The 288358-nt window shown below is 36.9% G+C and overlaps 5 protein-coding genes and 1 long non-coding RNA gene across 10 annotated transcripts; 3 read left to right on the top strand and 3 right to left on the bottom strand.

The window, feature by feature from the left end:
- Positions 1-7242: 7242 nt before the first annotated feature.
- Positions 7243-19822, bottom strand: LSM11 (LSM11, U7 small nuclear RNA associated). The gene is made up of 4 exons (XM_012552039.3): positions 19312-19822; positions 11864-12003; positions 10795-10878; positions 7243-10285 (listed from the first exon to the last, which is right to left on the bottom strand). Exons 1-4 carry the CDS (start codon positions 19787-19789, stop codon positions 9893-9895), a joined length of 1095 nt encoding a protein of 364 aa, XP_012407493.3. The 5' UTR covers positions 19790-19822; the 3' UTR covers positions 7243-9892.
- A 5268-nt stretch (positions 19823-25090) lies between these two features.
- Positions 25091-32882, bottom strand: THG1L (tRNA-histidine guanylyltransferase 1 like). Of its 4 annotated transcripts, none has more exons than XM_003756765.4 (6): positions 32654-32882; positions 31061-31237; positions 28791-28960; positions 28161-28249; positions 26913-27020; positions 25091-26191 (listed from the first exon to the last, which is right to left on the bottom strand). In XM_003756765.4, the coding sequence occupies exons 1-6, from the start codon at positions 32848-32850 to the stop codon at positions 26030-26032; spliced, it is 903 nt and encodes a 300-aa protein (XP_003756813.2). In that variant the 5' UTR covers positions 32851-32882; the 3' UTR covers positions 25091-26029. The 4 variants fall into 4 exon arrangements, with proteins under 4 accessions (XP_003756813.2, XP_023361701.1, XP_023361707.1 ...); XM_023505933.2 differs by lacking the exon at positions 32654-32882 and adding an exon at positions 32233-32563 and having other exon boundaries at positions 25092-26191; XM_023505939.2 differs by lacking the exon at positions 32654-32882 and adding an exon at positions 32250-32563 and having other exon boundaries at positions 25092-26191.
- Positions 28877-31679, top strand: LOC116421664. The gene is made up of 3 exons (XR_004232142.1): positions 28877-28963; positions 29840-29945; positions 31598-31679. It is a non-coding gene; the product is annotated as an uncharacterized LOC116421664 (long non-coding RNA).
- A 32191-nt stretch (positions 32883-65073) lies between the features above and the next one.
- On the top strand, positions 65074-92361 carry SOX30 (SRY-box transcription factor 30). 2 transcript variants are annotated; one of them, XR_004232141.1, is made up of 6 exons: positions 65074-66919; positions 68493-68732; positions 70899-71078; positions 83482-83974; positions 88891-88986; positions 91327-91406. XR_004232141.1 is itself a non-coding variant. In XM_031953601.1 (5 exons), exons 1-5 carry the CDS (start codon positions 65665-65667, stop codon positions 91706-91708), a joined length of 2550 nt encoding a protein of 849 aa, XP_031809461.1. In that variant the 5' UTR covers positions 65342-65664; the 3' UTR covers positions 91709-92361. The 2 variants fall into 2 exon arrangements, 1 of the variants encoding a protein (XP_031809461.1); XM_031953601.1 differs by lacking the exon at positions 88891-88986 and having other exon boundaries at positions 65342-66919; positions 91327-92361.
- A 40308-nt stretch (positions 92362-132669) lies between these two features.
- Positions 132670-260045, top strand: ADAM19 (ADAM metallopeptidase domain 19). The gene is made up of 23 exons (XM_031953600.1): positions 132670-132867; positions 135556-135638; positions 153287-153357; positions 187853-187931; positions 195887-195963; positions 210496-210688; positions 213648-213713; positions 224188-224259; positions 228192-228358; positions 235404-235488; positions 236380-236519; positions 241050-241227; positions 242756-242845; positions 244017-244212; positions 244867-244975; positions 245574-245778; positions 246471-246548; positions 246688-246796; positions 247006-247147; positions 248182-248266; positions 248687-248911; positions 256704-256862; positions 257259-260045. The coding sequence occupies exons 1-23, from the start codon at positions 132744-132746 to the stop codon at positions 257310-257312; spliced, it is 2787 nt and encodes a 928-aa protein (XP_031809460.1). The 5' UTR covers positions 132670-132743; the 3' UTR covers positions 257313-260045.
- Positions 260046-262470: 2425 nt separating this feature from the next.
- Positions 262471-287868, bottom strand: NIPAL4 (NIPA like domain containing 4). The gene is made up of 6 exons (XM_012552020.2): positions 287504-287868; positions 269879-270118; positions 269190-269246; positions 266175-266265; positions 265118-265278; positions 262471-264129 (listed from the first exon to the last, which is right to left on the bottom strand). The coding sequence occupies exons 1-6, from the start codon at positions 287538-287540 to the stop codon at positions 263510-263512; spliced, it is 1206 nt and encodes a 401-aa protein (XP_012407474.1). The 5' UTR covers positions 287541-287868; the 3' UTR covers positions 262471-263509.
- Positions 287869-288358: the final 490 nt, after the last annotated feature.

The following is a 288358-nucleotide window of genomic DNA, read 5'->3' as shown; positions in this document are numbered from 1 at the left end:
TAATTATAAGTTAACATCATTATCCATGTAACATGATGGGGGCATTTCAGGAGCTTTGTGGTCAGCAGAGCCACAGAAAGAATGTCATATATTTTCAGACACAACCAAAATGTAAACTGTTTCATTTGACTATACTTGTTACAAAAGGCAGAAGAGTTGAGGATTAGGACTGGGAGTTAGTGATAGTATTAGCAATACATTCTTGACACTGAAAATCAGATATGGAAGAAAATTTATTAAAGAAGAATTTTTAGAAATCCTCTTAACATTTTTGGCCAGAAGCAAGTCCCATTCCTCTTCTGGAAGAGGGAGCCAGGGCACAGAAGTGTGAATCTTTATACTTGCTAGTATGGCACAGCCCCTCCCTTCTGAGAATTGATTGTCTGTTTCTTACGGAGTACAATCTTTCTGATCCATCCACTACATGTTTCCCCTTAATATGTATAAACAATGTCCCCCATCGTACATCCCATGTTCAAAATGGTGGAAAACTCCTCTTATGGGATGTATTGTTTAATATTCAATTAGTCTATTAAGCAGGTGCAATAGTGATTTGGACAAGTCAGGCCACTGACCCCAACTAGTTTGGGCTGGATGGGCTATTATCTTAAGTTTGTGGTTTTCTCAAAACTCTTTCTGATTGGCTGAATCCACCTGTGCCTTCCTAGCTCCCCAATTCCTAGTTTGCTCAAAGCTTCTATTGATAACCCAATTGTTCTGTGGACTCTTAACCTTTCTTGACCTCACACGTTTTGAAAATCTATACCATGCTACCTCAAAGCTTGCAACACAGTGGAAACCCAACTTTTCAGCATTTCTCACAATAGTGACAGAAAAGTTTTTAAAAGTGTCCATTTAAGAGTTTCATTTTTAAAATACAAAAAAAAAATCATGGAAGGAAGGTTAAAAGGGAATACAGACAAGCAGGGCAGTACTGCTGTGATATTGCTGAATAGCTAGTACTTTAAAAAAAGACGAATTGTAGATAGTTAAGATTGTGTTAAGCCCATTGAGCATGAACAGATAGATTTCATGGGAGCTGCTATGGTCCAGAAAGGTGTAAAACAAGATTCATCTTTATGTTCTGGTTTTGGTGAAATATAAAGGGTTCATGTTCTCATGGAGGCCCTATTCCTCCTTTTTAAGGTAACTGGGAAAGTATGCTAATGTTAGGAGAAGTGGAAAGCTCATTTCCAATCCCAGAAGAATCAAAATATTGCAGATTTTGGTGGTTCTGAAGAGTTAAAGCCCAGTGAAGTTACTTAAAAAAAAAAAAAAAACTGAAGCAAAAAATCCTGTCCTGAGGACTTGGATACCACTATGATCATCATAAGAGTTGACATTTGTATAGGTTAAGATCGACAAAATGCTTTGTATATAGTTAAGCATGGTATCTCCCTTGGGATTCACAAGCCTGTGAGGTAGTTGGCATTTTATTTTGTTGATGATAAAATTGAAGCTCAGAGAGACCATGACATACCTATCATCATAAGTATTTGAATCTGGGCTTTCCTAACTCCAAATTCAATTCTCTAACCCCTAAGTCAAGCAAAGCCACAACGGAAAGAGCCCTGGGAGTTATGAGACTTGGGGTCACTAATACACTATGTGTGAAAAGTCTGGGTGTTCACTTTAGGGAAGTCACTCCAACTCACGAAGCCTCAGTTTATCAGTAAGATGTGCTGAGCCTATTCTCTGAGGTATCTCCTTGGAGATTTCTTTAATTGCTTATACTATGGAAGGAAAAGAATGAGACTAGTATCCTAAGTGAGTGACCCAGTAGAGAAAGGATAAAACCAATTTCTAGAAAAAGACATTCTCTGAAAAATCAATAGCTTTTTTCCAATGCCTTCCTCCAGCAGCAAGTATATACACACTGATTATGCATCAACTGATTGCCAAAGGCAGGGCCAGGCTTATTTAGTTGGCTTTCCTCTGCTTCACATTAAGTAAGTTCAATATTGATAAGAAATGTTTATGTTGCCACTTGGGCTGATTATATCTTGTTTCTCCTTTATTGCCTCAGTCCAGGCTGGTAAATGTTCCGCAGTAAATAGCTACAGTGATTAGTCTATCCAGGCTCCATCACCTCTGGGATATCCCTTTAATCATTACCCTTTAGCCAACTGCCACCTTGTGGTGATGGAGCAGATTTTAAAATGCTTTATTTAAAACAAGTCATAGCTAGAAATGAGCAAAAGATACTTTTCTTCCATAGCTATACCAGCTTAGTGAAAAGAGAAAGAAGGGACCAATGGATTATATTCTAGCTTTTTACATCACTACCCTTTCTCCCTTTCATTAAAGTTAAATTGATAACTCTTCTTTTTTCCACTAAAGATATTTTACAGTATCCCTCTCAATTTCTTGTCACATTGTCACACAAGGAAATCTCATTTCCTTGTCACAAATAAAACGATGAGTAACTACCATTTCAGACAGAATATGCAACATTAAACATCCATAGTTCCCCATCTATCTACCCAGAGAAGAGAAATATATTTAATTATTTACACTGAGTGAGAAATATCAGTCAAGGACTTTTAGGCTGAAATCAGTAAACATTTAGTATTACTACAATAATGTTGTTAGTTATGTATATTCTTCTTTCTTTGATCTGCATCAGTTCAGACAAGTCTTCTCATATTTCTCTGAATTTTCATATTCAAGATTTCTTACAGAACAAAATTCATGCCCATTTATCTTATTGGTTTGTTCAGCCCTTATTAAATGGGTACCCCTTTTCATTTATCTGTTTTGTTTTGCTAGTGTTCTTAAATTTGGTATATATGAAACATTTTGTTCTAATTCTGGCTTCCTTAGAGAATATAACTCCCCTCCCCCTCAAGGTAATTGGAGTTAAGTGACCTGCCTGGGATCATACAGCTAATAAGTGTTAAGTGTCTGAATCTAGATTTGTTAAGTGTCTGAATCTAGATTTGTACTCAGGTCCTCCTGAGTTTAGGACCAATGCTCATCCACCAAATCATCTAGCTGCCCCTAGAGTACATAACTTCTAACAGGATAGCTGGGTTAAACACCGTTGCTTTTCTAGAATTGTTCCAAACTGTTTCTTAGAATTATTAGACCCAATCTAAAGCTTCTCCAACATATATGTTCTAAAAAAATTTTTTCTGACCATCTCATATATAAAATGTCAAACTAGCTCTTCTCTTCTGTCATTGGGAGAAACAAAAACATTTTCACTTCAACCAAAACATGTCAATTTTCTATAGGATGCCACAAAGTGAAGGGTTCAGTTCCCTATCATTCCTACTGTGTGGTTATAACAACACTGACTAGTTGTGTGATTTTAAACAAGTCAACATTCTTAAATCTCTATTTTCTCACCTATAAAATGAAGAAGTTGGGCTATATACTCTTTTTGTTGTTTAGTCGTTTTTAGTTGTGTCCAATTCTTCATAACCCCATTTGGAGTTTTCTTGGTAGAGACATTGGAATTGTTTATCATTTCCTTCTCCAGCATTTTACAGGATGCTGGAAACTGAGGCAAACAGGATAAATGATTTGCTGAGAATCACACAGCACATTAAGTGTCTGATATGAACTCAGAAAGCTGAGGCTTCCTGACTCCAGTTCCAGCACTCTTATCCTCTGGTCACCTAACCACTATGTCCCAGATAATCAAGTTATGTTAGAACTAGATGAGACTTAAGAGTTCATTTTGTGCAATTCCTCTCACTTAGAAATGAGGAAATGGAGATCTAGAAAGGCTAAGTGAGTTGCCTCCACCAAAAGGAGACTCAAGATCACACGAAGTGCAGTACAGATAAGAATTAAATTCATGTCTTCTGTCTCCTAGGCCTACCTACCAACTCCAAAATTTTCATTTCAGTCATGTTCCTGAAAAGCAGAGAATTGCTTTCTCAGTTTGTTTCTTTTGGTGAGGGGAAAAACCTTTAACCCACAGTTTTAGATGTATCTGTCATTTGATGTTGTTGTGTTCAAATTTTCATGACCCCATTTGGGAGGGCTTTCTTGACAAAGATAATGTAGTGGTTTGCCATTTTTTTCTCCAATTCATTTTACAGATGAGGAAACTGAGGCAAACAAGGTTTGCCCAAGGTTATACACTAGTTAAAGTTAAGTATTTGAGGCTAGATTTAAACTCAGGTCCTCCTGACTCCAGGCCCATTGCTCCCTCTAGTTCATCATCTACCTGTCCCCTCATTAGTATCTTAACACCTTCTCTGAACATGCACAATAAACTGATAATCATTATAGCAAATCATTTGGGCAACTCGATGACACATTTCAGTAGAACAAAAAGGAAATAGGTTGATCATAATAGTAAGCTACTACTAACAGTAAGTAAGAACTTACAAAGACATTGCCATAGCTTAAAGCTGACAAATGCTAATTCAAATGTATTTGGTTACAAGTAAAGGGTGGGAAAACTGTGCTAGTTACCATGGGGAAGATCAAGATAATGTGTTTATTAAAGAAAAAGTACTAAGCTGCAACATGTTTTCATTTTTTTCTAATTTCACGCAGGTATTCACAACCAGTATGGGATTTCTCCCCATGAAAAAGATTTGTCAAAAATTAGCAGAAACCAAAACAGCCAGTGTGTTATTAAAATCATATTTATTGTAGTTTCCAGACTTCATGTACAGTACTTATAACTAAAGCAGAACATCACAGATTCACATTAAAGTTCTTAGCAGCAATTCATCTCTAAAGAGCAACTGTTTGGGTGAACTTGACAGTTAGAAGCAATTTACAAAATAGATTCCAACTCATGGTTTTTCCCATTATAGCTGGTATCTGAATAGTGCAAATAGAAATGCCTATGTTCACCCCAGTTTAGCTTTTTCTAGAAAAAGAATAGTATGTCAGGATGTAGTTCCACATCCACAGAACCTCTGGGGGGATAAGATATCAATGAGAAGGGTTCTTGAGACAGATCTAGGAGGTAAATAACCTACTATTCCCAACATTATCTGCTGTTTGCTTTACTGTCATGACAACTGGATAACGGGTCCTAGCCCAGGGGGTGCCTCCAGGACTAGAACACTTGAGAATCAGACAACCAGTTCCATCTTAAATAATGCCCTTTTAAAAAAAAATTAAATATTTCTCTAGATATAACAGGATAAATTTAGCTATAGCTGCATTTTATTCCAAAGCTATGAAAATCAAAAGTAAGTGCAAAAGTAATGGGACTGACTTTCATATCTTTCCTGAGAGACAGTTCCCATTTTTTCAGAAGGGATTAAAAAACCAAACAAACAAACAAACAAACAAACAAAAACCAACCAATCATATGCCTTCACATAGGCTGATCAAATTATTCTTTATTCTAAGTGAATACATGATAGATTGAAGATTTCTGATATACTTATTTTTCTCCCCTAGATCTCCTGAACCATCTTAGGCTGATGCTTGACATAAATCTTTTGGTTCTATTAGATGAGAAAAAGAGCCCTTCCAGACACATCCAAAAAGACTCACATGCAGAGCAAAGGATTCTTCTCTTCTTCCTTCTGTATCCCTGGAATTTTGACTGTAGAGTAATTAAATCAATTTGCCAGGAAAAAAGATTAGCTGGCTTTTTCAACATTAGCTAGGTAGGTCAGGTTTTCCTTGCTTTAGCCCACTGAAGAAATTTTGAACAAACATTTACTAAATGCTGATTATGTATGTGGCTGTGAGATACAGGCTGAAGCCAAATAAATGACTAAATTTTATTGTTTAAAAGGATTCTTTCTAGTGAACTCTGTACCTGACCTATTGTGAAATGAGAAATTCCAAAGACTGTATTTAGAGGTCATTATTACTCCTGCACCAACAGTTGTATCATCATAGAATTTGCCTTAAAACAAAAACAAAAACCACACACACACTTTTTGGGGGTAGCACCAGTGAATGGCTGAATGTCTTTGGATGCCTTCTTTCCTAGGAAAAACATTTAGGTGAATTTGACAGGTGGAAATAATTTATAAAATATAGTCCAATGTATAATTTTCCATTGGCAGCTAGCATAAGAGCTCAAAGAAATAAATATTCACAATATAAACTTTTTCTAGAAAGACAGGAAAAGACCAAGTCTACTTCCACATGACTTCTATACAATTCTGTCTAGAAAGGGGAGAATGGTTGCCTGACTTTTCATGGCAACAATTTCTATACAAGATGGGCCCAATTAATACACACAATGAATCCCCTGAAGGGGTTGAAAGTATTGAATTCACAATATTTGAAGTTACAATTATTTAAAATAATAGTTCCAGTCCAACTGAAACAGAAAATGCAAATTTGAATATGATGACCCCATTAGCTAGGCTCATTTGCATTAACTCTAAAACCTGGTTATGCGTCTAATTTTCAATTTTGCTAATTTATTGTTCTGATTTGATGCACACAATCTGTGCAGAAAAGAGTGTTTCAAGTATTAAGTATTAAGTTATAGTCACTGCTGAATCCTGGCCAGTGAGATTGCACCTTTGTTCAAAAGGTAGAAAGGATTAAAAAAAAAGGTCAGATAATTCAATAGCAATCTGTCCTTATTACTAGAAAAATAATTTAAAGTGCATTACCTTTAATGATAGGTTTGTAGTAACAAGTCTGTATGCACAAAAGGGGTCCTGAAATATTGTAAACACATGAAGCTACCCATCCATTTCCCTTTCTGCCCATTCTAATAATCAATAAGAGTCTTCAGCTAATCCCAAAAGTTTCAGCTCTTTAAATGTATGAATGATTTATTACACACATAATGGTCATTTTACCAAAACAACATGACACCCTCTATCTGAACTAAGTTCACTAAATACAGACTACATATGTGTGTATTTTTTTTTTTTTTTTGCTGAGGCAATTGGGATTAAGTGACTTGCCCAGGGTCACACAGCTAGGAAGTAAATGTTAAGTGTCTGAGATCAGATTTGAACTCAAGTTCTCTTGACTTCAGGGCTGGTGCTCTATCCATTGTACCACCTAGCTGCCCCCAGACTATATTGTTTTAAGGTCTTTTTATTAAATTAATTGGGACAGATGCTTCTAAGAAACTTATTTTCCCTTTCCTTACATGTTCCCTCATTCTGAAGGTTATGAGTTTAGCTACATTTATTGCAACAAACATGAGTTTGTAAAGATAATACCTTTGAGCAACAGATCACCTGAGGAGTGATTTTTCCCTTTCAAAGTTATTTCTTTAGGAATAATGAAAAAGTGTTGTTTTTCTTTTCCAAACAGAATAGATGAGTTTTTTTTAAAAGACTGTTCTATTAAGTTTTCAATACAATACTATCTTGTAATTTTTTTTTTTTTACTAGACAGTAAACACTGCGGAATCAATAGCCAAGCCATAACCAAGAAGACATCATGATGTATATGATTGATCAAGCACGATGAATCATATACAACTTATAAAACTTATAAAAGCTATTTAGATGAATCCTTTCTGAAACTGACAGAAAAATGATGAGTTCCTGAACAAGGAGTAGCCTACACACTTTAGAGGCAATCAGAGATTATTTACCATTTTTGAAAAATTAGACTATGTCTATTGGAAATCAGCATGATCAGTGAAAATTTGGCACATGTTTTTCATAAATCCCTTTGATTATTGTCCTGGGATATGTTTTTCTGGGAAAGTAAGCATTCACTGTAGTTTTTATTCTAGGGCAGAGGTAAGGTGAACTAAAATGGCAATACTGTTAGGTGGGGCTGGTACCCATGCTGCCACATATACCCTCCCAAATACAATTTTTGAAGACTGACTTTTTTGGAAAAATATTATAAGGATCATATAACTGAATCACTCATTTTGTCAAGTTTTAAAAGTTATTTCCATTCAAATGCTATATAATTTTCTAACACTAGCATCTATAATTAGCTTTTAGAAGTAGAATTCTTAAAATTATTTAAAAATTTAAAAGCTCCCCATGATTTTCCCTTTGAAGGTGAGGCACTTTTAGGGACTTGTTCTTTTGTTGGCACTATAACCCCCTATCCTAGAGGCAGTCCAAAGAATGGAGAGGGTGATTCCCAAATTGGCATTATCTTCACATTTATGGTATTTTTCTAAGGAATACAATTACTCCTAGAATTTGGGAATGGAACACAGACATTCCTAGAAAATGGTTCTTAAGAACCTATCTTTTGGCTTTAAAATTTTTGGAAGATCACATATATCCCTAATGACAAATAATTACTATCTTATTGACATAGCACCTGCCTTGACCACAAGATAATGAAACCTTAAAAAGCTAAGAAAGTTAGTAAAACCATAGCTGGCACTTAAATAACAGACTTTGTTTTCAAAACGCTTTTCAGGTTTTTCTTCCCAATACCCCTGTGAGGTAGGTATCTTATTTCCCCATTTGACTGATGGAGGAAACTGAGGCTGCAAGGGGTTACACTGACTTACCTATAATCACAATATGAAAAAGCAGCAGGATGCAAATCAGCTTTCTATACCTGAGCTCCAACTCCTTCTCTAATGGTTTCTGCAACAAGTTACACAGCACTTTTCTTTCTGTATACTTGAGCAACTAACCAAATAATGAGCTTATTATCATTCTGCACAAAAGCTAACTCTCACTATAGGGAAAAAAAAAAAGGAAAGAAAACAGTCAATCCAAAAACAGTTAAATAATGTCTAACAGTTTGTTTCAGGATTTAGTCTGTTTCATACTGGCTCAATTAAAGAGCAAAAGATCACTACAGTAGAAGCACAACAGGATGGTTGGAAGTCACATTTCTATGATGTTCTTGTTGCACGTACCACCTTGGGTTACAATGTCCCTCTAAAATGAATGCTACCTATGATCTCAGGTTGCAAAAGCCTCTTTGGCCAGATATAAGGGGGAAATAACCTCCCCATTTCACATTAGAATCAAGCTAAAAGCACCCTTTGTTCCCAGCTCCAAGAGAAGGAGTTGTAGTAATTAAGATATATATATATATGTCACTGAGTTTAGACTGAACTCCCTTAAGCTAAATTAAGCACAATATAATTTGCATGGCACCACAAATGCCACACAGCTCACAGGATAACTCTTATTGCATTGAATGCCATGCCACACCAACTCATGCACCAACAGCATGCCACAAAAGTCAGGGACAGCAAAAGGACAAGAAGATAGGACACAGTTCCTATCTGATCCACCATACGCAGAAAGTAACTTCATCAGGTCAGTAAACATATTAATCAAGCTACTGAATTTGCAATGACAACAGGGACAACTATTAAATGCTGGGTGTTTATAACATACCACCTGAACAAATCCCACTTACAAGTTGGTGAGTTCCATGGATGTTAAGAATGTTCAATAAAGCTCATAAATTCTAGTCCCTGATCAGGAGAAAGTCCAGAAAGATGGATGATATAATGTAAAATGCAATGGTAAGTGCAGAGATGGCATTGCAATTCATATCATTATCTCTTAAAAAGAAATTCCATGAGCACTCACCACAGATACCACATCATTTTAAGACAGGATTCTTTTTTTCATGTTGTGGCGTCTGTGGTAAGTTACAGACACATTATGACTCTAGTAAGAGTCAAAAAGGCCATCCTTTTTCTATTTTTATCTTAAGACTATTGATAGTAGCACATGAAACCAAATCTAATTTATATCTATGTATAAATGAAAAGATTCGTATTTTATAATGATGCTTTCTACCTCTGAACAGCCACCCATTCTAAAAAGGACGTCTGTCTTTTTTATGTGGTAGCATGTTATCCCTATCTTTGTGGACAAGCAGATATGCCACAGGGTTCTAGACTCAGCTCCTTCCTCTATATATCTATGATCAGAGGGAATCACTTCAAATTAGCTTTTCACTGGGATGCTAAGAAGCACAGTGCAAATGTAATTCATGCGGTTTATTTCTAAAAATAAAATACTCAAAGCTCAGTTGATCACTGGGCAAGGTGGACAAGCAGAACATTTTCTCCTCGGATAAATATCTGGTTAATGTGCCGTGTAAATACCTGCTGGTAATCTACTTTAGGCTTCTGTCTTTTCTTACGAGATCGGCCCCTTGAGTTAGAACCCCCTGCACTAGAGCCCTCTGTCCGTGTAGTCCTGCCTGACAAGTCAGACCTGGAAACTTCCTTTCCAGCTGTCAGAAGTGAAGAAGGTGCTGAACGGGAACGTTTCTGTGATCCCCGATCCTCATCTTCTCTCCCCCACACTGTGGCCATCTTCCAAGTAGATGTTTGTGAATATCGGGACAATGTAGAGTCCTCAACCATTGACCTGGAGTCAGCTTCCTTTTTAGAGGAATCCTGAAGTTTGAGCCGGTCAAACAGCTGAAAGGAAACAAGTCAAACATTAGTTACAATCTTGACATTGCTTTTCCTTTTTAAAAACATCCATTCCTATCATTTTAAGACTATGGCTTTACATTTCTAAATCAGTCAACACCAATTTCTCCCTTTTTAACCAGTAATTAAGTCAATAAAGAAATAATCAAGATAAAAGTCACCTGCCATTGTTATATGGCATTATGTTATGAGGACAAATAAGTTTATTTTTATACTAAACTAAAAGACATTTCATTTTCAGGTCATGCAACTTGTTAGATAAGTCACATGTAGATCAGACTTAACTGGGGTGTATGGTATAGAGAGTAATCAAGATTCTACCATCATCATATCTTGTTTCCAGCAATTAAGGCTTTCATTAATTAGAAATGTGAGAAATAGTGATACACTACTCATCTTTTTTCCCATTTTACTTCTCCCACCCCATTCCTATACCTTATTTCCTAATACTGAAAACACAATGGGTTATTAATAAGTCGAGGAAAATTTCTTACCCTGGTGAGAGTTAAAGGAGGTTCACGTTCAAAAGCTTTCCCCAGAACTGGTTTTCTGTAAGTCTCATCCACATCAGTAAGTGCCTTTGGAGAAAAAAAAAAAAAAAGAAAAATTGAAAGTGTTATCAAAAATCCCAGCATTCAATGCTTTCAAAAAATCCCATTCCTCTTTAGGCAGGCACAATCACTAGCTACCTTGGTTCACAAAAAGGAGAAAATAAGTAGCACTGGTAACAAACAACTACAAGTAATTTTCATACTGTTTACAAATTGTCTATGGTTAAAGCTCACGAAGTCTCAAATTTTTTACTTGTGATCTTTATTGATTTTTTTACCCCCTGAAAATCCTCTGGCAACACCAAAATGTGACTCCTGCATTGCTCAATCCCATTTTGGGGGCCATTCCAAATATTCTCTAGTTTCCTTCCCTTCCCTGCTATCTATGTCAGCAACTAATAGGAAATGTTACACACAAACCATTAATGACTGCCTAGTGAATCAGATCCCATGACATCACTACTATCATGTATTAATTATCACCTACTACCTTCCCTTTGATAGTTTTTAAGAATAAGACATCACTTGTCAACTCTGTTTAGGAAAATGTATGTGAGGGGTGTTAAAATGCACTGAATAACTTAGAAAAGTTGTAGGAAGAAGGTAACCACAACTCTTGGAGAAGAAACTCCTGAATGATGACACCTATATATTACCTTGTATTATAGTTATTTGTGTACATGTCTTCTCTCCATTACTAGATTGTAAGTTCCTGGAGGGCAGAGTCTTTGTCTTATATATCTTTGTATCCCCCCTACAGTGTCCAGCACAGGGTTTTGCATATAATAGATGCTCAAAGAATACCTGTTGAATGAATGGATAAGAGAATTGGATTTGGGGGAAAAGAAGCAAGTGGAGTACAGATCTTATGCCTGTTCCAGGAGAGCCAAGGACAGCAGCTCTTCTCTAATGCAGTTATCAGTATAACTGCTGTACTAAAAAGATTATACTGCTTCTCTAATCAAATAAAGGAGTTAATCTCTATGAGAGCCCCATAAAAAGAACTAATTACCATATTCCAGAACTTGTCAAATGCAACCAGGAAGCCAGAGCAGACACCTCGAAGCCCTTTGAAAGTGCGAATGTGAACATTGACCTTCACCCCCTCTCTGATGCAGCGATGAAGTTCACCCAGTGGGCTGCCCTCATGCACTGGAATAAAAAGAGAACAGTCAGGATAGCAAGATATTTATGCCAACAATCACTGAGACAGAGATTCTTACTAGAATGATTAACTGAATAAAGTCCAATATATCTTCTATTTTGTCTGCTCTGTAGCCCACAACTTTTTATGTACACTATTCTACAGTAAAACTTGTACTGCTCCCTGTTCCATGAGTATGTTCCACAAAGCATGCTCTATGCTTCACAATGCAGCACTCCCAACCCTTCCACCTCCTTCAACCACATAGGAGGAACACTAGGTTGGGGGAAACACTCATGTAAGACAAGCTAGGGGAAGTAACTAAACCTGTACTATACTCCTGGTCTTTACTCAGCAACAACTCCCTTTCAAAACTTTAGGCATTATTATTCATCTGTCACCTATTAGTACTGCTATGACTAATAATTTTCTTCTTATCTCTAGTTCACTCAACTAACTACCCACTACATAGGTGCAAACTTCTCAATTTCTGCCTCTCATCCCCTTATTCATATCCTCCTCAACTTTACTCATCTCCCATCTCAACCTTGCCCACCCATTCTACTATGCCCTCTGGAATTCCTGTTCATAATGAACAAACTATTTGGATCTTTTTCTGTCATTCTCCTTTTATCTATTGAAAGCCGTTTTCCTAGATGTTTGCACCTGTGATTAATCTTTTCATCAGTACTCCAAACAATGACACCCTGAAGGGAAGTCAGAATACTCTGTGTTCCTCCACTATCACTTTTAGACTTTCCTGTTACTGATGTCACTCAGCAACTTCTCTTCTTTATAATTCACTCAGTTAAAATTTTCCAACTCATCCAGATAATTTGTAGTAGTTGGCCTCCAAGCCATTCTATCTCTTCAAAAGTAGGTCAGCATCTGGCTCACCTTCTTCTTCCTAATAAAATCCTGACTTTAGAGTTGAAAATCTCAATAACCATTATTGATGCTCCTCCAAATTATCTGACTTCCCAATTTTTCATTCTCTTTCATTACATGCTCCTTAAGTCTACCTAAATAATACATAGGAAAGGTTAGACCTTGACTGTCACCATTATCAACACTTCTTTATTCAGAAACTCAGACATTCTTGACTTTTTCTCCTAGCATCCCCTCTCTCCCTATGTCTCATTTCTCCTAAGTGTACTCTTTACTCTGAAATTTTTAATTCCTCTACTTTTCAATATGTTCTAAAGCTATTACCTCTACTCTGGTTTAATTTTCTTCTTTTTCTAATTCTGACCCCATAAATTTAGCAAACCAACTCCAAACTGCATTTCATTACTGTTAAACCTATCTTGCCAAATCTCAGACCTGCATTCCTCCCACCATCCATCTCCCTGTTCCTATCCACATAATGCTGAAGAGGGCTAAAGGAAGGCATACAATAATGTCAAACAGGTACATTATACATTCATGTTACTCAATTTCAGTTTTTCTTTTTTTGCAACAAAGCAATCTTTTGCTTTTTCTTCTTCCCTTCTCTTCATCTCAGAACCTTTTGATATTATCTCCCACTCTTCTTCCTTTTCCCCATTCTCTGACAAAAAGGTGTACATCCTCCTTGCCTGAAGTCAACCCCTCCATGTGTTCCCTAGATCACATTTCTTCCCATTTTTTTTTCCCCAGCAGATGGCAACTTTATTTACCAACTTTAAATTTTCAATCTCATACTGGTTCCTTCCCTGTCTTCAAATATGTCGAATCTTTCTTCTAATAAAAGACAAAACAAAAACCAAAAACCTTCACTAGAAACTACCATCTTCTCAAGCTATTGTTTTGTCTCTCTTTTCCCTTTCTCTAAGTACTATTTTTAAAAATATCTATATTTACTGCCTTTATCCCTCTTCTTTACTTCCTAACTCTTTGTAATTTGGCTTCTAACCTCATCACTATGCTAAAACTGCTCTTTCCAAAGTTATCAGTAATTTTTTAATCAACAAATCAGATGGTCTTTTCTCAGGCCTCATTCTTCTCAACCTAAATGCATTATTTTAGACTGTAGACCACTTTCTCTTAAAAGACATGTTCTACCCTCTCAGCTTTGTGACACTACTCTCTTGGTTTTCATCTGTTCCTTCTCAGTCTCCTCTATGGTTTCATTATTGAAACCCAGTTTTTAAATATAGGTGTATCCCAAGAGTCCTGGACTGTCTTTCATCTCCACACTCTTGGTGATCTCATCAGTTCCCTTAGGATGGTCATCATCTCTTTGGAGACAACTTCATATCCAAACTCCAGTTCTCCCCCTAAGCTTCAGTCAATTAATTTATTGGGCATTTCAAACTGGATGTCCTATTAAAAACCTCAAAACTCAACATGTCTAAAACAGAACTTAATCATCTTTTCTCCAAAACACTCCCCTCTCCCCCAAACATCCCCATTTCTGTTGAAGATATCACCATTCTTTCAGTTTTCCAAGTTCAAAACTTTGGCATTATCTTAAGATCATTACTCCCCCTCACCTACATTTTGGCTGATGTAGTTGACAAACTCTGCCATTTCTTCCTTCATGATATCTTTTGCAGTTAGCACCTTTTCTCTATTCCCACAACCACCTTAATTCAAGTGTATAACAGTTCTTGCCTAGGGTACTGCAATGACATCCTAAATTGTCTTCTTGCCTCAAGTTGCACCTCGTTCTATTCATTTTAGACACTCTTGCCAAAGTCATTTTCCTTAACACAGATCTGACCATGCTATTCCCTGCTCAATAAACTTTACTGGTTCACTACTGCCCATTTAACCTATAACCTTTCTTTGGCTGTGATCTAGCTAAACTGACCTTTATATTCTTCAAACATGCCACTCTATTTCCTATCTTTATACCTTTGCACTGGCCATTACCTGAAACATACTCCTTCCTCACTTCCAAATAAAAGATTCCTTCTCTTCCTTCAAGACAATGTTCTAGCAACACTATCAGGAAGCCTTTCTTCATGATCCCCTCAACTGTTTATGCCCTCCCCCCAAACTACTTCATATTTCACTAATGTATATTTATTATCTTTGTGCTGACTTTGTATATACATACATACAAATACACATGTACACATAACACAAACACATACACATAAATATAATACACACAGACACACACATATATGCGCTTGTTTCCCATGTCAGAACATAAGCGTCTTGAGAGTAGGACTTGAATTTTTTTGTGATTGTATCGTCAGCATACAGAAGCTGGCATATAGCAGGCACATAACAATTATAGCTGACACTGACTGGAATTATCCTCCCTATCTCACTAGCTGGGATACCAGCTACCTTTCAAGGAAATTCCCTGATCAACCCCAGTCAAAAAGGATCTTTCTCTTTTCATTAGTCTGATGGCACTAGGACTATATTTGCTTATGTACTTACCATGCTTTCTTTTGTATTATGGTTGTGTAGATATCTTATTCCCCTAATATACTATAAGCTCCTTAAGGGCACAGTCTTGGTCTCTTCTATCTTTGTGACTCTCTCAGAGCCCAGCAGAGTGCCCTGCACACAATACCCATTTAATAAATGGATGATGAATGAACTTTAAAGCTCTGCCCAGCCCCAAAACAGAACAGTTTATGTTATGATATGTCTCATTGTTGCATTACCCACACATAGCAAAATGTTGTCCCCCAATTAATATGGCAAAATCATGTATATATGTATGTTTGTATGAATGTATGTATGTATACATACTTATTTATAAATATGTGGAGTACACATATATTATATAATATATATGGCCTGTAACATCCACTAGAATGAAGATTTTCTTCTTAAATTGGCTCACTCTATTATCTATCATATCAAATCTAAACAGTGCTGTCTCAAAGTTTTCTAAAAAAAGTGCTGTTCCATTCATCTGAATACTTCCCATTCCCCTTGACAAACTTTCTACTCAAGCCAATCTAATCTGTTTCCCACATAACCTGATTATATAGTTGTTCTTTTCAACTCCACATCTTAAGATCCTTCTTGATTCATAAGAACTCAATATGTTTAGAGGAACGAAAAAGTAATAAACTGCCCTAAATACACATAATACTAAGATGTATGCAAATAATGTCTGAGTATGAAAGCATGATCTACTCCATGTCTGGATTCCCTGCAGTGGGAAACATTTCACTATACATTATCTTCATATCAAGAGAAATACTGGTTGTGACCAAGCCATGATGGTGTAAAAAGGCATATACCAAGCATCTGAATTCTATATGGTGTCATATAAAAGGAGCACTATGACTCACTGGAGGAATTTTGGGACTATGAAGTTCAGCTTTCACTATTTAATTCAATGAATGACTCTTTTCTAAGTGCTTAAGGAATAATGCTGCATTTTATTTTAAAAAATTGTTATTTTTTAATTATTAAGTACACAGAGCATGCTAGCTGTGCTGTACCAAAGATATACAAGGCAGAATTACTTAGAATGTTCATCCCAATGACCTAATCTGTAGAGTTCTTACTCTGTTGTTATATAAAAAAAGTAATAGTCTCTGCTGCTGTTTAAATTTCCGGGTTCCTATTTCTCCCTACTTTACTTATGGACTGGCTTGGTGTAGTCCAGACATGGATAAGTAGGGAAATTATTTTTTAATGAAGTGGAGGAAAGAGGATGTGACATGGGAGATTATTTCACCTTGAAAGGTCAATGGAAGAGAGGTTTGACACAAGTTCACTTCCAGCTCTAAGATTCTATGATCCAAGTAAATAGGAATACTTAGGGAAAATATTTGAACCTTGCTTTAGTCTCCTATTTCCCAAATCATTACTTAATAGTATCTGACAGTATTTACAGAAAAGTTGAAAACCACTGCTACCTTTAAAATTCTACTTCACCCATATATTTGCAAATAGACAAAAGTCAAAAAGGTGGTTTTAATTTTTGTAAGTATTATTAACTTATAATGTTGGCATTATTATATCTCTGGATATGGACCAATAAAGTTGGTGACCTTTTTGTGCATGTTCCTGAAATAACCTATTTTATGGATATGCTTAAATTCACCTTGATTATTTACTTACTCATCTTTTCCAATAATACTACCATTATCTCATTCCCCAGTTTTAAAATCTAGTTTTAGTACATCAAATCTGTTCTTCAATCTGGCCTACAAAGTCCTCTACCAAAATACGTTTCTGCCTCAAACTCCTTATCTCAGGGTTCATTTCTCTAGGTGACTAACACCAAGTTATTTATTCCATCAAAGCAAATTTGTTTATCACCTTCTCTCTATATAACTTTGTTCATTTGCACCCTTATACATTTGCCCATACTTTTCCAATTTTCTTTTCCAACTCCTTTCCTTTCCTTCCTTCAAAACCTAAGGTTCACTTCTTTTGGGGAGCCTGATGATTCTCATTCTACATTGCCCTGGGTATGCACACACTCATTCTGCCCTAGGCATTATTTCTGAATCTCTCACTTGTGAATGCTATGAATTTGTTTTTATGCACATGTATCATACAAACCTAACTGCTTCAGTGATAATGAGAGATTTCTGTTCCCGGTACAAGTTTTTCAAGCATTCCAGGAATGATTTGGGGTGTGAAAGAACTGACCCTTTGGTTTTTGTTAATTCAAGGGAGTTCAGAATACTGCTTCTGGGAACAGATTGTTCCAAGAACATTCTGTGGTCTCACCAATGTGCTATGGTCTCTCACAATGTGACATAACTATGGGGACAGTGGCCTTCTAATCAGTGTTATAATCTAAAACCTAGCCATCTAATTCACAGAGGAGATATAAACCTTTAGTTCCTATTTAGGAACAACTTATAGTGTCTGTGGACAGACAAGATAAGTTGTAAACTCATAGAAGGAATCCTATGGCATTTACCTTAACTTATTACAGTTCCATATCTTGTCTGTAGAAATGGTTTCTCCCCCCCCCCCCCCCCAATAAACAAACTACTAAGAGAAACCTAAACATCATTCATTTAACACACTGTCTCATTTAAGAGGCATATTATAACAATTAAGCTATCAGGATACAGATGCTTTGAATGGCTAAATAGGTCATCGTGTTCACAGGACAGATGTCAGAACTGCCTGCCATATGACAAAGGTATAAAAGCATTGCTGTGTTTATTACATTTAAACAAGACCCAAACCGCACATTCTAATAACCTCTCTCTCCTACAGCTCTACTATCAGAATTTATTAAGAGGTTCCCAGAAATTCCTCTGTGCTATTTGAACCTCTGCAATTTAAAGAAATCCATGATTACAGTAATATGAATCCACATACATAGTTCATGCACCCAGAAAGCATACAAAGTGTTTTTCTCAGGGGCAGCCAATGCATGCCAAATTTCAGATCTTTTGATTGAACAGTGTATGTTTAAAGATTCTGGAGTCTATAGAAGACTCCTTACATCAGCAGCTGGAAAGCTGGGAGAAAAGGGAGAGAGACTAGGACACAGGGAAGAGTAGAAGTCCTTAGACTGTCCACAAACTGTAACAGAGACACTTAGTTGAAACTGCTGGCCTAGCAGACTTTCCACTTCACTATGTAAAAAACTTACTCAAACAAACAAACAAATAAAACTTCTTCAAATCAAGCAGATTCATTGCAAATCAACCATCAGACTATCCCCTATATCAAACCATGTAGACCCTTATCACATTCTCCAAATCCAACATACAGATACTCCTTATACTTTCCTCTATCTGCAAGGAAATCCTTCCCATATTAGACCCACAAAGACCTTCTACAAATCTTCCTTATCATTCATAAATGCGCCCTCATATCAGTTAGGTATACCCTTCTCCTCATCAGTGATGCAGGCTCTCCCCTTCCCTAATATCAGACCTGCAGATCCTTCCTAACATTCCCTATCCTATCCATTCGGATCCTTCCCGTATTTCTCTACCTTAGAATCACAGGATTATAGGATTGTAGATTGAGCACTTGAAGGGACCTTAGAGGCCGTCGGTCACATAGAGACACTCCAGACATCTCTCCCCGTTATTAATCACTCAGACCCTTTCCCACATCCCCCGTAGCAAACACGCTGACCCTCTCTAAAACTTCCTGTCACTCAAACAGACCCTCACCGTGTGTCCCCTATGCGTGCTGTGGAGATTGCCCTGCCTCATCCTCTCCAAGAACCAAGCAGTGCCATCGCTTCATAATGTTAAATCTGGGTTTCCCCCCCTCAGCCATGCAGCCCTCTCCGATCCCGGTCGTGTAGAACCGATTCCTTCCCCCCCTCCGGCCGCGCAGACCCTCCTCACCCCCCACACCGGCCGCGCAGAGCCCCCGCACCCTCCCATCCCGGGCGTGCAGACTCCCCCTGGCCCAGCGACACTCACGGGGCATTCTGGTGAGGACATTGCGCGGCGCCTTCCTCCTGCGGCCGGGGCGCCCGCCGCTGCCCTGGCCGGCGGCCCCGGCGTCCGCCTCCTCCTTGGCTACCATGAGCCGGCGGAGCCGCTGGATGCGCTCGGGGTCCGGGGCTGGCGCTCCGCGGCGGCGGGAGGTCCGGCGCGCGGAGCCGGAGGCGGATGAGGCGGGGCCGGGGGCCGAGGCGGGGGCGCCCGCAGCTCCGGGGCCAGCCTGACCCCGAGCCCGGCCCCGGCCCCGGCCCCGGCCGCCCAGCCGCAGGAAGCTCTCGTACTCGGCCAGGTTGTTGAAGCAAGGAGCGTTGGGGTAGGGGATGGGCGGCAGGCGCGGCGCGTAGAGGGCCAGCAGCGGATCGAAGCGGTCCGAACTGACATCCAGCCGAGGGCTGGGCGGACTCCCGGGGCTCCCCGCCCTGCCCGAGCCCCCTCGCCGCTCCCGCTCCTCCATGTTTGAAACACCCGCAAGCAAAGGACGATGGGAAAAAGGACGCGTCCCCGAGGGCTTGCCGCCAGGGGGCGGCAGAGAGCAGGCGCCGCGCTGCGCCGCCGCCACGAGGGGGCAGCAGGGGCCTGCGGGAGAGGCGAGGAGAGGACTAACCACTCGGGGGGAGGCGAGGGATCAGGGAGTGGGGCAGAGAGGTGAACGGCAAAACAAGAAACTACCCATGGTCACCTGGGGAGTAAGCGGCAAACAGGAGACTCCGCTACTCCTGAGGAGGTAAGAAAGCCAGTGCTTATTCCATCCGGGCGAGGAAGGACCGCAGAGGCCATCCTGCCGGCTCCCGCGACCCTTGCCGCCTCCCTCTGAGCGAGTTACTGCAGGAGCCCGGGGACTTGTCCAGAGGGAGTAGTGTGCGCAGTAAATAGCAGCGGCGCTGCTGGAGGTCCTCTGGGCCGAAATCCACTGGTGGTTTTTTTGGTTTTGTTTTTAATTAGAACTGAAAGGACCTCGGAAGACACCAGTTCCCCTTAGTTACTTTACAGAGGTGGAAACCACAGATCAGCCACATAAGTAGTGCATAGCAGAGTCAGGATCTGAAACCAGCCCTCCACTCCAAATCTCGCGTTCTACACCCGACGCTGACTCCTTAGAGCAAATATATTTAGTTAATGCGCTTTAAGTCCAGCTCCCTCTTCAGTAACATATGATTCATGCATGAAGGGTACAGCTGGTAAAAAGCGTCCTGCTTATTTCCGTCTGTTAAGACTTACTGGCACTTCCCTTTCTAACTCACCAACAGCCCTTTCCATCACAGATGTTCCAGGGAAATGAATTAAGTTAAAATTAAAGTTGGGGAATAAATGAAACTGATGGATAGATCCTGGCCATTGTTTCCCTACACTGAAGTGCATAGTCAGGCATACTGTTAGGATGTAATAGAAGACACAGCAATAAACAAGATACTGCATTATTTAATGAGGATTCTTTACAACCACCCACTTCTGAAGCATTCCTGAGTAGCTGGATCTTTTAGTTAACATGTATCTAAGGAAATATGATCTCAAATGCTTAGATGAAGTGATAAAAGAAGATTCAAGGGGCCTTTAGCTTAAAAAAAACTTTTTTTAATTTTACTAAGGCTACAAAGTGGCTTAGTGACTAAGGAATTAAATTGGTGAACAGTTATCAAGATGATAAAACAAAAATCATATAAAGGGAACTCCAGAAACACAATAAAACTGGAGTGTTAGTGTATATCCATGTAAATATGAAATCAGGCTGTTAAGGCTGAACAGGAAGAAGGAAAAAAGCATTAAGTACCTATTAAATGCCAGGCCCTGTGTTAGGCATTTTACAAATACCTCATTTGATCCTCACAAAAGACCCTTGGAGTTAGGGGCTATTGTTATCCTATTTACAGTTGAGGAAACTGAGGCAAATAGATTAACTAATTTGCCCATGATCACAGTTAGTGTCAATTTGACAGATTTGAACTGGGGTCATACTAGCTCCTGCTATTAACTGAATTTCCAAGTCAGATGGTGGTAGACTTTTGGAATAGAAATCTTGAAACCCTAGGGTTTGGGGTTAGGAGAGCCCCTACAGTTTTAGGACAATGTGTTATGTGGTCCTATAATGTTGTATCATGACTCATGTGATGCTCTAAGTTATGTAGTAACTAAAGTTGAAAAATGTGGTTAAAGGATCCAAAGCCCACCATCATTCAGGAGCCTTCTTAAGAGTGAAATGGGTACTGCAACTAAGGTTATGAACTTTCTCCTAAGGATCTGTTTAGGATAATCCCAAATCAAGGGGGAGATTCCTTGGTTGAAATCTTTTTTTCTGGGGTCAGAGGGAGAAGAATGTGGAGGCGTTGGACAAAATCAACTAGAGAATTAATCTGAGGGAAAACTATAAAAAAACTATATAGTATAATTTAGCAAGTTAGTTAAGTATCCAATATGATTGTTATGAACAGTGTTTCAGATTCTCTTTAAAAAATAATAAAAGAGAACCTTATTTATTCCAGTGTTAGAGATCTTCTCTCCTCTTCCCTTCCTCCCCTTTCCCGAGAAGATAACAAGTCCTCCAAATTTTACGTCTTTTTCATCAGTTGCTACTACCAATGATCTCTGCCAATGAATCTCTCCCACCATAGCTATTAACAAGTAATTGATCTTGCCTTGTCCTTAAAACTTTTTCACCTTGGAAGGACCTGTCAGAGCCTGTTTGTATTCTACTAGCATAACTTTAAACAACTCAGGATAATCTATTTCCAAAAAAAGAATGATAAATAATTGAAGCTGACTAAAGTTACTACTTTAGTGGCTCTTTCGCCTTGAACGGGTGCCAAACACTGTGATGAGCACAATACAATATACAAAACAAAGATAATCCATGCTTCCAAAAAGCTTATATTTGAAAAGAGATATGACATATATAAGACTGACAATCAGGACTTGTTTTGGTTTGGAAAGTCACAAAGATTGAATGAAGCCATAGAAGAGGCAATCAACAAGCCCTTTTCAGAATCAGTGTAAGTTCTGGTTTGATTAAAATTCTGAGGGGGCAAGAGTGATTTTGCAGGATACATACAGTTTTAACGACGAAGGGATAGCTAGGTGGACAGTCAGATGAAATGTCTGAGATTGACTAGATACAATGAATGGGAAATGTGAATTGATGCTGACTTGGGACAAGACAGATCCAAGACTTGTTCCAAAAGTGAATGGATCATTTAATTTGGCATAATTTCAGGAGTTCAAATGTTCTAGAAGGAGCAGGAAAAATACATTAGTAGTCTGAATAGAATAATAATGGGCTAAGGAAAGGATTAGGTGTCTGATTCAAAGTACCTAGATATGGTGACTGTGAATACCTTTTGAGAGAATACATGAGCCCCCAATTAGAGTTGGCCAGAATGCTAAATTCACATTAGTAAACTCTAACTTAAGTACAAGGTCTCTCCCAACTCATGGCACATCATAGGCACTTACCAATAGCCTAACTAGTTGAACACTGGTTTACCTAGCAAAGAAAATAAATTTTCCAGAGAGCACAGCAAGAAGACAGCCCTGAATCAAGCACAGAATTAACTCTTGAGGGCAATTCGGAAGTAGAGAATTTGGGGTTTGAGGATCATGATTTGTACATATGTAAGAATGAGAGTACAAAAGCTATCTAAAGAGCTTTTAGAGATCACTTTCAAAAGCAATTGGTTAAGACTTCAGAGCTAGATCATAAAATAGATAATTTTGAGAGGCAGTTATGTTTAGGTAAGGGGGATTAGAATATAATTTAAAAAGACATAGCAGGCACAGGAGATGGCTTGCACAAATGTCAGGGAGGGTACAGATGGGAAGAGAATAGTCCAGTTTGATTAGAAGATAAAATGCATGTAGGGGATATGGATAAAATGAGGCCAGAAGGACAAAATCACGTGTCTTGTAAATAAATGCCAAGTTAGATCTCGTATTTTGCCCTATAGGCAGCTGTGATCCATTAGTTTTAGGCAAGAAAATGATGTCAGAAAGATGTATATAGCAGGTGTGCTGTATGAAGGAGAACCTAAAAACCAAGGACTATTTAGATTACTATTAATCTAGATCCCAACTTCTTAAACTATGGTTTGCAGCCTCATATGGAGTCTTGTAGCTGAATGTAAGGGTTGTGAATTTGTGATTTATCATCAGTAAGTGTTTGATTTGTATACCTGTTTTATGTACTTATATACCCGGGATCATGTTAAAATTTCTCTGGTAAAAAAAAGTAGAAAAAGTTTAAGAAGCCTTGATTTAGATGAATGTTTGAACTAGGGTGAATAATTGAAGAGGTAGATTCAGAGGCAAAATGACAGGATTTGGTAATTTAAGGAGAGGTGCTTTTCCAAGATGACTTAATAGGAAATGTTTCCTTGTGACCTGTACACTATACATTAGCATTCCTCTAGCTAGGAAACCATTGCTCCTCTACTATAGGGAACTCAATAGGCTCTGCCAAAATCTCCCACATGCAGTTGCAGAAAGTTTCTAGGACAATGATTGGTCACTTCTGGGAGGACCAAACAAATTAAAATTAAAATCCAGCGTCCAGTACAGTGTCTTGACCATTATATGCACTTAACTTCCTAATTAAAGGGATAAATAAAGGGATATTAAAGGAATTCAAAGTTCAGGTAACAACAGGAGTTGAAGTGCCAAATCTTGGAATTCAAAAAGCATTCCTTCTCCATAAAAAGGTGATACATAACATAATCTAAATGATATTGTTTTCTGCCTGTAATAATTAAATGCTATCATTATTAGTTATAGGACAAGCCCAATAAGCTATTAGCTTTAAAGTTGTTCCAATATTGGATTGTATCAAGAAATGGAAAATCAAACCACACAGACCCATAAACCTTTATTTCACTTTTAACAAGTATACAATTAAAACCAAAAATCAGCCATGTCTAACAAAGGTTCCTATTGGAATAGGAAGAGACTGGAATTTGAACAGATGGGATATCAACTAGTGAGGGATGCGCCCAGACTTTGCTATTTTAGGGATATATTTACTTCTTGGCTTTAAGCTTTAGGAAAAACCAGGATATGGGTTCCTTGAATGAATTCCAGTTGAATACATCAGTTTTTACTTCTCTTTCAATTCTTCTATTAGGTTTCAATATCTTTCACTATCAATTCTAAATAAACCGGTATCTTAAATGTTAATAGAGATACTACTTGTTCTTACCCTCCCTATCTCTATTTAGGCTGGTATCATCAAGAGACATTTATAGTCTCTAATCCAAAGAAACTGTCCAGACTTGACTTTATTCAAGGGACTTTTTTGCATTGCTCTAAAATGAAAGCCTCTGTGGTTTGATCATAAATACATAGATCATCCATCTGTCCTTCAAAACCAGTTTGAGTTCTGGAGCAAGAATCATTTACAAAACATGGCAACAGCAATATCATACGACGATCAATTCTGATGTATATGACTCTCTTCAACATTGATTTGATTCAGACCAGTTTCAATGGTCTTGTGATCAAAAGAGCCATCTACCCCCAGAGAGGACTGTGGGAATTGAGTGTGATTCACAACATAGCATTCTCACTCTTTTTGTTGTTGTTTGCTTACATTTTATCTTTGTCATCATTTTCTGGTTTGATTTTTCTTGTACAGCAAGATAATTATATAAATATGTATGCATATGTTGGATTTAACACTTATGTCTACCATGTTTAACATATATTGGACTACTTGCCATCTAGGGGAGAGGGGTGGGAGGAGGGAAAAACTGGAACACAAGGTTTTACAAGGGTTAATGTTGCAGAATTATCTACTTATAGCTTTAATTAAAAAAAAAAAATTATTTAACAAAGCCCTAAAAAACATGAAATAGAAATGAGCCAATTTCACCTATGCAAGTAGAAAAAGCTGTTCAGAAATTGAAGATGTATGACTTTAAAATATGTAATACTGGTATAAAAAGCAAGATTTCTGTATTGGTATCTTTCTCCTGTGCTAGCTCTAAGTCTCTTGAAAAAGAACTATTATTTATACTAACTTTATTTCCCTCAACACAGTAGGTATTTAACAAATGTTGAAAAATGCAAGGAATTACTTTGGTCTGTTCCAGTCCTCTATTTACCCCATTTCTTCCTAAAGAAGTATGTATATTTGGACTTGAAATTCTTCTCTTGATAAGATAGCTGGAAATAATGGCAGAGCCCACAGGAATAAAATGATTGATTGCCTAGTGATTCAACCAACTGAAGTGCATACAACCGATCAATCTAGAGTCACCATAATTGAGATATACAAAAAACATTTAATTCATAAACATGTAGTCCATGTTTATTTCCAGGTCTGCCAAAGAGAAATGCACAGATCATTTAGAAAGATAAGAATTTCAAAGTCACTGTAACCTAACTCTAGTTAGGAGTAGGTGGCAGCTTTTAAAATGATTTATACCAGTTTTAAAAGATTAATTATGCAAGATATAGCTAACTACTTTGTAAAAATATCACCATTTTGTTTTTGCAAATGGATCCATGTTTCTATGGAATAAAAAAGGTGCCCAGTTTCAGAAGAGTAAGCTTTGCTACCTCTTTTTCCCTCTTTTCTTTCCCCAAGATGGATCTTTCTTGTTGCGTATATAAAATGTGCATTTCAAAGAACTCTGCTTATATCAGAGTTAGGTTAGCTAGCAAGAATCGAATGTCTGTATGAATAACCACAAAGGAAGGAAAGACAAACAAGTCAACTGTCATCTTCAAGGATCTCAGGATGCTCCTTCCAGAAAGCATCACCAATGATATCACAATGCAAAGCAACTGGTTTAGTCCTTGTCCGTGCCACTTCAACTGTTTTTTCTTCTGTTTCTCCTGGAAGTTGGATTTCCTTTGATATTACTTCTTTAATCTACAAATATTAAGTTATGAGACTATCAAGAACCATATACCACCAATCTTTCTTTCCAACCATTCCCTGGTATTAAAAGGTAGGCAAGATGATTGTTTCTATCATCATACCTATAGATTAAAAAAAAAAATTTGCATTTTATTGCAGTACAGTTTTTACATTTTTGAAGTACTTTATTACTAATGCTCACTTTACATTTGAGGAATCAGGTTCAAAAAAGTTCACTTGCTCAAGAACATATAGCTAGTAACTGCCAGAGCTAGGATTTGAAAATCTGAATCTATCTTCTGATTCCCACCACAACATTATAGAAATGGTGTGTTGACTTGTACATGATTAGTTGACTTACAGATATTTAATGAATATTTGAGCAGAAGGTCTAGTTCTGGTTAGCCTTGGGAAAAATTACTTCATTTCTCAGAGGCTTGATTTTTCTTACCTGTAAAATTATTCTTCATATCCCTTCTAGCTCTAAAACACTATGATCTAAACTGCATGAGAGGGACATTCCAGATGCTAACATTCAGACTGAGTTTATAGAATATAGACCAGTCTTCATCTTTTTTTCTCATAAGCACTATTTTGTGTATTTATAAAGTTATAAAGAGAGATCCAGAATTAGCAACCAAGAAGAAAATCTTAAAGCAGTTACTAAAAATTTATTAAAGATACAAGAGTTGATCTGAAGCTGTCCCACTGAATTTGGAATCATTCTTCTTACCTTTTTCCATATCATTACAGTCCCTTTCCTGAACATTGGTGGCTCATTATTGTAGTTGACATTGTATTCAGAAAACAAAATTTCATTCTTATCTGCAGCAAGTGTTCCCTAGGATTAAAAAAAAAAACAACACACACACAAACACAAACACACACACACACAAGGATTTTTAATATCCTTCTTAACTCTACCCTCAATCTAAATTAATAAGTAAAACAAAAAGGGGGGGATTTTAAAGTACCTTAAGGGCTTTTATCTGTAATTGTAAGATATATTTGCATTTTAAAGAAGAGTTTACAGCAATTAAATTTCTAAAACAATAAAATTCTCCATCTGCCATTATCAAACCAGTGGCTTCACAAGCCAAAATACTGGCCTGAGGATAGAAGAAAACCTAAACAGGATAATCTTTCTTAATGGAATGAAGGACAACACTAATACTTGCCTTATCAAGGGACATTTATTAAATGCCTGCTATCTGCCATGCCTTATGTGAGTTTTCTGAGGGTATATATAAATGCCAAAAATGAACAATTCTCATACTCATGGATCTTATAAGTTAACCATATTATAAGTGACTTTACCAGATCTAGCCCTACATTGATTTGGTCATGAGATCATAAACTATGAGCAAGAAGGAACTTTAGTAAAGGCCATCTGATCCAACTCTTTCTTTTCATCGATGAGGGAATTGAGGTCCAGATGTTACATGGTTTGCCCAAAATCACAAAGAGAGTGTCAGAGCTAGGATGTGAGCACAGTCAGGTCTTCTGACTGCAAAGCTGGTACTCTTCTCTACAGTACTACATTATCTTTTGATAATTAGAATGTGGATGCCATTGACCTGTGTTATAATGCCATTCTATAACAAAATCTTTTCAAAATCATATAACCCAGTTAAGTGTCTCATTTAAAAAAATGTTAGCTGGCTTTCAGCAACATAAGGCATTCTCTATTATCTTGGAAGCATCTGTGGCAGGGCAAATAGAATACTAGCCTGAATGCCAAGAAATCTTGACATTTAGTCCCAACTTTATAATTTTGTGCCCTTAGTCCTTACTAGGCATCCATTTCCTATTCTTTCAAATGAAGGGAATGGACTAGAGGATTTCTAGATCCTTTTTAGCTCAAATGCTCTAATTTTCTAGTCTATCAAAAAACGATTGCATTAAGGACATAAAGTAAACTATAATAGGAAAATTAATATAAAATTAATAGGCAAAGAATAAGACAGTAATATTTTCATGCCTGTAGTCTTTCTTGAGCTTGTGCTGGTGTTAACTTAGATCGCTGTATCAGCATCCAGAAAACCGTGTTATAAAGATTATTAATATGACCTGGGGAGAAAAAAATTTAAAAATATATTTGCAACATTCATAATCCAAAGGAACCATTTCCCAAATTATTCATCTCCACACCCACCTCTGAAGACACCTTTCTATTTCAGATGGAGAGTTCAGAGATGATGAGCTATGTGCATGTCTATTTTAAAACATGTTATGGCTTTAAAACACACATGTATATGTGTGCATATTTGTGTGTTTATATGTGTGGGTGTGTATATGTGTGTGTGTGTGTATATATGTGCAATGAACTCATTATATATATAATGAGTTTATTACACATGTAGAGTATTTACTATGTGTAACAGGTGTTAATATCAGTGGGCAAATCTTTGTTTTCAGTTATTTTTATAACTATTTTCACTCAGATTAATGCTAGTTGAAAGATACCTTAAGTGAATATTTCCAAAGTTGTGTGATTTCAATTCCTAATTTCTTCTAAGTTCTCGAGAAGCTAATCAAATGAACAGAGCCAAAAAAAAAGTTTGTATCAGCACATATCTGTGGAATTTCATTATTTTTAAAAAATACTTACAATCTGCTTGTCGCCAACTGAGATAGTCCTTTAAGGTCTGGTTGCTAGGATACACTACAACTCTTCCATCAAAGGCTGGAGGATATAGAAGATCCTGGTCCTTAAAGTAATCCTTCCAATAAAAGACATAGCTGGAGGCAAACTGAGAGGCCACGTTTGTCATAAATTTACTTGTAAGTACAAAGAAAGAACAGAGAGAGAAAATATGTTATATTAATATTTTCATAGCTTAGGGATTGTGGGATACAATAAAAATTTTACAGATATTTGGTAATACTTAGTTCCCAGGGTTTTTAAAATAAAGTACCTCCCACTACTACCATTGCTAAAGTAGTTTTTTGAACTTAGAGGCATTTAATAATGTCCGTTCCACTGAAATATTATTATTTTTCCCACAGTAATTCGATTTAGTAATTATTATGTAACAGGGCAATAGTTAGGTGGTATCGTGGATAGAGCTATGGGTTTGGAGTGAGGAAGACAAATTCAAATCTGATCTCAGACACTTAAAAGCTGTGTGATGCTGGGTAAGACATTTAACCCTGTTTCTCAGTTTCTTTGTCTATAAAATGAACTGGACAAGGAAATGGCAAATTACTCCAGTATCTCTGCCAAAAAAATTCTAAATGGGGTCACAAAGTCATACACAACTTAATAACAACAACAAATGTAACAAGTACTGTGGCAGGTGCTATGGATACAAAGACCCAAAAAAAAAAGTTCTTTATCAGTAAGGAACTTACATTTTATTGAGGGAACAGAACATGCAAACAGATAAGTATATGAAAACTATATAACAATAACTGGAGAAAACTAGCAATTTGGTGGAATAGGTTTCATTTAAGAAGTGGTACTGAGCTATACAAATAAGATTAAAGAATACTCTCGGCATAGGGATAACCTATGCAAAGATAATGAGGTAGGATATAGAAGCAAGTAGGCCAAGATGAAGTAACAAACTTTATGGTACTTAAATGCCAGAAGATTTTGATACTATAAGCAATAGTGAGCCACAGTGAGCTATTTGAACAATGTAATGATATCTTCAGGTCTGTGCTTCAGGAACATCAATTCGGCATCTGTGGGGGATGGATTTTAAAGGGAAGAGACCAACCAGAAGAAGGAACAATAATTATGAGACTTCTGACATACCAGGTTAGAAATCATGGTATGATGGTAGTTCTATAAGAGAAGAGTATGTGTTATATATTAATCTGGAAGGGCTCTTAAGAGCTCCTTTAATTTACACCTCTCATTTTCCAGAAGGAAACTAAAACCCCAAAGAGAAGTTAATTTAGCAAGGATACAGGACTAATAAAAAAGAGACAGGATTAGAATTTATTTTTCCTAATTCAATATGTAGTACTACCCATTATATCATAATGTCTCTCTTAAACACACTTTAAAAGGAAAATGATTTTAGCTTTAAAAGGTCTGTCTATATACCTGGAAATTTATTGGCTATGATACTTACACAACATTATTATACTTCAAACTTCTAGTTCTTCCAAAGAAACATCGCAATCTGTCATGTCAAAGCTTCTTAAATTGTAAGTCACAATCTCACATAGAATCGCATAACTGAATGCGAGGGTCACAAAAAATTTGGCAACAGTAAAAAAGTATTCAATATTCCACCAAGATTTAGTTCTTTAGGGGCAGCTACCTGGCACAGTGGATAGAACACCAGTTCTGAAGTCAGAAGGACCTGAGTTCAAATGTGACCTCAGACACTTAACACTTCCTAGCTGTGAGACCTTGGGCAAATCACTTAGCCTCAATCGCCACAACAACAACAAAAAATTCTTTATGTAAAAGTAAACACATCCATCTCATTAGCATGCAAATTTGCTTCTGTCTTTAATAAATGGTAAATTACATGTATACCAAGAATCATTTTAAAATAAATTGTTATATGATTTATTATAAATGCATGTTTGATTTACCTGTATAGGCTGGATCACTTAAAAATTTCTCTGGAGAAATGGGGTCAGGAGTGGAAAAAGTTTTAAGAAGCCCTGGTCTATGTAAGAGCTAAGTAGAGCTTTTTAATCAGTTTCATACCACTTCATTTCTAGTCCCTGAGAGTCTTGAATCCCTAGTCAAATTAGAAGTCAAGACTTCAGTGAAAAGGAAAAGAAAAGGAATAAAAATGAAGAGCTACCAGAAAGATTTATAAAAACCAAAGAGGAATGTTGAAAAATCTATGATTAAAGTAAAAGGGATGACATTTGCCTAGAGGAAAATAGTATGACACGAAGAGAAAGTACCTGGCTCTTCTTCTAAACCAATTGCTCTTCCGTTTGAATATAAAGCTATATTCATCACTTTGTCCATATGCCATGACAATATCTTCTAGTTGTGTCATTACAGTCTGAGCACACCGGGTCATCAATTCTAGGGCTCGGCTATCATTGGGTTTTGTAAAGTTGTGTTTTTCTGCAAAACTTCATTGTGGGAAGGAGAAGAAACAAAGATACGTTTTCATGAAAAAAGTTAAGCAGATATAACTTAAAATAATAGCAGGAACAGCAACAGTACAGAGGGAGAATAGCATGCAGGGTTTACAGTAAGGAACTAAGGAACACTATAGTTCAAGCTGTATAACTAAGGGCGAATCACCTAATATAGGTTATTCAAGCAACATTTTAAATACCATGTTAAAAGACTTATCAAATAATAGTACTTTATTTACTGTCTCCTTAAAGGCTTTTCTTGATCTGACTTGGAGAAGTGAGGCTTTAGTCCATGACTACCTTTCCTTCAGTCTATATCACATTTATTCTTCCTTGCCTCCCTCTCTTTAGGTATTCTGGCACATCTGGACAATTTGTGAAAACCAGCTAAACTAAAATTTTGTCAATATAGGTGTTTAATAAATATCAAATGATACAACAAACATTAGTCACCATTTATTCTAACTGCCTCAGTTCAGAGCAGGAAAGTCCCTAGAAGTGATTTAGCTTTAAATTAAAGTGTTATGGGACATTGTCACATTCAAACTTTGCTTCTTTGCCTTTTAGGTGATAGATCTACTTCTTTCCTCAAAAGTTGAAACATATGTATATATACACACACATATATCTCACCAAATATGTTTATGAAACACATATTTGGAGCTCTTTGGATAATGTAGATATAGAGGATCATTTAATTAACCAGTTGCAAATCTGAAGGAAAAAGGTATCATGGGAAGGGGGTGCACTTTGCCACCAGTTTTCTGGGTTGCTGACAATCACATCAAGTTCACTTTCAATCTGTCTAAAGCCTAAGAGGGAATATCTGCAACTCTTGTTTCTATCAATCAAGTACTTTTAGGATCTGCAAAGCCCTTTCTGCACAACACGTCTCTGTTTTCTTCCAAGGTGGCTAAAGAACTGTAACACCACCCTCTCTGCCCCAATTTCCAAAAGGAAAGGATGGTCCTAAGTAGATAACGTGCCTTCCTCAAGAACATACGGCTAGTTATTGGCAGAACTGAGGCTGGAACCCAAGGCATCCTGCTCCAGGCCTCTTTTCAGGAGAGCTGACTCTTCCCCTCTTGGAAGGAACTTCAGTAATGGCCAGGCTCCTGGCTAGGGTTTGGGCCGCCTTTCCCGAGGGTGCGAGCGGGTGACGCTTCTTTCGCAAACTCACTGGCTGCGAGGTTTCTTAGGTGATAGAGAAGGGAAGCGGGCGGCTGGCGGGGAAGGACAAGAAAAGAGAGGGACCAGCAAAGGCAGGGAGGACGGCCAGGGGGTGGCAGGGAGGACGGCCAGGGGGTGGCAGGGAGGACGGCCAGGGGGTGGCAGGGAGGAAGCGGGGAAGGGGACCCGCCCCGGAAGCGCATGCGAGCCACGCGAGCCCCTGGGCAGTGCGCTCACCGATGGAAGTTCCTTCCGTCTAGCCGCACGACCACCCAGCAATGGGCCAGGCACGTATCATCCATTTCAAAATCCCGTACATACTCGAATTTGCTCTTCGCCATGACCCCCCTGCTGATAACGGAGAATCTTCGGCAAGAGGGAGCAACTGCCGAAACGACACGAGAAGCGACTATGGCAGTGTTTATAGTCCACATTTCCGGCCGGGAAAAAGAAAACGCCCCGCCCCCGGAAGTGGCTGCTTCCGACCTGGTTGCTCTAGCCCTCCTGGAGGACCTTTTTGTTGCTCTACTCTTCCCTTTTATTCCCATTCCTCTAGTTTACTCAGTTTAGTATTGGGGGATTCCCATTTCCTCTATCGAGGTTTACTTTCTGGCTACTTCACTTTTCCGCGGAAACCGCACTCACGAAAGTCGCTGATAGCTTCCTCTTGGCCAAGTTTCTCATCCCTTTTAGTCCAATTTGTTAAGGGTTGTTGAATGGGCCCCCGAACTTGTCTTGTTGAGTTGCCATATTTTTCAGAAACACTAGATCCGGAGCACGCGGGAGACCCTGAAATGTGTCAAGCTCGAAGCTTCCTCTGAGCTGATAGAATTTGTTGTTGCACTCCAGGTTGGATTCCTACTGTGACCTTGGGAGGCCAGACAGGCGGCAGCCAATCTTGTGCTAGGATTGTACAGTTGGGGTCCTTTGCAAATAAGCAAATCCTCCTATCCTCATAGTCTAGTAGTTTTCAAGGGAAAAGAATGAGTCTTTTTGCCTTGCTCCCCTCCGTGCAGGGTGGTCTTACCTTTTTCTCCCACCTTTGCTACATCATTCACCCAACCGTGTAACACCCTTTTCTGATATCCCCTCTTTCCTTCCTCCTATTATATAAATGTAAACTTTTGTAAAAACTGGGAACCCTTTGGGTTCCACAAGAATTTTTATTTTATAATAAATCTGGTTTTCTCTCATGTGATTGCTTCCCTCCCCTGCCCTAAAGCAAATTGTGATTGCTTGTTGACAAGGTCAACAAACATTTATTCTCTTGTGGGGCAGGCTGGAGGGTTGAGAGTGTTAGGCAGCACAGAGAAGGCTCAGCCGCTGCCCACAGGCATTTTGCAGTTTAATATTAGGGAAAGAAGCCAAGAAGTCTGGATCTGAACGAGCCTCAGATACTGGTTGAGGGATCCTGGGTAAAAAACTTCAAGAAACTGGGTTTCCTTATTTGCCAAATGAGAATAATAATAATCAGACCACATCCTTCACAGCATTATGAGGGAAAGGAACCTTGAGGATATGAGCTATTATGTAGGTGATTGATATGAGGAGTATAGCAAGAGTCCAGGCAAAGGATTAATAAGATATCTGAGAAGGAAGAGAAAGTTTCCAACTAGAGTTGTTAGAGAAGACTTCTTGGAAGAGTTGGCATCTGAACTGGGTCTTGAAGAAAGGGAAGAGTTTTAACTAGCACTGAAAGGATTGGGGTGGGAAGGAAGCCCATTTTACCCATGGGAGACAGCCTAGGAGAGAACAGGATAAGAAAGGGGATGGAGGATAGCTTGGTTTAGGGGGAATGCAGAGAATATAGGGCCATAAATTTAGAAATGAAAAAGACTTTAGAGGCAATTGAGTTCAGTTCTCTCATTTTCAGAAGGAGAGACTGAAATTGAGAAAACTTCATTGACTTGCTCAGTTGGTAAGTGTGAGGCAGAATTTCAGATTTTTAAGATGCCAAGTCTAGCACTCTGTTGGACTCTTATGTGCCCTGTCTTCAGAGTTTAGAGCTGGAAGGGACTTTATAGTTACTAGCTTAGAGGTTGTATAGTATATGGAAGAGAGTACTAATTTAAAATTAAGAGAAAATGATGTTTGAATCTTACTCTTGACTGTGGAGTCATGGACAAGTCACTGTCTTTTTGAGCCTCATACCTGACTTTCATGACAGAGTTGGGGAACTTTTTTTTCTGCTCATCACCTGAAGCTACCTTGGCCCACAGGGTGGATATTCTCTATCCTTGTTATAGGACTATTATGAAAATCAAAAGAGATGATGTGTTTTAAAGTACATTGCAAACCTAGAAGTGCTATATACATGTCAGCTATTATTTAATACTAATCCCCTGGTTATATAGAGAAAGAAAGTGGGAATATGACAGGTGTCTTTCTCAACTCCCCACTATCTCCCAGCATTCATAGCCAATTTGTTACCAAGACCTGTGTCTCCAACACAACCCTTTCCCCTCAACACCCTCCCAACATAGCCACCACTCTAGTGCAAGTCCTTATCACTTCAGAAGGTAGATTGTTCCAATCTAATAGCTTCAAATCTCTTCCCACTCCAATCTATCTTCCATTTAGTCACTGAAGTGATTTTCCTAAAATGAAGGTTCAACCATATCACCCCATGTTAAATGAATTCCAATGTCTTTCTCTTGTCCCTAAGATCAAATACAAAATTGTCCTTCATAACCTCATCCCACTTTTCCAGTCTATTTATTTATATTTTACTCTATATATCATGCTTTTCTTTTTTTTATTATAACTTTTTATTGACAGTACATACACATGGGTAATTTTTTTACTTTACAACATTATCCCTTGCACTCACTTCTGTTCTGATTTTCCCTTCCCTCCTTCCACCCCCTCCCCTAAATGGCAGGCAGTCTTAAACATGTTAAATAAGTTATAATATATCTTAGATGCAATATATGTGTGCAGAACTGAACAGTTCTCTTGTTGCACAGGAAGAATTGGATTCAGAAGGTAAAAATAATCTGGGAAGAAAAACAAAAATGCAAACAGTTTTATACTCATTTCCCAGTGTTCTTTCTTTGGATTTAGCTGCTTCTGTCCATCATTGATCAATTGGAACTGAATTAGATCTTCTCTTTGTCAGAGAAATCCACTTCCATCAGAATACATCCTCATACAGTATTGTTGTTGAAGTGTATAATGATCTCCTGGTTCTGCTCATTTCACTCAGCATCAATTCATGTAAGTCTTTCCAAGCCTCTCTGTATTCATCCTGCTGGTCATTTCTTACAGAACAATAATATTCCATAACATTCATATACCACAATTTACCCAATCGTTTTCCAATTGATGGGCATCCATTCATTTTCCAATTTCTAGCCACTACAAACAGGGCTGCCACAAACATTTTGACACATACAGGTCCCTTTCCCTTCTTTAGTATCTCTTTGGGATATAAACCCAGTAGTGACACTGCTGGATCAAAGGATATGCAGTTTGATAACTTTTTGGGTATAATTCCAAATTGCTCTCCAGAATGGTTGGATTCGTTCACAGCTCCACCAACAACGCATCAATGTCCCAATTTTCCCACATCCCCTCCAACATTAATTATTATTTTTTTCTGTCATCTTAGCCAATCTGACAAGTGTGTAGTGGTGTCTCAGAGTTGTCTTAATTTGCATTTCTCTGATCAATAGTGATTTGGAACATTCTTTCATATGAGTGGAGATAGTTTCAATTTTATCATCTGAGAATTGTCTGTTCATATCCTTTGGCCATTTATCAGTTGGAGAATGGCTTGATTTCTTATAAATTAGAGTCTATTCTCTATATATGGAAATGAGGCCTTTATCAGAACCTTTAACTGTAAAAATGTTTTCCCAGTTTGTTGCTTCCCTTCTAATCTTGTTTGCATCAGTTTTGTTTGTACCAAGGCTTTTTAATTTGATATAATCAAAATTTTCTATTTTGTGATCAATAATGAGCTCAAGTTCTTCTTTGGTCACAAATTCCTTCCTCTTCCACAAGTCTGAGAGGTAAACTATATTATGTTTCTCTAATTTATTTATGATCTTGTTCTTTATGCCTACATCATGGATCCATTTTGATCTTATCTTGGTATACAGTGTTAAGTGTGGGTCCATGCCTAATTTCTGCCATACTAATTTCCAGTTTTCCCAGCAGTTTTTAATCAAATAATGAATTCTTATCCCAAAAGTTGGCATCTTTGGGTTTGTCAAATACTAGATTGCTATAGTTATTAAATGTCATACTTTTCAATCCAGTGACACTCACTTACTTGTTGTTCCATGAACAATCAATCCATCTCTCAACTCTGGGGTATCTCCCATATCTGAAATGTTCTCCTTTTCCATCTTTGTTCATGGGCTTACTTGACTTCCTTAATATCCAAACTAAAATCTCATCTTCTGCAGGAAGCCTTCTTCAACCCCTCATTTCAGCTGCCTTTCCTTCTCTTAAGCTATTTCCTAGTTATCCTGTATGTGTGAGCTCCTTCACATCAGACTGTCTTTTGGCTCTTTTTGTATCTTCATTTAGCACAATGCCTGGTACTTGTTATTCAGTTGTCTCCAACTTTTTGTGACTCTATATAGATTTTTCTTGGCAAAGATATTAGAGTGACTTGCATTTCTTTATTCTTTGGATTAAGGCAAACAGAGGCTAAATAGGGGCACAGCTAGTGAGTGTCTGAGACTGGATCTGAACTCAGGATATATATTTAAAAATAAATGTTTATTGCTATTTTTGATTTTATATTATCAGCATTTCTCTCAGTATTCCCCCCCCCCTTTTTCCTTCCAGGAAATTATTCCATATAACAATTGTTGTTGCTTAAGAAAAAGAAGAACAATATTTATTAAGACTTATTTTTCTTCTGATGACCTCCTTGGGATAAAAAGATATACAACATGTCCCAAAGATATTTCCTAAACTTCCATTTCTTTGATCTCAATGCTTAGACTTCTGGAATACCCTCTAGTTTCAATTAGGCTTTGAACAACTTACATTCTTTGTCAGACTACGTATCCTATATTTCTGAAAATCCTATATCACTATAGCATAGAACTTATACTACTCATTTGACACTCATGCTGCCTTATATTTGTAGTATAATTGTAGCATTTCCAGTGCATCTATAATCTTATGGATGTGGGACCTTCTTATTATAGTACAGATTGCAACCTATTCATACCTATTCAACATGTAAAATTCTTATTTACATCTTCCAGCAAATCCTACAAGAATGAGGTCTTTCTTCAAGTCTTTTAATTTTCTGGGAATATGAATGCAAACTATGTATATGTTATTCCTTCTCATAATTCTCAGCTTCCTGGCTCAGCTCATCTCTTTTCTTCATCACATATATTCAACATTTACCAATCATTAATGAACACCACACTATGGGTCAGGTTCCGTGCTTGACCTTGGGTGTACAAATCAAAAATTAAACAATCTCTATTCTCAATAAGCTTTTGAGGGAAAACAAAAAAGTTTATCCCCCAAAATTAAATATGAAATAAAAATACAAAATTACTTCTGAGAAGAGCTCTAGCATTAGGAGAAATCAGATGAGATTTCTTATAGGATATGATCTGAGTCTTGAAGGGAAGGTATGGATTCTGTGAGACAGAGGTGAGAAAGGAGCACATTCTAGGAATCAAGACAGTCTGTACAAAGAAATGAAGATAGGAAATGGAATAAGGTGATTAATACTAATTTGGCTGAACTATGGAGATGTTGAAGGAGAATAATGTAAAATAAGTCTAGAAAGACAAGCTGAAATCAGAATATGAAGTGCCCATGAAGATAATGCTCACCAGAGGAGTTTGTATTTTATCCTAGACTTAGCAAGAGGAAACCAGAAGAACTTCTTTGCTAATCTCTTAGATGACACTGTTTCTTATGAGTGCTATTTCTTATGGGTAATATTATGGGAAATATGTTATACCCTAATTATACCCTTATACCCTAATTATACCCTCTCGTACCTTTCTCCATTGTCCCATAAGTTGGGATATTTTCAGAGCTCATAGGGATGCTATTTTATAATTTACAGCATTCATAGGATTTGGATGAGTGAAAGCTAGATGGCATATCAATCCTGGAGTCAGGAAGACCCGAGTTCAAATATGACCTCAGACATTTACTGTGTACCCCTGAGCAAGTCACTTAATCCTTATTGTCTAAAAAAACAGGAAAAGAAAAAAAAGGAGGGAAAAATGGATATGGATATTAAACAAGGTGGGTTTTGTGCCAGGAAACTTCTTAGGGTCTTTGTTGTTGTTGTTTTTGTCTCTCATTCTCAAAGAGGACCACGGCATCAAGAAGGTGATGCTATGATATGCAAGTGAATTGGATTTAAGGGAGGGAGGGCTGTGCAAAGTCATAAACTGCCATGAAGTGATTAAATATATTCAACAGAAGCATCACTCTTAAGAAAAATCACAGCACAAGAAAAACTAAAGGCTTAACAACATTACGATTTTTAAAAATAACAAAACTTTCTGTAAGTCAAAAAACAATTTGGTTGAATGTATTTCTGAATCATCTTACATAGTTAATCACTTCATCCATCTATCAATTTTGCATTTTATACTAAATGCATTTAAAAACCAAAGAGTTCTTTCTCATTCATGTGCTTTCTAAGAATGTTAGCTTGATACTTAGCTTTAATGCTAAGTATCAAGTGTATTTCATATAAAAGTCTGATCTACTTATAAGAGGATCATGTCACAATTATGTCACTTTTTATTAATAGTACATTATAATTTACCTTTAGCATAAACACAATCAAATCAAATCAAATCTGAATTATGACCACAAATAGTATCTTTCAAAACCTTAATGTTTCTAAGGGTCATTAGCTTCCAATACTTCAAATTATAGAATCTACTGCTTTGTTAGCTTAGTTATAAAGATTTATGGCAGTAGCCTCACATTCTTATCTCCTTCTTAAAATATTCAGCATTTACAACCCCCCCCCAAAAAAATTCAAACCCTAATTTGGAAATGTACAGCAAAGAGACTACATTTCAGTTATAGATTTAGTCTCTAATTAGTTCATAATGACATAAAGTTCTATCAATCATGGAAAAGATTTCCATGGAAATCTTTGCTTGTCTGTGTATCTCTGTAACCCTAAGCTGGCCAGAGATAAAATGACAAAGAAAAAGTATCTTGCAGGGTTTTTTTTCCTTTTCCCCTTTTTTTCTTCCTAAAACTTCATTAATCTTGCTACCCTTATTGTTAAACTAGTAGAATTCTGCCATGCTCATCAAGATATCAAGGCAGTTGCTCCCAGTATACAGTCACAGACACAGGTGTCTGGTTTTTCCTAATCACCACAGGAAGGCTTGAGCTGAAGTACAGGAAGAAGAAAAGAAAGGAGAGAAAAAAACAAAGATATCTACTAAAGGACTCATGAACAAATTTAACAAATGACAGCACTACCTCTTAGAATTCTTGGGTGATCAGCCTCAAGAATTCTACTAGTTTAACAATAAAAGTACCAAGGCTAGTTCTAACCCTACCCTAATTAATTCCCTAGGTCAAAGTACATATCTTCCTGTTTTATGTAGGGTTCCCTAATTAATTCCCTAGGTCAAAGTACATATCTCCCTATTTTATGTAAGGTTCAAACAAAAGAACAAAAATTGTGTTTTACTTGAACCCTCAGTTACTCATCCTATAAAATGATCTCTTAAGGTGAGTCCCATCTACCCTTGATACCTAGAAAATGATACAATTGTATCATTAGAAAGTAAACTCTTCTGATAGACTGTTGTCTTTATGGTTAAAAAATGTTGTGAAGTTCTAAAATAGTGAAGTAGTTTAATGAGAAATTAGGATTTTTCATAGATAAAGTAAATAGGCTTACAAATATATTCTATAAAGAATGATGTCTATCTATAGATTGCTTGGCCATTGCTTATGAAAATGAACCTGAAATCCTACATTTTGAAGTTAAATCTTTAAGCCAACTTAGAAGCAATAAATCCTAGATTTAAAAATTTTATTTTTGTTTTAAAGATTAATATACAAAATCTTAAAGATAAAAGGTATCTGTCAGTCTCAAGCTCATAGTAGTCAGTGTTTTTCTGGGTTTTGAATGAATTTTCCTGTATTCACTATGTCTATGTTATTACAGGCCATGATTATTTCCTTGAATGAACTTTCCTATATTCACTATATCTATGTTATTACAGACTATGATTATTTCCGTAATTGATAATGATTGATTTTCGCTCTAGCCTGGATTTAAACAAAAAAAGATGAAAAAATCAGACTTGTTTATTGTTAACTGTTATTGTAACAGTAGGAAAAAAAAAACTCTTGGGACAATGATTTGATAATGTTCTAAGTTTTGATTTCTTGTATGATTGTCTGAATTGTTATTGAACTAATAATTTACTATTCAAGGAAAATGCCAAGTGCTTTTCAAAGGGAGTCTAATCTGAGAACTGCTACAGACCAATGTCTATGCCTGGAAAAGTTGAGAGGATGACTCTGAAAATGTGATATTAGGATCCTCTTGACTCAGTTTCCACATTGTGCTATTACCATTCTGAACAGGAAAATTTTCCACCTAGTTTATTCTGAGCAAAGCTATGATATGTTAGTGAATAATGTGCAACTCTGTTCCATGATTGGCTATTCCAAAATAAAAATTAATTTTTATTCTTAGGAACTCGGAGTTAAGGAACTTTCTCCTGTGATGCTTATATCAGATCAGTCCATGCCCTTGAAGAAACATGCCTGATATTTTTATAACCAACTCTTCTCTTTTTTCTTTTGTGGAAAATTTCCATAATAAGGGCACGTGAAATGTAAAAGTTTACACATTTAATGAATGAATCCTATTGTTGCAACATTTAACATATCTGAGTTCTTATAATGGGATGCAAGTATGAAAAATCTTATTGTTCTCAAATGTTTTATTTTTGAATTTATGAATACTAATAGTTATATGTCACTATATAAAATTAGGTTTTTAAAGTATTTCTTTCTAGATGATTTAAGGATAACATATATCATCAAAGGGTGTGTGTGTGTGTGTGTGTGTGTGTATTGGAGGGTATAGCACAAAGACAAAGATCTAATAAGATAATGTTATACAATTTTAATGGAATAGTAAACTATATTTTGAGAAAACATTGTTTTCTCAGAGAGAGAGAGAGAGAAACAGAAAGAATGGCTTTCAAATGTTTCTATTAAGAACAGTGACAAAAGGATAAACATAAGATTAGATTTATAAAGTTTGAACTGATTTTTACTTCATGAACTAATTACTGGAAAGCCAAATTTAAGATGAACAACCCTCCAGAACTGTCTTGAGAATGAGCTGTTGCAGGATCTTTAAGGGAAATGTTTCTATGGATTAAATGGCTACATGGATCAGCTAAAACCCAAGGTGTAATTTAATCTGTAAACTGACTTAGTTTACCTGTAAAGCATGTTTAACCAGGTTTGTTTCCTTAAGGGATATATTAGGTTAATTATACCAGCTAAGATATCTAAGCATCCTGATCCTAAATCAGTTTGATCCCTTTGACTATGAGATATTGGGAAAAGTTTGCCATCAATCTGTTCCTTATCCTTCCTTCAAAGGAATTCTCTCAACCTCTTGATAAGATGAGCAGTGAAGGAGATATCTCTGCTGACTAGGCTTATTTCAAAGAATTTCCTTTGAAACCTTAACCTAACTCATTACTTCTGTGATTGTGCTTCTTCTAGTATAGGAATGTTAGATGTGAAAATTCCAAAGGGGGAAACTATGGGAAAACTTTATTGCATTATCTGAATGTAGTCTTGCCTGGCTGAGAAACCAGACTTGTTACTAAGACACTAGGTTTGTTTAATGCTTTTTAACTCACAACTCCAGCTTTTGCTGATCCCAAAACCTTCTGCAGGAGTCAAAGATGTATGATGTGTCATATCTGGAAACTCCCTTCAATGACTTATAAACTTTGTTCTTAATTCTGGATTTTGCTCTCTACCATGACTATTAGCTATACAGAAGAGCAATTTTCTAGATATAGGGATACTTCAGAAGCACTAGTTTGTGGATGACATTGTGTTGAATGAATCAAGATACAGACTACTTAAAAGACTTTCTCAGTGAAGTCAAACCTCCATTTTCAAGCCACTCAGGAAAAAGTTAAATGTATTAAGAATGCCAATTGTTCAGATATTTTAAGTGGTTTATTAAAATATTTATGCCTTCCCTCAAAAAAAAAATTGAAATTGCTTCAAGTGTAAGGGTGACATTTTATACCTCTTTGTAACCTTTTGGATATAGTAGCCCACCTTTTCTGTTCCCTCTCCACTCTCCAGAACAACAGAAAAATACAAATAATACAGTTAAAAATAACTATTTATTTCTAACACCACGGAAAATATTTGCTTCCTTGTTATGTGGCTCCTGTAGGAAGATAAACAGTTTAATCTTACTGAATTCCTTATAATTTCTCTTTTTATGCTTCTTTTGAGTCTATTAACTGAAAGTTAAATTTTGTCTTCAGGTCTGGTCTTTTCATTAAGAATGCTTCAAAGTTCCCTGTTGCATTAAATATCCAGTTTTTCCCCCTGAAGGATTATATTATTTTTCTGTGTAGGCGATTCTTAGTTGTAATCCTAGTTCTTTTGCCCTCTGGAAAATCATATTCCAAGCCCTCCAAACATTTAATGTAGAAACTGCTAAATTCTGTGTAATCCTGATTGTGGCTCCTCAATATTTGAATAGTTTCTTTTTGGCTGCTTGCAATATTTTTTTCCTTAACTTGTAAACTTTGAATTTGTCCATAACATTCCTATGAGTTTTCATTTTAGGATCTCTTTTAGGAGGTGATCATGGATTCCAATTTCTATTTTACCCTATAGTTCAAAGCAACTTTCCTTGTTAATTTCTTGAAAGATGACATCTAGACTTTTTTTGATCATTGCTTTCTTTCAGGTAGTCCAATTCTAATATTGTCTCTCCTAAATATATTTTCCAGATCACTTTGTTTTTCCATGAGATATTTCACATTTTCTTCTATTATTCTCTATTCTTTTGATTTTGTTTTATTGTTTCTTGATGTCTCATAAAGTCATTAACTTTTATTACCCAATTCTAATTTTTGAGGAATTATTTTCTTCAGCGAGTTTTTGAACCTCTGTTTCTATTTGGCCAATTCTGCTTTTTAAGGCCTTCTTGGTCTTCATTGAATTTTTGTGCCTCTATTACTGATAGGACTATTCTGTTTTTCAAAGTGTTGCTTTCTTGAAGGTTTTTTTTTTTTTGCCTCCTTTACCAAAGTATTGACTCTTTTTTTCCCCCATGATTTTCTAACATCACTCTCATTGCTTTTTTTAATTTTTCTTCTACCTCTCTTGATTTTTAAAATTCTTTTTGAATTCTACCATTGCTAAGGGCCAATTCATATTTTTCTTTAAGGCTTTGAATGTACAATTTTGACTTTGTTGTTTCTGAATTTGTGTTTTGATCTTCCCTGTCACCGTATTAACTTTTTATAGTCAGGATCTTTTTTGCTGTTTGCTCATTTTTCAGTCATTTCTTGATTTTAAATTTTGTGCTAACATAGGTCTCTGCTTCTAGAGTGCAGGGGGCACTTTCCCTAGCTTCATGGTGGGTTTTTTTTTTCTGTGCAGCTGTTTTCAGGGGTAATTATAGGGACTTATAAATTTTTGGTTCTTCCAAGATAGTTTAATCTAGGAAGAGGTTTGTTTACTATTTTCTTGGATTGTGCAACAATCTGTGAGTGACCAGAAGCACTCTTTTGCATTATGGAGGTGTGAACAAGATCCCTACTCTCTTGGGACTGCAAGCTGTAGGATTCAGGATTTCCCTGGGATTCAGACTCAGATCTATGACTCAGATCCAATGGACAAGGAAACAGCCCTGTTCCTGCTTTAAACAAAGGGATCTTTGCCACTTCATTTTGACCAGTTGTCTGATCCCTTTACAATCTGTGTGCTGAGAGATCCAGAAATCACCATTGATTCAATTGTCCCTAAGACCTGCTTTTGATCTACTAGGGCCCAATCTGCACTGGAGCACCCTGTGCTCTCACCTTGGTGCTATAGATCTTTCCTGCCAACCTTCTAAGTTATCTTGGACTGAAAATTGTTTCATTTTCTCCTTTTGTGGGTTCTGCTGCTCCAGAATTTGTTTTGAGACATTATTGGAGGGGTTTTGGGGGGAAGCTTAGGTAAGTCCTTGTCTTTTTTCTTAGTTCTGCCTTCTCCTTTATGAGTTTTCAAGACATATCCACCTAAGATTTTTACTACTTATCTGACCATGTCTTTGATGGATTATTTATTATCCATGTTATACTCCTAACTAAAGATGTATCCTAAGACTCTGTCCTGGACTCTCTTTTCTCTCATACTCTTTTTTTAATTAAAGCTTTTTATTTACAAAGCATATGCATGGGTAATTTTTCCAACATTGACCCTTGCATAACCTTTTGTTGCAAATTTTCCCTTTCTTCCTCCCCTCCTCTCCCTCATCTGGCAAGTAATCCAATACATGTTAAATATGTTGAAATACATGTTAGATCCAATATGTGTATACATATTTATACAGTTATCTGGTTGTGCAAGAAAAATCAGATCAAGAAAGAAGAAAAATAAAAACTGAGAAAAAAAATACAAGCAAATAACAGAGAGAGTGAGAATGCTATGTTGTGTTCCACTTTCTGTTCCCATAGTTCTCTCTCTGGGTGTAGATAGTTCTCTTCATCACTGCATAAGTGGAACTGGTTTGAATCATTTCAATGTTGAAGAGAGCCACATCTGTCAGAGTTGATCATCATATGGATCTCTTGTTGCTATGTTCATTTTATTTTGCATCAGTTTGTAGGTCTTTCCAAACCTCTCTGAAATCATCCTGCTGGTCGTTTTTTATAGAACAACAGTATTCCATAGCATTCATATACCATAATTTATTTAGACATTCTCCAATTGATGAGCATGCACTCAGTTTCCAGTTGCCACAAACATTTTTGCACATGTGGGTCCCTTTTCCTCTTTTAAGATCTCTTTGGGATATAATCCTAGTAGAAACAGTGCTGGATCAAAGGGTATGCACAGTTTGATAAATTTTTGAGCATAGTGCCAAATTGCTCTCCAGAATGGCTGGATCCATTCACAGTTCCACCAACAATGTATCAGTATCCCAGTTTTCCCACGTCCCCTCCAACATTTGTTATCTTTTCTTGTCATTTTAGCCAATCTGACAGGTGTCTCTCACACTCTTTTGGTGATTTTATCAACTCCCATGTATTTAATTATTATCTTTATGAAGATATTATACAGCTTTAATTGTCTTCCTGGGTTCTAATCCCACATCACCAACTAACTTTTTCAACTGGATGAACCATTGGTATCATAAACTCAATACATCCAAAATAGAATTTTTTATACACCCCACTCCATCCTGAAACCTTATTCTGAACTCTTTTTTTTTTTTTTACTAAGGACATTACCATCATTCTAAGTTTTCCAGATTCACAACTTCAGGATCATCCTAGGGCTTTACCACATATAGAAAATCAATAATTAAGTTGTATTTATTCTACTTCCACATCTCATATCAAACTCCTTTTCTCCATTTACATATCACTATCCTGGTTCAGGTCTTTATTACCTTTCATCTAAATGGTAATATAATAGCTCTTTAATGGGCCTCCCTGATTCAGTCTTTCTCCTTTTCATCCATCTTCCACACAGCTATCAAAGTGATATTCCTAAAATACAGATCTCATTGTAGTATTCCCCTATTCAACAAACTATTAATTTCCTATTACCTCAAAGATCAAATACAAACTCTTCTGTTTGATATTTAAAGCTCTTTACAACTTGGTTCTAACCTTCTTTCCCAGACATATAACATGTCATTTCCCTTTATGTCAACTAAACTGGCTTTCTTGCTTGTCTACTTTTATACCATGAAAATGATTTTTGGAGGAAGGAACAGAACTACAGTTTCTATAGCATAAGCTACAATTTGGGAAGATCTTTTCTTTAGTTTCTGTGGAAGGCAGATAGATGGAAAAAAAGCAGAAGTAAAGGAAAATGTTAAGTACATCTGGGGTCTACCAAAATGACCCTACTTCCATCAACTGGGGATCTGACAAAAGAGCATTAAACAAGGTCTAAGATGTGGCCCATTATTGGCGAATTTTTTCCTGACCAACAATGCAAGCAGCTAGGGAGATACCCCTTTCTCCTTTTCCATTTGTATACCTTTTCTTTCCATTGGAAAAGATGGATATCTACATGCAGAGTTTTCTCTTTCTTTTAAGTTGCTTATTTGCCCAGTTTAAATGTTATTTCAAGGCTGTCTTTCTCTAGACACATATAATATATCTTAATTGCTTTTGTAATGTACATATCTTTAATTGAAGATATAAAGTATAAATTGGTGAATATCATGGCCAACTTGAACACATGGAATTGTAAATCTATGACCAAAAGTTAGACATTTCTATAACTAAAGTCTTGATCAGCTATGTTTGCGTGATAATATTTTATAGTGATAATTCTTGTTAATAACATGTATTAATAAAGTCTTCAAAGAACTGAGAATGGAATGTACAAAGATTTGGGTCACCTTGGCCATAGGTTAAAGCTATGAGCTCTTTCTTTGTTGACAAACTGGGTCCCTTTAAATGCAATTGCCATGGAGAAAATACAGCCTTCACATAAAGGTAAGGGTTGGGGAAAAGAGGACCAAGTAGCCAAAGGAAAAACAGCATTTTGAGCTGACTTACTGGTAAGAAAAAGATCATATCTTCATCTTTTGAGTTGGGAAAAAAGAAAGTACTCCTCAGCCAATGTTTTACAGTAATAATTACATGTGTATATGTCGTTCCTCCCAGTAGAATATAAGCTACCTGAGGTTAGAAACTTCCATTTCGTCTCTATATCTCTAGTGTCTAACATAGGCCATCACATACATTAGGCAAGTAATTAAATTTTGCTGTTTGGCTGAATTTTAGATGTGAAATCATAGAACCATATACTTTTGGAGTTGGGAGGGATACCTTTAAGATCATTTAGCTGCACCTTCATATTTGGTATATAAGAGTAAATAGTAACCCAAAAAGGATATTTTCACAAAATCACACATAGTAGCAGAATCAAGAATAAGATTCATGTTTTCTGATTTCTATCTAGTACTTTCCCCCACTTGATCATACTACTCTTTTACTTAATGTGCTTTCATAGATATGATCTCATTTGATCCTTGCTCTGAAAAAAAGAAATAATAGGCATTATCTCCATTTGACATATGAGAAAATACAAAGAAGTTAAATGACCTGTCTAAGTTCATATAACAAATTAGGGTTACTTCTTGGATTAGAATATAAATTTCCTAATTCCTGTTTTGGAGATTTAAGAAAAGGAATTGTCTAAACTGGAAGAGCCTAAAAAAAATGAGGATTTATGGCATTGCAGGTATGATACAGTTTTCTATCTTACATAATAAAGAAGAGTCAAAGGTAAAAAAAAATAACACACATACTATGACCATCAAAACAAAACAAAAATCCAAATATTTTTCTTTTCCCCTCATTTGAGAAGTGGCCACTTTGTAGGCCATAAATCTCTTTATATTCTGTAATCTGTAGAAAGTATGGAATATAATTTTTAAAAATTGCTGAATTTCCATTGGGCATTGAATTAATTTATTATCTAATCAATGGTTGCCTTTAAAAAACACACCCACCCAAACCACAACAACAAGCTCCTAAACCCAGAACAACTTCCTACTGAATACTGTCAAGTAGAAAACAAATTGGATTTTTTTTGGACTCCCTTTTCCCAACTGTTTTCTGTTGCTCTCACTAACAAGACTCCATTATGAAAATTAAATTGAGTTGAGGATGTGGTTCTAGTCAGAAGAGGAAATGATTTGTCTCTAAAATCCCAGTCACTCCAATTCAACTACCATAATGTCATTTCTTATTTGCAAATAATATATCTGCCTATATTAAAAGCAGTCTTTTTCCTTTTCAGTTATTGGGACCTTGTCAAGGTTTGAAATTGAGATATTCTTGGTTAGTTAAATTATCACAGAAACTTGAATTTATGAACATTTATGTTTTTCATGTTTCAGATTTTATTCGTAAACGAAGATGAAGTAACTGGTTTATAGATTACTGCTCTATTTTCTGGCATTGCCAGAACTGAGTGCTCTAAGTAGGCATTTCCATTTTTTTATCCACTCTTTCAGGAAAGTATGAGTTTTAGGAATCAATGAGGAACCTGTTGATGAAATTCTTTGTAATAATAATGATAAAGCTCACAAAAAGGGAAATCAAAGGCTTTCTATTTCCTTTTCCATTTGACTTATGGAATTATAATTATAAATGAGAAACATAAGAATATATTGGGTCCCAGAATCCTAAAAATGCTAAACACTTGGGCAAAACTTTTTACTAGTATATGATTTTGGAAAGTAAAAGTATATAAAAAAATTCAGAGATATTATTCAACAAATTGATTGGTCAATCACCAACTATCTATAAACATCCATTTATGCAAAGAATTATGTGCATATGTATATCCTGGGTCAGAAGAGTGAACATAAAATCATTGGCTTTTTTTTTAAACTAAGAATTCTACCAATTTCATATTTGGGTATATGTATGTATTTCAAATGCATAAGTAATGGGGACATGGTACATGTATATTACCAATGTCCCCATTACTTATGCATTTAAAATAATATACATGTATGCCTATCTCTGTTTTTTTAAATACAGCATTATTATATCATAGATATATAAAGAGAATAAGGAGATATTCTAAATATATTCATACTTATCTCATTTTATCCTCACAACAATTTTATGAAGCCAGCTGAATAAGATTTATTATCCTTATTTTACTGATAAGGAAACAGTCTCAAAGAAGTTAAGTGGTTTGCTCAGGGTCATATACTTGACTGAAGGAAAATTAAAACCTACATCTTCTAAGTTCTATACTAGTGGTATATTCACTACAGTCTTGAAATAAGAATTACCATATCTTTCAAGACAAGACTTTTAACTTTCAGAGAGTTATGTAATTATATGGAAATTATACATAGCTACATCTATAGCTATATCTTGTGAAGGTACACACATATTATATATAGTTTTTGTCCTTCATTCTTGAAGGGAGCCAAAATGACATCACTAAGTTAGAATCTAGTTGCAGTGTGTCTGACTATGCTGATCAGACCAAGATGAGCTCAGAATGCTCTGCCACAGATTGGACACAACATTGTTCTTATGAACATTTAGGGTGGATTCTCTAACTTTGTGCATTTCTCATTACTTCTAAGCTAATTCTACCAATGTCCTCATTACCTTATAACAAAAATATTGGAACATTTCCTTCAGTGACTCAGGAAAAGAAAAAGGAAAAATCTCCTTATCAAAGGAGATTCTGTGCTTGACAAAGCGCACAGTACCTCCTTTGATAAAGACACACCATGTTGTGTGTTCCTGTGTCAGTGTCTCCTATGTCGTATTATCAATTCTAAAGTCCTTAACACAAACCTTGAGAGTGTCCTTGTCTTGAGAGGTCACTTTTTCTGACCACCTTGTGAGCCCTTGTCATGTGTGAGTTCTCCATAGAATAATCATTTTGACAAGTGTACATTTGGCATTCAGATAATATGGTCAGCTCAATAGAACTGTGCTCTTTTCAGTAGAGTTGGAATGCTTGACAGTTTAGTTCAAGAAAGGACCTTAGTGTCTGGTATCATGTTCTGTCAGGTGTCTTCAGAATCTTCCTGAGACAATTCAAATGGAAGCTATTCAGTTTCCTGGCATGGCATTGGTATACTGTCCAGGCTTCACAGGTATACAACAATGAAGTCAGCACAACAGCTTTGTAGATCTTCAGTTTGGTAGTCAATTAATCCTCTACTCTTCGATACTTTCCTTCAGAGCCTCCCAAACACTGAACTAGATCTGGCAATGCATGTGTTAATCTTATTATCAATGTGGACATCCCTGGAAAGTATCCTACCAAGGTAAGAGAATATCCACAACACGTATACATACACATATAGCAGGATAATTAGCAATATATGGTAATATGTGATAAATAAGAGATGAACAATACAGATAAGAAAATTATTATAATTTAAAAGAAATGTTAATAATCAGAATGATCAGGGAAGAGAAGAGGACTTTGACGGAATTATATGTACATGAAGAAAAGTAGAGTCTATGTCATGTGGTAGAAATGGAGTGAATAAAGAAACATGAGTTCTCTAGGCATATTCTGTAGGAGAGTAAATAGATCAGTTTTATTGAAATGGAATATTTAGGTAGGGTATTAGTAGGAAATAAAGTTGGACAGGTAGAGGCAAACAAAACTCTGAAGCTTTTTTTAATGTAAAGTTGAAATATTTGAATTTGACCCTATCAGCAATAGAGAGCCATCAGAGGATTTTTGATAAGGAGTGTAATATGGTGATGGTAGTTAATTCTAAAGTCTAATTATGGTGTGCATGATGTAGCAGAGTACAACACATTCAAGAAGGAGATGTTACAATATTTCTGTTATAAGGTGATAAGAATTTAGATTTATATTATAGTAGTGGAATTAGAAGAAAATAGCATATGAAATAAAATGTAATTTATCTTATATTTTTAAATCTTCAATATATCCTTTTTAATTTAGTAAACATTATTGCAATCAAATAATTATGTTCAGCTAAATAAAATGTTGAAGTCCCATCACCACAATAGATATTGTTTATTGCTGTTGTTGTTCACTCTTCATTTTCAAAGAGGACCAAATGACCTCATAGGGTGATGTCTTGACTTTCATGAATTTGATTTAAATGAGACAGAGTTGTGCAAATATATCAGGCTCATTTTCTTTTCCTGAGTCACTCAAGTACTATTGCCGAACAATAAAAGACTGGTGATGGCTCAGGATGCAGTAGATGACCTTGGCATTTTTCATGCCTGACCACAAAAGGCTCCATAGTGCCTACATGTATTGTTCAAGGTCCTATAGCAACATGATAAATGATTCTTCAATCAATTTTTTCACAAGGCCATCAATTGGTAAAAAGACTGAGTACCACAATTTAATTTGGTCAAGTGTGAAAGTTGTTTTACTAAATAAATTTAGAAAATTTTTACTCTTGAAAATACCCCTCCTCCTAACTTCCTTAATTCTATTGAGGGTACCATCATTCAATCTGTCAAAAGTTTGAAACCTAGAAGTTATCCTTAACTCACACCCTTATGATTCATTCAAATGCTCATTATTTAATTCATTGTCAAGTCTTATTGATTCAATCTCTTCAGAACCTCTCGAACCATCCTCTTTCTATTTATACAACCAACCTAGCTATATCCTGAACTAGGATATAACTAAGTTGGTTATATTTTGTTTAGTCTAGGTCATCTTCTTTCAGCTGGAATGTTGCAGTAGTCTTCTAATTGTCTTGCATCTAGTTTCTCTCCTTTTCAATTCATCATTCATAGTAGTTAAACTGATATTTCAAAAGCTTAAGTCTGACATGTTATTCTTTTGCATCCAAAAATTCAAGGGCTTCCTATTACTTTTAGAATAAAACTCAATCATGTCTGTTTGACCTTTGAAGCTCTACGTAATCATACATTACTCTCAGAAAATTTAACTTGCTTTGTCTTGTCTAAAACATTGTATATTCCTCTTCCATACCCCTTCCCCATTCCACCTTTTCATAGGTTGTTCTTTGTTGGAATCTTTACAAAGTGTTAAGCCATTGGAGTTGATTTAATCTTAGAGTTATTTTGGGCCAGAACTTGAACTAGGTACTAAGTACAACTGATGGAAACAATGCTTGTGTTCACACCTTTAGAAAGCTCTAAGAACTCAATGGAGTTCACAGTTTGGGAGATTCAGGGTTTAGAAAGAGATATCTGAATTCACACCTTCCTTAGGACCAGAGAGCACTCTGGGAGATAAGTCAGAATCCCTCTCCCTCCAGACAGTGGAGTTAACCTTTGGGAAATCACATAAATATAGGGAGCTTTTGAAGCTTGAAGTTACTTCTTCTGGTGGAACGGACTGGAGGTACAGAGAGATTCATTGCATCTTTCAACTTGGTGCTGGCTGGAGGCTGAAGAAAGCAGAGGCAGAAGCCAAGGACAAAGCTGCAAGATCTCTTGGAGCCAGGCAGAGAGATAGCCCTCAACTAACCAGGCAATTTTGGAGGAAGAAATAAACGTTTGGATTTTTACCAGCTGGCTGCGATTTTTGGAGTAATTATTTATTTCAACTGAGACGAAGGCTGCCTCCAAGGAAAATCTTCACAGTTCTTCATTTAGAATGCACTCCCACCTGAACTATATCTCTTAAGAACTTTGACGTACTTTCCAGGATAGGTTTAAGTGCCATCACCTTCAAAGGCCTGACCAGTTTCTTTAAACCCCACTCCCAAGTTGTTAATGTCCTTGTCATCATTCATTTGCATTTATTCTGTATACTCTGTTTTATCCCTATAATAGGATGCAAGATTCTTGAAGACTGGATCTGTCTTAATGTTGTGTTTGTATCCTGATTACCTACCACAGTATCTAATACATAACAAAACTTTATTAAACATGTGCTTGTTGATAGATTGATGAAAAATTTTGTATAAATACAAAAAGGATCTCTGTACTATCATCTTATATTTACTTAGCATTTAGATGAATTTAAAACACTATGATAGTAGAAGTAATTAACTGAAAAGTAAGAGAATTGATTGTGATTTAGACCATTACAGGGGATTTCTGGGCAAGTTAACTACTTGAACAGAGGAAAGTAAATAATATTCCAATATATTCTTGACAATAGAAACCTAAAAATCATACTAAACTGAGTACTGCAGCAAAATAACTGTATGGACATGTATACGTATATTGTATTTAACTTATACCTTAACATATTTAACATGTATTGGTCAACCTGCCATCTCGGGGAGGGGGTGAGGGGAAGGAGGGGAAAAATTGGAACAAAAGGTTTTCCAATTGTCAATGCTGAAAAATTACCCATTCATATATCTTGTAAATATTTATCTGAAACAACTTAATCCAAGCACTTGTTTCTACTACCCTATAAACTAATCAGATCAATTGGATAGCTTCCCTATTCAAAACAAATTTCAGAAGGTCAGGAAATACTTTTTTTCCCCTCCACATCCCTTAATAGCACTCCTGCACACATTGTGTCTCTTAAATACTTAAATATTGTATGAATGTCACAGGATTGAAATAATTTGTATCTGTGAACTTTAGGGAGATTCCTCCTATGTGATTTTAAATTTAATTTTATGTTCTTAAGAGCTAGATACTTGATAAATATTTGTTGCTTGATTAAGATTAATTGGTTAGCTATTGAGTCTTCCTTTTTAAAAATTAAGTCTTAAATGAATGTCCACTACCTGATAAGTTCTAAAGGCACCCAGCTGATCAACTACCTAAATTAGGTGCAATAATTTTATGTTCAAGGGAATATTTTAATTCCCCTAAATAAGAAAAATGAATAATTAAAGAATAATTTTTGTCAGTATATACCCCTCATTATGAAAAAAAGTTCATGTTGGACAAAGCATTCTTTTATTGCAAGAAGAGTAATATTAAAAGTTCGTATTCACATAATACTTTTAAGTTTATCAATACTCTTTGCAAGTATTATCTCATTGGATCCGCATAACAACTCTGTAAAATAGGTGCTATTATTTTCCTCACTTTACAGATGAGAACACTGAGGCAAAGATTAAGTGTCTTGTCAAGATAATATAATTAGGAATTATCTGCTATTATATTGGAACTCAGGTCTTCCTAACTTCAAGGGCAGTTCGATTTAATTACCTACAACCTTTCCTTGCATAATCGCAAATTGATAACTTAGAAAGTTTGGACCAATTCACAGTTCCAACAATAGTACATTATGGTACCTATCCTTACACAGTTCCTTCACTAACTGTTTCCATTTTTTTGGTCATCTCTTCCAATTTAAAGGATATGAGATAATACTTGAGAGTTACATTTCTTTTAGTTATTTGGGAAGAAGAGAGGACAAGTGAGAGAGAGAGAATAAGAGCAGACTCTGAAGATTTTGTTTTTATCTTATGAGAGTACACAAAGTTAGAGAAAGATAGATGGAAATAAAATCTTTTCCAAAATTACCTTGCATTTATTTTGTGTATATTTACATATTTACCTGTTATTTCATTCAGGAGAATTTAAGTTTCTTGAGGGCAGGAATTATCCCATTTTTGTCTTTGTACATTTAGCATGAAACAGTGTTAGGCAAATACTATATGTGTAATTTGAAGCTGTGATTGTAAATATTTACATACAGCTAGATTGGTATATCTTTGTGGCTGATGGTTTCTCAATCTAAATGTTTATTTTGTTTTTATCTCTTTAATAAAAAAGAAATGAAAAGAAAAAAATTGCTTAGCTCACAGGGCCAAGGATTCATCTTCTACCTATCAATCCTTTTGTTAATTAATCAGTAAAGATACATTTATTGATTGCTTACTATATATTAGGTATTGTGCTAAGCATTGGGAGTACAAAGAAAGGGAAGGGGAAAACAGTCTAATCCAAGGAACTCACATTCTAAGTGTGAGTGAAACAGGAAATTGAGGACTTCTCAGAATTATAACTGTGGGTAATTCAAGACTCAGCACCAAGGATTTGTTAATCATTAAGGCTCTGAGAACAAAAGCAAAGCAAAAATATCTGAGATAACCCCTTTGACCTTCTCTCAATTTCTTAGAGAAGAATCTGACTAAATATTTAATGCCCTGGAGATATTCAAGAAGTCTCCAAACTAGCTATCTCTATTTGTTGATTGAGAGAGAGAGCCTGAGTTAAAATCAACTCTCAGTTATTTTAGAAACCTTTAACCCCTCTGGATTAATCAATTACTTACCTCTAAATAAATCTCCTTATTGTGAGGACTTATGTGGTTTCTCATAAAATCATTAACTAAGGTAAATTGAATTGAGATTCTAAATTTTAGTTTTTGAAGGTCTGATGGTTTTGGGAAAATGAAATTCTTTGTAACAAACCTTACAAGAGAGTTCTCATGCTAGCTTAAGCAAGCATTTGCAGTAAATTGATCACCATAAACTTAGGTAAACACACCTGAAATGAGTCAACTATATTGGCTTGACTAGCATTTAGCAAACCTTTGCTACTTCTATCTAAGCAGGCAGTGAAAATTAACCACATCAGGGGAGGGAGGTCACAGGTTCCTGTGGTTTTTGACTATTTAAATCATCCTTTGGCCTTTGTAAATCAGCTCTCCTTTCTCTAAGACTCCAGTGAGCAGACTGCCTCTTCTCAAAGATTCTAATAAAGCTTCTGTTCTTCACTTTGAGAAATCTCTGAGTAGTTATTTTGAGTTAGGGTTGCCATTCCACACAAGTGGAAGACACATGCAAACAACCACAACATACATGATATTAGAAGAAACTGGTTTGTTAATGTTTTTGTAATTGAAATGATAGATCTGAAGGATCTTATTTTTTATTGGGGGAAATAATTTGGGATTTCCCAATTAGAAATAGCAATAGAAAACATTCATATATTACCATAAGGTTTACAAAGCATTTGCTACACATTATCACATTTAATTCTCACAAAATTTTGTGAGGTAGACAATACAGATGTTATCATCCCTGTTTTATTGATGAGAAAACTGAAGCTCAGGAGTTTGAACAGCTCTCTTCTGACTGCAATTATAACAACTATTCATTAAGCCTTCCTGCTACTCATAGAAACAATAATAAAACTTCCTTCAACCCACTACTTAGAATTGTTACTGTATTTGTATATTTAAAAAAGTAATCAAAGAATTTAAAGTTTCAATAAGTATAACCAGAAGGTCAAATTGTGCTGGAGGAGGAATACAAAATCTGAATTAGAAATCATTTTTGACCTTGAGGAGTTTACAATCCTAGTCAAGTGGGTAACTGGCTACATTTTTACATTTTAGAAGTTGACAAAATACTTACCTGACAACAATCCTATGAGACAGTGCCAGATATAGTAGTGGTTGAAGAAGAAAACTGATGGAGTTCAGTAGCAATTCTTAGTTCGAAATACAAGATGGAAGATGCAAGGCACATATGGAGAATTTACAATGGTATCCTCTTTGCCAAAAGATATCTTTATTTTTGAGATGAGATTACATACAAAATGAAGAAGTAAAATGGGCAGCAGGAGTGGCAAATATGAAATATATTTGGGAGAGCAAACAGGTAGCAAGGAAAGGGTTGGCTTTAAAATTTTTTGTTTTTTGTTTTTTAACAATTAACAAGGGAAAAGAAAGTTTCCTAGTGCAACCCAATTAACCAGAACAAAGGGAATATACCATGAGGTGAGCGTATGCCATTAAGTGGCAGACTAAATCCATAGTGGAGGTGAGCTGACTAACTCCAGAAGGGGTTAGTAAGCAAAAGGGATTACACCATTGATTAGCAGGCTAACCCTAAAAGAGATTTAGCACTTAGCTGTAACAAGGAGAAAGACACCATGAGGCATGGGGGAGGGAGTAAAAATAAAGACATCACAAGGCAGAATATGTGTGGCAGGCTAACCCAAAAGGGATTTTGTAAAGATTTATAGGGGCCAAATTTATGGGGGAAATTTAATTTTTTTGGGGGGGAGGTTGACATCATAACTTGATTTTCTGATTGGATATAGGAGGTGGCATTTCCCAAGACCTCTATAGAGGTGTGACTATAAGGCTGAGCTGATCCCCATTACTGCCCTTCCTAGCTTGCCTCATGGAGTATTAACTTATCAGTGCTTTTAGACTTTTTCTACCAACCTCACTTGGGTAATTACTCAGGACCCCATAAAAAACAATTCTCTCCCTGGCATATTTAATTTTACAGTTGTGGAGCCACCTTTCCTAACTCCTTTCTTCAGGGATCCCAACCTCTAATTAAAATTTTCTCTTCTTTACTACCCTTTTCAACCAATACTCCTCAGAGTCTCAATCAAGGTTTATATTCTTTTTAACCTGGTTGAGAGAACATTAGAAAGCATTTTTGGCTTGTGGCCAGCAATCTGAAAGGGAACTTTAAAAAGAATCTTTTCTCCACCAAAGTTCTTCCCTGGCAGTTCATTTATTGACTATATCTAGATTCACTCAGGTCTCTTTGCTTTGGAGGACTTAATAATACGATTTGGCTTTTGGTTTGTGTCAACTACTCAGCTAGATATCTCTGGGAAGAAAAAAAAGGGAATTTTTCCTTCTTTATCCTGTCCCAGAAGGACCATATCCTCCTTGCTATACCCAATACTTTTAATTCCTACAAAAACTAACTTCCCTAGGTCCCCACCATTTACCCCATGATATTTCAGTTTAACATATTGGCCTCTGAACTCACTCTCTAAGAAAGAAGCCTTTTCTCAGAGAAATTCTTTTCTCAATGTTTTCAACTGTCTTAAGAGGGTTAGGATTGTCTCTTCTCTGTCACTGGCTCAAGTCCTCTTTTGCCTTTTTAAAAAATTCAATAGTATTTTATTTTTCCAATTACATGTAAAGACGGTTTTTAACAATCATTTTTATAAGATTTTGAGTTAACAAGTTTTTTCTTCCTCCTTATCTCCCACCCCCAAAGACAACAAGCAATCTGGTATATGTTATATATACATATATAATCATTGTAAGCATATTTTCATATTAGTCATGTTGTGAAAAAAAAAATCAGAACAAAAGAGAAAAATCACAAGAAAAAAGCAAACAACAAAAAAAAGATGAAAATAGTATGTTTCAATCATATTTAGTCTCTATAGTTCTCTCTCTGGATGCAAATTTTTCTATTTATGGTATTTACTATCCCAAGGCAATTAAGGATTTACAAATCCTCTTTTGTAAACCTATGTATTTTATTTTATGCATTTAAAAATCTGAGAAAAATATGGCCTTACTGTGGTTTGTATTTGTTCTTGCTATCTTTTAAAGTAAAAACAAAAGCTAATCCAATATTAAGTTGTTAAATAGAACTGGGATACAAATCAATTGGTCCTTAGGGAGTAGGGTAAACTCTAGAGTGGATAGAAGTCCTTTACCTTTTTGGGGAAGAAATCTGATCTAATCAATTTACACCACCATCCTATCTACTACTATGAGGTTAACTGTCCTAAAACATAATTATGATCATATGATGTTGCACAAAGTAAAATATTCTTCCCCCATAGTAATAGTTCCATAGGGAACTCACTGTTCCCTTATATACCCTTGATTCTTAGAAGGCTTTTATTTTTTACTTTTGTTGTTTCCCTCCTCTCTCAAGATATTGACCTTTCCATAAAACCTTTCTTGGTTCCCCACCAATGTGATCTTTCCCTTTAGTAAATAATTCACTTTATATTTAAATAATAGCATTTCCCACATCAGATATGGTATAAAGTTATTTTTAGAGACATCTAGGAGATACAGTGGATAGGGTACCTGACCTGGAGTCAAGAAGACTCATTTTCATAAGTTCAAATGTGGCATCAGACACTTACTAGTTCTGTGATCTTGGCAAGTTCCTGTTTGCTTCAGTTCTTCATCTGTAAAATGAATTGAAGGAAATGGCAAACCATTCCAGTATCTTTGCCGAGAAAAACCTCAAATGGAGTCGTGAAGAGTCAGACATGATTGTAAAATGACTCAACAACATAGTTCCTTTTATATCACTAGTTTTCTTGTTACAAAGTAGAGGTTTTTTGTAAAGTACGGGCTAGCTCTCTGGAGGGCTTCAGGGTCAGCCAGAGTTAGGATAAATTAAGGTCCTTGGTGTTTAGGGGGAGAAGTGAAGGAGGCAGACAAGCAAAATCCTGGATTCTGGAGCCCAGAGTCACCAGAGTCTCTCCTCCTTGTCCTGCTGCCAAGTGACCCTGGCCTGTCTCCCTCTACCCTCCAATCCTTGCTTCTGATTATCTTAACATCAAACATTCAGCAAGCACCAATAGTGAGAAGAGCTATTTATCCAAATATATGCTAATAGAGTCATTGTCTCACATCAAATACGTAATTAGCTTTAAGTGCTCAGTTATCTGATTCAAGTATACCTTTTTGGAGTTTCAGCCCTCTACAATTTTTAACCTTTTCCAGCACACTGGGTGAAGTTTTGGAATGCTTTTTGCTGTTAATGATGATACTCCCCTTTTTTTTTCCTTACCTACTTCTACTTGGGTTGACACATTTATAGTCCTTATTTAGGGACAAATAGTTCAGACTGACTATATCAGAGGACTTTTCCACTTCAACCTAAAGGGAAAGTCTTTCAGATCCAAATCATAAATATAAAAATCTTTTTGTTCAGAAGGACCTGGGCCATTTCCCCAAAGTATGTGAGCCTTTTGAGGGAACAAAGAACTTGAACTCCAGACAACCTTGCCTTTCAGGAAAAAAAAAATTATGGTAGGACAAGAGAATCTCAAATAGAATGATGTACAAAAATGTATCTATTCTTAAATGTCTTCTTCTGGCTAGATACTAGAATAGGCCATAATAGAGAGCAGTTAATTCTAGACATGACTTCAGGGAGGTGAGATAACCTACCCTGGTAGTCTAGGGCATGATGAGAAAGCTGTTATTTAACAGGGGCAAAACTTATTCTACTGAGATGGGGGAAAGGGCCAATTTGAATGCATGAATGAAAAAGCATTTGTTAAGCAAAGTAGATTGAAGACCATTTTGGAATAGGTGGGCAGGAAGAGTCCCACTGGCATGAGTAGCTATTTTATCAATAATTATAAGGATTATATGGTTCTATATATAAACAGGCAATAATCCTACTCCTCAGCCTTTACTGCCAAATGTGCAAGTGCTACAGTCACTTCATAGGTCCCATTTCTGTTTGTCTTAGAAGCTTAGACTTGCTCCAATTCCAAGAGGCCAATTTGACCATCTTTTGCAAGCCTAGTATACTTCTCCCACTCCTTTCCCAGGAGCTTAATATATTGCTACCACATTTAGCGTGGACACCTGATTGACTTTGGTTCGTCTACAGTTCAGAATTCCTAAAATCAAGAAGCTCATCAACGTCAGCTTCTTAGTAGGATGAATTAAAAGGTACACATCATCTTGCTTAGCCTCATCTGCATCATCTTGCTTAGCTTCATCTGTTCCTGTAGTGGAACCTACATCAAGATTATTTGGTTCAGTAGGAGGCACTGATAAAATTTCTACATTGGTCCTGACTTCAGGCAAGTGAAGCACCTTTGATTGTTCAGTTCTGTTTTCTCCAGGTGTCAGATCAATTGGCTAGACCCAGGTTCTAGTTTCTCTAACACTAGCCAAGAACTCACAATTCCGCTCACTGGGAGGATTTAATGAGATCCTTATCACTCATGACATACTTACTTAATGAATAATGGCTTTAGAAATTTAATTTAGAAGTTAAGTTATATGTGCCTCTCTCATAGCAAGGCAAAAATGATGTTCTTTAGTTGCTAAGTTTTGTAGATGAGGGTTCATTGGACTGAGGCTGTGACCAGTTGGATTCTGGTAAAGTCAAAATCTGTGTTATAAAAAGTGCTAATGCATAACAGACCTAGTGAAATTTTGACTATATCACTTTTATTTACTAATATATTATATCTATTCAGTATAACAGTCAAGAAATCTAGGCTGTCTGTGGAGAAGTGAGTGTTCATAGTTTTTTGGTGGACTATGTTCATAATCATCTGGGTTGTATTCCCCTAAATTTGACATTAAGCTAGACCCAGGAATTTCTTAGGATTACTATCTTCCACCTTACATTAAAAAAGGAAAAATATTTGTCAATCCTACTTTAAGAGTTATTGTTCTAGTTAAAGAGTCAAGTTGCACTCGAGCTGGTTAGAGCACAATAATACCCAAGTGCCAATTAAAGAGTGAATCCAGGGAATGCAGTAGATCATTTTGTCCAATGAAGATGCCATAGCCTATATATATGACTCAGTAACCAAACAGCATATCTAGCCCAGCCTGGCAGCAGCTACTTGGCAGTGGAGAGTAATCTTTTTAGCCGAATCAAACAATAGTCTGATGGCTAAATAGTTTGTCTGGCTCAGCCCAGAGGTAGAAGCCTCTAGTGGCCAACCAACCTTCTAATTCCACTCCATTAACAGCCAAGCCTGGTGAGGGACAGAATGATTGACTTGTTTGACCAGCCCAGCATTGAATTGTTTCATTTATCTGGGTCTTCAAAATAACCCTGCTAAATAACCTATTTAACTGAGGTGATGTGCCTTTGGAGAAAATAGCTCATATAAACTCTAGATCCATCGCCAACACTGTGAGGACTTTCTGGAGAAAGAACATTAAGGCCCCATAGTTCTGGAATTGTGAATTGCCTTAGTCTTATTTATTCCCTATGGGGGTCTTACTACCAATTGTACTTTAAGTTTGTGTCAACTCTTTCACTTCCAAACTCTGCATATTCATGAGAGAATGTACCTCTGATTTTGAGGGAAATGCTTTATAACTTCTCTTCATTTTATGACATTTGAGTGAATTCCTTTGTTAAAGAACTAATAAGTCTACTTGGGTTGGGGTGGTTAAGGGGAAGCACATTAAAGTGAGCTTGTGGGCTAGAGGATTAGGAAGACAGCTACCAAAAGGGATACCTCTAGAATCTTGAATATAGCAATAACTAACCTTCTGATGTTGTCTATCTCAGTAGACAAAGGATTTGCAAGACATTGTAGAAATAGAATTAGAGGTAGAATAAACAGGACCAATAACCTGATATTAGGATGAGGATAATAAAATGAATAGCTTTAAGTGGCTAAAGTTGAACTTGAGTAGAGATTTTGTTCTGGTTACAGTGTATCTCAAAGTGATTGCATTTTACTCTCATAAGGAATGTTTCATTAAAGCCCTTTTTAAATATCTTTATGGAATACAGATAAACTTGAACTCTCAAACATTGTCAGTGTAGTAGGTTCTAGTAGATTATACCAAGTTGGAAAAGCTTTGAATATGGATCTGAAGATAAATCATGTGACTAGTTTTTGAGGACTGGTTTAATTAACTTCAGAAAGGCTCATTTACAAGGTTGTGCAATAGCTTATGATTTTTGGCTATTACCAAGTAACAAAGATCATCTACTAAGACATAGGGATTTTGAACTGTTTGGTAAAAGAATAAAATCATAGATCTTTGGAGTAAAGAAGTATATATATGTCTTGAATATTTTTTTAAATTAAATGTTTTAAATAATCAAATAATGTAATTACACTGATGACATCTGGATGCAAACTTAGTACTAGAAAAGATTTAGAAAAGATTTGAGAGATCATCTACTACAACCCTCTCATTTTGCAGATAAGAAAACTGAAGCATGATTTAGTGAAATGAATTTTCTAAAGACATATACCTAATGAATGGTAGAGGCAAGAGTTAAACCAACTTCAAGTGTAGTGGTCTTTCCACTATACCATATTTGTCATAGACACTGAAGTTTTGCAATTTCACTAGTTTTAGAATAATTCATGTCTTGTAAATTTCAGCTGACTAATATCTTGGAATGAAGATTGTCCCTTAGGCTTGAACAAGGTCTCATCTATTAGCCAAAACCAAATACATCTCTAGCAATATTTTTTTTGGGGGGTACCAGAAAATTGGAAATAAAATGGATATCCATTAATTGGGAAAATTCTGAACAAATTGAGGTTGTGAATTCAATGGAGTATTTATTTTTGCACCATGATAACAAATATGAAGAATGAAAGAAATAGGTGTTGTATGAATTGACTGGATAGATTGAAAAAAGTAGAACCAATTAACAATGACTACAATACTGTAAGTGAAACTGATCAAAGCTAGTCATATTTAGATTAATTAGTTTGACCAATCTTGGTTTAGAGAACAGATGATAAAGTATACCTTCTTTCTCTAATTTGAGAATAGCAGATTATAGATGAATGAATAAATAAAGCATTTTGTAAATCCTTGTTATATAGAAGGAAATTTGCTAAAAAGTGCTGCAAATACAAATGGCAAAGAACACACATTCTAAGAGGGTTTGGGAAAGACAACTCATATGGAAAAGTCCAATGATTCTTAGGTGGAAGAGGCAAAACAAATGTTAATTCTACTAACAAAATCATATCAGATTCTGATATCAAACTATTTGAGAGTATCAAGGACTTTGATGCAAGACTGCCAGACTGCATTTCTGCTTTATCCTGGGCTTGTTTCCCAGGATAAAAACCCAGTGCACTTGGTTAGGAGCATAACTATTCCCAAAGCTCTTTAGTTCAGTGTCCTGGGTTGACCCCAATAAGGTCTAAGGTGTCTAAGGGAAGATAGTGGTCAAAGTGGTGATGTTTCTGTTTATTATTAACTCCTTCAGGTTCCTAAATGTTCAATTTACTATCAGATGAGGTTTTCTTGTTGGTCATTTTTTGTTGAACTCTGGTTTTTTGTTATAAAGGTAAGGTTATCTTAGGGGTGGCATAATTGGGAAATGAGTAGAATAAAAACCAGAAAGGATAGGATAGGTATTAGATCTATGGTTTTAATGTTATTGACAACTTTCAAATGAAGAAACTCCTTTTACCAATGAAAGTGGGGAACTTCTTTGCAACTTATAGCATTAGGGATATGAATAGAATTAAAAATTCCTGAAGCTCCTTGCTGCCACTGACACCTAATGGGAAGTGGGCAGAGAAAATTTAATTGCAGGAACCATGTTTGAATTAACTACTCTGTAAATATCCTGCAACACTTACAAGACAATATGAACTATAAAAGTACAAATTATTTGAATTTACATCTCATTTTCCTTGTACTTTTTTATACTTCTTCATGAGGACTAGGAGGAAAAAGAGCAGAAGTTTTCACCATTTGGCAAATTAAACAATATTTTTAAGTAAGTCATACCCCTGGCACGCTGCCCCCATTTTATTCAATAGTGACTCCTTTAAACCCCTCTCAGATCTGGATGTGATATAAGTTCCTAAATTCAATGTTAGAAAACTTCTGATTTAGTAGTGATCTGTAATGTTTTAAGCCTGGCTTTAATATCTGAATAAAATTCTTTCACTCTGATGCAGCCTTAGATTATGAAGGGGATTTAAGGATGAGAAGGAGGTGATGGTGATGGTGTTGGCAGTGATGGGGGTTATGGGATTTCAGTATGTTAAGGACTAAAGTCAAGTTGCTAAACAGCTATTTGATTAGCATACTATCGCAGAAGTTTATTGATTCTTACTGGAACATAGAACACAAGAATATAGAACATAAGCTTATAGAGCTAGAAGGGACCTTCTACTTCAACGCCCTCATTTTAAGATGAAGAAACTGAGATCCAGTGAAGGTAAGTAATTTTGCCTATCATCGCAGGTTAAGTAGTGAAATCAGGATTGGAACCCAAATTCTTTGACTCCCATTATAATCTTTTAGATTAAAAAAAAAAATTGATATCCTGTTTTGGAACCCGTAGTTTTAAAGACAGGTGCTCAGATTTAAGCCAAAACTACATTTTAAGGGTAGGAAAGCAATGGTGCCTTTCCCTTATTCTGTCCATTTTAAAAAGTGACAATGCTTACTCAAAGGGCTCCTTACTTGAAGATGGAATTCAATTAGATGTTTGCCAAAGTTGTGCGAGTTCCTGCACGCAGTAAAAGTTTACCTTTCCTAAGCAGGACACCAGATATGCAGAATGTAAAGTGGTTTGGGATTTTCTTTTCTTTTTTTAGGCGCCAAAAAGTAATTACAGTCTTGGCCTCCGTCCCTCATTCAAGAGCCTCGGTCAATCCTGCATCGGCCCCAAGGACCGGCCGAGAACTGGCGGTGCCCCCTTTCTACCTCCACGTGTAAAGGGCACGCGGGCCGACCCCCGGGGCAATGGCGTGGAACCCCCGCGTCTCCAGGGCAACGCCATTGTCGGGCGCTCCTGCCGGGGAAGTGGGTAACTACGGACAACGGCCAGGAGAGAACTCTGGGAGAGAGAGGGAGAAAAATGGGGCGCACGTGCCGGCCTTGGTGATTCGAGGACCCAGCGCGAGGCGCAATCCATAGAAGGAAGGGGGTGGGCGGAGGAAGGGGAAGCGCGCCTGTCATTGGAGGGGCTGGGGTTCCCCCCAGCTTGTGATTGGACGGCGCCGGCCCGGGGCGCTGCATTTTGAACCGCGTAGCGTTCTGGGTAGCAAAGGGTTTGGAAGGGTCTTAACCGAAAGGGGGGTCGCCAACAAACGGCTGAGCTCACAATCCGGGAGCGGGCCGGGCCTCCCCCGCCCCCGCGCAGCCCCATGGAGAGAGCCCGGCCGGAGCCGCCGCAGCCACCACCACCGCCACCGCCGCCGCCGCCCCGCCAACTGCCGCGGGGGTCTTTGCCGCGCCCGCTCCGCCCTGCCCTGCCCCCGCTACTCTCCCAGCCTCCGGCCGAGGGCGCCCCCTGTCGGCAGACCGCCGAGCTCCCTCAGCCGCCGTCTCAGTCTCCTCCGGCTCCCCGCCTGGGGTCCGGGCCCCGAAGCCCCTCCCCGTGCCAACCCCCCGGGGATCAGCCCTTGTCGCTGCATCCCCACTGCGGAGCAGGCGGGCCCCCTCCTCGAGGCCCGGCCTCCGCCGCCCCCCGGCTGCTCCTGCAGGTGAAGGCGGAGCAGCCCCCTCCGCCGCCTCCACTGCCGCCGCCGCCGCCTCCTCCGCTTCCTCCTCTGCCTCCCCCCCCTCCTCCTCCCATCCTGCTCTTGCATCCTACCCTCGCCGCAGAGGAGGCTGCGACGCCCCCGGCTCTGCCCTCCCACCCCTCCGCTGCCCCTGCGGCGTCTGGCCCGTCCAGATTGTTGCAAGTAAAGTCCGAGCAGGTCCTGCTTTTGCCCCCTGCCCTGGTGTCCGGGGAGGGTGCCCCTTGTAGGGGGGAGCCGCTGCCGCCGCCGCCTCAGCACGTCCCTGCGAGCAGGGTGCTGCAGGTGAAGGCTGAGAAGCAGGAGTTGCTGTCAACCAGGGAAGGAGCAGGCCAGGAGCTCCCGGGAAGAAGGGGGGCTGAGGGTGGCCACAGGGCTGCCAGAGGGGGCAAGGGTGAAGGTCCGGGCTCAGCGACTGAGAGCCGCAGAGTTGAGAAGGGCAGCAAGGCAGAGGCAGAGGAGAGCAGGCGTGAGATGGCCAAAAACAATGGGGAGAGCAAAAGCCTTGGGTCCATGAGAGAAGGAACCATAAAAACTGAGGAACCTGAAAGAATGCATGAGGACTGCAGGCATGGCAAGGATGCTACACAAGTGAAGCCACCTGCATCCAATGGCCTGGTCCACTCCAACAAGGATGTCATTTTGGCTCAGCCTCCCAGTGGATTTGGCCCACATTCACAAGATCTGAGGATCCCTTTGACTCTTCATACTGTACCCCCTGGGGCCAGAATCCAATTTCAGGGACCTCCACCTTCAGAGCTGATACGATTGACTAAGGTGCCTCTGACACCAGTTCCTATAAAAATGCAATCCTTACTGGAGCCTTCAGTAAAAATTGAAACCAAAGATGTCCCACTCACCGTGCTTCCCTCTGATGCAGGTATTAGACAGCAGGGGAATATGATTTTCAAAGCTCCGTCCATGTTGCCCCATAGCTGACATTTCAGCAATTCAGAAGCAAAAACTAGGAAAAAAATGATGGAACTCTGATTCTTTTGCAATGTAAAGTCTGCGCAGGTATCACTTCGGATTGAATTGTATATTTGCTAGTAAAACATGAAAACAGGTGTATGATTATTAAACACCTAAAAACATCTATTTCAAGATCTAGAGATAAATTTTTTAAATGGCCAAATGCACTCAAGCAGAAATATAAGCTTTTTTTTTTTGGTATACTTAATGTGCACTATGGGTTTCTGTTCAACGGAGTACTACATTTTTTTACATTTATTGATTCTTACTGGAACAGTAAGCTAATTAAATAATAGCTAATTTTAAAAAATAATAGCTAATATGTAACACAACTTTCACATTGTGTCAGTAGGAAGGGAGAGGTAAAAATTTACATGAAGTAAACTGGTTATTATGAATAGCACACACAAGATTATTTCTACATTTTTAAAGATAAGTCAGTCATAAATATGGTTTCTTCTTAGAACAAGACTTGGATTTTGTAGCTAGCATTTATTTCATTTGAAAACAAAAGGAATGAAAATATCGCTCTATAAATTGTTAAATTTCTTAAATTAGAAAACTTAATCTGAAGGAATACATGTAATTACCAGTGTCATCTTAACAAATAGATAAATATTTCTGTCCAGTATTTCAGTACTTAGCAATGACTAATTGTTAATCATTAGTTCAAGCTGAATGCTTAACAATATTTATATTTTTAAAACCATTTCTCATATTAGCTTCCCCCTTTTGGTAGTTTCTATTCTTGCTGTCATTATTCCTAATTCACTTCTCCATTCTTTTGTTTGGTTCCTTCCCCATCAGTCACCTACCATTTATTAAGCTTTATAAATTATTATTCTACTACTCTACCCCTTTAATTTGTCATTTCCTTAAGCTTTTTTTGTGTCCCCTTTTTTTGCATCCTTAATTCAATCTAAGTCTCACTGATAAAAGCAAAACAAAATCTTGAGGAAGTTGAGACTGTGGTAGTTAATGAGCTCTTAAGAGATGTTGACTCAGTCTTCCTTTCTGTGATCAGTGACTTGCTCAAGAGCAGCAAACAAGTTCTTTCATTTGTGATTCAATCTCTGGAAATGAGACTTGAAATACTAATTAAGCTTATGCTGTGAAGAACAACTGTTGATTATCACTCATTTTGTTTCTATAAATGTTTATTAATTTTATTACATAAGGGATCTTATTAATGGAGAATAGCTGTATAGCTCATAGAAGTAATAAGTCAATAGGTTGTTTGTGTTTTCAACAAGCATATTGTTCTCTGTTGAGGAAAAGGAGAGTCATTCTAAGCTACAGTTTAGAATGGTGAGTTCAGGTGCTGTAAGTTCTGGAATACTGGCAGTTCTTTTGCTAAGTATAGTTTGGATTTTCTCCAGATGCTTCATAAATAATTGAGTTAGTGGAGATAGAGGTACTTTCTTATACAAAACCATATGTTCATCCCACATTAATTCAGTATATTGATTTTTATCATGTAGGAATACCTGATACTCCCTTCAGTAAGGACAGAAATGGCCATGTGAAGCGACCCATGAATGCTTTTATGGTCTGGGCAAGAATCCATCGGCCAGCACTAGCCAAAGCTAACCCAGCAGCCAACAATGCAGAAATCAGTGTCCAGCTTGGGTTAGAGTGGAACAAACTTAGTGAAGAACAAAAGAAACCTTATTATGATGAAGCACAAAAAATTAAAGAAAAGCACAGAGAAGAATTTCCTGGTAATCAAAAGAAAGAGACAAATTTTTGTTCATATTGTCTTTGAATTAAGGTATTGGGTATTTGCAACTGAGATAATTTTATTTCTTCACCTCATTTTTTAATGACACTTGGAATTCAAGAAATGGTGCCTAAACTCATTGTAGTAGCAATAGGGACTGAAAGATGATTTCATTGGTGTATAGAACTACTAAAATTATAAAAACTCCTTCTATTAATGTAGATCAACACTTTCTCTGAAACAGTCTTAATCTTGAGAAGTGATCCATCCAAAGTTAGAGTCAGAATGTGTTAGAGGCAGCAATTAAATCCAGATCTTATTAGTTTTCAAGCTACCTATCTATATACCATGACATGCTGTTTAGTCACTGTAATAGATAAAATTTAGTGCATCTCAGGCATGAGACATCTTGATAAAACCAAGCCATTGGTATATATCCTTATGCTTATTAGGTGCTACACCTGGAAGGGGGAGTGAAATATCATTGCATTATAGCTTTGCTAAAACAATTATATAGGACTAAAGAGTTTCATGTTAAATCTCCATTCTCTGAGTTGCTTCTAAGTAGAAAAAGGACACATGGGGAAAGGTATGTTAAATCCATTTTGGATTTAGAAAAATGAAATAAAATTCATGTCCTTATTTCGACTTTGCAAAGCTCTGTAAAAAATAAACTATTATAGGAAAGGAGAATAATATTTATTGAATCCTTGTATATTTATACAAGGATGAGCCTCCACATGCTGTTCAGTCTTGTTTGACTTCATAAGCCCATTTAGGGTTTTCTTGGCTAAGATACTGGAAGGGTTGCTATTACCTTTTCATTTTATACATGAGGAACTGAGGCAAACAAGATTATATGACTTGCCCAGGGCCATACAACTAGTAAGTGTTTGAAATCACATATGAACTCAGAGAAATGAGTCTTTATGTTTCCAGGCCAGGCACTCTATCCACTGAGCCACCTCCCTTCCCAAATAAGCCTATAAAAGTGAAGGAGATTGTCATCCCATTACCTTCCAATATCATGTGATTAATAGAACGTTGTTTTGCCTTTTGATTGGGATATTTTTCCCAGTTATTAAATAATATTAGTAAGTTTGTTTTCTCTCTTATAGGGAGGTTGGTAAGATTAAGCTTGTATGAATTTTCACTGGTATGACAAATAAGTCTGCAGTGTTTGTTGCACTGAAGAATTTGTAGGATATTGATCCCCCCTTTTTTTAGCCAGACTGAAAAAAGAAGCGACTAGACATAAGCAACCATTATAAAACATTAATTATGTTTCATGGAATGAGATTAACACAAAGTGAATAATATTTTATAAATGGAACATTATCTTTTAGGTAGATGAATAACTTAAGAACCCTCATTTATGGTCTTTTATCTTTATTCTACCACTGGATTCCACCTCAATTGCTCCTTTAAATATGAATTACAGTGGCTACTATTCAGAAGATTTTTTTTTTATTATTTAATAGCCTTTTATTTACAGGATATATACATGGGTAACTTTACAGCATTAACAATTGCCAAACCTCTTGTTCCAATTTTTCACCTCTTACCCCACCCCTCCCCTAAATGGCAGGATGACCAGTAGATGTTAAATATATTAAAATATAACTTAGATACACAATAAGTATACATGACCAAAACATTATTTTGCTGTACAAAAAGAATCAGACTCTGAATTATTGTACAATTAGCTTGTGAAGGAAATCAAAAATGCAGGTGTGCATAAATATAGGGATTGGGAATTCAATGTAATGGTTTTTAGTCATCTCCCAGAGTTCTTTTTCTGGGTATAGCTAGTTCAGTTCATTACTGCTCCATTAGAAATGATTTGGTTGATCTCGTTGCTGAGGATGGCCTGATCCATCAGAACTGGTCATCATCTAGTATTGTTGTTGAAGTATATAATGATCTCCTGGTCCTGCTCATTTCACTCAGCATCAGTTCGTGTAAGTCTCTCCAGGCCTTTTATTCAGAAGATTTTTAAAAGCCTATATTTGTAAAGTAAGTTTAAGTACACAGAATAGTATAGTTGTTTGTTATGGTAAGGATGTTTTACTTTTTTAAAAGTATAGATAATAATTATATAAGGGCATAGGTATAATATATATATATATATATATTCAAATTATAAGTAGCATCTAATTTTTCATAGGTTGGGTTTATCAACCACGTCCAGGCAAGAGAAAACGCTTCCCCCTAAGTGTTTCCACTGTGTTTTCTGGTACTACGCAGAATATCATCTCTACAAATCCAACAACAATTTATCCTTATCGCTCACCTACATACTCAGTGGTTATCCCCAGCTTACAGAACACTATCACTCATCCAGTTGGTGAGTTAGTTTTGTTACTGAATATCAATTATTTTTGTAGCTGTAAAATGCAGACTTTATTTTTTAAAGTACTTGTAATGCACATGTATGTATACATATATTACTAACATTTTAGAATTTGAAGAAGCAGTTGGAAATGAGGAAGATGAGAAAAGATTAATAATTGATTAAAAAATTCCAGTAGGATTTATTAACATATTTAAAACACTAGATTTGCAAATGGGTAACAGATATTCCATGTAAATTAAATTAAATTTCTCAAGAAAATCAGGTTTTAGCTAGATGAACACAAGGATTATATACACAATATAGGAAATGACTAAGGAAATGGGAGTCTCTTGTCATTCCATATTATTAAAGAAAAAATTCTTACAGTGTGGTCTAAAAGCATTTTGAAGATTCTTCATAAAAATTCTCGTCCTTTGAGATCATGAAAGATTTTTTGTAAAATGAGATAATTAACCCATTACCCAGCCAAATGTCTGCTTGCTTCTCTATTGTAACTCCTGTGTAGTTTTAATGGATACATTTCAACTTCTGTCTTTACACAAGATTTCATATTGGTTCGGACTAGTATTACATTTAGTGAAATAGTCTGTCAATAGTGTCAATAAAGATTTGGGGGGTCATGGAAAGGGGCTAGTAGGGTAAAACAACTGTTTAACATATTAGCTTCAAAATTTTAGGATAATTGGCTTCTGAATAAGATTATTGGAGTTACCATAATTTATTCTTTTTGAGCTTGTTAATATTTTTATTTTAAGTCTTAGAAAACTCAATGGATTTTGCCTAAGACTTAAGTATTATTTTTCTTGTTGCAAAACCACTTCCTTCAAGTATAAAATAATATTCCCCAATTCTATTATCAATATTGTTGAACAAGTCTATATTCACTATCTTCATGCTTTTCATACTTCATAGTCATCAATCTTATTTTTTTGCTTCATTTTTCCAGACTAAACTTGGACACTTTATTAATATTTCTTAGATAATTTATGAATGGATTGATTTTATCAAAAATCCTTGTAAGAATCCTATTATAAACACATATTTGTCCAGAGACATGGCCTTCTCTTTTACTAAGTTGCATTTAATGGTAGGACAGATGTTAAGGTAATCTAGTCCAATATCCTCATTTTATAAGATGAAGAAATTTATAAGAAGATTCTTCAAAATAGGGAGCAAACAAATCAGGATTTGAACGGAAATGATTAGCTTCTAAATCTAAATTTCTTTTCACCATACCTGACTTCCTGTACTCTATCTCTACTTTTGCTTCCTATCTTTATCCATATATTTGTTGTTAGTCCTCAATCCTTCAATTCCGCCCTCCAAATAATAGTACAATGAATGAATTACAGTTCTATATAACAACTAATCTTCTACAAGATTATGTTCACTATTGTATATGATACTGTAAATTATACTAGATTTCCAGAGATGGAAGTGACATCTAGAAGTCTATAGTTTCAAGGATCTGCACATTTTCCTATAGATGAAAACTATATTGACATCTTATTAGTTACCTGGCACAGTGATCAATTTTAACACTAGACTGTGTTATTTTAGTTATTCTAAAATGTGCCTTTTGTAAATTGGGCCTAGAAAAACAGTTCTTAATTTTGGAGATCACAAACCCCAGGGACCTATGAATAGATTTCATGTGTTTATGAATTCACTTTAAAATATATTGATAATTGTCATTATAATTGATTTCTCTGGTAATCCTGTATATTTTGTTTTCTGCCCTTAAAAACATATTTTAAAAATAAGTCCAAACACTGCATCAGAATCTCAAGAGGAATCCATGACACAAAAAAGGTTAAGCCCTCCCAATCTAGAATATTATTTTAATACTTTTGGCTTGAGTGTTATGAAAAATATCAGAAAGTCTTCTGAAGTTTTTTCTTAGTAAAGACTAAAGTAAAGAACTTACTGAATCTCTGGCATATCATTTTCATCTTTAAGTATTGCCACTTACGCCCTAATGATACACTAATCCTCCTGCTTTATCTTGCTAGTTTCCTAGTTATGATGTCTTCAGAGAACTTTTTAATATTGGCTTTTAAGTTCCTTAAAATGTCTTCCTCAAATCTGATCCCCCCTCAACTAATTTCTTACTTTTCCTTGAAGTTTTTTGTTTTTGTTTTTGTTTTTTTTTTAGTAGATACCTTTTTCTTCTCCCCTTTCCAGTTAGCCTGATTTCTTTGATCTTTGGTATACATTTTGTCTAGATTGCCAGTGTGTTATTTTAAATCATTTCCCACATTTCCTATGACTTTCTTTGTTTAATTATACCTTTTTAGGTTTGTTTCTGGAAACACTTTAAAAAATAAAATGAATAAGCACTTTTTTTTGTCCTCTCAGATTACATTAAAATGTCTTATTAGCATTGTTAACTCAGATTTATATGACATTTGCTACCAGTTCTTTTCTAATCCCCAGAATTGAGTGTATTTCCTTTTCTTGTGAACTATACAATTATTTGTTCTAGAAATTAATCATTGTCATATACAAAATACCTTGCTACCACTCTTCAACCTTTTAAAGTATTCTACCAACTAATATATGAGTAAAGTATTCTTTTCCATTTTGAAATCCAGCATACTAAATTTCATCAAAATCCAGCTTAGTTTCATTTTTTTGATCAAGTAGAGAATAGTGTAATTCTGTTGCCCCCCCCCCCCCAATCAAGTACTGCAAAGTTTGTTTTTTTTTTAATATTCTGTACTACTCCTTTTGTCTGTTAAAATTTTTATGGTAAAATATATTATAGAATATATCAGTATTTTCCCATCTGTTCTCCACCCCTAATCCATTCTATATAATTTGTATGATGGCAATTTCATTTCACAAGTATTATCTGGGATAATAGATATAGACGCTTGATTTCTAAAATGCTTCCAACCAGGCATTTTAGTCATTCTATTTTAAAGATTTCAGGAATTCTTATGAAGGCATTTAAATATTTTGAATATTTAAATATTCTGCCTTTTTTTGTTTTTGTTGTCATCTTTCACATGTGATTAGTAGTTGTTACATTGTTTTCTCCATATTTCTCCATTCTGCTGTTGAATTTCTTTCAGACTTTTTTTTTAACCACTATTATTATACTTCTGAATTCCTTGACTTTCCATAAATTTTTAGTTCTTAAAAGTGCTATTTCTTTTATTTCTCACTGGTAAAAATTCTACCACTTTGGCTTAGTCTCAGGATAAGTTCTTATAAGTTCCTTTTTACTGTATTTATAAAAATTATTTTTCTGACTTTATCTCATCCATGCAGTAAGAATTTGGATCTGTGGTACAATTCTTTCATGTGAACTGGCACCATGTCAGGGACTACCTCCTGGAAGTTCTAGAATTCATTTTCCTTTATAGCAACCTGAATTGGGTCTTCAGGGAACTCCCCATTTTATTACCCTAAACATTGATAACTCACATGAACTAGAACTATTCAACCTAGGCAAATCCTTAAGCAGTAATGCTGGCAGTGAAGACTTAGCTCTTTATGCATCTTATGATTGAAACTCTTATTGCCACCTTCTGCTCTGGTTTATTCTTTGGGCTTTCTTCCCTCAGAAGACCCACTCTAGTATAAAAGTGCCACTAGCTACAATATAAGTTCCTCTAAGGTGCTGCAGTACCTATAAGTATTATTAATGAAGTATTTTGTTTCAGAAACTCTCGAGTTATCTGCCCTTGCCTACAGAAAACATTTTTGTTCAAATGAAGAAGAAATCCAGGTGCATTGTTATATATGTTGATTAACAAATCCTCCTGGAACAAAACTCCTTTTTAACAAATTCATTTGAATATAGTTTTTGTTCTCAGTCTTGGATTGGTGGCTGCAATTGAGGCACAGATGATGTCTCAAATTTGTACTTTTTATAGGTTGGCCAACCCAGGTGATGAGAGACTAGGGGATAGCACAGGATTTGGGAACTGGGATGCATTGTAGAGATCACCTCTCTAACCCAAGGGTTTTCATGGTCCAGCTTGTCACCAAGGCATGTGGGAGGTCCATATTATGTTTCTATAGAGTATAATGATATAGAGGGATAAGAATGACCCTTTCAGAGGTGAACCAGATTAGAGAGAAAGGAATATACAGTGAAGCAATGAATGACTAAGAGAAAATCCATATCCTGAAATACATCCATATGCTCCTTATATTCTTTCTAATTGTGGTAACAAAATTTTTGGTAATATAATGTGTCTTTGTTCTATGTTTCTTGTTTCCCTCATTTTACAAGCAAGGAAACAGATACTTAGAGAAAATAGGTGACTTATCAAAGTCCACACAAATTGTGAGGGAGGAAGATCTGGATAGCAGAATCACAAAATTTTTGAGTTGAAGAATACCTCAGTGGTTATCTACTCTAAGGAAGTCCCCATTACCCCATCACTTAAGTTGTCATCCCTCCTGTTATCTCTCAAGACAGTACCTTCTATATTTGGATACTCCTGAATAAATATTAGGAAGCTTTTCCTGACATCAAGTCTAGCAATTTCCATCTTTTCTGGCCTCTTGGGCCAAAAAGAACAGTTCTAATCTTGTTTCTACTGGAATCTATCATGTAGCTATCATGATCCCCATGAGTTTTCTCTTCTCCAAGTTCCTTTAGCTTATTCTTATAGAGCTGGGTCTTGAAGAGTTCCATGATCATGGTTTCTATCCTCTGAGCCTTCTCAGATTATCATTGCCTTTTCTAAACTGTGATTGTGGTCTCATTCCAGAGCAAGATCCATTGAGACTCACACCTCCTTATGAAAATTAGACTTTTCAGTGAATCCAAAGGTTGTATGTATTACTGATTCATATTAAGTTTATAGTCTGCTGAAAACCCCAGGTCTTTTTTAGATAAACTGAACTCTAATCCTGTATAAACTTACACCTTGATTTTTTAAAAATCCCAGTATATGGTCATCCTGCCATCTGGGGGAGGGGGTAAGGGGGTAAGAGGTGAAAAATTGGAACAAGAGGTTTGGCAATTGTTAATGCTGTAAAGTTACCCATACATATAACCTGTAAATAAAAGGCTATTAAATAAAAAAAAATAAAATAAAATAAAAATCCCAGTATAAGATTTTATCTGCAGTGAAATTGATCTTATTAAATTGAACCTTGTCTGCTGGCCTGTCAGAATTCTTTTTGAATCTTGGCTCTGTCACCCAGTGCATTAGCTGTCCCTTCCCTTATTATTTATCTATAAATCTGACAATCAGGTCTTTTTCTAAGTTTTTTGATAAAAATGTTAAATGAACATAAGAAGTAAGGACAGAACCCTGTATGCCACTGAAGACCTACCTTTTGTGGCTAAACTTGAGAAGGATTGTCTCTCATAAGTACCTTCACTTCTTTTCCTCTCACATTCTTCTTAACTGTCTATATTCTTACTGAGAATCTTCAACCAAAACTGCCCTCTCCAAAGTTAATACTGATCTCTTTAATTGCCAAATCTAACGGTCTTTCTTAGGCCTGATCTTTTTTGACCTCTCTGCAGCCTCTGGAACTGTTGATCACTGTTCTTCATACTCTCTTCTCTCTAGGTTTTTGGGACACTATTCTCTCCTGATTCTCTTCCTATTTATCAGTCTTCTCTTCTGGATCTTCATCTAGGCCATGTTGCTAACCATGTGTCCACAGGGCTCTATCCTGGGCTCTCTTCTCTTCTCTCTCTCTATATTATTTCAATTGATGATCTCATCAGCTACCATGGATTCAATTATCATCTTTATGCTGATGATTCTCACATCTACTTACTCAGCCATGACCTTTCTGCTGAACTCCACTCTTGTATCTCAATTGCTTGTTAGACATGCCTGTAGACATTTTAAATTTAACATGTCCAGAACTTGATTCAAAATCTTTCTCCCAAAAAACTTTCTTCCAGCCATTCATTTTGCTGTCAAAAATACTGCTATCTTCCTAATTTCCTAGGTTAGCAACCAAGATGTCATCCGTAACTCTTCATTCTCACTTTTCATATCTACTCTGTTGCCAAGGATTGTTGATTTTACCTTGGTAACATTTCTTGCCTATGCCTCTTTTCTCCTCTGCTATAATCACCATTCTAGTGTAGGCCCTTATCACACGTGGGTTTTTGTAGTAGTTTGCTGAATGGTTTGTTTGCCACAAATTTTCTCCTCCTATTCAACTTTCCCTAAGTTCTCAAAGTGATAGTTCTAAAGCACAAGTCCAACAGTGTCACTTTTCTACTCCATAAACTATTGCCCTCCATTCCTGGAATGCCCTTCCTTTTCATCTCTGCCTGCTGGCTTTGGCTTCCTTTAAGTCCCAGCTAAAATCCCACCTTTTATAGGAAGTCTTTCAAAGGAATTCTGATGCTTCCCAATTATCTCTAGTTTGTCTTGTGCATAGTTATTTTCGTGTGGTTTGCTCCATTAGATTATGAGCTTTTCAAAAGCAGGGACTGCCTTTTACCTTTTTTGTATTTTCAGTACTTAGCACGGTGCCTGGCATGGAAAAGGCACTTATAAAATGTTTATTGACTGTCATTCTGCCATTTCTGTAGCCATCTAATAATAGGTCCTGTATGTAGATGTACTTTAGGTTTAGTCCATAACACTCTTATCTTTTCCATAGTACTAATGAGAGACTTAATCAAGTGAATTGCTAAATTTTAGATAAATTACATTTATAGGATTTCCCTGATTTAATAGGATTGGTTTTGTTTTTTGAGACTGGCTCTCCCTATTCACTCATGCTGGAAGTGCAGCAGCTGTTCAAGGGGCTGATAACATCTGTTTGGCACTGGAAATCTTTGATGAGGACACCTAATTCATTTTAACCCAGTTCTGAAATCCTGCACTCAAGCCTCATCCTCAGCCTCAGCCTCAGCCAGCAGCAGGGATCACAGGCCTATGTCAACATTTCAGTTCTGTTTGGACCTGTAATTTCATTGATGTAGGAAATTCTCAGTGAGAAAACTCCCTCCCTTAGGATAGATCAAGATCTGCTCTGTAATTTAAAGTCTTAAGAGAAATATCTTGGGTATTTATAGGTTGTGACTTCTTAAGATTCCATAGCCAGTATGTGTGAAAATTAGGACTTGAACGCAGATTGAGTCTAAGGCTGTTCTCTAGTCATCATACAACACTGCTTCTGACCTCTCTGCCACTTAGTAAACCTGCCAAAAAAAGAAATAAAAGTTATTTGTGACCTATTCTTTTTAAAAAATATATATCTATATTCATATTTTGTTTTTACATTACTTTTATTTTCCAGTATATTCTATCTTCCCTTAGCAGAAAGCCATCCTTTATAATAAAAAATTCTTAAAAGACAAGAAGTTCAGCAAGTCTAAATTTCAATATAGTGTCAGATTCTTTTTTTTTTTAAATTGATTTTTCAAAAAAATTTTCTTTTTAATTTTATACCACCTAAATTTAACCCCCCACATCCCTCCCTTTTTCTCCTATCAGATAATCATCTCATCTTTTAAAGAAGAAAAAGGGGAAGAGGAAGAGCAAAAAAAAAAATCCAAGCCAATTGACACCCTGAAAAAAAACTGAAAACATATGTGATGTTCCCTATTAATGGAACTTCCATTTCTCCAAAGGAATGAGGGAGAAGTGTTTTTTGTTTTTTCCAAATCATTTCTTCGGAACCACTAATGTTCTTTATAATTTTGCAACATTCTTTTTCAGTTGTTTGTGGTGGCTGCTTGCTCATTGTGTATGTAGATTTTTGACTTGGCTTCTTTTTCCTTTAGTTAATGTAATTCTTTCCATGCTTCTCTATTTTTTCCCCAAAGTAGAATAATATTCCATTACATTCATGTACCAGTTTATTTAGCCATCCCTCAACTGATAGATTTCTATCCTCTTTCTAATTCTTTGCTACCACAAAAAATAGTGCCATAGGGATTTTCATATATTTGGGGGCTTTTTTGACCTCCTTAAGGTTAACTTAGTTTTAATGATTTTTTTTCTTTAATATTTTTATCAATATCTTTAGTATTTACATTGCCTACATTTCTCTTTGCTTACCTTTTTCTTTCCTCTCCCAGAAAGCCTTTTTTTTTTTTTTTTTGGTAAAAAGGAAGACAGAAAAAATTGGTAAAATCAAATCAACACATTCAAAAATCTTACATTATATGCAATATCCCAAATCTAGGCCTGTAGACCCAAGGCTTTGTAAAGTAGTGGGGGAAAGTATCTTTTCATAGCTTCTCTTAGTGTCAAGCTTGGTCTTTATAAAATTTCAACATTTATCTTCAATTGTGGTTATTTTTTTTTTTTACATTGCTTCTGCTTGCTTTACTTTGCTTTAGTCCATATATAAAAATGATGAGTCTTTTCTAATAATTAAATTTTATTTTACCCAACTCTCAAGCATTCATTTCATATCTCTGTTACCCTCTTTTCCTACACTCCAAAAAGGAAAAAATGAAACCAATGTAATAAGTAGGCAGGCAAGGAAAATAAATTCTCATATTGGCTAAGTACAAAAACATATGTTTCAGTCTGTATTTTTAGTTAATTGGCTTTGTCAGCAGGTGGGTAGCATGATTTTTGCTGGTCCTCTAGAATAATCATGGTTTATCATGGCTTTTATCAAAGTTTTAAAGCTTTTGAAAATGGTTCATTTTTAGTTCAGTTTAGTTTTTTAGTTTAACCAATATTACAGTATAGCTTATTCTCCTGGTTATTCTTACTTTACTCTGTATCTGTTCATCAAGTCTTCTCAGGTTTCTTTGAAACTATCCTCTTCATTATTTTTTAAAGCACAACAGTATTTTCTATTATATTCCTGTACCATAAGCTGTGGAAAGTCTTCTAAATCATAGAAGAGCATGGAAGAGATATCTACAAATTTAAAATCATGGATCCTTGAAATGTTAAAATATTACTTCACAGATCTACCTTTCTTTTCTTAGGCCTCTGTCTTCAATGCCATAGTGGTTAAAAAAGAACAGCCTATTCCCCTAAGGTCTTTATTTTCTTGACCAGTGTTTATAATTCTTCTTGGTCTTCTCAAGTAGTGTCACTTTTTTTATATCAATTACTTGAAATGGGTAATGGTCATCAGTTTTGGCAAGTCTTAGGATGCTCACAATTATGTTTTCTAGACACATGATGAAAAGACAGTATACATTTCCAATGTTCATGTCAGATGGACATATGGCCATTTTGAGACCACCATAATTTACTGGACATTTTCTGGTGACATCTATGACTCTTTTTCATTGAAGGAAAATAAGCGGTTTTGTCCTCAGAGAATCTAGCTTCATAACAATTTCATATTCAAAACCAACAGAGCCAACTTCTGCTAGGCTGGCATCTCTTGAACCCTAATTACTCAGGGTACAGCTGCTGGGCTGGCTGTAACATCTAGCTTAGATTCTTGAATTCTTAGACTCCTGGAGTTTTTGCTTCTGGGCCACTTTGGAGACAAGAATCAGGTCCATTTTTCAGAAAGGGAAAGAGAGGAAAGTAAGTGCCCCTTTAGGTCCTTCTCCCTTACCACATGGTGTGATTGGCTTCACACACACACACACACACACACACACACACACACACATACACACGATGCTGTAAAATCCCATAACTTGTTCTTTTCCAAATGTTCACTAAACATTTCAGTTATCCATTGCATAATTTTCCCAAGATTACAAGCCAATAGAGTGCAGACTATTCTCTTCCCTTTTTGTTCTTTTACATTTGTACCCTATTTCCGGATTTCTCAGCAGTCATATCTGCCAATTCTTTTAGTATTGGATGTACTTCATGTAGGCCAGGTGACTTGAATTCATCAAGGACAGTTAGGTGTTCTCTTGGGGTAAAACTTTCCACTTAGCATTTAGTTCTGTTATCCCAGTTTTCCTTGGCAGAGAAAATAGAAGCAAAAAAGAATTAAACACCTCTGTTTTCTTTTCTCTCTTGTCAATTATTATCACTCCATTCTTCCCAAGCAGTTTCCTTGGGGAGTTGTTTTTTTTTACTCTCCCTTCTTTGATCCTTCTCTACTCCCATTATAAGTTCAAAAAAGAAACAGTATTAGTACTGTAGATAGTTTTTGAATGAACATATTATGTTCTTGTATTCATCCTGTTACTTAATCTTGCTTCCATTTTCTTTTCATATCTTTTTATAATCAAGAATTGGCTGAATTCCATGTGCTTATATATAGACAACTTCTATTTTTCCTTTTTATCAGAATTGTTTCCTTCTGTGTCTTTAGCATTTCATTTTTCTTTCCAGTGCTGACTTCTGTAGAATTTTCTATTTTCCTTTATCATGAACTCTTAAGAGGAAATTTCTATTTCACTCAAGGTTCCCATTATTTTCATCCCAACAACCAATTGTTTTTAGTGAAAATCTAGAATGGAATTTCTCCAATTTTTGAAGTAGGAAATTATTATAAAGGCAAATTAAGAAATTATAGCTTCTCTGCTTTTGGTAGAGAAAGAGAAAGGGGTGGTGGTAGAAGTGAACACACTCTTGCCGCTGTCTTAGCAACTGATTTCTCCCATTGCTCTATACTGTTAAATCATTCTTCTGCTCTAGGCTTATGCTCTGTTTCTTGAATTCCTCAACTATTTTCTCTTTATGTCCAGGTGACTTCTAGAATACTCAGATTAAAGATTCTTTCTATTTCTAACTCTATTGATCTAACTGAATTGTTTGCCACAAACCTTCTGGTTTCCTGATTTCACTATAGGAAGTTATCTTCTTAATATATAAATTTACCCTCCTCACTAACCACAATGCTTCCTCCTGATCCCAGATTTTATTATATGAATATTCCATCTTAATATATAACTTTCCCCCAATCATTCTCCCCTGCTTTAGCTATTCTATTTCTTTTTAATATGGTACATCCATTCAGAGATATGTTTCAGGTTTCATACCATTTAGTCTCAGTGATGGTACATTTTCAGGTGAGGTACAATTTGCCTTTTTGCATTAGGATTTGTAGTTTATATTACTTGTTGGGGGACATTTATACACAGACAGTTGAGGCATGAATCTTACTACTATATTCTATGAGGTTTTTTCTTTCCTTTACTGTAGTTACTTTTTATATCGTAAGTTTGTGGACACACATAGGAAGTTGTTTTTTCTCCTTCATCTTTTTATTTTTTATTTTAAAGCTCTTTTTACTAGCTATGCAAGATACCAGGAAAATAGATTTTTATCAGTTTTTGTTATTTTTATTCCATCGTTATAGCGACATCTAAGATCCAGAAATCCACATTTCATTCTGAGTCTTCTGTATCTCTTACTTAAATTATAAAATTTTTTTATGCCTCTGTGGTCTTATTTTCTTGCTCCAAACTTCATAATCATTGTCATTACTTTAAAGATCCTTTTGTTAGTGTCATTTACTTATGAGAAATACTAGAAATGGGGAATACTCAAGAATTTGGACAAGTCTTGATAGGTTCTTTGGTTTGCATTGGCTATATGCTTTGCAAAGACAACACATCTCTTTGTTGCTACCATGTTGACAAATAATTGCCGTAGTCCCTTAAAATGGGGAAGTCTACCCTTTATTTAACTTTTTTTCCGAATGATCTCTCATTTGAAGGTTTTGCTCCTCTTATTATTTCTTGTAGGATAACCAAATGCTTTATCCTCAAAATTTTTTCTTCAGATAAGCCCTCTTCTTCAGTAGAAGTTGTTTTTTAATTTATCCTCATTACATTTCAATTTCTTTAAGTTTCTTTCAGATTCAATTTTTGGCAGTTTTTTTGATGTTTGAATATTTTTATTTTCTGAGTTAAATGTTAAAACAATTTTTTTACATTTGTTTTTAAAACTTTGAGTTCCAGATTCTTTCCCTTCCTTCTACTCCTCCCCCACATTAAGAAGGCATATGTGAAGTCATTAGCAACTCAAAAATTGCCTTCAAGATCTGACTCCAAATGTATTGGTCTTTCCTCTAGGTTAGGTGACAAGTGAGAATCAAGTTTTTAAATCAGGCTAACTGAACCATATTTACTATGAATATGAATATATATACATTTCTTTAAAAGTGCCTGTTACAGTGATATAATAATGGATTTACTATTCTGGGTCCTAAATGAACCTGAATGAATGGATTAATGGATTAATTTTAATTGGGATCCTGTGTTTGATTTTACTAATCCTACCACTGTGAATCTACCAATCAGCAACTCATTCTCTAGGAAGAACAAGCACACCATCATTTGACCAAAATCACTCACCCTCCTTTCCTCGAGGAGCTGCTTTCAGAAACACTTCTATTTCTGTTCCAAATTGAGCCATACAGATGCCACATTCTAGACAATCTGGAAATTTCCTTATTGTAGAAGTTTAGGAAAGAAATAGAGAATTTAACTATTTATTTTGGTTAGTTGTATCATGATTTTAGTAATGGACACAGACTCTTTTTATTTTTATTTTTAAAGGTGAAGCCCCACCTACTATCCAGCTACCCACGCCTCCAGTCCAGCGTCCAAGCCCTATTACACTCTTCCAACCAAGCGTTGCCAGCACTGCTCAGGTGGCCGTCCCGGCTCCAAGCTTGCCTCTTCGTCCAGCTCTTCCATCACAGCGCTTTGCTGGACCCACCCAAACGGACACTCATCGTCTGCATTCAGGAGCTAACCGCTCTGTAAAGAGGCCGACCCCAGTCTCTTTGGAGAGTACCAGTAGAAATCCAACTAGTGCAAGTACTGCTCATGCCAGATTTGCCCCCTCTACCATTCAGCCCCCCAAGGAGTACCCCAGCGTTTCTACTTGCCCCCGAAGTGCACCAATCCCTCAGGCTCCACCCATTCCACATCCTCATGTCTATCAACCCCCTCCCATTGGCCACCCAGCCACATTATTTGGTGCACCACCTCGATTTTCTTTTCATCACCCTTACTTCTTACCTGGACCTCACTACTTCCCATCAAGGTAACAAATGAATTTTTCTTTTACATAGAAATAGTTACTTACGTTCTTAATGGAGCTCAGAAACCAAAGACTCCTACAATATGTAGAACAGGCTTTAAAATGATCTTTGAAAACCTCAGTTACTTATGGGAGCAAGATTATACCTTTTCCACCCTGAGAAACTGCGTTTTCCAAATGTGGTTATACTTTTTAGGACTTTGATTATACTATGATACATTGGTTTTCAGGATGAATATACAGTCATAGAATTTTAGAATTGGAAGGTGTCTTTGAGATAATGGAGTTTAAATCCCTCCTTTTTATAGATGAGGAAATTGAAGCCCTGTGCAGAGAAGTGGATAGATATGGATCTAAAACTTGTTTATATCTCCTAGCTCCAAGTCCAGTGCTCTTTTCACTATCCATATGCTTCCTATATATAAATTATTACATGTAAATTGATTCTTCCATGAATTTTTAGTAAACAGTCTAGAAAGGAAAAATTTATAATTTAGAGATAGAAACATTGAGCTCCCTTGCAAGCATTCTATTATCTTTTTTATTAGTCTTTTCATTTATCAAGGGGTTTAAATTAGTAGGTGTGAGTAGGTTCTGACATCATAGGGTGTTACATATTGATAAAATTTCCCCACCTTTATGCTTTTCTCCTTCCAGCTCTACCCCTCTCCATCAAAAGAAAGACCTGTTGAAGCAACAGAGTGTTAAATTGAACCTACCTTATCTAGGCTGGCTTATTTCAAGTCCTTCCTTCAGGCCTAGCAGAAAAAGGACATGGGGAAGTTAAATTTGAAAAGAGGAGAGTTTCAGTTATTGGGGTCGGGTATGGAGGGGAGGATGGGCCCTGATTTTGCTTTCTTAGATTAGGTACTGTGTTTGCTTTAGCAGTCTTCAGAAGTGTCAGGGGCTTGGATCTAAAGTTCAGGGTTGGGTTATACCTTTCTCCCTGGGGTCTTCCTTCAATGGGACAGTATTTATTTGGGCAGGGTAGCTTTTGATTCTATGCTATATAATATATTCATCTATATTCTAAATTTGAGACTTCCAAGACAAAATGACTATCCTTTTTTGCCTTTTGTATATTGTAAATTAAATAGATTTCCAAGCCAAAACTTGGGCAGTGTTTCCTCCAATGGAGGACTAAAGAAGAGGCAGTGGGCAGAGAATATGTCCTTTGTTCTGACGCTTGTTTGCTCACCATTGCCTTTTTCACTTTCCCAATGCAGACCAGTAGCCCTCAAATAAGTTGAGTAACTGACCTTCAGCAAGTGGGTACCTTCTATAAATTGAGAGGATTTAGCTGAAGTGAGTATTATATTTGAATGAAGCATTTTATGGAGCCTTAAAAGGTCTTCTAATATTATTTAGTTCATATCCCTTGTTGAATTAGCAGAAACCTCTAGAGGAGATGGTAAAGATAAATTACTTTGTCTTTTGAAGATTGGCCCCTTAGTATTATTTCAATCTTTGGATCCCTAGAGCTTTTAGGAGCTATAAGGGGAATAAATAAACATATCAAATATCAAATGAGATAGTATGTTATAAATGTGCTTTGGAAATTGTAAAGCTAGACTTTAAGTTTTACTATTATACTAGTGTGGGAGGGGCAGAGAACACCAGAGTTTTGTGAACTTTTTAAAGGGTCATAGCTAGAAATTTATTTTAGCCCTCATCTAAGATTAAAGTATGATTTACAAATTATTTTTCTCTAAGCACATTATTTTCATGTGAAATAGGTAGTAAAATTATTATCATACTCATTTTACAAAGAGGAAACTGAGAAGTGGATTTATTTGCCTATAGTTAACATGGCTAGTCAGTGATGGAGCCAGTATTTGGATCCTTTAGGGTCTTCTGACTTCAAATGTGGTACTTCCCCAGTATATTCAACTCCATTGTTAATTGTCATTTTATATCTCTGTATCTAGTTGAAATGATGGTTACTTTAGAGGACTAACAACTCTAGGGATGCTTATGTAGCAGGGAAATATATGAAAACATCTGGTTGGAAAATTTAAAATCAATCAAATTGTTTATTTAGTTAAGTGGTCTTTGTATAGAGTATTGGCATTCTTGGGTAGGATGTTTCCTTAAGTCAAACTAATCTATAGTGAGATCTATCTCCCTAATTCTAAATATATGTGAATTTGAAATTTCTCAGACATTACAAAACAGATCACTGAGCTTCATTCTTTGAATATAAATGCTCAGAGGGTAGGAACAGTGACTAAGGTGTTTGGGTACTTGAATATTTATTGTATTTTGTGAAGGACCAAAGGACTGTCTTGTTGAAACAGTATTAAAACACTGGACTTCATTTAATTTAGGGATTTCAAAGGATTGTGTCTAACAACAAATCATGGTGGTATAGAAATTTATCTTTTGTAAAATAAAGATTTCCTAAACAGAAAAATCAGATATTTACATTATCCCCTCATCCTGATGCTTTCCTGCTTTTAACTCTTTTAATATAAACCTTTAGGGTTTATATTTCATATATGTTGTCTCATGCAGTCCTCACAAAAACCTTGCCAGGTAAGTGAAAGATACTATTTCCATCTTACAGATAAGAAATTTGAAGCTCAAGATTCCATATCTGTAAGCTGAAGAAACCATGGTTTAGAGTAGAAAGCAAAGGAGTGATCAGTGTATTAATTTGATCAATTTAACAGAAGAGTCATTTAATTGAACAGATGGACTCAGAAATCCTTATTTCTTCTTTAAAGAACTAATATATCATCTGTCCTTTAAGTTTCTCCAATAACCTTTTTCATACTGTGTATAATGAATTTTCTTCCATATTGTACTAGTTTCTTGTATTAGTTCTTTACTTTCTTTAAAAATTAAATAAATAAATTTCCTACACTAAAAAGAATTATCAAGAGTAATGATGTCAAATTCAAATGGAAACGATACATGAGGATTCCTACAAAGGCATATTGACTTAGAAAACTACATATAAACATCAACTATTCTTTTACATTTTTCTTTATTTTGTTACATGTTTTCCAGTTATATTTTAATCTGGTTCTGCCCTGTGTTACACACCTCTGATCTAGAGTATCTCTTCTTCTAACCATCAAGTGAAGAAGTGATGCAAAAGATATCTAGAACAATTGGAGATAAGAGTCTTCAAAGGCAAGACGTTTGAGAAAATATAGGCTTATACCCCCAGGAAAAATAATCTTATGTAAATAAGCATTGTTTTTATTTTGGTCTTCCACTTTATTTTATAACCCCACCATAATTATAAAATTTCATAATTTGAACTAAAAACTGTTAGGAATTTTGGAATGAATTGGGCTTTGACATAAAAGCAACAAATACATATGAAATTTGTAATATGAAGTTATAAACAAACCCAAGGTCTACTTTCATATTTGTAGGGAGTTGGAATTGAAAGCTAGGGAAATGAGGAGAAAGAATGATAAAGTTTGAAGATGGGCTTAATATTGAGTCAACTATTGGCAGGAAAATGTTAGAATATTTAGAAAAGACCAGTTGGCTTTCAGGTGTTTGCCAACTTCAGAGCAGAACCATGTTGAGGATATGAAATCAAAGTGCTAATAGAAGGCACATAGCCCTTCTTCTTCAGTTCTCATCATTTCCACTAGCCAATTTTAATGGTCCAGATGCCACCATTAGGGTAAGTAGCATACAGCTGCTACTCATATTTCTCACTGATGCTGCAAATGCACTGCTTTCTGGTCCCTATGTTAGGTTGCAAGTGAGACCAGGACATATGTGGGGCAGGATTACTGAAGCTGACCTGTTCCTCTTTTTGTTCTTGAGAAGCAAAGCTTAGGAAGAAGTTGCCACCTTTGGGAACAGCTGTATGATGAGTTTCTGTTGCCACCTTTGGGAACAGCTGTATAATGAGTTTCTATTCTGTTTATCAGAAATTTAAGAGTTATACTAAATATCTCTCTTCAGAAGGAGAAATAATTGAGTGCATGTTGTGGACTTGATGTGCTAGATCTGAAATATATTTCATTTTATATCCTTTTGAAGTAAGCAAGTCACATTCTTTGTGGTTCTTTTTTTAGGTCATGTTTGAGGAATTTAAAACAGAATTCTTCTATGATTTGTTATATTTCACAAGATCAGGCATCTGCAGCCTATGACTGGAAGGCCAAACCACTTCCCCCTTCCAGTTCCCTTACCACATCCATGTGCACTGTCCAGCCACCTTAGAGAGCTCCCAACTGAAGCCATCCTGTTGTAAGAGTCAATTGCTACATGTGCTTGCCTTTCCCATATAGAGGCAGCTAGGTGGCATATATAGCAGATAGAGCACTGGACCTGGAGTCAGGAAGACCTGAGTTCACATATCATCTTAGATATTTCCTAGCTGTATAACTCTGGGCAAGTCAATCAAACTCTGTTTGCCTCAGTTTCCTCAACTGTAAAATGGGGAAAATAATACATATATTTCCTAGGGTGGTTGTGAGGATCAAATGAGATAATTGTAAAGCACTTCTCATAGTGCCTGTACATAGCAAACGCTAAATAAATGTTAGCTATTATTATTATCCTCATCTACAAACACTATGTGATAAATATGTGATAAATATGTTGAAATCTGGATCTTCTACTTTTCAAAGAAGTTATCAACTACAGTTTTAGGTTTTTGCTATTTTCACACATATTTGTATTTAACATAATCCTTTGGAAATGAAATATATCCTGCAGTATCAATAAATGCTTAATGAATTAAATCCCTCCTCCACTTGTAAGAACTACATGAATTTGTGCAGGTCATATCTCTAGGTTAATGTAGTAGGAAAACTAGCTTGATCTCAGTGGACCTGTTTCCATAGTTGTAAAATGAATTGGTTTGGCCAGATGACCTTAGAGACTCTTCCAGTTCTAGATCTGTGATCCTAAGATCTTACAAATAGCAGTTTTGCTCCATGCAGATACAGAGTGGCCTAGTGCAGAACCATTTTGACCTTGAATTTCCTGAAGGACATTACTGCCTTGGGCTTCTGGGCATTCTTCCAGGACCACAGCAGGTAACCCCTGAACTACTTCTCTATGTTAATATCTACACAGAAGAGAATTTTCGGTCTTAGATCTTGAATATTAGTTTTCTTTATGGGGAGAATGCAAGAGAGAAGTGGAGGAATAATAGCTGATATTTATATACTACTTTAGGATTTACAAAGCCTTTTATATTATTTCATTTGATTCTCACAGTATGATGAGGTAAGTAATATATCATCTGTTCTCAGTGATTTGATAGAATTTGATAAGCATTTTAAGTGCTTAAGCATTAGAGATACAAAGGCAAGCCCAAAATAATCCTTGAGAAAATTGAACAGAATGTGTGTATTACTGTTTTATATCTCATGAATGCAACATTTAAAATGTAGCTTTCTTTTATAACTTAAGGATTCTTTATAATTGGATAGTATTTTCATGCTTTATCTCCTTTCATCTTCACAATTAGAGGTAGGGAGGGAAAAGGATTAATATTCCCATTTTACAGATGAAGAAACCGAGGTTCCAAAGGTTGAAGTGGCTTGTCCAAGGTCACCCAGATGGTAACACAGTTAGGATTTGAGATTGGGCTCAAAAGTCCCAGACTTTTCCTCTTAACTCTGCTCTGGCTCTACACTTTGTAGATTGCTTCATGAAGCCTTTTGCCATCAGCTCAACTGAAAAATCCATCTGTACATTTAGTCTGTGTACCCCTCAATGTCATCTATTCTTTACCTAGCTATATTGTGGTCATTTATGTATATGTTTTCCCTTTCCCACTGAATTGTAAACTACTGATGTGCTGATGATGTTACAGACATGTCTTAACTCATATTTGTATCCTTCAGCCCATTGGGCTTAGAGTTAAAAGAAGTGTCACTTCTTAGCTGTGTGGCCTCAGGCAAATCCACTTATTTTGGTGAGCCTCAGTTTCCTTTTATTTGAAGATATATGCACAAATATATATATATATATATATATGCACACATATATATGTATAAAATGTAGTCATAATGGAAATCAGTGTTGTTATTCTTGAGTGAACACCAGCTTCTAGCTGTGTTATAGACTTGTGGGAGGTAGGGTGGGGGGAAGTGTGATTTGAATTAAGTGTTAAAGTATGGAAAAGATTTTTTTTTTAAATGGAGTTTAGGTAGGGAAAACTATAAACAGGTAAAAAGGTGAGAAAATAAGAAGACATATTTAGTGGATTGTTAAGAGTGGTCAAGTAGTGGAGTAATAAGGGCCTGCACTAGGGTAGTAATAATTGGAAGAAAAATCTGAAAATATTTTACTAAACTGATGGATTATTCTAATTTATTATCCACTTATTGGTCAATTGCTTATTAAGGAATTTGGGGTTGGAATACAGAATTATAAACCATACATACCCCTCCTACTATGGAGAAAGTATAGTTTGGGAAAACCATGTAGAGATTGACTGTCTGCTATTTAGATTAATACCTTTAAAGATAAGCAGTTAATTGAAGAGTTTTAAAAGAAACACAGCTTGTTAATGACATTTGCAATTAAAATTTATTAACATCTTCTTGTCACTAGATGGAGGCCTTGAGCACAGGGAACCATATTATCAGCTCTTCCCCAACCTTCTATATATGGTTCCTATTCTGTGCTTCTGAATGGAGAGAACAATATCTCCAACCTTTAACATTTATTTACCTTGAACCAAATGGATTTGAAGGGCAATTATCCAACTTGGCTCTTTTTATCCTCCCATGTGATGCAACAAAATAATTATTTTCAGTTCCTCTGATTTTCCCCTGAAAACTGAATCTCGCAAATCTCTAAAACCATAGAGTAATGTCAATGAGTTCCACTTCCTTTTGGTAGTGAATAGACTTTAGATGTTATTTTTTCTTTTGCCTTTTAAAAAATGGTAACTAAGTTTTTTTAATCTCTCATTTCCCCCCCCCCCAAAAAAAATTAATTGACCAAAATTATGCTCTTTTCTCCATTAGCTTTTTTTAAAAAATGCAAATAGTAACAATTTTGTCACATGCTTCACTGAGTGTCAGAATTCTTAGCATTCCTTGTACATGCTTGCATCTTCCAAGCCCTAAATGTTGTATAGCATTAGAAGAGAAAGGCCTGAATCCTTTTTCTTTATCAAGGTTGTCAAAAGGTGAGAAGCATGAAGCAGATAATGGGGCTGGTGAGTATTTCAGTCATGAGCTTATTTTATCACATTTAAAAAAAAAGATAAGAATCCATGAAATGGTTTTAGAAAAACAATCTTGATAACATTCTAGGTCCAAATGAGGATGTAGTCAATTTTCTGTGTTAGTCTTTATGCAAAGCAATATATAACAAAAGGTCCAAGTTAACTCCTTTTTGGTATCTTTTTGCTACAGCACGTGTCCTTATAGTCGTCCTCCCTTTGGCTATGGAAATTTCCCAAGTTCAATGCCAGAATGCCTTGGCTATTATGAAGATAGGTACCAAAAGCATGAGGCTATGTTTTCTGCCTTAAATAGAGACTATCCCTTCAGAGACTACCCAGATGAACGTACACACAGTGAAGATTCACGAAGCTGTGAGAGCCTGGATGGAGCCTCTTACTATAACAGCCATAGCCATAGTGGGGAGGAATATTTAAACCCCATGCCTCAACTGGACATTGGAGCCTTAGAAAATGTATTCACAGCTCCTGCATCTACTCCCTCTAGCATCCAGCAGGTTAATGTAACTGACAGTGATGAGGAGGAAGAAGAGAAAGTGCTCAGGGATTTATAATTTTAAATCAAATGATATGCACAGAAAATAAACATTTCTTAAAAAATCTTTTGGGTCAATTGGTGTGAGAAAAGCCTAGAGTGCCTTGCTGACAATTTTCAGCCTTGATTTGAGGAGTCAAATTAAAATGCAATTTCTGTTTTAGGAAAGTTTTGACTAGTGAAATTGAATTCTTTCTGTTTCATAGTAGGAATATTTAGTATGTGAAACAGTTTTCTTTTTATGTCAGAAATTTGCATACAAGATTTATTAATATATTTTTGAATATTAAAAATCCTCACAATTTTATGTGAGAACATGGAATATTTCTCTGGCACCATGAGTGATGATTTCTATTTTCTCTTAGGATACATTTGTTTATTCTAATATATTTATTTTGTTTGACATTTATATACTTATGGATGTTGTCAGTTCTAATGTAATATTTTGGAAATAATTTGATAACTTTTAGCAGTGAACTGAGAGTCAGTTCCTGAATTTAATTTATACTAGCAACATTTACAAATTGCTAAATGTGTTTTTAATGGCACCTGGGTGGTCACTCTTGGCAAACTAGTCATTCTTGTTTCTAAATATTTTTGTCTCCTCTTTTTGGACATTTCTTCCATTTGGTATGCATTGTTCTACTTTTGTTACACTTAAATAAACTTAGATAAAATTGTTCTTGTTGGATGTTTCTATTGATAAAACATAAGGGATAGTGGGAGCTTGGGGGGTCATATACAAATAAACATAAATATTTTGCAGTATCCTATAAAGAGGAGAAGCAAATGAATATGGATGGTCTCAGGACAAGCAGTTTTCTTACCATTCAGATGATGTTTCCCCTCTCCTGTAACTTTCAGAATTATACATGTAAATTCTATTAGACAAATTTTGTGTCAAGTGTCAAGAAACATAGAGGTTGTGCATTCAGATACTACACATATTTGGATGTGATTTTAATTCTTTCAAAAAGAATACTTGTCCTGATCCATTCTGACAGTTTTAACAATTGGAGGAATCAGACCAATAATGTGTTGCTGCCAATGAGACTTTATTACAGCACATTTTAACTTAATTTAAATGGTGTAGGTGACCAAAGTTCAAAGGACAAGGGATTTAAAGGCAAGGCAAGAACCAGAGTCACATTTGCCAGAGGTCACTTACAAATGGGTCTCAGATTGTGGTAGTTTTCAGAACAGAATAAATGGGAAGAGCAATGGGAACCCATCTTGGTTTTTTGAAGAAGCCTTCTAAAGACTGGGCACACACAGATTTTGTCAAGTTTTCTGCCTCTCAGTCACGTGGAATGTCTGACTCCTTAGTGTCTTTTACATCAGGGCAGTTCTAGGAGGCTCACAAACCTCTATTTTAAAGGAAAGGGAACAAGAACTTACTTTAAACTCATGACCTTATGGGCAGGTAACTATAAGGCATTGATCACTGATTCAAATAGGGAAGGTAAGCATGGAACATGGAACTTTACAGAAAAGAGAAGGGAGCCAGAGCAGATCCATATGAAATTTAACATGCTGCAAATGAACCCAATGAATCTCTTTCCTCTTCCCCCCCCCCAAAAAAAAAAGAATACCTTAGAGGCTTTTTTGAATGATCACAAATAACCTCATATAGATTCAGTTTAAGCAACTCTTAAGAATTTTTAAGCAGCCCTGAACTTTTAGTGCTTATATTTCATTTAACTAATAGATTTACAAAAATGTGTAATTGTGATACAACTAATTGTGAGCAAACTTCTTCAAAAGAGTATTGTACATATGTTTGAAGTGATTTTTTTTCCAAGTAAAAATTGGGGCCTACCATGGTTGGTAATATATGCCTTGAAACACTTGGGTCTACATAGCACAAAAATGGTACAGATAATTCTGGCAAACTATGTCATCCTCACCAACACTCTCTGCTGCTCCCCTCCTCTTTCCCCTCTACAAAATCTATCCATTCAAAATGCATAATTCATATAAAATTATTCTTTTTTGCCTAAAATTACCTGGATAATTTTTGCTTTAGAGACCTGTTTTTGGCTTTGTGTGGTTAAAAAAAAATGTATCTGTATTGTGTACATGTAGAAGACTTCAGTTTCCAAGTTAGTAATCCACTACCTTCCACTAACATTACATTTTTAAAAGAATTTCCTTCCCCATTCTTTATAAATTTTTATTTTCATCATGTTTCATTCTATTATTCTATAGAAAGCAGATTTAATTGTGCAATGTTATATTTATGTGATCGAAGAACAAAATTGAGTTTTTCTGACTTTAATAATTCAAAGTGTTCTACATATTTGATAAAAATCATTGTATGATAATACATCTACATTGATTATATCTTGTTTTGTTATAACTTAACGCTAAGTTCATATGATTTGGAAAGTCTTATCTCTGAATCAAACTGTTCTTGTGCCACATCCAAAATTAAGTAAAGTTAGGCCTGGTTAATACTTTTGATGGGAACTGGTGGGATATTATAGCTTAATTATGAGATGCAGTATGCATAGTAGGTGGAGGGCCAGCATCGGAATCGAGAAGACTTGGTTTCAAATTCTGCTTCTGACATCTACTACAATCTCTATGATCACAGACAAGTCATTATGTTATTTAATGCCCAAGGCAACTTTCTTAAGACTAGGTTTCAGAAAAGTCATTGGAATTTCCCTATGTTGGTAAAATCAGTTTCACATTTCCCTTCCCCATCAAAAAAAGGCTATGTCTAACATGTAGGACTATCTAGCTACTGAACTATTCCATAAAATTGTAACATTTACGTTTGTGACTTCAGAAGCTGTCTAATCCAACCCATATGTAAATAGACTATCCTGTCCAACATCCTTCACAAATTTGAAACCTCCATTCTCTTTGGAAGACTTTCAACCGGAACTTTGATAGGAATCTCACAACCATATGAGGTGGGCTATTTTAGATTTTTTTTAATTGGCCCAGGTATTATTAGGTATATAGTAGGGGATATGGAGTTTATGTTCTGTTTCAGTTTCAAAATAAGGTGATCTGATATATCAGGCTTGTAACATTTAGAGTTTCTATTTGAATTAAGAGGTATTTATGCTATAGTTGTGGAAGTCATATAATCTTGGCTGTTACAGATCAGTCAAATTTCTTTTATAAATATTAATATATTTTGTTTTTATGTCATTTTCATTTTTAATGTATCCCTTCTCCTTTCTGCTACTAAATAAACCACTCGTTTTAAACAAAGATTTTAAAAAGAAAGAGAAAAGTTATTCCACAAATAGATGAACACATCTGACACATTATCCTTGTTCATCCTGTTCATGGAAGGGACCATTGATACCACAAGGGTAATGTCTTGAATGTGAATTGGATTTAAGTGAGGCAGTTGTGCAAGCTGTGTCAGCCTCACTCCTCAAGTCCAGTGGCAATTCACAAGACTATAATATGTGTAATATTCCACATATTTAATTCCTATCCCTCCTCTCTTACTCTTTTCTAGGGCCAAACTGTTCATTGTATTTTTTAACACAACATTCGGAATTATTTTTTGTTTCTGATGATGATGTTGTTGTTTATATTACAGTAGTTATTTTGTAGATGGTTTCCCTACTTCCACTTACTTCAGATTACATCAGTTCATATGTTTTCCTAAATTTTGAATTTTTCATATTTGTCATTTCTTATGACCCAGGAAATATTCCATTATACTCATTTACCACAATTTGGTTAGCAATTTTAAAATCAATGGGCATTTGCTTTGTTTCTAGTTTTTTGCTATCACAGAAGTGCTGATTTGAAGTATTCTTGTGTATATATAAACTTTTCTTTTGGCTTTTGACCTTCTTGAAATATTTGCTACCAGTGAGTCCAAAGTCTTAATCACTTATATTTTAAGAATAATGGTAAATCTCATAAATTGTTGGATCAATTCATAGTTCTTTCACTGTATGCTAGAAGGCTTATCTTTTCTTGATCTCTGTAATACCATTTCTGTCTTTTGTAGAATAATATAAAAAAGAATATATGTACTTTTGAGGAGCCTTAAAAAAAAACCAATCATTTATTTTCTGTCCTAACAATTTCCCCTTTCTTTGAACAAGAAAAAAAAAAAATTCAGGACAAATATGCAGAGTCAAAGCAAATTCTTTTGTTGGCCATGTCCAAAAAAGTCATTTTTAGTCCATCAGCTTTCTGTCAAGAAGTGAGTAGAGTGCTTTAGCTTTTGCTCCTCTGGAGTTGTGGTTTGTTATTACCTTGATTGAAAGAAAAATAGGTACTTAGTAAGCACAGCATTATTTTTATTCAGATCATGTCTCCTGATTTGGGGTTAGAAAAATGTGATAATCACTAGCTGTAGCCCATATTCATAAATGTGTCAAATTGAAAATAAATGCAGTTAATTGAAATTATTAAATATTACTGCTGGCTCTGGCTTAGTGGATACAGAGTATAGAATTTATCAGTTTGCCCTACTAAGTGATAAGATCTGGAGCTGAAAGGGAGTCCAGAGATCAGAACATCTGGTCTAATCTTTGCCCTGTAGAGCAGAGGCTGAGAGAAAGAGGAAATGACTTTCCCAGTACAAACAGGCAGTAAGTGACAAAACTGGGATTCAAATCTAGGTTCTTTGACAAGGTACATTTTAAACTCTACCTTGCCATTTTTTTTTTTTCCAGCATCATACCTTTACACTTAAGAAAATGGAAGAACTAATCTAGAAGAACAGGAATATTTGCAGCTTTGGTTCCTCTGTGTCTCAAAATCATCATCACAAGGACAAGCACTTCCTAATTAGTCATTAAAATAGTATTGAAATTTGTTTATATTAAATAGTTCTTGTGTCGGTATTGTTGGGGCTGATTAATCTATTTGCTGGGACATAATTTTGCATGGGAATGATATAGTTATGTCTATGCTCATTTCCAGTTTTAAACTATTTGAGTTATTAGAATTAGGTAATAATAATAGTAATAATTATATGTAATATGTATATGTAATTATGGTGTTAGGTTAAAAAAATCAGTGAATTCTTTTCTAATTGAACACATGATAATAAGGAAAGAGATGAAGAGTTATAAATAGGTGTAAATTACCTAGACTAACTTCTTGCTGAAAATTGATCTTATACCCAAGAAAGTAAGTGGGCATATGTGCTAATTCCTACACAAGTATGTTTTCAACAATGTAAACCACCTGTCACTAGGATTATTCCCTAAACCAACAGAGATTGTGCCTCTCTTAACTCCTTTTGAAACTTAGAGCACTGGACTGATTTTGAAAAAAAAAAGTGAGGATTTAATGTCCTTAAACTTTCCTTTGGTTTTATAACAAAAAGATGGAGGGCAAGATTATTCTCATATCTTTTGTCTTTTATTTTGGAATGAGATCTGTGGTATGCAATTTTCTAAATTTCTTAAACATATATATATGTATATACACACATACATATATACATGTATATATACATACACACATATATACAAACATACACATATACATTAATGTATTTGTATATACATATATATTTGTATATAAATGTTGTGTATGTGTTCTTTTTTAAATAATAAACTAGGAAATAAATGGAAATTTAAAGGTATACAAGAGACATTAGCAAAAATACTTTCTTAAAAGTTTTTAGACCCTGATAACTTCTACCTGAGGAATTTGCACCTTTTTAAAAAATCAGCATTATTATCCATTGTATCATCTCTTGGTGCTTTTGGAAGCTCAATATACAGAAAGAAATTATTTCACTAAGAATATAATAATATAGAAATAACAAAATGAATGTGGTGAATTTTTCTAGAGAAGAAGTGAATGTAGGACTTTTTGACATTTCTCTTTGACATTCTTTAACTTTCTCACACACTTAGACCATTTTAAAGTTTAGAAACAAATTATTAGACTAAAAACTATTGATCATAATCTGAAATGCTGCTATTGTTTCATTTTTATTTTTGTATTCCAGGAATATAGTGAGTGCTTAATAAATGCTTGTTTATTGTTTGATAGACTTTTAAGGAAAATTTACATATACATATACATATATGTAAACATAATTATCTATGTATCTATTTCTAACTTCTGCCTAGTATTTTCTGTAAGACTGAATCTTAGAAGATGAAACTCTCTATTCTTTGTGCTTCTGCTCTTTGTGGTATTTCTTCTACAAAGATCAAAATGTATATAAATATATATAATTCATCTACAAATCTTATGGTTTTGAATTATCTAGATTGTTAGTTGACTTAGATCAGCCTGACCAGATAGCAATAGTCCAAACTTTCACTTTTTGTGGGGTCAAAGGGGCTTTATTGTTTAAAACACATCTCACTAGTTGGTCTAGCATTCATTCTTAGTAAATTTTACTATGATTCGAGATAATAGTGTTACATCAAAAAAGCAATGGACTTGTAGCCAGCTCCACCAATTACTGGCTGTACAAGTCACTAAATATCTCTGAACCTCACTTTCCTCATTTGTAAAATGAGGAATTAGAGTGACACTAAGATTAGGGAATCTTATCTTGGTGTCTATGAACTTTTTTCCAAATATTTTGATGAGTGTGTATACATATAAAGTATACATAGAAGTTTACATATACAAATCTCCTCGATCTTATAAATTTAACATAATTCTGTGCATACATAACTCAAATATAATACATATACATACTCTATATATGTGTGTGTATATTTATTGTATGTATGTGTATATATATATATATATATAGAGAGAGAGAGAGAGAGAGAGAGAGAGAAATAGAGACACACAGAGAGAGAGAGGAGAAATAATTTTATTTATAATCCTATGTCTTTTTAAAAAATGTATTTCAAAACATTATTTCAAGAAGAGGTCAATGGGCTTCACAGACTACCAACAAAAAGAATCTATGATAAAGGATTAAAAATCCCTGCACTAGATCGTCTTTAAGGTTTCTGCCAAAACTAAAATGTTTGTATCATTATGTAATTTGTCTCCACTAGTGAGGAGATAGTTCCATACAACTAGTCTTTAAAGCCAAGGGTTAAGCATTCTATTGGGCATAAGATCTCAAGCTGAGACCTAAACTTGAGTAATTATTGAAAAATCTGGATAGGATAGTAGAGTCCATAAATCCACCATTGAAAAATGATCGGATAGATGTCCATTGGTTTCAGAGTGAGATTTAGATAATTCCAAATCTGAATGTTAAATTATTGGAATTTTTTTTTAAGTATCTGAGAGAAAAAAATACATAAGATTGCTCTTATTGAAGTTTTCAGTCAAAAATAACTCACTGAGACTGTGGAAGGGAGGAGAAGCAATTTCATCAGTTAGTCAATTGGTCTTTATTGTGTCAATAAGTATTTATTAATCCAGGAAGTCAGGTGCTGCAAACAAAGAATTGAACAATCCTGCTATCAAAGAGCTAATTACATTCTAATGGTGGAAACAACAAGGGTGTGTGTGTGTGTGTGTGCACAAATATAATATACAGAAACATTGTATATATATATGTATATTATATATATATAAAGAGAACAAAATCAAATAAATACAAAGTTTTTAAATGCAAAGTAATTTGAAAGGAAGGAATCAGGAGAACTTCATGAAAATGATGGTTTTTGAGTGGCTTCTTGAAAGAAGAGAGGGATTTAATGAATCAAAAATTGAGAAGGGAGAGCAATATAGGGTACAGGCAGTGCAAAAAAAGGAAGAAGAGAAGTGGGGAAGGCAAATGTGGGATAACAAAGTAATATAAAATGAGATGGAAAGATGGGTTGAGACCAGGTTGTAAACTGACAGAGAAATTTTCTATTTGATTCTAGGAACAATAGGTATCCACTGGGACTGGTTAAGTGAAATGTGCACTTAAAGGGAAAAAATATTTTGATAGCAGTGTGAAGAATGAACTAAAGTGGGAACAGACTTGAAGCAGAGACCCCAATTTTCTCAGTCAAGAAGTGAGCCTTCAGTGAAGGTGGTGGGGGAGAATGAATTGTGGAAGACATGAGGAGCTTTTGTGGAGAGTGGGGGATTCAGTTTGACCAGAATAAAATTGCTATAGTAAAGACTCAGTTGCATTTGTATATAACATGAATTTATAATTGACCCAGTCAGCACAGTTGAGTATCTTTTTTTAGCTCCTTTCTTTAGCAGCACATGAATAGGAGTGGAAAAGGGGGAAGGGGGCAGTAATTGATTAGAATATTAAGTTTTTTGATGGTAGAGACTTGTTCCCTTTCTATCTCCAGTGTCTACATAGTACAGTAACTAGCAATTATGCATTCAATACATGATTGTTGAATAAATGAACACCACAACTTTACCTGAATGATTACTGTCCACTTTATAGCCTGATTTATGAATATGAGCTTTCTGTCTGTTTTTTTTTTAATAAATTGATAAGATCTTTTTATTTCTTCCCTTTTTTTTTTCCTTTACTTCAAACCCACCAAGTCATTGTTTTAAGGTCTCAGGGCAACTATCCTTTTTCATACCCCAGGGACTGTTTTGTGGATAAAGAGAAGAGTGCTTTTTTCATATAAAGGGAAGAAGAACATAACATTAAAAGCATACAGCTTCTACATTAGTTTCCTTCATTTGCCAAACTTTGGAGTTCTTGGGTGGAGTCTGAGCTAGAATGGAATGAAAGATCCCTAAGGAAGAGGGGGAAGTTAAAGAGATGAGTTAAAGGTGATGGAGAAAATTTTGAGATTTGGAAGAGAATAATCAACACCCCCCAAACCCTTCCATTTCCTACATTATTATATGGACCAGAAATGAGGAACTCCCTTTTGGGGACTTAGAAAGCAACACTTCCCAAAAGCATTGTGTGGAGATAGCAGCAATTTTGAGATTACAGGCTATTTACTTGTAATGCAGATTCTTCACCTTCAGCGTGCCCCATTATTTTTACCATCCTGTGTTTTTAGCAACAGCACATGGCATCTAGTCTCATATGAAACTCGTGCGTTAGTGTCTAGAATAGTCTGTCCTGAAAGGACCTAAGAATATGGAAACTGCAATTTGTAAATGAGATGGAACAAGGCTAATCCTTGACAAAATTGTGACCTAGGCAAGGTGCCCTTAAGTTGCCTTAAAAGCCTGTTGATTCTTATTTTTAAAATTCCTCCTCTTTAAAGGTGTAACAGTACAAACTTATAGCTATTATTCTTAAAATCTTATTTTTTAAAAAATTATTTTTATTGGCATCCTTTTTATATGACCTAAATGTAATCTATATTTCTTCTCCTAACCCTCTCAGAAAGTCATCCCTTAGGAAAAAAGATCTTTTTTAAGAAGAGAGAAAGAGGAAAGAAAGAAATCAACAAAACCAATGAAAAAAATTGAAAAAGTGTGAAAATAGTATTTCACACTTGTGGATTCCCACCTCTGCCAAGAAGTAGAAGGAAATATTTTCTCATGTCTTTTTTTGGGGGCCAAGTTCTTTGTAATTTTGCAACATTCACTTTTTTATTGTTTTGTAATGGTTGTTCTTTCCATTTACATTGGTGCAGTCATTGTTCAAATTGTTTTCTTGTCTCTACTTTCACTACACTATTCTCTTGATTCTTTTTCTATCTGACTCTTAGGTCTCTGGCCAGATCATCACATATCTGTCACCCAAATCTCTTATCTTGGGTTTTTACTTTTTTCTCTTACATTCTCTCTTAGTATCTCATGAGCTCCCATTGGCTCAAAGATTAGTCCTATGTGGTGGTGTTGATGTTGAAGCATTTTCACTTGTCTGACTCTTTGTGATCCCATTTAGATTTTCTTGACAAAGATACTGAAATGGTTTTCCATTTTCTTCTTCAGCTCATTTTAGAGATAAGGAAACTGAGACAAACAGGGTTGAGTAACTTGTCCTGGGTCACATAGCTACTAGGTGTTTGAAGCCAGATTTCAACTCAGATCTTCCTGACTTCAGGTCCAGTGCTCTCTATGCTATCTACTATGCCACCTAGTAGACAGCTCTCAAATCTATATGACTAAAATGAATCCTTAAATTGAACTATAATCCCACATTTCCATCTGTCTTGGGCCTCTCCTTGGGTCATTTGTAACATGTCCAAAAAAGAAACTTATATGTTCCCCTCTCAGATCTGTCTTTTTGATACTTATTTCTGTTAAAGACATTGTGATACGTCTAGTCTTCCAGGTTTGTAAACCTTTCAAATCATCTTTAACTTTGTCCTCTTACCTTTCCTATCCAAATGTTGTAGATCTTACCTCTGTAACCACTTTTTTTAGTGTTTTTTTTTTTCATTTAATATTTTCCTCAATTACATTTCAAACAATTTTTACATTTGTTTTTAAAAATGAATTCTAGATTTTCTCCCTTATCCCCATCATTGGCACTCATTAAGAAACTACTCTGAAGTTATGCAAAACATTTCCATAAAAGTCACCTTGTAAAAGAAAACAGATTTTCCCCCTAAAAAAACCTTCAAGAAAAATAAAGTAAAAAAAGAGAAATGGGGAGAAGAGTGAGGTGGATGGAGGAAATGCTTCAGTATGTTTTCAGACAAAATCAATTCTTTCTCTGGGTATAGATAGAATTTTTATAATTCTTTCAGAGTAGTCATGGACCAACATTGCTATTATTTTGTACACAGTACACTTCATTTTGCTTAAACTCATGGAGGATTTTCCAGGTTTTTTTGAGAGCTTCCTGCTTATCATTTCCCATAGAACAATAATATTCCATTATAATCACACACCACATTTTATTCAACCACTCCCTAATTAGATCCCCTCAGTTTCCATTTTTTTGCTCTGAGAAGAGAGCTGTTATAAATATTTTTGTATATATTTTTAAAAACTTCTCTTTTGGGATTTATGTTTAATAGTGGCATTGTTAGATCAAAGGATGTGCATGATTTATAGCCCTTTGGACACAGATCATATCTTTTGATAATTTATCAATTGGGGCAAATCCTCTTATTTTTTTTAATAAATTTTACTCAGTTTCCTTTATATTTGAGAAATGAGGTCGTCACAGAAACTTGCTTTAAAATTATGCTACCATATTTTCCCCCATTCTTTTCTCTTCTTCCACCCTGTCCCTCTTTAAAAGTGTTTTGCTACTAATCACTTCCTCCTCTATCTTTTATCACCCTCCCCCTTTCTGTATTTTATTTCCTTTCTACTTTCATGTAGAGTAAGTTAGATTTCTATACTCATATTGAATGTGTATGTTATTTCATTTTTGAGCCAATTCTGATGAAAGTAAGATTTGTTCATTCCCTCCTGTCTTCCTCCTCTTATTTTCCACCATAAAATCTTTTTCTTGCTTCTTTTTGTGGTAGATAATTTACACCACTGCACTTTTCTCTTTCCCTTTCTCCCACTACATTTCTCTCACCTCCTAATTTCATTTTTTAAAAGATATTATCCCTTCATATTCAACATATATCTGTGACCTCTATGTGCTTTCCTTTTAACTGCCATAATAATGAGAAAGTTATAATGAGTTACAAATATCATTCCGTAAGCAATCATCCCTGTAGGAATGTAAACAGGTAAACCTTATTAAGTCTTTATCACTTTCCTGGCTACCCTCTTATGCTTCTCTTGAGTACTGTATTTGAATATTAAATTTTCTATTCATCTCTGATCTTTTCATCCTGAATGCTTGAAAATCCCCTATTTCATTGAATTCTTCATCTTTTTTTTTCCTGTTGTATTATATTAAGTTTTGCTAATATGTGATTCTTGATTGTAATCCTAGCTCCATTGCTGTCTAGAATACCATACTCCAAGTCCTTTGGACTTTTAATGTAAAAGCTGCTAAATCTTATATTTTCCTGACTGTGGCTCCACTACACTTGAATTGTTTCTTTCTGAATACTTGCAATATTTTCTCATTCACCTGAGAGTTCTGGAGTCTGGCTACAATATTCATGGGAGTTTTTATTTGGGGATTTCTATCAGGATGTGATTAGTGGATCCTTTCAATTTCTATTTTACTTTCTGGTTCTAGAATATCAGGACATTTTTTTTCCTTCATAATTTCTTCAAAGATGAAGTCTAGGCTCTTTTTTTTTTATCATAACTTTCAGGTAGACCAATAATTTTCAAATTATCTCTCCTGAATCTATTTTCTATATCAGTTGTTTTTCCAATGAGATATTTCACAGTTTTTTTTTACTTTCTCATTTTTCTTTTAGTTTTGCTTTATTGTATCATTGATTTCCTCATAAAGTAATTAGCTTCCATTTTCTCAGTTCTAATTTTTAAGGAATTATTTTCCTCAGTGAGCTTTTGTATCTCCTTTCCCATTTGGCCAATTTTGCTTTTTAAGGCATTCTTGTCCTCATTAGCTTTTTGTAATTTTTTTGTACCACTTTCAATTCTCTTCCTAATTTTTCTTTATCTCTCTTAATTGATTTTCAGAATTCATTTTGAGCTCTTCCATGGCCTAAGCCCAATTCTTATTTTTCTTGAAAGCTTTGGGTAGAAACTTTAATTTTGTTATCTTCTTCTGAAGATGTGTTTTGATCTTCCTTGTTATCATAGTAGCTTTCTATGGTCAGAATCTTTTTTGGTTGTCTTCTCATTTTCCTAGCCTATTACTCGGTTTTTAAGTCTTTATTAAAGTAGGGCTCTGTTTTCAGAGTGGAGGGTGCACTGTCCCATGTTCTAGGGGTTTTGTGCAGATGTTTTCAGTGATCTTTCTAGGAACCTAACCATAAGCATTTTTTTTTTGCTCTGGAACTGTTAGAAGCATCTCTGTCCCTCTGTAGATATAAGATTTAGTGTGCTAAAGCAATGAAGTCCTTCCTCAGTGCTAGTAAAGAAATTTCCTGTGAGCTGAGGCCTCTGAAAGCTGCAACTGCCAACTTGGCCCACATTCACCCATGGTTTTCTTTCACCCTGCTGATGAATATTTCCTATAAACCTTCCAAGTTGTCTTTGGCGTCTCTTGGTTGAGAAGGTCTAGAAACCCCCAGTGTTGCTGATGATTTGGAGGTCTGTAGTATGATGTTCAATTAGCTCCCTGTTGACCTCAGGATCATCCAGAGTTAGGATTAGCAAAAGTCCTTGGTCTTTAGGGAGTCTTTAGGGAGAGAAATGAAGGAGACAGACAAAACAACCTCCTCTCTCCTCTTTGTCCTTGTCCAAAATGACTCTGGCTTGTCTTACTCTACCTCCTAGTCCCTCCTATAATTCTCTGTATACACCAAAAGATTGAGCCAGCAGAAAATAGTGAGAAGGGCCATTTTCCAAGCATGTGCTAATAGAGTATTGTCTAATAGGTAATTAGCCTTAACTGCTTGGTTGTCTGATTCCGGTGCATCTATTCAGAGTTTCAACCCTTTACATCTCCCACTTTCTTTTGTTTTAGAACACAGATGATCATGCCATCCCTGACTTTTCAGGAAGGTGAGACCTCCAAAAAGGAAGTGATCATGCCCTCCTTGACTTCTCAGGAAAGGAGGTGAAAACACCAGAAAGGAGGTGATCTCACACACCCCTGACTTCTCAGAAAGGGAGATGAAAGCACTAAAGAGGAGAGGATCATGCCCTCCCTGACTTCTCAGGAAAAGAGATGAAAAACACCAAAGGGAAGTGGGGAGTCAAGCCCAATATTGTTAGCGGGTTTCTGGGCTGAAGGGTCTTACTAGAAACAGGTATGCACAAACCCATCAGCATGGGAGGTATTACATGAGCACATAGCAATAAAGCACAGGATATTAGTGATGACTCTCCCCACAGCTGGTGCAGTTTCAATGTGGTGTAGCAAACATGAATTGTACATGCAAGTAGTGATATAACAAACAATATAAATCAACATGGTGGTGTAAAAGATTTCCAGAAGTCCTAGAAGGAGGGTATGTAAACAACAATCACACATATGCTTCCTTCAGCAGCCAAGAGATAGTCCAAAACCAATCTATTGTCCATTGCTCAATGTGTAAGGGAATCCAATGATCCCTGGAAGTTTTTGAAGTCCTGCAACAGAATTATCATGTCTCAGAGAATCCAATGATTCCTGTGAGTTTTCAAGTCCTACAACAATCTTGTCAGGTCTCAGAGAATCTAATGATTCCTGAGGGTTTTCAAGTCCTACAACAGTCTTGTCAAGTCTCAGAGAATCCAATGATTCCTGAGGGTTTTCAAGTCCTACAACAGTCTTATTATGTCTCAGAGAATCCAATGATTCCTGAAGGTTTTGAAGTCCAACAATTTTTGATGTCCATGAGTCAAATGCCATAACTGCCATGCTCTTTTAGTGATGGGCACAGTCAGTGACAGAACCACCCAATGTTTCTTGGGTCTTCTCTCTTTTTTTTTATTATAGCTTTTTATTTACAAGTTACATGCATGGGTAAATTTACAGCATTGACAATTGCTATACCTTTTGTTCCAATTTTTCCCCTCCTTACCTCCACTCCTTCCCCCAGATGGCAGGTTGGGTCTTCTCATTTTAAGGATCTGCTCCATCTCTCTCTCTGATGGACAAGGTGAATACAGCTCATTGGCACCCATCTGATTCCTTCTTCATCTGTAGAGATACAAGCAAACTCTCCCCCCTCAGCAGTTAACCTATCTGGCTAACTTCCAGATCACCACTTTCCTTCCATTCACCACTTTCTGGGTCTCTCCACATCACCTGGTGATTATCTAAAGATAGTGGAGCTTCTCACACTGGACACTGCCCTTCTGGCGGGTAATAAAACCTTTCTACTGGAGGCAGTGCATCTTTGTCAAAAATCAAGAAGTTAATAGTAGGGCTAGATTTAGAAGTTCTCTAGGGTTACCTGTGGCTCACTCTTTCTTTTGTTTTTGAAGGATCATCTTAATGTCTCTGTTTCTCCTCTCTACTATTGCCTGTCCTTGAGGATTAAAAAGTATGCCAGTGGTGTGTAAAATCTTATACTGTGCACAAAAGTGTGCAAAATGTTTAAAAGTATATGCAGGTCCATTATCTGTTTTTATTGCTTGTGGCACACCCATAATTGCAAATGCTTGGATAAGGAATTCAGTGACCACTCAGGCTGTCTCTTTTGCTGCTGGTATTGCAAAAGTGAATCCTGAAAAGATGTCTACCACAACATGGATAAAAGACAGACGACCAAAAGATTTATAATGGGTCATATCCATTTGCCAAATTTCATTGGGTCTCAAACCACGAGGGTTATTCCCTGGAGGCAGTGTAGGAGCGTGGAAAGGAAGGCAAGCTGTACAGGCTTTTACTATGCTCATAGCTTCCTCTCTTGTTATTCCAAATTGTGAACATAAAGCTTGAGCAGCCGGATGATATTTAAAATGAGATTCTTGGGCTTCCTGAAATAAAGGAGTATTGGCCAACATTGTTAGAAGGCTATCTGCCTTTGAATTACCATCAAAAATAGGACCTGGAAGTCCACTATGAGAGTGGACATGCAAGATATAAATCTTACCTGGATGCTTTCTCACTTGCTCTTGAAGTTCCTTAAAGAGCTGATAAATATTAGAGGCTACAAATTGTATTTGGGTTGTGGCAATTCTTTGTACCATACTTACTGAATAGGCCGAATCAGATATTTATATCTCCTGGATAATAAGGAAGAGCAAGAATGATTGCAAACAATTCATTCTGCTGAGTGGACTGAAAAGGAGTTCTGACTACTCTCTTTATAGTTAAGTCACAAGAGTATACAGTGCAAATATTCTGTTTGGATGCATCTGTAAAGATAGTTGGTCCTTCAAGAGGAACTTTAGAAACTTTTTCTTCAAGAATCCATAGCCAATTATGAAATAGTCTGATTATCTTTAATGGAGACCCCTGTGTAAGATTTGAATCTGTGGTCAATAAAATTTGCCACTCTGGGATGGTTTCACAGCATACATTCTTGTCAGGTCTTATCCCCGATAATTGTACTGCTCGCTTAATGTCCTTTAATAAAATTCTAGCCTTTAATAAAATTCTGGGTAAGGAGTAAGGCTTTGTTCTGGTTGTGCTGGGAGGTTCACCCACTCTATCACACTCTCTCCTTGATGAAGGACTGCTGTGGATGCCTCTTGTGTAGCAAAAACTGATATTTCTAAGGGTTTTTGAGTGACTCTTTCAATCCCATTGGATAAAGCCAGTTCAACTTCTCTCAAAGCATCTTGAGCTTCTTTTGTAAGCTGGTGTGGTGAGTTTAAAGCACCGTCTCCCCTTAAAATGTCATATAATGGTTGCAATTGATAGGTAGTCAAGCCTAACACTAGGCGCATCCATTGGATATCTCCTGTCAATTTCTGAAAGTCATTTAAGGTGTTTAGCTTTTCTGTTCTTAAGGAAAGTTTTTGTACTGTAGCACCTTAGGGTATACTTCATATCCTAAATATTGAAAAGGAGCATGTCTTTGAAGTTTTTCTGGAGCTATGTGCAATTTGTAATTCTTTAGTGTTTCTATGGTCTTTTGTAGACATGCTTCTAACATTTGTTCCTCAGGTGCACATCCCAATATATGATCCATATAATGTTATAACATAACTTTGGGAAATGCTTTTCTTACTGGAGGACTAAGAGCAGCAGCAACATACATTTGACATATAGTAGGGATGTTTTTCATTCCCTGTGGCAAAACTGTCCATTCATATCTTTTATAAGGCTTAGGTAAGTTAAAGCTGGGCTCTGAAAAGGCAAATCTTTTCATATCCTCCTTATCTAGAGGGATAGAATAGAAACAATCCTTAATGTCTATAACTCAAAGATACCATTCTCTAGGCAATTGAGTAGGAGATGGAAGGCCAGGCTGAAGAGTTCCCATAGTTTCCATCTGTTCATTTACCTTTCTTAAATCAGTCAATATCCTCCATTTTCCAGATTTCTTTTGTATAGTTTGTATTACAACAAATACTGGGGAATTCCAAGGACTTAGAGAAGGTTGTAAATGTCTTTGGTCAAGTTGTTCCTATACTATATCTAATAAGGCCTGAATTTTATCTCTAGCTAAGGGCCACTGTTCTGTCCACACTGGTGTATCAGTTTTCCATTGGATAGGAACAGGTGAGAGTGCTGGCAGGTCTTCAACAGCAGCCCTGCCTAAAAAATCGAAGCACTCATTTGTAATCCTAATTGTTGTAAAATGTCTCTTCCCACAGATTGATGGGGATTTTGTTCAACTATAAAAGGAATAAAAACTCCTGTTTTGCCTTCAAAAGTCCATCTCAAAGGGGTAGCACTAACTTCAGCTGCTTTTGATCCTCCTACACCAGACATGTAGGTGTCTGCCTTAATCTTTGGCCAGTTGGCACTTCTAATGACTGTACGATCTGCACCTGTGTCTACCAATCCTTCTAATGGTATGCCATTTATATAGATAGTGAGCATAGGTTGGTCAGCTGTCACAGTTGCTGTCCAGAATATTCCTGGATTTTGTTGCTTGGAGTCAGAATCTGGGTGATTGTCACCAGATTGCTTATTAGGAGTCTGTATCAGTAAACCTGATGCTACTATTTCTCCTGGTTATAAGTCACACATTGTCTACCTATATTAGTGACTGGGATATTATCTACACATTCTCCAGTTTCCCTTGTCAGTGTATGGCTGGACACTGTTTTATAAGTACCCTCAGGAGATGAGATGGTTAAGCCTACTGTGCCTGGAGGCAAGGGATCCATAGGCTGGAGAGGAACAGATTTCACCTCTCCAGGGAGTATTTCAGTTGTCCCAGTTGCATACAACTCTATTCTCCCCAATTGTAATTCCTTTCTCCCATCAGATTGCTTCCTGGCTGATTGATTGTATAATCCCTTTCTCCCATCAGATTGCTTCCTGGCTAATTGGTCATGTCTAGGTATTGAAATGCTAGGCACTTTCTGGGTGTAGCATTGGCTGCTATCATTCCCCAAGTATTTTTTACCTTGGGCCCTGGGGCTGGGCCCCCTCATCCCATTTCCCTGAATCGGTCCACATTCTGATGCTCAATGGAAGCCTCTGTTGCATTTTGGACATGGGGTTTTGGGTCTTGTTCTCCCACCCTGTTTTCTCATTCTGTCTCTGTGCCAACATTGAGCTTTCAGATGCTCTACTTTACCATATTGAAAGCATTGACGAGTCTCTCTGGAAGTCCCTTGCCAAAAGGGACTCTGTATTCCCATGTTCGGATCTTGGGAAGTCTGCATCATAGCCTGGGTATAAAAGGTATTTGTGCCCACTGTGGCACAGCGTTTTATGATCTCCTCTAAAGGAGCATCCTTGTGTAGTCCCAGTATAATTCTTCTACAAACCTTATTAGCATTTTCTTTAGCAAGTTGCCTTATTATAATTTCTGTTGCATTTTCACCAATAGTTCATATGATAGCTGTCTGCAAATGTCCCATAAAATCAGCAAAGAATTCATTTGGCCCTTGTGTTAATTTTTTGAAGACCTCTCCCTTGTTGTTTTTACCGGGGAGAAAAGCCCAAGCTTTGATAGCAGCAGCAGCAATTTGCTCATATGTACAATAATGCTCACATTAATCTGTACTGAAATTTCTGCATAAGAACCTACACCTGTTAGTTGGTCATAGGTAATTGGAGGATTAACTCCACTATGATTGTTTTGTTGGGCTTGTATCCTACAGAGCTCATTTTATTCAGAAAGTCACAATAAGTTTTGTCCAGGTTCTAAGTATGTCCTTGTTATAGATTTCCAGTCCCTAGGGATTAAGACTTCATAAGCCAAATTCTGTAATAGCATCTTAACATAAGATGATGTAGCCCCATAAAGAGTGTAAATCTTTTTTAGGTCTTTGAGGATTTCTAGATCAAAAGAAGTGTATCTTCTACTTTCTTGACTTGAAGAGTTAAACTGTTGAATCACGGCATACATTTCTATTCTCAAATCAGCTGTATTCTGCCCTTTTTCTATGGCTTTAAGTAGTGCCTTTTGTAATCTAGTCATAGGAGAGGGTGATTGTTGAGGGGGAGGTGCTGGTGGTATCACTGCCCCTCCCACTCCTGCTGCTCCCTCCATTCCAGAAGGTGGAGTTGATGGGGACCTGTCAATGACCTGCTCCAGTTTAGGCAGGGTTGAAGCTGCCTTGTGAGAGTGAGAATCACCTAGCCTTTCAATTTCACATAAGTCCTCATGCCCTTTGATGATACTGCCATTAATCTGTCCTTTGTCTTCCTCTTTTTTCTCACACTTCCTCATCGGCTTGTTCTTAAAACTTTTCTTTTTTTTATAACTTGCAGGATTCTTTAAGGCCAATTGTATTGTAATGTTCTCTTTTCTCAAATATCATGTTCTCTGGGAGCAGTTTTCTTGAGGGCTTCTAGAGGCAGCCTTTTTTTTCAGTTCAGATCAATAATCACTTCAAATGCAGCCAGCTGTTAAAAGTTCAATCCTTTATTGTCTATTCCAAAATAGCCCGGTTAGCTTTCTTGGAAGCCTCTCTCTTTCCTTGGTTCTGAGAGCTCTTGTTGCTGGTCCTTTGCCTCTTCCAACTTCAGCCTCTAGCTCTCTCTCTGAATCCTGGCATTCTCACTCTCCTCAACTGACTCCTGGCTGAGGCTCCAAGAGCTTCATATATATATGATTATATTTATATATATATATATGATCTTTTAAAGGTGTGAACTCAAAGGTTGACTCCTCCTCTGAGAGAGTGGAATTGTGGGTTCCTGACTTGTGAATCTCCCGACTGAATCCTAACTTGTGAATCTTGAAGGCTAATGTGTGAACTAATGTGTGAACTCTAAGTACATAAGCATTGTTTCTATCAATTCCAGTGAGTTAGCACCTTGTTTCAAGTTCTGGCTCATAACATTGTATTATGTTGTATATATAGAATGTTTCCTTGGAAATTGAATCAGGATCTTTATCATTGTAGTATTCACATAGTTGATTTCCTACTAGTTTCCAATTATCTGCCCCTTTATCTTCTTCCTTTAAGAACCAAGGGGATGTGCGTTCTAATGTACCTAAGAGTCCAGCAATCTGCTCCCAAGTTACAAGTAAGCCTTATCCCTTGGTCAACTTGAGTATGCTTTCTAGAGCGCTCCCTCGGGGTGGGGTGGGGGTGGAGCTGGGGATGGGGGAGAATCTTTTCTTAATATCTGCCCCATTTCAGCTAGAAAAGTTTACTAGTTTAGCCCTTAACAAAGTAAGTTTCCTGTTTGTCTATTAAAATACTCACCTTATTTCCTGGTCCTGGGGACTTCTTCAGTGAAATTAGGGTCCTTAGTTCACACATTGGGTACCAAATGTGAAGTCCAAGTTAGCACCCTGGATACCTTAGAATCAGCCCTAGTCAGGATAAACAAAAGTCCTTGGTCTTTAGGGGTTTTTAGGGGGAGAAATAAAGGAGACAGACAAAACAACTTCCTCTTTCCTCCTCGTCCTTGTCCAAAGTGAGTCTGGCTTGTCTTACTCCACCCCCTAATCCCTCCTACAATTCTCTCTATATACCAAAAGACCGAGCCAGCACAGGATAGTGGGAAAGACCATTTTCTAAGCATATGCTAATAGAGTATTGTCCAATGGGTTATTAGCCTTAAGTGCTCGGTTGTCTGATTCCAGTACATTGACTCAGAGTTTCAGCCCTTTATATGTAGGCCTATTCCTCTATAACCTCTTTCTTAACCATCTCCCTTTCTCTTCATTTATATTCTCATTCTGCTGGTCCAAGCCTTTATGACTTCTTGTGTGGACTATTGTAATATCTGCCTTGATTTCCTAATAAGGATAACAATAGTTAATTTTTTCCATCTCCAATATATCTCACAACTTTGAAGAATAATTGTCCTAAAACATAAGGTTCAGTGCACAACTCTTTTTTGCTTCTTAGGTAAAATTCTGCATAATCTGGAACCAGCCCATTTTCTCCAGACTTGCTGTCCATGGTATTGCCTTTGACCCATTCTACCTGTCAGTCAAACTGGATTACTAGATGTTCTCCAAACTTAGCATTCTATGTCTCTGGGGACATACCCTGCCTTGGGATATAGCCTCTCCCTATCTTAGCCCCTTGTAATTTCTCTTACAACTCCATCTCTTATGTGAAGTTTTTTCTGATCTCCCCAATTTAGTGCCCATTCAAATTGCTCTATATTTATATGTGTACATGGTGTATCTCTCTAACCGCACCTCAACACAATGAAATATAAGCACCTTGAGAGCACATATTGTTTAACATTTGTCTTTGCATCAAAAGGGACTAGCACCAATGCCTTGATATATCTCCTGCTTCCTCCCACCCCAAGCTGCTAGCTCCTCCTCCTCACTATCTTATATTTACTTTCTATATACTTTGTAAATATATATGTATACATGTTGTTCCCTGTATTGAATGCAAACTCTAGTGAGGCAGAGATTTATTTCAAAGTATTTTTGACATTGTATTTCTGTCTTGCCCATAATAGGTGCTTAATCCATGAAACAGGAGGCAACTCATTGGATATAGATTTTGGACCTGGAGTCAGAAAGAACTGAGTTCAAATGTGACTTCAGAAACTTACCATTTATGTGACCACAGGTAAGTCATTTGCCTTGATCCACAGGAGAAGGAAATGACAATCCACTGTAGTACCTTTGCTAAGAAAAACCCATGAACAATATTGTCTGGAGTCATGAAGAATCATACGTGCCTAAACAACAACAATACATGAATGACTACCTTCACAAGGTCTATTACTTGAAATTTTCTTTCTGCTGCAATGGTACCTTCAAAAACTTATAAAACAGAAGAGAAAGATAAGAAATTTATATAAATAAATGTGATATAAATTAGAATATGACATGTAAAAGTAAATGCAAAATATTATGAGCCTAAATGAAAGCGATCAATTTTAGCTGAGCATTCTGGAAATGATTTCTGGATGAGGTGTCATTTGAGCTAGGCTTTGAATATAGACAGAATGACAGTAACCATGGATGGAACAGAGGCTAGCTAGATATAAGATATAATGTGAATAAAGGTGTGGAAATTAGAAAGAAAGAATACAACTTATTTAGATGTAGGAATTTGTCTTACTTGGCTAGAACATGGTTCACGAGAAGCTGAAATGGGGAGTAAGGATGAAAAGTTAGATGTCTCTCTGATTCTTTAGGACCTGAATGGCAGACTAAGGAAACTGAATTTGATTGGTCAGGGAACACCTTAAAATTGGATTCTACCATATCGATGTAATTTATGTAATATCCACTCCTTCATGGAGGAAGGAATATGAGCTTCCTGTGGTCAGGGACTGTTTTGTATTTTTATCTTTTTTATTTTTATTTCCCAGCATCAATCATGAGGGCAAAGCTCTAGAACAGACCTTATTGGTGACTGAGTTTGGTTTTGCCTTGTAAAACTGGACAGAACAAATTCTACAGGAGCAGCCTAGTCTGTTTCCAACAAGCCTAAACAAGTAGGGTCCTGAGTATGTCAGATATCTGTGCATTTTGACTTTTCAATCTTGGCCACTAGCCAAATTTAAATTGAACACTTGGAACTCTTCAGTCATTCATCATGCTTTAGCCACGCGCAGGGATAGTGCCCGATCTTTAAAAAGCACACAAAGAGCACTTTGAGTAGGAAAGCCCCACTAAGTAGAGCTGAAATCCACAACCCGCATTGGTTTCATCTTACTGAACAGCTCCTTGGTTTGGAAGACACAGCTGTTGTTGGCGTCTCTGAATAGTCTGCTATTCTTCATCAGGGCTGGAACAGATGAGAAGAGTTAACTTGGGATGAATTAAAACAGTCCATTTCCCCAAATAATGAAACTGCTGTGAGCAAAATGCTAATTTCCTCTGAAGGATGTATGTCTTCCTGTACTATGTGGATTTCCACCACACAAATCCAGATGGAAGTTGTCCTGGACCTAAGGGTATGGTGCTTGACTCAGGCTGCCAATAGATTTCTACTTCATCCTTGGAAAGTCCCTGTGAAATCATTCTCCAGAGAATATTTTTAGTTGATGGGAATGTGAAAGTTTGGATACTTAATGATCCCACTCTTGTGTTTTAGAATAATAATAGTAAAGATAAAAGGTCTCATTACTGTGGTGCTTTTCAAATTATATAAAGCATTTTTTTTTCACCTATACTGTGAAGTAATACAATTATTATTTTGCTTATTTTATGCATAAGAGAACTGAGGACCAAGAAGTAGGAGAAACAAAACAAACTTTTCTTGTTTCAAATTATTATATATTATTATTTATTATATATAAGATTAATATATTTAATATACATAATACATAATACTGTTATATATTATTATATATTTTATTATATTTATTATTTATATTATATATATTGTCATTATAATGAATAACTTATCTGTCTTGTGCTTTTTACTGTAGAAAAAGCTCTTTATATATTGTATAGTAAATATGGCAGTGAATATAGTGTACTATAGTGTAGTAGAAAGGATACTAAAGTTGGATTTAGAAGAACTGAGTTCAAATGCTCACTCTTTTATATATTAACAATATAAATAACTGTGGCCAGACTCTTAGTCTTTTATGGCCTTAGTTTTTTCATCTGTAAAATAGGAATAATAATATCTACACCACCTACTTACAAGTTGACTTTGAGGATCAAATGAGGTTATGCATCTAAAACTAGATTTTAACTAGATTAAACTAGAACATTAAACTAGAAAGAGCTATATGTGTCAGCAATTATTATTGTCCTACTAGAGACCCTATGACTGTAGTAATGAAGAATTATCATCGTTTCACTGATGAAACTATATTTACATGGCAAGTAAGTGGCAGAGAGGAAGCTGAAATACATGACATCTAAAGGCCTGAAAGTTCTTGGAGTCTTTCCAGGAATATTTCTTTTAGAGATTCAAATTGACAAAAGGTAAGATATAGATCAAGAGCAAATCCAGAAACAGATTTTCTATGTAAACAACCATTGTCTATGCCAATATTTCCAAACAGTTTTAGGTTTCAGAGTTGAAGCAACAATTATATATTCTTTCCTTCCTGAGCCTTACCACCTGAAGCAGTGGGATAAGAGATAGTGAAGAAGTCACTCTTATCTCTTTCTCTTTAAACAGAGAGGATCATAGAATTTAGACCAATAAGGTGCTTTTAAGGTCTGGTTCTGTTCTCTCATTTTACAGTGAGGAAACTGAAAAGTTTCTAAGAAGCAGCTAAAGAAGAAAGCTGAGTTATGCAAATTTACACAGGTAGTAGACAAAATTTTAACCTGAATACTTTGAATTTTAAAAATAAAGTATAAATTCCAAATCTAAAAGTAAAAAGAATATTTTACCATGTAGTAAGTTTAATGAGATCACATAGTTGTAGTGAGTAGCTATTGAAAAATTACCAAGGGGGCAGCTAGGTGGCAGCTAGGTGGCGCAGTGGTTAGAGCACCAGCCCTGAAGTCAGGAGGAGCTGAGTTCAAATCTAATCTCAGACACTTAACACTTCCTAGCTGTGTGACCCCAGGCAAGTCATTTAACCCCAATTGCCTCGGGGTGGGGGGGGGCAGAGAAGAAAAATCACCAAGCTTGGTGACAACCAAAAGCCTATATCACAATCTTACCATCTATCTGATAATTTGAAGCTGAATAGAATAAGAAAGCCATGACTAACTAGCTTCAATCTTGGAGGTTTTGACAGTAGATGGTCAGCAATAGGTCTAACCTAGCTAAAAAGATTTTGTGTATGGACCCAGTGATGTATAGGGGTTGTCTTTTGTCTGGCAATAAGATCAAATCAAAAGGCTTGTTGCCAGAATATTGGCCACCAGTTATGATGAATTATTTTGACTGCAGCAACACAGGAAGGCAGTTAACTAAGTCATGAAGGGGTTCCACATGATCTTTATTGGTGGAAGGAATACTCACAATGTTGAAACTACAGATCTTTTGAAGCGGAAGCATACTTAGCAATGTAGAGCAAAGTTAAACCAAGACTTACCATACTAACTAACATTCTGAAATCCAGAATTGTTACTATTACTAGGCAATCTAGGTCCCAAATTTAGAGAATACTTGATTTAAAGTGTTTCAGAAGCTCAGAAATGGCAAGGCTTACAATCTATTAGCAAGAAAAATTATTCGAAACAAGAACTACCACATGGCATGCTGGTAACTCTTAGTTAGCAGCTGAACTCTTCTTCCCAATTCCTGGCATTATATTGGCATTCTACACTTTCTTGTCTTCTCCCATGGGTTAGTATCTGCCATACAGCTCATGGCGTCTACTCTGTGCATGGTATAGAATTCTAGTCCTAGAACAAAAGTGTTTATTTATATCTTTTCTCTAATCCTTTCACAGACACTCTTATCCTCCCCGAGTAGTGAGGAACTCTTTGAGGTAGATGTCTCAAAGACATCTTTGAGATAAATCATACTCATTTGCACACCCCAGGAAGCCTGGAAAAATGCTGAGCATATAATACATCCCTAATGAATATTTGTTCACTTCTTGAATTGGCTTACAGAAATCCCAAACAAAATATATATAATGTATATTTTTTCAAGAATGAATAAAAATATTAAAAGTTATTTGAGACTAAAAATAAGTTAAGAAATCTCAATTCGTTAAACCTATCTAAATTTAAACGATCCTAAAAGATTTTAACATGTGTTCAACTGGGCTTGAGGGTATTACTAGTTTTTTTTATTACTAGTATTTTTATTAAGGATTTCTTGTGACTGTGAACTCTGAGAGGCAAGCTTGAATTACCCCTAGTATAAAAATACAACCTTCTAAGATAAGATTATCAGTTGGACTTCCTTCTTTTTCAGAGCTGCCTTTGGGACTAACAATAGCCCAGTGCTGTCTATCATAAATATCTTATTCTTTCAAGGACAATACTGTGTGATTGACGTAAGCATCAAAATGAATGAATGAATGAAATATGAAGCTGTTAAAAGAAGACTAGACTTAAAAGAGTCAGAGGGCTGACTCTTAACTGCTGAATTTAGCAGCTGAACTCTTCTTCCCAATTCCTGGTATTATATTGGCATTCTACACTTTCTTGTCTTCTCCCATGGGTTAGTACCTGCCATACAGTTCATGGCGTCAAATCTGTGCATGGTGTAGAATTCTAGTCCTAGAACAAAAGTGTTTATTAACTGCTTAACTGCTATTGTGACCTTAAACAAGTCACTTAACCTCTTTGATTAATTAATTTGGTTTATTAGCCCCTTCTGGTTTATTTATTTATTTACAGGTTTATTTAGAATCTCCTTTTTTGGCTTATTTTGGTTTATTTGCTTTATTTCTTTGTCAAATGAGAAAATTGGAATTGAACTTTGAAGTCCCTTCCCACTCTAAATCTTATGATTTGATATGAACTAGTATCTTAGATTGCATTGATCTATTGTTCTATTGTTCTAGATAAATATTATTGTTCTGTCTATTCTAGATTCTTTCCTGTCTAATTGAGAAAAAGAATAATCAATTCATCAATAAAAATTCATTAAGGAGGATGTTGGTGGGTGTTGGTGTGGGAGGTCATAGCTAAGACATGCTTCCTACCTTTGATGGAGCTAACATTCTGGTAAGGTGGAATGACCCATAGTCTGATAAGAAGAGTACATAGTACTACATGATAAGTTCATTAGATACATGAAAAAAAATATCTTCTGAGCCAGCCCTTAATTTTAATGTAAGTTTCTCTATCAGAGTTACCCTCAATTACTTTGTTTTTTAAAAAAATCTACCCCCATTTCAAGACATTAGATTGACCTACATCCATTTAAAAACCATAGCTCAAAAGCCACCACAAATGTGTTCATATTTATTTACCAACCATAGGAGACAATTTGTTTATAGCAAAGGCATTTTATGAAATAGCATGTTGGAAATAGCAATAAAATATTTCCTCCTAACCTAAGACAGACACTTCTATAACTATAGATATCATCACTGGGAAATTGACTCCTATAAGACTATGTGTAGGCAGCTATGTGGTAGTGTGGATAGAGTGCTAGGTCTGGAGTCAGGAAGACCCGAGGGCAAATCTGGCCTCAGACATTTACTAGCTGTGTGTCCCTGGGCAAGTCACTTACCCCTGTTTGCCTCAGTTTTCTTTTCTGTAAGATGAGCTGGAGAAAGAAATGGAAAATACTTTGCTAAGTGTCTTTGCTAGGAAAACCCCCAATGGGATCATGAAGAATAGGAAATGACTGAAAAAAACTGCACAACAACACCATGTGTGGTCAAGGGCTAAACTTGATAGGACTTCTGTTAATGTAAGATCACTGATGTCTTCTGGTGATGTTATGTTATTGCCTGTCGCTTTCACATGCCATATAGTCTCTGTTGGTTTTGTGATTGTAGTATATAGTTTCTGCCAAGCATTGTTCCTTGCTAGTCTCAGGTTGCCCCTACTTTCTATCTTGGTCTAGTGGTCCCTGTTCATTATTGTCAGATGCAACTCTTCTTGAAACATGGTTATGAAGTTTTTCTTTCTTTTGGCTGAGATGCTACCTCTGCTCTAGGAGGAATCACTTATTCTATCTCATTTTTGTCTTTAAGTTTAGACATGGGTTTTTTTGTTTCAGCTATAGCTCTTTTTAGAACGGCAGGACTCTCAAACACTCAAGTCATTGGAATAGAAGGAGAAATAAAATGTAACAGACATTATTGTTAGTCACTAACCTGATTGTCTTTTCCAAAGATAACAGATTCTGGAAAGTCCTATTATCACTCTGGTAGTCATACGCTCTACTAATTGAGGATGTTGGGGAAATACCAAATTTTCTTTGGTTTTTAAAGAATATGTACATTTCCCCTCTCCCCCTTTTTGGCTTCATTTCTGCTATTGCCAGGATCTTTGTTCTCATTTTGTTAGTCTAATGGGTGTGGCTAATATAAATCTAGCCAATTAAAATAGCTCTAATACCCACTTATTAGAAATTCTATTTCTCTTCTTTTTGCTGTGTTGAGCAAATTTAATACAAATTACAAATTAGCTTAATATAATATCCTGCCACATGGACAGACAGAATCAACTACAGAAATGTTTTATGCTTTATGCATAGAATTAATAAAAAGGGTAACACATGATAGAATATTCATTATATAGATATTAACTTAGAGCTTTTCCTATACTCAAGTTGCTTCTAAACAGTTTATCAGTATTCTTCCAACTCAAAAGTTCCAGGAAAGACATAGTTCAGATCATTAGTTCCCCCACAGTCTTTGCCCCTGGGAGTAAGGAAAGGAGTGTAGGAAAAACAATATATGGCATCCATTATAGATAGTCATTAGATAAAATACTGGGAACTTGAGATCTAAATCTTGGATTGTCTTTGTATCACACAGCAGGACCTTAGGGAAAACCCCTCAGTGCAAACAGAAATTCCTATGACTGGTGCTTTTCTGTTTGGTGTCCTGTGGTTAGTGGGGACCTTTGATTGCTTCTTGCTGTACTTAGCTCATACCTCATATAACTAGGAGCATTGAACTCAGGGGTAGACTCCAGGAAGGAGAGTCTGCCTCTGCTGTTCTGCCCTCTTATCTTTCTGACCTGGTGGCCAGTGAGTTCAGTCCTAACCCATTGACTCTCCTTGACTTTAGGAGCTTACGTGAGGCACAAATATAGTAATCAGATAAGGTATAGATGTTTATATATATATATATATATATATATATATATCCCCCCATGTGTAGCAATCTTTCTATATAAGAATTGCCTGGCTATCTCAGACTTATACTCTACCTGGTCTAGCTTTCTGTCTCAGACAGTAAAATCAAGAGATCTGTTGCTAGAGGCTATCAACCTCAAGAAAACAGGAAAACTTTCTGAAAAGTCACAAGTATGATATAGTCACAAATACCATAAGCTTCTTTGAGATCTTTGAGATCTGACTATTAGGCTATAGATGATAATCTATTACAGAGCAGAATGGGGCCTAGAAAGTATCTATTTAAAACTCTCCTCTGAGTGTGGTGGAACATTCTCCACTATTGGGGAAGTCTGAGGGTGAGGGATCTTTTGAGTTCAGGAGTTCTGAGTTGAAGTAGAGCTAAAAACCCATCAGGTGAATGCAGAACTAAGTTTGGCATCACTATAGTCAGTCTCTGAGATTGGAGGCTTTGTCTAAGGAAAGAGGAACTGATCCAGGCTAGAAAATGGAACCAATCAAGGCTTCTGTTCCAGTCATCATTGGGATTAGGCCTGGAAATACCCACTGCACTTTCAGCTTAAGTAAGATAGGGAAACTCAATATCAAATCAAATCAACTGCTGCTTCCCCACCTTATTCTTTTTTTTCCCCTACTATTACTGCTATTATCTTCTACTTGGGAATCCTTTGCTGAATCTAGCACAGATCTTGAACTTATTGAGCACTTAAAAAGTATTTTTGTTTTAATCTAATAACTTTGTTATTAAAACTGACAAAACAGATTTATTCAAACAAAACAAATTTGTAAGAACTTTTTACTAAGCTAATAAATGAACTATTGCAATGATGTCCTCCAGTTTTCTGGAAGATTGTCATCTTCATTTTCCTAAAGTTTTGACTGTGTTGCTTCTTATCTTCCCATTATCTAGGAAAGAAAATTCATATCCATTAGTGAAGGTTTCAACAATCTGGTCCTATTCTACTTTTGGGGCTTATTTCTCACTTATTTCTCACTACCATACTACATGACAATGATGTCCTGCCGAATTAATTATTTTAGCTTCCATCCTATTGCTTAAATTCTTCCCTTCTTCTGAATTCCCATGTTCCTTTTCCTATCTCAAATGTTGATATCTCTATTCATCCTTCAATTTGAAATCAAATGGTAATTCTTACATGAAGCCTTCCATGATCACTCCAACTAGATATGATCTATTTTGACTAAACTGTCATGGTATTTATTTTGTGTACTACTTATAATTCTTTGTTACTTTGTATTGTATTTGTATTCATTTGCATCTCTCATTTTGTCAAAGGATTGTAAGCTCCAAGACAGCAAGCACTGTTATTTGTCTTTGGACTGCTCATATTGTCCAGGACACAGAGGAGAGGCTCAATTATTTGTTGAATGAATGAATGGGCAATTGATATTATCTCCATATGGTTGCTTCTGGAAATTTTCCCATCATCATCTATAACTATTTAAATATTGGTGGGTTGTTATGCAAAATGCTTTTAATGATCATCTTAGTCCACCTTGAGAGCTTCTATCCTTTTGTGAGACAGAAAATCATTACTTCTGCTTTGATAAAGGTTTTCTCCAAATAGAATGTTAATTCTTCATTATGCTGATGTATGAACATTCAAAAGCAGGCACTTGCTCAAACCCAGTTTGCATTTCTAATGTTTTGGCAAACCATTAAGTATTTTTTAAAAGTATTTCCCCCCTTGGTTTTTCTCTCTGGAGAACTTTGGTTTTTAGGGAAAGGACAGAGCTGATAGAAATCAATAACCTTTTGAAGACTTTGGAGAGGAAATGATGAATTTAATTGGTCTCCTGAGCCCCTTCAATTCACTTTTAAGGTATCTTTGGTAGCTGCTTTATATCTCTCAATGTCTGGGCTCTTTGCTGCTTCTGATGTGAAACCCAGTTCACATTAAAAAAAAAATAATCCTTTGCAAATATTACATTCTTTGTACAGACCATACTTGTGGTTCTTCAAAAACACATTTTGATGCCTAATTGCCATACAACAGAGATGATGCTCTTAAAATTGCCCATTGTCCTATAGGCAATCAGAATTAAATAAAGTCAAGTAGATAGGGACTGGACTTTGGGACAAGAAGTTGACTGAATGGGGGCAGAGGCCTCTTCTTCTTCTTCTTCTTCTTCTGGCTCTATCCACTTTGTCAATCCTAATATTCCTTCCCTCTGCCCACATACTTCTCCCACTACATCTTCTAAACCCTTTTAAACTCTGGTATTTTAGGCAAGATTCCAGATATCCTTAAAAAGGATCTGTTGTTACAATGTAATATACCATGATCTTAGAATCTACTAGATTTATTTCATGCTTGGTGTACATTGCTTACAGATGAAAGTTAAAGGAAGAGGAGCACAATGAAAGGAGGGAGGAGGAAAGAGGGATAGGAAGTGGAGGAGACATCCTTCTAACAACCATAATGGTTCCCATTAATTCATTATATCTGATAATGTATTACAGTACTTCCTGTGAAGTATTACAAGACAACTCTGTGAGGAAGTTAATGCATGTAAATATTAGTTTCCCTCATTTTATATATGAAGAAACTTGGGCTTATATAGGTATAATGAACTAATAACTCAAGGAGACACCTGGAAGACATCTGGAAAGTAAAAGATTAGCAGCCAGGTCTGTTGCTTTTTCTACCACGCAAGAATATATCTTTAAGATATGTTTTTCTTTTTTTCCTTCCTTCTCTTCCTCCCCTCCTCCCTCCCTCTCTCTCTCTCTCTCTCTCTCTCTCTCTCTCTCTCTCTTTCTGTCTCTCTTTTTCTCTTCCTTCTCCTCCTCTTCCTCTTCTTCCTCCTCCTTCTTCTACTCTTCTTCCTCCTCCTTTCCCTTCTTCTTCTTCTTCTTCTTCTTCTTCTTCTTCTTCTTCTTCTTCTTCGTAGTAGTAGTAGTAGTAGTAGTAGTAGTAGTAGTAGTAGTAGTAGTATCAGGGTTAAGTGACTTGCCCAGTAAGTATCAACTATCTGAGGCTGGATTTGAATTCAGGTCCTCCTGACTCCAGGGCTGGTGCTCTATCCACCTTGCCACTTAGCTGGTGGCAGAATTCACATAAAGCAAGCCAAAGACAGAGACAGGAGAGTCAGGACAAACACAAATTTAATTAATTTCAGAATGAGGAAAACTTCCCATGGAAAACCCACCTCTTAAGAAGAACCTAACATTGCTCACCAGCTAGGGTCATTTATATACATGTAAGTGGTTGGCCCACAACACAATCATTCTTAGATCTTGAGATCGTTCTCGAGGTTAGCATTTCTTGAGACAATACAGTGTTCTTTGGTCTTATGGACCATTGTCTCAAATTGGAGGGGGGGGTTGGTCACCCTGTGAGGGTACAGAACCAGAGTTCTGTAACAGGAATAGGAGTGTAGTACCTGCCAGTGACAAGGAATAGGGATTGTGAACATGTGATGGATGGCTCTAGGAAATAAGGGGGGCTAAATCCCTCGGTGAACACCTGGTGCTAGTCCAAGCAATACACTTTGCCAGAGAGCAATATTCTGAGTGCAAAGGATCATTATTATGCCAGATTCAGAACACAGCCTACTTGCTGAGCCTTAGCTATGGGAAACAGGATATCTCCAAAATATTTTAATAACTATCATTAGCACATTAACTAATATCAGAAATTAGTATTAGCTTTTCAAATGAAATAAAATTGTCATCTTGAGTTATAGCACAGGTTGATTTTAAGGAATGGTAGTAGTGATGATGGAGACTGTATTGTGATCATGTATATATGAGACCATACTCACTTCTGTGGCAGAAAGATCGGGGAGAGGAGATCAATGATTTGTGTAGCAAGAGAGTAATGGGCCATGGAGCATGGCTTAGAATGATGGGGAGGTTACAACAGTGTGAGAAATAAGGAAAGGCAAGGAATCTATCCTTCAGACAAACTAGAATGTCTAAAACACTAGCTACTTCTCCACCTCACTTTCACCCCTCCTTTGTGCATCTGCATAGATCATCCCTTCTGTTAAAATCCTTTCTGCTTTCAAGGCCCATATGCTACTTCATTTCTTCATTTCTGAAATCTTGGATATCCTATATGTAAAAGTGCTTTCTTCCTCCTTGAATTTCCTTTATCAATTTGGACTTTGTCCTTATCACATTCTATTGCTTAGAATCAGACTTATTTATGTTTATTTCTGTTGTATCTATTAAATAATAAGCCCTTGAAGGCTTGAGTTTAACAAATTTCTGTTGAATTGATTAAAAATCAGTTAATAAGGGCAGCTAGACTGCACAGTCAATAGAGCACCAATCCTGGAGCAGGCATACCACTTAACATTCTAATTGTGTGACCCTGGGCACTTACCTTCAATTGCCTTGCATAAAAGCCTATTTTCGATCTATCTTTGCAATTTTCCTTAAGATTATTCTTGAAACTAGTTCTAGCAATAAAGAAAGTTGCTTAGGAATTCTGAATGAAAAACAGTTCTGTTTTGGGGGCTCAACACCATGGAGAAAAAAGCCCCTGATATTGGAGGGTACAATTTTCAGTCTTCTCCCAGCTTTTCTCCTCTTTCCCAATTCATCCCATTCCAAAGCTAAAACTTAAATGACAATAGCTTGACCAGGGCAGGAAAAATGCTCGGGGGAGGGAGTGAAGAAAAGTTGGTAGTTTGAAAGGGAAGCAGCTGCAGGATGCTCAGTCTTGGCCTTGGATCCTTCTAGACATTTTGACATAATTATCCTTTTCAACATTGTTAAAAATACTTTTCTGGGTCAAATGAGAGAAAACACCAATTGACTCTCCTTCCTGGCTTGTGATGTCAGCCAAAGGGCCCCACCAGGATTTGAGTTCTTAGGAAAGAATACAGCTCAAGCTCAGAGGTGGCAGTGCACCAGAGGCTGTAAAAAATATAATTGTTCTCAACTTTGGGATGGAGAGGATGAATAAATAGAGAAATTTTATGAAGAATCTTCCTCACCAAATCAAACATACCTTGGTTCTTGGTGGATTCAGTGTTTAGACAGACACAAGAGAATATGTGCAAGCTATGTTGGACAGTTTAAAATAAAAAAAATAAGATTACTCAGAAATCTTAAGCCTATATGTCATGAATACTTTGCTTAAGAGGATCGGAAGGTGTTAGAAGTGACAAACCAACAAACAACATCACCAAAAAATGAAACTGACTGTCTTTTAAAAACATTTTCTTTTTTTTTTTTATGACAAACTCAAAACATCAATATCTCATGAATATCTCAGTTTACACAGAACAGAAAATAGGATTAAATGTAAAACTGTGAATTTCTGCTACATAAGTTTTATGTATTGAATCTAATATAAGAATAACAAAACTTCCCTCAGTATTTTTGTATTTCATTGATGCTTCTTTTCCTTTTTTGTATCTTTATTATTCCTCACCAACTCCCACCCCCACCCCCACCCCCAGTAGAAGCTCTCTTTTATAATCAAAAAATATGGATGAGCAAAACATAATAATACATTGACCATGTCTATAAAAACACATCTATCTCTGCATCTTTACTCCATCACTTTCAATGTTAATCTTTTGAAGTTATGATGAATTGCTGTATTGATTAGTGTTTTAAAAACTTTCAGAGTTGTTTTCCTTGATATTTTCTTCTGGTCCTGAACTTCTCATTTCATATTTTCACAAAAGTCTCAGGTTTTTTAGAATCTGTTTTTAATCTCTCAGTATCTTAAGTCTTTTTTTCTTTTTTGACTGAGGCAGTTGGGGTCAAGTGACTTGCCCAAGGTCACATAGCTAGGAAATGTTATCTGAAGTTGGAGTTAAACTCAGGTTCTCCTGACTTCAGGGCTTGCACTCTATCCATCTAGCTGCCCCTAAGTCATTTCTTATGACTTAGTATTTCATTGCAATTCATATTCATATATATCATAATAGGTTCAGCCATTCTCCAATCAATTGGCCCTTTCTTTGTTTCCAGTTCTGTGCTACAACAAAAAGATGGTATATTCTTGTACACTTATGGGTCCTTTCCCATTGTTTTTGACCTCCTTAAAGCATATGTCTAATATTAGTGTTGTTAGAGCAAAGGATATTTTTTTGACTTTTATTGACTTTTGGAGTACTGTTCCAAATTGCTTTCCACAACTCAAATTTCTATCAATAGTAAAGTAATGTACTTGTTCTCCCATAATCCCTCCAGTAATTGCTATTTTCATCTACCTTTTCCAATATGATGATGTGAGATGGAATCTGAGAATTATTTTAATTTGCATTTCTCTTAATAATGATTTTGAACATTTTCCCATATATTTGTTAATAGCTCACATTTCTTCCTTTGAAAATAAAACTACCTACTCATAGCTTTTGACCACTTATCCTTTGGGTAATGGTTCTTGATCTTACATATTTGTATCAATTTACTAAATACCTTAATATCAGATCTTTCTCAGAGAAGTTTGCTGTAAAGATTTTTAAAAATTTTTATTTCTAATATTAACTGCATTGATTTTGCTTTTGCAAAATTTGTTCAATTTTCTGAAATTGAAATTGACAACTTTTTATGCTCCTCTCTTTTTGGTTTAGTTAATATTTTTTTCTCCTATACATAGTTGTGAAAGACACCTCTTTCCTTTCTCATTTGTTTATGACATGACCTTGTAAAATTTAGATTATGTAATTATCTGGAACTTATTGTATTTTATGGTGTGAGATATTTGTCTAAATCTATTTTTTCTAGACTATTTTTTAGTTTTATTAATAGACTTCGTCAGAGAGTGAGTTGTTACCCCTGTATTTTACATACTCCTGGGTGTACTGAATACTATGATTTTTGGTTGCTTCTGAATCTTGATTACCTAATTTGTTCCACTAATCAACATTTTTATAATACAAAATTTTAACTAATACAAAATCATTTTGATGATGGCTGCTTTTTATATAATTTGAGAACTAATACATTAGACCTTTTTAAATTTCTAACTTTTATTAACTATTTCTTTAAATGAATTTTATTTTTTTTTTAGTTTTCTAAAATAATTTTTCAGTAATTTGGAACAGTACCAAATCTGTAAATTAATTTGCACAGTGTTATATGTTAACAGATATTAAAAGACTGATTACTTGCCTAAGAATAATTTAAGAATAAGTTGAATCATTGACTGAATAGAATAAGTCTATATCAAATTGGAAGAAAGACAAATATTCATAGAAGAATTGTATGTGTGTACCAAGCAATAAGCTCTGGGTTCACAGAGGCAGGGCTTCAATTCTGAAGAAGAAGGCTAACCCCAAAGAGGGATTTTCCAGAGTAGTCCCTAAAACAAAATTCACATTTGGATTTCCTAAACATAAGGATTATAGGTTCCCTTCCAGAAAAGGTATTCAATATATAATATGACTCTTATATTGTTTGTGATAACTTAATTTTTTATTTCCTTCACTATAGTAACTATATAGTGTAAAAGAATCACAGATGTCTAAAGTTTTTGTTTTGCTTCACTTTGTTTATATTTGTTGCAAGGGTTTTATTTTCCTTTTTTTTTCCAATGGAGAAGAGGTAGGTAAGAAAATAGATTTTTATTATAAATTTTTTATATTACAAAACACAAGATACACAAATGTGTACTAACAAATGTAAAATACATTTCAAATAGTCATATATTCATTATAATTCCCCCAGAAAGTAAAGACAACTTTTTGGGATGCTGAATAGATAATTTCTCATTAATCTCCGACGAGTACTGTCAAAGTAAGTCATAAAGTAGGGATTTTCTGACCAGTCAAGGTATGTCGTTATTTTAGGTTTTCAACTACAAGATTATCCAATAGTCATATTCTCCTTCAAGAAGTGTGTTGTTAAGGAAATCTTGGGCATCCAACATCCAACATAGGAACTCTTGACATGAGGTAACCCCAAAGCTGGAGATGTTCATTTCTCAGGATTGTTAGTGACTGACCTGTGATCAGAGAATAAAAGAAAAAGACAGAAGCATCTAGGGACTTGTGGTCCAGTCTCAAATCCACCATGGCAAAGCTGCCATGACTAAAAGGCAATTGTTGGAAATCCTAGGGGTGAAAAAGCATTATGCAAAATGTGTAAGGTGAGAAAGAGGAATTATCACAATTTTGATAGACCTCAAAGAATGGAGATTCCTCTAACAAAAGTAAATCTCTTCCAATACTCTGTCACCGATCATTTTTCTTTTTTTTTTTTAACTTAAAAAAGTTTCATTTTCGATTCCAACTTTTCTTTCTTCCTTCTGCCCTACCCTGACCCACTCAAAAGACAAGAAGTATAATGCCCATTATGCACATGAAATCATGCAAGTCATAGTGAATCATTTTCAATGCAATCTTACTCACTGGGGTCCAATCAGGACTTCATTTTATCCCAACAAGATGCATGTCCCTAATTAAGAAGCCATTCACTGCATCCTAGCAAATAAAGGGTTTCCCTTATCACCCCTGCTGTACATGTTTATAGTAGTTACAATACAACTTGCTTAAACAAGTGATCAACTTAGGAGAATGGGAAAAGATAAAAGACAGTGACTGTTACCATTTCTTAAAGAAGTTTAATAAAACATATTTGCCTCAAAAAGGTTGAAACACTACAGACACTATCTCATTCAACTAACACTTCTATTCTTGCCAAGCAGAGACATGGCAACCAAGAACAATATTGGTTAAGTGTATAAACTCAATTCAAAAATATTTTGGGGAAGGATAATAGTAGTTTATGAAAAATATTATTTCACAAAATAGTGAAAAGTAGGCAAGTGGAAAACCAGATTGCTAAGAGCTTGGAATAAAATTTAGCTAGGCCAGATCATCCCAGAAATTTTTTTCCGATGAAACTTAAAAGAGAATAACAAAGATTCATGAAATAGAACAGATCTGCAGATGTTACTATAGTGATCTATTCTAACTGATGATGATGATGATGGATGCACAATATTTTTCTTTCACCACTTTGATACCCCATGTACTCTTTGAGAAAGTAACAATTTCACTTACGAAGATGATGTTGGGAAGTGGAGCCAAACTTAATGAGTTTCATGCAGAAGACAATTTTGCTGAGGGTGGCAAGGTTTTAAAGGCTCTTGAGAGTAATTCTCAATGTATTTTAAAGAAGAGGAAACTTGAAAGAATGCATCATTGCCCAGAAAAGATGAACGGAAAGATGTTAGTAAATGTCTATTTACATGTCTAATTTCTCATCTCTATAAAAACTTTTATGAGAATCGCTTAAGCAAGTGTGGAAGATATCTTTAATGAAAACATGAGAAAGGAATAGCCAGACATTTGCAGACATTTTCTGTAGCAGACCACATATTCACAATCCCACAGCTTCTTTAATGGGTCTAGAGAATAAAAGATATTATTGTGGCTATGGTTGTTGACTTTTTAAAAAAATCATTTGACTTGATATAAAGTATAAGCTTTTGATTCTTCAACAAGGTTTCTCCCATGCAATGTTAATATCATGTAAGACCATAACAGATAAAATGGGATAACATTACCACCACCACCCCAAATGAGATTCGGTTATTCATACATCTGCTGAGTTTCATCATCAAGTGAGTTATAAAACAAAGAGACATATGTAGCCAAATACTCAAGGTATTTATCTGTATCATGGACAGTGCCCTGCACTGAGACTATAATAGGATCACTTTCAGGAATTATAAACATTTTGCTGATGAGACAGCCCCTCTTTATAAAACTATTACTCTTCTGGCGATATTATCTGGCTTTAAGTCATGGAATGTCATGTTTTAGAAGAGTCGAAGAAGAAGCCAACTTGAAGGGCAATGAAAAAATAGTCAATAATCTATAAAGGACCTATTATGTAACAGGTGCTGTTCTAAGTACTGAGGATTCAAATAAAAAGACAGTCTTTGCCCTTAAAGAACTTACAATCGAATGGGGGAAAGACAGTAAACACAAAGGAACCTTAAAAGATGGGGGTGAGGAAAGGGAGAAGACACATAGTAGGTATAAGTAGACTACAATATATGATCAGAGGGGATTGAGGAACACTGTGAATGTAGGGATCAGGGAAAGCTTCATGGGTGAAGTGGTTCTGACCTGAACTTTGAAAAATGAATTACTGTGGCAAAAAGGCAGAAAGTAAGCAGAAGTGTATTTCAAGCATAGGAGATGGCCTGATAAATGCATAGAGGTGGGAGATGACATGTCAATTTTGGATAACTAGGAGTATGCCAGAACCTAAGGTATGTGAAAGGGAATTAAGAAATGTGACATAACTCTGGAAAGGTAATGAGTCAAAAAGAGGGGACTTTGTAGACCATCAAATCCAACCAACATATTCATTTGGAATTTAATTTTGAAGATAAAACTGAATGAGAAGTCAGATGACTTGAGATTTAATCACAATTCTGCTGGGACCTTGTTGGATGTGTCATACTGTTCTGGAACCTCCATGTCATTTCTAAAATGAAGTTAGTGGATTAGATTACCTCCAGATTTAAAAAATTCTGCATTCTGTGTTCTGATGTCTCTTAAAGCTTGGGCATTCTGTGATTTCATGGCAAAGATCTTTTATTTCCTTTCATCCTTCCAATAGTACTCAATGCATGCATCTGCATTCACTGGGTACTCACACTCTCATATAACATGTAACTTTCAGAGTCTTCTGCCTTCTGTAGTTGGCCATTACATTGGTTGAGCTAAGAGCATACTATGGCTCTATTCATGGTGCTTAGGGGTGGCCATGAAGGTGGACATAGAGGGGAGGCAAATCCCCTCTCCTCTATATATTGATGAAAAAAACTGAGGCCCAGGGAATCTGTGATTTGTTCAAGGCCATGCAACAAGTAGCAGAGTTGGGAATCCTCTCATAAATGGTGTATTCTGTGTCTGTTTGTTTTAATCCCCTAACCAGACAGGGGACTCCAGGGGACAGGAGACTGGTTGATCTAAACTTTTTATCTCCCACCACACTCAGAACTCAGATAGTAATAAGAGCTTAATAAATCACAGGATCTTCAAATTGAAAAGAGTTTTGTTGTTGTTCAATTTTTTTTTTGTCCTGTTTGGACTCTATTTGGAATTTTCTTGGCAAGGATACTGGAATGGTTTGTCATTTCCTTCTCCAGCTCATTTTACAGCTGAGGAAACCAAGGCAGGATTAAGTGACTTGTCTAGGATCACACAGCTAGTAAGTATCTGAGGTCAGATTTGAACCCAGGAAGATGTGTCTTCCTGACTCCTGGTCCTACAATCTATCCATGGCACTACCTAGCTGCCCTCTAAAAGGATTTTTTGAAACCATTTAAATTCAAGCCAAAACCACTCTTAGATCTTTATAGTCTAGTGGCACAATGGATAAGAGTACTGGACTTGGGAGTCAGGAAGATTTTTCTAATTTGGCCTCAAACACTAGTTATGTGACTCTGGTCTTGTCATTTAACTGCTATCTGTGTCAACTTCCTCATTTGCAAAATGGGGATGTTAATAGCACCCATCTCACAGGGCTGTTTTGAGGATCTATATGAAATATTTGCAAAGTGCTTTGCAAACTTTAAATCATTATATAGCTTTAACTATTTAGCAGTTTTTCCTTACATAAAAGTCTAACTTTAACAGGGCTCTTTGCAGCTTTCCCCATTTATGGCTGGTTTTACCCTCTGAAGCCAAGAAGAAAATGTCTAGCAGTTCTCTGAAAGTATTTGAAAGAGTAATAAAGTTTCCCTTGTGTTTCCTCATCTTCTGGCTAGGCATCCCCAGTTCTTTCAATCATATGACATAAATCACAACTTTGGTTACCCACCTCTGGACCTTCTCTAGCTTGTCAATATCTTTCCAAAAACGGGGCACTCACCTATAGACATGATCTTTTGATTGTGGTCTGACAAGGTCTGGTTGCAGAACAACATTCCATGCAGTGCCCTGAGGAGCTTCTGTTTGCCTGCCCTATCACACTGTTGTTAATTGACTTATTTTAAAGCTGCAATCCATTAAAATCCCCTAGCTCTTTTTTCATATGAACTGTGAAGTTTCCTCAATTCTGTATTTTTGAAATAAATTGAAAAAAAATACAAGCATAAATGGATTCTATTTATCCTTTATAAATTTCATCCTATTCCAATGGATTCATCTTTGAGCATGTTGATTCTGTCCTCCATTGTTAGGATTTTTTCCCTCATGTTCGATTTTTCAAACGTGTTTTCTACGTTCTCATCTAAGCCAATGATAAAATGTTGAACAGCCAGGGACTAAGGATAGATCTCTTGGGCACTACACTGGAGACCTCCCTGAAAGTAGTCTATTCTTTGCATCCGGTCATTAAGCTAATTCTGGCTCCACATGACTGTCCACATGTACCTCTTTCACCTTTAGGTCTCTGTCCTTCCCTTCCTATCACACCTGCCTGAACTGCAGCTCCTCCCTTCCAGGGCTCAATTTCCCTTACAATATCTCTGACTGGTTGGAGGTCTGGATCCTACTGAATTGAATTGGGGGTGGAGCATCGCTGCTGTGAAAGGAAGGCAGCCGCAGGGGGAAGGCAGAGAGCTAGGAGCAGCGGAGGAGGGGAGAAGCAGCCACTTCAGTCAGAATGGATGTGGCTCTGTGAAGGCTTAGGAGAAGCCATGCTGGGGGTCGCGGGGAGACACTGGCTTTGCTTTCTCTCCTTTTTACTGCCTGTCCTAGAGCTGCTGGCGGCTCAGGATCCGAGATGGAGAAGTAAGTCAGTCTCTCTCTCTCTCTCTCTCTCTCTCTCTCTCTCTCTCTCTCTCTCTCTCTCTCTCCCTATATGTGTGATAAGGCAGGGGCTTTGGAAAAAAGGGCTGGAGTACTGATTAGGGGGGAACCTGGAGAGATCCCCTTAGTCCCCGAAATATGGGTAGAAGTGCGGGGGACTGGGTGGTGGCTTGGATCAAGAAGGGAAAAAATATCCCTCACTCTGCCCTCTGATTGGGAACTTTCCTCGGGATGCCCGGCTTCGCCCTGTGGGTGGCTCCTTTGCTAGATCCCCCACTACGGGCTAGGCACGGCTCGGCTTTGTTCAGTTGTCTAGCGCCGGCTCGCTAGCGAGGCTGCCTCTTCTGCAGAGGGACTGGACGGAGCGAAGGATAAACAAACACCCTCTTCCTCGGGTCACCGCCAACCCAGAGCATCCATATCCTCGCTCACCCGGGATTCCGTGGGGGAGGCTGAGCTTTGGTTTCCAGAGCTTATGCTGAGGACATCTTCATCGCCCAGCACAATGTTAGACGCATAGGAGGCGTTGGGGCAGTCCTGGAAGTCTATACTTACCTCGAGTTCTCTTCGGGGTCTAGCTGTTTCCACTCCAACACTAATATCCCCCGGATACGCCCAATATTCTATCGGCTCCTGAAATAATCATGCTCTAAGGGTCTCCTCAGGTCCGTCATTCTATGCTTATAATTCCAACACTCTCTATTCCAAGGTTCTTTTAAAACTCAGTCATTGTATGTTCTAAGATCTTTTCTAACGCTAAAAGATGTTCTATGCTCTAAGATTCGTTCATATTCTGTCATACCATCTTTCAAAGTCTCTTTTCATTCCAATATTCTGTGGTTTAAAGACTCTTACAGCTCTGTCATTCTATGTTCTATAGTTCTAGGTGGGTAACTCACTGTACTCATTCATTACAACCTTAAGAAATTACAGCCCCGACCCGAGATTGGAAGGCTTGGCTGGCTTCCCCGACTTAAGATAATTGATAAGCTCCAAACCTTTCTCTGGAAAAGGGGTTGAGTTCAGAAACCTAATTCTTAAAGGAGGACTGAGTTGATCTGAGCTGAGTCAGGCTGATACTGTCCTGGGACTTTGTTGGCGCCTCACTCCACCAGAGGAGGTTTCGAAGGGAGCAGTCGAATCTGTTTTCATGTTTATGGAGTGGTCACAGTCCTGGAAGCTGAACAGAGCATTCCCGGCAGGAGCTATGCCCTAGACAAGCTGATAAATATAGAGTTGACAGACATAGGTCCTCAGCATTTCAATTTTGTCTCTATTCCCTCTGCTTATCTACCATCCTTCCCCACAACACATAGATTTTTCCATTCTGGAATGTCTGAGATAAAAGGGTATTTTTTTTGAGGGATGCTCGAGGGAGAATGAACTCATGTTCCTCATCCTACAAAGGTTAGGTGGCCTTTCTGCAAATCATGGGGTGGGGGGAGTGTATATTTGAGTAGAAAACTATTCCTGCCTTCCTGATTATGAATTAGAATTAACTGGACTATGCTCTGTAAATGCTGAGCATTTATAATACAGAGAAGGAAAAACCCTTTACCTCCTTTAATGACCACTAAGTGAGGCTGTCTGGGGTCCATAATCCTTTAAAAGGATGTCTTTATAATGAGCAGTACCATTCAATTCACTAAGTATTTCCTGTCTGGATAGTGTATAGGAACTGTGTGAAGTAAAGTCAAGTGAAAACAAAGCACAATTCCTACTCTTTTGAAATATACAATTTAATTGGTGAGTCTGCAAGACTCAGGTTCATGGAACAATAAAAGGTAGCTGTTGCGTGTAAGAATGTAGTATCTTCAATAAAAGAATGTAAGCTCCTTGAGGACACAGACCACAATTGCCTATTTTATAACTTTAGAGCTGAAAGAGGTCTCAGAATTTCAGTCTCCCTCATTTTACATATAAGCAAACTGATGCAGAGAAGTTTAATTACTTGTCTAAGGTTACACAGGTAAGTAAAAAACAGAACAGGGACTTGAATGGACATTTTGTATGGACCTCTCTCCCTCCTTTTATCCTCCATAGTGTTCTATACTTATGTCTCATCTTGGCCTAGATGCTATAGCAACAGAACACAATCTGGAGAGTTTTAATTGAGCTGAAAAGAATACCAAAATGGGCCCTAGGATTCATATGAATTTATTTGAAGAAATGAGTCTTCTTGGAAATGAATGTACTTGTCCAGTTCAGAAGGACAGCCTCAAAGTTAAATCACACCATTTCCCTCAACTTGGGCTTTTATGAGGGTATATACTGTTACACAAAATACTTCAAATGTTGTCCACACAGATGGAAACATTCATTACCTTAATTATGTCACTGTCTTTACTGACCTGTCTGTGATTTTCAAGTTTAGTTCATGCTAAACTAGATTTGTAATCTCCTTTAGCTCCCTAATTGTTTACAATTCTTTGATAAAGAATAATTTATTGTGAGACAGTAATGGTTTCAATTAGTGAAATGAAAGTGTTTGCCATAGTTGTTACAGAATCACAGATTTGGACCTAGCACTGAATTTGGCAGTAATTTTGGGATTTCATAAGTATAAAAGACAGAGTTAATTTCAACCCAGGTCTTGCCATTGTGGCATTTTTTCTTGACCTACTGTGGAGGCCCAGGCTTTCATTGAAGTTTGTACTATTTATTCTGCAGGACGAGAAAGTGAAGCAAATCCCTTGCCACAGCATGAACTGATAATACCTCAATGGAGAATAGAGAGCCCAGGAAGAGAAAAGGTGAGACTCAAAAGGCAATTTAATGAGTTGTTAGCATTGAATGAATTTACTGAAATTAGTATCTGAATGCATTTTCTTTTTAATGACATGCCCTCTGTTAATTGAATAATGATGAAAGCAAGTTGAATAAAGCCAGTTTTAAGTTATCAAATCTGCAATCAGTAGAAGTTAACCCACAACCACTATGTTCATTTCTTTAAACAATCCTACTTCCTCTTTCCTAGGTTGATCCCATCTCTCAGGTCATTGAGGAATGCTAGTGCCCTCTGTTGTCAGATTCTGCCTAATGAATCTGGGAATCATCTGCAGTTAAAGCACTGCTTTTCTTTTTTAAATGGACAAAGGGTTTAGAAACTTATAATAGAGGCACCCAGTCTCTTTACTTCACAGATGAGAAAACTGAGGCCTGGAGAAGTTTAAGTGACTTGTCCAGAGATGGGATTTGAACTCAATCAACTCTTTCGACCCTAAATGGAGACCTTTTTCCATTATGTACCACTAAATGAAGTCAGGTCTGGAAAGAGCCACAGCAGCTGTTTAATAATGTACAGTAAGACCCTAAGCAATGGTTGGTTGGGAGTAATGGCAGTCTTCAATATGAGAATAAGGAGAGAGGGGAAATTTTTCTTTCCTTCTCACCTTCTACTCATAAGCACATTGTAAATGCTTAAAAACTCCTCCCTCCCTCCCTCCCTTCATTCCTCTCTCCCTGCCTCCCTCCTTTCCTTCCTCCCTTCCTCCCTCTCTCCCTCCATCCCTCCCTTTCTCCTTTCCTTTTTTCCTCCCTTCCTCTCTTCCTTCCTTTCTTCCTTCCTTCCTGCCTGCCTCCCTCCCTTCCTTCCTTCCCTCCATCCCTCCCTCTCTTCCTTCCCCCTCCCTCCCTCCTTCCTTCCTTCCTTCTTTCCTTCCTTCCTTCCTTCTTTCCTTCCTTCCTTCCTTCCTTCCTTCCTTCCTCCCTCCTTCCCTTCCTTCTTTCCTTCCTTCCTTCCTTCCTTCCTTCTTTCCTTCCTTCCTTCCTTCCTTTCTGCCTCCCTCCTTCCCTCCCTCTCTTCCTTCCTTCCTTCCTTCCTGCCTTCCTTCCTTCCTTCCTTCCTTCTTCCTCTCTTTCCTCTCTTTCCTCTCTTTCCTCTCTTTCTTCCTCTTTTCCTTTCTGCTTTCCTTCTTTCTTTCCTTATCTCACTGGAAAATGAAAAAAAGAAAAACAATATATATACATAATAAAACAAAACAAATTCCCACATTGGCTAGGTCCAAAAATATAAGTCTCATTCTCTGTCTTGAGCCTGTCACCTCTTTATCAGAAGGTATATCAACATTGATCCCATGATACAATATTTGGTTATTGTGTTGATCAGAATTCTCAAGTCAATTTAAAGTTGCTTTCACAGTGTTATGCCATTGTGCATAAATTGTTTTCCTGGTTCTGCTCAATTCATTCTGCATCAGTTAATAATACAAGTCTCCTTCAAACCTGTGGGGACCCTGAACATTTGACTTAACTTTCCTAATTATAAAATGAGGGAGTTGAATTGGATGATGCCCTGTAAAGTCCCTTTTTAACTTTAAAACTCTGAAGTTTTTTGATCTGATTTTTACCTGGTATAATGACCAGACCTCTGTTTGCTGAGATTTTGTCATTGCCATTCTTTCATCCTCCCTCTCCCTTCCTCAACCACTTTGAGGTCAAAGTTCATGATCTCATTCCTTTGAAGCTTTCAGACATTATTGATCCTTGCTCCCATTCTCCATCCCCCATTGAATCTAAATCCTGGCCCTGTTTCTTCTTACCTTGAACATGATCCTGTGTAAGTCAGTCTCCCTTTTCTGGGCTCTGGTCTCCTCATATGTTCAGTGGAGGGCTTACACAAAACATTAAGTTGTGGCCAGCTCTAAATCCTCTTATCCCATTTATGTTTTTTCATTGAGTTTTTCTGGATACAACAATCCCTGAGGGGTGTGTATGTGTGTGTGTGTGTGTGTGTGTGTGTGTGTGTGTGTGTGTGATGGGAGATGTTATCCAGAACTGTGATCTCATTGCCATAGGGAACTTCTGGAATAGAAATTGTACCCAACAATTCAGATCCACCTAGGGCATGCAGAGGTGAGGAGATTGTGGATTTGTAGCTATTATGGGTCAGAAGATCCCTTTGACATCAAAGACCATGCTTTATTTATTATACTATTGTCATCTCCCTACAGATATTATTGCCTACATTTTACAGAGAATTAAACTGAACTCATAGAGGTTCAGTGACTTATTTGCAGTCATACAACTAGTGTCAGAGAAAAATTCAAATCCAGATCCTGAGTTCTTAAAAACTATACACGTAAGATACAAGATCAATCAATCTCTATAATGTCAGAAGGCTTTGAATAAACATTCCCAGTAATAGGCTATCTCTGCTTCCCAGAATCAACCTTGATATAGAGACCCTTCACCAATAAGTTAACATCAATGCAAAGGTAGCTTAAGGTAAAAATTATATTGTAACATATGTCCCAGGATTCAGACATCAGACACCAAATACTTGGGATTACATTGAACACACATTGTTATTGTTCAGTGTGTCTGACTCTTTATGACCCAATTTGGGGTTTTCTTGACAAAGATATTGGAGTGGTTTGCCATTTTGTTTTCCAGATTATTTTACAGTTGAGGAAACTGAAGCAAACAGGATTAAGTGATTTACTCAGGGTCACCCAGTATTTAAGTATTTAAGGCCAGATTTGAACTCAGAAAGATGAATCTGATTCCAGACTTAATAGTGTATCTACTGAGTCACCCAGCTATCCCCCAAAGCCTCATACTTACATACAGTAACTACTTCCTCTGAAATGTGCTGGATATAACGAACACCAAACTATGTCATAAAAGATGAAATTGATTGCAATTTAATAGATAAAAATGGCTGTCTTATTGATATGAATGGCATTTCTGAATCAGCTTCTTGTTATAAAGTCAGATCACCAACATGCTAAAGCAAAGATCAAAACCAACACCAAAGGGGAAGAAAGATTAAATACATGATCTCCTAGCTGTAGCAACTTTAGTTTGATTTGTTCAAATAAACTTAAGGTGTCCCCAAATAATAATTGAATACAGCAGCAACTATTAACACAAATGATCACAGTTTCCTAAGGAAGTTTAACTGTCAGGACAAGAAGAACAAAAAAAAGTCAGACTCATTACAGTCAGTAAATACTTGATCACCTCAACAAGCTGAAAGAGAACATGGTGTAATACAATAGAAAGAGTCTTTGTCAAATAAGGGTGTTGATTTCTGAGGTCCCTTTCAGTTCTAAGCCTGAGAGCCATAAAAATCTATGGGCAGGCCAAGAGAAATACTGTTTTAGAACATAAACTTGTTTGTAAAATTTTATAGAGGGTAAGAATATGAATGGGGTTACCATATAAAATAGTGAAGAGGAAAATGAATCTAGCTTGGTTAGAGAAGCAACTAAGTAGAATTATCCCAAGAGTGTGAAGGATGAAATTGGAAGAATGATGACAAAATAGACAGAAAATGGGGAGGAGGGAAGTCTAAAGATTTTTATACTAAACTCATAAAAAATAAAGCATTTATTGAACATTTATTATGTGGCAGGTATTGTACTTGATATCATATGCAAATGCCAAATGTTCACTGATAAGTAAATACAGAATGTGTTTTAAAAAATAGGTATTAAAAACTGGGGCAATCAGTTGAAAGAACTGCCATCTAATCTGGACCCCAAAGGAAGCTAGGAGTCTAAGAAGTGGAAGTAAGAAGGCAGAGCTTCCTCTATATCAGGGGCAGCCCAGACAAAAACAGTCAGGAGAGAGAATTTTGTATATAGCTGATTTGGCTGGAGCATAAGAGTATGTGAAGTAGAGTAATGTGTAATCATCCTGAAGAGAAAGGGTGAATCCAGATTGTAAAGAAATGTTTGAAATTTATTCTAGAAGTAAAAGAGAGCTATCAGAGCTGCTTGAGAAAGAGAGTGTTGTACTCCAACTATGCTTCAGAAATAACATTTTCTGCTAGTTGTGAAAACGAATTAGAAATGGTAGAGACTGGAGGCATTTTTAGGAAGCTTTTGCAGGTAGTTTAAGCAAGAGGCAGGTCCTAGACTAAAGTGGTTTGTGATTGTGAGTATCAAGAAGAGGCCAGATGTAAGAGGCATTGAGGAGATGGAAACAGTAAGATTTAGCAAGCTTTTGGCTACAAGGATCAAAGGGGAATAATCAGTGATGACTCCTAGGTTGCAAACCTAGGTTCCTTGATGGGAAAAAGGAAATTAAAAGCAGGAGTGGCTTAGTGAGAAAGATAACTAATTTTGCTTTGGATATATTGAATTTGAGATGCCTGTGGGAAATACCGGTAAATATATCTGGCAGACTCTTGAAGATGGGGGACTGGAGTTCAGGAAAGAGATAAATGTATTTTTGGAAATCAGTTACATAGAGACAATATGTAAACATATGGTGCTAATGAGATCATCAATTAAGAGAGGATATAACTAGAGGGAGAAGAGGGTCCAGGACAAAGCCGTAGAGTACACCCACACAAAGGGTGTGGAACCTGGATGAGGATCCTGCAAAGTGCAAAGGATACTGAAGAAACTAGGTATGAAAATCTAGAATAGTGTCATAAAAAACCCATGGAGGAGAGAATATCCAGAGAGAAAGGGTAGACATCAGTTTCAAACACTTCAGGAAGGTGAAGAATGGGGATAAGTAAAAGACCATTGGATTTAGAAATTAGGATCATTAGTAACCTTACAAAGAATGTGCTAGAACAAGTTTAGTCCTAAAGGTGAAACATGAGAAGATACTTTTCTGTTTTCCTCTGCAAAGATGAAGGGGAATGCTTCATGGATATGGAACATTGCATATGTTGGCAAGTTTTTTTTTGATATATTGATCAGTTTTGCTGATTATTTTCCCTTCCCCTTTTATTCTTTAAAAGTAAATTCTTTGCTATATGAAATGTCTCTCTGGGAGGGAAAATCAGTATTATAGCAATAAATTTTTTTTAAAAGAATAAAGTCAGACACAGGCTTGGTATCTACTACTTCCCATCCCAAACTCTACAATTTAGTCTTTTCTCTGTTCCTCACATGGAATTTCTTCTCCCACTCTCTGTACATTGCCTTCCTCTGTTCATGAAATTCATTCTTTCCTTAGCTCTAACTCAGAGAATCTTTCTTTTCCTTCAAGATTCAGATCAAACGCCTACTTCTATGTGAAACCTTTTCCAATGCCCCCAACTTCTAGTACTTTCCTACAAATACCTTATATTTATTTTCTCACCCAATAGAATATAGGTTCTTTGAGAGAAGGGATTGTTTCATTCCCTATATTTGTATCCCCAATTCCTAACAGAGTACATTGCTGGCACTTAATCAATGCTTTTTGATTAATTGATTTATCCTTGAAAAATATATGAGAAGGGAATAAACAGATTTTTGCAAATAATATATAGCAGATCTTATCTTTGCAGTAATACAACCACTGTAGTTCAGGCCTTCTTCATAACTCTTAGAATATTGTAACGGTCTCCTAATTGGTTTCCCTTGCCTTATATTTACTCCTTTCTCCAACTTATGCTCTGCACACCTGCCAGTGGGATATTCTTAAAACATACATCTGACCATATCCCTTCTCTGCTCAGGAAGTTCCAGTAGCTCTCTTTCATCTTTCTGATGAAATACAAGTTAAAAGTAAGTAAAAAAAATTCCTCTGCCTGGCATTTAAAGCCTTTTGTGATCTGGGAGTACTCTTATCTTCATTATGAAGACTTCCTTCCACACTTTCTATGTTCTGGAAAAATCAAGCATTTTCCTGTCTTATACATACAAAATTCCATTTTCCCACTCTTGTGTCATTAGGGTTGTCCCTAATGACTAGAAGTGCTCCCTCCTTACCTGTTCCTTGGAGTCCTTAGCTTCTTCTCAAGCTTACTTCAAGCTCAATATCCTGAATGAGAACTTTCCTAATCCTGGAAGCCAGTGGTGTCTTTCTCCTCTCCAAATTTTGTTGTATTAATTACATATCAAATTTTATTTGCCTCTATGTACATTTTGTTTTGCCTTTCTAGACTGTAAGCTTCTTAAGGGCAGGGCTATTTTACCTTTGTCTTTGTTTCCCCTATGCCTAGCTCAGGAGTAAACACATAATAGGCACTTGGCACATATTAAGTGATTGACTAGGCCTTGTGTAGTAATTAATGGGAAGACAAGGGCAAGTATCACAAGGATGAAATGATATAGTTGCTTTGTGATGAGTATTATTAAGTATTAAGTATTTATTTCCACTAGCTCATGGAATTACTAGTGTCTTCTGGAGACAATGTCCTGTTTTACTGTCATAAGTTATTAATGAAAATAATGGTGAAAGTTTCAGGCCATGTAGGAGATAAGCAGAGGGAGGAATACTAGAGCAGGCCCATAGAAATTGTTTTGGAATGAGTGAAGCCTTTTGGTGACTTTGAGTAATAATAATATTAAAAATTGACATTTATGTGGTGTTTTAAGGTTTGCAAAGTGTTATATATATGATCCTCAACAATAATTTTGCAAGGTAGATACTATAAGGTTTATTATCTCCATTTTATGAACAAAGAATCTGATTCTCAGAGGGGGTAAGCACCTTTCCCCTAGTCACAAGCTACTATTTGAAGTAGGTCTTCTGGATGTGGAGTCCTTCATTGTCTATTATACCTAATTGTTTGTAAATACTATCTATCTTTCTTCCATGTAGATACAGATATAGTAGTCTATTTTATCTTTGTTGTTTTCAAAAATAAGTTGCTTAAATACTAATTTTTATTCTAGTCAGTCCCAAATATAAGCCTACCTCAATCAAAAAAGTCTCCTTGTGACAAAGACAAAGAATTCATCAAAGCCCACCTACACAGTGACTGTATTTAACAGTTTGTGCTATATACTATAATTATAATCCTCCCCCTGCCAATTTTCAGTACAAAAAGAGAGGAATACTTTTATACATTTTTTTTTCTGTTCAAGATTGATCTGTACAATTGCTCAGCATTTGATTTCACTGAAAAGTTCTTTTCATTTCCATTATTATAATGATTGTGCCTCCTCCCTCTTGTTTTTCCCTTCCTTATTTAGTTTTAGCAGTCTGTTCTCCCCCACCTTGTAACTCTCAATTACTGGTGTGTGTGTGTGTGTGTGTGTGTGTGTGTGTGTGTGTGTGTGTATGTATACACTTTGTGAATTTTATGAGACAAATAGAAAAGTCCAAGACTAGCTTTCTTTTATCACATGGTACACTTTTGGGCCATTTCTTAACACTGGCTCCATAATTGGCCTGCTAACTGTGGGATCATGAAGAGAATCTCTTAGCTTCCCTGGGCTTCAGTTTCCTCCGCTATAAATAAAGGATACAGTTATCTACTGGTGCTTTTATGAAGATATCATGAACATTTGGTCTGTTAAGTGAATGCAAATTCCTTCTAATATTAGTACAAGTCAAACAAGATTAGGGAAGAATCTTAAACTATTCAAGTTTAATTTAGCATTCTTTTAAGTATCTGCTAGGCACAAATTGTGGCCTGTCCTAAGAGCTAGAGGCACAAAGGTGAATAAGGAAGTAATTCCTACCCTCAAGGAACTTATATTTGGGGGGGGTGGGGAGGCAGGGAAAGGCAAATAATGACATGTACATAGTATAATTCAGTAGGGAGATGGTACAAAGGAGAGATCCAGGCATAGTGTTATAGGACAATATGAGGCAGGGAAAATGCTTTTAGTTGGGGGAAGATTGTTGAATGAGTTCAAGAAAGTTTAATGAAAGAAATGGCATCTGAACAGACTTTGAAGGAAGAGACAAATTTTAACAGGCAAAGATGAAGAAGGCACCTAGTCTCTGTCTTGAAGAACCTTGTAGGCCAGTAAATAGATGAGATTCATTATACCTGAGATGGAGAAACTGAAAATAGCTTTAGAAAATGTTATTGTAACTGATGACTGCCAGATAGTAATCCATCACTGAGGTAAGTTAGGAATGTGCATTGAACATTGGAGGGAATTTTTTTTTTCTTTCTGCTGTAGACTCTTCCCTGAAGACTCACTGTGTGTTTCTGTAGTCAAATAGCTAACAGAGTAACTAAATTACTGAGGAAAGGGAATTATAAATAAAACAGAAAATGTTATTCTGCCTTTCTACCAAATTGTAGCATGTCCAAATGAAGAATATTGTGTTTTGCAAGGGACAATGGGTACAACTTGATATGACTTTTCATCAAATCTTGTGCTATAAATAAGATCTTGTTATATCTAATTCAACAAGAACAGGAAAAAAAAAGACTTTTAAACAAAAGGATTGAAGTCTTGGGAGATGAATTCTTTGAAGGCAGGGAACGAGTCTTTTCTGTCTTTATATATCCTCCACACGACTTGGCAAGTATTCAAGTACTTGGCAAGTAATAATAATAACTAACATTTATGTAGTGCTTAACTTACAATGTGCAAAGCACTGTGCTGAGGGTTTTGCAATTATTTTCTCATTTAATACTCACCACAAGCCTTGGAAAGTTGTTAGTTGTTTTGCTTGAGATATCCCTGGTGTATCAGGAATGTCCTATTTGGATTTAATTTTAAGGACATTTTCAAAAGTTAAAGAGAACTGATTTTTAAATGAGTTGTTTTTCTTTGGGAATTATCTACACCATCCCTCCATGAGTGAGGATATTCCTTTGATCTGTTTGTAACATTTTATAATAGGATAATGCTATTGAACAGAGAGTTTACTACAGCCCTATTGCTACTTATCCATACTGAAGCCCACCTGTCCTATTTGTGGGCCCCTGAGATACCTTTCAATGTCTGTAGAAAGTTGGGACTTTGGCTGTTTTCAACAATGAGGTGATTCAAGTTAATTCAGAGAGATAATTATGAAGACTAAATAAAGTCTTATTTTCATTCATTCATTTATTTATTTAGCATAGTATTTTCACTTTTGTTGTTTGTTTTTGTGTTTTTTTCTTGTGTTTTTTTTTCCCTTTTGATCTGATTTTTTTTTTTTTGCAGCATGATAAATATGGAAATATTTTTAGAAAAATTGCACATTTAATCTATATCAGATTGCTGTTTTGGGGAGTGGGAAGTGAGGTAGAGAAGGAGAAAAATTTGAAACACAAGATTTTGTAAAGGTGAATTTGAAAACTATCTTTGCATGTATTTGGAAAAATAAAATATTATTAAAATTTAAGAAAAGAAAAAGAAAGTTGATACTGTGTTGGATACCATAGTTTGACTGTGAGAGACAGAACAACCAACATGGGCACAGGGGCTGAGAGGTGATGGCAGAGATCACTTGAACTAGTAAATGTGTTTTCACTTGGGGAGAATTAAGCAACCAATTTTAGCATCTTTCTTGTTTTCTAAGGGTGAAATTCTTCTCCGTGTGATTAGGTAACAGAAGAGTTTAAGCAATGTACCCTGTTGTCATTTCTCAAGAGCTTTGGGCCAGAACATTCAGATCTCAGAAGATTTTTGTCCTGGGGCTCTTAGGGAAGTGGAATTTGGGGGAGTGGGATGGTGATAGATAGGGGGAAAAGAGAGCCCAAACTATCCTGACAGCAGAGTTGGAAATGAGACTCAAACCAAGAGAAGCAAGGAGCTTCACTTTGGCAGGAATTTCCTGGGGCTTCAAGAAACCTCAACAGATCATCTATTGGAGTGGTCCTGACTAAGCAAAATCATGCTAAAAACATTTTAGATCCCCTCTGTTTTGTAGACTTTGAGAGAGCTGGTGATTCTATAATCCTTTGAAATGAATATCTCTCTCACCTTTGTCCTCTTCATACTCTATGTTATATTTATTTGTATATTGTATATAGTCTTCTGGGCAGACAGTGAGCTCCTAGTGAGCTGTTCATTTTTAGATCTTTGTTTTGGCAAGACTTGCCACTGTGAACTTCATGTAGTATGAATGTAATGTTTATTGAATTGGAGATGACTTTTTAGAGGATTAACAATACTTATAGTTAGGAAGTTTGCGTTTTATTTAATTTAGGTCACTCAAATTTCAGTTCAGATCTGGCTCTTCTTCAGTAGATAGTAATAACAGGAGAATATCACTCAGATATCTGAGGACATTAGTAAATTGTCCTTTGTCTAGCAATAATAAAAACAAAAATATTTCGCAATTATATGCAGTGCAGTTCACATTGCCTTTGATCATTGCTACAGGAAAAGTATTTTGAATCATAGTAATAAAATATCAGTCCTGGCAGGCCCCGTAGACATTTTTCAATCTAAATCATTCATTTAACAAAGAAGAAAATTGGAGTTAAAAAAGGAAAAGTGACTTTTCTTGCTATATTGTAAGTTCTTCAAGGACAGAGAGCTATGTGTTATTCAAATCTTTTTGAGATGTAGCTTGGATAAAGTAGTGCTTCTTCTACTTGAGGCCTCTTTTTGTCTACATACCTATATGATCCTGGGTATATAGCTATATATAATAGGCATACAAATCAAACTCAATTATATAAATGGTCATAATTTTGTGACCTCCACATTCAATTATGAGTCCCCATATGGGATTGTGAACTACAATTTAAGGATGGAGCATTGTACTTGGTGTCAAGAAGACTTGAATTCAAATACCATCTTGGATGTGTGACCCTAGCCAAGTCATTTAATTTCTCTGGATAGAGAAGGCAGGAAAGAAGGGCAGCAAATACAGAGTCCAACTGTAAAGGGGGAAAAATTATATAAAATAATAGCTAGAGAAATATATCAAAGTCAAAGGCAGGTTGTTCAGGGTGGAAAATATAAGTATTGGAGAAGGAACCAATAAAGAGGATAAGGTATAAAATTAGAGACAGAGGTAATGATTAAAAAAAATGGGGCAACCTTCTGGGAAGAAATGGAAGGTTATTGAATCAAGGATACAAATAGAAAAGTTGGTCCTGACAAGGAGAAGAACTATTTCTTCAGAGGAGTAAAAGAGGAGGAAATGTAAAATAATAAAAGGATTTTGAAGTGTGAAATAATGGAAGATATAATTTAGAATTCATGACCTGGATTTTCTCAACAAAGTAGGAGGCAAAGGAAGGCTAAGGAACAAGATTTAGAAGGGCCTCTACAGGGAATGTTAATAGAGAATTTATCAGGAAGAAGGAAATGTCTATGCAGCAGTGAGAGTCTTGTTGAAATCAGATATGTGAATTTGAAATAAGAATTGGCATAGTAATAAGACTTTTCCTAAGGTCTTTAGCAACATGGGAGCAAGAGTACAGAGAGGTAGCTAGGAGAGATGGAAGGACAGTAATTTGTGATCAGATGCTATGTGAAATGAGAAGAATCAAGAGAACATTGAGAGCATAGTATCAACAAGATTATGTGGTATCAACTATGATAGACTTGCCTCTTTTCAACAGCGAGGTTATTTAAGGCAATTACAATAGATTTGTGATGGAAAGTGCTTTCTGCATCCAGAGAGAGAACTATGGCGACTGAATATGGATCAAAGCATAGTGCTTTTACCTTTTGTTGTTGTTGTTTGTTTGTTTGCTTGTTTTTTCCCTTTTGATCTGATTTTTCTTGTGCAGCATGATGAATATGAAAATATGTTTAGAAGAGTTGCACACATTTAACATATATTGGATTGCTTGCTGTCTTGGGGAGGGGGAAGAGTAGGAGAGAGAAAATTTGGAACACAAGGTTTGCAGTTGAAAGCTGTCTTTGCATGTGTTTGGAAAAATAGAATACTATTATTAATACAGTTTCAGAAGATACAATTGAAATGAAAAGGTAGAATAGGATAGAGGGATGTGTGTGTGTGTGTGTGTGTGTGTGTGTGTGTGTTTACATGAATTTTGTGGGTGTGAGAGAGTGAAGTGTGCTAAAAGGATTAAGTTTTAAGAATTATCATAGATATTAGAGAAAGAGGTGAGAGGTTTTTGCCATTTGCAGGATAGAGGAAGGATCAGTTGATTGGGATCTAGAACATTTAGCTGCCTTGGATAAATTCATGTTGTCAGGTCCAGATGGAGTACATCTCATGGAATCCCAAAACCCTGACAAATATGATTGCTGAATCATTGAAAGTTCATAGGAGATGGGAGAGTTACAATGGGCTGGAGAAGAACAAATGTTATTCTGACTTTCAAAAGAAGGAAGAATACATCCAGCAAAGTTTAACCAATGAGTCTGATATCACGGCAAAAACTAAAAAATGTATTATTAAAGGGTAGTTTGTGAATATCAAGAAAACAAAAGAAAGAGACAACATGGTTTCATCCAGAATAGATCATGTCATTTTGAACTCATTTGATTTTGATGGGATTGCTAGACTGGTAGAAGAGAGGAATATGTGGGTAGATACAAATTGTCTGGCTTTTGGGTATGCAACTTGACAAAATTGGATCAGTGTCATGGGAAGCAAAGAGAGGAAGGCAATTTTAGGATTGTAGCTTTAGGAGACATCAGTCTCTTAAAGGACAAGGTTAAAAGATAATAGTACAACTAAGAGGATTCAGGATTGGTTGAATGGCCAGAATCAAATGATCATTAATGCTTTTATATTTTAAAAACCATAAGGATCTTTAGTGGAGTGCCCTAGGAATCCATCCTTGAATCTGGCTGTTAAACCAGTTTTTTAATCTGTGATTTGGATAAAGGCATAAATGACATGTTCAAAATATGTCAGATGATCCAAAGCTGGTAGGGAAGGCTAATAGGTAAGATGAGAGAATCCAGATCCAACAAGATATTGACAGGCTAAGATGATAAACAAAATCTAATAAGATTAAATTTAATTAGGATAAACTTGCAGTTGGGTTATAAGCCAACTTCACAAATCTAAGATGAGGAAGGCTTGGCTAGGTAGAAGTTTGTTTTTAATGCATTACAAAATCAGAGAATCACAGAATGACAGGATTTGGGAATTGAAAGATACCAGTGACTATCTGATTCATCCTATACAATAAGAGTCATTAAAGTGATGTGGCAGTCAAAACAATTAACTTATTATCTTGGGCAGCATTGAAGAGAGGTATAGTGCACAAAATGAAGGTGGTAATAACCCTACTGTATCCTGCCTAATAAGTCACATCAGTCTGGAAGAAAATAAGTTTAAAAAATCCAGGAAAGGATAACTCTGATAATAAAGAGCCTCAAAATCCTATCACATGATTATCAGATGAAGAACCTGAGAAGGTTTTGCCCAGAGAAAAGACTTGGAATGGAGGGCTGGAATGGAGGAGGAAGTAATAGTTGTTTTCACACTTGAAAATTGATTGTGGATTAAATTGGTTCTGTTTGGTCCCAGAAAGAGATTAGAATCAATGAGAGAAGCAGGTTAGTGGTGTGTGGGAATGAGCACTGAATTTGGGCACCAGTAAACAGGGTACAAATATGATTTCTGCTGATTACTGACTTTATAACATTGAGTGAGTTGCTTAACACAGTGTCACCACTCCCACATCCTGCATAAGGTGATATCTCAGGTCCTTTTCAGTTCAAAATCTTTGATCACATGATTTTAAGCTTGAGATGAACAGATTGGAGGTAGTTGTCAGGAAAAACTTTCTAAAAATTAGAGGTATCTTGAAATAAAATGGGCTGCCTCTGAAAATGCTGAGTTTCAGGGCAAAAACATTGGAAATTGAGAGGATGCCCACCAATTGGAGAACGGCTCAATAAATTATGATGTGTGTTTGTGATGGAATATTATTGTTCTATGAGAAATGATAAGCAGGATACTCTCAGGAAAGTCCTCTATGAACTCAAGCAAAGTGAAATGTACTATATACAAAGTAATAATAATGTTTCCGGATAACCAGCTGTGAATCACTTTGCTATTCTCAGTAGTACTCTGAGGGACTTAGAAAAATCCCAGAAAAGGAACTGATTTTGTCTGAATACAGATTAAAGTGCTCTCTCTCTCTCTCTCTCTCTCTCTCTCTCTCTCTCTCTCTCTCTCTCTCTCTCTCCTTCCCTTCCTCTCTCTCTCTTTCTCTCTTTCTCTCTGTCTCTCTTACTCTTTCTCTCTTTCTCACTCTCTCTCTCTCTGTTTCTTTCTCTTTGTGTCCCTCTGTCTCTTACTCTCTCTCAGTTTAATTTTTCTTCAGCGTTTTTATTTTCATTAGGATGGGAAATCTATGTATTTTTGGACAACTTGACTTTTATGGAAATGTTTTGTATAATTTCACAAGTGTTTTCTTAATTGAAGATGAGGATAAAGTCCAAGAATCTAGGACTCAAACAATTTAAAAATAAATGTAAAAAATTTATTTTTGTTTTGAATGTAACTGGGGCAAAATACAAAATAAATAAATAAGCAAGCAAAAAGAAAAAAGAAAATGCTGAGTTTCACCTCAGTAGAGCATTTATGTCAAGCAAATGTGTCATGTTCACATATTAGGGATGCAAAGGTTGAATTAGATGGCCCTTGGGGACCCTTCCAATTCTGAGATACTGTAATTCTCATAAAATACAAAGTAGAATAAGACAGAATCCAAGGGAAAGCAGGCAAAGTGCTGTGAGAGATTTGAGAAGGGAGAGATCACTTTCATCTGGGGCAGAGGAAACAATCAGGGAAGCTTCATAGAGGGGATGGCATCTCTTGAATTGTGCTTTGAAGAAAAGGAGAGACTTAACCAGATGGAAATGGGATAGTAGTAGAGATGGAGATGGAGATGGAGCAATGGGCAGTGGTTGTGGAGTTCCATTCTAACTATGGACTATGGAATAAACCAAGGCATTGAGCTAGATGAGAGCAGGATAAAATAGACAGAGAATGACAGAATAGGTGAAGGGTAGTAGTAAGAAATTAGGCTGAAAAGATTGATTGGATCCAGATTGTACAAGACTTTGGATATTGGGTCATACCTGTATTTATTAGACTATGGGAAGACACTGAAAATTTTTGAGAAATTAGAAGGATCTCATCATAGTGATCATTAGGATGATTACTCAAGATGTTATATGGATTGGAGAGGGGATAGACTGAAGGAATATGACCATTAAAGAAGTTATTGAAGTTGTTTAGTTGTAAAGAGATGACTGCTTGAATTAGTATAGCTACAGAGTGATAGAAAAGTGACCCAAATGAGTCAGATTTGCCATACTAGGCTGAGATAGTGGCACTGATACACACATTGTTGGGAGGTATAATCATTAATTATTCCACTTATTGCCTCTTGTATAAAATATGGTTTAATTTTATTTCTACAAAATTTATATTTTACATTTGTCTGATTAACTGAATAATATGCATGTAGATACAGATATAAAATATATTTAGAATAATATATGGTAAAAGACTCCTCATCCCTTATTTGTTCCTTGTAACCATAGTTTGAGGTGTTTTTCAGCTACTTTTGAACTTGGCACAGTAGAAAGAGTGATGGGTTGATTCAGTACTGGGTACTTGAACCATCTAAACAAATCACTAGCTCCAAATTATGGTGATTAACCTCCTAGTTCTTCCCAGGTTTGCTCTTTCCTCCTTGCAAACTGAGTACCCTTGTTAGAGTATTCCTCTTGATACAAAGATTGCTTATTTCCCTCATCTGTTTAAAGATAGTAACTTTCTCTCTCATTACCCAAAGTTTGAGTTCCTTTAATTGACCTTCAAATCCCTACACAACCTGCCATCAAACTGTCGCCTCTTCTGTCTGAGGTTTTTCCTCATATAGTCTCTGAGCTCCAGCTAAACCTGACAGCTCTTTGACTCTGCCAAAAAGCTCTTTGATTACACTGCTCCCTATGTCTGGGACGCTTGCTTTTCCTCTTCTTCCTTTCCTGTTAAATTCCGCCCAACTTTTAAAATTCAGCTTGAATGCCATTTTCTCCAAGAAGCCTCTTCTGATCTTCCTCCACACTCCTCTAGTTTGTTAATCACCCTCCTCCTCCTCAGGCTTTACAGAGGATAGTTTAGCAATTCTCATTACATTTATATCATATTGTAAACCATATGTAATGTGTGTCATATTCCTCCATTCTAGATGTCTCTGGCCAGTGGCCAATGCCTGTGAGTGTGCCAGAAAAGAATCTCTTTCACTCTGTATACAGTAGTTGTTTATTAAGTGTTGGTTGTATTATACCTTATCACAGGGATTATTATGAAACTCATCTGATACAGTGTAAATGAGGCTCTTTACAGTCAGAAAATATATAATTCGTATGAGAACAATATTTATAATTATTTATAAAAACAATTGTCCTAAAATGCCAATTCAGCTATGAATACTATATTTATTACTAATAGCTAACAGTGTTCACGTAAGACATTAAATCGATATTAGCTAATAATAATATTTTATTTATAATTATGATTAATAGCAGCTACTACTGATTGAAAATTTTATGGCTAATAGACTTGAGATGGAAAATGCCATCCACATCCACAACCAAAGAGAGAACTATGGAGACTGAATATGGATCGAAGTATACAATTTTCATTTTTTGTTTGTTTGCTTTTTCTTTTTCATGATTTTCCCCTTTTATTCTGATTTTTCTTTTATAACATTAATAATATGGAAATGTTGTTTGTCCTTCATTCTCTAAAAAGACCATGACATGCAAATGAATTGGATTTAAGTTAGGAAGGGTTATGCAAGGTCACGTTCTTCTCCAGAGCCATCTAGGTCCAGTGGCAAGATAATGATTGTACATGTATAATATTTATCAGATTCCTTGCCGTCTTAGGCAGGGAGAAGGTGAAGGAGGGAGGGAGAAAATAATTTGTAACTCAACATCTTATGAAAATGAATGTTGAAAACTATCTTTATAAGTAACTAAAAAATAAAATACTATTGAAATTTTTTAAAAAAAGAAATGTTTATGGTTACAAAGAGCTTCCATTATATCACATAAGCCTCAAAATAACTCCATGAGGAAGGTGTAATACAATACCAACTTTGTGACCCTTATAAGTCACTCAAGCCTATTTGCCTCAGTTTCCTCATTTATAAAATAAACTGAAGAAGGAACTGACAAATCATTACTGCATCTTTGCTAAGAAAATCTCTAAAGAGGTCATGGAGAATTAGATATGACTAAAAATGTTTTAACAAGAAAAACAAACATTAACCACAGTACTTAGAATCATAGAATTGTGGAATCCTAACTGGCATTCATTAAATACCTACTGTGTGTGATGCGTGTTTCATAAATAGTGATAGAGATAGAATACAAAGCTTAGATAAGACATGATTTTATTTCTCATTAGCATTGAAGCCTCTTTACTAATTATTAATTAATTATTCCTAATAATTATAAGAACAGTAATATTCCAGCTGAGTGCAAAAATATGTTGCAGCCAAATGAGGGATTTTAGCTTTCTTTGTCCCCAGCGACATCTTTGTCTTTGCTGTTCAGTATAATAAAACTGGTCTCTTCTCCAACATTTTTCCTTGACAGCCCTGATCCCCAGTGTACTTCCATGGTTCTGGCTTTTGTTTGACTGAATTTCTGGTTTGTTTCCTTTGTCCTTCAGGAAAAAGTGGATAGAAGGTTCTGGTGATTGTTTGTTTGGGCTGCTTTTTATTAAGGAAGTTTGGTCAGCCAACTGTCCCTTGTCTTGCTATCACTTGGTGTTGAACCAGTGTGCTCAGTCCTGCCTTGCACATCTGTGGGACCCAGGTCCTTTTCTCAGGGAGCTGACATTCTTTCTTTATTGTTTTCAGCATCCCCTCAAAGCTGAACTCAGGATAATCGCAGAAGGAAAAGACCTCATCTTGGATCTGGAGAAGAATGAGTAAGTGGATTACCACAATGTCTAGGAAATGAACCAATTAACTTTTGCTACCCTGCGTGTCAAGTAGAGGAAGCAGGTGTTGGTGTTTTAAATGGAAATAGCTAGTTCACAGCAAGAATTCATAGTTTCGTGAAGAAAGCAGGTTGGAGTAGTAAGACATGAGTATTTAGTTAGAAAGGGGCACTAACTTTGAAGTTAGAACAAGTTCCAGTTCCATCTCTGATGCTTGTATATGCTCATGACTGCAGAGTGAATTCATCTGTAAAATAAAAGTACTCAAGGAGGCTCTGTGGAAAAGGAGGCTCTGTGGAAAACAAGCTGGATTTGGAGTTAAAGGAACTGGGTTCAAAATCCCAGCTTTGGCAAATCACTTTATCAGTCTAAGCTTCAGTTTCCTGAGATTAGACTAAATAGCCTCTTCTAATTCTAGGTTTATGGGGAATGAACTTATGAACTAGATTGAAGGTGTCTATTGATGTCCTTTGAGATGCTATAAAACTTCTGAGTGTGGCAAAAATCAGATAAAAATGTAACTGGGAAATATTTAACAAAATACATAAAAATACAATACAACATAAATATTGTTAATTTGTGATTTTAAATCAATATGTGGCCAATTTGTTACTATTGAGTTTGATACCTCAGAATTAGATGGTCCCCAAGACCCTAAATATTATTGTGCATGCTTACCATATTACTTAGGGATTTTTTTTAAGTTTTGGATTCCTTAGAATTTTTGATAGCCCTCTTGGAAAAGATTGCTTAAGAAAAACAATGCAAGACCCCAGCTATAGCCAAGCTCCAGCCTACCATACAGTAGGAAGCAAAGGAGATTGTGAAAACCAGTAGAGCTGAATAGAAGCCAGCAAGGCATGTGCTGGGATTTGGATCTAGGGACCTGGCTTTTCTGTGTTCTGTAACAGCACTCTCTCCTTAAACAAAGGGATTGGATTCTTCTGATAGTGTCTTAGTCAGCTGTCTGGAGGTCACATTTGCTCTGTGCTCATCTGTCTACCTAATGCCATTGATTTTTGGGTGGTGGCCTGGCCTGGGAATGTTTATGTATTGATTTCCCATCTAGCCTTAGAATATCTAGATTCAGGTTGTTGTATTGGTGAGCAGAAATATTATGCCTTGATAAATTCCCCAAGGGTAGTGGGAAAGCAATCCCTGACCAGGTAATCTCCATTTCTCTTTCAATAAGAACTCTACCAAATGAACCCGGCTTCATTCTAACATGTAAACATAGCTGATAAGACTGCATGGCTTGGAGAGCTGCCTGCTTCTTCTTGGCAGCTCCCTGAGTCCACTGAAAGCAGATGAGTAATCAAATCAAATGCTTCCAAGAAAGGGATGGATGAGGATCTTTCCATATTCAGCAAGATGAGAATTGTTGCTAGAGTCTAGTAGCAAGGGAAAAATGAATTATTCCTAATTTGGGCTTTTCTATCCTTTTAACAGGAAGGAGAAGAATGTCTGAGACAAGGTAGAAGTTATTCTAGCAGTGGGCATGAATATAGCAGGATGAGGAAAATCATGGAGACAAATGGAGGCTACCTTATTGTACCACAGAATTTCAAAATTAAATGGGACCTCAGAGGTCAGACAGAGTCTGTTTTACTTGAGTCCAAATCAGTTCTACAACCTCTCTCCCACATTACTGCAATATCCTCACTTTGTTTCCCTGTCCCAAGACTCTACTCCAGTTCATTCTTCTGCCATCAAAGTCAGTTTACTTAAGTGCGAATCCAACTGCCTCACTCCCTATTAGTAAAATTTAGTTGGTTTACTTTTGCCTTTGTTTTGTTTTAAAAGCTCTCCATGACATTACCCCAACTTACCTTTACCAACTTCATTGTACAATCCCTCCCACACCATATGATTCAGCCTAATTGGCCTAATTGATCAAGTTCCATTTCTATACCTTTGTACTGCTTGTTCCTCATGTCTGAATGTATTCCTTTCTCACCTCTGCCTCACAGAATCCTTCTCTTCTTTCAAGAAGCAGCTCAAGCTTCTAGTACCTCTAGTCTGATTTTGCTGATCTGTGATTTTAATTGTAAGCATACCAATTTAATTCTAATCTCACATTTGATAGAAATGTAAATCCTTTCATAGAGAGTTTTAAAAGTAAAAAGCCCTGTTTTAACAATTTCATCCGTAAAAATGGAAATGCTATGTCATTAAAAGTACTTACTGTACAATGAAAAAAAAAAGCAGCTCAAAAACTGTTTTTTGCATAAAAGCTTTCCTAATCTCTTCTATTACCCTCTCTCATAAACTTGTGTTGTTGTTCAGTCATGTCTAATGCTATTTGGCTATTTGTGGTTTTCTTAGCAACGATACAGAGTGGTTTGCCATTTACTCCTCCAGATCATTTTATAGATGAGGAAACTGAGGCAAACAAGGTTGAGTGACTTGCCCAGGGTCACACAGTGTCAGAGACCTAGATTTGGACTCAGCTTTTTCTGAATCCACTGTACCACTTAACTGCACTATAAACTACCTTGTATTTAATGACTATTTAATTGCATTCATTCTTCTTATATTTATTCTGTATACGTGTTTCTCTCCCCATTTGAATAAAAATTCCTTGAGAGTGGGGATTCTTTATTTGCCTTTCTTTCTCTAGTGCCTAGCATAGTGCCTTGAATGAATAGGTTCTCAATAAATGCTTATTGATTAATGGGTTTATCTTATCTCATAAAACAGCCTGATCCATTTGTGGATAGCTTATAGGAAAGTTTTTCTTATATGGAGATGTTGTCTTCCTCTCCATGGCTGCCCATTGCCTCTAGTTCTGCTTTTTGAGGGTCAAATAGATATAATTTCTCTTCCACATCAATCAGTTGATAAACATTTATTATGTTTATGTGCACTGGGCATGACAGATTTTTAAATATATAAAGATATCCATCATGTCTAAGTCTTCTCCAAGTTAAAATACCTTGTTCCTTCTGCTGATAGACACATGGCAAATTCTCAAGTGTCAGGATACTTAGGTACATATTTCTGTACATATTGTTATAAATATAGTTTATTTTGAGTATTATGTCTCTTAATTCAGCCTAAGATGATATTAGATTGGGTTTTTTTCTTGGTTTCTAATTCACATTTTTGGTTTACAGAACTTGCAGATTATTCAGATGTTCTCCAAATGAACTGTTATCTAACCAGATGATCTTGTATTTATGAAGCTAATTTTTAGAAACAAATCACGTACTTTACAATTATCTTTACTAAATTTAATCTTATTAGATATGACTCATTGTTTTAGCCTGTGGAAATCTGTTTGTGTGACTCACTTACCTAATGTTCTAGTTATACCTCTCAGTTTTGTATCATTTTCAGATCTCATAAATAGATGTTACAGTGGATAGAGTGCCAGTCCCAGAGACTGTAGAACCTGAGTTCAAGTTTGACCTCAGATATTCACTAGCTGTGTGACCCTGGACAAATCACTTAATCCAGTTTCCTCAGTTTTCCCATCTGTAAAATGAGATAGAGAAGGAAATAGCAAACCACTTCAGTATTTTTGCCAAGAAAACCTCAAATAGGATCATGAAGAGCTGGACACAATTGAAAATGATTGAACAGAGAATTTTATCCAAGTCATTTATAAAAATGTTATACATGGGGTCAAGGACAGATTCTCAATATCCCTTCATCAGAGAATTCTTTTTTGAGTGGATGCTAATCTTTTAGTAACCACACTTTGTGTATGGCCTTTTAAAGCTCTAAATTGGTCAATTAATCTTTTTGTGTGTTCATCTGGATCTCTTTAGATAAGCATCCCCTTTTTTATTCATTGCAATCATTTGTGCCATTAAATTTTATTCTTGAGAGCTTCCCATTTTCCTTGAGTAGACTTCCTATTTCCCTTGAGTAAACTTCTCCTTTAGAGTTTTAGGATCCTCTACTCCTATCCCTCTACTCTTTGAAATTTGTCCTATAGTATCAAGGGTGTTTGCCAATCTATATTTGGATTTCCTTTCCTCTATCATCCATTGTAGAAGAGAATAATAGTGTTCTCTCTAAATTCCAAGAATTTCTACTTATTAATCAGATTTAGATGCAGAATAGCAGTTTCCTTCATTACTTCTTCCAATTTGTTTTGAAGAATAAAATTACCATTAAGATAAATTAAGAACTGGTTATCAGCATCAGCTTTTTGATCATCAGCATCAGGGAAGGAAGGGAGAAAGAAGGAAAGAGACATAAGAAGGTGAAATAACTAAAAAAGTAAATATCTTCCGTAACTACAATATCAGAACTCTGTGCCTGATTTCAAATCTATTTTCCAAATTCTCATTAATTTATTTTTTCTGTCCAGATTGTGACACTATCATTTATTTTATTCTCTTCATTAATCTTTACTCAAAGATTCCTCATCAGAGCTCTCTTTTTTAATTTATGAATTTATTCACAGTTGTATATATTCTTATTTCAAAAAAAATTCTTATGAACTTAACAAACATCATTTTCATATGTAAAGAAGTGCTGTGGGAAATGTAAATAATAATAATAATAGAAATGATAATAACAATAATTAACATTTATCTAATATTTTAAGATTTACAAAGCACTTTAGTTTGATTATCTCACTTTTCCAGGATCACACAGTTGGCAAAAAGAAGATTGTCTATGAACCTTCCAAGCTCTATTATGCATATTTAAAAAAAATAGTAACAAATTCAGCATAGTAGGTCCAAAACTGTCCTCCTATTTTATTTTTATCCCCTCCCAATATCCTTCTATTCTATTCTATGAATTAAAAAATGTTTTATTAGCATTCTTTCTTTAAAAAAATTTCTTTTGGTTTCAACCCTGTTACTTTGCATCTTTCTCTTAAGATCTCACCCCATTTACTATCCATAATAGGTACATAATAGGTACATAGGATTTTGAGTCTATGTGTTATTTATGCTTAGTTTTAAAGACCTCTCAATCAGATTTTTAAGACTAGTGAAATGTTATTTTATTGGACTTCATTAACTGTGCTCTATTTCTGGCAAGAGGTACTCATTTTTATATGTTGATATGTGGTGGAGAAATCCAGATTCCCCGCCTTGGTTACCACTTTCTGAATCAGTTTTTTTACTTTTTAAATCTGCCTTTACCTTCCTCTATTCCCCTCTATTGCCCTTCCCTGCCCCCCTTCATTCAATACTTATAAAGAAAATATCACTTGTGCTCCTAAGACCTTCAATTTCTCCTCAGGATTTTGTCATCCCTAACAATTCTTTCTAGGTTCTTTCTAATACTATAATTTTTCCCTTGGACACCCCAAGAGTGCTTGCCATTACTGCTGATAACTCTCAGGAGGCCTTCTATTGCAAGTTGCTTATATATCCTGAAAGTATAGTCAATCTTACTCATGCTTATGTCAGACTGATACTTGCTTACCGTTATACACTTCAGCAGGGAGTCACCAAGCACTATCACTCATTTTTACTTCCTCTAATATGATTATTTCTGAGTGATTTCTCTATTCATGGCATCTATGCATCATATCATTAAATCTTAGTTTCTTTCCTCCTGAGGGAATTCATTTCTTCTGTAGAAAAAAAAATTATGTAGAAATTTACTCATTTAGATTGTTTATTTATTTTCATTTGTATCCTACTTTTCATGACCCCATTTTGAGTTTTCTTGGCACAGATATTGGTTTGCTATTTTTCTTCTCTAGTTCGTTTTATAGATAAGAAAACTGAAGCAAACAGGGTTAAGTGATTTGCCCAGGGTCACACAGCTAATAAGTGTCTGAACCTGGATTGGAACTCATGAAGATGAGTCATCCTGATTCCAAACCCAGCTAGCTTCCATCGTATACGTTCTACAATTACAAATGTTTTGGGCATCTTCTTTCTCTCTTCCTTCTTGGTTGCACTTTTTTCTTCCCCTCTCCATCCTGCTCAAGTAGGATTCTCCTCTGTTTCTTTATAATTTTTATCTACCCTTTGAAGAACTTTCTCCATTCTTCATAAGAATACTTCATCCTCCTGGCTAACCTGAGAGTTCTCAAGAGTTATCTACATTTGAGAAATCTATTGTCCCAGTCATTATTTTTCATTTTTTCCCCTCCTTTGTTCACATAAAGTTGTTACTTGTCACTAATGCCCATACTCTGCAACTTAATATATATTTTTCCTTTTCCTTCTACAGTTGTTTTAACCTAGATCCTCAGGTGTTAATGTTGGCAGCTCTTGTGACTCACTGGAGAAGGAAATGACCAACCATTTCGGTATCATTACCAAGAAAACAGAGCCACAGAAAACTTGGACATTATTAAAATGACTAAACAACTTGTAGCTAACTAGCAATAAAAAGAAAATTGTCTATGAATCTTCCAAGTCCTATTATGCATATTTTTAAAAAATAGTAATGAATTCAACATGGTAGTTCCAAAACTGTCCTCCTTTTCTATTTTTACTCCGCTTAGTTTATTTGCAGAATGTTTACCACTTTTTCTTCACCAAAGAGAAGCAGTCTATTTACCTTCTTTTGTTCAGTAATTAGCAGATTTCCCCTTAACTCCCTAGTCTAAATAGAAGCTAATTTTGCTGCATCCATTTTGCATCCATCCGTACCTCTTTTCTCCTTTCTAATCAGATAGCTCCATTTTGCTCCTTTTCTGCCTCAACTTCCTTGTCCCCCCAAAGTTATTTTGTCTATTCCTCTGCTTCTGAGTGGCACTGCTCCCACTCTACTCCTAGAAAGCTAGAGATCTTCCTCTTTTCATACTAATCTATAGCCAGAATCTTTATAACTATAGTGCAAAACTTTCCTCATTTGCAAAGTGAGAGGGAGGTTGTCAGATATATTAACCTTTTTCTTTTTTTAACTACCTGTTTTGTTCTGTTAAGAGGAACAGTCTAATTCTGGGGTGAGAATATTCAGAAATGATTGTGATGTAAAAATGCAAGGCATAATTACCTTTTTAAAGGGGATGGTGAAACTGACTTTCTCATCAGCTCTGGTCCTTTTTAGCTCTGAATCCTGGTATCCATTACTTTCATGTTCCAGTGTGGAAAACTCTCCTTTGACTGTCAACATTCCTTTGACAAATATTTATCATCTACCTATTCTATGTCACAGTTTTGTTCTACGTCTTATGAAAGATATGAATAATAATAATGGTAGTAGGAAGAGGAATAAAAGTGATAACTAACATAGCATTTTCAGGTTTCCAAAGCACTTTATTTATATTATCTCATTTCATCCTTACCACAATGTGAAATCATTGTTGTTATTATTCCTTTTTTATAAGTGAGAACCTGAGGCTGAGAGATTTTAAATGAATTGCCCAGGGTCACATATCTAGTAACTGACTGAGGTGGGATTTGAACTCAGGTACTGGGGACTCCAAGTCTAGTGCTTTGTCCATTACAAAAATTTCCTAAGAAGACTGATGAATCCTTACCCTCATAGGATTTAAATTATAGTAGGAGATGCAGCAAATAACTATAGTTATTTACAAGGAATGAGAAAAGTACAATGTACTGTGTTAGTTCAGCTGGTGCTCTCTTGAGAAATAACTAGACAGCATGTTTTCTCTCATTTTTTGATGGCTTCATCCTCCACTAACATCTTCTGATTCCCTATCATGGTGTTGAGATCGCTCTAAATTTAAGAAAACAGTGTCTCCTAAGTCTTAAAGAAATCTTAAAGAAGAAAGCTTCAAATATAGGCCTCATGAGTGATTGTTTATCAGTCTTTTGAGGGTCAGCCTAGCTATGTTGGAGAGATTTATTACAAGAAGGTTGACAACTAGGCAAAAACTTTCTTGCATGATAGTTATTTATGAAGATCATTTTTTTAGTGGTGGATGGGGCACCCACATGAAATTCTCCCAATAAAATCATGGAGAATTGTGATTTCATGATTTTATCCAATGAAATCATGGAGGATTATGAGAATTCTGATAAACATGATTTTTCAGTCTGAGTGGGAGAAATGTTTTTCACTGTCCCTCTGAACATTATTTTGAGATTTTTTCTTTTATTATCTTTTTAAAAATGGAATTTATTTTGAAGTTAAAATTGGAAAGATTCTTTCCTTAAAGTAGACTGGATAGACTATAACTCTAGAGTGCTAAATAGGTTTTCCAGGTTCTCAAACCATCATTATTCCTTTCCCACTTAGAAAAGTTCTCAGAGATCTCCCTTCATACATAGTTATAGGTCCCATAATTATTTTTGGAGGCTTTTGCTTTTTAATGGCAATCAGTAAAATGACAGAAAAGAAATATTAATTAAGCACCTACTGTATGCAGATTTCTTTGTGCTGTGCATTGGTGAGATATAATTTAGATAAGACACTATTTCTTCTCTTTCAGAACCTTTGCACTGCCTATATACCCTATGTCTGAATTGTTTTTTGTTTTGGGGGTGATGACTTGTTCCACAAGATAACATTTAGAATTTTTAGGTCAGTTCCTGTTCATATTCTTCTTCTCACCTCTGCCTCTTAGAATTTCTAAGTTTCCTTCAAAACTAAGCTCAAGCATCACTTTCTATATGATGTCTTTATTGAGTTCCACCCTATCCCAGTTACTAGAATCTTCACTCTCAAAATAAAACTACATTTATTTTGTATGTAGCTATAGACATGTGTCTACTCACAAAATGTAAATATCTTGAGGGAAGGAACTGTTTTACTTTTATCTTAATATTCTCAGTGCCTGGGCACATAGTAGATAGATGCTCAATACATGCTTTTGATCTATTGTTGATATTGATGAGAGAAAGACAAAACAAAGAACAATGTTGAGCATGTTGTTTGCTGCGTTCCCCTAGTTGGCAGAAGTCAGGCTTCTTGACAGAAATGGAAGCAAAAAAGTTGAGCACCATGACTTCACCTGGTTCCCCTTTGGTAATGGTTTCCTGCAATTTTGTTCTGAATTTGGCTTTTTAGCTTTTAACGTGTTAGAGAGAGGAACTCATAACACTCTTGAATAATTATTGTACTTGTTTACTAAAGTATTACTAATATGTGATGTGTATACATGCAGATGCTAAATAATCTTCTGAGAAGAGATAATTTTCTGATTTAAAAACTGGTTTGCCACATTTTTCAATTATAGAGAAAAATAGACATCTTTCAATATCAAATTGTAATCTTTTCAATTGTCCAATTTAAAGAATTTCTTAGAGTTTTCTTCTACTCATTCTTCTGTTGTCCTGAAAATCACAGAATTTCAGAATTGGAAGAAACTTTAGAAGTTACTTAAGTTCCATTCATACCTGACCAAAAACTCTCTATATAACACACCTTATTTGTTAGGCATCATTTGCTTGAAGATCTCTGGTGGGGAAAAATTAGCTCCCTTGGATGCCCATTTCCTTTTGCACATTTTAATTTCATGATTTTTTTTTGTTGTCAAACTGATAATATTTTCACTTAGCCCTAATTTTTTTAATTCTGACTTTTGGACAAGCAGAAACAAGACTAGTTCTTCTTCCATGTGATAATACTTCTATATCTGAGGAAAGCTATTATCCTGCTCCTCCTCAAGGCTTCTTTTCACCAGACTAAATATTTCTACTTCTCTCAAAAGGGAATACATTTATACTATAGGTCTTTTGCCATTCTGGTTACCTTCCAAAGAACATGATTCAATTTGTCAATGGTCTTTATTATATGTGATATCCAGACCTGCATGTGATATTCCAACTGGTCTGCCTAGGACCAATTATAGGATACATTCATCATTGTGGATACTATGCCTCTTGTGAGCATACATAATGTTACATCAGTGGTTTTTGCTTCTATATTATAAATATGACTTATGTTGATTTGTAACCCCCTGAAAAGAAGTAGGGGTTTATTTGAACTCTAATATTCTGACTTTGGATCCACTCACTCCTCTTTTTTTGTACTATTTCATATAAGATTTAAGGGGTGATATTTTTAATAATAAGGAGAGAAATTAAATGGGAAGAAGAGTTACTCAGAATTAGATATTGGGAAATACATAAGAGCATAATCAAATAAGATAATATTTGTAAAGTGTAGAGGGCTGGAACTCTGGAGAAGTATACTTGAAATAAGATGTTAACTCATTGGAATTGATGATATAATGGTTCTCTAGTTCACATATATACTTAGTACTTAGTATGGTGATATAATGATTCTCTAGTTACACATAATCAATATGCTGTAATGATGTAATTACAATAAGGTATATAAGGGCTAACAAGGACTGGAAAATAGACATTCTCTCTTTGACCATGCTCCTGATGGCTCTTCTGCCTCCTCCACTAAGATCAAGACTGGGCCAGAATAAAGAAAATAGACTCTATTCTTGACCATTCTCGTGGTATCTATCCTGCTGAGACCAAGGCCTGTCCAAAGGACCTCCAGAAATCTAGCCTAAACATTACAGTAAAGCGCTTAACATAGTGCTTAGCATATAGTGCTGTAATTATGTTTCCCTTCTTCCCTTAAACACATATAAATCAAAATAATATTCCCATACTATTTCATGATTTGCTTCCAAAGGTCTGACTTGATGGGTCCTAGTGTATGGAGCTTCTTCTTTGACTTCTTTGTCTCAGTCCTTGTGTTGTTCAATCATTTCAGCCATATCTGACTCTTCATGAGCTCATATGGGGTTTTCTTGACAAAGATACTGGAGTGGCTTTGTCATTTTCTCTTCCAGGTTATTTTACAGATGAGGAAACAGGGTTGAGTGATTTGCCAGGATCATGTAGCTAGTAAGTGTCTGAGACCATATTTGAACTCACGTTTTCCTGTCTCCAAGCCCAGGATTCTATGCATTGAACCACCTAGCTTCCCGATCCCTGTACCTAATACTTATTACCACTTTGTAGGTTTCTTCTACCCACTACCAACTAGTGAATTTGAAGCAAACTTAGAAATAACTACCCAAGTGTAATGAGGAGCAGAGCCAGAACTGAACTTGAATCTATTCAGAGCATTTTTCATTCTATTATTCTAAAGCCTTATCTTTACAAAATTGTTTTTGAAGACTAACTCTGTTTAGAAAATTTTTGTATCTCCCACCTCATCTAGCACCATACCCTGTATTTAGCAGGAATTTAATAAATATTTGTTGAATGAAGGAAAATACACGTAGCCTCATTGAATATCTGTTCTATTTTCTCTCCACATTCCTAACTTCTCCTGGACTATGTGTTATTATTCTCAGGCTGTGTCACTATTTATATCTCCTTATGTGCAAATTCCACTAATGTGCTATTTCCTTGCTATTCTAGTGACTCATTGATAATTGATTTTGACTTGGTATTGTAGATCATAAGACCATAGATTTATATCTGGAAAATAACAAGAAACTTGCCTCAGGTCATACCGTTGGTAAAGTAACAGAATCAAGATTCAAGCCTTTGGACTCCAAGTTAAGCATTCCACTAGCCCATATGGCCCCTGGAGAATGAAAAAGGCCAGATTCTGCATGGTCACATTTTCTCAGTTACCTTCTGCTTTGCCAGGGTCTAAGAAGCTTTAGCTTCAACAAGTATGAAATTCGAACTACATTACAGGGTTCTAATAGAGAAACAGATGCGATTACTGACTTACAATCAGTTCTCTTTTGAAATATCAGTGGGATATCAGAAGATCTTTGGGACTAGAAACAAGGGAAGTCATGTCTTAAAAGAAGGAAAAGGGATAGGTTATGCAAATTGCAGACTGGTGAGCGTGAATTTGCTTCTTGAGAAAATTTCAAGATTTTATTAAAAGGAGTGATTTCTGGGCATTCAGAAGGAGAAACAGTGATTACTAAAAGCCTCATTAAGGACAAGTCATATAATTAATATAATTAATCTCATTCCTCCTTTTTTTTTTTGGTATAGCATTACTAGTCTTGAGGGACTATTATAGCAAGATTTTAGCTTGGACTAGATTTTAGCAAAATATTTGACAATTTTTTTTTTTTTGCCTTCCTCATGCCATTACTCATCCCATATCCATTCACCTGCCAAATGGTGCCTTTTCCAAATCAATTGTATCTCTCATTATATATATGTATACACACACACACACACATATATGTGTATATATATCTTTTGTATCCATTGTATTTCTTTTATATCTATATCTATCTATTACATCTTCTTTGTATTCATTGTATCTCATATATATTCTTTGTATCCATTGTATCCCTCATATATATCCTTTGTATTCATTGTATCTCTCATATATAGAAATCCATTCTATCTCTCACATATATTTATATATAAATATCTCCTTTTTATTCATTGTATCTCTTATATAATTTTCCTCTACTTACACAGACACCCTCATCATTTTTTTTAGATGCTCATCATTTTTTTAATTGGACTATCACAATAGACTCCTAATTGGTCTCCTTGTCTGAAGTCCTCTAAATTTTAGGTGCTTCTTTCTATAAAAGATCTGATCATGTCACTTTCTTGTTTGGTAAATTTAAGTGGCTTTGAGGATCAAAAGAAATGTCTGTTTTTCTTTTGGAGAGTATCCCATTTTGTAGACAGGCAGACAAAGTCTCAGAGAATGAATGGCTTAGATATTTTGCAGAGCAAATAGGAGAAATTTGAGAAACAGTTTACTTTAAACTTCTCTAATCAAATTTTCTCATTTTATAGTAAGGAAACCAAGGGTCAAAGAAATGAAGTGACTTTTTCAAGATCACACAGTATTTAGCAGAGTTTGGATTTGAATCCAAAGCCTTTGATTCCAAATCCAATATCCATCTAATGCCTCATTCTGAAGGTTCAAAACTGGACAGAGCTCAGGTCTTTGTTGAAGTCACAACATAGCCACAGGTGCACAGTGATAGCTCACATTTTAGCCAGGGCTTTAATGTTTACAAAGCACTTACTGTATCCTCTCTCATTTAGCCCTCACAACTACCCTGTAAGGTATTTACTACAGGTTTTATTATCCCCATTTTACAGATGAGGAAAGTGAGCTAAGACAGGGTAAATAACTTGCTCATACTCATATAACTGGCTTCTGAGGCAGTATTTTCACCCAGGTCTTGGCTGACTCTTATGATAACACTGTGACCTCTTAGCAATCTTTCCCAAGAAATCACTCTCTCTGTGTTCATTGTGACTAAGAGGGAAACATTTTTAGAAATATTTTTCAGTTGCTTATTGTTCATTAATATTGCTCAAGCATACACTGAGTGCTCTCTGTGACTCCAAGAAGACACTCTTCCAGCCAAGATGTAACATGATATAATGAAAAAAGATCATTAATTTCAGTTCATTTCAGCTCAGTGAACATTTAAGTGCCTACTATGTTCTGGTTATGGGCAGGTAGGTGCTGTAATATATAGAGCACTTGGGCCTGAAGTGAGGAAAATTCTTTTTCATGAGTTCAAATCTGGTCTCAGATTCTGGAAGGACTTAGTGGAGCTTCCTTAGTATGCCAGTGAGATGCTTTTCCCATGCCTATCAAGACTTATATGAATATTAGAATCCTTTTTTCAGCTTCAGGTCTATGATTCTCTAATTTGTCAGTAGTTTTCAAATTTTTCCTCTGTTCACCTCAGCAGTTTTTGGCCCTCCCTCTTTACTTTTTTCCTTCTCTCCACCCTTTCCTTTTCCCCTTCCTACACACATTTTACTTGATTTCATAGAACTTAAAAGTGGAATCAGAGGGAAATCCCCTGAGCTTGTTGCCAAATGTAATTCAAGATTGACCTGAAAACCCAGTGCCCCAAAGAGAATTCACTGTTGAAGAGACTGCCCTCATGCCTTAAGTTGAGATGAGTGCAAGCATACAGCTTTGCAGAGTTTCCAAACATATGGTGCATGGATTGCCTCTTCCTTGTGCCTGAAATAACAACAGCCCCTCCTTTAAAAATGCTAAACTGATAAGGCATTAGGGGTTCACTTTTTGGTCACAGTTTTATCTCATTTAGCAGGCTTGTAAAAACTGAGGGCTGGTGAGAAACCAAAAGCCAGAGCTTGCTGTCCAGGCCTGAGCAGGAAGGATAGTCTAGATTTTCTTTTGTTCCTTTGATGTCTCTTCAGCCTGGGAATGAGGTCCTGTGAAAGAATAATGAAAAATGGACAACTTCCCTTGCTGGACTTAGGTGCTTTGTACTGCAGGGAAGGCCTGGTAGTCTTGAGAGTGGTCAGTGGATTTTTGTTGAATTTGAAACTATGTATTTCAGTGGTTATGCTCGGGCTGGAATCGGGAAGACTTACATCAGGAAGACACTTGCTATTTGAGTGACTCTGGACAAATCACTTAACCCTGTTTGACTTCTTTTTCCTCATCTGTAAAATGAGCAAGAGAAGGAAATGGCAAGCCATTCCAATATCTTTGCCCAAGAAAACCCGAAATATAATTACAAAATAACTGAACAACAACAAATTGCTTTTTGAACAAAAACTATTTTCCTTTTTAAGGCCCATAGTAGTGGGGAGTCTCTTTTCTATTTCCCATTTGTCTTTGTGTGCCCAGGGTATAACATAGTGCCTGGCACATATCAGTCACTTAATAAATGTTTGTTGATTGATTAACTGGTATTTGTACTGAAGACATTCATTCTCTCTCTATTCCTGAATTTTGAAACCTTTACATTAGGAAGGCCTTTCAGACATTACATTTCACTGGTGTGAATTGATCACTCAGGGTTACTTCCACATTACAATGAGGCACTGAAGGACCATGAAGCATGGTCATGATGCTTCTAAGAGTGATGGATAAGATGTGCTATCCTACTAGTTATGAAATACTAAAAGAATAAGATTGTACCACATTGAGTAGATTCTCTGAGTATTTGTGGAAGGATATGAACAAGATTTACCCAAGATAGAAAGGAGTAGAATGCACTATAGTCTATTTTTGGTGTAAGGAATAACCTTATAAAAGAGATCATGGATTCACTAAGTCTGGCAAAGGATATATAGAGGGAGATAAAAGATTCCCTTTTTTGACTCATTTGATTCATGAAAATTCATTACCTTCCCAAGGTCCCAATTTATAAGACCCATGATTGTAAAGAACTGCAAGAATTCTGATTGTTGTTAAATTTTAGAAGCTCTGAAAGGCTTATCTTATCTTGCCTCTGGATCCAGATGACTCTGGATCTCCTTATCATGCTGCCTGTTATCATTTTCTCTTTTTTGAAACCTTGGACTCTGCTCTTTTGTTTCCCAAATTTGATAAATAAGCTTTTGTTTTGTCAGGAATCAAGCCACCATACTACTTCATGGCCCTCTCTACATCATGCATTCCCTTTTCCAGTACCTTTTTATGTGTTGTCTTTACCTATTAGAATGTAAGCTCCATGAAGGAAGATACTGTCTTGATTGTTTGTTTTTGTTTCTTCTGATGTTTAGCACAGTGCCTGACACATATCATAGTAGATGCTTAATGAATGTTCTACCTATTTAATCTATACCAGTCCTCTTTTACAGAGAGGAGGAAGCTGAAGGCCATAGGATTCATGGTATCATAGATTTAGTGCTCAGTGATTTAGTGCTCATCTTTCTACTGGATGCACTGTCTTTTGTGAAAGGAAACTAATCCATCTTTTGCTTCATTTCTTACCTAGCACTAATCATTGAATGGGTGTTGTCTCAGACAGACTGACATCTGGGAAAAACCTTAGCTTAAAAAGTCCAAGGTCTCCCCCATTGCACCTAGGGTCATCCATCTCCAGTTGTCTTGCTCTATATTTTGCCACTGGATATAGATAACTCTGGAGGAAAGAGTGAGATTGGTAACATTGCACAACCTTCTCTTACTAAAATACAGTTCACTTGCAAATCAAGACATTACCTTCTTGATGTCATTGGTTGAGTTGTAGTAGCTGCCCCCTGGAACACAGCTGACCAGTTTCACTTGGCAATGCTGCTTTTTCCTCCTTTCTTTTCTTCCTTTCTTCTATTCTTTTTTCTTTTTTCCCTCCCTCCCTCCTTCCTTCACTCTCTCCCTCCTTCCCTTTCTCCTTCCTTTTCTCCCTCCCTCCTTCTTCCTTCATTCCCTCCTTCCCTCCCTCCTTTCCTCTTTTTCTCCTTCCCTCCCTTCCTCCTTCTCTTCCTTTCTACCTCCCTAAAATGAGGATCTTCCTTCCTTCCTTCCTTCCTTCCTTCCTTCCTTCCTTCCTTCCTTCCTTCCTTCCTTCCTTCCTTCCTTCCTTCCTTCCTTCTTTTGTCCACAAGGGGAATCATGCACTTACAGATGGATGATGTGCCCAAAGGAAAGTGGATTTCTTGAAATAGAACTCTGGAAAAACCAAGCGTTGGTAAAACTCATCGGGATTCATATTGTATGCCTAAACCCAAATCACTCTAGCTCTCACTGTTCAGCAATAATAAGTCCCAGTCCAAGCCTTTCATTGTTTGGGTCAGAGGGAGTATAAATATTCTTTTTGTTCGAGTCAAAAACCTTGAGAGTTTTTCCCTCAGAGGTTTTTATTTTTTGAGTAGGTAAAAGAGAATATCTTTTGCCTCATTTCTTACCTAGTCTAATCACTGAATAGACATTGCCTTAGACAATAAACTGAGATCTGTTGAAGACCAAAGTCTCCCATTTCATGCAGGGCCATCTCCAGTTGTCTTGATCTATATCTCACCACTGGATCCAGATGGTTTTGGAGGAGAAAGTGAGGTGGGTAATCTTGCCTAGCTCTCCCTCACTTAAATCCAGTGTACTTGCATGTCATGGCATCACTTCCTTGATGTCATGATCATCTTCAAGAATGAAGGACAAACAACAACCAACAACAAAAACAACAGATTTAGTGCTGGAATGGACTTTATTTATTTAGAGGTAATCTACTTCCAACTCCAGAAAATGAAGGCTGTTGATTTGCCCAGGTTGAGACAATTGAGCTAGCAAGAACCAGGACTCAAACCCAAATCTCTTGGTTACCAGCTCAGTATTATTTTCCTTTGGCTATATTACATATTGGGATATGCATCATGCTTCATGACCTGTGCCATACCAGCAAGGTTTGGGGCATGCTGGTGTTTCCCTCCATAGTTCAGTCTCCAGAAGAGCCACAGATAATGCTTTCTAGCACCATGGAGGGAAGGAAGCTAGAGGAAATGGTATAGGAAAATTCTAGGCCAGACAAATTGAAGGATCATGCACCTCTGAAAAGTACCTTCCCTTGACTGCTTTTAGCCAGAGTATAAACCATATTTATACTTCTCCCAGAAGATATTTTGATTTTGAGAAAGTAAGATTTACTTTTTCCAGATTTAGAGCCAATGACTCATGCAGCCTTTCGGAGACACCTTGAAACCTAAATGAGATGAATGAGGGCATGCTTATGAAAACTTGTAACCCTTGAAACTTGTAGCCCTTGTTCCTATTCAGCTGATGTACACAAAATACAATCCATTTTCCTTGTGGATACAGTAGAAACTTCTTGCATTTCTCATTATTTCATTCTCTATAGTGTATTTGCACCTTTAGACAAAAAAAAAATCAGGAAGATAAGTCTGTGTTTAGGTAACTTATGTTACTTTGCACTCTTGTGGAAAGAATATGGCCTCTGAAGTCAGAAGATTTAGATTTAAATCCTTTGTGACCTTGAACAAGGTTGCTTAGCCTACCTCTCTTGGTTCAGTTTTTTCCACTATAAAATGAGATAATAAGGCTTCTGAGGTCCCATCTAGCTCTAAACCTGTTGAATTCCTTATCTCTTCAATGAGTCTAACAAGTAGCTGCCCTCCTTCGTCTACTTTGCAGGGTTAGTACAAGCTTCTTGCTATATGTGAACGTGCCTTGAAAGACTAAGTCTCTTGCTTCCTAATCCAATGTTTGTCAAGAACAAAATCTGTCTTCACTCTTTAATTTGGGCCTCCTACATGATCTTCATCTAAAATTTTAAACATTTGACCTCCACCCTCAAGTAACTGGAAGGGGGTAGTGCATCTCCCACCCCCACCACCATCAATTCTACCACTGGAGGCCTTTCACTGGGGACCTTTTCATGGTCTCTCAAGCTGCCCTTGAGATTTGGGTTCTTGGTGAAAACAATGATATCATTGAGTGGGTGGAGTAGAGCCAAAATCACTGTGAGCCATTTTAAGGAGAAACAGGGTCTTTAGGACATCTTTACATCATGGCTTCATTCCAGCTCTTCTCTCACCAGATCTGATATGACCCCTTTCCTTCTGCCTCAAAGAAAATTGGCAGTCTCAGACTTTTTCCCCTTGAGTACCCCAGGCTCCTTGGAGAGCAGCTGACTGGGGCTGTGAGTTGTCAATGGCCACATTATATACCAGAAGGGGTTTCTTTTTTTCTGTTGTCCTCTTCCTAGAGATGGGTAAGGGGAGTCATAAAGAAGGGTGGTGTCAGGAATGCCATGGGCAAGGATGAGCTAAGGACAACAGAAGCCTGTGTAGAGTTGATATCTTGGCTTTTACTACTAATGTTCATTCTGTGAGCTTGGGGGTGGGAGGGCAGATGCTACAGCAATGGTCAGAGTGACCTTTTAGAGTGATAGGTGGATAGAAGGTAGAATGTGAAAGGTGAATTATGAGAGCTCCTTGGGGCTCTGATCCCCATTGCCTGTCATTCTTTGTCCTGTCCCAAGTCTGTGGAGAAGATCTATTATGATTGTGTTAGGAGTGGGGAAGAGTAGGGGTGATTACATATATGCTTTGCAACAATTCTCGGAAAAAAGGAAGGAGTGCTGTGCAACACTAGGTGGTTTATTAAGCAAATCGGAATCATATCACTGATTAGATTGGAGAAACAAGGCAACGTATGTTTGTTTGTTTGTGTGTGTGTGTGTGTGTGTGTGTGTGTGTGTGTATAAATCTTCATTGCCCTCCATCTTAGCATTACATTGGGTAACATACTGGCCATCCAGCAGGCTAGCTGGGTCCCTATTGACCATGAAACTTCCTGTGTTTTGGTTTCTTCTGTGGGTACCAGCAGGGATTATGTGGAAATCCAGTTAGCTTAACCCTCTGTTTCATTTTACTCTCCAGTTTTGCTCCTTTCTAGTTTTAGCATATTTTGTTGATTGTGGTTGTTGTTTAGTTGTGAATTAATCTTTGTGATTCCATTTGGGTTTTTTTTTGGGGGGTGGAGGTGGGGCAAAGATACTAGAATGGATTATCATTTACTTCTCCAGTTCATTTTATGAATGGGGAAATTGAATCAAACAGGACCAAGTGACTTGTCCAGGGTCACACATCTAGTAACCATAAAACCAGATTTGAACTCAAGATGTCAACTTGACTCCAGGTCTAACACTCTGTGCACTATGCTATGCTATCTAACTGCCAATTTTAGCACATTTAGACTAATAAAATAAGATCTGGGACAAAAAGTTTGGGTTCCATAGTAGCTCAGACTCTAAGAAGCCTGGTCAAGGCCAGAAAGAGCAGAAAAAACTTCTGAGAGAGTCAAATGCTAAAACAAGGTCCTAGGCAAGTCAGGACTTCAGGGAAAAAAATCAGTTTTGAGGGAAATTAGTTAACAAATCAAGTTTGTTCGTTGTTCTCAGGTTTGGGGTTTGGAAATTATCTTAGAATTGTGTGATCCAGCTCTTCCATGTTGAATATTAAGAAACAAAGACTCACACCGAGTAGCAGAGCCAGAAGTCAAAGTCTTTCCTTATGTGTGCCATCTCTTCTTTGGGGGCTATATCTCTCACAGATGCCCTTTTACTTTAAGGTCTGTTCTCAATTGCTTTATGCTGTTTTTCCCTCCATTATTCAGACCTTTCTACCCCCTTCTACTCGTCTCCCACCAACTCCAGTTCATTTTAAGTTGTATCTGATTCAGGACACAAGATGCTAGTTAACCAAGTTTTACTCTAATAGTAGTTTTCTAGAGACAATGTTTGAGTTTTATTTTCTAATTTAGAGGAGTGATTCAGGATGCCTTAGCACATAGAGGTAGGAGAAATCTTAAATAACATCTATTTTATAGAAAAAAGAAACTAAACCTTAAGAGGTAAAATAATTTTTATGCAGGAGGATAACTACTAACAAATAGATCTGAGATTGGAACCCAAGTTTTCTGAGCTTGAGTTCAGGCATTTGTTACTATACCATAATGTCTTGTTGGAGAGACAATGCTGGCCTCTGAGAGCACTTTATAATGAGTCCTGATTTAGGTCTCACCCTTTGTGCTGGTCAGTCCTTCAGCTCAAGGAATTGCCCACAAAGAGTCTGAGGTTAAATAAAGATCATGCTGCTGATGGAGTAAACAGGATTAGTGAAAACATCCTATGGTGTATAATGTAAAAATAAAACAAAGAAATCTGGGCTAACAGAAGGAGGCAGGGGCCCTTGTAAGAGTTGAGGGCAGATATAATGGGAAATAGTTTGTGAAAAGAAGTGTTGACTTAATACATTGTTTGAAACTTCCTGCATAGAAGAAGGTTAAGGAAAACATACCTCCTAGGTTTGGCTCTTAACCAGGCTTCTGGGTGGCGCCATTTTTTTTTTTTTTTTTTTTTGCATCATCATCTTTTCCAGCTCTGGTTCCCCTGAGGTAATGTGACTTTGGTCAGATTGAAAAACCAGGCAGTGATTTTATATCTAAGAGTGAGGTTTTAAGAAGTTGGGACCAGATTGACAATTAGAGTTTGGATTGCTCAAATAACCTCAAATTGATACTTGTCTGACTCAGGGCCCTTATACTACTTTTGTTTTTGGACCATAGTTTTGTTGGTTTGTTCTGCTTCCTGTGGGGTCAAGAACTCCCAAATTCTCATCTTAGAATTTCTATTTGGCCTTGCAGGGTCTTTCTTTATTCTCCTCTAGGAATATTCATAATAAAGCTCTTTTGGGGAGATTGAGAAGTTTGATGACCTTCCCCAAAGTAAACCTTTCACATTCCTAGGAGAGAGGACCCTGAGTGTATATTTGATATTCCTTCCTTGCCAGATTCTCAGTGTTTTCCAAGAACCTTGTAGCCAGACCCCTTTTCTTGACCTTCCCAGGTCAGAATTTAATAAATACTCTGGACATTACACCTAAAAAGTGGGTATGAGGAGAGGATTACATAAAAGCTTAAAAGGAAACTTTGAGATTCTAAGTTAACAGATGAGAAAACTTCTATCTAGAGAATTTAAGTGACTTGCCCAAAGTCACACAGTAGTAGAAATATGAGTTTAATCCAGGTCTTCTGATTTTAATGTAGTGCTTTTCCCTTCACTCCTTCAAGTAATGTATTTGTATTGTCCTTCCCAGATAACATTGGGGTCCTTCTTAGCCAACAGGAATAAATACTAATTTTCTGAGGGGATGTGATTTGCCTAATGTAATAAAGGTACTAAATTGTAGACCTAAAATTTGATGCTTGGTCATTTGACATCAAAGCCAGTGCTTTAAGTCTTGACCCCTTTTATCTTTGTTTATAGTTTAATTATCTTCTCTTGAATTTCACAAAACCTTCAATAAGACCCCACTTGGCTTATGCAAGCCAAAATAATGAAGTATGCTATCCCTCCTAGAATTTCCTTATTTAAGAATCAAAAGATGCCTAGAAGAGACTAAAAGCTCTACCAGATTTTTAACCTTTTAACTTTCATAGACACAAACAAAACAAAACAAAAACTGTTAGCTCTTCTCTTCAGTTTTAGGAATGACATAGTATCTTAACAGCTATACAGCATTCTATACTCATTAAAGCACCTTTTATTTACTCTCATAGAAATTCTGAGACAAAGTAGAAGTAAGAAGAAAGTTTCTTTTTTTCAGTATAGAAGCTCTTTTTTTACTTTATTAAAGCTTTTTATTTTTCAAAACATATATGGGGATAATTCTTCAACATTAACCCTTGCAAAACCTTGAGTTCCAATTCTCCCTTTTCCCCCACTCCTTCCTGTGTATGGCAGTATTCCAATATATGTAAAACATGGTAAAAATGTATGTTAAATCCAATAAATGCATACATATTTATATAGTTATCTTGCAGCACAAGAAAAATCAAGTCCAAACTGGAAAACAAATGAAAAAGAAAATAAAATGCAAGCAAACAACAAAAAGAGAGAAAATTCTATGTTGTGAACCAAACTCTGTTCCCACAGTCCTCTCTCTGGGTGTAGATGGCTCTCTTCATCACAAGATCATTGGAACTGGTCTGAATGATCTCATTGTTTAAGAGAGCCACGTCCATCAGAATTGATCATTGTTGGTGCTATGTACAATGATTTCTTGGTTCTGCTCATTTCACTTAGCATCAGTTCACGTAAGTCCCTCCAGGCCTCTTTGAAATCATCCTGCTGATCGTTTCTCATAAAACAATAATATTTCATAACATTCATATACCATAACTTATTCAACCATTATCCAACTGATAAGCATCTACTTGGTTTCCAGTTTCTGGCCACTATAAAAAGGGCTGCCACAAACATTTTTGCACACGTGGATCCCTTTCCCTCCTTTAAGATCTCTTTGGAATATAATGCTGGGTCAAAAGGAATGCACCGTTTGATAACTCTTTGGGCATAGTTCCAAATTGCTCTCCAGAATGGCTGGGTCCATTCATACTTCCACCAACAATGTATCAGTGTCCCAGTTTCCCCACAGAAGAAAGTTTCTTGAGGGATAGAGATGGGAGAGGAGCAGATAATATTTGTCTTTGTATCCTTAGGGAATGGCATGCAAGCACTTATTTGGCATCCTTGCTAAATTGATTTGAAACCAAATGGAGATATAGGCAAAGCTAGAATTCCTCACATGGATGGATGAAAGTGAGGGCCAATTAATGAGTGATGCAAAGGGAACAGATAGTTTGTAAGAGAAACAGGTCTAAAACCCAGGTTCCCTAGTTCTTAGTCTAGTCTTTTTCCATCTGCAGCCCCTCTCCTTTGACATCACTCTAAGCTTCAGGAGTTATGCAAAGAAAGAGGTTAAAGTGATTAGGTATGCACAAAAAGTTGATATAAAAAGTACAGCTGTCCAAGGTTTACTGAAAACTAAGGAACTTGATTGGGAATTCCCTAGTGTAGTTCAAAAAAAACCAGGCATATATAAAGCATTTGCCATTTTTTCTCTCTCACTTCACCTCTTCTAGCATCATTCCAATATCAATTATATATACATATAAACATATTTCCACATTAAGTGAAGGAAGAATCAAATCAAAAGGGAAAAACCATGAAAGAGAAGAAAACAATAGCAAAAAATAAAATAATATGCTTCATGGTTTGTGGATAACATTTTCCATCGCAAGTCTTTTAGAATTTTCTTAGATCATTGTATTGCTGAGAAGGGCAAAGCATATTAAAATTTATCTTCTTTAAAATGATGATGTGTACAAAATTCTCTTTGTTCTGCTCACTTCATTCAGCATCAATTCATGTAAATATTTACAAGTTTTTCTAAAATTCTCCAGCTTATTATTTCTTATAGAATGATAATGTAATGACATTCATATACTATAATTTGTTCAGCCAGTCCCCAGTTGATAAGCATCCCCTTAACTTCCAGTTCTTTACCACCACAGAGAGCTGCTATAAACATTTTTGATACATGTGGGTCCTTTTCCATTTTAATGATAGCTCTGGGATATAAACCTAGTAATGGTATTGTTGGGTCAAAGGGTATGGTGCATTTGAATGCTCTTTGGGCATATGAACAGGGGTTCTTAACGTAGGAAGTTGTAAATGGGAGGCCAGAAAACTTGGATGGGAAAAATTATATCTTTATTTTTATTAATGTTATTCTGAAAAGGAGTCCTTGGGCTTATTTAGACTACCAAATAGACCTTTGACACAAAGATTAAGAAATCCTGCCATAGAAGTAGAAGTAAATGACTTCTAAGGACCCCAGAATCACTAATGAATATCAGGCTTCTTAGGGAAGTAGCTATAGCATCTTTGGATCTGGAAGAGACCTTAAAAATTTTCTTTACTGTGAGAAAATTGAGACCCAGGAATGTTTTCTGTTCAAGAGCTGGAGTGAAAAGGGAGATTTCATGATTTCTCAAACTATAATGATAGTGACAGTGACTTATATCGATGTTGAATCAGCTTGTAAAAAGTTTTCATCTCAATTGTTTTCAGAACTTATCAGTTCTTAATTTATCAGACTAAAAAAGGAGGGAGATATAAGCTAAAAGAGGAAATGTTGCAGATCTTTTAAAGACCCAGCCCCGAGGTCCAACTAAGAAAAGGGAGCTTTAAGATTAGATACTAAAAGGGCTTTTGGTAATAGGTAGAGTCTTAAACGGGGTACAAAAGGGCCTTCCTATTTGATGCCCTATGGGTCATGGAAATTAAGGAGCTATTTTCGGACTGGCTTACGGTTAGGATACTACATGTCAAGGACTGACATTACTGACTTTATGCTTAAAATTGCCATCTCACTATGATTTCCACTCTGCTCTGTGAATAAAGAATCATTTATTTAGCACTCCCTATTTTCCAGGCACAATGCTAAGTGCTAATATTTAGGAACTAGTTGATCCCAGTAAGATGCTTCAAGAGTAGAGGCAATTTTCCAAACATGTCCCAGGAAGATTAAGAGAAATAAAACTATCAACATCCTCAGCAGTGAGCAAGCATGAGGAACTAGTTAAGAGAAAACAAAGGGGAACCAGTAGACTATTGAGACATATGGCAGGTCATTCCCTTCCCCACCCCCATTTCCTTTTTTATCAAGTCAAATACTTCTAAGGGGGAAAAAAAAGGTGTTGGTTTGTGGTGCATTTGGGGTGGGGGAGGAGATAGAGTAATGGAAAGGAATTGAGATAGGGTAACTTTCTGGGACACACATTATTCAAGATTGTTTCTTGAAATTCCAATTCAGCTGAGTGATGAAAGACTAGCTTCCTGTGGATTCCTGCTGAGCCAGCTAATGTCAGAGGAGAAGAGTAGGAAAAAAGAGATGGGTTGAGGAGGGGAAGTGTTTCATGACTGGGTCAGGCTATTTTCTCCTTGGAAGCACTAGTGTTGATAGTAGCCCTGCCAGACCTGGACCCCTGTCAGGAGCTTTTGAATGATGCATATCTTAGGATTCAAAGCTAGAAAGAATTTTAATGATCATCTGTTCTAAGGGTTTCATCTTACAGATGTAAGAAGCTGAAACTCATGGGGCAGGAAATGAATGCCTTGCATGAAGTCATATAGGTAGTTGGTAGAAAAACTCAAATGTGAACCAAGGTCCCCTGTCTGCAAATGAGATGCTTTTTCCATGTACTACACAAGTTCTTCAATTATTCTCATTTGAGGAAACTGAGGCACAGAGCCAGGAAATTATTTGCTTTGGACCTCACCAGATACTAACTGGCAAGAGTCCAAATTTGAATTTAGGTCATGAAATTATTGGTCTGGGACTGAAAGGAAATCTTAGCTTTAGGAGTCTATTCCAGAGCCTGTTCTTTTTCTGGAGGAAGAGACAAACTGAATAAAAAGAATGGGAGTAATCTGTTTAGGGCCTTTTTTGGGGGAGGGGGAGGTAAGGTTGTGATTTTTTTTTTGAACCTGTGATCTCATCAGTTTAAGGAACTCCTTTGAAAGAAAGTCCATCAGCATTTCTTCTGTAACTCGTAGTCTTAGGAAGTTGCTTCACCAGTCTCACAACCATATTGTATCATAAGAAAGACTTGGACCTAGATTTTCCTGACTTCCAGACTGGTCTACTTAAGATCCTAAATTTTGTGAAAGAAGGAGTAAAGGACAAGGGCCCTGGAGATAGAACTTGGTTTACTTAATTTCTTTGCCCTGTAGTTTGTTGTAACTATCCAATAGCTATTTGGAGTATTCTCTCTGTCTCAGGCCTCTCTTGGGGTTGTGGGGGAGGGTGGTGGTGGAAGAACACAATAAGGAGATATAGGGGGAGGGTGGTGATAGAGGAGCACAGTGGGGAGACATTGGAGGAAGGGTGATAATAGAGGAGTACAGTAGTGAGATATTGTGTAGTCATTATAATTCAAGTATCCATGTTATTTTGGATGGAATTCTGGTCTTGCTGAAGATTTTAAACAGCCTTTCAATAAAGTCCCTTTAATGTGTGATCTGCCTCTAGGGATGAGGATGAGTTCCGCTAGTGATGGCTCAGTACTAATCCTCATTCCTTTGGCAGTCTGTGATACTTCAGTGCTTTTCTATTGCCTGTTACCAAAACAATAGGATTGTTTTACAGATGAGGAAACTGAGTCTCAGAAAGGATAAGTTACTTGCCAAGGTCCTACAGATAGATAATAGATATTACTTTGGCCTTTCCATTGTTTTCTTTCTTTAATATTTTCTGGTTTGGAATCTTGGCAACTTAAATCAAGGGTCAGTCAACAATCATTTATTATATGCTTAATAAGCACTATGGATACAAAGAAAGGCAAAAGACATCTTGCTTTCAAGAAGCATCCATTTTAATGTATGTCCAATGGAGCAATAACATGTAAATAATTAGGACACCCTCATAATAGATACAGAGTTGTTGTTCAATCATTTCTTCAGTCACATCTGACTCTCTGTGACCCAGTTAGGGTTTTTTGGCAAAGATATTGGGGTGGTTTGCCATTTTCTTATTCAAGATACAGAATACATTAAAGATTAAGGATAGGAATCTGAAGATTGAGGGGTGATGTTTAATGGAGGAAGGGTGGTTCTTTCTGGAGCATCTTCATTTCATTGAATGAATAAATTTTTTCGGGGCACAGGTTCACGTATGTTTTTATGGTCTGTCATACTTGATTAGAGCTTTCCTTTGCATTTTATAGGTGGTAATACTGAGCCCTAGAGAGATGAAGTAACTTAACTCCACAGTCTCACAGTTAGTAAATTTCAATCTGAATTTTTCTTGAGAGGTACTTGTCCAAGGTCACACAGCTAGTAAGTATTAAGTATCTGAAGCTGGATTTGAACTCAGGGCTTTCTGACTCCAGGGTCATTGCTCTGTGAACTATATAGCTAGCCTTTTCAGTCTGAATTTAAATCTAGAACTCCTGATTCCAAGTCTAAAATTCATTCTACTTCTACAAATTCTTCCAGAATAACTGTTCTAAATGTTATATAATCAAGAATATATTCCCTGAGGGAAAATACATAGTTTTGCTGAAGGCTAGGGAGAGAGACATTAATCTGTGAACTATTAACCAGTTTCCTGACTTTTGTCTTGTCACTAGGCTTGGATGATTGGAAGGTAAGGCTGAAAATTTTGTGAAATTCTGCCTTACTTAAATCCAATTCATGAGTCAAAACATTGCCCCAGGATGTCATTGGTCCTCTTTGAAAATGAAGGACAAACAACAATAAGAACAACCTATAATCTATTAAACAGTCTGGGCTCAACAGAGAATGGAGAAATACATTGCTTATTGGGCACACTGGCTTAATTGCCCTGGGCTACCTCTCCTTTATGATAAGTCTGCAAAAGTAGCTTGTATATTATCTCTTCAATATGGATTCTTTATCTATTGTTATAGCTTACATATCTAGATTTATTCATCATATGTAATTCTTGTTTGTAATTCTCAAATGTATATCTGTCCAAAGTGCTGAAGGCCTTTCTCGGGATCCTTTGATATTTCATAAACATCTTTTCCAATTACATTTTCTTTAATTTATTGTCTCTACTTACACGAACTGATGCTGAGTGAAATGATCAGGGCCAGGAGATCATTATATACTTCAACAACAATACTATATGATGACTCTGATGGACCTGGCCATGCTCAGCAATGTTATGAACCAAATCAGTTCCAATGGAGCAGTAATGAACTGAACCAGCTACACACAGCTAAGGAATTCTGGGAGATGACTGAAAACCATTACATTGAATTCCCAATCCCTATATTTTTGCCTACCTGCATTTTGGATTTCCTTCACAGGCTAATTGTACAATATTTCAGAGTCCGATTCTTTTTGTACAGCAAAATAATGGTTTGGTCATGTATACTTATTGTGTATCTAATTTATATCTTAATATATTTAACATCTACTGGTCATCCTGCCATCTGGGGGAGAGGGTGAGAGGAAGGAGAGGAAAAATTGGAACAAGAGGTTTAGCAGTTGTCAATGCTGTAAAGTTACCCATACATGTAACCTGTAAATAAAAGGCTATTAAAAATAATAATAATAAAAAATGTTATTGTCTCTTACATCACCCCTGGGTCCCTGTGATAGATAGTTACTGCTGTCTAAGAACCAGGCTTGCTAGCATGAAAAGGCTCATCGCCAGGAAGTTGCCCAGAAGGCAACTTCTAATAATCCATGAAACAAGAATAAGCTAGAGAACTCTAAAAGCTTAGAATAAATATCCTGAAACATACACTTATCATGTGTTTGATGGGCACCTTCATATGCCACATCTAATTAGAACTTGTTGAGGTAACTTGATGCCAGAGAAAGTGCTGGATTTGGCAACAGGTGACATGGATTCAAATCCCACATCCAGTACACATGCCTGCTCTTTGATTTTGGTTAAATAATTTCTTTCCTGTGATCTTGCTTTTTATAAAATGTTGAAATAATGCCTGTACTATCTCAGAGGAGTATTGTAAGGAAGAATTTTGAAAAACTTAAATATGTAAATGAGACTTAATTATTACTATTGGGACTCTTTAGGAAGTAGTACTACATCTGTGTAGTATCTTCTAGTACTACATCCATTAGATTCAGCAAGTATTTGTGTTACTTCCATGGACTAGGAACTATACTAGGAACTAGGGAAAAAAAGACAAAGATGAAAATAGGTTTATAGTCTATTGGTAATGGTAAAGGAAGTAGGGGAAAGTAGAGAGCATGAGGACATATAAGAAAATTCACAATATTTGCAAAGTCAAAGTAATTTGAGGAATAGAGGATGGGGGCATACTAACTGGGAGAATCATGGAGTCTTTTGTAAGAGGTGGCATTTGACCCAAGCCTTAAATCAAGATCAGGATTTAAAGAAGAAAAGGCAAAGAGGGAGAGTATTGTGGGCATGGGTGTCTGTCCTTGCAAAGTAGTATAGAACTAAGAGTTACAATAGTTACTAGAAAGTCTCTCATCCTGGACCCATCATTGTCTCTCACCTTCCCATAGCCAGTGTTGCCAATGGCTACCGTTTTCACCTTTGCATCTCTCCAATACCTCATCCCCTTGTCTTCTGTAACACATACCCTCTGGTACAGACTGTCATCGCCTCATGTGATCCACCTGCTGGCAGATCTGCCTCCCTCACATCTCCCCCTATTCCAATCCATCTCCTATTTACTTACTAAAGGTATTTTCCTAAAGTGCAGATCCAACCACGTCACTCTCTCTACTCCTTGTCACCTCCAGGATCCCATACAGAATGCTATGTTTGGCATTCATAGCTTTTCATAAACTAGCCCTCTCCTTCCTTTCTAATTTTTCTTGCACCTTATCCTCCAACTTATACTCTTTTATGCAGGGACACCAACCCCCTGGCTGTTCCATGAACAAGATACCATATCTCAGTTCTAGGCATTTTCTCTGTCTGTTCCTCATGCCTGGAATGTTGTTTTTCCTATGCTCACACTACTGATCTTCTGTGTTTCTGTCTTTTTACAGGCAGCCTTACTTAATTCCTCTTCATCCTAGTTGCCTTCTTCTGTTAATTATTCCCCATTTTTTCTAATATGTAATTTGCTTTGTATATATTTGTTTATGTTTCTTTCATTGGCTTGTAAGCACCTTGAGGATAGGAACTATATTTTTCTTCTTTTTTTTTTTTTGGATCCTCAGTGCTTAGCATAGTGCCTCACAAAGAGTAGGCACTTTAATAAATGTGTGAAAATGAAAAAGATATGAGGAAATTCTGGAAGGAGAAGTTGGAGCTAGATTGAGAATAGTTTGCGAATGCCAGAGTTTTTATTTTGTCCTAGAGGTAATAATAAGAAATTCTTGAATCTGCTTTAGTAGAAGAGTGATATGGTCAAATCTCTAATTTAGGAAAATCTAATTGGCTATTGCAATAATCTATGCGAGAAATGATAACAGTCTGGACTAGAGTAGACAAAAAGGGGGCAGATGGTAGAGATGTTCCTAAAGAATAAATGAATAAAAAAGCATTTATTAAACACTTAGCACATGTCAGATACTGTGTAAAATGCTGTTGAGATAGAAATGACAAGACTTGGTAAGTTCTTGGATATGAGTTGAGTCTGACTCTGAGGTTTCAAACCTGAAGTGCCTGGAAAGGTGATGGGGTTTCAAAGAAAAATCGAAAGAAGAAGAAGGTGTGTGTTTAGGGGAAAAGAGAATGAGTTTGGCTTTGGACATGTTAAAAGATGCTTATGGGTCATCTAGGTGGAGATGTTTAGCAGGCAGTTAGTGATGTGGTACTAGAAATGTTCGTTAGAGATGAGGGCTGGGTGTATATGAGGAATCACATGCAAGGACTTGGGAGAGATTAGAGATATTCTGACATGATAGGAACACTTTCCATCGAACCAAAAACTTCTATACACAAATGGTTCTTGTGTTTTGCTTTATATTTAATCTCCCTGCTGGCTCTTATTTTCTGGCCAAAGTCTAGAAGAAGAAGGGGGGTGAAATGTGACAAGAGACACCATTCTTATGTGTCTTGTTCTATCTGGCCACAGAGAAGGGAGTGGGGAGTGGGAAGGGTAGGAAGGGTAGGAGGAGACCAGGAATCTTGGCTAGGAAATACTGTCTCTTCAGAAGCTCTGGTCACTGCTGTGGATTCCTAAGGCTCCCAAGTTGAGCCTAATATCCAGCTTCTTGTAGCATCTCCAGAGAAGAATCTCTGGCCTCCCTTTTATGATCTTATAGTAATGTGAATGGGTTGGTAGAAATAATATATATTTGCTATGTGGTTCATCTTTGTATGCTTTTGCCTTAGTGATAGCATTTTTAGATTGTGGGAGATTGGAACTTCTATTGTAATCTATTTGTATTTCCTTTTTTCTGCCATGTGAGAAAGTTAACTAATGACTAGCCAATTAATGCACAAGCAATTTTAAGTGCCTACTATGTGCTGGATACTTTGCCAGGTATTAAGGATACAAAGCCTGTATATTATTAAGGAATTTATCATGGGAGAAAACATACATGCAAATCAGCAAATATGAAATAAATATAAGCTAAATTTTTAGTGAGGAGAGTACTAAGTACCTAGAGATATCAGAAAAGGTCTCATTATGTATAGCAGCCTTTCTGGCTTCACTCATTTCTTTTTCAAATCCCATTGTACTATCTAGTTAAGTCCTCTAGAAGATAATGACTACTGTTCTTGTGGGTTTTAAGACTAACTATGAGGGGATAGGGTTTTTTTTCTTATCCACAAGCTTTGATAATATACTCCACAATACTGATCAACCAATTAGCTAAAGTCAAATTATAAATGGGATCTCACTGAGAACATTTAGGAAGGATAAAATCCATGAGACTCACATTCCCCTCTGCACATGGTCAGTAGCTGGGAGAGTAGGCTCAAAGATATTGAGGTACACATGTAGTGAACATCTGGGGCAAGGAGTACCTTTTTTTCTTCATGAAGTTGCTACTGAGTTGGCGAGTTCTCAGCTGTGAAAAAAAATTCCTCCCCTTACTCAGCTGGGTAGGATTAAGTTGGTTGGTCAGCTGCAGGACTGGTTCCTTACTTGACTTGATTACTGCTGCTGTGGCCAACAGCTCTGATTGCTCACCATTCGCCTGGATACTGCCATCCTTAGGAAGACCTAAAATCAAGAAAGAAACACTGTTCACAGACATGTGGTGACTGGATGGGAAATAGGGCACTGTCCCCTTTCCAAACCCAGAAGCTCATAAAAGTTCTTGCCTCACTAGATGCCAGGAAGAAAAGCACAAAAATGCATGGAAAGATAGTCATAATGATGCTTTTGTATCTTTTTGTACAGTTCCAGCTCCATGTTGGAATTCTCAGGAAGCCAAATGCTAAAGAGAGAGAGCGTCATTGATGGACAAAATCTCTTTTAGCTTCATTCCCCAAGAGAGAGATTATCTAACGGGTCTCATGAAGGTTAACTTAGGCCTGGGGGACTGTAATTAAACATTAGGTTAGAAAGTTTAAGTACCATCTAGTATGGGAATGAGTAGAATAATAAGAATCAGAGTTGAAAAAGATATTGGGAATAATTCGTCCATTTTTCCAGACTTTTCTGATGTGGAAAATGAGGCTCAGAGAGGCACATAGTAGGCACTTAAATGTTTATTAATTGAATTAAATGACTTGTGACTAGTGAAATAGGTAGGTGGTATATTGGATGGAGTGCTAGTTATGGAATAAGGAAAACGAGTTGAAATCTTGCTTCAGACATCCATTAATTTTCTGAACCTCAAGTTCCTTATCTGTAAAATGAATATAATAACTTACTGCAGAATGTGATTGTGAGGGTCCAGTGAGCTAAACTATTCACATAATGGTATGTAAATAACTTTGCCAATCTTAAAGTGCAACATATGTGTTAGCTGTTATTTTTAATGCCCAAAGTTAGGCTGACAATAATTAGCACAGCTTGGAGTCAAACTCAGACCCTTGTGATTCCCTGTCTCCTATATTTTCCCATATACCACACTGCCTCTGGGGAAGCTTTTTTTAGGGGCAGTTAAGGACAGTTAAGCCCTTACCCTGGTTGATTTTTCTCTGATGGTGTGATTCATTTCTTCCTATATTTGATCTACTTCCCAAGTGAAAGGAAATCTTGTTCCTTTTTCTTTAATGGTTTTGTTCCTCTGTCATTTTTCTTTCATAGAAAGTATAAATGACTGCTTTCTGCATGTCTCCTTCTGGCCTTGGGGAGCCTCTACCACATCACACATCAACCATCCCCAGGAGTGTAGAGTTAACAGCCAAGGTTTTTCTGTATCCCTCCTCACTTCTTAGGTTCTTTATGTCTGACAGGATCCTTAAAAGGAATTGCAGTCTATTTGAGTCTAGTGTAAGGGCATTTTTCAAGCAGGAAAGGCCAGAGTGGGCAACTTGTACTTTTCAGGTCCCTTAGAAGTATCCTTAAAGGGATGATGTTACACTTTTCCAATTCCTTTTGAAATGAAGGCTTAGAACTACCATTATATGAGATAAACCCTTTCACATTCTCCTTTTAAATTTTTGACTTATTTTGACATTTGCTAAAAAGCTAACACAAAATTTAGTTCTATTTTACTGACATTTCCTATTTTCTGTGTGGTAGAGTATGGTGGTGACCACTGAGATATTCTTAGATTTTGTTATCTGATAATATTTTACAGTGCTCTCTTTTTATTTAGCCCACTTTCCCTCGCATCAGTTATTTGGCTACTATATATTAAAGGAAAGAAGAAAAAAAGCATTTATATGGTACCTACTATATATGCCAGATACTGTACCAAGCATTTTATAAATATGATCCCATTTGATCCTCATAATAGTTCTGTGAGGTTGGTGCTATTATTATCACCCCCATTTTCCTGATGAGGAAACTGAGGTGAGCAGAGATGAAATTGCTTGCCCAAGGTCCCATATTTAGTAAGCATCTGAAGCTAGATTTGAACTTGGGTCTTCCTAACTTCAGGCACAGTGTTCTATTCATTGTCACCTAGCTTCCTCTTTTCCTTTCTCTGATTATGTTATAAGTTCCTTTGGAATGGTTATAAAACTGTGCATACCCTTTGATTCAGAAGTGTTACTACTGGCTCTGTATCCAAAGAGATCATAAAAAAGGGAAAAGGACCTACATGTGCAGAAATATTTGCCCAACTCTTTTTGTAATGGCAAGGAACTGGAAACTATAGTGGATGCCCATTAGTTGGAGAATGACTGAATAAGTTATGATATGGAATATTATTGTTCTGTAAGAAATGATGAGCAGTATGATTTCAGAAAAGTTTGGAAAGATTCACATGAACTGATGCTGTAAAATGGGCAGAACCAAGAGAACATTGTACACAGCAACAAAAAGATTATGTGATGATCAACTGTGATGGATTTGGTACTTTTCAACAATAAGATGATTCAAAACAATTCTAATTGATTTGTGAGAGAAAATGTCATCCATATCTAGAGAGAGAACTATGGAGGCTGAATATGGAGCAAAATATAGTATTTACACTTTTTGTTTCTGTTTTTTTTTCTCATGGGTTTTTCCATTTGTGTCTGATTTTTCTTGTACAACATGACAATTATGGAAATATGTTTAAAAAAATTGAACCTATATCAGATTTCTTGTTGTCTTGGGGAGCTAAGGGAAGGAAGGGGAAAAATTTGGAGCACAAAGCCTTTACAAAAATGAATGTTGAAAACTATTTTTACATGTATTTGGAAAATAAAATGTTATTGAAAATGGTAAAAAAAAATAAATAAATAAGCAAATTAGACTCTTGGAAGAAAAAAGTTTCTTTGGAGAATGGCCTGTGTTATCTACCTCTTTTTGTCCCTGGTTGCTAACATAGCACAATGCTTATAGACAGGGTACAAAGGAGGTTTGTTGATTAAATGAATGAATGACATGTGCCTAAATGACAGTACATTCCCCTGTAATTTTGAACACCCAGGGTATTCTCCAGAGGGGAACCTACTTTTGAGTATACTCTGAAAGTGGTTAAGGTTAATAAATGATGTTGCTAGGAAAGTGGTATCCATATTCTAACAAAGCCTGATTCTGTTTTTGCTGCTTACAGGTACCTCTTTGCCCCCGGCTTCACAGAAACCCAGTATACACCAAATGGGAGCCATCAAGTCACACCACTGAAAGCTGAGGTTAGTACACTCTCTCACGGATCTAGTCTATTGACAGATCTATTCATTCTACCTTCACAACATGTCTCATGCCAAATACCTTCTCACTAATCAAATAGTTGCCACTTTGGTTCAGATCTTCATCACCTCTCATCTTGTAATGTTTTTCTATTTCCTTCAAATCTTTCTCCTTTCCAAATCATTGTTCATGCATTTACCAAAGTATCTTCTGACTATATCATTCCCCTACTCCAGTGGCTTCCTATTGTCTCTAGGGATAAAGGCAAAAATATTTCTGTTTAATATTGAAAGCCCTTCATAATTTGGCTTCTTCCAGCCTTCATATTACACATTGTTCTTCCCATAATCTGTAGTCCAGCAGATGCTGCCATCCTTTTTCTCACATATGATGTTCCATTTTTTTATCTCCATGCCTTCCTCTGTTCCAGCATTCTGGATGAACTCTCTTCTCCTCTCTGTCTTTTAGAGTTTCTGGTTCTTTCTTTTCTATCTGTTAGTGCCCTCCTTTCCCAAGTGACCTTTGATTTATTTGATATGTGATCTGTCTGTACTTATGTGCACGTATATATGTGTGCATATATATGTGTGTGTGTGTATGTATATGTATATCTGTCTCTATATAAAACCTTCTCTGGCAAAACATAAGCTCTTTGAGGGTAGAGACTGTTTCAACTGTGTATCCCCAGTGCTTAGCACAATACTGAACATACAGAACCCAGTAAATCTTATTGATTAGTTGAATACCCCACAGTTAATGAAGTTCAGAGACAGGATTCAAATCCATGTTTTCTGATTCTTTAAGTCATAGATCACATTATAGAGTTAGAGTGAGAAGGGACCTTAGGTACTATCTAGCCCCAAACCCTCATATTTTTTTACAGAAAGAAGTATGATACAAATGTGATCCTGCAAGTTGTAAGGGGTGAAGTAAAATTTGAACTCGGGTCCTGTGACTCTTAATGCATATTCTTTCCATTGTATATTCCTGCCTTCAATATAACATACTGCTTCTCCAGTGAGTGGGGCTTGAGCTACATGCATATTTGGGTAGAGATGTTTATATGTTGTGATTTTGGAGCACCAGGAAAGACTGAGATGCCCTTCTTTGTCAGGCTGTTTGCAGCCTGAAATCCCCCCACTGCTTATTCCTTAAAGTACTGAAAATGTTATTAAGATAAAAATGATATCTGGGAAGGATAAAACATTCCATGCTAATGACAAGAACACTGTGGTCAATAGGGCTTTAGTAAATGTTGAATGAATGAATGAAGTCATTATCAACCATTATCAACTCTTTAGCTTGAAATAGTTCCCCAAATTAGTACTAATACAGCAGCTCTAGAGCTAGACAGGATTAGTTGGTAAGTTTGAGTAGAAGAAAAACAAAGTCCAGAACTTGGTCAATGAAGGTCTCCTGATTCCCCAAAAAGGAAGGAATATAGAAAGGAGATTGGAGGGACACCAAAGATAAACTATCCTTTCTACAATTCTGCTGAGAGCTTTTTCTGATGGAGAGGCTCTTCTTTTAAAAAGCGTATTTAAGAACAATACAGATTGTAGTGTTAACCAGTTTTCTGGGGGCTGTCCAGCTGTGACTAGAGTTCTAGGAATCTGCTCCTTCCTCTTGCCCTTCTGCTGGAACTTTTCACTTCAGGGTGAGCTCTATTCCCAGCCTTTTGGGGAGGTCATAGTCTGGGGTAGATGGTTTCCATTCATTCACAAAGACTTCATGAAATTTCTGCTGCCAGACAAGTGCTTGTGCCATTGCTGCTCTGCATAGATCAGAATTGGTCACAGCTTTAGAAACACAGATTGGCAAAAGTCGGTGAGCTCATCCTTCCTGATGTAGTTGCTCCCTCAGGGCTGAGGAGTGGAGATGGAATTCTGTGACTTCATAGACCCTAATGATTTGCTTGTTCTCTGTGCCCTTGGGATCTACATTAGTGGAAGATGTCATGCAATTTCTTTGGAGACACACACATCCTTCTTTGCTCCTCCTCAACTCCCCAGCACTGTTCTTTTGAATTTTTGTCCAAGAGTGCTATTGTATAATATACATTCATGAGATAGCAGGGAGCCTGTAAAGACACTCACATTTCCTGAATTAGTGACCCAGAAGGTGCAAGGCTGACTCCAAATCTTATTGCTTAGGGTTCCTATAGTTTCCTTCTCCTGTGCCTGTCATAATGGGTTCTCAAATTAATTCTATTTTTTTTGAGAATCAAAGGTTAAAATGAATCTGAAACAATCTGTTCTTTTTACCTTTGAGTTCTACCTTACATAAGAAAGCCAATGATACAGAAGAAAGCCAATAAGCCAATAAGAAAGCCAATGATACAGTTAAAAGTCCTCAAAAGTTCTATCTAGATTCAGGGAACCCTTTAGAGAATCTATTCAAAAACATAGGCTATGAGCTATGATCTTATATTTCATCTTTCTTTCTTTAAAAAGGGGCAGCTAGATGACACAGTGGATAGAGCACCAGCCCTGAAGTCAGGAGGACCTGAATTCAAATCCAGCCTCAGACACTTAATACTTCTTAGCTGTGTGATCTTGGGCAAGTCACTTAACCCTAATTGCCTTAGCAAAAACAAACAAAAAACAACCAATAAACTAACAAATAACAAGAAAACACCATACCAAACCAGAGAGCTCACTGAAAAATACATTTAATTAACATAGATTATTAAGTTTCATAACATGGGAAATCTCCCCAAGGAGTACAGAAGCAACACTCCGCCTTCTAAGGTTTAGGGCTTACTAGAGGACATTTTCCCTTCTAAAGCTGCTTGATAATTCCCTGCAGAGATGCCTCTGCAGGCTTGCTGATATCATCTCTTGCATAGTTTTTCTTCAGTGTAATACTATCCATTGATGATACATTGAACTTAAGTTGCCAAGTGGGCACTTTGGTGCAAGTGATTGGTTACAATTCCTCTGTGAAATCATTGGTTCATAAATCATGTATAGCTTTATGGCTTTTTTAGCTCCTTTGTATGTCAAATGCACTGCCATACTTAGTCAACTCAGAAAGAGTTTTTCAGGTCTAATTTATCTTTTTAACTTGAAACGACTTGCAGTAGCAATATTCTCAGCTCTGGAAATTTGAGGTGGGGTAAGAAAATTGAATGGATTTAGGGGTATCATTCATATTTTCTTAGACCTTTACTTAGCAAAAGTAGAGAGGAATGGTGGAGCTGACTCACCTTTGTTCTGCCTTTCTATATCTCCATTCAAATTGATGCTCCAGGAGTCCAAGGTTTAATTAATAATAGTAATGACTTTGGGGATGGAAATAAACGGAAGACTATGAGAGAGCTTCAGAGGTAGAATTATGATTGAATATGGCAATTGATTGAATATGAGGGGTAAGAGAAAGGGAAGAATCAAAAATGACTCTGAAGTTGCTACCATGTATGACTGGGAAGGATAACATTGTCCTAAACAGAAATAAGGAAGTTTGGAAGAGGAATGGCTTTATGAGATAATATAAGTGCTGTTCTAAAGATGCTAAGATTATGATACCAATGGGATATCTAGGTGAAGATACCAAATAGGTTGTTGGCAATGAGAGACTGGAGGTTAGGAGAGAAATCAGGGTTACATATATGGATTTGGATGTTATTTACATAAATGTGGTATTAGATTGGAGCTGATGAGATCACTAAGAGAAATCAAAAAGGAAGAGGCTCTGGACAGAGTGTTGGAGGACATCTATACTTAGGAGCTTGTGATGATTGAGCAAAGGAGGCTGTGGAAGAATAGTCATAAAAGTGAGAAGAAAGAGTGCAATGTTATAAAAAAAACAAAGGAGGAAAATGATGTAGGAAGCCTAGGTGGTTGGCATTGTTGATAAACTCCCAAGAGGTTAAATAATGGGAACTGGCAGATAACTATTAGGTTTGGCTGTTAAAAATCATTGGAAACCATGAAATAAATTGTATCAGTTAAGAGTGGGTTTAAAAGTTTTAACAGGGGTTAAAAATGAGGTGGAGGTGAGAAATTCTGGTAACAAGTTTAGACAGTTTTTTTTTCAGTATTTTGATCATCAAACGAAGAGGAGACTACGGCGTGATAACTTGAAAAGTTGGCAGATTTAGGTAAAAGATTTTAAAGAATAAAGGAGGAATTTCTTTATGGACTTGGGGTAAACCAAAGTTAGCTTTTTTCTTTTGGAGGCCAGTAATTGCTAGTCATGCCATTATCAGTTGGGGATTGGATGGAGGAAGAGAGAGAAATAAAAGGAGGGAGGAAGGAAGAGAGAGAGAGAGAGAGAGAGAGAGAGAGAGAGAGAGAGAGACAGACAGACAGACAGACACTATGAAGGATATTTTCTCTCCTACTGCGTGTTAGAGTTGTATGTATTGGAATGAAAACACATGAGCCCCAGATGTTGAAGGAATTTCACCATTAGCCAGTATCTTAAAATCCAGATGAGGTTGCAGCTAAGATAAATATTGTAATTATTAGGCAACCTGAGGAAGTAATTTGACAAAGGTATAACTAGATAAAGGGGAGCAGGATGCTAAAATCTGAGGGTTACATTTTCTTGATAGGACTCCAGCTCACAACCACTGCCCTTCAGTGATCCCTGATTGAGCCGTCTCTCTCCTAGGTGCTCTCTAGGACTTAGCTTCATCACTGAATCCCTTATCTTTCTCCTCTTCTTCCTCTTCCTCTTCCTCTGTATCCTGCTGGTGAGTATGGCAGGGAGTTAGTAGTTAAGGGTCATGGGCATGCCTTGAAAACTGGAGCTAGACACTTGGGAGGAATTGGATATTACTTCTTCTAGTATGATTGTGCCCAACTGTCACTTAATAAATTTGTCCCAGATATCAGAATTCCTAGTAATAGCTCAACTGCCTAAATAGCCTTCATCCTCCATCTGTAGTTGGTTTGCTCAGTGGATTAGTTAGCTGAGCTCTGTCACCAGACTGTGGTCTGCAGGTCAAACTCAGGATAGCCTTTATTCAACTGGGCTGCAATAATTAAAAAATGAGTACCTGAGATGACAATTTGAAGAGTTCTAAGCAGACCTAAATTCCTGAAAAATATCTATTACCACTGAATTAAAACTCCAAATAGAATTTTAAAACCAAATTAAAAATCATAAGTGACAATATAAGAGGATAAGACCTAAAGTAAAAGCAACTACTAGAGTTGAGGACTCTGGTAATGATGATGATGATGATGATGATGGCAGGAATTTATAATGCATTAAAGTTTGTGAAGTGCTTTATATATTATTTCATTTGATCCCTATAACAAACCAGTGAGGTAGATGTTATTATCTCCATTTTACAGATAAAAAACCTAATGCTGTCAGAGATTAAGTGACTTTTGAATTCATGTCTTCTAACCCTTAAATCTTGGCTCTCCACTCACTACTAAATAGACTATTGAATCCACTATTGAATCCACTATTGAATAGACTATTGAATCCAGACTATTGAATCAACTTCAACCCAGCATCCTTTTCTAATGATCTGTTGCAGGGATCTAGATCTAAAGCAACCCATCTTTAATAGGTGATTGGTTCAGGAAATTAAAAGATCAGTGCTATCAGGTGAAAAAAAATCTCAGCAGAAAGCGAAATTCTGTAGACTGTGATAGTGGGTGAGGCTTGATACCCAAAATGAGTCTAATTAAACCAGGACTGCAATCATACTTCAGAGACAGTCTGGCTCCAGACAGCTTCAGACCCAGAGACCACAGAACAGTGACCGCTAGATTCTTAATAGAGGCAGAATTTAGCCCCAATATATAACATTCTATTATAGAACTGCAATGAGAGACAGAATTTGGGCCTGTCTATCCCATTCAACAGTATAAAGCAGGGCAGGCCCTCAATCTGGCACAGGTTCCTAATTAAGAAACTGAAGCTGTAGACATGAGCAAAAAGAAATTTTAAAACAAACCCTTCCACAATAAGGAAATTCTGTGGTTTAAGGTAATTCCATAGTAAAATCCCTAAGGAAGAAAGTAATTTTGAAATAATAGCATGTGCATTATTGATAGACCTGCGAATGGACATAACCATACTGGAAAACAATTTGGAGTTATACACAAAAAAGTTTCAATTTGACCCACCTATACCACTGTCAGGCCTGCATCCCACAAAGAGCAAAGAAATAGAGAGGATCTTATATGTACAAAAATATTTGTATTAGCCCCTTTTTGTGGCAGCAAAAAAAATCTAAAACTAAAGAAATGTCCATGAATTTTGAAATGGTTAAATAAGTTATGATATATGAAATGAATTGGATGGAATATTATTATTGTGTGAGGAATGAGGGAATAGTTGATTTCAACAAGATATTGGAAAGACTGATATGAATCGATATATAGTGAAATAATTAAAACTAAAAGAACAATTTATACCATCAATGTTATTCAAATGAGCAATTTGATGACTTTATAAACTGATGAAGAATTAAATGAGCAGAAACTGAACAACAATGTATACAATTGCAATGTTGCAGATTGCAGAGGATACAATTTTGAATGCTGTATGAGCTATGATCAATATAGCAACCATCCATGATTCCAAACGACTGATGTAGCATGCTTCTCCTGAAAGAGAAGTGATATATTTAGTGCATAATGAGACATCTATCTATTCATTCTATCTGTCACCTGTCTTTCATTTATCTATCTTTTGTATGTGTGTGTATATGATAGACAGCTGAGGGAATTTGTTTTGCTTGACTATGCATGTTTATTACAAGGAACAAGCTTTAAAGAATCTATATTCAGTGTAATTAGGTGATCAGAGGAAGAGAAAATAAATTTGTTACTTTTTTAAAAAATTGATGGTACCACAAATGGGGGGACATTGCAAGTACTTTCAGACAATATAACTATATTGGGTTTTTTTGCTCTGTATTTGTTACAAGAGACGATATTTGTGTAAATATTTGTAATATATAAACAAAACATCAATAATAAGTCTTATAAAAAATGATCATGTAATCCTCAGAAAAAAAGAATGGACTCCAAGAATGGAAGAAATGAAGAGCTTAAACAAGAGATAAAAAATGAAATTAGAACACTTAGAATGAAAATAAATAATTTAAAGCAAAAAGGATAGAGATCTTAACCAACTACTTGATACCCTAAGAAACAGATGGAGTGAAGAAACAGAACTACATTTAAAATAAATTGTCTAAGAAAAGTCTAAGAAAAAAAGTAAAATAAAGCACCTACAATTATTAGATTTAGAAGACCAAGTGAAAACAGAAAGAATCTATTGGCTATCTCCTGAAAGTAATCTCACATTGAACACACTTAGAAATGTCATAGCCACAATTTAAAGTTTTCAGGTCAAAAGAAAAAAAATACTTCAACCAACCATGGAGAAAGAAGTCAGGCAGGAAGCAGTCATGGTAAGGATCCCATAAAACTTAACAGCAAATGACATAAAAGACTTTCAAGCATTCCTGTTGAGATAACAGAATAAGTAGAATTTTAAAAACAAATTCAGGAGACCAAAAAAAAAAGGCTGATTTTTTTTTGACTTGCCTAACAAAATAGAAGCAAAATAGAAGGTGTCTTGATATAAAAAGATATGAAAAGAGAAAAACTTAATTACCAAAATTATCAAAAAAAAAAAAAGAAAGAAAGAAGAAAAACCACAGCAGAAAAAGAGGAAATTATTAGAAACTCTTTCTACCTGGACCTCAGATTCTTCCTCTGTAAAATGAGAATTTTAGACTAAGGAATTTCTATCATCCTGTTTAATTCTTATAATCTACTATTCCATACTAAGTCCAAGATTTTGTAGGTAAGGATCCGAGAAGTTTAAAGGAGGGAGAAGTCATCTGTGGGCTGGAGAAATTGGAGAAATTTTAAGTAAGGAGGATAGGACTTGTAGAATTACCTCTGGAATAAGAAAGGCAACTTTGGATACCCCTTCTATTTTTCTTTATCTTGACCAAATTCTTTAACCCTTCCAGGATAACTGTTTTTACCATGGGAAAGTGAGAAGGGAGGAACAATCCAGTGTTACACTCAGCACCTGCAGAGGCATCAGGTAAGTAGATCTGGGTCCCTTATGGTATGGTGCAGAATGGCAAACCCATCCCTACCAGGTATCCTGTCATTACACTTAGGCCTCCTATATTCCTTTCTGAAAACTCAATTTTAAAAAAAAACTTGTGATTTCTTTGTTTTTTAGTCACTTCTACTGAGGAAGCAGTGTAGGATACAACCTGTTCTATATAGCAGAATCTAAGATATTTCTTAGGACACTGAGAAATGACTTATCTAGGACATACAGTCAGAATCTAAGATCTTAAACTCAGTTTTCATACCTCTGAGACCAGTGCTGTATTACCTCTTTTAAAATAAGATTTAAAGAGAAATATTGTTATTCTTTTTTTTTACCTTTTTGTTGTTTTAGGTAAAGACTTAAGTGGTTTCTTCTTGGGATAATCGCGCTTTTATCCAAGGATTCTTCTGTAAAATAGGAATAATAACACCTACCTCTCAGGGTCCTTGTGAGGCTAAAATGAGATATTTATAAAGCATTTTGTAAACCTTAAGTGTTATATAAATGCTGCTGTTGTTCAGTCATTTTAATTGTGTTTGACCCTTCGTGACCCTGTGTAGGATTTTTTTTTTTTTTTGGCAGAGATACTAGAAGGTTTGCTGTTCCCTTCTCCATGTTATTTTACAAATGAGGAAACTAAAACAATCAGGGTTAAATGACTTGCCCAGGATCACATGGCTAGTAAGTGTCTGAGATCAGATTTGAATTCAGGTTTTTCCTTACTTTAAGCCCATCCACTGTGCCACCTAGTTGCCCCAAATAAATACTAGCTATTATTATTAGTCAGACCTGCTATTTATTTAGCACCTATTATATGCTAGACACTCTACTAAGCACTGGGAGTATAAAAAGAAATAAAAGACAATCCCTGCATTTGAGGAATTCACATTCTAATAGGGGAGACAGCATGTATGTACAAATGATTTATCTACTGGATAAAGTGGAAATAATCAACAGAGAAAGTGCAGAACAATTAAGAAGGAAAAGGAAAGGCTTCTTGTAGAAAATGGAATTTTAGCATAGACTTGAAGGAGGCCAGGGAGGAGGAAATAAAAATAATGAGCACTCCAGGGATGGAGAGAAGCTAAGGAACATGTCTGCATCTGAAGATGGAATGCCTTGTTTGAGGTACAGCTAAGAAGCCAGTGGATCAAAGAGTTCATGGAGGACACTAAGGTGTAAGGAGATAGGTTATAAAGGACCTAGAACATCAAACAGGATTTGGTATTTTCCCTGGAGAGGAAACTACTGAGTTTTTTGAATAGCAAGGTATATAGTCAGCCCTATGCTTTAGGAAAGTAACATGCTGTATAGAGGATGGTGGTCATCATCATCATCATTATCATTTCTCTGCTGTCCCTGCTCCCCAAAATCCATATTCTACCTCTTCCTTACCCCTAACCCAAATTTACCTCCCTCACTTTTTTTTAAACAGAATATGGCTTCTTGTCTATAGATCGCCTTTTCAATATAGCACCTTGTCACCCATCCACCCAGTCTTGCTACTCTCCTATCGGTGTTGGTTTATTTGATCCAATAGCCCTGGTTTGTGCTTCTGCCCAATGCAAAAATAAGCACTTGATAAATGCTCAATTGCTTTGCCTTGTCTTGTGTATTCTGAAACAGGAGACATATTCCTCATTCCCTACATTGTGGCCCCCACATGCTTGTTTATAAATAGGACACTGATTGTTTAGGGCTGTCTCCATCCTAATATTGTTTGGCAAAGCTCCCTAATGGGAATTCAAGCAGTCAGGAAATGAGGTTTGGCTGAGGGGCTGGAATGAAATACTCCCCAAATCCTCTTAAGTGACTTGAGCCCATAAACTGGATCAGCATGTTGGCTGACCAAGGCTGAGCCAAAGCCACCTGTGGTTCTCAAATCAATAAGATACTTCCCCAGAAAAAAGGGAATGTGCAGGTGTGACCTGCTTCTCTTTAGCTGTCTTCTGTCTGCTCTGGCAGGAGCTGCGGAATTTGGCTTGGGCTGCAAAGTCTCTTATAAATCATTCCGGGAGCACACAATGTGTGTGGACTAGCTGAAACTTCCATATGTTTTCACTTTGCCTTCTCTTCCAGTCCTTACCTTTTCCCTGCCTCCATATTCTTTTCCATTTCTCTCCTCTCTCCTCCCGGGAAATCAATGTTGCTTCCAGACCAGACACTATTCCTGTGAGTGTGAGTAAAAGCAAGTGGTTCAGGGTCAGCTGGTTTTAAGCTTACCCTCATAGAGGAATGGGACTGCAGCTCCTCAGCCCCATGCAACAATCCATATAACACCATAGTTAGCCCCTGAGTCTTATTAAAGGAGCTCTGTAATGGAAAATCTCCATAGCAATTGCTTTTCTTTTACTAGAAACATGTTTTCTGTGATTTGGGGAAATGGACCTGATTTATACCATAAGAAGTCCTCAGGCCCTATGAAACCAATGTGGAGAAATTCAGCCCTATTTCTTTTTGGGCCTGTTCTGTGACACAGCTGTTGCAAGGCTCCCTTGAGCCCAGCTTTTCTAGGGCTGTTTACAAATCATCAAGCTGATGAGTTGCAGGTACAGGATCAGGAAGACGAATGTATGTAGGGAGATGGAAAAAGCACTCAAGGAGGCATTTGATTTGGGTTTCAGGCTTAGTTCTGACACTAACCATGGCAGATTAATTTACCTTGTTGCACTTGCTTTCTAAAAAATATGCAATAAGATATTCCTTGAGCTTCCTACCTCACAGGTTGTTGGGTTGAGATAGAAAATGGTTGGAAAGATATCATGTAAATTGGAAAGGACTACAAAAATGGAAGGTGTGTTATCATTCACTTCTTGGCTCCTGGCCCTGGAAATACTGGCTGGAATTTGGCTGCAAGCCTGCTCTGCTGGGAGATTTTATTAATGGTTTGCTTGGGTTCCAGATCAGAATGAATACATGACAGAACTGGATTCCTTAACTGTTGTTCCTAACTCTGGGCTCTGCTTAAGAGAGTAACACCTCTTACTCCCTGTGGGAGCCATAGTCCACATTCCTCACTCCTTTTTTATGGTTCTGGTTTCAGAGATCAATGGGAAGAGAGAATTCTGGTCCTCAAAGAGCAGAGAACAAGAGTGCTTTCCTTTTCTTTTCTCTTCTTCCCCTCAAATCCTCAGGGTGGGTGAGACAAACTCTACCCATGAGTCTTACTCATTTCCACCTTTCCTCTTTTTTGAGCACTTCTCTCTATGGGCACCATCACTGAATTTTCCCTCAATTTAGGAGGGGATATGAACAACAACAAAGAATTGCTGTGAGGGTGTGGAATAGTTAGAATGACAAAGTTGGAGCCTCTCCCAGGAAAATTATCAGTCTATGATAAGCAGCTCTTTCCTTCTCTTGTTTTCTCACCTTTAATCTTGTTTTTATCAATAACTTTTGTTTTTATAACACCTTTATTTCCAAATATAACCTTTACCCCTCTTCTCCCAGTGAGCTACCCCTTGTAACAAAAAAGAAAAAAAAGAAAAATTGGTACAGGAAAACCAACCAAAAATCTACCATATCTAACAGTATATGCAATAATCCATACCAATAATCTCTTATTTCTGCAAAGAAGGGAAATAGGGGACATTTTCTTAACTGGTCTTTGGGATTAAACTTGGCCTTTATAATTATATAGCATTAAATTGTATTTTTCTTTCTGAGAAACATTGTAGTACTGAAGAGTGGGAATAGAATCTTTAGGGTGGATGAATTAATTCCTGGGCTAGGTAACCTGTGGGAGAAGCGATTAGCTCTCATTGTTGGGGAAAAGATCACCCTCTATGACTGAGCTCTTACTGTGGTTAGGTCATTACTATTCTAGATAATGGAGAATGCAGAAAAAGTCATAAGGTCATAGATTTTTGAGCTGGAATGAACTTTAGCAGTCTATTTTCAACATGTATAGCAAGAGAGATAGTATCACAAAGGAAATCAATTATATTGAAATAAAGTTATCAAACTATTTTTTAAAAAAAAGTTCATGGACTTCAGCAGTAATTCTTAGTCTTTTTTTTGTATAGTTATGGGTCCTTTGGAAACCTAATGAAGCTTATGAACCATTTTCAGAATGTTTTTAAATGAATAAAATTAAGTATCTAGGATCACAAAGGAAACCGAGTTTATTGAAATACGATCATCAGACTATATTTTTAAAAGTTCATGGACTCCAGGTTAAAAACCATTGCCTTATTGGAGATATATAAGATTTACCAATACCATTTTATTCAGCAAAATTTTGAGTGCCTGCTATGTGCTTCCTCTTGTCTTTCTACATCTCAAAATACCTTGACATTATCCTCAACACTCTCTTTTTCTCTCTAGAATCTAATAATGGGGTGGCCTTTTCTCTTAGCAAGGCCAATTCCTCTTTATGTGACCCTCATCTCAACCTCTTCAATCTCTAGTAGATTGGTACCTCCACCACTCCTTTGCAGAAATAGGGAACCATGACTATGGGATACTACGTATAACAGATCTTCCCACACTCATGGTCCCCTCTTTCTGCAAAGGAGTGGTGAAGGTACTTTTTCATATACTTTTTTTGATGTTAAGCTTGATCATTATGATTCCATAATACTGTTTCAACTGTTTTAAGGAATGATTTCTAAATTGCCAAATCTGATGGTTTTTCACCTCTCAACTGATACATTTCACAATGTGACCACCCTCTCTTTCTAAATACTGTCTCCTCTCTAGGTTTTTTTTTATTAGAATTACTCTCTCCTGGTTCTCCTTTTATCTGTCTGAGCATGCTTTTTCAGCCCCCTTTTCCAGTTCATTGTCTGTATTTACACCATCTAACTGGTGGGTATCGCCCAAAGTTTTGTCCTGGTTCCTCTACTCCCTTCCCCCATCCTCTCCTACTCCCCTTCTTTCTTCTATATCTCTCTATAATCATCTGTACTTTACCTTCATCAGATGCCATGGATTTAATTATTATTTCTATGCAGATAATTCTCAGATCTATATTACCAGTTCTAGTTTTACCTGAGCTCCCCAGTCCCACATCACCAACTGCTCAATGGACATTTCATATAGGGTGTCCCAGAGACTTCTCAAATTCAGCATGTTCAAAATAGAGAGATTTTGCCCCCTCCAACCCAACCAATTTTTATTCATTTGAGGCCTCCCCACTTTTCCTTACATGTAGCACCTTTAGTTTCTGTTTCCATATCTCTTGCTTGCCTATGCTGAAAATAGACCTCTTAACTATTCGGTTCTGCACATATATATTGTATCTAGAATATACTGTGACATATGTAATATGTGTAGGACTGCTTGCCATCTGGGGGAGGGGGTGGAGGGAGGGAGGGAAAAAGTCAGAACAGAAGTGAGTGCAAAGGATAATATTGTAAAAAATTACCCAGGCATGGGTTCTGTCAATAAAATGTTATAATTATCAAAAAAAAAAGAAAAAAGAAAAAAAGAAAAATAAGACCAAAAGGGAAAAAAACATAGAATGAAAAACAAGCAAACAAACAAATAAAAAAAGGTTAAAATAAAAAAGAACAGAAAAGAAAATAGACCTCTTTACTACATATCATGGAATCCTTTCCTTTCTTTAAAACCCAGTTCAACGAATCCAACCATTTTGGAGAGTAATTTGGAACTATGCTCAAAAAGTTATCAAACTGTGCATATCCTTTGATCCAGCAGTGTTACTACTGGGCTTATATCCCAAAGAGATTATAAAGAAGGGAAAGGGACCTGTATGTGCACGAATGTTTGTGGCAGCCCTTTTTGTAGTGGCTAGAAACTGGAAACTGAATGGATGTCCATCAGTTGGAGAATGGCTGAATAAATTGTGGTATATGAATATTATGGAATATTACTTTTCTGTAAGAAATGACCAACAGGATAATTTCAGAAAGGCCTGGAGAGACTTACACGAACTGATGCTGAGTGAAATGAGCAGGACCAGGAGATCATTATATACTTCAACAACAATACTATATGATGACCAGTTCTGATGGACCAGGCCATCCTCAGCAACGAGATCAACCAAATCATTTCTAATGGAGCAGTAATGAACTGAACTAGCTATACCCAGAAAGAACTCTGGGAGATGACTAAAAACCATTACATTGAATTCCCAATCCCTATATTTATGCCCACCTGCATTTTTGATTTCCTTCACAAGCTAATTGTACAATATTTCAGAGTCTGATTCTTTTTGTACAGCAAAATAACGTTTTGGTCATGTATACTTATTGTGTACCTAATTTATATTTTAATGTATTTAACATCTACTGGTCATCCTGCCATCTAGGGGAGGGGGGGGGGTAAGAGGTGAAAAATTGGAACAAGAGGTTTGGCAATTGTTAATGCTGTAAAGTTACCCATGCATATAACCTGTAAATAAAAGGCTATTAAAGTAAAAAAAAAAACCAGTTCAAGTACCACCATCTAATGAAGCTTCTTTTGATCTCCCCAATTACTAGTGTACTTATTCTCCCTGTTAAAAATGTACTTTATTTTTAATTGCCTTGTTTTTACTTTGTGTTTATTCTCCATATGCTTATAGATATACCTTGTGACTCACAGTATAGAATATAAGAATTTTGAGAATAGGGATTGTTTTTTATTCATTTTTAAAAATTTGTGTCCCTAATGCCTGTCACAGTATTTGATTTGTAGTAGGCATTTTATTACAATACTTGTTAATTTTATTAGTTGCAAGACACTGTACTTGGTGCTGGGGATAAAGGGAAAGGGCAGACAAGTCAAGGAATGAGTATTAAGTGATTTCTATAGAAAAATAGTATCAGCAAAATAACGTTTTGGTCATGTATACTTATTGTGTATCTAAGTTATATTTTAATATATTTAACATCTACTGGTCATCCTGCCATCTAGGGGAGGGGGTGGGGGGGTAAGAGGTGAAAAATTGGAACAAGAGGTTTGGCAATTGTTAATGCTGTAAAGTTACCCATGTATATATCCTGTAAATAAAAGGCTATTAAATAAATTAAAAAAAAAGAAAAAGAAAAAGAAAAAACACATAAGAATGCACAGAAAAAAAAAAAAGAAAAGAAAAATAGTATCCCAGAGAATGGTCATTAAGGACTGGCTGGAATGGTCAGGAAAGGGTTTCTGTCCCTTTTTATCCTAACCAGTTAGATGGCACAGCAGATTAAGTACTGGATCTTTAGTCAAAAAGAGATACATTCGGATTCTGTCTTAGATCCTTCCTAGCTATGTGACCCTGGGCAATCATTTAATCTCAGTCTGTCTCAATTTTCTTTCCTATTTAAAAAAAAAAACCTTCATAAGGTTGTTGAGAAGATTTAATAGAATAAAATTAGATAATATTTGCAAAATGCTCTGCAAATTTTGAAGCATTATATAAAGCCTCACTATTTATCATTTGCAACACCTTTATTCTATAAAACATAAATTGACATTATGTATTATATATATATATACATATACACAAAATATGTATACACATAAATATAATCTGATATAAGCTATTGTTATTTTTATTTTAAAAGTGAGAAAATGTTATTCTTAATAAAATGTTATACTTAGAAAATGTTATTCTTAACACAAAGTAATGACTCTCCAATAGTAAAAATTTAGGCACTATGGTAGATGAGTATGGCAGATGAGTAATGATGTACTCCTTATGAGGATAATTACAATTGCTTGTATTTCTGTAGTTTATTAAGGCTAACAAAGCAATTTCCTCTCATTAGAGAGGTAGGTAGACCAAGTATTATTAATCTCATTTTTCCCTACATAAATCAGTGTACAGGATGGGTTAAATGATTTGCTCAGAGTCCCACAGCTAATAAGTATCAGAACCAGGGTTCAAACTTATATCTTCTGCCTTGAATTCTATTGCTCTTTATTCTATACCAAGTTGTCTATTGTAAGGTTGACATGTTGTTTTCTTGGGATGGGTCCACGATGAGTCAGATTGGCTCTTGAAGTTTTTGAGAATTTAGGATAGTTAATGGCTCAGTGAATAAGAGTATAACATCATAGTACAAATTCAGCCTTAAATTTACTTACTTATCTTGGATAAGTCATTTAACTACTCTTTGCCTCAGTTTTCTCATCTGTAAAATGGGGACAATAATAGTACCTATATCCTGATGTTATTGTGAGGATCCAATGAGATAATAATTGTAAAGCCCCTAACCCAGTGCCTGGCACATATATAGTAAGCATTATATAAATCTTAGCTATTACTATTATTATTGTTGTTATTTTAAGAGAGATGTTCCCTAGCACCTGAGCTTTGCATATTTGGAGGTTAATTTTCATTGAGGTTATATATGCAGTAACAAATGCTGTTCCTATACCTGTAACACACTCCTCCATCACCTCCAGTTCTTAACACCCCTGGTTTCCTTCAAAGAGCAGTTCAAAAGCTTTTTCTGGACCTCCTTTATAGGGGAGGTACTAGTGCCTCCCCTCCAAAATGACCTTGGGTTTCTTAGATTTGTATGTACTATTTTCCATAACAATGATAATAATAAACATTTATATAATGTTTACTAAATGACAAGCATGGTGCTAAACATTCTACAATTATTATCTAGTTGAACCCTAGTTAAGTAGTTATTATTATTTCCATTTACAGATGAACAAACTGAGGTAAAGAGAGATTAATTGATTTGTTCAGAGTCACACAGACAGTAAGTGCCTGAGACTGGATTTGAACTTAGGTCTTCTTGGTTATGGACTTGGTGTTCTATCTTGTCCACTGTGATACCTACTTGCCCCAGTAATAATAATTAGCATTTACATAGTTTTAAGGTTTGTAGTGCTCTTTATAAATATTGTCTCTTTTTATCCCCACAACTCTGTGAAGTAGGTGTTATTCCTATTCTCATTTTATATGAGGAAACTGATACATAGGTAAAGAGATTTGTCCAAGGCCACACAGCTAATAATTAAGACAGAACCTTCTTGGAGGAAAAGGGCAGGGATTGTTTCATATTTGTGTATCCTTAGTGTCTGGCATAGTGCCTGCAATGGGGAATTCTTGTTGACTGAAGGAATGAGTGAATGGGGGGTAGATATGGTGAAACAACAAAGTAGGTTTTGCAACTGGTGTCTTTTTTTTTAAGCTCTAGTCTCATATTTATGCAGTTCCATAAAAAGCATCTTTCCTCATTCACCAAGATAAAGGGAAAATCCTCTTCCTCCCTCACTTCCCTATATACATGCAAGGGTACATTTTGTCCTTTTGTGGCCTCTATTCTCCTTGAAGACTGCCCCTGATATTGATTTAACATGAGATTTCCATCATAACCTAAGGATGCTGTTAAGGATGTCCAGTGCATCTTGCTCCAGACCCTGTTCTCCTTAGGACTAACCTTAGTTTCATTATTTGATGATAACCCCTATATGAAGACCCCTTGAGAGAGCCCTCTGCAGGACTGATTTAATCTTGGCTGCAGGGAGATGCCCTCATCCATTCAGAGGTTAAACATGAATAGCCTCACCAGCTCCTGTGCATGGCTCCATTTGAATTCGTTCTGTTGGATTTCATTTTCAGAGAGCACTTACTTAATGATGAAAGATGGTGTGTGAGGTCTCCCGCCTGGCCAGAGGTCTGGCTTCCTTCTTTCTCCCTCTCCCAATTTCTATCTGCCAGCACTAATATTTAGCAAATTAGATCAACTGAATCTCCCAATAGAATAAACAACTGGTTTGTGTTCAGAGGGAAGAGTAGCTGAGCTGAATGGGTACCAGCAGTAGTGAAGGGCTCTGGGAGGAGGACTCTGAGGAATTCTCTCAAGGTCAAAACCACTGTTAGAGGACAAATCCTGGGTCTTGTCCGGTGTTTCTTCAGTAACAAACATGTCTTAGAGGAGAGCTGTTGAGGTGGAAAGAAGTTGGGGGAAGGATTCTGGGAAGATGACAGAGTAGGTTGGTAAATTTCAAGCTCGATTTCTCCCACAAATAAAACAAATTTGAGCCTCAGGGAAAACATAAACTGATAAAAAATCAAGAAGACTTGGGGCAGAACTAGAGTCCTTCTGATACAACCTGAGAAGATTTGAAGAAAGACCTAGGACTCAAAATTTACCTGTGTGAAGTGCAAACACCCCAGGCTAACTCTGCAGAAATATCAAGTGGGATCCCTTGGCTTAGCTGTGTAGAACCACAGAAACTTTCACCTCCTAAACTGTTTGTGAGTCAGGGATCTGAGTCAGGGCAGATTGAGAGAACTTTGGCTGATCAGGAACATCAGGCCCAGCAGTGCTGCAGAACTCTGGCCCTAGGCAAGAAGGAACCCAGCACATTAGGAGTGCAGAGGCAGTGGGGCAGGAACACTACTAGACAGTTGCAGGAGGGTGGAATTCTTGATTTGAGGTTCCAGATCAGAGGGGAGAGCTCAGGTGAAGCCAGAGGCACCATCCCCCACCTCACAATTAGAAGTGCTTACACTAATGTCTCATTTTAAAAAAATGAATAATAATAATGTTATAGGAATATATTATGAGAACAGGGAAGATGGGGGTTCATCTTTAGAGGAGGACACTGAAGTAAAAAAAGTTCCTACACCAAAGAGTAATGTGAAATGGCTCCCTATCCAAAGAGAATTCACAGAATTTAAAAAAGAATTTAAAAGTCAAATGAGACATTGAAGAAAAACTAAAAACAAAAACCATCCAAGAAAAATAAGATTATGAAAAAGTTAACCAATTAGAAAAGGAGATACAGTGTATTAAAGATGAAAATAACTACTTGAAAATTAGAATTGGACAAGGGGAAGCCAGTGAAGCTATGAGAGACCAAGAAATAACAAAACAGATTATAAAGAATGAAAAAAAATAGAACAGAATGTGAAATATCTTATAAGAAAAACAACAAATCTGGAGAATAGATCAAGAAGAGAAAAAAAATAAGAATAATTGGACTACCTGAAATCTGTGACCTAAAAAAAAAAAAAAAAAGAACCTTGACAGAATAATCCAAGAAAATTGTCCTGCAGGGGTAGAATATGAGGAGAAAGTAGGAATAGGAAAAAATCCATTGATCACTACCTCAATGAGATCCTTTGTGGAAAACACATAGGAACATTATTGCCCAATTTTGAAATCACTAGATCAAAGAGAAAATTTTGCAAAAAGCAAGAAAAAACAATCCAAATATGCTGGAGCTATAATTAGAATTGTACGGGATTTATCAGCAACCACAATAAAAGACTATAGGTCCTTGAATAAGATCTACTGACAATCAAAAGAAGTAGGCCTGAGGCCAAAAGTATCATATCCAGCAAAATTAACTATAATATTGAATGAGAAAAAATGGAATTCAACGAACTTGCAGAATTTCAGGAATTTCTATCAACCAAACCCCAACTTAATAAAAAAATTAACATATTAGAAACAGTATCAAAGATCAATTTTAAGGAATTGAACATGGACAAATTGTTTATATTTTTTTTTACATGGGAAATGAATACCATATGTTTAAGATTGACATGAACAATAGGACAGCTGAAAAGAAAGATTGAGGCAGAGTTAAGGTAAAAATAGTAATTATGTTCATTCAAATGAGGTGCAAAGGAAGAATAGACACAGGGATCAGAGGATAGGAGGACTCGTAGTTCTGAAAACCTACTGACATTGGGAATGGGTTAAATAGGCGACACCCCATATATGCTATAAAGGGTATATAGCACCCTCCAAAATCTATAAAGAAATAAGGGAGGAGGGATAGGCAGATCAGGAAGCAAAGGGTTAGGGAATAAGGGTGGAGGGAAGGTAAGTAATACCAAGGCAAGTTAAGGAACAGAATTAAAGCAAAGAGTCAGCAGGGATAGGAAAGGGGTGTGTGTGTGTGTGTGTGTGTGTGTGTGTGTGTGTGTATCTTCATATGTATACATAAATATATCCTTTTTTAACTATGGCCTGCTTGGGGATGGTAGGGGAGATAAAAGGGGAGAGAAAAGAATGAAATAAAAAAGGTGCACACCAGAGAACAAAAGAACAATTTACAAGGAAGTAAAGAAAAGATGGATTCATAAATATAATTTCTTCTACACACACACACACACACACACACACATATATATATATATATATATATACTTTCTTGAACTGACTTGTTATATTTCGAATCCTCCCTGATGTTCACCTGGGCATGTGGCAATGTTCTCCTTTGTTTTGTTTCATTTTGTTTTGTATTCCTTTTCTATTTTTCTCTTATTATTTAAAAATTTTTTTTTAAAAAGAGAGATGGAAAGGGGTAACTAGAAAGGGATTCCAGGTAGCAGTAGAAATAAAAATCTCAAAGTTGTATGTCATAATAATCATGGGAGGTCCCAATTTCTTTTCTTTTTTTATTTGATATTCTAATTTCTAATAGTGATATATAGTTCTTTTTGATTGTTGTCCAGTTGTTTGACTCATGTATGACTTTTTGTGGTCCAATTTGGGGTTTTCTTGGCATCCACTGGAATGATGTGTCATTTTTCTCCAGCTCTTTTTACATTTAAGGAAACTGAGAGTTTCCCAGAGTCAAGTGACTTGCCCAGGTCCACCCAGCCAGTGGGTGTCTAAGGCTAGATTTGAAATCAGAAGATGAGTCTTCTTGGCTCCAGCCTGGCACTCTGTCTACAGCACCAACTAGCTACTCCATGTTTTACAATGAAATTGGCAGTAGTACAAATAATAATGCTCATTACTGTGCCATCTTCAGCTTCACAGAGAGTTTTCCTCATAATAAACCTTTGAGGTAGAGTGTAAGTATTGCTTCCTATCTTCATTTTGTCACTGAGACCAAAGTCTGAATAATTCAATACTATTTCCTCACTATACATATTGTTTTTTCTCACAATAAGCCTTGTGAAATAGGGGGTTTGAATATTATTATCCTCGTTTTACAGATGAGGAAAAGACCCAGAGGGGTAAAGTGATGTGGCCAGGGTCATTCACCTAATAAATATCATAGCTAGATCTTAAGCCTATATCTTCTGATTCCCTGAAATGTAGTATTCTTTGTGTCCTATTAGGTTATGGAGCTGGGAGTGGATAGGTATTGTGGAGAACTCAATAATCTCCGTAATGCTTGGGATCCAGAAGAGACAAGTCACTTAACCCCCATTTGCCTTTATTCATCATCTGTGGGGAAAAAAGTGGGGGGAAGTACAGTAGAAAAGAAAATGGCAAACTACAAAAAACTCAAATAATCAAAAAAACAAAACCCAACCCAAACCCCATGAACAGGAATCCATGGGGTCACATAGAAGTAGATACAACTCAGCAACAACAACAATAACAACATCACCACCAACAACAAACTCTTTTATTTCTGTTCTTATTCTCCCATCTTTGGTAAAAAGTGTTTACTCTGTATCATGACTGGCTATCAGACAAATGGTACAGTAATAAGTTGGTCTTGGTTCCTCCAGCATCCCTCTTATACACTCTTTTCTCCTCTTTTCCCCATTTACCAGACACCTAATACCATTTCTCCACAGTATCCCCATTTTCTTAAAGACTAGATAAAATTCCTGATCTGTTATAAATGGTTATCTAATCTAATTTATTCTATTATTCCTACTGGCATGTACTGGTCACCCTGCCTTCCTCTTTTCTCTTCCCACCCCATATTAATGTGCCTTAGAGAATTGAATGTTTATTTGCTCGGGCTCTTTTAGGGTGCTTCTGCATTTCCAATTTTCCACCTAGCCAAGGGGAATTGAGGTACAGGAATTGGTAAAAACTGATTTGTTGCTCTGATATTATTTTGAGAGTAGGACTGGGAAGATTACTCAGACAACAGGATGCTCACATCAGTTCCCCTCCCTCTGTTCTTTCCTGCTCTTTGGGTCTCCGGCCTGTGAAAACACCATGGAGTTAATGATATAACCTTGGCTTTTGCTCTTCAGCTAGGAAAGAGATAGCCCTAGGATTTTGCTGTAGGGAGAGGCAGTTATTGATACAGCAGGTTGGGTGAGTCAGACCTGGCTACCAGCCTATAATAATGATTAGGTTCCCTGACACCAGAATGAAATTAGCCTGGGACAAGATCTCGGAAGAGCTGTTGACTCCACATTCCTGACCTTTAAAAACTTGATGGTCCTCCCTGGTAGGGTTGGGACTTCTCAAAGACCTAGCAGGTCTCTTACAGAGTAAAGAGATTTCTGTATTGATCTGTGTAAACATTTTTGCATCATGTATTTCATTTGTTTCTCAAAGCAGTCCTGAGTTTGGAGGGGATAAGGATTATTATTCCCTCTTTTTCAGATGGGAAAAAACTGAGACACAGAAAGACTAAAGTTTGTACAAGATGTTATTGACAGAGTTAGAACCAGAAACCAGCTCTCTTGTTTGCTAGTTCAGTAGTATCTCTTCCTGATACTGCAGTAATTATTTATGGTGTCAAAGATGTGATCCACACTATCCCTCATTTACTCACCTTCATAAGTTATCATATGCCCTTTTGGAATTCAGAAGGTTCTTTGGTTTCTTGTCTGGACTGATATCAATCCTGAATGCACTTCTTTTTGACTGAAATTATCTTTTCTTCTCTCAACAGAGGCCTGATTGTGGTGAGGAGCAACCTAACTTATGTCATCGAACCCTTTACTGATGGGCAGGAACAGCATCTTATTTACAGATCAGAGCATCTCAAGTTACCTACTGGGAGTTGTGGTTATGAGCATTCCCATCCCAATGCCATGGACTGGGTTGTGCAGTTCACAAACCAAGCCAGTAAGCACCAACATAGGGTGAGTTCTCCCCAATGGAATCTGGGATGCTGGACTTTTGCTGGGATTCTCTTTTAATGGTATTTTCCAAACACATGCAAAGATAGTTTTGAACATTCATCTTTGCAAACCTTGTGTTCCAAATTTTCCTCCCTCTCTCCTCTCTCTAAGAAGCAAGCAATCTATATAGGCAAACATGTGCAGTTCTTCTAAACATATCTCCATATTTGTCATTCTGCACAAAAAAACAGATCAAAAGAAAAAAACACAAGAAAGGGGTGAAAACCAAGCAGACAAATAACAACAACAAAAAAGGTGAAAATGCCATGCTTTGATCTACATTCAGTCTCCATAGTTCTTTCTCTGAATGTGGATGGCATTTTCCATCACAAGTGTATTGGAATTGACCTGAATTATTTCATTATTGAAAAGAGCCAAGTCCACCACAGTTAACCATCACATAATCTTATTGTTACAATGTACAATGTTTTCTTGGTTCTGCTCTTTCACTCAGCATCAGTTCATATGAGTCTTTCCAGGCCTTTCTGAAATCAGCCTGCTCATCATTTCTTATAGAACAATAGTATTCCATTACTTCATATGTCATATACTATAACTTATTCAGTCATTCCCCAACTGATGGGCATCCACTCAATTTCTAGTTCCTTGCCCCTACAAAAAGAGCTGCTACAAACTTTTGCGCATGTGGGTCCTTTTTCCTCTTTTATAATCTCTTTGGAATACAGATGGAGTTTTGCTTTTTAGAATGGAAATGTGCTTTGCCTAGCCTTAGGACTCTTACTTTGGAGTAGGTAGATGGCAACTAAAAAAGGAGGTGTGAAGAAATGGAAACCGAAAAAGAAGGAATAATGCCCTTTTCTCCTTTCCATCTCTGAATTTCTAACTTGATTTATTGTATAGATAGAAGTGTCTTATTTACCAGATAGGAGACTGAGGAGTTGTTTGATGACTACACATATGTGTTTAGTCTACAAATGTCCTTTTCTCCTTTCCATCTCTGAATTTCTAACTTGATTTATTGTATAGATAGAAGTGTCTTATTTACCAGATAGGAGATTGAGGAGTTGTTTGATGACTACACACATGTGTTTAGTCTTTCACAGGTATGTGGGTCTTTATGATTCCTACTTAAATTGCAATGTGTGCCTCAGGTTATAAATTCCCAGAAAGACCAAGTCTCCCTTGCTTGGAATGTTGGACTATGCACGTAATCATTGGAATAAATGCATTCTGTGATAATGATTGATCATAAGTATATAGAACTGGCACTGAAGGAATCTTTGAGTCCTCATGGAAAAAGATGGAGCTCAGAGAAATTAGGTGACTTCTCCATAGTCTAAGTATCAAAAGCAGCATTTGAATCCAGGTTTTTATGACTCCTAATCTAGTACTTTGTACCCTTGGGATTCAATTAGGAATCCAAAACCTCTTCCATATTTCATAGATGAGCTCTGTGTTCCTTTCACATCCATGTGCTTCCCCTTTCCCACTAGGGAATGGCTAGGAGCAACAGATAATAACAATTAGAGGGCCCTGAGGGAAAGAAGTGGGTATCCAAGAAAGTAAACAAGAAATTCTAGTCAGGAAACACTTCACAGGGTAACCAAGGAGCTGAGCAGGAGATAGAAAGAAAAGCTTGAAGAAAAGTTTGAGATTTAGGGCATGGCCATGGAGTCAAAAGAACCACATTCTGAAAGGAGGCATTGGCTGTGTGACCATCTGCATCCTCCATCTTTCATACACTGTTCTTTTTGGGTAGGGCATTGCTTTCCACTGGTGTTACCCTGGTCTTAACCTCTCTGGTTCCTTCATTTCTAAATGGAACAGATAATCTCTTGAGGTACAGTACACCCCCAGGAATTCTGGTTCCAACCTTGAGAACATGATCAAGGAATATTTCTTCAGCTGAAGAGGCATTTTGAAGTAACCCTCAGACCTCTAGGGTGATGGCACTGTGACCTGGTGAGAGTTAACCTTGTCTGACAGATATGGAAGGTCCTAGCTGGAAATTTCCCAAGGGCAGGAACAGAGTGGATTTAGAATTAAAAGCAACTTTAGAAGTGAAACACTTGCATTTTCCAAGATTAGGACTTAAGACCCAGAGAAGTTGGATGACTTGCTTGGAAATCATACCTTTAAGTAGCTAAGACTTGAACCAAGCACTCTTTTCACTCCATTCATGTGGAATTCAGATGGTGCTACTTATTTCATCATAGTGTATTGGGGATAGTGGTGTTCATTGATAACTAACTCATCCTTTTCCTACTCTTTACACTCTTATCTGATCAGACAAATTAAGTCAATTCTTATTCTCTCTCTCTCTCTCTCCCTCTCCCCCCTTTGTGTGTTTGTTGTTCTGTCTTCTTTTTTCTCTGTGTGTGTGTGTCTGTCGTTCTGTCTGTCTTCTCTCTTTCTCTGATTTCTGCCTTTTTTTCTCTCTCTTTCTGTCTCTGTCTTTGTCTCTCTCTCTTCTTTCCCCCATCTCTTCTCCCTCTCTCTGTTTCAATGTCTCTTTCAGTATATCTCTCTTTTCTCTCATTCTCTCTCTCTCTCTCTCTCTCTCTCTCTCTCTCTGGAATGGGAAGAATAAATAATTTACTTTAGCACCCTTCCATTTAAAAGGGAAAAGCAGTCATGGGATGGTGTCAAGAACACTTCCAGTTTTTTGCTATCTTATGTGATTTCAGAGAAGATACTTAACCTCTCTGGACTTCTGTGCCTTCATTTGTAAAATGAAGTGATGATCTCAAAGGCCTCTTTTAGCTCTAAATTTAAATCCCATTTGTGATTATGCTAACATCTCAATATATTCCCCAACAAAAACCAAGGGGAAGGAAGAAATGGTAAGATACTCAATTACAATGAGCATGAAGGCCCCAGACTTCATTGCTGAGCATTTCTTTTGAATAATGCTAAGTTCTACTAGGACTCTAATTCGTTTTGTGCTCTTCTTTTTTAGGTCAGGAGGGAAGATTTGCAGTCTACAAAGTATGTAGAGCTATACCTAGTAGCAGATTATGCAGAGGTAAGAAAAAGGACTCACTAATTATTTCTAGGTTAAATCTTCCTATTGTTGCTAAATAGAAGGAATTAATTAGCCTTTACTTTTGTTTCTTTCATTGAACATTTCAAATATTATCTTCAAAGGGGTCTTTGAAAACTCCCTTTTGCCATCTAGAACATGAGGGAAAGTCCCCTCAATAAAATCTGTGTGCAGGTACACAAAATAAAGTTCTTTTTTCAGATATTTCAGCACAAAGAGCCTATTTTGTTTGATTATGATAACAATTTTTATTTTATACAATGACACAACCAAATAAAAATATATTCTCATTTATGGTCAACTTCATATCTGGAAAAGAAGTGAATATGTCTTGAGCTCTTATCTAAAGGGGTTTAGATAATGAGGTCTCATTGATGTTGATGGAAATGAATCCTGAAGAGGGAATATGTTTCAATTTCATTGACCTCCATTTCCTTTGGCTATAAAAGGCTATAATCAAATCTTAGGTTTTATCATTTCATCTCCAAGATCTGGAACTTGGAAATTATATCATATGGACTCAGGCTCTCACCCTTCCCTTTTACTTTTTCATGCTCTTGAAGTATATTTTTTCAATTATCTCTGTTCTCCCAGTTCACTTCTCCTTCTCTGACTTCAGTTGAGTTTATTCCCAATCTTGGCCCTAAGAACTGTTGTTGTTTTTTTTAATTATTATTTATTTGTAATATTCTTTTTTAAAAAAACTTTGCGTTCCAAATTCTTTCCTTCTCTCTAGTTCTTCCACCACCCACTAAGAAGATAAGCAATATGGTATCAATTATATATGTGAAATCATACAAAAGGTATTTCCATATTGGCCATGCTACAAAAAAAAGGAAAGTGAAAAAAATTATACTTCAATTTGCATTCAGAGTTCATCATTCTCTTTCTGGATGTGGATAACATTTTTCATTATGAGTTCTTTGGAATTGTCTTAGATCATTGTATCTATGGGGATTGCTAAGTCATTCATAGTGGTCATAGTCATAGACATAGAAAAAGTATTGCTTTTTCTCCTGCTTCTGCTTACTTCACTTTGTATCATACAAGTCTTCCTAGATTTTTCTGAAATTATTCTGCTTGTCATTTCTTATAGCATAATAATATTTTGTCATAATAATGTACCACAATTTGTTTAGCCTAATCTATTACTTTAATGTTGAACTAGCTAGCAAGAACCCCTTGCTTCCCTGACTTCTACTGTTCCTTATTTCTGGATAACTTTATTATACCATTTTTCTTCTGCTCCATTGCTGTTTTTAATGAGTTAGAAGAACCAGGAGAGAATGGATCTCTTTCAGAAAATCCATTCTCTCCTGGTTCTTCTAGTTCATTAAAAATCCTCTTTTTCCATTTGCTATTCTACTTCACCTCTCTCTCCAACCTGTGAAATGCTATAGACTCCTTCCTATTGAATTTTCTTCAGATAAATCATTCTCCTCTGGTTCTCCAATTTTTGATCTTAAAATCATTTAACCTCTCCAAATCTCAGTTTCTTCATTTATAAATTGAAGAATAATATCTCTCATTTTTGTGTAGCTTAAAAGTTTGCAAAACACTTTACAAATATTATTTTATTCTCACAAGGAGTCTTAAAGGCAAATGTCATTATTATCCCCTTTTTAAACATGAGGAAACTGAGGCAGATCAAGGTTAAGTGACTTCCCTCAGTTTACATGGCCTATGAATGTTTGAGGTTTCATTTGAACTCAGATCTTTGTTACTGTACATCTAGGGCTCTATCTACTGTGCCACCTAGCTGCCTAAAAGGAAAGGATTGGATTCAGTGATCTCTAATGTCCCTTCTAATTTCAGATACTATAATCCTTAGAATCCTAGTCTTCCTTCTCCCTTTTGCCCTGATCATGTCCCTATTTTGTAATTGTCCCTATTTATCCTTTAAAGATCACCTCAAATGCCATCCCATCCATGGAGTCTTTCCTAATTCCTCCTCACCCACTATTTCCCATTCCTCATGGAGAACAACCTTCCTTCTCAGTTCTCATACAATACTTTGTTTTACCAGTGTAGTGCTTTCAGTAGATAATATCATCTTATTATTTTGTCTCATTCTAAGCCCTACAACAGTGGAAGTGTATATGTATCTTGTATAAACTTTGTATGTTCCCCAGTTCTCTAACCACAGTGTTTCATACACAGCTTGTCTTTAATAAATATTTGTTGAATTGAATTGTATTGGAGACAGAATTATAATGAAGTAGCCGTGTTGTGCTATATATCAAACAGAGAATCCAGGCAATAAGAAGACAATTGACATCTTTAAACTCAACCTTGCCAAGAGTCATGTCTTGGCAGGCTCTATGTTTTCAATTTATATTGAAATTTGAAACAATTTGATATTGGCTTTCTTCTCCCTCCTCCCCTGCCTCTCCTTTTAAAAAATGTTTTATTGATGTGATTTTCTTTTTTCTATCGTTGTCATTTCTCCATAATTCCCCAGTAGAACTCTCTTTTGCAACAATTATCTACCCATTGGCCACATCTGAAATTGTAAGTTTCATTCTCATACTGAGATGTTAGCATAATCACAAATGGAATTTAAATTTAGAGCTAAAAGAGGCCTTTGAGATCATCACTTCATTTTACAATTTGTAAGTTGTGAGATATATTTCATCATCAGTCCTGTGAAAACCCAGTTGGTCATTACTTTGGTCCGTTTTGAAATCTTTCATCATTATTTTCTATTATATGGTTATATGGTTTGAGTAGTAATATAAATTGTTCTCCTGAATTTAATGCATACAAGATTTCCCAAGTTTTTCGGACTCCCTTATGTTTGCAATAATATTCCATTTCATTCATATGCCAGAATTTGTTTGGCAATTCCCCAATCACCAGTCACACAGTTTCCTTTCAGGTGTTTGCTATTATAAAAAGTGCTTCTTTAAATATTTTTGTCTACATGGGACTTCTCCACAGTCCTTGACCTCCTTAGGATGTCAACCTGGAATTGGGATTGCTGGGTCAAAAGGCTTGAGATGGGGATTTCTCCAACTCCTCATTTTTCTTCTTATTAGGTCATTGATAAGAAAAACAATTCTATTCTGCATTAAAAAACAAGAACTCCTCAAATACCAGAATATTGTTACTGCTTAGAAAGGAAACTTGTAGTTTAGCCCAGGTTTCCATGAACATTGAAATGTATGAATGACTTTGATTTAGCCTAGTTTATAGTATCTCTGGGAGCAGAAATATTGGCTTGAAAAAATGAGACAGTTGTTCAGTCTTTAGGCCTTTTTCCTTGTTGATCTTGTTTAGTTTGCATCCTGAGGACTCAGAAGGGGTGAGAATGGGAGAGCCATTATGATTTTATTACTACTTGGGGTAAGTCAAGAACAGTAACAAAAGTGGGGTCATTCATTTGCTCCAGGCTGAGAGATGTACGGGATGTAGATAAGCCTATCTTAGGTCCTGCCTCCTTCCTTTGCAGAGGCTTAAACTCCTCATAGGGCAGCTAGGTGGCTATCGCTAGGCCTTAGGTCAGGAAGACTCATTTTCCTGAGTTCAAATCTGGCCTCAGACAATTACTATATGCCTCAGTTTCTTCACCTGTAAAATGAGTTGGAGACGAAATGACAAAATGCTGCAGTATCTTTGCCAAGCAAACCCTAAATGGGGTCACATGACTGAACAACAAGGATCCTCACAGTGCTCTGGGCCCAGGCTTGCTTTCTCAGCAGTGGCCAGTTCTTCAGCAGGAGAAAAACCTCCAAGGGTTTGGGGGGTGCACTTCCTCCTCCTCAGCCACATTCCAGGCTTTTTTTTTTCTTTTGATTCTACTTTTCTCTGGTGCAAAAATTGTTAGTTATAGCTCTGCAGCAGTCATTCCAGACACTAAATCAGCTTTGGAAATAACAACCCTAGGATTTCTGTGACCCACTTCAGGCCATGTAGCTTTGCATCCCACTTAACTATCCCCAGAGGAGAACCCTCCAACACCAGCAATGACATCACTCTCAGAATCAATCTCCCAGCATGGAAATGATTCAGTGTGGTAACATTTGATAGGAGGGTATTCACATTTCTCTGAGCTCTACCCAACTCTTCATTCCCTTCTGCAGTTCTGAATGATTCATGGAAAGGGGAGTGTCAAAGGCTAAGCTTTTTTTCCCTTTTCTCTTTAAACTGAGATTCTTGAGCTAAGTATCTTTAGCCATATTCATTTCTTCTAGTCTTCCCCTGGCAGAATTATATTACCGACTAATTAATTACTTAGCTGTGAGGAGAGGAGAAGGACAAGAGAAGGTCTGCCTCATTCATGATTTACAACCTGGCTCTGAAACCAAACACAGTCCTTAGGGTTGTGAGCTGAGTGTGATATACTGCCTCAGGAGAGATGTAGATCCCTAAGGGAAAATCTGGTGACTCATTCCCTCTCTCTTCCTTTGTCTCCTCATTGAGATGACTGAGGGTTTCCCATCCTTCCATTCTTTAGGAGATTCAAGGGCAAGAAAGACACAGAGACAGAGATAGAGAAAAAGAGAGACAGAGACAGAGCAACACCTAGAGAGATAGAGATACAGAGATAGACATAAACAGAGAGCAGAGGGACACATACAAAGATAGACACAGAGACAAAGATAGAGGAAAAAGAGAGATGGAGACAGAGAAACACCCAGAGAGATAGAGACAGAGAGACATACAGAGAGAGAGAGATGAAGAGAGACACACACAGAGAGACAGAGAGACACATACAAAGATAGAGAGCCACAGAGACGGAGATAGAGAAAAAGAGAGACGGAGACAGAGAAACACCTAGAGAGATAGATACAGAGATAGACATACACAGAGAGACATACAGAGAGAGAGAGAGAGATGAAAAGAGACACACAGAGAGAGACAGAGAGACACATACAAAGATAGAGAGCCACAGAAACAGAGATAGAGAAAAAGAGAGATGGAGACAGAGAAATGCCTAGAGAGATAGAGACACAGAGATAGATACACACAGAGAGACAGACACAGAGACATACACAGAGATATGGAGAGACACATACAAAGATAGAGACAGACAGAGACACAGAAACAGAGAAAGACACACACACTCAGAGACAGAGAAACACATACAAAGGTAAGAGACATAGTGACAGAGATAGAGCAAAAGAGAGACGAGACAGAGAAACACCTAGAGAGATAGAGACACGGAGACAGAGAGACATAGAGAGATAGAGACACAGAGAGAGACATACACAAAGAAATGGAGAGATACATATAAAGATAGAAAGACACAGAGACAGAGAAAAAGAGAGACAGAGACAGAGAAATACATAGATAGATAGAGAAATGGAGACATAGAGACATACAAAGATAGAGACAGACAGAGAGAGACACACACAGATAGAGAGAGATAGACACATAGACAGAGAAAGACACAGAGAGATAGAGATAGAGATATACACAGAGATAGACATGCACAGAAAAATACAGATAGAGAGACATACACAAAGAGAGATAGAGACATACAAAGAGACAGAGAAAAAGAGAGATGGAGAGAAAGGCAGAGGGACAGAGAGAGACAAAAACAGAGATAGAGAGAGACAGAAAAACACACAGAGAGATAGAGAAGGACACACAGACATTGTTAGGGGACTGAAGTTGGGATTGACATGGATAGTCATCTGTTTGAAGATATGGTAAACATCAACCATAAACATTTTAAATATCTATTCTATTCCAAGCACTATATTAGGTGCTGGGGATTCAAAGAAAATTTTGAAAGAATTTTTCCTCAGAAAGAGCTTACCATCGATTAGGGGAAGATAGATAGATAAATATAGCTATAGATATCTGTAGACATAGATATCTGTTCAGCTGGACATGACTGAAATGACTCAATAATAACAACAATAACAAAGCTGTCATTGGACTTGTAGTCTTATTGATAGGAGCATCTCCTTCTAACAATTCAATTAGCACTTTCCCTAAAACTCATATTCCTCTTAGGGAGTTGTCAGGGTCACTGAGATGTTATGTGATTTGTCCAAGGACAAACAACTGCATAGTAAATAGAAAAGTGCCCTTGAAATTATGATGATCTATGTATAAGTCCCATTTTGGACATATATTGACTCTGTGACCCTGAGCAAATCACTTAAAATCTCAGTGTCCTAGGCAACTCATTACAATGATAGATTAAAGAGAAACTGGGCTTCAGAATTGGCAGAAGAATTTTCCTCATCTGGGAGTTCTCTGTGCCAGTAAAATCATTGTTCTATTCTTTATTTTTATTTCACTGATATTAATTCCCATCGTGCACAATGTCTGGCACATAGTAGGCACTTAATAAAGCCCTGGGATTCTTGTAGATCTTTGAGAGATAAGCTTAAGTTGGATGTTCCTTTCTAGCTTATCATTTTATTAATTTTTTCTGATGTTTGCTGTTAATAATGTTGAGCTCTTGGGATAGGTATTTTTTGGGGAAATGAAAAAGAAAGGATAGTGTATTTTGGGTTGGAAAAACCCACGTGGTCTCTCTCATAGAAATCAAGTTGGGTTGTTGGTTGTTGTTGAGTCATGTCCTAAGGACTGCTTACCAGGCTTCTTTTATTGCTTGAAAAAATGTCTTGAGTGGAAGAAAATCCCACTTGTCAAGGCATAAAGTGCTTGATGAAACTATCTTAAAGGGAATATTCTTCCCCTAAGATCTCACAGACAGGGTTGTTTGTGTCTCTTATCTGCTACTACAATCACAGGATTTCAAAGCTGGAAGGAGCCATAAAAGCCCTTTATCCCAAATCTTATCTGACTGAATACCTTGTCTGCAACTTACACAACTTTTGGAACTCCCACTCACTCCATTGCCTCCTGGAGAGCTCTAGTTGTTAGGAAATTACTTCTTTCAATAAGCCTGAATCTACCACTGTACCTTCCCCCTGTTGTTCCTCATTATGATCTCTGTTGCCATTCAGAATAAGTGCCTTTTCCATGGGGATAAATCTTCAAATACTTCAGTTCAATTCAAGAAACTTATATTAAAATGTCAACTATGTACAAGACTCCATGCTTAGTGTTGAGAATACAAAGACAGACATGAAAAATAATAGCTTCCTTTAAGGGGCTACAACACAGCTATCATTTTTTCCATCTGCTCCCTGCTGCCCCATAGTCTTCTTTTGTCAAATTTCCCCCTTCCTTTCAATAAAATCTGATCATAATTCCCATACCTTTTGAAGAATGAAATGATCATTAAGAGAAGCCAGGAAGTTATTAGCTGTTCTGCTTTTTTTCCAGAGAGAGAATCAGGCACACACAGAGATAGGGAGAAACAGAGACAGAGTGAGAGATTGACAGAGAGAGGGGAGGGAGGAGGAGAGAGAACCAGCAGATGTCTGAATAATTGAAGTCCCCTGTCATTTCTATATCATGACTGTGTGCCAAGATGTCCTAATACATTTCCTCTTTTTGCCCAGGTCATCTGGAGTATATTCCACTGACAATATTGCATCTATTCCTGCCCATACTGATCTTAACTCAAATATTCTTTATCACATTTCCCCTTTTAGTCCTTGGACTTCTTCCCATGAGTCTATCTTCTTTATTTAAATTTTGTTCTTTTTTAAAATCATGAACTTAACAGACAAGAAATTTCAAATGCAAAGAACAGAAAAGAGAATTATATATGAAACTAAAATTTTATTAATAGTTTTTTAAAGTGCTTATTAAATTAATTCAATGGTATCTAACTGTTCTACTTGTCTATATTCCTTTTCAACTTGCCTCTGTTCTCTTATGATTCTTTTTTTGAGACTTGGTCTCCTTAAGTCACCCAAGTTGGAAGTACAACAGACAGGCACAGGGCTAATCCTATGAATGATAAGCACCAAATCTCTAACCTGCTCCATTTTTCTGACCTGAGTTCTTCTGTCCCTCTTAAAGCAACCTGTTGACCTTCTACTTCTGAGGGGTTCACCATATTAGTGCTGAACTCAGTATGGACAGCTATCTGATTGGCTTAGCCCATTGCAACTCAGAATCCCTGAACTCAAGAGATCCACCAGCTTCAGTATCCTCAGCAGCAGAGACTACAGGCATATTTAATTGTTCCTGGCTCTTATATATATTATTAAAATGCCTCATTAATGCTCTCTTCAACTTTTTTGTATCCTTATAATTATCCCACCATAATTGCCCACCATAACTCTCCCTTTGCCAAAAATAAAAGCCTGGATATTCACATAACAAGTAAGTATAATCAAGCCAGATATATTTACATTATTAGTCAAGTCAGAAAATTTTTGTCTTATCTGCCTCTTAATTAGAAGCAATCATGAAGAGTGTTTAATAAATCTTTTTAATATAAAATTGTGCTACACATCCTCAGGCCATTATTTACCTCTTTTCTCCCATTTAAATAGAGTATACCCATCTAAACTCAGACTGTGAAGTCTGAGTCTCATCCCATCATATACGAGGGATATCTGGGACGTCAGTTTTCCCTTCTTTAGTTGGGATTTCTGTGTTATCTTTCATACCTGTTAAATAGTTAGATTATTTTCTTTGGCCAAAATCCCTGAGGGCCAAATTCATTCATTCATTTATTTAGATGTTTTTAGAGTAGGTAAAAGAGAACATTCTTTGCTTCAATTGCTACCAGTCTTAATCACTGAATGGGTGTGTCCTCAAACTGAGAACTGTTGAAGACCTTAGCTTAAAAAGGCCAAGGTCCTGACTGCATCCAGGGCCATTTCCAGTTGTCCTGATCTATATCTGGGCACTGGACCCAGATGGCTAAGGAAGGAAAGGTGAGGCTGGTGGCTTTGCACAGCCCTCCCTCACTTAAATCCAATTCATTTGCACATCATGGCATCACCTCCCTGATGTCATTGTCTTCTTTAAGAATGATGGACAAAACAACAACTTGTTATCCACTCTGAATTTGTCTATAGATATTTGAGGTATTATCACTTCTTGTTTCTTAAGTTTTATCTTCATTGAATTTTGGGGCGTCTCTACTGATATTCCTCTTTACAAACTGTAGTTATTCTTTGTGGTATGTAGCCTGCTGAATATATGCAAGCAGGCTTTTTATTTTTTCAGTTTAAAGTTCCTTTGATTAGGTTTGGTCAAAGTATAGTCAAATATTGTTGTTGTTTTTTAATCATCCTTGGCAAGCCTAAGATTTCTATATTTGAAATTATGATTTAGACATCCTAAACCTATTTTCAGATACCATTTCTTTTACTAGTTGTTCATTTACTAAATCCGCCTATCTCTTAACAAGTAACAGCAAGAAAAAAAAATAACTGTGTCCCCCAAGTTTTTTTTTCTTGTTAAGGACCTCCTATTTTGTAACAATGCTTTCATATTTTTTGTGACAATATTATTTATGCCCCCATGCATCACCAGAAGGGGGTAGTAGTCACACAACTGGTATGTGGTTTTGAGACTTTTTTAGTTCAGGACACTCCATCTACTGTACTTCCAAGATGCTATTCTTCTTCTCTTTCTCTTCTTCCTTCTTTTCTTCTTCCTCTTCCTCATCTTCTTCTCCTTCTGTTCCTGCTTCCTTGTCTTCCTACTTATAACTTTCTTTAGTATACAGAATCCTCTTCAGGAAATTTCCTCTACAACTGCAAAAGGTCCGAAACGTATAGTCCTAAAGCATAGCTTGGGAGCAGTAAGAGATTAAGTAACTTACCTAGCATCATGTAGCCAGTTAGTCCATGTCAAAGGCAGAAATCACTGGATTACAGAATGTGGTTATTGGGAAGGTCTTAAGAGATCATCTAATCTACTATATAACATGCCAAAAATGTGACCATACTACCTCTGCTTAGATGCCTCCATAGAGGATGAAACTTGTACTGCTTTGCAAACACTACTTGTGAACAATTCTAATTATTAGCAATTTTTTTTACATCAAGCCTAATTTGGGCCAACCAGGATAAGTCTAATCCCTTCTCCATATGATAACCTATCATATACTTGAAGATAGCTATCATGCTACCTGACTCTTTCCTTCTCAAGACTAAATATCCCTAATTCCTTCAACCAATCCTCATATAATCTGGTCTCAAAACCTTTCACCATGCTAATTACTTTCCTTTGGACATTCTTCAATTTATCAATGTCATTGCTAACCTCTTGTGATGTCCAGAATCCAACACAGTTATTCCTGATTTCAAAGTCAGTTTTCTACCCACCATACCATACTCCCTCCCAATATTCAATTTCTTTGAATATTTGGGGATGTTTTCTGAGCAATATAGTGGTGATGACTTTATCCACGTTTTGTCTTGAGAATGGCAAGATTTAATATATTTTTCCCTGCTCTGAATTGTCGGGAAAATTTGATGAACTTGTCACAATTTGGTAAAAGGTAAAAGATAGAGCCCATAACGTGCTAAATTGTCCTGAGTTTCAAAGGGAAAGGAGGGGCAGAAATTCTGAGCCTATTTCTGAGGAATCACTTAGTGTTTTTGTTTGTTCCTTTTAGTTTCAGAAAAACCGTCGAGACCAGGTTGCTACCAAACACAAACTCATGGAGATCGCTAATTATGTTGATAAGGTGAGACCAGGTGTGTAGAATGGATTATTAAATGCACAAAATTTTAGAAAAGGAAGCCATACAATTGTTAATGCTGTAAAGTTACCCATGCATATATCCTGTAAATAAAAGGCTATTAAATAAAAAAAAGAAAAAAAAAAAGAAAAGGAAGCCATAGTCACCATGAGCTATCATGATTTCATTAAGAACAAACTGTGCCAGAATAAGCTCATTTCCTTTGATTTAACTACCAGATGAGTAATAAATCAGAGAAATATTATATACATAATTAGAACAGAATTTCGACACAGCATTTCACAAAATATTCCATTATATTTTAATGGATAAGATGGTGATATTCAGGTTTGAAAATAAAATAGGTTGATTTCCTTCACAAGCTAATTGTACAATAATTCAGAGTCTGATTCTTTTTGTACAGCAAAATAATGTTTTGGTCATGTATACTTATTGTGTATCTAAGTTATATTTTAATATATTTAACATCTACTGGTCATCCTGCCATTTAGGGGAGGGGGTGGGGGGGGGGTAAGAGGTGAAAAATTGGAACAAGAGGTTTGGCAATTGTTAATGCTGTAAAGTTACCCATGTATATATCCTGTAAATAAAAGGCTATTAAAAAAAAAAAACAAAAAAACAGAAAAAAAGAAAAAGAAAAAGAAAAAAAAAAGAAAAGAAAATAGGTTTTAAAAAAGTGATGATGAATGGACTTATGTCAAAATGGAAGGCTGTGGAGTGCCATTAAGACTCTACCATTGAACTTGTCTTGCTCAATGTTTTTAGCAATGACATGGAAGGAGTCACAGCAGTGTATCAGAATATCAGTTGACACAAATCAATAAGGGTTAGTTCATACTTTGAATAGTAGAATTTCAATTAAAGATATCTTATTGGGCTAAAATATGAGTTTAGTTATAAACATTTGTGTGTGTATATACATACATATATATATTTATTTATACACATATATATTTATATATACCCATGCTTAACTGTAGCCTGCCTGGGGTATATGGGGAAGATGAAAGGGGAAAAAAAGAAATAACGCAAAAAGTACATAGCTGAGAACAAAAGAATATCCTGCAAGAAAGCAAAGAAAAGATGGGCAGCTTTGAATATAATCTTTTCTATTGTTATATGTTATTTTGAAATGAAAATTTATTGTTATATATTTTGAATACTTCCTGATGTTCTGCTGGGCATATGACAATGTTTTGTTTAGTTTTGATTTATTTTCCTTTTCATTCTTTTTCTATTTTATTTTTCCTTATTTTATATTGAGTTTTAAATGAATAAATATTTTAAAAATTATGAACATATGTAATAAGATTAAATTTAATATAGATAAGTGTAAAGACCTAAGCTTAGTTTCCCCAAACCCAAAAGCCTGTGTTCTTTTTTTGTTCGCTATATTATGCTTACCTATTCTCTTATTAGTTTTTTTTGGTTACTACATAATAGTATTGATTTCTATTGAGTTTCAGTTCATGAAAAGTCTCAGATTTTTTTCACATGAACTTGAATTACCCCTGGCTTATTGTGTTCAATTATGAACAATTCATTTTAAGAAAGGCCTTGCCCTGACAAGTTGGAGTATGACATCTGGAGGGTGTCATAGTGAAAATGGTACTAAATCAAGTGAAGGTCTGGAGATATTTGTATTAAAGAAGAAAAAACGTGGGGCTGAAAACTGGGAAATTGATGGAACCTTCAAGTCATTTGTTTTTCTTAACACTAGAATGCATAACTAGAGGTAAGGAGTAGAAAGTACAGAGAGAGAAATTTCAGCTTGGTAGATTCAGGATAGGAACTGAACTAGTAAATATCATTGGTGTAGGGGACTCCTGGGTGAAGAAAGATCCCTCTACTGATATAGGTAGGCACCTACCTTCCCTTCAAATTATGGTCATAGAGATTTGCTTAGAGCAGAGATGTAAGACAAAAATGACCCATGCCAGATTAAAATGCAATTCAGAAATATTTAACAAAGTTTAAAAAATACACTTAAAAATACATGTACAATCCCATTTTAGTGTCAAGAACAGAACAGAAAGTGTTAATATGTGATTTTCTAAGTCAGTATGTGCCTGGCAGGGATCATTGTGTACAGTCTAGGGGTCCTGATTTCCATTTGAGTGTGACACCATTGGCTTACAGTAACGGGGAGATGTGTTAGAGATAGGATTTGGGCCAAAGTTTTCTTAATTTAAGTGCCATTTATTTATTTACACAATCTCATCCCTTAATATAAGAAAAAAAATCAACAATGAGAATTATTCAAAAATAGAATAAGTTGCCTCAGGAGATATTAAGTTTCCTATTCCTGGGTCTAGAACTGGAGAAATCACAACTGTTTGTCAGGGACATTTTTAGTAATTTTTTTAGTAAATAGTAAAAAAAAAATAGTAATAGCTTTTTATTTTCAAAATAATGCAAAGATAGTTTTCAATATTCACCTGTGCAAAACTTTATATTTTGAATTCTCCCTCCCTTTCCCTAGAAAGCAAGTAATCCAATGTACATTAAATATGTGCAATTCTTCTAAACATATTTCTACATTTATCATGCTCACAGATGAGTTTTTAAAACTTTAACCTAAGTGTGGGATTTTACTTTTTTCCCATTTAAATGACTTAAGTGGGACCTAAACCTGTTACTTATGGTGGGCATTAAGGGAGGAAAGGGGACCTGGAAGGAAGAAAACCATGATTCTACTACTGCCAAGCTTAGACAAAGAATGACTAGAGAAATCAGTCCCCTGGGCCATTATTCTAGCACCTCTGTCCTGCTCTCAATCTATGCTACAATAATATTGGGACAATTCCCAAATCAAAACAAGAACATCTGGAAAAAATATGAAAACTTGGCTTCTCCAGGGTCACTGGAGGAGGCAGATTGTACTATTTTTCATCTAATATCCAGTATTCTTGGTCTTCAGCAATTGGGAAATTGGGCTCTTTTTTAAAAGAGTTATTGTTCAGTTATTTTTTAGTTGCATCTGATTCTTCATGATCCCATTTGGGATTTTCTTGGCCAAGATACTGGAGTGGTTTGTGATTTCCTTCTCTAGCTCACTTTACAGACAAGGAAACTGAAACAAACAGAATTAAGTGACTTGTTCAGGATCACAATCTAGTAAGTGTCTGAAGCCAGATTTGAAATTCCAGTCATTACCTAGTGAATAAGGATAAGAGTAAAGGAATAAATAATTTGGTTGGGATTCCAACCTCAGCTCTGATTCCAGTACCCTTTCCACTCTGCCATCTTGCTTCTATTTTACCTCTCTGATTCTCAATTGTTATATCTTTCAGACCAACAAGAATCAGGGATCCTCAAACTACAGCCTGCGGGCCAGATGCAGCAGCTGAGGACGTTTATCCCCTTTACCTAGGGCTATGAAGTTTCTTTAGTTAAAGGCCCACAAAACAAAGTTTTTGTTTTTACTATAGTCCGGCCCTCCAACAGTTCTGAGGGACAATGAACTGGCCCCCTATTTAAAAAGTTTGAGGACCCCTGAACAAGATGGTCTCTGAGGACCTTTTTAAATATTATTCCTGATACTATATATTTTTGTCATCATCTTTTCACTTTGTCTTTTTTCCTGGGTAAAAGATGGGAATAATGCTTGTTTCTTTTTGTCCTAAGAGATTCTGAGAAAACCAGTGTGATCAATGATGCTTTAACTAATCAGGAGGGAAAAGATGAAGTAAATTCCAAGTGACATTATTTTAAAAGATTGTGAAGAGATAACAGGATCAGCCCTGGTTTATCTCAGTTTCCTCATCTGTTTAAATGAGCTGGAGAAGGAAATGACAAATCACTACAGTATCTTTGTCAAGAAAATCTCAAATGGGGTAATGAAGAAGTGGACATTATTGAAATGACTGAACAGTAAGAAGAGATACCAATATGTTTTTCTCCCTTTATCCTTGCAGTTTTATCGCTCCCTGAACATCCGTATTGCTCTTGTGGGCTTGGAAGTCTGGACTCATGGAAACATGTGTGAAGTCTCCGAGAATCCCTATTCTACACTTTGGTCCTTTCTCAAATGGCGGCGCAAGCTCCTTATACAGAAGAACCATGACAATGCCCAGTTGATCACGTATGTGAACTCTTCTTGAGCTAAGAGATAACTGTTTTCCCGGTATGAAGAGGCCAGTACCCACCGCTATTGGTGGTAAAGTGGAAAGGGAACTATATTTGGAGACAGAAGAACTAGGTTCTAATCCTAGCTCTACTACTTACTAGGCAAGTTGCTTGACTTGTCTGCTCCTTAACTTCCTCATTTATAAAATGGGGATAATATTACTACTTTTTGGAAACATTGTGAGAACCAAGAGAGAGAATGTAAAGCAGTTTGTAAGCCATAATGAGGCAACCATTTTTTCTAAAAAAATTTAATAATAGCTTTTTATTTTCAAAATAATGCAGTTTTTAATAACACCTTTGCAAAACTTTGTATTCCAATTTTTTTCTCTCCCCCTTGCGCCCCTAGACAGCAAACAATCCAATATAGGTTAAACATGTGCAATTCTTCTGAATGGATGAAAGTCTGTTTCCAAATCTATCTAAGAAGGCAGTGCTAAGTCCTCAAAAAAATAAATAAGATGATTTCAAACAAATGATGGATACAGGATCTCTTGGACCCTTAAAATAGAACAAGTAATGAATAGAGGATTGTTTAATCTCTTTAAATGGTTGGTTGTTCTTTGTGCTTGAAGAGGACCAAAATGATGTCCTTATGTTGGGGTCAAGGTATAGTGTTTCTGACTAAAGCTAATTGTACCAATATAAGCTTGGAACAGTCTATCACTTGTCCATGTGGATATTTGGAGTGGAGAGTCTCTAAATTTGTGCATCTCATATTTCTTTTGAGTTATTGCAATTCAGCATTGCTCATAGAGCGCAGGACTTTCTTTGATGCAGGCAGGCCATGCTGGGAAGTCCCATGTCAGTGTCTCTAATACCTTATTATTGATTCCAAAGCTCTTCAGAGAGACCTTGAGAGTGTCATTACTTCTTCTGACTTCTGTGTGAGTGCTTGCCTTTTTTGAGCTCTCTGTAAAAACAGTTTTTTGGGCAAACATATCTTTGGCATTCGAATGTTGTATGTAGCAAGCCCATTAGAGCTGGGCTCTCTGCAGAGTTTGAATGCTTGAGAAAGGTTCTCAATGTACAGTATTTTTTCTTGTAAGGTGATCTTTAGAATTTTTCTAAGACAACTCAGATGAGGTCAGCACAATGGCTGTCCTTAAAAATAGAAGGGTTCTAAATAACTGGTAGATGCAGGATCCCTTTATCTTCCCTGATTCACAGAATATAACTGAGATCCTTAAGGATATTGTCCATTTCCTTTTTGTTCTTGCATCCCCATTGTTGAGCACAGTAATTGAGAGAGGACTGGCACTTTCTAAGTGCTTGGTAATTGAAATTTTTCAAAATCCCCATTATCTCGGATTCATCCCCTGGGGCTATCGGCAGGATATCCTTTGGTGGGGGGTTTGCCCAGGACTCTGAAATGATTAAATAGATACTGTCAGACAGGATGGGGAAGTGGAGCAAGTACTAGATTTGCAGTCTGCTGGCTTTAGTTAAAGTCTGGATTCTGCTCTCTAGTACTTGACCAAACCACTTTCTGTTTCTGGGCTTCAGATTCCTTCTCTATAAAATAAGGGTCTTGGACTAGATTCAATCCAGTATTTATTTGCCATCTCCTTTGTGCCAGGCACTATGCTGAGTCTCTTTCTAGCTAGGAATCCCACAATTCTACATGTCCAGAACTGCGCCAAACAGTGTAGAAAGAATATAAAACAGTTCTTGCCTATAAGAAGTAGGAAGACATACCCAATTAGGGAGTGAAGCAAAACCCCCTGAGACAGAGAGCACATGTTTATCACACAGTTGACTGTGTGGTCAGGAGTTTTCTCTATGCATAACTAATTGGCACATATGAGGTAGGAACCTGCTCCCTGGGGCTTCTTTGTCTCTAATTACTTGGGCTGAATGGCCTGCCTGGTCAGTCACCCCATCATGGAAACTTCTGTGCTCATTGCCATGATGATCCCTAGGGACATAGAATCTAGTGTCAGTTAACAGAGAAGAGAATTAAAGGCAAAGAAACCTTGTTGAGAACATGCATTAGATGTTCACAGATACATAGAGTAGGACAATTAGGAGACAAAGGGCAGGAGCTAACAACAAACTTCCACTTTTACCTTTTCAGAATCCAAGATATTCTTCAGTCAGGCAACACCAATAATTATGGATATATTTTAATATGATGGTCAGCAAGGTAGACTCCACCGCAATGCAAAGCAAGGGGGCTATCACTTGAAATATTTTCTCCAATTCTTGAAAACTCTGGATTAGGCTAGAATCATGAGTGCAGGATCATGCTTCTGACAATAAACAGGCATTTGTTAACTGGCTGGGGTTATAAGGAAGAAGGATGAAGCAATTCTTATTCTCAAGTATCTTGTATTCAAATAGGGGAATACATACATATACATATACCAAAATAAGGATAAAGAGAATAAGTCTTCAAGGTAATTAAACATGAAGTGGTTTTGGAGGGGAGAAAGAGAGGAAAAAGGTATCATATAGAAAGTGGTGATGAAGTTATGTTTAGAAGGAAGAGAGGGATTCTGAAAGGTAGAATGAGGAAAGAGTACATCTCAGACACAAGCAACAGCCAGCTCAAAGGCATGAAGAGGAAAAATGTAATCTATTTAATCTATTCTATAAGGAATAGAGAGCCACTTGGCTATATTGCAGAAGTACTTCAATCTCAGCCTATTTTGGGGGTCTTCTCAAGCATCTCACCCAGATAATGAAAATATTAGGAGACTCACTAGTGGTTTTGAATTTAATATGAGGAGAAAAAAGAAGATGTAGTAGAAAAGCCATCACTGAGGACCTATATGGCTGAAAAAGAAGGTGGGCTGACTTTGTAGAATGAGAGAGGGATTATAGATGGATAAATAAAAGCTTGTCTGTTATACTGGTTGAGTACTTTTTTGGAAGTGGTGCTGGAAAGAGTTAGAGGACTGACTAAGCATGAATCTTTTACTAATTTGAGCAATAATAATCACTTGACCTCTCTGTAAAATGGGTAGGGATAGATTATCTGACCTTTGAGATCCTTTGTAGCTCTAAAACTCTGATATTGTCATCCTATGAAAGGTTAAAGGAAGAAGAAAAAGGAAGGATCTCTATCCCAGTGGGGAGATCATCTATGGAAAGGAATAGAATAGGATAAGAAGGCGTGGGTGGTTTTTTTTTTTTCTTCAATCTTCATTAGTGGAAAGAACAAATAATAAATTCTCAGATTTTTTGGAGCATTTTTTTCTTTAAAAAGTTACAGACCAGAAATTGTCATGTTTGATTTTTTTAATATCTCTTTTTTTCTTTTCTACTCATTTGTCTCTTCTCCTCACAATTATACAATAAAAAAGGGAATGCCTGTAGCTTAGGAAAAGGAAAAAAGAAAAAGCTAAGTGAGAATTATTGTAAGAACTCCCAAAGTAGAAAATTGGAGAAAGTATCTACAAAAACAGAACTCTGGCCGTGTTTAGATTACTTGGACCTCAAGCTTTTGGAGACTTCCCAGTATAGAATATTTTTTTTTCGCAAGCTCAGCCACTAAATCAGTTATTAAGCATAATAACTATATTAAACATATTAACCATATTAACTATGACTGTGTCTCTGTCTTTATACTAAGTGCTGGGAATACAAAGAAAGGCAATAACATGGCCATTGTCACCAAGGAGTTCATATTCTGTGGAAAGATAATAAATAACTAAGTACATACATAATATATACCATGTAAGTATAAGGTAATCTCAGAGGGCAGTGGAGGCTATGGCCCATCCCTTCAGAAAGAATGTAATCCTTGCTTCTGAGGCTTGATGAGGCTGGTGAGTCATTTGAGTTTGGGGGGTTCTGAGTCACAACAGACTGATTAGGTTTTTGCATAATATCTGGAATTAATTTGCTAAATTCCCCCAAAACAGAAGGTCACCTTGCTGCTTAAGAAGTGTTAAGCTGTTCTACATCAGAAAAACTTCAGACTAAAGCTTCTTTTATCAACCAGCAATGAGATTATGTCTATGAGGAGGGATTTTCTGTACTTTTAGCCTAGATGAGATAGGGAGAGCCAGTCTCAAGAGGAAAAAAAATATTAGAACTAGAAAGGACCTTGGAACATAGATGGTTAGAATGTGAAGGGACCTTTGGAAGGCAAAATGTAGCATCTGAGTTGTAGAATCTGAGAATTGTAAGGGATGTCTTCATCCAATCCAACCAATACGTCAAATGGAATCCTATTACAACATAGCAGGACAATAAATAGGCTGGGGCCTGTGCTTGAAGACTTTCATTGAGGGTAATCCCATTCCTTATAAAGCAGCCTATTCCTCTTGTAGATAGCTCTAGATGCTAGAATATTTTCCTTAAATCAAAATTAAATTCACTATTGTTCTGTAAGAAACAATCAACAGGATGATTTCAGAGAGGCCTGGAAAGACTTACATAAACTAATGCTAAGTGAAATGAGCAGAACCTGGAGATCATCATACACAACAACAAGATTATACAGTAATCAATTCTGACGTGGCTCTCTTCAACAATGAGATGATTCAAACCAGTTCTAATTGTTCAATGATAAAGAGAGCCCTACCTCATTTCCAAAATATATAGAGAATTAACTCTAATTTATAAAAAAATCAAGCCATTCTCCAATTGAAAAATGGTCAAAGGATATGAACAGACAATTCTCAGATGAAGAAATTGAAACTATTTCTAGTCATATGAAAAGATGCTCCAAGTCATTATTAATCAGAGAAATGCAAATTAAGACAACTCTAAGATACCACTACACACCTGTCAGATTGGCTAAGATGACAGGAAAAAATAATGATGATTGTTGGAGGGGATGCGGGAAAACTGGGACATTGATGCATTGTTGGTGGAGATGTGAACGAATCCAACCATTTTGGAGAGTAGTTTGGAACTATGCTCAAAAAGTTATCAAACTGTGCATACCCTTTGATCCAGCAGTGTTACTACTGGGATTATATCCCAAAGAGATTATAAAGAAGGGAAAGGGACCTGTATGTGCACGAATGTTTGTGGCAGCCCTTTTTGTAGTGGCTAGAAACTGGAAACTGAATGGATGTCCATCAGTTGGAGAATGGCTGAATAAATTGTGGTATATGAATATTATGGAATATTACTGTTCTGTAAGAAATGACCAACAGGATGATTTCAGAAAGGCCTGGAGAGACTTACACGAACTGATGCTGAGTGAAATGAGCAGGACCAGGAGATCATTATATACTTCAACAACAATACTATATGATGACCAGTTCTGATGGACCAGGCCATCCTCAGCAACGAGATCAACCAAATCATTTCTAATGGAGCAGTAATGAACTGAACTAGCTATGCCCAGAAAAAGAACTCTGGGAGATGACTAAAAACCATTACATTGAATTCCCAATCCCTATATTTATGCACACCTGCATTTTTGATTTCCTTCACAAGCTAATTGTACAATATTTCAGAGTCTGATTCTTTTTCTACAGCAAAATAACGTTTTGGTCAGGTATACTTATTGTGTATCTAATTTATATTTTAATATATTTAACATCTACTGGTCATCCTGCCATCTAGGGGAGGGGGTGGGGAGGGGTAAGAGGTGAAAAATTGGAACAAGAGGTTTGGCAATTGTTAATGCTGTAAAGTTACCCATGTATATATCCTGTAAATAAAAGGCTATTAAATAAAAATAAATAAATAAAAAAAGAGAATTAGTAAGACATATAAAAAGATAAAGGTTACTTGTTGCATTAAAAAAAAAAAAGATAAAGAGAGCCCTATACACCCAGAGAGAGAACTGTGGGAACTGAGGGTGGATCGCAACATAGCATCCTCACTCTTTCTGTTGATGTTTGCTTGCATTGTGTTTTTTTTCTCAGGTTTTTTTTTTCCTTCTTGATCCGATTTTTCTTGTGAAGCAAGATAACTGTATAAACATATATGCATATATTGGATTTAACATATATTTAACATATTTAACATGTATTGGACTATCTGCCAGCTAGGGGAAGGGGTAGGGGGAAGGAGGGAAAAATTTGGAACAGAAAGTTTTGTAAGGGTCAGTGTTGAAAAATTATCCATGCATATGTTTTGTAAATAAAAAGCTTTAATAAAATTAAAAAAAAATTTTTTAAAGAATAATAAAAATGAAAAAAGGATTAAATTCATTCTTTCCCCTATAAAGTCCTTTTGAATATTTAAATACAGCTGTCATCCCTTTCCTCTCCCTGCCCTCTTCTCCAGGCTAAATAAGCTCAGATCCTTCTATTCAGTTCCTTAAATATCTAGGATTTGACTGCCCTTCTCTGGATCCTTTCCAGTTTAGCAATATCCTTCTTAAAATTTGGCCTCCAGGTCTGCACATGAAATCTGACGTGAGCTTAATAGGGCAGATTTTATAGCAAAGCTTCACTCTCTCATTCCTATAAGCACATAATGCAACCTAAGATGACATTAGTTTTGTTGGCCCTGAGTCCGACAAGAGGGTGACGTACCAGAATCTATAACTACCTCTTTTTCCTGGGATGCTGACGGGGAAGCGTAGCAGCTGAAGGATGTGAGTGTGAATCATCTGAGCATCATGACCCATACCACCTTCCCTTCCATATGCCCTCCTCCACCCAGATGGCTTCATCCTGTGCAGCAGGAATAGGAAGCAATTTGTAACCTGCTCATTTCCTGCCAGTGTAGATTATACTATTGGCATAATGTAGGAATGGGAGGAGAGAGGGAGAAACTACATCTTTGGCTCTTGAAGTCATTGATTTCTGTCTTTCTCCTCTCTGAGTTTTCGTGGAAGAGAGTGAAGAAAAATGGTGGTGGTGAGGGGTGGACTTGTGTCTCTTGGAAGCCACAGAACTAGCTCAGAGACCAGAAGACCTTTATTTGTCTGAGAGTCAGAGGATGGGCTTAAGAAAGTTGTCTTTTCAATGAAACCACTGAAAACTGTAATACATCATATGTGATTATATTTTTCCTATATCTGTGCTTATTTTTGCAGTGTTCCTCTCAAACCAAGCTCCATTAATCTCTCTCTTCTCTTTTAGGGGCATGTCTTTCCATGGCACTACAATTGGCCTGGCTCCACTGATGGCCATGTGCTCTGTGTACCAGTCTGGAGGAGTCAACATGGTGAGTCCCATCCAAATAAGTCAGGTGGTATAGAAGCTGAATGAATTGTTGCAAGAACCAGAAAATCTGCGTCTCTGAAAATTGGTCTCTTATTTTTTTCTGCTGGATTGAAATAACTGGCTTTCACTCTTAAACCCCCACTTCTGCTGGGAACCACTGTTTCAATTTCATCAAGTATTGGCAGAAGGATCTCATGTCTCAGGGCCTCTTATGCGGCTCTTCTCTGCAATCCTTAGTGAGAAAACAGAGGAACGGAGACAGGAAAGCAATTGCCATGTAAGCTGAAAAGCAGGATCTCAGTGTCTATTCATCTGAATAAAATCCAGGTCAATTAATTTAGCATTAATTTTAGCTAGTTGTGGCAGTGCTACTCCTGATATGATAATATTGCTCCCTCATCCAGTGCAGGTCCTCAACTCCTCCTAGAAATATTCAGAGTTTGCTAGACTCTCCTGTATATTCTAACCAAGTTGCTAAGAAAGTAATAGAAGTGATATTACCTCTGTTCTTATGTGTAATGGGCTTTGGTAATAACTTTAGAAAGTGCTGTCCTTGGCAGAAATCTTTCTTGTGAGGATATTTGGGGAGTTCACTGCTACCTTTTTAGGGTGATGTCCCAGAGAACAATCAAAGCTTTCTCTAACATATTCCCTGTCTGAGGCATAATACTGGGCCAGATAGACCATGTGTTTTATCCTGTAGAGAATATCACAAGTTCATCCTCTTTAAAGTATAAGAAAAAAATGACTCCCAAATTACTCAATCATAGATTCTCAAAGTGCACACGTGTATTAAAAGGCTGGATCAGTAAAGTTGGCCAAGGAGATACTTAGAGGATGGTGGGTGATGGCCTAGGACTGCTCACCTTGACCGATCTCTCTTTCTGCCTAGGATCATTCAGAGAATGCCATTGGGGTGGCAGCCACCATGGCCCATGAGATGGGCCACAACTTTGGAATGAGCCATGACTCTGCAGACTGCTGCTCAGCAAGTGCTGAGGATGGTGGATGCATCATGGCAGCAGCCACTGGGTGAGTGAGCATTCAGAGAGCTGGAACAGACCTTGGAACACTGAATACCTGAACTGGAAGGACACTGGGGTACAGAGTGTTGGAAGTTAGAAGTAGCAGGGACTTTAGAACTTAGAGTGCTAGAGCTAGAAAGGCAAATGATATTAGAAATGAAAAAGATCTTACAACACAGAATGACAGGACTGGAAGAGACACTAGAGCACAGAACATGGATTAGAACTGGAAGGACCCTTAGGACATAGAATGCTAAAACTTAGATAGGATCTTAGAACTGAATCTTACAGTTAGAAATATCTTAGAACATAGAATAGAAACAGAATGAGATAGACCCTAAAACAGATAGTATTCGAGCTGAGTAGGATTTTAGAACTTAGAATGTAGAGCATTAGAGCTTGGGATCTTGGAGTTCATCTGTAATTTTATAAAAGAGAAAACAGAGCAATTTGCCTAATATTACACAACCAGTTAGTGGCAGATCTTAGACTTACACCCAGGCCTCTTAGCTAAGAAGCCTGTGAAAATGGAGTTTGGGAAAGGTGAAAGATAGGAGAGTGGCCAGTGTTTCTCAGTCCATCAGAAGTAATTGTGGAATTCTGTGACATTTGTGTGGAATTTTATGGCTTTAATTTCAAGGAAATTGAAATGTTCATAATAATATAATGTAATTAAAGCATTTTCCCACTTCTTATCTCATTCCCTTCCCCCTCCCTCCACATTCCCTCCACTTTACATAGGAGAAGAATGAGATTCAGAGAGATACATATGATCTAAGGTTCTATAGCTCATTAAGTAGGAGAGTCACTGCATGAACTCCTATAATCTTATTCCAAGCCTGGTCCTTTTTTACTATACTTTGCCATGACCCCCAAAGATGAGGTTGACCTTGGTTCCCATTTTCAATCTGTCCCTGCTTTTCCTGGCCTCAGGGTCACCTTTATAAAGGTCAATCATAGGGCCTATTCTTCCCTTTATAAGGAGCTAATGAGAAAAGTTAACATCATAGCCCTATGAAAACTAAAAAAAAAAAAAACTTGTTGCAAAAATCGAATATCAGTATTATTATCATCATGACTTATTATCATGGTTATCACAAATTACTATGGTGATTTGGGGTGTTTGCCAAAAACAAATAGTGCATGAAGTAGCATCAGGAGATCAGGTTCTCTCGTGAGCACTTATGTGGCCCTCAGAAAGAGGAAGGGAGAAGAAACATTCACAGCCACATGGGGGAAGTATTGAGGAAAGCTACCTCTTCCAGAAAGAATGAATGTTTGCTATCTTTAATTCACCCAATTCTGAAATTCATTTTCAGCAGAACCTCTTTTGAGCCATGTAATACAAATATTTTTAATATTTGTTAACATTTTTTGTATTTCTTTTTTGTCTCCCTATCATTAACTGGCAGTACTCCATCCCCTAGAGTTCCCTCTCCCCAAATAGAAATCCTTCCTTGTAATAAATAAGATCAGTCAAGCAAAGCCAAGCTGTACTTTGGCTTAGTCTAAAAATCGTGGATTATCTCATTCTGTACTTCTGTCCATGATGGCTGAGCCAAGAGGATGATTCATCATCTGTCTTCTGTGATTGTGACTGATCGTTGCTTTGATTAGAATTCAGAGTTCTTTCATAGTTGTTTTCCTTGACAAAATTATAGTCATTGTATGAATTGTTTGCCTGATTCTGTTCCCTTCATGGTAACCTATCATTAATAAAGCTCATGCTTTATGTTTTGGTACTTCTCCTTTCTTCCCATCCTCTGAAAGAATTAACTACACAGGCACATATTTTCACTGAATCATCCACACCCTTTGTTGTGATCAATTCTTGTTGTGATCAATAGTATCTATAATGATATAACTTCTGGCTAGAGTTAGAGCTGTGATCTGTGACCATGTAACAGAACTAAGCTGTTTGGCCTAGCCATTGAGCCCATGACCTTAGTCTCATTGGTACAGCCCTTTGATCTACTTAAAGCATTTTAAAATAGTTTTTAAAAATTCTTCAGTGGTTTCTAGTTGCCTGCCTCCTTAATAAAATTCAGACTTTTAATGTCTCACATTCAGGGCCACTCAGTCTCAATTCCATCTCCTTTCACTCATAGCCTTTCTCTCTATGTACTTTGCATTCCTAGCAAACTGAACTATGTTATTTCCCCAAAATATATCCTGCCCTTTGCCTTTGTGTCTGAGCTTATGCTATTCCATACTCTTAGAATTTTTTTCTTTTTCCATCAGTTATGATTGAAGTCCTGGCCTTTATTTAAATTAAAACCTGACTTTAATACTATCTTCTTTAGGTAGGGGGCTCAGTGCATAGAGCTCTGGTCCTAGAAACAGAAATCCAGCTTCTTCAACTACTAACTAGTTATGTGATCCTAGGCAAGTCCCTTAACTTCTATCTGTCTCAGTTTCCTCAGCTATAAAATGAGGATAATAATAGCATCTCTCTCCCAGGATTGTTGTGAGAATCAAATGAGGTGATATTTTAAAGTGCTTTTCACAGTGCAGGGCATATATATTGGGCACTTAATTGTTCTTGTTCACACTGAGATACTATTTCAGACCTATCAGAATGAATAATATGACAGAAAAGAAAAATAACAAATGTTGGAGGGCATGTGGAATAATTGGAGCACTAATGAATTTTTGTGGAGTTAAAAACTGATCAAAACATTCTAGAGAGCAATTTGGAACTAAATCCCAAGAGCTGTAAAACTACATGCCATTTGACCCAGCAATATCATTTCTAGGTCTGTATTCCAAGCGGTCAAAGAAAAAGGGAGAAGACCTATTTGTACAGGAGTATTTAAAGGATTCTTTTTGTGGTGACAAAGGAATGGAAGTTGTGGGGATTACTATTATTGAGGAATGACTGAATAAGTTGTGGTATATAACTGTGATGGAATATTATTAGGTTATAAGAAATGAGGAGCAGAGTAATTTTAGGGAAAAAGAAACTTGAGAAAATTCATATGAACTAATGAAAAGTGAAGTAAGTAGAACCAGGAAAATATTGTATACAAAAATAGAAATATAGTACAATGATCAACTGTTCTATTCTGATCAATATAATGATTCAAGACAATTTGAAAGGATTTGTGATGAAAAATGCTATACTCCTGCAGAGAAATAACTGATGGAATCTGAATGCAGATTGAAGCATAGTTCTTTCACTTTATTTTCCTTGGTAATTTTTTTTGCAACATGGCTAACATGAAAAATATGCTTTGCATGATTTCACATGTATAATTGATATCACATTTCTTGCCTGGACAGAGGTGGGTTGGGAGGAAGGGAAAGAATTTGGGACTCAATGTTTTTAAAAGAATGTTAAAAAAATAATAAATTTAAAAATGCTTATTCTCTTTCCCTTTTCCAAGAAATCTTTCCTGATCTCTCTGGTCTATAATGACTTTCTTCCTCGGACCTCATATAAAACCTTTGTTTTAATATCTCTCTCTACATAATTGTTTTGTAATGCTGAGTATTATAGTTCTATGTGTTTATGTCTTTATCCCCTTATCAGACAGTCAGGTTCATGATAAGAGGAACTATTTATGTAAACATTAATAATAATAGCTCAAATTTGTACAGGACTTTAAAATTTACAAGGTGTTTTATATGCAGTATTTCATTTGATTTTCACAAAGACCCCTGTTAGATAGGTAGATAGGTGCTGTTATTACTTCCAGTTTACTGATGAAGAAACTGAGGCTCAGAGAAGTTAAATAAATTACTTAGGGTCACAGAGTTAATGAACATCTGAGGCAGGATTCAAATCCATGTCTTTTTGACTCCAGATCCAATAGCTATCTACTGTGCTATATTATATTGTCTGTCTTTTAAACTCAATATCTTCTTCAGCACCAGAAGGGAAATTTTCTCATAGTAGGTACTTATTAAATATTTATTGAATGAGTGAATGAATTGGTGAAAAATTTCTGGAAACACTTCTTTTTGGCTTGTTCATCAGTTCTAAGGGGAGAGCAACCTCCCTAAAATATTTAAAACTCTGCTGAGACACACAAAATCTATATCATCCATGCACAATATTGATATTGCTTTCTCCAATTCTCAAATACTTGCTGTGGTGCTATATGAAGCAAAAATAAATCTGGGAATACCATGTTGTCATAGTCAGGTATTCTAGTATGGATCTGTGATCTCAGAAACTTGGAGATTTCCTCCAACAGTATAGAGCATAGTTGATCAATCAGTGCCCATCCTGTGCTACTCTTGATCTTATTTTCCCTAAATTTGACATGGGGATTCCACCCATTGTGCTAAACACCTTCCTCACTTTCACTAAAGAAAGCAACATGACATAGGGCTGTCTATAGATTATCATAAAAGATGTAAAAACAAATCTAAGTCATTGCTAAAGGATATAGGAAGCTTGAAATACGGGTGCAGAATTCTGGTATACCTTATGCAGATGGACTCATGCAAACAGACTCATATCACATTTTTTTTTCATGTTGTTGCCTTGACTGGTGGATTCATGACAGCTCTATTTTGTTTTTTCTGTTAGGCATCCCTTTCCCAAGGTGTTCAACCGATGCAACAGGAAGGAGCTGGACAGGTACCTGCAATCAGGAGGTGGAATGTGTCTTTCCAACATGCCAGATACCAGGACATTGTATGGGGGCCAGAGGTGTGGAAATGGGTACCTGGAAGATGGAGAAGAGTGTGACTGTGGTGAGGAGGAGGTAAGAATAAGAACTTGGTGCTGGGAGAAAAGAGGAAGGGAATATGGTTTTGAATGGAGAGGAAGGACTTTTGAGACTTTTTAAAACTCAGGGGGAAAAAAAGAATGCTACTTTTTATTGATTGATCCCAAAATTCATGTAGTAGCCTGATATAGTAAAAGGACCATGGGATTTGAAGTCAGAGAACTAGACAGCCAAGCTCTGTGAATTACTACCTCTACAATCTTAGAATAGTGACTTCCCTACCTCCCTTTAGTCCCTTGGTCTCAATTTCTTCATCTGTAAAAGAAAGGGCAGTCCAGTGCAGTAGACAGAACATTAAAGTGCTGATTATGGTCCCATCACAACTGAATTTGAATCTCTTTACTCTTTCTTGTTCTCAGTGTCCTCATCTGTAAAATGGGGAGAAGGATATTGAATTGGGGGAACCTATAAATTCCCTTCCTGGATGATCTCTAGTATCTTTCTAGCTACAGATGCTGTAATCCTAATGATAGAAAATTAGCAGATAAGTAAACAGTTTCCTAAAGATAGGGATTAAGGACTAACAGGAGGAGACTTGCTCTGTTTTTCATGCCCAGAGATTCTCTAGATAAGTCTTGCTTTGAACTACCACCCTGCCTTTACTCCACTAAATTCCCCCAGCCTCCAGCATAACTGTGATGAGGACTTTCAACTGAGAGTTTTATCAGCTTGCTGTGTGTGTTTTATACATGAAAAGTTCATATCTGATGAATAAATTAGCCCCACTGAGGCCAGTGGGAAGAAGGGAAGGACTATCTATCTGTAGACTCATAATATTTTAGGTGTGGAAGGAACTAGTTGGGCTGAGATCAGTTTTAGTAAGAAGCGAAGTCTCTGGTACTGAACCCAGGAGCCCAATTGAACTATGTTCATCTGCCCCTTGTTCTGAGGGTCTTAGTCTAGGCCAGTGGTTCTCAAAGTATGGTCTAGGCAGGTGTCCTCAAACTACGGCCTGTGGGCCAGATGTGGCAGCTAGGACATTTATCCCCCTCACCCAGGGCTATGAAGTTTCTTTATTTAAAGGCCCACAAAACAAAGTTTTTGTTTTTACTATAGTCCGGCCCTCCAACAGTCTGAGGGACAGTGAACTGGCCCCCTATTTAAAAAGTTTGAGGACTCCCGGATCCTGGGGATGTCTGAAACCCTTTTAGAGGGTCTACAAATTCAAAAATAGTTTTTATTTCCAATATGGTAAATGTCTATAAATATAATTCAGATAAACAAAAACTCTTTGGAGAGATCCTCAATAATTTTTAATAGGATAAAGGTACTGAAAACAAAAGTTTGAGAACCACTGGTCTAGGCAATTGTGGGCCAGATGAGTGGATTTAAAGGAGCTCTTCAAGGTGTGGATTTTGGGGTACACACCTTCTGGATCTATAACTCATGGATGGAAGAGCAGGGATATGGAAGGGAGGCCCCTGGACTTCTGTGTCCCTTTCCACCTTCACCACCTTTCCTATCAGCACTGTAAACATTTCCTGACTGCTGCTCTCTCCCCCAGGAATGCCACAATCCCTGCTGCAATGCTTCTAACTGTACTCTGAAACCAGGGGCGGAGTGTGCCCATGGCTCCTGCTGCCACGAGTGCAAGGTGAGGAGACAAGGCTACTCTATGGAGGGGCACTGGCTACAGGATTGTCTTCCACTGGCGGAGGGAGAAGGCATGGGAAGAAGCTTTCAGTTGGAAGAGATTGTCAACGAACACCAACTCCATCACCTTCTCTCTAGATCAATCTGACTCTAACATCCTAGGGAACTCTCCATTCTTTGAAGCTGCCAAACTGTATTGTTTGGCTTTCTCTGGGAGCTTAGTGGAAGATCTGGTTTATTCTCTCAGAAGAAATTGTTTTATTTGTTCTAGTGGTGAACAGGGAAGTTTGAGCATTCCTCCCAAGGAAGAAAGCTATATATCAGGGGGCAGAATGCATTCTGTGGCCTGAGACTTAGTGAACACTGATTGCTTACAACCTACTGATAAAGATTTCTATCTCTCCTTTTAAAGCATCTCTGTTCTTTTTCCAAAGGGTGACTCAGATTTCATTTATAAAGTCAGTAAATAACTATGTTTCTCAGCTCACATCATTATCACCTATCACCATTCAGATCTCAGGTTTGTACTATTACATACTAGCATGATGGACTTTGTCCACTTCTTTCCAGAGAAGGAAGGACGTGCTGCTTGCAGTTAGTGGGAAGGTTGCAGCATAGTTTGTTCTTTACAAAATAGCTCCTGAGACATCATGGATGTCTTTAGGATAAACCTCGGGCCTCCTTAGGAACATAAAGGTGAGACTGAACAGGTGTGAGCTCTGACTAATTGTGGAGGAATAGGGAGAGGGAGAGATAAAGTCTATTCTGTCTAGTACTCCTGGTCACCAGACTTCCATTGGAATACTGATAGGGATGAAGTTGGGAAAGAGTTGAGTTACTGAGAGAGTATATACCCTTTAGGATATTGTGCAACTCTTGGAGCATCTATCTATGACTTCCTGTAGTCGGGACTTAACTGACTTACCTCTTCTTTTAGTTTTCTCCTTGAAGGTATTTGTTCCTCCATCTCCCCTCAGATCGTCTATAATCTTGATACTTCTGAGCTTATGGGTTTCCAAAATCAACAACCCTGTCACATCACTACAATATTGGGGTTAAAAATGGAAAATCAGAAACATCCATAGAAATATAAAATGGATGCTAATGACAGAGCCCTTGTGAGGTGAAAGAGAATTCACCTTTTGACTGATCCCTTCTTTTCTTGTTATCAGCTGCTACCTCCAGGCACTCTGTGCCGTGAGCAGTCCCGGCAGTGTGACCTTCCTGAGTACTGCACTGGAAAGTCACCTCATTGTCCCACCAATTTCTACCAGATGGATGGCACCCCATGTGAAGGCGGGCAGGCTTACTGTTACAACGGCATGTGCCTTACCTATCAGGAGCAGTGCCAACAGCTCTGGGGGCCTGGTGAGTCTTTCCCCAATGACATACATCTCTCCTCCCAAAAGCTTTCATCTCAATCTGATTCTTTCCTCTAAATGCCAGTATCTTAGTGTGAAGAGAACTTCACAACTCATATGTATGGTGCCATAAGATTTAGGAAACTCCTTTTTTCACAACAAACCTCCTGGCTAGATAGTACAAAGGATTTGGAAGAAGCTTTATATAAATGTCTTTGTCCAAAGTGAAAAAAGCAGACAAAATAAAACAGGTCTTAGAGGCAGCTAGGTGGAAAAGAGGACCTGAAATCAGAGGACCTGGATGAAAATCTGATTCAGAACCTATTAACTGTGATACTAAGCAAGCCACTTAACTTTTGACTTGCCTCTGTTTCCTCATCTGTAAAATAGGGATAAAAATAGAACCTACCTCTTAGAGTCATTATAAGGATCAAATGGGATAATATTTGTAAAACACTTTGGAAAATCTAAAAATCCTGTCTATGTCAATGCTAGCCATTATTTTTATTATAATAATAGAACAGAGTGGAGGGAACAGAACATAAAGGGCATTCTGGGAAGCTTCCAGTACAGACTCAGTGATGACACAGTTTTGCAGAGGACCTCTTTTGAGCTCTCTTGAAGGAGGTTGCTTGATAAATGTGTTCTCTTCTTTTCCCAGGAGCTCGCCCTGCCCCTGACCTCTGCTTTGAGAAGGTGAACGTAGCAGGAGACCCTTTTGGGAATTGTGGGAAGGACATGAATGGAGAACACAAGAAGTGTGCCATGAGGTGATGATTGTAGGAGAGGTCCTTTGGGGAATGGACTGACAGAAAGGTCTTTCTTGTTACTCACCCCCAGCCTAGTTCTGACCCCAGGGAATCTGAGGACCTCGGTAAGCTCCAGATGGACCAGACAAGCCTTGGCCAGATGCGTGCTTCTCCTGTAGTGCTTGTTTAACATGCAGGCCTTTCTTTCTAAACCAGGGCCTGGTGACAGAAGGGGGATGAATCACTGCTAATCTCTTCTCATGATTGGGAAAACAAACAACCTACAAAATTGTGCTATCAGTCATCCTAGCTTGCTTGCTTTCTTCCCCAAAGAAGGAGTTGGTCCTGGCCAATTCTGCCCCATTCTGTGTGCCCCATAGATACCACCATCACCATGAATGGGAGGTAAATCCACTATTGGGGCACCCGTGTACCTCACCTCAAGGTCTGAGGAAGAGGAAGAATGCTGAGTCCAGGAGTGGCTAGAAGAACCAAGATGGCTTTGGCTTTAGGATTCTTTGCTCACTGATGGGGAGGGCCTTTCAGATAGAACCAGTGTGTGGTACCAGGCTTCTGTCCCCTTCCTTGAGTTCCACCTCCTTTTCTTCCTTGGGTTTAGGGATGCCAAGTGTGGGAAGATCCAGTGCCAGAGTTCAGAGGCCAGGCCCCTGGAGTCCAATGCAGTGCCTATTGATACCACCATCACCATGAATGGGAAGAAAATCCGCTGCCGGGGCACCCATGTGTACCGAGGCCCAGAAGAAGAGGGGGACATGTTGGATCCGGGGCTAGTGATGACAGGAACCAAGTGTGGCTATAACCATGTGAGTGCTCTTGCCTGGCAACAGTGGAGAATGGACTTCAGGAAGGCAGTTGGGGTTGTGGTTGTTAGAGACAAGCCTCCGTCTGTCCTAGAAGAGTAATAGGGACAAAGTAGACAGTAGGGAGAAAGAACTCAGGCCACAAATTCCAATCCCGGCAGTGTGACCTTTCCGAATTCTGCACTGGAAAATCACCTCATTGTCCCACCAACGTCTACCAGATGGATAGCACCTCATGTGAAGGCTGGCAGGCTTACTGTTACTGGAAATGTGGAGAGAGAGGGATTAGACTTAATCTACTTGACCTCATAGAGTAGAGCTAAGGATGAATGGATGGAAGGTCCAGCAAGATGGATTTTACCTTAATATCATTAGAGTTGTCTGCCAGTGCAATAGGATGACTGAAGGTCATGAATTCCAGTCAGAATATGACTCAGCCTTCTCCCGGGGGAATCTTAAAATGGAGAATTGAAATCTCAGGGCGTGTTGCATGGCTTCAGTTTTAAGTCTTGGTAAACTTACCAAAAAGTTGGTAAGTAACTTGGTAAGTTACTTAAAGTAAACTTTAAGTTTACTTGGTAAACTTGGTAAACTTGGTTTAAGTTGGTAAAAACTTGGTAAACCTTGATAAAAGGATTTAGAAGCCAAGATTCATGATTCCCAGTTTGTGGATGACTCAGTTCCTTCTTCCACAGATTTGCTTCGAAGGACAATGCAGGAACACCTCCTTTTTTGAAACTGAAGGTTGTGGGAAGAAATGCCACGGCCATGGGGTAGGTCTTGGCAGAAATCCCCGTGGCTTGTCCTCTGTTTTCATGGGGGGTGGAGGAGGCGGTTCTCTTTGGGAGACCAGGGTTCTCTCCTGAGGCTGCCACAAGGCAGGCTCTCATGCCTCCTGTCTTCCCACCACAGGTCTGTAACAATAAACAGAATTGTCATTGCTTCCAAGGGTGGGCTCCACCTTTCTGCAATACTGTGGGCCATGGAGGCAGCATCGACAGCGGGCCCATGCCCCCCCAGAGTGAGTGAGATACCCTCATCTTTGTCATTCCCTGCATTCTGGGATGGGGGACAGAACCAGTCGGAGGGAGGAGTGGAGACCTTGGGGCAGCTGGTAGGAGTAGTGATAATTATGAGCCCTTACTTTCCTCAGTCCTAAGTTTCAATGACTCTTACACTAGCATTCAGAGGATTTTTCCCAGCTTTGTTTCTTCATTCTCTTTCTGGCAGGTGTTGGCCCTGTGGTAGCTGGAGTGTTGTCCGCCATCTTGTTATTGGGTATCATCCTACTAGTGCTCTATTGCTACAAAAGGCGCAAACTGGGCCCACTTAAGCCCTCTGCTCTCCCCTCCAAGTGGAGACAACAGTTCAGGTGAGATGAGTGTCGGCCTCCCTTCCCACATAGCCCCTGCCCCAAGTTAACTCTGGACAATTATAATATTCCTCAAGCTGGTTCCCTGCCTTGAATCTCTCACCTTATAATGACAAGTCTTTTAGAAGTCTGACATTATCGATGGACTTTCTGAGGTCATTTAGCCTCCTTTGGATGTTAAAGGTTGGAGATGATCTACTTCTAGATAAAGGGCTAGAGCTTCTAGGAACCTAGACCAGGTAGAGCTGTAATGAACAGTTCTGGTACCTGAAGCTGACAGCATGCTAAATGCACCAGGTAAATATATTACCATATGCAAAATAAATTTAAAATGAACACAAGGCTATCCACTACAAAGTATTTAGGGAAAGAAGGCAGTGACAGTTGAGATCTCCAGGGAAAGAAAGGCTTTGTGTAGATTAGAAAGTGAAGCTTGAAATATACCTTGAAAAGTAAGTGAGAGATTCTCTGAGGCTGAGAGACTGAGGTGAGGAGGGTTGGGGTGCTAGAACAAAGGAACAGAGGTGGACAAAGTTGCATTGCCCCATCCCACTTCTGTCTTTGGAGTCAGGATGTGAGACTTTCTATTTTGGCATGTGTTAGCCTTATTTCATTTTTTTTATATTGCAAGTTACTTCCTCCTCTCATTTATCTTTTCCTTTTTAACCGAAAACAATGCGTTAATGCAAAATCTTCTGATGCAGAGCCCAAGCTTTTTGCTAGAATAGCTTTGAGGGAAGAAAAGTATTACTGGGAAAGTGGAAGTTTTGTTTGTGATGCTTTCCATCTTCAGAGGGCCATGCATGTGGACTGTATCATTTTTAGACCAGATTATGGAAAAGGGGACTGGAGGGTGGTGGGGTGGATTCTAGGGACCATACAGAGAGGAACAGAATTTTTTATCAGTGTATTAAGGAATGTAGAGAAGGAGAAAAGCTGGACACATTGATTGTGATTAGGAGCATGAAGGGACATACTTGTCTTTGATAGCACCTGTGGGCTATCCACTCCATTTTTTTCTCTCTTTTTTCCAGCTGCCCCTTCAAGGTGACTCAGAATGGTGGAACTGGCCATGCCAATCCAACTTTCAAGTTACAGACACCCCAGGGGAAGAGAAAAGTAAGTCCCATGAATGTTTGGGAAGCCTGCATCCTCTTCCTATTTCTGCACTCTCCTAGAAGCATTCATATTGCATATTTTCCATTAATTTTCTCCAGAGTTCTTGGGAAGGAAGGGAAAGGAGTTACAAATAATTTTGTGAACAAATTTTACTAAATTGGCCTAAAAGTTATGCCTAATTATGGCATTCTTGGAAAAAACATATTTGGCAAAACAAGACTTATCCAAGTATCTCTGGATAATCTGCATAGATTCTAGAGTTAGAAGGATCTTCCAGAATATATCCTACCTATCACCCTACCTGTGGTCATCCATCCCAATGGGATATACAGAAGGGCATCTGTCCATATACCGATGTATATCATTCAGATGTGGAGTATGGCTGTCTCATCAGTGTTTTGTGTTTAACCCCATATGTAGGTTACCAACACACCTGAAGTTCCACGCAAGCCATCACAACCTCCCCCAAGACCACCCCCAGACTATATGCATGGGGGCTCCCCACCTCCCCCTCTCTTGGTACACCTCGGCAGGGACATCAGGAACTCCCCAGGAGCCATGACCCAAGTGGAAAAAAAGGAATCTATGAGAAGGCCTCCCCCAAGTCGGCCTGTGCCTCCCGCTCCTAATTATATTGCTGCCCAGGTAAGATTTTCCTCATCTTATAATATGAGAGCTGAAGGAATCTTAGAGGCTATCCAGAGCAACCTTCTAATTTTATAGATGAGCAACCTAAGACTTAGAAAGTGCAAGTGACTTTCCTAAGGTCATACAGTTAAATGTAGGATGCAACATAGTGTTAATAGCATCACTGCATTATAATCTCAGCAGTTCCCAACCCTATCACCACCAACTGCAAAGAACTTAGAACAAAGAAGAATTTATGAATAAATAGGGACCTGTTTCAATCAAAGATGCTAATGATGCCCTCTAATGAGAGAACTGTCTGCTGAGGAAAATCAGGCAGGGAAAGCAGGGTTTCTAAGGAAGTAGCTGCAGCTTCCCTGAAGCTACTAGACTTTCCATCTTCAGCTAAACCTCCTGGGCTTCATTATTTGTTACTTCCCCTTTCCCAGAGGTAAAACAACTCAATTGTATTCCTGTTGCCTTATTCACCTTGGATTTCCTCCTGTTCTTCTTGGTCCAGATGGTGCAGTTTGGAATTTACAGGCAGGTTCATAAGGATTCTAGGATAAAGGGTCAGGGCTTTGGTGGGTTTAAGGTAGTTAGGATCAAGATTATTGTTTAGCAATTTAAGAAGGGTTGGTTTTGATTTTGAAGGGTTTTTTTTTTTTCTTGTTAATGGTTTTCTCCTGCATTTCCTAAAAACTGAAATAAGAAAGAGAAATAGAGAAGAAAAAGAAGAGAGAAAGGAAGAGGAAGACATGAGAAAAAGAAGAGAAAGATAAAAGGAAGAGGGAAGACAACATTAGAAAGAGGAAAAAAGGAGGGGAATAATGAGAAGAGAAAGAAGAAAGCAAAGAGAGGATAAATTGGGGGGGGGGAGAAACAGAAAAAAAGAAGGAAGAGAAATAGGAAGAAGAAAAAGAAAGGAAAAAAAAAAGAAATTGGAGAGAGAAGTTATAAGCCTATTATTCCTAGAAATCCACACAATCATTTTTTGAGGAAGAAAGAGCCAAAACTCACCCCATATTGCCCTCTGGCCCTGAGCACCACGTCAAGGGGGTGGAAGAGAAAGGCAGAGAAAAAGGAATTTAAATGTACAGCTATGTTTTTGGACTTCACAAGGAAACAAACAAGCAATTTCAACAGCCAGCCCCACCTCCCAGTTGACAAGGCTTCTGGCAGGAAGAAGGAGCAAACAAAACCAGGAAGGGACCACGAACCCGTGTCAAATAAATATCCCTAGTGTCTAAGTACAGAGATCGTTTCCCCTCACATCAGGGGTGTTTACTGAGACAGAGATATTGAGCACAGCTGGGTTAGATGTCCTTGGACAGACTTCCAGTCAAGATGGTGGAGTGAGACGTTATAAGGAAGCCAAGCTCCTCACAGTCCCTTAAAAAAACCAGAGAAATACAAAAGTGGGAGGAGTAGTTAAAAAACCACACATGATAAAAAGAAAATAAAGAACCAACATAATAAAAACACAATACCACAAAACACCACAGAGCAACTGAAACAAATTAAAATCCCAGAGGCAAAAAAAAAAAAAAAATACAAATAACCTGACATCCTTCAAAGGATATTTGCCACATTTAAATAATTTAATGAGGAATTTCCATGTTAAGAAAATTGCCAGAACAAATAAAAAAAAAACTTGTAGACATTTTTAAATGAGAAGAACTGAAGCAGGAATGAAAAGATATTTTTAAAAATCAGAAGAGTATGATGAAAAAAATATGACCAATCTAGCGAATGTAATTGAAAAACCTGAAAAAATCCTTGTAGAAGCAATAACCCTTAAGATTCACAATGGTAGGAAACAGAGGCACAGACAGTATATACAAAGCAGAAAAGCAAGCTAAGAAAAGAGTTCACATCCTGATAAAATTTTTAAGTATTAAAATACAAGTGACACAAGGTTAAAGCATACTAGTGTCAGGATTGCTTTAAAAAAAAAATGTGAAAAAGCAAAACCAGAAAAAAACGTTTAGAAGATTATTGAGGAAAACTTTCTAGAATTATGAAAATATGACAATAGATAAATATAAAGAATCTGCATCCCTATTTGGAAAAAAACTAATGAGTCAACTTTAAAATGTTAAAATAACATGAAAGAATCCTATATGAACTGCAATAAGATAAAAGAGCATACTCAGAATTATGACAGTAGATTTTCCAAGAAAGAATAATCAGATAAATTGGAATATAATCTCTAGATCATTTATAATTGAGGAACTGAGGCAAATAAGTTAAGTGACTTGCCCAGGGTCACAGAGCTAGTTAGTATCTGAAGCCAGATTTTAACTCAGGGAGATAAGTCTTCCTGACTCCAGCTGCAGTATTTTATCCACTGAGCTACATAGCTGCCCTAGAAATACAATCTGAGTGCAAATCTGGCCTCAGACCCTTATTACCTGGGTGAACCCAGACAAGTCACTTGACCCTGTTTGCCTTAATCCATTGGAGAAGAAAATGGCCAACTACTTCAGTATCTTTGCCAAGAAAACCCTATGGCCAGTATTGGTGTGATATGGTCATGAAGAGTCAGGCACAACTGAGTGACTGAACAACAAATATAGCTCTTTAAAGTTTGCAAAGTATTTTCCATAGAATACTTTGTAATTTGAGCCTCATAACTCCCCGTGAAGCAAGTACTACTAATATAATGCCCATTTTACAGATGAGGAAAGTGAAGGGTAGAAAGTTAAAAAAAAAAAAAAAAACCTGCTTATAATCATACCACTAAATGTCAGAAGTAGGATTTGAAACTAGGTTTTCTTGGCTCCAAGTCTGGTACTCTATCCACTATCCCATATGCATGGAATAGAAATCTAGAGCTATCTATCCAGCCAAACTTAATATATTGTTATGAAGAAAGAAATGAACAAATATTAAGCTTTTGGACTTTGAACAATTCACAAAACTATATGCATTTCAATGACATTATAAAGGTACCCAGATAATTAATTGAGTTATGAAGGCAATAACTTAAAACAGTATAAGATAAATATTTCACTACTAATTATAAAAACTTTCAGAAAATTGTACTGAGTAAATTAAAATTTAACACACTCAACAAACATAAGAAAAGACAAAAAAAGAAAATAGAAAAGAAATACACATCTCTTCCCCCCCACACACACCCTAGAATACATAGAAAGTAAACAAAAATACATTCTGAGTAAGAAAGATAAAAAGCAGAGATTCTATACATTACATTCATGAGTTATAATTTAACAAAGTTAGTCATAAATTATAATCATGTAATCAAAAGTTAAAAGCCATTTGGGTTGTGGTTAAGTAATCTATTAAATCTTTTTTATAGATTTAATATAATTAAAATTAAGATTAAAATATTAAGTCTATTAAATAAAGTAAAGTAAATGAGAAAATTGTCAAAAAAAATAACAGATTATATCTTGAATGAAGACCACTAGGTACTATATATAAGAATTTGGGGAATACAGCCAAAGGAATACTTAGAGACAAACCTGGTAGTGTTGAATGCCCATATCAATAAATACAGAAACTTAGCCAGATGAATCTATACTTAAAAATCTTAGAAAAGAAGTGAAATGATATACCAAGGGAAAATAGGAAAGGAAATAACCAAAACAAGAAATAAAGTTAACATAATTGAAAATAATTAAACAATTGAACTGACAAATAAAACCAATAACAAATTAAAAAGAATTGGTATGTCAATTTTTAAAAATAATCCCTAATTTCCAAAGTTAGAAATGAGAAAGCAGAGATTATGAATCCAAAACAAATCAAGACAATGAACAGAGACTACTATGCAAAGCTTTATGCTAATAAATTTGAAGTGCTAAAAGAAATTGATGTTTATTTACCACTATAGGTTATTAAAACTATCCCGATCAAAGTAGAAAATTTATTTTGTTGTAGGAGGAGAAATCAACAGATCATTAAAGAGCTATCCCCCCAAAACAACTGCTGCTGGATGGACACATCAGCATTTTAAACACTTAAATTTTAAACACTTTTAAAATACATTTTAAACACTTGAATTTTAAACACTTAAAAAAAAATTTTTCTACATAGAGATTATTTAAATAGAGAAACATTGGTTAAACAGAAAAAGTTGACAAACTCATATTCCTTAGATGAGGAAAATATGGTTTTGATCTTTGGACTGAGGAAAAGGGATGCTGAAAAAAATTACATCACACAGCATTACTATAATACCTCACTTTACTATCACTGCAAAACTGTTGAATAAAATTATTTTAATTTGTATATAACCTCAACAAAAAAACCAAGAGAAACCTATAGGAAAAATGGAAATCAAGGAAGGAACTAAACAAAATTTATCAATCTCCTCATAGTTAAGTTGAACAAATGTTGCAAAAAAATTCTTCCCAAATTAATTTGTAGATTTATTGCAATCCTGCAGTCTCTATCAATAGACTAAATCACAGGATTTAATAAAGCCATAAACAATTTTAAAATAGAACAATTTAAAAAAACGATTAAAGGGACTTCATCTTATAAGATTTAAAAATGTATTTTAAATCAGTAATTATAAAAATAATGTCATCCTGGGGAAAAATATTAATGGAACAAAGAAAAGAAGCTGGAAATAGATCATTAATGTATGCAAGTGATTTGTTTCATAAATTCATTACTAAAAGTCTCTAGAGATGGAATTTTTATTCAATAAAATATCATTTGGGGAAAATTGGATTAACTAGATGACCAAAAAAAAAAAAAAACCGAATTAGAGCCATATCTCACCCAAGTTCTTCATTACATTTCATTTGGATAAATGACATCCATATAAAAGGGAAAAGCAGTGGAGAACAGCTTCTATTGAAATGATCCACAGGCTTGATTTGAGAGACTGGAAAGTGACTGAGTTATGATGTTAACATCATATTGGTTTATTCACTGAATCCAAATCAGATTATAGACTTATTGATTGTTAGAGTTAGAAGGAACCTTTAAGGCTATCAGATGAGTGAGCTGAGTCCTAGAAAAGTTTGACTTTGAAAAAATCAGAGATCAGTCCCCATTTTTCTGAATATGTTTCTGGGTATGCTGATGCTCCTCCTACTGGTAAACTTAAACTTAATATGAACTAATTTATTGATCTCCCTTGATTGATTACCTTCTATCTCAATCATAACTGCTCAAAACATTGAAATGATGAGGATGATGATACCCATCAAGTTTGCCTTGTGTTTTTTACCATCTTTGTCTAGGCACAAAACAGCAGAAGCCAGGTCTGGCAGAACAAGTCAGACCAACAGAGCTAGATTGGGTCTAATTTCATAGCCTCAGCCTTTGATACTTCCCAATTCAAGAAAGTGCTGTGTACAAGATCAGTACAATTCAAAACATTACAACTGAACAGATCTTTATTAAATACTTGTATGCATTGTACTATTCCTCTGGAGTAGAGGGAGATGAGAAATTATAAAGTTTAGATAAAAAATACATTGTGCTTTCAGAGAATTTACAGTCAAGTAACACAAGGCATGGCTTAGGTTGACATAAAGACCTAGAAATCCCTTCACTCTACCCCAAGTACCCTTATTACCCAAGAGATGGAGAACCAAGATTAATTATAAATTGCAGAGAGTGCATTAGGCTGTGCCATCTGTTTTGCAATTTCTGGGGTTTTTCTCATTATTTGTATCTCCCAGTATTTTTTTCTTACCACCAATACTGGTCTCCATTTATCACCTACATAAACTGGTAAAAGAACCTCTTGGAGTCAACCTCTCCTCTCAGATGAGAAGATTTCACAGTGGGAAAAACGCACAGAAAGCTCATCCCTTTCTTGTGCATGCAATGGCTGGCTTTGCTCTCTGAGACCCAGATTGCAGGCTCCCATTTTTTTATCTTACCAATGATTCTTAGTATAGTTTTCTAAGTTTTACACTCCCTTAGGCTTTTTATATTCATTGTCTTCTTTAAACCCCACTGTGACTCTTTTAGGCAAGCAAACAAAGAGATTGTGGTTCCCATTTTATAGCTGAGAAAATAGATCTACCAGGCTTAAATGATGTAGAGAGTTTAAAAGCAGGGTTTTAGCTTTTACAAGCTTCAATGTCAACAAATACTTAATCAAAAAGCATTAAGTATGTGCCTGGAAAATACATATGAACTTGGTGCTTGGGAAGTTATAAAGACCTTGGAAGATCTTGAAGGCCAAGTTAAGAACCCTGAAGACCTATTTCTGTATTCTTAGAACCTTCAAAACCTTTAATGGGTCCCTATTCAACAAAGTTATAAAGCTGGGAAGTTATAAAGACCTTGGAAGATCTTGAAGACCACGTTAAGGACCCTGAAGATCTATTTCTGTGTTCTTAGCCTTTAATGAGTTCAACATTTCAAGACTCTTCTCCTCACAGATACTTTGTGCTCAAGAGAAATATTTCCTAGGCTGGTTGATTGATTTCCATGAAATTCTTTGTGTCCCTGGATATCAAGATCTTCCTTATTTCCTTACCCTTTTGGATCACAGACTATCCACATGAGGAATTCTTTCTCTAGAGCTGTTCAGAAGGTTTAATATAGCTCTTAACACAGCCAAGTGGCTAAGAGTTGGAGAGCCTCCCTTCACAGCAGGCGGAAGGCAAGGAGGCCAAATGCTGAGATATGGACGAAGATTCCTTCCTGCTAATGCTTCCCCTGAGAGGTCAATTTTGCATGGCAAACAGCTGTTGGAGTAGAGTTTTTCCAATGACAGTTTGACATCTGCACACAGCTGTTCATTTCCTCACTCTGGACCCAATTGATATATCCCTTTCTATTTTATTAGTTGTTTAAGTGATTGTTTTGGAAGGAAAGAGATAAACTGGACAAAAGTTCTTCTCTTTTGCAAGAGCCATCTATTCATCCTTTCCCGGGAGTTCAGTGATCCATATAAACCACTTTAAATTTTCTAAGGTCTAATGACTTAGATTATGGATTTTTCAAGCTCTGGGATTATCCTCAGACTTTTTCCACTGTCCACTAAGGGAAGACAGTGAAAAGAAAGCACAGATTTGAAATTTAAACATGTCAAATTGGTTTTTCTGGTTTAAAGAAAAAGTCAAAAAACTTCATGAGGACAGGGAATGTGCCTTGTTTTTCTAGGCTTGCACTTAGCAGGTGATCAGAAAATGTTGAATGAATGAAAGGTTGGGTGGGGGTTGACAAGGTCGATAAAGCAGAAGTCAGTAGAATATTTCATTGACATGTGAGGTTGCTTCCATTTCTTGTATTTGATAGATCTCCTTGTGAGATGTCAGTCATTCCATCAAAAAACAGAAAATTGAAAAAAAAAAAAACTGAGTCAAAATCAAAATTATAGAATTTGAAAGCTCTGTGTTTCTCTCCAAAACTCCCATCTTACATCTTGCTCTTTTTCTCTTCCCTTGTTCACTGAGGTAGTGTGGGCTGATGGGAAGAACAAAGAGTTTAAGTCAGGAAATTTGAGTTCTAGGAGAAGCTTTACCACTAAAAAACCATGAATTATAAGTAAGTCTAGGTATCCTTTGGTCTTCTCACCTGTCAAATGGGAATAATATTTGCCTTATCTACTTCATGTAGATTTTGTAAGAGGGATTTTGTGAGAACATGTCTTTGACCAGATTTTTTTAAAACTCTAAAAGTGCTAGGTGAATGTATATTGGTATCATCAATCAATCAACTGAATGAATCTTTATTCTCCATGATTACTTCTTCTCCACCATCCCAGCAAGGCTGGTCACCCCAATGAGACCAATTCCACTTTTTGATCTCTGCTATTGCCAGGTCTGTTTAGAATCAGCTGAAAATCTCTTAACTTTCTCCTTAGAATTTCTCCAGACCCCAACCACCACAGAAAGCTCTGCCAGCCAATCCTGTGCCAGGGCGCAAGACACTTCCAAAGAATGGGAGCTCCTCTGCCCTGCTATCACCTGTTCCTGCAAGCAGCCCCCGCCACCTCCAACCACTGGTGGCTCCAGCTCCTAAGGTGTGTCTCTTGGGGAAGTACTTAGATTAGGAACAGGTACAAGTTGCCTCTTCTTGCCTTGGGGTCCAGAAGAGATGGGTATAATATCCTAAGGGTAAAAGAACAGACTCCTTCATTTTGGACAGCTCTTTTTGGATTAGTGTGTTGTCAGGTTGCCTATTTTGGGTGGGGAAATGAAATCAGTGTTTGTCTAATAGATCCCTGAACAGACATAAAAGCTTGAACCCCTTTATTAAGCCTTTAGGTATATTATAATGTGCGAATTATTGTGGATAGACAGATTGATATTCATAGAGGGAAGTCACTCTCTTAGTACTCATCCTTAAAAACATTCAGGTGATTAGGTCTCTTTATTGAGTGCATTGAACTAATTATTTCCCCTATTTCTTTCCAAAGTTCCCAGATTTCAGAACCCAGAGGGCTAGAGGAGTAACTAGCTCAAAAATCTAATTCCAACACTTTACTTGAGGAGTCCCAGCCAGAGTTCCCTTTTTTCTGTGAAGACCCTGGATATCACAAAAGATGTCACAGCCTTGTAATCAGACAGAACCATAGTTACTTGCCATCTTACTTAACTTACCTCCTTCCCCCACCTTCAACCTCATCACCTCCAATTCTTGGATCCTTTGACCCAGATTCACTTGGCAAGCCCCGAGTGACTTATTTCTACAAAATTTAAGTGTTCTTTTGTGCAATATATGATTTGGGGGAGAGAGGAGGACCTTGGGAAAGAAGATGACCATTGACTTCACGGACTGTCAACCACCCAGCATATTTGCAGAGCTTATCTTACCTTCTAATAGTCACCTGAGCTCTCGAAGACCAGGATTGAAGGAGAAATCAGATTAATGAGGATGTCACATCTATCTCCTGTGACATCTCCTATCAAGATCCAACCTGGAAAACCCATCTTAGGACTTGCGGATTGGGGTGGATCCAGCCACCATCTCTTCCGTGGCCTCCCAAAGAAGTTGGAAAAAGTGGTCCAGTTCCAGAGAGCCCTGGGACCCAGAGAAGAACCCAATCAAGGTGCACCAGGTCGTTGGAGACATCTTGATTGGGATGCTTTGTGTTTATTTTTTGTTTTGTTTGTAATGGATATCCTGTGGAGGTCTGAGCTTTCTCCTTCCCTACTCCCCTTTCCCCTTCTCCATTATTCACATGGGTCTTTTTGACTCCGATAGGTACTATAGCCAGATGAACCACTCCATCTACAATAATGTAGACAGCAGGGGGGAGCGCCATATTTGTGCCTCCTCTGAGCCATAATGGTAATGCCAAAGGTCATGAGTACCAATAGAGTGGGCTTCTCCTCCTTGGTGCATATCAGGTACATTCCATTCTAGCATTAGCTACCCTGCAGATCCATTGTGTGATCCCTCCCCCCACCCTCCACCTCACTCTTGCCCAGGCCCTCGACTCTAATGATGTGTGGTGCTTTGTTGAATGGACAATATCAAACCCTGTCTTCCAGGGCTGTGATGTGTATAGCTATCCTCAGGGCTTATTAGCAATTCCCTAAAATTCCAGAAAGCGTCTTGCTTATAACACTGTGTTTATCTTTGTGTTTCGGGCTTCCTGGTATTGGATCTCAGGACTTCTGACTAGAGTAGGATCAGCAAGGTGGAAACGTTAATGATACTCCCCTTACCCCCTACACAGTTTAGTTCAAATTTTGTTTTATGAAATCGGGGGTAAAGGCAGACATTCAATTTCCAATGTGTATCTAAGAAATTGCCATGGGATGTGGATTAACTCTAACTACCTACCTAGTCAGACATATTCTACCTAATTCTACCCTCTCTAGTCAAATATTCTAGAAAAGAGACATCCCTTGAATTCCCCAGCTCTGAAAAATATTCTCCCTAGCAAAAGACCCAAAAGAGCGTCCAGATCACAAGTCCATTTGGAATGTTTTTTACAGCATTCTCCCTGCCAGCCAACTCACAGGCCTTTTAAAAACGATCTATCATAAATGACCTAGCTCCTCCTAGATCTGTGGAACTATTCCAAAAAAGAATATTTATGTCTGAGAGGAGACAATGAAAAAAAGGGCTTCATTAGCCATTTGTACACTGGCAGAAATTCCAGTGGTTAAGCCAGCTGTTTTTTCCTAGCCTTCTCACAGCTTCTTTCCTAATCCCTAATTATAGAAGATGGACAACTGAGATGTCTAGCTGGTGGGAGAAGGGCAACCATTTAATCCTAAAATCATTTCTCCCTGAAAAAAAAACACGGAAAGGAAATCAAATCAGTGATTTGCTTTTTCAAAGACCCCTTTCTCCTTCCTACTTCCTATTCCTGTAAAGGGGCATTGAGACCTGGAAATAGGTGAATTTTCTCCGGATCTCTGTCTCACGTATTGTTTCTGCCTCTATTCTATAAAAGCAGGTAAAGCTGATAGAATCTCAGACTTGCAAAGAGTCTTAGAAACCACTCCTCTACCCTGATTCCCACCTCCCTGCCTAAGAAGTACTGCTCAGGATTTAGGCCCAAGAAAATCCCAGGGAATATAAAATTCAGAGACCAACTGGAAAGGTACTCCTAGTCCCTTTGGAAGCTGTAGGCTGAAGCTTTACAAAAACAAAACCTTCCAAAGTAAACTTTCAGTGTATGTGTGTGTGTGTGTGTGTGTGTGTGTGTGTGTGATAAAGAGAGAGAGAGAGAGGGAGGGAGAGGGAGAGGTTGTGTACTTGCTTATTGGTGTGTGTCGAGGCTATAGGGTATATGTGGTTTTCTTTTGATTTGGGAGATTTTACACAGAATTTAGATCCTTTTCTTCTTGATTCACTTATTAATTGTTTACAATTGATGATATATGTGCATCTATGCAAAATACTTGAATGATACAAATCATTGTGCCTTTTTCCTTGTTTGTATTTAATTAAAACGAATTATGGTTTGCCATTTGAAATGCCGTATGAGTTGTCTTGCAAATTCAAAATACCAAAACAATCCCCAGAGCATCCCACTCCTGGGATCTGGACGCCATCAGCTGCTCAGCTGTAGAGATCTCCCCATAGCATTTAAAGGTTACATCCAAGCCACTTAAAGGTCATCAGACTAGAACACAAACGGTCCAGTTCACAAGGCGGAGAGCCCAGAATGCTATTTCACCAGTAGAGGGGGCTATTTTTCTGTACAGTGTGAGATTAGTTCCGTTATCTCCATCTATCTTTGAAAGGCTGGGAAAAATAGAAAATATCAATAAAATCCCCTGAATGAAGATCTGATCTTAACTTGAAAGAATAAACTACTTAATGTGGAGTAGCAAAAGGACCAAGACCATGGGCCAATGGCACTAGTGTAGAAAGGAACCTCAGAGATCATTTAGTCCAGTGATTCTCCAAATGTGGTCCAAGGACTCCTTCCAGGGAGTCCAGGAGGTCAAAGCTATTTTTATAATGATACTAAAACATTTTAATTTCTAATGTGGTAAATTCTGATATAAATAACTTACCTAAACAAAAGCTCTTTTGGGGGTCTTGAATAATTTTAAAGAATATAAAGGAATCATGGGACCAAAGTGTTTAAGAACCAGTTATTTAGAACAACACTCACTTTACACTGAGCCTGTGAATCCCAGAAAAGGGAAGGGATATATTTAAGCTTATATAGCAAATTGGTGACACAGATGGGATTAGAAACCAGAGCATGACTCCCTGCCAAATGATTTTTTCCACTTTGACAGGCTAGCTCTTAATGAAATCTATTTTAGAGTCATTCCCATTTAGAGCAATGAATCTTGGACTAGACTTAGTCTTAAGATACCACTCTAGAGAACTGGACTATGGATGGCCTAAGGATAATTTAAAATAGGAAAATAAAAAAGGAGTTGATGAATATTCTCCAAATTATATCTCAAGATAGCAGTAATAATAATAGCAGCTTACATTTATAAAGCACTTTAAGATTTACAAAACATTTTCCATACATTATCTCATTTAAGTCTCTCAACAACCCTGAGAGGTAGGTGCCATTATTATCCTGATTTTTAAACAGATTAAGAAACTGAGGTCCAAAGAGGTCTGGTGGGCTTTTTTACGGTCACATTGTTGGTGTCAGAGGCAGGGTTTGAACTCAGGTCAATATGGTGCTAGGTCCAACATGCTACCATATATACTGTGCTGTCCCCCAAGATAATATTGTAATCAACTACAAACCTCTTTCCCTCTCCCAATAAGCAAAAATGGACAGGTTGAAATATCAGGGAAAATCTTGAGATATCCAGTGACTGACTTATAAGTAATATAGGAACAGTTGGTTGAGATCTTCTGCTTCTAAAATTCCTAAGACCATAGGGATCAGTTAATCAAAGGCATGAAAGCTTTTGTTCTCTGCTTCCACAGATACATTTTTAATCTCAGAAGGTATGAGGTTCTTTTCAACTACAAAAAAAATAAATAAATAAATAAATACGTTGCTTTGATTTAGTCCTTGACAGAAATCCACATTCATTAGAAATGGAGAAATTCAAATTCTAAGGGCATGACCATAAATTCTCCCATAGGGACCATCAGATCTCTGAGAAACTGTTTTCATTTGCTTGGGATGGAGATATATAAACACATGTCCCCAAGCAACCGGCAATAGTCTTTGGGGACATTGTCCATACCCATGCCATTATTTGAGTATAAGGAAAGAGTTGCCCTTCTTTACTAATTTTCTTGTGCCAGATTCTATAATTTACTTCCCACACAGATTTCTGCATCAATTCCTCTATTCTTGCAGCAAGGGCAGAAGAAAGGGAGACAGGCAGAGGAAAATCAGTGCTTCCTGAGCCCAACCCATCCATCTGAAGGTCCCTTGCACAGCAGCTCAGCCAGGATCCTGGGGCTGGCAGCTGCTCTGATGAGCTAGCACTCCATCCACTTGGGGGAAGGGAGTAGGGAATGAGGGAACATGAGGCAGCTGCAGCTGTTGGAGCTAGGCACTTATACTTGGGTGGCTGCCTTTGTAGGCAGCTCATTGGCAGGGACTGGCCCTTGTGCAGCGTCCAGAGAAAAGGAAGCACCAGCCAGCATCAGGGAATTAGGTGCACCCTGCCAAGCTCACAGCCTGTATGCCTACAAGGTCATCCAGAATTGAAGGCACACTTTTACTAACCAGGGAGCCAGGTCATTGAAGCAATATCAAAAGGATGGATATGGGAGTCCTTCAGTTCAAAATGCTTGGTTAGGATCCAGAGTAAACAGTATTAATCTGCTGTATTCTAACCCTTACCTCCCATGCTTATTCCCCTTTCTCCCCATCTCCAAAATACCATGTCCTGTTTACTACTTAAAGAGGAACAGGAACTAACACATTTTGCCAGATTCTAACCCAGAAACTAAGACATTTTTTAAGAGCAAAGCCGCATACATCCGCAAGCACACCACCTCCTCCATAATTTGGTAGTGACAAGTCTTTTGTTTGAATTTGGAGGATTGTGTGACTTCCTTGGCGACTGGTACCTCAGCATGCCAAAAGAGAGACAGACAGCAGATATCAACCACTGAGCTATAAATCCAAAGAATTAACTTAGCTCCTGCCTTTTTTTTTTTCTTTTTGTTTCTTTCTTTTAAAAAAAAAAATTTCTTTTACTCCAGGATTTTCCTTGAGTCACAAGGTGACTTTCTCAGAGCAAAATCAAGTGGAGATCCATCTTTCTTGAGTTGTTTGTCTTTTGATTCAAACAGGATCAATGACTTCACAGATGCTCTCTTGACTTGCAAGTTAATTGGATCTAAGTGAGACAGAGCTGTACAAAGTTGTCAACCTCATTCTCTCTTCCAAAGTCATTGAAATCCAGTGGCAGGACAAAAGTCAGGATGACTGGCAATGGCCCAACATGCAGTGGGTGACCATGGTGTCTTCCATGTCTGACCAACCAAGTCCTAAATACAACACAGCACCTGCTTCATCATCTTCATGGCCACTGGAACAAATTCCATTGGGGGAAGTCATCACTTACTTGGGGTAAATAAACTCCTAATTCATGGAGAAGTTTGTGGCCTGTTAGTTACCCTCAACATGGTTTAGACCTTTGGTATCTACCTATCATCTCTTTGGGGTAACACTGAAGTGAAGGGAGAAGCAAGGATCTAAAGATGGCCTGGCAAATATTGAACTTTTACACTACAGTCCAAATGATTTCCATATGAAGTTTGGGCAAGGAATCCTTACTCATCCCATTCAGATCCAGCATGTCGCAGTACCAGGGTGAGGAATGGTATAGCTTATGCATCCTTATGATGGAGCCAGTACTTAATTTTACAACACCCCACAGAATCATTTGGACTCTAATACATTCAAAGGGTCAAGTTCTCTCCCCCACTTGCCAACATAGGCAACTGCCATAGGCATGGAAGGTAGAAGGCAAAAATAAAAGTCTTTGAAGAGACCTGAGGGACTGTGGGAAAAGAAGGGATAGTGCACCAATACAAACCATGCAGTATGGCCATTGAGTCTGTGTTTCCAGGAAGTCAGGATGTCACCAAGTCCTACACAATTGGAAATTACTTTCTCCTGGAAATATTAATGAGGTATAAAGCCACACTGTTAGGACAAGGGCATCCTGCCTCTTGAATAATATTTGAAATCACTAGATTGTTCTGGGATTAGATGGGCTAATAGAATGCATCCTCTCATATAACACTTAAAAGTTTTTAAGTGTGGATTGTGAAGACTTTGGGTTTCTCCTCAGGTATGGGCAGTTCTATGTTGTCCACAAGGATGCTTTTGTCTTCCAGCTTGATGATTGTGGGTTCAGGAGTGGGAGGTGGGACTGGATTTTTGTAAGTATGGGGGAGGTTTGCCCAGGTTATATCAAGGTCCTTAAAAGCATGGAGCAAGAACACCCCCAGGATAATTGTAACAAAACCCGAAATTGTGCCCAGAATGTCCACAACTGACATGCTGTTCCACTCCTTGAAGAGGATGATGGAGGAGGTGACGACCATACTAGTAAAGGTCACGTAGTAGATGGGGAACACTAAAGAGGTATTGAAGATATCCAGAGCCCTGTTCAGGAAGTTGACTTGTATGGGGATGGAAGTTGCCAAGATCACCCCAAGGCAATATGTAAGAGGGTGGTGGAGAACTGGCTGTCCCTGGAAGAAGCCCTTGATGGCAATCCCCATGCCTTTGACAGCACATACGGAGAAGGACCCCATCATAGAACAGATGATGATATAAATGAGAATATTCTTCTGTCCATAGCGCGGAGCAATGATGAAGATGAAAATAAGAGTGCTCACCACTAGGAGCACAGCAAACACAATAAAGCCTGCAGGAGAGAAGAGAAAGAGCTTGAATCTCAGCACTATATCTTGGAATACAAACAAAGCATATAACTAACCAAGGGTGGGTTTTTTTGTTTTGTTTTGTTTTGTTCTGTTGAGGCAGTTGGGGTTAAGTGACTTGCCCAGGATCACACAGCCAGGAAATGTTAAGTATCTGAGAACAGATTTGAACTCAGATCCTCCTGACTTCAAGGCTGGTGCTCTATCCACTGTACCAAGTGTGCAGCCCCCAAGGGTGCTTTTAAATTAGCCTTGCAAATGTTTGGTGAACAGGCTTTTTCCTCTATTCCTAGAACTAACTACTGCTCTCCACCCAGACTGAGTCCTTGCTTCCTCACTGGAATACAACCAGGAAGAGAAAGGAGAAGGACCTCTTTTTGCCTGGTTATTATTTTTTGAATATAAACCCAGTTCTGGCTCAGCAGCCAACCAAAAACTCCTTCACTATGTGGTCAGTGGGCCAGATAATAGTTACAGCATAACCTTGAATGTCCTGAAGTAGAAACCAAGGAGCTTCATTAGGAAAGCCCCAAAGTAGACTCCTCAAACAAACAAGATCTCAGGACTGAGTCCTCATTGGCCAATTCTTCCCCAGACCCTAACTTGTACACAAATATACATATATATTAACAAGTACCCACTCAGCAAATTTTTTGCTCTGGCTTATCTCTAGTGGCCCAGAATATACCAATTAAGCAAAACAAACCTATCTCCTATATTCCCCCAACATTTCCCAGTTTTAGGGTAACTCTGGTTACCCTCAGGTGGCAAAGTGGATAGAATTCCAGGCTCAGAGTCAGGAATACCTGGGAAAGTCACTTAACCTTGTTTGCTTTCATTTTCCTTATCTATAAAATGAGCTAGAAAAGGAAATGGCAAACACTCCAGTAGCTCTGTCAAGAAAAGCCCACAGAGAGTTACGAAAAGTCAGATATGACCAAATGGCTGAATAATAGCAAAGTCTCCCCTCACCTGTGTCCTTCAGCTTTGAAGCCATTTCATTCATTGTCTTGATCTTCTCTTCTTCGGGGGCATGAATCACCATCACCGAACTGCCCGCTATGGAGATCATGCAGCCCAACTTCCCCAACAGGTTCAGTCGCTCTCCCAGGAAGTAAGATGACATCATGGCACTACATACAGAGAAGGGGCAGAGGGGTATCAGAATGTAGCTTAGGGAATCTGTCTCCAACGAGGCGGGAAAATATGGGAACATTAGGAATAAGCCTAGTCTTCTAAGGGAAAACTGTTTCAAACCACTAATCGTGCTTTTAAACCAGAACTTGTCTGAGAAGAATAACCACAAACTCTGGTGATTAACAAAACACAACGAAACAAAACATGCTGGTTTGATTTCTTTTATAATCACTGTCACTTTTACCCAAGAATGTAGTGCAAACACTGGCTCAGGGCATTATTCATGTCAACTATCTAAGCTGGCTGGTTTTAAAATTTACTTGCCAGACTGTGCTAGGGGTATAGGATTTGGAGTGGCAAACTAATTCAAGAGTTCTTAATGTGGGTATCCCTGGATATATTCCAGGAGATCCATGAACTTAGAATGAAAAAAAGCTCACATCTTTATTTTCATTGATCTCTACTGAAACTGAACATTTTCTTTAATTATTTATAAATAGTGTTCTGGGAAGAGATCCATAGACCTCATCAGACTGCTGAAAGGATCCATGTTATAAACAACTGTGATCCAGCCTAACACCTTAATTTTACAAGGGAAGAAAAGGGGGTCCAGAGAAGTAAATAGCCTGCTCAGTGTTGTCCAGCCAGCATGCAGCAGAGACCTGATTTTTACTCATGTCCTCTGAATTCAAAGCCAGGGTTCTTTCCATTGTGCTCTGTTATAGAGTGCCACATAATACCCTCTCTGGGGAAACTGAGGCTGATACATTCTTGGTATGTAAAGTAAATTCAGTCTTATTTGGTGGTTGTGGAAGAGCCTCATCAAATGCATGTCATAATGAGCCACAAATGGGAAAAGAGCAAACACACTAACAAGGTATTTATTAATGACCTTATAAGCACACTCAGCGCTCCCAGTGGAGTGACGACTGTTGCAGGAGCAAATATGTAGGCCCCAAAGTTGGCAGCTTCACCTAGACCCACTAGGAAATAAGAAGGGATGGGAGGAGAGAGGAGAAATAAGACATTAATGAAAAACTTTTCCTATTATCTCAACTGTTTTAACTAGGTTCTGTGCATATCTTGTATGTACATAGTTATCTGCACATTATCTTCCCCATCAGAATGTGATCTCCTTGGAGGTGGGGAGGAGGGAGGAAGGAGGCTGTATTTTTTGCCCTTGTAACCCTAGCACTTCACACAGTGTCTGCCATATTGTAAGCACTTAATACATGCTTGTTGACTGACTCAAATACAGATTGCATCTTGCAGCAAAAGTTCAAGGGCCAGCATAGGAAGGAGAAGTCTCATTGAAGATCTGTGTGCTATCTATATTTAGGTAAGAGTCTGCATGGAGGTCACTTTCTCAGGCGTTAAAAGGTAAGTTCTACTGATGGTAAGTGAAATGAGCAGAACCAGGAGATCATTATATACTTCAACAACGACACTGTATGAGGATTCTGAAGGAAATGGATTTTTTCGACAAAGAGAAAATCTAACTCAGTTCCAATTGATCAATGATTGACAGAAGCAGGTACACCCAAAGAAAGAACACTGGGAAATGAATGTAAATTGCTTGCATTTTTGTTTTTCTTCTTGGGTTATTTCTACCTTCTGAATCCAATTCTCCCTGAGCAACAAGAGAACTGTTTGGTTCTGCACATATATATATTGTATCTAGGATATACTGTGACATATTTAACATGTATAGGACTGCTTGCTATCTGGGGGAGGGGATGGAGGAAGGGAAGGGAAAAGTCAGAACAGAAGTGAGTGCAAGGGATAATGTTGTAAAAAATTACCCAGGCATGGGTTCTGTCAATAAAAAGTTATTTAAAAAAAAAAAAAGTAAGTTCTAGAGGATTGCTGCCAGTGGTGAATAGTAGTCCAATGACTTAGAGCAGGAAGGAAACTTAGGGTCTGCTCATACAAATCTCTTATTTCACAAAACAAAAAACCTGGGCCTAGAAAATGGAAGTCACTCACTAACATCATACGGGTGTGAAGTGACAGAGCTGGGGTTACAGCCCAGACCCTCTGGCTACAAAGCCAGTGCTTTCTGTGTACCTCAATTCCTGAGGTTTTTGCATTGCTAAGATACCATTTTTTCCCAGGAAAATTGGTACTAATTGCTCATTTTTATATTGCTTTACAATTTACAAAGAACTTTCTTTTTCCATTGTCCTATTATATACACGACAGAGAGATAGATAAGAAACAGATAAATAAATAAATGATATAGGCATTATTATCCCTATTTTACAAATAAAGAAAATAAATTCAAAAGAAGAACAATGATATGGACAGTTAATATGTGGTGGAGCATGCATTCCAACCTAGGCCTTCTGACTCCAAGTTAACTCCTTTTCATGCTACTTCACTGGGAATTTGTGCTCAGGAGTTGACAGATTTTTGGCTTTTGATGGTCCTTATTTCTTGCTATTTGCATTTCCAGTTGGCAGGAGTATTTGAGAGGCAATGAGGTATGATGAAAAGGTCTTTAGGAATTTGAAGACAGAGGACCTGATTTAAATTACCAGCTCTGATCCTTATTACATCCACTGATACTCCTACTTTCTGCTACATGTTTTTATGGCCTTACACCCAGACTACTGCAATAACAATAGGGTTTCTCCTGAGTCTGCTCAGCTGTCAGATTGATTTCCTAAAACACAAGGCTGACCATATCATTCCCCTCATTCAATTAACTCTAGTGATTCCTCCTTTCTCCGGGATTAGTATAAAATTCTCCTTCCTATCTTTCTAATATTCTTACTTCTTGATTCCCTCCAACCCATCCCCATTGTATTCTGGCATCCAGTGACATTGCTTTCCTTGTTATCCCTTACAGGGAACATGCCATCTCCTCACTCCAGGCATTTTCACCAGCTCTCTCATTCTGGCAACTTTCTTCCACTTCATCTCAACTCCTGGCTTCCCTAGCTTCCTCCAAGCACTTTCTACAAGGAAACTTTCTCAGCCCTCCTTAGTATCACTGACTTCTTACTGAGATTTTCTGTAATACATATGTTTGTATCTCTGTATCTCTATATATTTAAACATACAGATAGATCTGAATGAACATATGCATTCAGATCTATCTGTATGTTTTAATATATACATATATACACGTGTATGTATACATATGCATATGTGATATACATATATACATATATAGTACAAGGTTGTTTTTTTTCTCTCTCCTTAGATTGTGAGCTACCTGAGATCAGGAACCTTTTTTGCCTTTCTTTTTATCCCCAGGGATAGTGCCTGACATATAGTAGATGCTTAATAAATACTGGTTGACTTAATTTCTTGACTATCTGTGTGAAGGATCAGAGTTTAGGAGACAGAGAGAATGGGTTGGAAGCTGGGAAGACAAAAGAAATGTAAACTATCTGGAAGTTTAGGCTAATTTAACATAACCATATAAAGAGAGAAAGATAAGCCTATTAATGGCATAATAAAATCTTGAGAAATTCCAGGTTTTCTCTTTTACAATCTGCAGTACTGAGTAGCAAGATGGCCTTTGGAAAGACTACAAGAAATTAGACTATGTGAACTCTAAAAGTCTTTTACAATTCTGTCTCTGTGTTCTAAGGTTCCTTCAAGTTTTTATGTTTCAAATTCTAATAACCCTTCTAGATCAAACATTCAACCATGAATAGCTCTCCAAACACTGGTGTAGTAATTTGCTTTGAGGTCCAAGATGATTCATGAAATCTGAACTCATTTAAGTTTTGTTGGTAAGAAATTTATCTAGGGTAAATGATAACCAAAAACAGATGCAAAATAATTCCCCTAGGATTCCATTTTGTTGTATCTATATATAACAGGATGGAAATGGGTTCCTCCATTCCCCCCTTAACTCCTTTCCATGATTAGTAATGCAAATGACCCTACTTACTGGTGACAAATCCGGCCCACCACATTTTATCCTTGAGGTAGCCGAAACCTCCATCCACTAGGAAAGGAAAGAAAAATAAAGTTAAAGTTAAAATAAAGCACCCAATGGAAGAAAGGGAATACATAAGGCTTCCAAAACTGATTCGTCAAAAGGAACTAAATCAATATAATAATCATTTTACTGTAGAAGAACTACTACCTGAACTACCAAAACAGAGATATTAAAGGCCTCTGAAACAAAACTGTAAAAACTTAATGTAATCCAAGAAATTTGCTCTGCCTTGAAAAAAATCCTATGATGTGGGCTGGGAAGGTCATTCTTGCCACACCAAAGTCTTTATTTGGTATAGCTTCTCTTCCACAGAAAATGAGTATTTTGCAGTGGCAGGGGGATTAATCTGCTTAAATATATTCTGGGGAGGAGAAAAGTGAAACAGTGGCAAGCTATTTATTCCCCTAACCCAAGGTATTATGGATATTACAATGATAAGAGAAGAAGATTTGACTTTAAAAGCTATGTTGAAGGTCGAGCCTTTGGTTTAATTTGTAATTTTGTTTGACTAACATTACTGGCTTGTAAGAAAGACCGGAGGCCCAATTCTCAAACTGCCTACACAACTTGTTGGAGTGAAGTCATTACTGATTCAATGTTCCAGCTCCCCATCCTTTTCCAATAAGCAGTAATCCTACCAGCTCGAGTTGCACCCTTGTCTACCAGCCGAATGAGGCCTTTCTTCTTAAGAATGACACTGCTGCCAATGAGGAAACTGGAGAAGACCGCCAGACCCACTCCAATGAAGAAGCCATAGTTCTTCTTGACTTTCTCTTGCCAACTGCTCAAGGTGATGTTGTTTGAGCTGTCAGGTTCAAAGTCACTGACAATCTGGCACAGGACTTGTTGGGAGGAGCAATACAGGGTGATCAGGGAGCCTACGTGAAATTAAGAGAGAGAAAATTACTTTGAAATTACTTACCTTCTGTGGTCTTTAAGAATATTGGAATTAAGTCCATTAGTATCAGATTTCAAAATTGTACTACAAAGCAACACTCATTTGGTGATAGTTAAAAAAAAAACAAACTGAGCAGTAGAACAGGTTAACCATACAATTTACAGAAACAAACACAGTTAAGAGCATGGAATTTGATAAATCCAAAGATCCTATTTATTGCATTTAAGGATTCATTATTTGACCAAAGCTTAGAAAACTAGAAAGCTATCTCTCAGAAATTAGGAATAAACCAACACTTTACATTATCTATCTACCTATCTTATCTATTTATCTGTATATATCAAAATAAATCTGAAACAGGTCCATTATAAGCAAATTAGAGAAGTAAAGAAACAATTACCTTTCAGATCTATGGGAAGATAGGTGTTTGCAATCAAACCAGAAGAAGATTTCAGGAAATTTTGATTATATAAGTTATATATAATTACATATGATGTACATATAATATAAAATTATAATATATTATGCATAATTATATAAAATTTTAAAAGTTTTTGTACCAGCAAATCTAATGCAGGGGATAGAAGTAATCGGTATATGAAATCTCTGCAACAAGTTTCTCTGCTGAAGGTCTCTTATTCAGGATTGATTCACATTTATAAGATCTTAGTATCTGGTCTTCATTAGATAAATGGTGAAAGGATGTAAAAAATTTCTTCCTTTCAAAGGAAGAAAAGCAAATTATCTATAGCCTATATGAAAAATGCTCCAGAATCACTAATAGTTAAAGAACTACAAATTAAAGCAAATCTAAAATTCAACTTCATAGCCATCAGATTGACAAAGATGACCAGTAAGAAAAATGACAAACATTGGAGGAACTGCATGAATGCACACTAACAGGCATTATTGGTGGAGAAAGCCCTGTCATTCTAGAAAGTAATTTGGAATTGTGTCAATGAGTCAAAAGACATTTCTTAATTGCCTACTATGTACCAGACACTGAACTAATGGCAGGATAAACATAAAGGCAAAAGATAATCCCCATGCAAACATACAAACAATAGTAAAAACAAGATATATACAGGAAAAACTATAAATAATCATTAGAGGAAAGATGTTGGAATTAAAATGGATTAGAAAGCATTTCCTATCGAGGGTCATATTTTAACTGGGATTTGATGGAAACCAAGGAAGTCAGGAGGCAGGAGAAAGGAGACAGTTCCAGACATGGGGGGGCAACTTATGAAATGCCCAGAATCAGGAAATGGAGTGTCATAATTGATCATGGAAGTAATAAAGAGACACAGAAGTTTATTAATTATGTGTGTATTCAATAAACTATGGTACCATTGTCAGAGGCATTCATCAGAAGAACACTTTAGGAAGACCACTGACAACTAAGTGTAGGATAGATTGGAGTGGGGAGAGACTTGTGATGGGTAGAGCAGAGAACTATGACCCTTTGACCTAACTACATTACTATTGATTTGCCCATGCCCTGAAAAGATCAAAGGAAAGGAAAAGAACATATATGAATGAAAATATTTGTAACAATTTATTTCATAATATGCCCAAACTAGAAACCAAAGGGATGTCCACTGATTGGGCTATGGCTAAATAAATTATATTAATTGACTATAATGGATTTTTATTGTTATAAATGATGAATAGACAATTTGGAAGAAACCTGAGAGGCTTTGTATGAGTTGATATAAAGTGAGTAGAACTAAGAGAAATATTTACAAAATATCAACAACCTTATGGGTGCAGTGGTGGTGCAGTGGATAGAGTACTGGGCTTGGTTTCAGAAAAAGTCATACTCATGGGTTCAAATTGGACCTCATACACTTTTATTACTTGTGTGACCCTGGGTAAATCATCTAACTCTGTTTGCCACAGTTCTGTAAAATAAGCTGGAGAAGGAAATAACAACTCACTCTGATTTCTTTGCCCAGAAAATCACAAATAGTGTCACAAAGAGCTGAACATGATTGAAATGACTCAATAACAACCTTATAGAGAAAAACAAATTTGAAAAACCTTCAAACTTTAATTGACACAATGAAAAGCTATGAGTCCAAAGAATGTAGATGAAATTTACCACTCATCTTCTAAGAGAGAGGCATCAAACACCATTCAGAAGTTTAAATTCCAAAAATTCATTTTTGGAAATGGCTAATGAGAGAATGTGTTTTGCTGATTTAACTATGTATTGAAGGATTTTTTTTCCTTTTTCAATTTGTTCAATAAGGGGAGTGGGAGAGATATTAATAAATAATACTTGCTACTTGAAGAATAAAAATAATAAACTACTTAAAAGAACCACGTATTAATTATAGTTAAAAGCAGGATTTAGTAGAAAGAGCACTGGGCTGATAATAAAGTGATCTGAATTCTAGTATTGGCTTTATCATAAACTTAAGCAATTGACTTTTGTTTCTTTATTCTGATTCTTCTTTTGTCAAATGGGTGGACTGGGTTCAAAATTTTCTAAGGACTTTTCTACCTCAAAAATACAATTATTCTCATAAATCTTAAAAGTAAATTATGTTCTGGGAAGATGGTTGAGTAGGTCAGAAAACATCTGGCTCTCCAAATTTCCTCCACCACAAAATCCAGAACTTCACTTCTGAGTGATCTGTAGAATAGTGGAACTAAATAGGAGTAGGAGTGGGGCAGTTGTCTTCCTGATACAATTTGAGTAGACCCCACAAAAGATTCCCATATCGAGGTGGAGGTCTGGCCCAGTGAAGCAACAAAGGATAGCCTGGGGGTGGCTGGATTGGGAGGCTGACTAAACCCCAGGAATTTTAACCTTGTGTACAGTGTTGGAGGCATATGGCTCAGTAGAAGAATGAAGACTTCCCTTCTCAAGGGACACTAAATGTAGCTGTGCTGACCACATGTGTCTTGCATTGTGGCTAAGGGGAGAAGGAGCTAGCATACACCTGGTGAGTGCAGTAGCAGAGAGGTGGAGATCCTTCTGACTGTGGATATTTGCAGGAGAGCAGCATCCCTGGTTTTATTTGGTTCCAGGGCAGAGAGAACAGGTAAATTTTGAAATCACCAAAGGGACCAAAGGGAGCAGGATCATTTTCTGGACAGCTTTGGGGATCGCTAACTGTGACCTAAGGGTGGAGAGTAGTGCTCAAAGTTGGGCCCAGAACAGAGGCCAGAAAATAACAGTAAGATGGACCTGAAATTTGGGACATCATTCCTCACATCTTGGAACTAGAACTTGATTATGATAATAGCTGTTAAAAATAAAACAAAATAAAAATAAAAATGATTAATCAAAGGGCAAAAAATTGAAGTATAGATAGTAGTTATAGAGATAGAGAAGATCTGGGCAAAAATTTAGAAGATAGTGGAATTAAAAAAGCCACTCTTCAGTGAGAAACATCAAATGGTCCTAAGCCCAAAAAGAATTCTTGGATAACTTTTGAAATACTTAAAAAACCAAATAAGAGAGATAGAGAAAAAAATCAAGGAAAAATACGAGCAATTCTAGAAAATTATGAAAAGAAAGTAACCACCTAGAAAAGAGAATCAAAAACTTAACGAAGAAAATTAATTTCTTGAAAACTAGAATTAGGCAAGAGGAAGCTAATGGGATTATAAGACACCAAGAAATAATAAAACAAAGCTAAAAGAATGGAAAGAGTGTGAAATATCTCATTAGAAAGATAGCAAAGCTGGAAAAGGATCAAGGAGGGACAATTTAAGAATTGTAGGACTACCTGAAAGCTATAATAAATTGATACAATATTGCAAGAAATTATTAAAGAAAATTTCCCTGGAGTTCTAGAACAAGAAAGTAAAAGATGAAATAGAAAAAAAAATCCACTGATTATCACCAGGAAAGATTGCCAGGAGGAAAATTTACAGGAACATCATAGTCAAATTTCAAAGCTCTCAGGTTAAGGAGAAAATATTATAAGGAACAAGAAAAAAAATTAAATATTATAGAGTTACAAACAGATTACAAGATATAAGACCTAGCAGTATCTACACTGAAGAACTGTCTTGGAACACATTATTTTGTAGACCAAAAGAACTAGGATCACAAAATGACCAAGGGTAACAACCCAGTAAAGTTAGGTATAATCCAGAATTGGGGAAAAAAATAATTTAATGAATTGAAAGACTTTCAGGAATTTGTGACAAAAAGAACAGAAAATAATGGAAAATTTGACATAGAAGATCTAGAAGGAATATAAGGTAAACATTAAAGACTAATTAAAAGGGACTTAATAAGATCAAACTATTTCTTATATGTAAAAAATTTATCAGTACTCTTATGACTGTCATCATTTGATGTTTGATAGTTTGAAAGAAAAGTTTGGATTGAGCTGTGTATGATAGGGGTGATTCTGAAAAATAAAACTATAGAGAGAGTGAAAAAAGGAGTAATTACCTCATACAAATTAGGCATGAAAGGAAGAATTGATACAGAAGAAATAAATTGATGGGTGGAAGGGCTACTAGTGTCAGAACCTTCTCATTGAACATGGATTGAAAAGAGGGAACAACATATATGTTTGAGTAGAGGGGTATAAACATTTTCTAAATTTACAAAGAAATAAGAGACTAGGGGATAAGATAAGGGAGAAACTTTTAGAAGGGTGTGTAGAAGTAGGACACAAAATACTCTCAGAGGGGTGGTAGATAAAGGAATAAATTGGTAGGTGGGTGGGAGGGCTGCTGGTGTTGGAACCTTATTCTCAGCAGAAAAAGAAAAGGAACAACATATACATTTAAAAGGGTAGAAGGATATAAAAGTTTTCTAAATTTACAAAGAAATAAGCGGGCTAAGGGATAGCATAAGGGAAGACTTTTAGAAGAATGTGTAGATTAAGAATTCAAAATAGGGCATAAGGAAGGGACGGTCAGAGGAGTGGTAGATAAAGGAACAGGAGAGCAAGGTAGCAAAAGTACATTAGATGAATGAGGAGGGATGGGGTAAATAGGATGAGAAGGATAATGAGGAAAAATAGGAAGGAGGGGAAAACACAACATAAAACATTTACCCATAAAATAGAAATGGAGAGCAGAATGGATTAAAACATGTTGCTTTCAGAAAACAATAAAAAACAGACAAAAGAAAGGACAAGAGTAGAATTTGTTATGTAAAAAAAGAAGCAGAGATACTAATCAAGATTTCAGACAAAGTTAAAACTAAAATAGATTCAATAACTACACTATGATTTCCCAATCTTATTCAACATTGTTTTAGACCATTTAAAATAACTAGACCATAAAAAAAAAAAAAAATGAGAGTATACCTCCCAAAGCAAAGGAAGTACATGAACATAAATATAAAATACTTTTCATACAAAATAAAGTCGAATTTAAATAAATGAAGTAATATTTATTGTTCATGGGTAGGTAAAGCCAATATAATTTTTAAAATGATAATTTGGCCTAATCTATTTATTCAATGCCATTTCAATTGCTAAAAGTTATTTTAGTGATTTAGAAAAATAATTTTTAAAAATTCATTTGGAAGAATAAAAGCTCAAGAATTTTTTTTAAAAGAGAAAAATATATAAAAGGAGATTTAGCAGTACCAGATCTTAAACTTTATTATAAAGTGAAACCATTGTTAAGGGATAAAATGGATAATTTTGATTATTTTAAATTAAACATTTCTTGTATAAGTTCCAATGTAGTCAAGAATAGAAAAAATAACAGAAAACTGAGAGGGGGAGAACTTTTATAGATAGTTCTTCAGCTAGGATATGATTGTATTAGAATACTGCTGTGATATAGGAAATGATGAGCTGGTTGATTTATAAAACTATGGAAAGATTTGGAACTATAAAGGAAGATACTATGCACTTCCAGAGAAAGAAATGACAAATAGAAATATGCATAGTACTGTCATACATATTTGTGGGTCATACATTTTTGTGTGTATATATATATATATGCATGTGCATGTATGTGTTTATAGCTATCTATCTATCTATATATATCTATCTTTATATTTATTTCCTCATTTAATTGTAGCTTTCTGAGGAGAAAATCAAGTAAAAAGTATGCAGTAGAAAATAAAAGGAAGTCTAGAAGGTAGCAAAGAAAAGCTGGGTTATTTTGAAAACAATGTGTAACAATTATTACATACATTTTCTTAAAATGGAAATTGATCATTTTATATTGAATACTCTCAATGTTCTGCTATGTACATGGAAATATTTTTTTTCTTTTCTTATTTTGTATTTAAATTTAAAATGAATAAAGAATTTACACAAAAAGAAGAAAAAAGAAAATGAATTATTTTCCATGTTCCAATGCTAAGTACAACTTCTCCAGAAAACTTTGATTACTGAGAAGGGAAGAAAGGTTCCAAGTTTCAAGACTTTAGATTGGTCAGTTTGATACATGTGTGCAAAGTATAGGATATAAATATGGTTAATGCAAGGAGCTAAGTTCCACAGCATGGAGGCTACTGACATTTGGTGGAATGGAACTCGTGACTAGAATATGAATATGGAAGAACATATCTTATACAAAATAACAGAGTAGGTAAAAGAGACAGTGAGGTAGCAATATATATTATAAGAAGTATATTTGCTGAGGCTATACACAGACTGAAGGAAGAAACCATGTTGCAAATCAGATCTGTGACAATCAATGGATAGAAGAAGAGAGTGGGAGGAGTCTACCTTAGCTTAGCTAGCCAGGAGGAAATGGAAGATATATTTGAATAATAGATCATGGGCGTATGATATAGCAATAATTGGGGGCTAGGTGAGGGGAAAGATTTCCATTGTCTTCTGGAATTCTGGAGTCATCTCTTTGCTAAAAGCAGAGCATGTCATAAATTCTTAACTTCTCTTAATTATGTCAGTCAGTAAGTAAGCACTTAGTAAACACTATTGTATCAGATATTGTGTTAAGTGCTGATGATATATAAAGAAAGGCAAAGCATGAGCCCAACCCTTAAGAAGCTCACATTCTAAATTAATTAATGGGAGAGACAACACATAAACAACTATGTACAAACAAGCTATATACAAGATAAATTGAGAAGGTACTAGCATTAGGGTGGATCAGGAAAGGCTTCTCAAACAAGATGGATTTTAGATGGACCTGAAAGAAGCCAAGGAGGCCAGGAAGTTAAGATGAAGAGGAAGACTGTGTTCCAGCATAGGGAACAGCTAGTGAGAAAAGCCCCAAATTACGAACTGAAGTGTCATGTTCAAGGCACAGCAAGGAGACCAGTGACCCAGTATGTTGGAAGGGATGTAAGACTGGAAAAATAGGAAGGAGCCAAGTTGTGAAGGACTTTAAATGCCAAACAGATTTTATATTTGATTGTAAAAGTTGATAGGATGATGGTGTTAGTAATCACATTATCAGATAAAAATTTAATTCTTTAAAAGGTACAAGAAACAATGAGGGAAACTGCTTTTTGGGACCTGACTCTGGCTGATAAGAGTAGATCAAAGATTGAGAATGGACTTGATCAATAAGGAAGAATGTTGCCACAGTAGATTCAGAAGAAATAGAAATAGAAGAAGTAAAAATAAATGAAGAAGTACCTAGTGGAATGTGGAGTGCTGCACTTAGAATCAAGAAGAGTTCGGGTCTAAGATGTCACTAGTTGTGTGACCTTTCTCAGCTTCAGTTTCCTCATCTTTATAGTGAAGAAGTAGGACTAGGTGGTCTTGAATGCCCTTTCCAGAAATATATCTATGAGTTCATGGACTCTTAATAGTTTGTTTATGGAAGAATAAGTAGAGTATCACCTGGATTGGAGGGAGGGGGACAGTTGCTGATATGAAAGAGTTTGTTCCTGCATTCTGAAATCCTTCAGGGGAAGTTGACACAAGAGGAATAGTAGTAATGTAGTAATGACATTATGATGACAAAAACATACAATTCTAATAAAACAGAAAAAAATGGGATATTGTCTACAGTGACCAATGTGGATTCACAGGAAATACAGAAAAGAACTAAGATTTCAAAAAGACATATACATGAAATGAAAGCAAGAGCAGATAATCAAAGATAATAAAAAAAGAAACATGGTCCTGTGAGAAAAGTGTTAGAAGTGTTGAAGTCCAGAAAGTACTAAAACCAATGATGAATTATAAGGATAATAAAAAGTTTTTTTTTTTTTTTTTAAACTCCACTAGGAGCAAAAGAAAGATCCAGCAGGGGATATGGTTATTATGCAGACTGGATAAATGAATGATAATGGGGAAGGCATAATGAATCAATTATATTTTGTAACTCTTTGATCTAGGAAAGTAATTCTGGGAGTGGGTAAACTAGAAAAGTTGTTGATATTGTTCAGTCATTTACAGTTATGTCTGACTTTTCATGACACCATTTGGAATTTTCTTGGCAAAGATACTGGAGTGATTTGCCATGTTCTTATCCAGCTCATTTTGCAGAGGAGAAAACTGAGGGAAACAGGATAAAGTGACTAGCCTAGGGGCACACAGCTATACACACACACAGTATCTGAGGCTGAATTTGAACACAGGAAGATGAATTTCTGATTCTAAGCCTTGTGCTCTATCCACTATACCATCTAGTTACACATGTATAATGTACTGTAAAAGAACCAGACTATAGAGGTAATTAAACAATAGTATATTAAAAAAAAAAAAAAGACCTTTAGTATTTGGTAGATATTATACTCAATAATATAACAAAGCTCTTTTGGCTGTCAATTCCATAACAGTACCCAGGACAAGAGTAATGGTAGTTCTGCTAAATTCTGGCCTGGGCAGAACATATCTGGAATATACTGTTTAAGTATCTAATCTAATCTGACCAGTTGTCAATTCTATCATTTCTATTACAGTATTATCTCTCTTTTCATGCTCCTTTTTCTCTGACACTGCAACAAATTTGGTGCAGGCTCACATTACTTCACTCTGGATTAATATAAAAGCCCTTCTCTGATTGGTTTCTGTCCCCAAGTTTCATCTCACTCCAATCCATCTTCCATTTAGATGTCAAATTAATCTTCTGAAATATAGGTCTGACCATATCATGCCTTTATTTAATGAATTCCAGTGGTTCTCTATTACCTCCAGAATCAAATGTAAAATCCTCTTTTAGGCTTTTAAAACCTTTCATAACCTTGCCCCTTTTTACTTTGTACTTCTTACATTGTAAACACCCACTCTCATCCTCACTCCAAATGTTCTGGGATAGAGTGATACTGGTCTCCTTGTATCAGCCTTGGCATTTTCAATGATTGCTCTTTGTCCCTAGAATTCTCTTCTTCATTATCTTCACCTTCTGGCTTTCCTGACTTTCCTTGTTAAACCTAAAGCATTACCTTCTACAAGAAGCCCATCTACAAGAAGCTCCATAATCTTAAATCTCTTCCCTCTAAGATTACTCCCAATTCATCTTGTATCTTGTTTGCATAGTATCTGTATGTTGTCTCCCCTCGTTAAACTGTGAGCTCCCTGGAAACTATTTTTTTTTTCTTCTTCCCCATTCTTTTTTATCCTCAGTGTTTATTACACTGCCTAATACATAGCAAACTCTTAAGAAAAGCTAGTTGACTAACTGATGGCACAGGCATGGTGGTCCACACCTATAATCTATGATACAAGAAAGTTGAAATTAGTAAATTGTTTGAGCTCAGGAGTTCTGAGATGCAGATGGGCTAAAGTTGCTTGTATAGCTGCACTAAGTTCAGTACTCATAGGACCAAAAATCTAGCAGACTGCCTAAGGAAGTCTGACTCCTGACTGGTCCAGGTCAGAAACAAAGCAAATTAAGGTTCCAGAGTTGGGTTAGACACTTCCAATTTGGTAAAATAGGGAGACCTAATTTAAAAAAAGAAATTGGTGGTCACCTCTTGGGGGAGATAAATAAACAAAATATATTTAAAAGGATAACCAGTATGTTGGAGTACTGGAGCCCAGGTTACAAACTAATTGGTTGAAGGAAATGAAACTATTTAGCTTAGACAAAGAAACACACAGAGGGGGCCATACTAATGGTTTTCAGATATCTTAAGATCTGTCATGAGAAGAGGGATTATACTTATTTTGTGGGGCCCAGAGAACATGTCTAGGAATAAACAGATAACAAATAGATATAAAGAAGAAGCTTCTAATCACTTCTAATCAGCTTCTAATCCCTTCTAATCATTTACTAGTTTCTGTGAACCTTGCTAAGTCTGTCTGTCTCAGTTTCCTCATTTTAAAAGTGATATTAATAATAGCATTTACCTCCTAGTATTGTTGTAAAGATAAAATGAGATAATATATGTAAAGTGCTTTTCAGACTTTAAAATTCTATCTGGGGGCAGTTAGGTGGTGCAGTGGATAGAGCATCAGTCCTGAAGTAGGGAGGACCTGAGTCTCAAACACTTAACATTTTCTAGCTATGTGATCCTGAGCAACTGACTTAGCCCCAGTTGCCTCAACAAAAGAAAAAAAAAATTCTATCTGAATGTTGGTTTATTAATATGAACTAGGGCTATCCTCAAGAAAATGGTCTATTATCACTAAAAGCTGTCAAATGAGGCCTTGGCTATTTAATAGGGATATTGTAGAGCAGTTTTCTGTTTAGGAAAAGCTGACCTAGATAGCCTATGAAATCAAGTTCAAATCTGAGATTCTATGATGCTATAAATGAGTGAGCTGGCTATCACTCTTCCTGAGTTTCCAATGAAGCTAAGCAAGAAAGCCAGAGAAGCTTCCCCCCCTAAAAATGCATTGGTTTGGGGCCCATGGTTGAATTTATGCTCATGAAGTTGTGATAGTGAGTTTTTTAAAAACAGGTCAAAGTCCAATATGAGATAGAGAAAAAAATAAAAATATAATAGAAATTTGAGGAACAGGCAAATGGGGGCGAGAAATAACATTTGCCATGGGGTTCTAATAAAACCTTTACATAAAACTATGTAAGGACTTGGAGAAAGGGAAATTGGAGTAATGCCCCAGTTTAGCAATATGATCATCTTCATAAGGGGAAGGAAAGGAAATAAACATTTATATAGGACCTATTATATACCAGATCCTTTGCTAAGAGCTTTACAAATATTATTTCATTTAATCCTGCTAGGTAAGTGCTATTATTATAGGGGTCTTACAGATGAGAGAACTGAGGTAAACAAAGGTAAATGACTTGCAAAATGGCTACTAAGTATCTTAGGCCAAATTTGAAGTCAGATATTCTTAATACCTTAATATCCAGCTCTCTATCCAATGTGTCACAAGCTACCTCTTTAAATGGTTTTCTTTTAGCCTAGTTTCATTTTAATACTATATCCCAAAAATGTGGTTTGGAAAATAGAAGACTAATTTTAGACTTGGAATGTCAGAATTCAAATACCTATCTTTGATTCACAGAAGCTGTGTGACCCTAGGTAAGTAATTTAAAATCTCAGAGCCCAACTCAACTTTCTAAGACTGTAAACTGAAGAATAGTTTATGATCTTGATTGGTACAGGGATTTTCCTTGCCAGGAGTCTCTTGCAAAAATGAAATCTCAAGTCTGGACAATCAAGCTTCCCACTCAGCTAATTCGTACATAGTCAGCTCCCATTCTAAATAACTGGATTTCTTTGTTGAAAATTTTCTAGACTTTAATTTTAACTTGCATATTTGGAGGAAACTTCATAAGTTCTACATTTCAACCTCCCATTCTGGCAAGGAACTTCTTTTCTAGGGCATAGGATAAGTGTTAGTTGATAGGTTCAGATAAGGAGATGAGGATGGGTATTCTCAAGGAGCTGGAGAACAAGGATGGGTGTTAGGAAACAGTAATAAATAAGAAAGTAAGATGGATATTGGGACAGTGACTCAGGCAAAGGGGTAAACTTTGTTGAATGAAAACAGAGATGAGGATGGAGGTAGAAAGACAAGTAATGATGGAATATGAAATGAAGTTGGATACAGTTGACAAGAATAGGAAAAAAGACAAATATAGATGTTGGGCAGAGGGTTAAATGGAGAGATCAGAGGAAATATAGGGAGAAATACAGATAGGGGATGAGGATAAATGTTGGGGGATAGATGGCAGTGAGGAAGAATGATAGAAGACAAGTACATATGAAGATGAGAAGAGCTATGAGGGAGAGAGACACATAGAATGATGACTGATTAGGAAGCAGATATAGAAGAATGAGGGCAGATTGAGGGATATATACAGAAAGGGGAATGAGGATGGATGGTATGGAACAAACAAATGAAGAAAATGAACATTAAGAACAGGAACAGATGGAGATAAGGATGGATGTTAATAAGAATAATAACTAACCTTCATATCATACTCAGGGTTTGCAAAGTACTCTGTCAATGATTTCATTTGATTCCCACAACAACCTTGTGTAATAATGCTACTATTTATTCCGAGATTCTTCCAATTCTGAGATTCTAGGATTCTCAAGGCCAAGCTAGCCTTCACCTAGGCCACCATGGATGCAAGATCTCAATCCATTTTAATTAAATTCAACACATTCTGGGTAAGAGACCCTCTTCAAACCAGTGTCCCACAATGCACCAGATTCCAAAGGATGAACTGGATCATTGGTATAGTCACTTCTCATGCTCTTCTCTTTCTAGACTAATTCTGACCCTGAGGACATTAAATCTGGATCAAGCTCTTAGAATCCCAAGAAAACTAGGATATGCAGGCCAAATCTCGTACCATACTGCATCTCCAGTCCAACCTTTCTAAGAAATCAAAGTTCAGTATCAGCCAAGATCCAGAAGGCGGAAGTGGGGAAAGGGAATAGTGACTCCATTGTTTTCCTCCATGTGAAGTTTAGCTACCATTTTGGTGACAAGGTAGACATTTGTGAAATCATCAAATCATAATTTTTGAGTTGTAATGGACTTCAGACCCAAGAATTTCTAGGGAAGCTCATTTAGTCTAATCACCATTTTGCAGATAAGAAAGACTGGGAGAGGTTTTTAAGGAAAGTAAAAAAAAACCTAAGCTGAAATCTGCCATTTACTAGCTATTTGGCTCCAGGCAAGTTACTGAATCATCTGAGCCTCCATTTCTTCATCTCCATTTAATGAGGTAACACCCATTATCAACTCACTGGATTGCAGTGAGATTGATATGAAAAGATATATGTAAAACACTTTGCAAACCATAAAGTTCTATATAAATTTCAATTATTGTCATGAATTTATTGTTGTTCAGTCATGTCTGACTCTTCATGATCCCATTTGGAATTTTCTTGGCAAAGATATTGGAGTGGTTTGCCATTTCCTTTTCTAGTTCCTTATACAGATAAGGAAATTGAGACAAACAGGGTTAAGTGACTTGCCTTTGGTCACACAGATAGGAAGTATCTAAAACCAAATTTGAACTTAGGAAACTGAGTCTCCCTGACTCAACCTGATGTCTACCCACAGGGTCACCTAATAGCATAAATTTGATATCAGAAGACTTTCTGCTACTTCCTTGAAGTATAATCTTAGGCAAATTATGTCACCTTTCTGAGCTTCAATTCTAAGGATTTTTGTAAGGATCAAATGAACTAACATATGTGAAAGATTTGAAAACCTTAAATTCAATCCATAAACAAATATAAGCTTTTGTCATTATGTCTAATGATGACTCTAGTACATGAACCCAAGCCTTCTAATGCCTTGTTCAATGCTTTTTCTAAGATACTATGCTTTTTCTCTTCAAAAGCATCTGAGGTCATCTTGTCCAACCCTTACTTGAAGCATAGTTTTAATACAAATTTCTGATTTTATTAATTTTAAGAAACTTCCTCCTGTGAAGAAACTTTGTTTACTAAATTTAATCAACACCTTCTCTTTTAGTTGTCTGGAAGACTGTTAGATTAAATAATTTGTCCTAGGTGACCCAGACGGAAATGTCTGGGGCAGTACTTGCATTTAGGCCTTCCTAAATTCCAGGCTGGCTTTCTTTCCAAACCCTCAGTCTCACTTAAAGTCTCCATCTCTCATCAAATCAGCTCTGTGTTGCTAATTCTTGGCCCATCCTTCCAAGAGATAGAAATCTGGGGAGTTCCCAGAGTAGAGGAAGTGAGCAAGAGCTTAACAGGGAGGGCTGAGGGAAGGAAGTCCAGAAATTAAGGTGAACAGATCTGGGATTCAGAGTCAGCTTAACATATTCCTTCATGCGATTCCTATTAATGCATAGGGCTCAGGTCCTCCCGCTAGTCTGTCTAGAGTCATATGGCCAAAAAGCTTTTTGTGGAATGGGATCTCCTAAGATTAAGAAGTGTCTAGGCCTGCTCAGGAATTTTGTTCCTTTTAAGAGGCACTTTAAAGAAAAAAATCCTTGGGGTCTGAATGACCTATTGGAATTAAAGCTACTGGAGAATCAGGACTGTTTTGTATTTGTTTTTTCCAGTGCTCAGCAAAAAGTCTGGCACATTATAAATGTTTTCTCATTCATTTAAGATTAATAATCTGACCTGGTTCTCTTATAAGAACAAAAGACCTGGGTGAGGACTAGAGATGAAATAAAATGAAATTCCCAGAAATTTTAAGTTTCCTCCTCTATAAAGTGAAGCCTTGGACTAGATCAGAAGTGTCAAACACGTGAGCTACATGCAGGATCCATTAGATTGCCTTTTTTTTTATTCCTAGTGCTTAGTTCAGTACCCAGCACAGAGTAGGTGCTTAATAAATATTAATTAATTGTCCAGAACACTCTTGAGAAATACTTAACAAAAAATAAAATAAAATAAAACATAGGTAATATTATATTTTAAAATTAAGTCAATATGTGGCCCATTAAGTCACTATCTGGCTCTTTGGATTAACAGCCCATCTTTATTTGTCTTTGACATTACTGAATTAGATGAACTCAAAGGTTTCCAGCTCTGAGGTTTTGTAATTAATTAATACTTTTTTTCTGCTCAAGGGAAACCAAAGAAGTGTGAAGGAAATCAGCACAACACATTCCTATGGAGGCATCTAGATTCTGGGTTAACATACATGTCTAGTGGAAAGAGCTTTGAGGTCATAAACTTTGATTTTATATCCTGGTGCTGTCCCTTTCTTCCTATAAGGCAAGTCACTTAACTTTCTTTGGAAAAAGGAAACTGAGGTTTCCTCATATGTAATAATGAGGGGATTGGATTACATAACTCCTAATATCCTTCTAAACTTTAAGTCTAAGTGTATGTGCTCTGATTATTAGCAAAAGTGACACAAAATGGTCATAGCCAATGTTGGAGAGGTCATGGGAAGGTAGGTCCATTAATATGTTGTTGGTGGAGTTGTGAAGTAGTTCAATCATTTTGGAAATTTGGAAATTGAATTATGCAAGTGAAGTGACTTATATGCTCATACCCTTTGAGTCAAAGATGAGGTTATAGAGCTTATACTCTAAGAAACTATCAATAAAAAAGTTCTCATACACTCCCGAATATTTATAACAACACTTTTGTGATAGCTAATAAACAGAAACAAATTAGATGCAAATCAATCAGGTAATGGCTAAACAAATTTGTGGTATGTGAATGTAATGGAATATTACTATGCTGTAAGAAATGATGTGTATGATGAATACAGAGAAGCTTGGTAAAGATCCATATGAACTGAAGCAGAGTGAAGTAAGCAGAGCCAAAAAAAAAAAAAAAAGAATATATACAGTAACTACAACAGTGTAAATGGAAAAAATAGCATATCAAAAAAAAAAGTGCAAAATAAATCTTTACAAAATTATAAAGATCAAGCAGGCCTTGAATAAAACGATATAAGGAGAAATCCCCAATCTAACTCTTTATGGATATGAGAGAGCCACAGGTTTTACACACTGCACATTTTAAGATCTTTTCATATATTAATTGGTTGTGCTGACTTTTCTCCCCCTTTCTAAAAACACACACCTATCTATTTTATGGGATGACTCTTAACCCAGGGAAGGGGAGGGATAGGTGGGATAGATACTATGGTGGTGTAAGAAATAGAAACAATCAAGAACAACTTATTTTTAAAAATCTAAGTATATGATAAGAGCAAATAGGTATTTGATTTAATCCATATTTTACAGACTAGTGGTAGATAAGTCTTTTTTTCCTTCTCTTATGTTTCTCAGTGGGAAGCCTTACTGCCTCTTCCCCCCCCCCCTCCCCCGGCCTGGCTTTGAGAAACCCAGTAGGATGTAGCCGAAGTTCCAAATTTAAAATTTCTTCATCTGCAAAAAAGAAATAAGGCTAGAGTAGATAACCTTTAATATTATTCTAAGCTTTAAATCTAGTAATAATAATAATAATTACATGATCCTATGAAGCATATGAACCCTTTTATAATCCTAGACAAGGTGTGTGGTAGGAATTTGGGAGAATTGATCTTTAAGAAAAAAGACATTTAGAGGGCAGCTATTTTTTGTTGTTGTTGTTGTTGTTTTTGTGGGTGGAGAGAGTTCTTTAAGTACAACAGACAGGGAATAGATCTGGGGTTCAGGAAACCGGGTGTGGAGTTCCAGCTCTACCACCAACAGCAAGGTATTGTGGAAGGAGTGCTGTTTCAGATCCTCTCTCTGACACAACCATGTGGGTTGAATTCTTCTTGTCACTCCACTGACACACTGTTTACCTTCTTCTACGCCTCAGTTTCCTTATCTTGTGAAATGAAGGGTTCCAACTCCATGATTACCAAGGTCTGACCATGTCACCGGAGACTCCAGATATATTAGTCTCCAGGGACATCTCTATTTAACCTCTGGAGTAACTCTAAACTATAAACTCCTCTGTTGCTTTTTAAAGCTCTTTACAATCTGAACCCGACGGACCTTACTTTACCCTCCCCTATGATATATATATGCCTCAGTGACACTTCTAACAGAGGACAGTCCCCTCTTGTGACTTCATGCCTTTCCATTACCTGTTCTCCATTACTGGAATGACTTGCCTCCTCACCTTTGCCTCCCAGCTTCTACCAACACAGCTCATATTCAACTTCTGCAGGAGGCTTTTCCCCAGAATAACCTGCTGCTGTCTTCCTTCTGAGAAGATCTTCCATATACATCTTGATGAGGGATGTTGTCTCCCTCATCAGATGGTGAGCTCCTTGAGGGCAGTAATGTGTTTTGGCTTCTCATGGCTCCTCCAGCTTCCTTAATGAATGTTTATTGACTGACTGATACTCGGAATCCTAAGATATGGGAGTCAACCCAGTGTTCCTTCTTTCTAGGCTAATTACTGGGTGGCCTGCCCTTAAGATCTGGCCAAGGGCTAGTAGTCTGGGCTACTTTGCCCAGATTCTAAGAAAGCCGTCTGAGGGAAATGCAAGTGTGGTGGGTGCGTGCTCTGAGATGGAAAGGGCAGAGCTTCTTTAAACTCATCCTAGTCCTTCCCTCCCCGCAGGTCCCTAGCTCCAGCATCCGGAGCTCTCCGGCCCCTCGCCCCCCTCCCTGGGCCAGATCCCAGTCGCACCGTTCGCACAGCTGCTGTTGCTCCCCAGCGTCTCCATGGGGCAGCTGCGGCTCCGGCGTCCGCTCCGGCTCCGCGTGCGGGACCGGGGTCGCGGGCGCAGAGGCTGCCCGGGCTCCGACGGCAGTGGAGGCGGCGCGCGGTGCCTGCCCGGCCCGGCTCGCACCCCTGATCCTGGACTCAGGAGAAGTTGCCAATGCGTGACTCCTTCTTTGGTGAGTGACAGCGCCCGGCACGGGCCCGGGGACTGGGTGGGGATTGGCGGCGAGGCGGGGCTGGGTTGGAAGGGGACTGGGTGGGAAGGAGACTGGGTCCCGGCTGCGGGGAGGATCCTCTCGGGTTGGGTGGGGAGCGAGGGAGAGGAATCTTCCTGAGGAGGGAGGTCTTATGGAAATTAACTTCAGGAATCCCGTCCGAGCTCTGAACTTTGCATCGCCTAATGGGACTTTTCATCACTTTAGTCTAACTCTGTGGGGAAAAAAAAAAAAAAAAAAAACCCAACAAACTTAAATTAATAGGCAAGCGATAATTTAAAATCAGGGATAGTCCCAGAAGAGTAACCTAGCTGGTAGTCTGACTCATTTTTTTCCTCCCCTGGAGTCGGGAATCAGCTTAATCACTTATTCATTCTTTCATATGCTTTCTATCTTGGTCCTTTCATTGTGTGACCATTCAGTTCACCCCTCTGAAGCAACTTTTCCTCTCTTTAGGAGTTCTGCATCCCACATAAGTGGTGAAACTAGAATGAGGTCGTGCAAGTTTACTAATTTAGGTTTTTGGGCAGCCATCCAGTTAATGAAATGAAAGAAAGCTTCTGGAAAAGCATATCAGATCTTGGATTGAGTCAAGGAAAAATGT

This window comes from Sarcophilus harrisii, chromosome 2 (assembly GCF_902635505.1).
Source record: "Sarcophilus harrisii chromosome 2, mSarHar1.11, whole genome shotgun sequence".
In the NCBI taxonomy this organism is placed as follows: domain Eukaryota; kingdom Metazoa; phylum Chordata; class Mammalia; order Dasyuromorphia; family Dasyuridae; genus Sarcophilus; species Sarcophilus harrisii.
Note: the sequence above shows the minus strand (reverse complement) of the source record. Positions and strands in the feature narration are given on the sequence as shown.

Excerpts from the sequence above, each read along its gene's own strand:
- LSM11 (XM_012552039.3), bottom strand. The coding sequence starts at position 19,789 with ATGGAGGAGCGGGAGCGGCGAGGGGGCTCGGGCAGGGCGGGGAGCCCC. Across the intron at positions 12,004-19,311 it reads TGTCCTCACCAGAATGCCCC|TGCATGAGGGCAGCCCACTG; the intron begins GTGAGTGTCGCT and ends TTTTTATTCCAG. Across the intron at positions 10,879-11,863 it reads TTGACAAGTTCTGGAATATG|GCACTTACTGATGTGGATGA; the intron begins GTAATTAGTTCT and ends TTTTCTCCAAAG.
- THG1L (XM_003756765.4), bottom strand. The coding sequence starts at position 32,850 with ATGTGGACTATAAACACTGCCATAGTCGCTTCTCGTGTCGTTTCGGCA. Across the intron at positions 27,021-28,160 it reads AAGCTCAAGAAAGACTACAG|GGAACACTTGCTGCAGATAA; the intron begins GCATGAAAATAT and ends TTTTAATCCTAG. Across the intron at positions 26,192-26,912 it reads CTGTAATGATATGGAAAAAG|ATTAAAGAAGTAATATCAAA; the intron begins GTAAGAAGAATG and ends TAATATTTGTAG.
- SOX30 (XM_031953601.1), top strand. The coding sequence starts at position 65,665 with ATGGAGAGAGCCCGGCCGGAGCCGCCGCAGCCACCACCACCGCCACCG. Across the intron at positions 66,920-68,492 it reads CGTGCTTCCCTCTGATGCAG|GAATACCTGATACTCCCTTC; the intron begins GTATTAGACAGC and ends TTTATCATGTAG. Across the intron at positions 68,733-70,898 it reads GCACAGAGAAGAATTTCCTG|GTTGGGTTTATCAACCACGT; the intron begins GTAATCAAAAGA and ends AATTTTTCATAG.
- ADAM19 (XM_031953600.1), top strand. The coding sequence starts at position 132,744 with ATGTGGCTCTGTGAAGGCTTAGGAGAAGCCATGCTGGGGGTCGCGGGG. Across the intron at positions 246,549-246,687 it reads AGAAATGCCACGGCCATGGG|GTCTGTAACAATAAACAGAA; the intron begins GTAGGTCTTGGC and ends TTCCCACCACAG. Across the intron at positions 248,267-248,686 it reads CACCCCAGGGGAAGAGAAAA|GTTACCAACACACCTGAAGT; the intron begins GTAAGTCCCATG and ends CCCCATATGTAG.
- NIPAL4 (XM_012552020.2), bottom strand. The coding sequence starts at position 287,540 with ATGGAGACGCTGGGGAGCAACAGCAGCTGTGCGAACG. Across the intron at positions 270,119-287,503 it reads CAACAGCAGCTGTGCGAACG|GCTCCCTGATCACCCTGTAT; the intron begins GTGCGACTGGGA and ends AATTTCACGTAG. Across the intron at positions 266,266-269,189 it reads GTGGGCCGGATTTGTCACCA|TGGGTCTAGGTGAAGCTGCC; the intron begins GTAAGTAGGGTC and ends CTTATTTCCTAG.